This window comes from Camelus ferus, chromosome 15 (assembly GCF_009834535.1).
Source record: "Camelus ferus isolate YT-003-E chromosome 15, BCGSAC_Cfer_1.0, whole genome shotgun sequence".
NCBI classification, from domain to species: domain Eukaryota; kingdom Metazoa; phylum Chordata; class Mammalia; order Artiodactyla; family Camelidae; genus Camelus; species Camelus ferus.
In genome coordinates, this window is record NC_045710.1 from 18,849,977 (window position 1) to 19,121,704 (window position 271,728).

Sequence of the window (271,728 nt, forward strand, 5' to 3'; positions counted from 1 at the left end):
ACTGGAAGTAACCACTGATCAATTCTTGAAAACTGGCAATTAAAAGGAAAGAATTAAGCATTTATTCTGCCTTTCCAGTATGAATTGTAATTCAGAATAATAGCTGATAAGATGGAGTTCTTTATAGAAGATTATCAGCTAATAAATACGGAATGATAGTATTAGGGGAAAAATTACCATTTTGCATCCTCTAATGAGATAATTCAGGCAACAATCAACAGTGGATGAAACCACTAAATGAGTCTGTTGGGAATCTTTAAAACACCTGGACCCACTCATCACTGAAAATGAACCAACCAACCTGATGCGAGGCAGTATGAAACACAATAAACCTAGCTTCTGGAACAAGTCAATGTCATGAGAAAAGAAGGGGGCTGGGGAGGTTGCTTTTGATTAAGAAATGTAAGACATAATAACCAAATGTAATGTAAGGATTTGTTTGGATCGTGATTCAAACAAACCAATTGTAAAAAGCCATTTTTGAGACAAGGAAATCTGATTACAGCTTGGACAACACTAAGGAAGAATTTAGTAAGTGTAATAATGATTTGGTAAATTTCCATATTTTTTAAAGACACCCTGAAGTTTATAGGAGTAAAATAATGTAACGACTGGGATTTGCTCTAAGGTAACTTCAGCAAGGAAAAAAAGGGAAACAAAAAGAAAGCATTTGTAGCAAATCTTGGTAATTACTGCATTTAGTGATGGGGATTCTTTGTATAGTTCACTGTACTTCCGTGCTGCTTAAAATTTTTTAATAAAACACACACAAAGCAGATGATTCTCCTTTTTCTAGGCTAAGCACATGGTTAGACTCTCACAGTTTGGACCCAATCCAACCTACCTTTGCAGCTTTATCACTCACTCTCCACATAAGCCTCAGTTCTAGCTTTACCACACTACTTGATATTATGGAATTGGCCAATCATTGTAAGGCCTATTCTGTCTATTTCCTCTGCTGATCTGCCTTCCGGTTCTTTTCCAATTGGGAAATTTCTTATCCCTCAAGGACTAGGTCAGAGGTTACCTGTGAAGTCTTCTCCAACCTCACTAGATCTGGCATCATCCTTGGTTGCTTCCAAGGAACTCTATTCATACTATTAGTAGAATTTATCTCATTGTGTGGACATAATCTGTCTTCCTCCATCATAACTGCTACTTAATAGCAGGTAGCATAAAAATTAAGGGCAGTCTCTAGATCCAGAATGCCTGACATCACATGCCAGTTTAGCTAGTGTGTTACCTTAGGCAAGTAACTTAACCTCTCTGTGCCTTAGCTGTGTTGCCTTGGCAAATAACAACCTCTCTGTGCCTCAGTTTTCTCATTTGTAAAATCTCACTTCATAGAGTCGCATTAATCTTCCTATATGTATAAGAAAGGGACTAGAATACCTTCTGATATGCAGTAAGTACTCAATACTAAGGATACAAAGTACACGTAATCATTTAATATAAACATCAATGTATTGGTTTAGTATAAATATTAATATAATAATAATATTAAGGACAGGATTCTTCTTTGTCCTTATCATACTCCTACTCATATCAAACTCAGCGGATGGCACACAGATGCTCAATAAATGGTGTATGACTTGGATAGTTTTTGGTCTCCCTACTGACCTTCACTTTGGCCCCAAAGCACTGGCATGGAGCTAATCACTTGAGAGCATCTACATAAAGGTTTGTCTGATGTGGGGAGCACGTGCTAAGAAGGGCTGAGGAGTGTGGACTCCTAGCCTAAGTGGTGGTGATGCTAAAAGAGATAAAAGGCAGCAGAGATGCTGAGTGCAGGGAGTATGTCATTTATTGACCTCTTTCCCTCCCCACTCACTGGTCACTGCTCTTGACTCGTAGGACAACAGGCACAGAACTGCAAGGGATCATCCCCAGCTCTGTGATCACCAGATCCACCAGTTCTGGGGGGGTCACATCATAGACCAGATTTAACAACCGTAGGGATGAGTGGTTCTGCCAGTTAGCCAGGGCCACACGTTCTCCTCGCTCACACAGCAGATCATCAGGGTCATCTGCAATGGGAGGTGTACCCTTTTATGTCCTTTCATAAAACAATCTGTAGTTTAACCTCCCCTCTCCCTCCCAAATCTTCTCAGGTCCCTGGAACCATCTCTTCTGCCTCCTGGGCCTCCTTACCTAGCTCATTAGAGACAAAGGCATCAGTCTGCACACGCTCACAGAACTTGTACGTTTCACAGCAGACCAGTACTGGCACATTATGGGCCCGTGCCACCAGGGCCAGCTGTGCTGTCCCTACCCGTGACATCACAGACCCATTGGCTAGGAGGGCATGAGCTCCCAATAGCACCTTAGAAACCTATTTTGGAGAGTAGAGAGGGGAAAAAAAATGTCATGTGTGATCAATACAGAATAAGATTCCCACCTCCTACCCACGACAGCAATATTAACACAATGAGTAACAAATCTTAACGATGGCCCTTGGAAAACACTTGACATTGATCCATAGGACCACCCACAGGAAAACTAAACTCTGAAGTTACTTTTGTCCTGTTCCCTTCTAAAGATTGCTACTTTAATATAATGTTTTGTAATAGCTAGACGTGTTGTATAATATGCCATAGATGTTTTTCCTACTAAACACGGCTATAAAACTCTAGTATTTCTAAATAATCACAATGTTGGGAAACTGAGATAATGTCTATCATTTTAACACCCTTTTACTCCAACTTTGGAGTCCCTTTCATCTGCCCTCACCTCTGGGAGCACATAGGAAGCTGCAGGAATCAGCAGGTAGGAGGCAGGGACCCCAGCACGGACCAGAGAACGTAGCGTGTGCTTTCCCTCCAGCCGTGGCCGGCTGTCCACCACTACCACCCGAAACCGCCGGCCCTCAGCCCAAGCCTCCTGAAGAATTCGTGATACCAGAGATGAGCTGGAGTGAATGGAGAGGAGGATTCAGTTATAAATGTCACTAACTGATGATCAGCTCATTCTTGAAGGGCAAAGGGGCAGTCCCTTCTTCAGATCACTTCACTCCCCAATTTTCTCAGCCATAGGGCCTGGCCCATACCATCCATATACCAGGATCACATCTCCATTACTGATCTTCTTATAAGCAAACCGTGAAATTGCCTGAGCTGCAAGCACAATCTTCTCTTGCACGTATCGATCGATGGCTGCTTGAAGTTCTGACTTAGCCTAAATGAAGTAAGATACTTAGGGGACAAGAAATGGACACATTTTTTCCCTCTGATTATTATGCCAGATTCTTGAATATATGTCTAATGATGGGCCTAAAGGGGGCCCAGGTCACATCGTCCAACCACCTCCTTAACCCTTGACGAGGCAGACCAGAGCGTGGCCCCTTCCTGGGAGTCCTGAACATGTTTCTAGCTCTATCCCCCGGGTGCATGCCTTGCTCATTCCTCATACTCATCACCTCCTCTTCCCGCTTGGAGCTGCTCACACCCGTGATCTCTTTGTTAAGGAACTTGATGGCGTTGTACATGCTCGCTGACAAGGGACGGCACTGAGTCAGGAAGCTACAACAACAACACCTTACATTTGTGCAACTCTTCACAACTCACAAAGCTTTCACATTCAAAAACATTTCTTAAAAAAGAAGACAGAAAACAGGAAAGTGAAAATTGAGGTAGAAGAGCAAGAAAACAGGTCTAAGAAAAGGACTGAGCAAGGTGGGAGATGGGAGTAGACATGCAGTGGTTCTCCTTACCTGAAGTAGGGCTTCAGTTTATTCACTAGGTCCCTTGAGAGTTCTTCACTGGGAGGTGTTGTGTAGTCCTGAATCACCTATAGGGGGACACAAACTGATCAGCAAAATGCCCTCTAAGAAGAGTCTCTGAAAGGGGGATAGGGTTAGCTTCACTGAGCAAAGTCTTCCGAGGGTGGAGTCATTCCCTCTTCCCCCCAGCAATTACTTTGGCTGAGAGAAGCCGGGGTAGTGGTGGGGAAGATGAGGCTGGGTCATAAGAGGGAACAGGGCGGGACATACCTGCTGCAAGGCACGAAGCAGGGCAATACACCGGGCATTGGAGCCACTGACCAGGCCCTGGGAGTACTGCAGGCCGAGCCGCACCATGGCTGGGTGGATCACAGAGGATGGGATGCTGATGGGATGGCGGTGTCACATACTTTGCAAGGGAACTTGAGCACCTACTGCCCACCCGCCCCCGATGAAAAGGAACTCCCTTCACTAGCACAGACACCCCCACTTCCTCTAGTTCTGCCTTGTGTTCATGCTTCTTCCCACAGATCCTATCTCAGGTTTCCAGTCACTTTCAAAACAGTTAATGAAACTTCTCGAACTTAAAAGCTATTAAAATTTCATAAGATCCTACCTCATAAACTGGGTCAGAGAGTTTTGTCTGCTGTACTGGGGTAGGTGGGAGAAGAGACTGACTTTGGATCCATAATCCTTTCGTGTAGGAACCTTGACAAAACAGAGGAATAGGACCAACAGCCCAGAGTTTACAACTATGGGATGATGCTGGGAAGGAAGTAAACAATCAGTCCTCATTGACCCAAGTACCCGTTTTTTCCAGGATCCCACTTTGCCCCAAGCAACTTTCCTCCCTCTATCCCATCTCCCTAGGCTCTTTCTGGCCACACATCAAAGCCACTTCCTACCTGCTGTCGCTCTGGTTTTTTAACAAGCCTTCTCAGAAGTGTGAGTTCATCAGCCTGAGCGTGTTCAGGTAGACGCTTCACTCCTAGAAGACAACAATCATGTTTTCAAGACACTGTAGGTGATAAGGAGAAGTTTACTTTCAGGGCATAAAGGACACCAAGAAAAATTTGATTCGGGGTGGGAAGACAGGTGAGAAAGAAGTATTAGAAGAAACAGGGGTAGGATGAGGTTGAGGACAGAATTGTGAACTCTGGGGACCAAGGTGAAGAATAGGAGAGGAGAGCTGTTTTGCTGTGGGGAAGCCTGAGCTAACATAGGAATGAGGATCAACAAAGATCTTGAAATGAAGGGAAGATACCTGAGGGGGTTTCTCCAGCTGGGCTGGGGCAGGCCTGAGGAGGTGGCCCTCCTTGTTCTCCTTTTCTTGCCTGTTTCAGGGCCCGCTCAGCCTCCTGCTTCGCCCGACGTTCAGCTCGAAGTTCAGCTTTACTCCGACCTGCTGGAACTTTCTCCTTGACAGGGCCCAACTGACTGTCCAGCCTTGGCAGGTCTTTGGTCTGGCCTACTAAAGGTAGCAGGAAGAAGTGCTCCAGCCCCAGGTAGGTAATATCTATGCCCAGCCAAAGCTTCTCTTCCTGTTTATCTAAACTTCTTCTCTCTTCACTTGCTCAAACCAACTTTGTCCTATCTCTCCCTCTTCTCTCCCACCATATTCCTTTACCAGCTCCACACCCAGCCCTTTAAAAGAGCCGCCGCACCTTGACACTGGGCTACAGATACAGCAGGGGCAGTTTCTGGTTCTGCCCCCTTTTCCTCCTTGCGTTTCTTCTTCTGCTGTTTCTTTTCTTTCCGAAGCTGCAGCTTCTCTTCTTGGGTCATCTCCCTCCCTCCTGCCTAAGACACAGACATAGAATAATGCTCTTCCCCAACAATTCCAAAAATGAATAAACAATACTGAATACTTACAAGATTCCCACAAGGTCCTTAATCCTCCCTGTCACCGGCTACCTGTTAAAAGCTTACAACCCACAGAAATCAAAGCTTCTCCTCCAGGGTCAGAATCATACCGTTAGGGTTGAAAAAAACTCTGTAAAATCTCCCGACTTTACTGAGAAATAAAGTGAAGCGGGGATGAAGGCTGTGGAGGAATCAAGTACACAGCCTACTGCGTAGCGCTTAACAGGTGATTTAGGAGGGCACCCTCACTTACCCCAGGCCCAGGAGCAAGCTCCGCCTTCATCCCAGATCCCGAGTCTGCATTAGAAAACAGGGCACAAAGTGAGCCGGACAGACTCCGGGAGGGTTTAGGGGGACTCGTACTCCGCGCAGCTGGCCGCTGGGTCGGCATGACCACGGCTCCGCCACCAGGTGGGAGGCGAGCCAAGGATCCGCGTGGGGACGCAGTGCGCGACAAGATCAAAGGGGAGGGGGAGGGGGAGAGAAGGGAGAACGCACCATTCCCGCGGGAACAGGCCAGTGGGTGGCGCGGAGTGCGCCCGAGGCAGTACGGGCCAGAGTACGGCGTGGCGCGGGAACCGAACGACAGGGCCCAGAGGGGCTCAGAGCCCAGCAATAGCCATCCGGAGCCCGTCAGCTCGCGTACCTGCTTATGTGCCCGGCCCTTCACTCACCCTCGCGAACAGCCACAGCCACGGCAGCCATCACCCTCCGTCCTAAGCTCCGCCCGCCGCGGTCCCAGGGACTACAGCGCCCCCTGGGCCGACACCCGCGGCGAGCAGCCCCAAGGACTACAAGCCCCGACATGCACTGGGGCGCCGTCGAGGGCTACGGGTCGCGATAAGCGCCATCTCAGCTTTGGGCTTGCAGTCCCGACAGTCAACGCAAGCCGTTTGGACTACAGATCCCAGGATACCGGGGGCGCTACGCCTCAGAGCCGACGTCCCTTCCCACCCTTCCCACCTCCGATCCCAAGCCCCCCCAAAATGGCGAGCGAGGCTGCGGGGACGCCCTGAGTAGCGGAGGCGAGCGTGCAAAGCCGCTGCGGCCCTCACAGTCCGGAGCCCGGCCGGGCCCTGCCGCAGGGAACATGCACTTTTCCATTCCTGAAACCGAGTCCCGCAGCGGGGACAGCGGCGGCTCCGCCTACGTGGTGAGGAGCGGCCGGAGCCCGGCGGGGCAGGGGCGGGGATAACGGGCCGGAGCCCTGAGTGGCCTCCGAGGTCTGGCCACCACCTTTCGGGCCTGGGTCACAGGCCGCCGACCCCGACGGCCTCACCGGGAGCTTGTATTACATCTCATATTCGTCCAGAGATCGCCCCAGCTCCTGTAGGTCCTTTGTTTGGCCGCGTCGCCTACCCCGGCTGGGCCGCGGCGACTTGGCGGGCCTCCTGGTGAGGAAGACTGCAGCTCGAGCGCACGGGGTTCCCTCTCGACTGGTCCTTCCGCTTTTGGACCTGGCTCCGGGGAAAACAGACTGGCAAACATTTGGAAGATCTCGGCACGTTACTCAGGAAGAGCTGTGCCAAGCAACTTCCGGCCAGGGTTCTCAAGGGGGTCGCCCAGACCGCGCGACCCTAAAATGCTTGCCTGCTTTTGTGTCCTCAGGCCTATAACATTCACGTGAATGGAGTTCTGCACTGTCGGGTGCGCTACAGCCAGCTCCTGGGGCTGCACGAGCAGGTGGGACTAGCACCCCTGCCTTGAGGCAGCTTCAAGCCTTTTCCTACACCTGGGCATCAGTGTTTCCATTTTCCCCCTCGTCGCTTTCCCGTAGGATGTAGTTCCCCTTTAATCACTGCCACAGGGGAGGATCTGGTGCTTTATCTTATCGTCTGACATTTCCGGGGAACTCCCTATGAAGCTTAATGTCTGCCACTCTTAACTGCTCCTCCCTACTACTCACGTCCTCCTTCCTGCTTCTCTGCTCCCATCTTACACAGCCTGTACACTGCCTTTGCCTGTGCATGGAGGAAACGACAACCTTCCTCCCTCCGCTGCCAAAACATCCTTCTGTCATCTGAGCTGCAACTTGAAACTCTTTTCCCTGCTCATACAAACCATTCACCAATTTCCTTCTGTGTTCCTTGACTCACCTGAGTGGGTGTAGGTGTTTCATTTATTCTTATGTGTCTGTGATGTAATGTTTCTCTGTTCTCACCAGATTGTGAGCTCTGTTTAACTTGATACAGAGTCCTGGTTCTACTGATAACTAGTTGTGCAACCCTGAGCAAGTTCCCTGATTTCTTTGGGCCTCAGTTTCCACAACTGAAAAATGGATTCCTTGATCTGCAAAGTCCCTTTAAGTCCTAAGATACTTTGTGAACATACTTAGCTATTACTTAACTGTTTGTACACATAAACTTCCCTTACAAAGCCCTTTGCTTGCTGTGAGGGTTCAATGAACAAAGCCTTGCTTGATAATCAAGGGGTTCACTAGGCCCTGGCCTAAACAAACCCTCCCTATGCTGTGAAGGGGCTGATTTATACACTGTAGACCAGAAAGAACAGCTCCCTTGGGATGCTGCCTCTGCCAAAGGAATCATTTCCTGGATGACCAGGGTAGGCAGGGGAGCAGGGACTGAGGAGAGGGAAGGGGAGCCCAAGAGAACATTTTGAGTGTGGAGTGCCTCTTCTCATTTGCTGTGTTGTGTGAAGAGTTGTATCTCTTTCTCCAAATAGCTTCGGAAGGAATATGGGGCCAATGTGCTTCCTGCATTTCCCCCAAAGAAGCTTTTCTCTCTGACACCTGCCGAGGTAGAACAGAGGAGAGAGCAGTTAGAGAAGTACATGCAAGCTGGTGAGTGGTTGGAGGGGACTTTAGGCTGACACTGTTCTATAGAAAGTTCTAAAGTAATTTCTAGATCTGGGAAGCCTCTTGTTTGGTCTATTATTTAATTAGCAAAAGTAAATAGCAGGCAAGGATGCTCTAGGTACTAGGAAAGCATTTTGGGCACTGACATCTATGAGAAATAGTAGTATAACACTAAATAGTCTTAAAGCAATTTCGATCAGTGGGGAGAACTTAATTTGTATGATGTACTTTAGGTGAACCTTATTCCCTAGTTTTGTAGACTGGACTCACCTACATGGTAGCCAAGGGCAGGGCAGGTGAAGAATTTATGCAAACAGTGAGTGAGGTGAGGCCAACTGGGAGATGTGGCAGGCCACCATCAGCCCAGGAAATGAGGTCTGGGGGACAAACCAAGAAGAGAGTTGGGGGAAGCCAAGAGAAAATCCTAAGTTACTAGAACATCATTCTCTTGTCCCCACAGTTCGGCAAGACCCATTGCTTGGGAGCAGTGAGACCTTCAATAGTTTCCTGCGTCGGGCACAGCAGGTAAGGGTTTGGGTAGGACAAAGATTTAAGGGAAAGATTTCTCTATAGGGCCACATTTCAATGAGGTGGCTACAGGAGAGTCACCCTGGCACCTTTTTTTTAATGGAAAGGGGCTTCTGCTGTACCAATTAAATCAAGGAAACCCAACCTGTAATTAAGCAGATGAGAATAAAGGCACCAGAGGGACCTAGAAGTAGAGAGTTGGGAAGGGGTCAGAGCTGGATGGTGGACATGTTGTTAACAAGGAGGTGCCAACCATTTCTGTGTATGCTCACAACCAGGAGACACAGCAGGTCCCCACAGAAGAGGTCTCCTTGGAAGTGCTGCTCAGCAACGGGCAGAAAGTTCTGGTCAATGTGCTAACTTCCGATCAGACTGAGGACGTCCTGGAGGTGAGGTGCTTGTTTTGCATTGCCCCTCCTACCCCCTGCACCCCAGGGTCCCAGGCTTGGGGTGATTGGAACCACCCAGTATAATGAGCGTACTTCCTTCCCTGTCCCCAGGCTGTGGCTGCAAAGCTGGATCTTCCAGATGATTTGATTGGATACTTTAGTCTCTTTCTAGTTCGAGAAAAAGAGGATGGAGCCTTTTCGTGTGAGTTTCCCTGGACTTTACAGCTTTGCTCTGTTTCCAGTAGTGAATTTGCCTCCCTGTCTCCCCTAGTAATGTGGCATTTCCTCAGGGCTTCTGTCTTGATTTCCCTCTCCTGAGTCTCATGACTTCTTTTTTTTTTTTAAATCATAGTTGTACGGAAGTTGCAAGAGTTTGAGCTGCCTTATGTGTCTGTTACCAGTCTTCGGAGTCAAGAGTATAAGATTGTGCTAAGGAAGAGGTCAGGCTGGGCTTGGAGGAGGGAGGTGCTGGATTGCATTATGGGGCCATGTACTGAGACAGAATAATCTGGACAAGTGGGTAGTGCTGGGTGTTTCTACCAGGCCTCTCAAGTTTCCTCCCACTGTATCACCATTGGCCTGATAGTTCGAGATTGCTCCTGTTTTGCCCCTTTTCCATTCTACCTTTTGCCTTCCCCCAGCTTAGCCCCATTACCCCTTTCCACCCCTTGGCCTCACAGTTATTGGGACTCTGCCTATGATGACGATGTCATGGAGAACCGGGTTGGCCTGAACCTGCTTTATGCTCAGGTGAGCTTGGAGCTGCCTCAGAACCCTTCCCCTGAGAATGATTCTGAATGTCCCACTCAACCAAAAAAATTCTTTCATGTCTTTACTCCCAGTTCATGGGGAAGTTCCTAGACTACTCTCAGGGCATTTGGCACAACCTCTACTCTCCCTACTTTGTAAGCTGATATGGTCAAGGACTCAATGCTCAGATGTAGGGTTAGGGGTCAGGCTGGCCAGAGATAACTGGACACTTTCTTTGGACTTCTGACTGGGAGCCCTGAACCACCCTGCCCTTGTCTCCACTGTAGACAGTATCAGACATTGAGCGTGGGTGGATCCTGGTCACCAAGGAGCAGCACCGACAGCTCAAATCACTGCAAGAGAAGGTCTCCAAGAAAGAGGTGAGCCCTGCCTCCCTGTCTCCCTCCAAGGGAGGTCTGGTCTGCCCTACTTCCCCTCCTGACCCATCCTACATGGCGACTGGGTTTCAGTTCCTGCGGCTGGCCCAGACACTGCGGCACTACGGCTACTTGCGCTTTGATGCTTGTGTGGCTGACTTCCCGGAGAAGGACTGTCCGGTGGTGGTGAGCGCAGGCAACAGTGAACTCAGCCTCCAGCTCCGCCTGCCTGGCCAGCAACTCCGTGAAGGCTCCTTCCGGGTCACCCGCATGCGATGCTGGCGGGTCACTTCCTCTGTGAGTTGGGGTAGGAGGGGAAGGCCTTTGGGATGGAGGCCTGGCAAGGCTTGAGTTTCAGGGAGAGAGGCAGATTGCACTCAGCCAAATTTCCCTTCGTCTCCCAGGTGCCATTGCCTAGTGGAGGCACAAGCAGCCCAGGCCGGGGCCGAGGTGAAGTACGCCTGGAACTGGCTTTTGAATACCTCATGAGCAAGGACCGGCTCCAGTGGGTCACCATCACCAGCCCCCAGGTGTGAGCCCACCCTCAGGCCTCCTCTGGAGCCCATTGCACCATCTCTCTTAGATACCCAAGTTTAGGGCTTCCAGGACTCCATGTGAGTGGGAGCCCTTGTCTTAGGGGTGCTGGGCTCAGGATGACACTCTAGTCAGGCTGAGCTCGCTCCTTGTCCCCAGGCTATCATGATGAGCATCTGCTTGCAGTCCATGGTAGATGAACTGATGGTGAAGAAATCCGGTGGCAGTATCAGGAAGGTAAGCACAAGTGTGGACCAAGCACCTAGTGGTTGTGCTCTCCCTGCCTTTTGTCCTAGGTGTGATGCTTCTCCTGAGAGGGAGGGGGAGGGATTGGGATCCCAAAGAGAGTGAACCCACCCTTATCAGCATCTCATCTCCATCCTCAGATGCTGCGCCGGCGGGTAGGAGGCACTCTGAGACGCTCAGACAGCCAGCAAGCAGTGAAGTCCCCACCACTGCTTGTAAGTACTTCTCCCTGGTCAGTAACCCAGCCCCCAGCCCCCAGCCTGTGCCTCACCTCCCCCAGTGAATCCCTGACACTTCTGCTTCCTCTTCCTCAGGAGTCACCTGATGCCAGCCGGGAGTCCATGGTCAAACTCTCAGTGAGTTTCCCACGAGGGTTGGTGAGGTTGGTGTTTGTAGGGGATTTCAGGGAGGCTTGAGCCCTCTGACCCCCCACCCTGCCTTTATTACAGAGCAAGCTGAGTGCCGTGAGCTTGCGGGGGATTGGCACTCCCAGTACAGATGCCAGTGCCAGTGATGTCCACGGCAATTTCGCCTTCGAGGGCATTGGAGATGAGGATCTGTGATCTCCAGTGCTTGGATGTCTGCCCACTATCCCGGAGGAATGTTTAGAAACTTGCCCTGTGCCTGCATCCCCCAAGCCGGGGGTATCTTCCTTTCTATCTTCCTCTTTTCTCCTCTTGGCCAGGGGCCTCCCCCTCTTCCCCACCCTGAGGCTGGCTACACACAGGATCGTCCCCTCTTTTCAGAGCTGGCCCTCAATGCCAAATTAGCATTTAGTATTTTGCACAAAGTCCACGGGACCATGGCTACCTGCCTGGGGAGGAACTATAGCTCCCCCAAGGCTGCTTCTGGCTTCTTGGGGCCATGAGCCAAGGGGATGGGCAGAGGTCTGTGTATGGTCTGGCCCAGCTCCCCCTCATTAAACTCAGCCTGACTGCTGCCTACCTCCGGTTCCCTCTCACTGCCCCTGCTCCTCCCATCCCAGCATGGACTGCTATGCTAAGGGTGAGGCCGAGCTGTGCTTGCCATTGCCAACTCAGCATAGACATGGCTTTGTTAGTGTCTCCTTTATTATAAAGCACTGAAATAAGTTAAATAAACAGGTGTGAGGCTGGGCAGTCCCCCAGCCAGTTCCTCCACTGCCCCTGGGAGCAGTGGAGGTGAATGCAGGGCCCTTCCCACTGAGCTTATGATGTGCATCAGTCAAGGCAAGGCCCCCTGGTCCATATGGGCCCCCTGCCCATGGGGTTTGGGCTGGTCCATATAGTGCCTAGGTTAGTCTGTGAGGAGCCCCTGGCCAGCGGGGGAGGAAGAAGGTGGCTTCTGGTCCATCTGTATAAAACATACAGGAGGGTCAGGGCTAATCCGCAGAGCCTGGGGGAGAAAGACCTAGTTCAGGGTGAGTCTGTATGGAGAGCACGGTTACCAGTGGCACCCAGGGCTGTTGCACCCCGAGAGCTCAAAACAGAGGGGGGACTGTGAGGTGGGGCCCAGCCCTCAGAGGCAGAGAGGCCAGGCCCTCCTGCCCCACCATGGCCATGCACCTTCTGGTGGCGTTTGTAGTTGTCCCAGTGGCCTGTGGTGTAGGCGCAGGTGGCACAGCGGAAGGGCTTCTCGCCTGTGTGCCGCAGCATGTGGCGTTTGAGGTTCATGCTCTGGTTGCAGCTGTAGTTGCAAAGGCTACATCGAAAAGGTTTGTCCCCAGAGTGGATTCGACCGTGACGCTTGAGGTTGGCCAGGTTGCCACAGGCATAGGGGCAGAGGGGGCACTTGTAGGGCTTCTCTCCTGTGTGGACACGCTGGTGCCGCTTCAGGTTATCCAGGTGAGCAGAGGCATAGGGACAGCGGGCACAGCGGAAGGGCTTCTCACCACTGTGTGTCTTCATGTGCCGGGCCAAGTGGTTGGGATAGTGAGTGGCAAAGGGGCAGAGGCTACAGGCAAAGCCTTTGTCACTGGGGCCCTGTGGTCCCCCACTGGCACCCCCTCCAGCCTCTCCTTGCATGCAGCGCCCACACATGGCAGCTCCCAGCCGACTACCCTCCCCCTCCTCCAGCTCTTGTCCACAGTTCCGGCAGGTCCAAGGGAACAGCAGCTCTGGCAGTGGTTCTGATCCAGTCCCACACAGGCCCTCCCCTTCACCCCGCAGCTGCCCACAGTCCGGCAGGAAACTTGCACCACCTGGTGGCACATGGAGGCTCAAATCTGGAAGCAACAGAGCATCTGTGGGAACAACGAGACCTGCACTATGAATCCAAGTACTCCTAAGGCCACCCACCCATGTCCCAGGTTCTTTGGTCCCTGGCTTTTTACCTTCAGGTGGCCGGGGCACTGCCCCCTCCTGCTCTGTGGGACTGGGAGGCCGAGTTGGACGTGGAGCACAGCAGCGGAAGCCACAGGTCGGGCAGGGAGGAGTGGGGGGCCCTGCATGGGTGCGCTGATGCCGCCTCAGGTTGCCCAGGCTGCTGCAGGCAAAGGGGCAGTGGGGACAGCGGTAGGGCTTCTCGCCAGTGTGGGTACGGGTATGTCGCGTCAGGTTGACGAGCTGGGCTGAGGCGTAGGGGCAGCGGCCACAGCGGAACGGCTTCTCCCCGCTGTGTGTCTGCATGTGCCGCTTCAGGTGGCTCGAGTAGTGGGACACGAAGGCGCAGAGGCGGCATGAGTATAGTAGCCGTGGGGGCAGCGGGGGCCCCCCACCCGGCCCTCCTGGCCCACAACACGGCCCCTCACCTGTCAGCCCCCCACACAGCTGGCAGGCTGGGCCTGGCCTCTCACCCCTGGCCTCCCCTGGACCCCTGGCTGGCTCCTGAACTTCACTCTCCGTGCTTAGTGCCCGGCCGCCCCCAGACTCGTCGTCGCTCAGCCCGTAGGGAAGCCCAGGCCTGGCCCCCAGAGAGTCTCCTGGTGAGACAGACATGAGAAGAGACATCAACACAGGGTAGGACCAGGCTCCAAATTCCCTTTCTCGCTTGTGGTCTCCCTACTTGCTTGGATCCACCCTTCGCTTCAGAGATCCTAAAAATTCAATGTGAATTATCTACCTCTGAGCCTGGACTGACCTACTGATGACAGTTATATATAAGTCCAGTGAAAGGAAAAAGATCATGGGTTCACAGTGGAATCAATAATTAAGTAATTAACTGATTCTTGGGATAAGAAAGTAAAAATACACAAGACAGACACCTGAGATTTTTTTCTAAGCTACATACAGCACGGTCTCTTGCAGCTGATGATAAAATAAAAATTATTTGGAGGGAAAAGGAAAGAGTAATGCATGTAATATCACTCTTAAGCCTAAAGGATGGATTCTCTTTTTCACGTGGATTCTCTCAGTGACTCAAAAACACCTTTGTAAGTGGCATAAGTGGTTAAGGAGTGCAGCAAATTAGGATGGGGTGATGCTAAGATCACAGGGAAGAGGAACGTGGAAGGCTACTTAAGGGTAGAGACTAAAACTTCAACACAGAAGGGGCTTATGCTGCAGGTAAAAGAGTTAGATTAGACAGTACTAGATTACTAGCTTTAATGAGGTTGCTTCCTTGAACTTTTTAAAAGTAAACTCATATAAGGAATGAGCTAAGGAGTGGGGCAAGGTTATTAAAAAAGCATTTACTTTTAACCAGTTGCTCTATGTGATTCTGCCACTGTCCACTTCATACCACCTCTGGACCAGGCCCCATAACAAAGTTATGGACCAATAGGCAAATGAAGAGATCTAGCTCAAATCTAAACTAAAGTAGCCCTAGGTTGTGGTAGGAAACGGTGTTTTGCTTACTGGCACTAACCCCTAAACCGCCACCTAAAGGCTGGGGTTAAAGCAGTCATTATTCCTTAACTAATTCCCCCAAACCCACCTTCAGAGTCTCTCTCGAAGCTCATGAGCTGGTCGCTGTTGCCGTCACCTTCCTCCTCTTCCTCTTCCTCTTCCTCCTCAAACTCCAGATCCTGGCCTAGTAGCAAATCACTTTCCAATACCAGGGCCCCAGGTCCTTCGTCGAGGGAATCTTCGGTATCCACTGAAGAGGGGAAGGGGCTTGAAGATTCCCCCTCAGGAACCGTGCCCATCATCCGCACCCAGCGAGCCCGCCCTCGCAGACCGTACTTCCCACACTCGTAGACCCTCTCGGGTTCCCTTAGTAGGAAACTAGGAGACCACATCGCCCACCTCATCCCTCAAGAGTCCCCCCTCCACCCCGACCTGAACCCACGCCACTGACCCCACCCCTGCTCCTCCCCACCTCGAAGCCCCTGACCCCTGACCTTTGACCCCCTCGCATTTCACGGGCTGCGGGTGGCTCTGCTTCCTTCGGGGCATCGTGACCGGCTCCAGCCCGACGCGCCTCCGGCCTGCGGCCGCCCGGCCCCGCCCCTCCCAATTCGGCCCGCCCGCTGTTCCTTTCAGGGCCCACGAGCCGCCCCCATGCAGCGGCGCGGGCCCCGGGCAGCCCCCGGCGCCGGCTCCGGCGCCCAGCTCAGGCCGCTCCCGCTGCCGCCGCCGCCACCGCCGCGTCCATTCATGGAGCCCCCTACCCCCCCTACGGAGACCAGCTGGTACCTCCGTACTCCCTTCCGCTTCCGCTGCCGCAGAGCCACACGGGACGCGTAGTCCGTGGGAAGCAGAAGCAGAGAAAGCGTCCACAGCGTGACCAGGAAGTGATTGTGACGAAAGCAAGCGGACGAACCAATCAGGGATCAGCTAGAACGAGGCTGGCAGGGAGAGCAGGAGAAACCCAGCCCTGGCTTCAGTCTTACAAGGGCGGCGATTCGATCCTAACCTTTCACTTCAGTAACGAGGAAATCATCCCTGATCTGTGTGAGGATGAGCCGTGAACGGCGTGAGCCTGGCAGCGTCTCGAGGAGTTACAATACCCGGGCCCCCTCTCACTTTTATGCACACACGCACATACACTAGGTAGATGGGGGGGTGGGGTTAGTATGGAGCCAGGGCACCCTGGGTGAGTGGCCTGGACAGAAATGGCAGGAGAGAAAAAAGGACACCATGGGCACGATTAGGTTTTGGCCTTTAGTCTGAAAAAGTGTTGATTGAAAGTGTACAACAGATCAGGTGCAAGCGGCTGGGGGCCGTGGAGCCGCCAATAAAAAAGAATGTCCTTAAATAAAGTTCACAGAGTAAAAACCAGAACCACCAGTCCTTCCCTCCAACACAACAGAGCACAGGCACAGAACCGGTGAAGAGCCCCAAAGAGCAAGGAGGAGGCTGGGGAGGACAGCAGAGGCTCCCAGGTTGCTGTGTGGAGGGAGAGCCCTCTTTGGAATGGGCTGAGCAAAGCCCCCCAGCTCCCCCTGCACACCTCATAACCACTGCTAAGGCTAAAGGAAAAAGACAAAACTCAGTCTCAGTCCGGAGGGCTCAGAAAACAGTCTAGGTGGGCAGGGGTCTGGACAACTGCTAGTCCCGCTTGGCCTTCTTCTTATTGTCACTGTTGCCATTTTCTTCAGCCCCCTCAGCAGAGAGCACCTCCTCCAGTTTCCGCTTGCCACTCTCCGGCTGAAGCTCTGCTGTGTTTCGGGGCTTGAAGCAAATGATGATGCAGGTCATGTTGTCACACCCTGTACCGTCCCCAGAAGTGTCTGGTGCCAGGCACTGATCCAGCAGCTACAAAAAGGACGGGGTAGCTCAGCTTCAGTGTTTGAATACCTTTCTGGGAATCTAAAGTCCCACAAGAGGGCTGGCCCTGCTGAAACAGGGTGGCAGAAGGAGGGGAATGGGCAACAGGTATCACAAAATAAGCCACTTGCTAGTCCATGAGGCGTAAGAATAAGTCAGGGAAAATGAGGGAAGGTGGAATTTTCTAGTCAGGGTTTAGTATTTGTCAGTAATTAGTGATTCTCGCAGGCTCTGGCCTTAACTCAGGTCAAAAGAGAAAAACTTGCATACGCAGACCAGATACCCTCTCTCCTCCACCCTAGGACTTACCTCTTCCACAATGGATGACAATAACCGAAGCTCCCCATTTTCATCACGCTGGCTTATCTTTGATTGAATAAAGTCTATAACTTCCTGGCTGCTCATCACATTCCTGGGGTCAAAAACAACAGTCAGAATCTTTTTTAGTCCCACCAAGGCAGAGTAGGGGAGTATGGATAGAGGTGACAGATGGCCAGGGCCAGGTAAACACCCACAGAGAATGTCCTCAGCTCTGCCTTAGGCTTGGGGGTCTTGACACCAAGCTGCCTATCTAGGATCTCATTATAGAGCAGCTTAAGAAAAGGGACTGAATGCAGCTACTAGAAGGATGATAGAGCAGCTAAGAGCCCTAAAAGAGAAGTAATGCTGCGGGGGAAAAAAGGGAATTTTAGGGTGTTCTGCTGGTGCTCACCAAATGCCATCACAGGCAATGACCATGAATTCATGATCATCAGTGAGAGTCAGCACCTTGATGTCAGGAAGGGCCGAAATCATCTGTTCCTCAGGTGGCAAGTTCTTGTTTCTCTTGTAGAAGTGGTCTCCTGAAATAAAGGAATGGTTGGTTGATGTATACTTTGAGCACTGATTTGTGTTCAAGGCCAGTCAAACCCTGCTACTCCCTTCCCTTCTTAACAAAGTTCCATAATTTAATGGAATGGAGAACTGAGTTCTAGTTTTTCTGCTTTCAGTCCTGTCTTGGGTTACTGAGCCTTAAGTCACTAAACTTTTCATCATCCAGAAATGATACCTATCTTCCCTATTTCACAGATGTTTAAGGGGCAGAAGTAGTAGATACAAAGGTATCTGGAAAGACACAAGGGCTATGAAGGTTACAATTTACTATAGGTAGACTGGAACAGAGAACAAGACCTCGGAAGTATTTCCAATAGTTTCCTGGCCCTTACCAATGGCTCTGGAGAGGTTGAGGCCACCGTTGACTCGCCCATCCATGGTGACCTTGCCACCAGCATTCTTGATGCGTGCTAGCTCCACTTCATCCTCCGGTTTGTGGTCATAGGACATGTCTAAAGCTTTGCCAGCCTCAGACACCACACAGCGGGAGTCTCCTGCATTGGCTACAATCAACTGCTTCCCTCGTATCAGAGCCACCACTGCTGTTGTACCACTGTCAGAGCCAGGCTTAAAAGGAAGAAAGGGAGCATGATGGGAGCTTCTGGACACCAGCTCCTTATCAGTGCTCCCCAAACCATTCCCCTATGCTTTCTCCTCTCACAAGGACCACCAAGAGAGCTTTAACAGACAAGAGGAGCATAGATTTAATCTCTTCTGAAACTACAGCACATTCCCTCCCTTTTCGGAGACAATTCTATCTGAAATACCCGGTCCCCCTTGCAGGATAAATCCCCTCATGAGTATGACTCCAGTGATAAGATAGGAAGGGGACCCCTCTCCCGAAAATCACAATCAGAGGATTCACATTTGGCCTCTCAGCTTTTCCAGACTCACTGCTCCTGTTCCCCACACACACCTCTTCTTTGCCTTCCATCCCAGGCACCATCATCTCCTCCTCTTCTTCCTCATCCTCTTCAGCCTCCTCAGTGTCATCCTCATCTTCCTCATTCTCTGCCTCTTCACTGCTGTAGCCATCTTCTTCCTCGCTGCATTCCTGCCAGACGATCCCAGGCTACTGAGACTGGGATTGACCCCCTTTCCCCTCCTCCCCCAACTCACAGTCAAAACCAAGAGGCCTTGACTGAACACAGATTCTCAAACCACAGAAAGATGCAAATATATGATAATAATGGGAAAATGTGGAGGAAGGAGGAGAGGACTAGGATGGTACAACCTGAACTAGGTTCAGCAATTCACTAGCAGGAAACCATAGGAAAAGTCAGAGCTGTCAGCTAAAAGCAGCTTCCAAACAACAGGACTCGAAAATAAACTGCCCACATAAAGAAACACCCAAATATCCAAAGTAACAACCATCATCTTCTTGCTTTCTATCTAGGATACAGACTCTGAAAGGCCAGAACTAGATCTATTTGTTATAATATGAACAAAGGAAGAGGTTAAGAGGGCTAATGGTACCTGTGTTGATGGAGATAATGACTTCAAGAAAAGCTTAGAATATAGTTGGGGGATGACGTCAAAATAAAAGACAGAAAAGAGTACAAAGCTATAGAGGGCAACCCAACAAGTCCTCCTCTACAACTTCAACATCTATCTGCCCGTAACAGGTCCTTACCTCGCTGTCTTCCTCTTCCTCCTCTGCCTCATCTGACTCATCCTCACTGTCCTCAAAGAACTTGGACTTAGCAACTCGAGGCAGCTTGTCAGAGGCTGAAGAGCAGGAAGGCCCGGCCTCACCAGTGGGAGTGCCAGGCTCACCACCTTGGCCTGCCTCAGTCCCACGTTCCAAGTTGGAGGAAAGGCCCATGTGAGCCTTGGCTGTGGGGCCATTTTCCTCTGAAGAAGTTTCCCTAGATGGGTCCTCAGGTCCTGCCTCTCCGTTGAGACCCTGAGAACCTGGTTCCTCGCCTGTCCCAGCTCCAGATTTGCTGTGGGGAGCACCCTTATGACAGTTCTGCCCGTAGCGTGTCAACAGCTCTTCGATAGTCATGGTAGCCTCTTCATGCAGCAGTGCAGCCTCCTCATTGTCCACTGTAGGGAAGAGGCTAAATCAGCGCCCCCATGCCAGACTCCTCATGGAATCAGTCCCTCACTACCTCCACAGCCCTTGAGACCTGAGTTCCAACTTCCCACCACCTCCCACTCCTAAGCCTCCTCTCATTTATCAAATCTCAGAAGAATACCCTTTTGCTTCCTTCTCAAGCCATATCAGCCTCCAGAGACTTCCTTGGGTCTTTGTCTTTCACCCCTCTTCTTAGTCAAAGGAACACTAGTTACTACATGTTCCCTATCACTTCTCATTTTTTTATTGGTAAGGTGGAAATCCTACTCTGGCTGAGGACCCAGGAAGTCCACAGTACTAGTCCAGGCCTATGGCCCAGGCTTAACGACTGACGGCTATGGGTATTGGCGCATACAGTCTTGAAAAAAGATCACGTAAACATTAACAGGAACCAGAAAGATCAATCACAAAGACAAAAGATAATGTATACAGAAATGCTCACAACTACACTATGCACTCAACAAAGGTTAATTCTCTCTCTCCTTTTCATAACCACGTGTAGTACATGAGGACTTCCCAGGTCCCTAGGAAACCATCTTCTCTCAGTATTGGCACATAAACAATATATATTAAAGAATAGTTCTTTAACATTTGAAATGTGTAGTTTACTGTACAGAAACCATACCACAATAAAAGTGTTAAAAAAAATTTTTTAAAGAAAAAAATTTTTTACTGCTTAACTAAAAATAGAATAGTTCTTTAGTATGCTGATTTCCTCTCAAACAAGGGACACCACACTCACCATCATCCTCATCAGCTACTTTTTCTTTTTCATCCTCATCCTCAGTAGGTCGTCCTGCAATCTGTGCCAGCTCCTTAATGACTTCCTCAGTCGTTAGTTTGGCATCGATAGCCAAGAAGGCATCTTCCAAAGCCTGAATATACGCAAAATAATATGAGGCAAGTGTAGGAAAAATTACATAGGAGTACAAAATCAATTGCCTAAATACAATCCTGAGCACAAGGATGGGATGCAAATTAGAGAATGATCTGCCACACTACGAAACACTCATAGGTAAATAAAAAACAGCTCAGAGACTTGGGAATCAATAAGGCAGCTCTAAAAAGGCCCAGGTGGGAGTAACTCATTTTAGGCACAGAATTCTTTAAGAGGAAGTACAGTAAGGAGAAGCTAGGTGGCAATGAAAAAGGAAAAGCCAAGGACTGGAAAACAAGGGAAAGTCTAGAGAAGTGGAGAATGAACAGTGTGGGAAGACAGACCTTCTGTAGCTTGCCTTCTTTGTAGGCCTTCTGATCTTTGATGATATCAGGAAGATATTTGGCACAGTACAAGGCAACTTCCTCCCCTAGAAGAAAGGTAAGGTCACCCAGAGAGCACTGCTTCTCACACATAGAAAGTGATATAGTATCAATATACCATATTAGAGTGAATTCCAAGGGTTGGGGAGATAAAATATCTTAGCACAACTGAAACCTATTTGAAAGACAATGTTTTGGGAAGTTCTGACCCAGAAAATGGATTTCACCATCACATCTCTCAGGGCCATGCTAATACATCCCTTGGCTCTTCTCACCTGTATACTTAGTTTTCAGTGAAATAAAGTTAAATGCTAATGTAGGAAGAAGCTTCTTAGACTAAACCAAGGCCTACTAATACAATACCCTACTGGGAAGAAAGAATGGCAGAACAGAAAAACAGCACCAGGCAGGAAATGATATCTGAGGACCAGAACCCTAGAAAATAAAAGAACAAAGGACCTGAAATTTGGGGGGAGGGGAGGTTCCTAAAATATTACCAATATGATCTGCTAAAATTACCTCCATGTCCGTCATAGACAGAAAACATGGCTGTCTCACTGTCCAGCTCAGGAATACAGTTGTGAGCATCCTAGGAAAAAGAAGAGCATGATCAGCATTTCTGAGAGTCAAAGGATATTCTTCCTTGTGCATTCAGGTCATAAGGATCACCTTCATACCTTAATCTCACTAACCCTTCCCTGGCTGCCCCACATGGCCTAGAAATAAGAAAGGAAGATGGGATGATAAAATGAGAACAGTACAGGGGAACAAGAAAGGAAGGGGGGCAAGGGAGGGAAGGGAGGGGAAAAAAGGAAAAGGAGGAAGGGAAGAAGGGAGAGAGAGAGATGAATCAGGTCACTACCTCTGCAGTCTAGCAGCCTCAGCCTAGGAGATCTCAGTCCAGATGGCAGAATGTTTGGATGTTGGAACTCTAGACCTGACCCTTTTGGATTTGTGGCAACTATGGGAAGAACCAGAATAAAGGATCTTTAAAGTCACTTCCAGACCCATTCTATGAATCAGTGAACTTCAAGGAAGAAAATGTTAGGGAAGATAGCAAAAAGTGACAGAGGGCATCACCAACCTGAAAAGTTTCTAGAGTCCTAAGACAGCCTGAGTGAAAGCACTAGAAATTTGAAAAGATATACACTAATTACACCCCCTCTCCCCAACAAAAAGCACCATCTAAACAATTAATTCCCATTTTCTCTTAAAGTTTAACTCACTTAAGAAGTTACCCCTAGGCTAGGTGGAGGATACATCTACAGGAGAACAAATATCCTTCCAACAAATAGTTATTTAAACTACACTGTTTAGTACTTGTTAACTGGAATTTACAGTGCCCCATGTAATCAGCCTTCCCACCTTCTACCCCCACCTGGAACTGAGACTTCATTCAACTCTGAAGGCACAGCACACCTGAGGAGAAATATGCAATGGTCCTGCCACATCAACATTTTGTTTGGAAGGCTGTGTTTGATCAAATTCTTCTAATAATAAAACTCTGCCACCCTAAACTAATGTTCCAGGCTAAGCCAAAGTTCAGCCAAGACCATCAGACCTAGTTAAAAGGGTACCACAGCTTACTCTGCCTCATCTTGGAAAACTACCCCACCTTCAAGTACTCTCTACAGACAAAAAGGATATAATTAGCTATTTACTTTGATTAAGTATCCCTATGTAAAGTTAATAGTTCTTCTTGGTCTTTCAGGTATTAGCATTTAAAATTTTCTAATTATATTGATAAGAGATTTGAGTGCAATAGTTCTGTTGTCCCTAAATAAGACTATGCCATCATTATACAAGTCTAGAAAAGAACTTAGTTATTTTAAGGTATGGAAGGAGAGCATTTAAAAGAAGCTACCTTTGAGGGGTGGGAAGGGATAAGTTGGGAGTTGAAATCTGCAGATACTACTATATATAAAATAGATAAACAACAAGTTTCTACTATATAGCACAAGGAACAATAGTCAATATCTTGTAGCAACCTATAATAAAAATATGAAAACGAATATCTGTATACGTATGACTAAAACATTATGCTGTACACCAGAAATTGACACATTACTTCCTTGACTATACTTCAATAAAAGAATGCAAATAAATAGGCAAGCTCTAAGTCCTAACCTCTAGTTAAAAAAAAAAAAAGGTGGCTCCATAGCACAATGGATAGCACATTGGACTTCATTAAAAAAAAAAAAAAAAAAAAAAGCTATCTTTGTATCTCCCTCTGTCTCAAGGAGAAAGTGCCCCCAAAGCTAGTAAGCTTCCACAGAAGGCCCTTGATGGCCTAAGACCATCATCACCAACTACCTCTTAGCCTCATCCTCAGGATCTAGAGAGCACCACATACCAAAGGTCATCTCCCTTTCTCCTTTTTCCAACCACTCCACAACCAGCCATGCTGACATCCCTTCCCTCTTCTGTGCCTTCCTTTCCTCTCATCAACATCTTAGCACCTTCTTTTCTTTTATGATCGTCCTTTGCCCCAGCATCCTCTACCAGTGGTTCTCAGACTTGAATGTGCCTAAGAATTCATCTGTTCATTTACTCATTCATCAAATATTTGAGTATCCATTATATGCTGGTATTTATTCTGGGTGCTCAGGATATATCAGTGAACAAAATAGAGACATGTGCTTCATAAAAAACATTCTAGTGAGGGATGTAGACAATAAACACAATAAATAGGTAAATCATACAGAATGATGGTATAATTCACATAGAAAAATGGTAGTGCTGTGGAATAAAGAAAAAGTAGAACGAAGTGAGGAGGACTGAGCTGGATGACAGAAAAGCAGTTGGGGAATCGGCATAGGACACAGCTCAATACAGGCATGCCAAACCCATAAGAAACTGTCTTAGCAGTCACTACCTAGGTCATGCTGTGAGTATCTAATCAGTTTCAGCAAAACAGTTGTGTCACATTAATGTTGATTTTAATTCTGTTGATTTTGCAGTTTGACTTGTTGGCATGGAATTTATGTTCAGTCCTATGTTTGCACACATTTAAGTAACATTAAATTAAAATCATTTTAGTGAATATTGGAGTTCCACAAATACTGCCTTCCTTAAAAAAAAAAAAGGAAGATTTCCAAGATATTTTGTTAAATAAAGCAAGCAAAGTACCCAGTAATATATTTAGTAAGCTGCTTTTCGTGTAAGAGAGCATTGGAATAGATACAAAGATACACAGAAAAGTAATAAAAGCAGTAAACTGTGGGAGGGCATGAGGATACAGACAGACGGATCGGAGCTGGACACCCATGGGAATGCTTAGCTTTTTCAAATGTAATTTAAATATTTTTTAAAAGACTCAATATACACCAAAATTTGAGATGCTGGTCCAACTAATTCTACCTTTTTGGTAAAGGAGAGAGGAGGAGCCTTCCTGTCGACTACTTCCCAGTGGAACAAGAGAATCAACTGGTCTTTCTTTGCCCTGCAATGCCATTCTAAACCACAGCTGTACCATTTCTTTTGAACCTACACCTCTATTCAAAAAAACTTTTTGACTTTCTCATCTATTCCTCACAAGACCATGTGATTTTGAAACAGAAGATCTAGCCTTAGTGAATATATGAAAAAATACTTAACCTCAATAGTAATCAAAGAAATGAACATAAAAAAACAAGGAATTATCCTTTTGTGTAAATTAGAATGATGAAAAAGATTAACAATACCCAGTAGTAATAAGAGTGAAAATAAAAACATTCTCACATTTTGATGAACAGGAATATAAATTAGTAGTTTCCCAGAGGACAACTTGGTAGTATGTATCAAAATTTCAAATGTGTATATCTTTTAATCTAGTAATTTGACTTCCAAAAAGTTTATTTAATGAGAGTAATAGCACAAGGATACAAAGATATGAAAGACTGTTCATTACAAAAAAAAAAGAAAAAAGAATGTCCATTACAGACTTATTTATAATAAAAAACAATTATAACCATCTAAATTTCCATGGATAGATTGGATTACAGACAGTACATCTCTCCAATGGAATACACAGCTGTTAGAAATGATGAATATGGGTTCATTTGGAAATGAATTCACAATATATTAAGTGATAAAAAGCGAAAAATAAAAAAATCTGTATGTATATGTTAGAAGTCTGGAAAATCACATATCACATTTAGTGGAGAGTGAGATTTGGGTAATAATTATTTCCTACTTTTCAAGATTTTTATTTTTGTACAGCTAGCTGTATTGTTCCATTTTGAATAATGACCACAACACAACAAACCTATGAATTATCCTTACACTGCCAAACTACCATACACTGTGTGATCTCTGGTCAGCTATCTCTTGGTTTGCCTCTGTTTTACCCTCTAATATACAGAATAAGAGTAGCTACATTACTAACATCATCACAGGACTGTTGAAAGGATGATGTAAAATGTAAAACTTCTTTGTAAACTGGAATGTTATATAAGTATATATATTCTGCTCTGAAATTAAGCACTGGTTCACATTTTCCTTCTCTCTCCTTTTTCTCAAAGAGGAATGCCCAGAATAAAGATTCACCTTATGCCTTGAAGTCTCAGTTCCCAGAACTACTCCACATTACATTTTTCCTCCACCTCTTGGTGAGGCTTTGGATCTGTATCACTGGAACTGCTCTACCTTTTCTAAGTACTTCAATTTCCCTCTTATATCTTGGATCATAGCCTCCCTACCTTTACCCTTGTCTGTCTTTCTGACCCTTTCTGAGCCAGAGCTAAGTATTTTAACACTGTCTCTCAGCAATCTAGAAAAACTCATCCAACCTTGTATAACCTGACCAATTGCTTTCTTTACCCTTGAATCAGAGCTACTAAGTATTACTAGACATAAAATGTCATGAAATCATGTTGATTGTAGTCACTACTTCCATTTAGCATTTTTTTCTCTATTCTGCATTGACTCTTAAATATATTAGCCACAACCAGTCACAACGTTTCCCACACTATTCAAGTTCTCAAAGCTATTATTCTTTCACTCAGATGAGCTAACCTAACCTCCTACTTTACTTAGATCAAGCTCATATTTTAAGATCTACCTCATCTTCCCTATTCTAACTCAAAATTTCTCCATAGCTTTATCTAACCTCTCCTTCACTTCTGCCTCAAAAGTAGTATTTCTCCTCTCTTCCCAGATTAACATTTCCTCTAAACTCCTAATCTCAAACACTTTTCCTCCAAGATCATACTTCACAGAGCAGGCAATAACCATAACAACAATCCAAACAGCCATTTTGCAGGCTTCACTCTCCCCAACCGTTGTATAAATTGGTACTAAACAGCACCAATCATGTCAGCTTTCTTGAAAGTTCTCTTGCGTTCTGTGAAGAACTGTAGTTTTATACCTCCAAATGCCTATTTCTACAGGATGTCCCTTCTCCACCTCAAACTTAACATATGTAAACAGGAACTCAGCTGTCTCCAAAAAAATCAGAGCTTCCCCTACAGGTTTTATTTCTGTCAATGGAATCTTAACTCTCCCAGGCAACACCTAATACCAGTCCTCCTTGATTTCTGGGCTGTCTTCCATCACCCATCACTGAGTCCTGCTGAGTTTTCCCTCATAACTATGATCCTGGACTACTTTACTCTAAATAGGATTTTAACTCCTCTCCTGTCTCTACTCTTTGCCCTCTATAATCTAACCAACATACATCTAGCTGCCAGATTAATCTCCCTAATATAATATCTTATTGCTATGCCCTTCAATGGATTCTACTGCTACTGTTAGAGTAATTCCATACAACTTATTGGCAATTTAAGGCACTCAATCAACATTCCTACCCATCTCTATAACCTGATACCACTCCCTGAAAGACACTACTCCACTCAACACTGACCACCCTACCCCAGCAAAGTTGTAAGTGTGCCTGCCTCAATCTTACCCGCTTTTCTTCTAATATTTTTTTCTTCTCCCACTCTCCTCCTCCCCATTTATTTATATTATTTCCTTAAGGTTTCACCACCTCCAAGAGATCTTTCTTAATCATACTAATACTGTGATCATTCCCCACTCTAAACTGTTTTAATATTTATTGCCTCTACCAATAACTTGGCCCTCAGCATATGCTATCTTGTATTGTAATCCAACATCCCATAGGGGAAAGGGGAGTCCTAAGTCTAAAACAGTATGAAGACAGACTGTCTTAAATTTCTTTACAGCTCTGGGGCCTAACACTATGTTCTGTAACATAGCAGGACTTCCACACTTGCTTATGGTGGTGAGTTCCCAGCTGCCTCAGAACAAGTATCTTAGGGATAACTTCTCCTTCATTTACTACCCTAAACCTAGACATGTACCATAATACAACTATTGAGATGGTCTGGAAGAGATGATGCAGAGTACATAGATCACCTGAATCAGGGTTCTTAGGTCTTGCCTTACTAAATTGTATATCACACAGTTCCTTCTGACCTTCTAGACAACCGTATTAATAAAGGCTTGGTTATCCTTTCTGATGTCAGTCTCCTAAGGTTATAAATACATCCACAAAGGCTCCTATGTCACTGGTCAACCATTTAGACTTATGATACATAAATTTATCTAAGTCTTTACAATTCAAGACCAAAAACTTTGAAGGTGGTTGGCAAAGGAGCTACATTTTTAGTTTTAAAAAGTCAAGTAATACTAGCTGACTTTTAAATTTATATGCATGTATTACCACTGTACTACAGACTGAATATTTTGTGTCCACCTAAAACTCATGTTGAAACTTAATCCCCAATGTGAAGGTATTTGGAGGTGGGGCCTTTGGGAGGTAATTAGGTCGTGAGGGAGGAGCCTTCATGAATGAGATTAGTGCCACTGTAAGAGACCTCAGATTGCTCCTTTGCCTTGTGAGGACACAGCTAGATCAACACAGCCATCTATGAACCAGGAAGTGGGCCCCCTCCAGACTCCCTGATCTTCAACCTCCCAGCAGGGTTTCAAAGAGATATTTATACATCCACATTCATAACAGCTCTATTCACAATAGCCAAAAAGTAGAAACAACCTAAATGTTCATCAACAGATGAATGCGTAAACAGGGTGGGAAGGGACAGATGGGATCTCAAAATTGTAGAATAGATAAACAAGATTATACTGTATAGCACAGGGATATATACACAAGATCTCATGGTAGCTCACAGAGAAAAAAATGCGACAATGAATATATATATATTCATGTATAACTGAAAAATTGTGCTCTACACTGGAATTTGACACAACATTGTAAAATGATTATAAATCAATAAAAGATTAAAAAAAAAGATGAATGGGTAAACAAAATGTGGTATATACGTACAATGAAATATTATTCAGCCTTAAAAAGAAAGGAAATTCTGACACACGCTACAACACGGATGAACCTTAAGGATGTTATGCTAAGTGAAAAAAGCCAATCACAAAGACAAATCTATCTTTATATGAGGTACCCACCGTAGTCAAATTCATAGAGACAGAAAGTAGAATGGTGGTTGCCAGGGGCTGGGGTGGGGAGGGGTGGAGGAGTTGTTTAATGGGCACAGAGTTTCAGTTTTGCAAGATGAAAATAGTTCTGAAGACTGGTTGCACAACAATGTGAATGTACTTAACACTACCGAACTGTATGTTTTAAATGGTTAAGATGATAAATTTTGTTATCTGCATTTTACCACAAATAAACAAACTTCCTACAAAGAAAAGCCCAGTCTCAGATGGCATCACTGGTAAGTTCTACCAAATATTTAAAGAATTAGTATCAATTCTTCACAAACTCTTTCAAAATATAGAATAGGAGGCAATACTTCCCAGCTCATTCTATGAGGCCAGTATTACCATGATACCAGATATCACAAGAAAACTATAGACTTTGTAATACTCATCAATTCATCTACAAATTCAGTGCGATCCTTATCAAAATCCCAGGTGCCTTCTGTATGGAATTTGACAAGCTGATCCTAAAGTTCATATGGAAATACAAGGCACCCAAAAAAGGAGGAACAAGAAAAAGAACAAACCTGAACGACTCATACTTCCCAACTTCAAGACTAACCACAAAGCTATAGTAACCAAGACAGTGTGGTACATAGATGAGTGGAAGAGAATTTAAGAGTCTAGAAATAAACTCTCATATTTATGGTCAATTGATCTTCAACGATGCCAAGATAATTCAATGAGGGAAAGTAATAGGCTTTTTAACAAATGATGCTGCGACAACCAGATATCCAGATGCAAAAGAATGAAGTTGGATCCTTTCTTTATACCATATACAAAAATTAACTCAAAATGGACCACAGACCTAAATGTAAAAGCCAAAACTATAAAACTCTTAATAGATAAACTAGACTTCATCAAAATAAAAAATTTTTGTGCTTCAAAGGACACCAACAAGAAAGCAAAAAGGCAGCCCCCAGAATGGGAGAAAATATTTGCAAAATCACATCTGATAAGGGACTTGTGTCCAGAATATATTAAACAAACAAACAAACAACACTTACCACTTTGCAACCACTATGGAAAATAGGCAGTTCCTCAAAACGTTAAACATGGAGTCACTAAATGACCCAGCAATTCTACTCTCAGGTATATACTCAAGAGAAATAAAAACTTATTTCCACACAAAGACTTGAACATGAATATTCATAATATCATTATTCATAATAGCTAAAATATGGAAATCCAAACATCATCAGATGATGAATGAATAAACAAAATGTGCATACAATGGAATATGATTCAGCCATAAAAGGGTATGAAGTACTGGTTGATAATGAAATATTATTTAGCCATAAAAAGGAATGAAGTACTGATTGACTCAAGATACAACATGGATGACCCTTAAAAATATTATGCTTAGTAAAAGCAGTCAGACATAAAAGGTGACATATTTTAATGAAATGTTCAGAATAGACAAATCCATAGAGACATAATGTAAATGAGTGGTAGCCAGGGGTTAGAGGAGCGGGTATAGGGAATGACTGGTAATAGTTGCAAGGTTTCTTTTGAGGGTGATGAAAATATTCTAAAATTGATAGTGGTGATGGCTGCACAACTCTGAATATGTTAAAGACTACAATGTACACTTTAAATGGATATGGTATGTGAATTATATCTCAATAAAGTTGTTTTCAAAGGGATATGTATATACATTTTTAATTACTATATACGATTAAAAGTTGGTAATAACCCATCTTGCAACTAGATCTAGAGGTAAACAGAAAACATCTCCACTAGAATTGGTATTCAGTTTATAGTGTGTCATTAAACATCAGTGATTCTCTAAGATCAAAAGATTTGTGCCTCCAGACTGCACAATTTTGATGGCAGGTACACAATGGCAAGAACTACTGATAAATTAAAGTTAAACTTCTACACTCAGATTCAAGCCCTTACTTCCCAAAGTACAATTCCAAGATGATAACCCAACAGAGAGTCAGGGGTTGAGAAGTAGCATTAACAACTGCTAGGGGATTGAGCAATGGAAATAATTTAAGTAAAATATTCTTGAAATCTTGAGAAATAAGTTCTGATTGTAACTCCTTGAAAATTTATAAAGGAGTAGTACAGTAGAAAACAATTTCTCCATACTCATGGACATACATTTGATATCATTTCATACTACCTTTGAATTGTGAAAAATAGGTACTGCATGCTAATCAAATGATATCCTTTTATGAAAGTTGCTTAACTACATCCTAGACAAAGGATTTCTGATCTGGTTCAGCAAGCAAAAAGTTCTTTAAGCTACAGAGATGAGACACTAAGCTGAGGATCAGACAATACATGCTCTTCAGCCTCGGATGCCCTGTCTCAAGTGGAACCCCACAGCACGTTTGTGATACCTCATTTTCTATTTCCCCTATTAATATAATGATTGAAACTGTCATGCATGTATCTTAAGAACTTTCTGCTCAGCATTATCCATACTTAATTCTAGATGACCCTCTGACCATTCATAAGCAAGCTTCTATGTGGCAATAAACAGCTAGCCTACTCAAAATTACTCTAGGTATTGATGCTGCCTTTAAAAGGGGACAAATATACAAAAAAAAAAAAACTTCATAGAAAAAAATCCTAACTCCTCATAGGAAGCACTTCCATAGAACCTCATAATCAAAAACTAAAAGTACCCTAGTCCCTTTAAAACTACATCAACTAAAACTGTTTTCAAATTGGACTTCTCATTAGCCACCAAAATCTTAGAGCCTTTCCATATGTATTTCTCAGGCACCCTTCCACAACCTACCTGTTAACCCCCAAAATATATACCTCAACCAGCTTGAGGGTCCCTCCAAATCATGGAGAAGGAAGAGAAGGGAACATCAACTGTGGAATTTTGATTACCCCTCCTCAAAACACCCTGAGGTTCCACAGCAAGAGGGGCTGGAGAGGCAGAAAGTATAAAATGCCAGCTATTGATAGTTGTCACCCTTGCCTCAAGAGAAGGGATAAAACAGTGCTCTCTAAGGCTGAATCTATGCATCAGTCAGGATTTTAGCAGCCTTTATAATGTGTACCAGCGTGATAAACTTACCTCAACTGAATCATTAGGATCAAGCAAATAAGGTCAATAAAATTAATAAGTTGGTGGAATTAAAGCCCTAAAGGTTAAGAGGAACAGGAGTACATTTTCTGAAAAGATAAGATTCACTCAAGAGCTAGAAGTCAGTTATTTTCTTGCCATAGGAAATAAACTGTTATACTTTAGGGAGAAAGGAAACAAAGCCAGAAGGAAAAGTATTTGCGCAGCAGAACAGGATCCCAAACAAGACTTCAAGAGGATTTGATTAGGTACATTTAACTATTCAAACAAAGGTAAATTCAGAGTCCACATAAGATTTTAAAACCCTAAGTGGTTATCTCTCAGGAGGAAGATAAGGATCTAAGAAATAGCCTAGCAAGAGCTGTACAAACCAAACAGCCCCTGATGAAAACAATCATGTTCTAATTACCAGAGGAAAAACCAAAAATAAAGGGAAGTGTCCTGCAGACAAGAAGCAAACAGTACAGAATCACTGAGCAAACGACGACTTGGAAAATTGAATATCCAGGCAACTCAATTCATAAAGAAAACTAGAAAGAGTACCAAAGAAATGGGGAAATAAAATAGAAAAACCACAGCAGAGGAAAGTGGAAAATATGGAATGAGAAACCTAAAGGAAAAGCCTTACTGTGAGATGAGACAGTCACCTCAAATCTTACAATTTTAACAGAAAATGCCATAGAAATGGAATCTCTAAATTACCTAAAAACCCAAACCCCAGCCTTACATTATGGCTTTCCTTAGGAAGCTATATCCAGATATTTCTCCCAGTCAGACATCACATTTACCAAGCACCCAGTAAGCTCTATACTGGACACCACAGTGAAATATGGATGCTTCACCTCAGGTTGACACAGATGAGAACAGTGTTCAACATGTGTCCTGAACAATTTTCATCCTACAGATTCTTTCCAAGTCACAAGTATCCTAACCCCTCCAGGCCTCAATTTCTGAGATGTAAAACTTGGGAGCCAAACTTGGTGAGATGAACTATAGGATCTTCTCCATTCTTGAAATTTTACATCTAATGATAAAAGTCTGCTGTGGGTGTGAAATCTGAGTCTGAGGACAAACCATTTAAGCTTATACTGTCATTCCAGAGCTAACCACAGGGAGGAGTGAGGGATTTGAAGAAATTCTCGAGGGAGATAGTATTTGGCTGTTACCTGAAGCCCACCTAGTAAGTGGATAAACCCTCAATCCCAGCCATAATTAGAGCATTTCCCTGGCTCCTCTGCCTAGATCTCACAATACTCTTCACAAAAACGCACCTTACATATGTCTTTCTCCCTTTCCTTCCCATCATAGTTTTCTCTGTTCTCCTTTGTAGTTTCACATCCGTTTGCCCAATACTATTCCTTTTTATCTAGAATTTTTGTATTTTCCCTTTATACATAGTGAATTTTACTATAAAAGAAAAGTCAGCTTTCTGTACGTTAAGATCCCCCAAAAAAGTGGATAAAATGATTGAAAATCAAGAAAACTATAAACTACAACAAGCACAGGCAAATGACAATTACTAAGTTTTAGAGAAATCCCGAGTGAGAAAAAAAATCAAAATAAAGATGTAATTATAATAATTGACACAATTCAAATTTTCCAAAGGCCATAAAAAGGCCCTGAGAGAATACAAACTAGTGACAATTCTTGGAGGTCAGGGCAAACCTCTGAAATTAACATGCACTGCCCACGGCCAGGCAACTAGGTATTAACAATCTGTATGTCCGGGCTTCCTTTCACTGTCAAACTCCTTGCCCAGAGACCTCGCACATCACATATTAAAAAAAAAAAAAAAAAAAAAGTACAGTCATTCACACCTATTCGCCTCTTTCTAGCCAAATAACTGGGTAAACAGTCCCTCTTTTCATACTCCCACACTAAACCTCACACCGTTTATGAGCCTGGAGGGCTGGGATGGTACAAGAGAATGGCGCGAAGGCACGGGGAGGTCGGTCAGTGGGCGGAAGGTGCCTCTCCCCACATGGCCCAGCCCTCCCCGCCAAGCTGGCCCCTGGCACACGGTCCCCTAGCACCGGCAGCTCCCTCTCCCCCCGCCCCACGCCCCGCTCTCGCTGTCGTCTATTCAAACTGTCGTTGCGGCCGCAGGCTCTCGATTCGGACCCTTCCCGGGGGATGACCCCATCCCCCCGCTCCCTTTCTCCGTCGGGTTCCCGCCCTGCAGCGGCCAGCCTAAGGGCCGCTCCCGCCTCACCTCCATGGAAACGCGCCAGCCTTGCATGGCGGAGAAGCCGTAGGGCAGCGGCAGGCGCGAGGCGCCGACCCCGTCCCCGGAGCACTTCACCGTGTTGGGCTGGGAGAGGTAGGCACCCATGGCGGCGGCTGGCCGGTGGCCTCAGGGGCAGGTGAGCGAGGCGTGACCCGTGCCGGCGCCGGAGCCAGAGCCCCGCGGGCGCTCGTGGCAGGAGCGGGCCGGGCTGCGCGGCCGACGCAAGGTGCCGGTGCAAGGCGCGAGGCGGGCCAGGAGGCGGTAACGGGACGGGAGCAGAGGGAGCGGAAGCGGAAACGGCGCCGCTTCAGACCCCGCCCGGCCGGCGCGGCGCGGCGCCGCGCAGCGCTGTAGGCAGTCATTTCCTTAGCAACTCGCCCCGCCCGCGGGGACAACGGCCCGCCCAACCGTCGCTCCCGCGAGATTGGCGCGGTCACGCCCACCAACGGCCGCGGCAGGCTCCCGGCGGCCCAGCAAGCTTCTTGTACATTGTACCTCTGTTCTGCTGTCCCTCGCCTCCGCTCCGCTACCCCGGCGTCTCGCGTTTTGTCTGAAGCTCTTTTGTGTGGGACCTGGCGCTTCCGGTCTATCCTCCAGCGTGTCAGCTCCCTCTCACCACCGCGCCTTCAGATACCGCAAACCCCGCCCGATACGGTTCAGTTAAAGTTGACTAATATTTGTTCTGAGCTGATGAAGTACCTGGCCAGGCCTTGTGAGGCCTGTGCGAGTAGGATGTGAGAGTGTTTTTGACAGAAGTAAATGAAGACCTTGATCTGTGACCCACTCAGAAGAAATCAAAAGAGAGTAGGAGAGCTGTGGCTTGACGTCCTCAGGATGCCCCAGGCATGCGTTTTGCCAGGGGAAGAAGGAAATAATGTTAACAAGGTTGCAGTTGCGGGAATGAAAGCAAACTGCATTTGGGAGGGTTTTTGAGGAAGCTGCTGGTCTCGTTGGAAAGTGATTTTAAGTGGTAGTGTTAGATAGGATAGAGATGGTCTTAAGAGCCAAAATGGGTGAACTTGGACTTCACTGTTATCCTGGTGTAGCATTTTGGGTCTGTTGGTCTAGTCTTTGTGTGCAGTGTAGATTGGAGAGAAAAAAGTCTGGTTAAAGGGCTCTTCATCTAAGCATGAGATAAGGGCTGGGATTAAGGTAGTGGCACTGGGAATACAGATAAAGGAACAAATTAGGCAATAAGAAATTGACAGGATTTAGGAATAAATTGGAAAGGAAAGGGAAAATTCTCAAAGGTTAAGCAGATTGATTATTTTAAAATACAAAACTAATCATGGCTTTCTCTTGCTCTTCAGACAATACAAATTCCTTAACACAGTTTACCAGACCCTTCATGCTTTAACCAATTCTTGCATGTCTCTCCCATTTTCTCTCCATTTCTACAACTCGGTGCTTCAGCAATATGTCTTTGGGTTCCTCCAAAGCCATGCTTTCTCTTCCTATGCTTTCACCCATGGAAAACACCTTCCCACCCAGCTACCTTCATCATTACTTCCTTGAGGAAGTCTTCTCTAATATCCCTACACTGGTTTGGGTCCCCATTTGTTTGTTTCCTGTTAGACTATAAGCCTTTAGGAAGGTGGAAACTCTGGCAGACTTACCATTGTATACTCCAGCATCCCTAGCACAGTGTTCAATAGCATTTAAATACTTGTTGAATAAATGTCACCAAAGTTTGACCCAGAATTACAAAAATTGGTGGAGTTGTTAACAGAAAATGGTGTATTGGAGGGGGTAAGGGCAAGGTACATGCTACTTTTGGGAGGAAATGATAGGTTGGGTTAAGGTGACAACTAGGTATACAAACATTGAAAATATTGGCCCTAAATTAGACTATAAGGGTAGAAGATGGTAATTAAGCCTGTTGGTCATCATGAACCTGGATCCGATCTCTGACCAAGACAGTGTAAAGGGAGCATGAAATTACTCAGCCCTGACCCCTTCATTCCTCTAAGAATGGAATATGACATTGTTAAAAAAAAAAAAAAAAAAAAGCACGAGTTTTGATACATATTACCTATGTGGTTTTTTCACAAGTTACTTATTCTCTCTCAGACTCAATTTAACAGTTCCTCATCTATAAAGCAGACATACAGCATCTTCTTTTCCAGATTGCTTTAAGGCTAAGGGGAGCTGAGTATAAAATGCCAAGCTTGCATAAATGTTGTATTATTACTCAAACAAATGTCTACTATTTATTAAATATATATACATATACAAGGTAAATATGGAATGAAAATAACATTATGTTCACAAAAAAAAGAGAGAGAGAGAGATGGCCTGAAACAAAGTGGGAGAAAACTTGAGGAAAAAAAGTGGGAAAGAAAATATGATTCTAGGAAAAAGTAAGGCACTGGGAGGGCAGTGGTGTCTCAGGAAAAATGAAGATATTAAGGGATCTTAAGAAAAGAGGTGGGAAAGAGGCAAAGAATATGAAGATTATCCTCTCCTTACTCCATTTCTATTTTCCCCAAAACCACTGTGTTACACTTATGAGTATGCTAAGTTTTCATGCTTTGATAGCGAAAAAAAAATTTAAGTGAAAATACCCCAAAACATTGTATTAACAGATTGACTTTTCTGAGTCTGTCTTGAGCTTTGGAAATCTGACCAATCAAACATGGTAGCAGAAGCAGCTTCTGAATATGTACTTTAGGGGCTGGCCTAAATGAATAAAGGGTCTCTAGAATATATAGCAAGTTCCTCAACAACAAGGGATAAAGGCATGGAGCTGGTTTGTTGTGCATAGAAAACAACTAATTCTAAGCATTTGGTAAGTCCTATACATATTCACAATTATATCCCAGTATTACTGTTGCCTTCTTTCAAAAAATAATAGATTTTTATAATTAAAGTTAGATTACTTACATTTTCTTGTCCCTCAAATTAATCAAACATTGAAAATAACAAATACTTGTCATTTTTTAAAACCCTTTTTGTCTGTTTCTATTAGCCCCTCTTGAACTTCTTTCCAGTTACCTCTCATAAGAGAAAGAAGAAAACAGGTGGTTTAAACTACTGTTTTTCAAGCATGAGTAATTTTGTATCACTGAGACATACCTGCAGATCCCAAGGGATTTAAGGGACACACCGCTCCCCCTACCCAGGCTGGGCAACATTGCTTTAAGTTAAATGCTAACTCCGTAGTAGTATGTGACACCAGTTAAATTGTAAACTTAAACATAACCTCTAGATCAACCCAAAATGTAAAATGATAATCCAGGTGATCCAGAAGATGCTAACATGCTTATATCATAAAACTTAAAGCACAAAGTTTCTCATAGAAGTCTCAGAGTGCCTTGAGAATTCAAAACTCCCAGAGGGTAACAGACCATAGATTGAGAAACCTAACCTACATGTGGAAGATGTTAAGTGAGGAGAGAATGAGAGAAGGGTAATAAGTTGAAACCTAAGTCCTCCCAGGCTTTTCCTAGAGTTCCTAATTCTGTTTTTTACCATTCATATATTTCCTTTATATCCAATTTCTAATGACATTATACTATTCCTAAAAGATTGCCTTTGGAAGCTCAGTATTTTTATGCTTTATTCCCTTCCTGTGTGTGATTAAAGATGACATATTGGTCCAGGGAGGGGGAAAAAAAGAGTAGGGGCAAAATTTAGGGCTAAGAAAGAAGGAATACAGATACTTCAAAGTTACTAGAAAAGAGAAGGAGTCCATTTCTGAAGTTCTGGTCCAGCCTATACTCCTTGTTATACTCATAACATAAAGTCAGAGAAGTGTTATATTTTACAGTTGCAGCTTTATATTTCTAGAAGGCAAGATGCAAATTCATTTTGAAGCAGTCTACCTTTACTTAGGGAAGTCACTAGAATGAGCCCCCAACACATACATAAAGCAAATACCCATGTTTATCCTAAAGAAAATCATGAAATGACCATTAACCAAAATTCAAATATTTCATATGGAGCTGCTGGGGTTAATGTATTTACTAGTATTATAAACTGTGTCTTTGACAGGATTGTGACCTTGCAGGGAGAGAGAGATCTGTTTTTTCCCCTAAATAAGAATATAGACTGGAATGTTTCTTCAAATATTTTGTTGTTGTTAGGAGACCTATGTATATTTTTATGCAAGTGTCTGCTCACAGGTGATCACAAAACTGGAGCCTCCCTGAGGAATGTGCCAATCTTATCTCCACACCTCACACAGAAGGACAGACTGATCTGAACAGCTGGTGTCTCACAAAGTGGTGTTACGTAGAGCCAAATTATCTGAAGCCCAGAAAGTGCCCATGATTTCTGGGATTGCAGCAACCAGGCCAAGGTGGAGGTGAGTTTTTCCCTCTCAGGAAAATGATAGTCCTTCATTTAGTTGCTCTAGAATGAAAATAAGCAGGCTTTGAAGTGGAAAAGAAAGATTCTCTTTGGACTCATGCCTGTTGCTGGCATTAAGACTTCAAGATGTGGCACAGGCTGGAGTTTCCTGTGGGGATAGTGGGTAGGCTGAGCTGGCTCTGCCTTACTGGGAATCTGAAGAATAGCCACTTCTAGTGGCAGTTATGGGCTACTCTCTGTAATGTCTCTGCCTCTGTTTTGTTAAGTAGCCTGGACTGAGCTATGCTTTGGGGGATCAAGTGAGGAGAACTATGTCCCCTGGGATGGGGCCATGTGGAGAGCCTGAATGAGGTGCAGGCAAAGTTCAAGAGCTGCAGCGGTTTGGAGCAGGGATAGCTGGCAAAAGGAATAGTAATTTCTAGGGAGGATCTGTGGCACACTGACCCATTCCTTAGGGATTCCTCAAAATACTTTAATAAGAGAACTCCTTTGCTCTACTGGCTCCTGAGAATTGACAGATTGGCCCAAGAAAAACAGAGTATTGCTTAGAAAAATACTGCCGCTTCTTGTAGTCACCACAAGAGCAAAAGTTCTTAACTGAGGCTCACATTCAGAGTAATGAATGGCCTCACATTTGTAATCTTTTGGCTCTATGATTTGCCTAGGGACTAAAGAACTAACAGCAGTAATAGGAAACTTGCTAGCTGGAATCTTGCTACCCTGTCCACCAAAATGGCTCGCTCATTGGTTCTTTCCTCTCAAATGGTTCTTTCCTCAACCTTGATAGTTTTATGATGATTATGTTTAGCTTAGTACACAGCCAAGATCTGAAGAGGATCCTTCTGCAGAGCTTCATAGTTCTCTGTATGTATCTCCATCCTTTCTGGCACTTTGCCCTGAAAATGTTGGCCACCTTGGCCTCCCTGAACTCCGTCTTCTCAATGCAGTGAGACTGTCAGGCTCTATTTGTGTTTCCTCTCTCTACAAAGTGGCCTGAAAACTCTCTCTCAGCTATAAGCTGGGGTACTCGTAGAATTCACTTCATTTGTTTCCCTTCTCTCAGGGATCACTATCCTGTGCTGCTTGTTGTCCAATATTTGATAACTATTGCTTCATACTTTTTGTCCAGTTTTCTAGATGATTAAGGCAGGAGGGTGAAAGTGGTCCTTTTGCACCATCATGGCCAGAAGTGGAAGTTTTGCCAAGCAATTTTATAAATTGTTATTTATAAATATGTTTTTTCAGTGAGACTGCATGGGTAATTTTTTTTAAGTCCTTAATTGTTTCTGGTATATCAAAATGTATTTTGCCTTCACTCTTTAATGATATTCTGACTGAGGATAAAATTCTAGGTTTACAGGGAAGTCTTTTATCATTCTTACTGTTATTTTGTAGGTAATCTGTTTTTTCCTCTCATCACTGGTAGCTTTTACAATTTTCTCTTTAATGTGTACATATCCCTATAATGCGCCTCAGCATGTGTTTATTTTATTAGCACTAAAAACTTATTTTTAAAATTTGAGGACTTATGTCTTTCAATAATATTTAAAAATTCTTATCTCATGTTTTCAAAGGCCGTTTCACCATCATTCTGTTTATTTCCTTCTAGAATTTTCATTATACGTGCTGGGGCTCTCCATTTATCCTGTCTCTTAACTATCTCCTTGTATCTTTGTGCTGCACTTTGGGTGAATTAATTTATTCTCTCTTCAATTATACCCAGTTTAGAGCTCTTACTTTTTCTTTAACTGCACATATTTTTAAAAATTTACATATATGTACTGTTCATTGTTTCTAAGAAGAGTTTAGAGCTCTAGCTTTTTAAACTTACATAGTTATCAAAGGAATAAAGCCAACCACAAAATAAGAATCAACAGAATGCAGTAATCCAGTCATAAATGGTAGTCAAATGTGCTTACACATATTCAAGAAATCAATCACCTAAGTTGTAAACAATAAATAGTTCATTTGTGTCCTTTTTTTTTTTTTTTTTAGATTCCAGATATAAGTGATATCATATGGCATTTTTCTTTCTCTTTCTGGCCCACTTCACTTAGAATGACGATCTCCAGGTCCATCTATGTTGCTGCAAATGGCATTATTTTATTCTTCTTTATGGCTAAGTAGTATTCCAGAGCTCTTACTAACTTTTAATTTTCACTGTTTTGTTTCTCTTAGTCACAAACAAATCAGCCAAGGAGTTCTTTTTCTTGTTCTTGGAGAGGGTTTTGTCACTTTCTTTCCAAGCTTCCTCCAATAATAAAGTGTCCTTATCAGATTCTCTCTCTAATTTTGTCATTTACTCTCTTAAGAATGTTTTTCCTAAAATAATAATAATAATAATTTTATTTACAAACCATAAATAGGCTAATAGACTCACAGATATAGAAAACAAACTGTGGTTACCGAGGGGAGGGGGGAAGAGTGGGAGGAGGGATAGATTAGGAGTTTGGAATTATTACATACACATGACTCTATATAAAATAAGTAAACAAACAAGACCTACTGTATAACACAGGGAACTATATTCAATTTCTTGTTGTGAGCTGTAATGGAAAAGAATATATATATATTGAATCACTTTGCTGTACACCTGAAATTAACATTGTAAATCAACTACACGTCAATAAAAAATAAGAATTAAAAAAAAAAGAATATTTTTCCTAGAGAGTCTCTTCTCTCTTGATGTAGGAAACTTTGTGAAAACAAAGATTAAATTTGAAAATGAAAAGCCAGAGGTGAGGTGGAAATGTTGGAAATCTTCAACTCTTATTGCTTAAAAACTGAGGCATAAGTCACAAAAGTTGGAGTGGAAAATCATAAATTTTATGGTCCAATTCCCTATCTTCTGAGACTCGGAAGTCAGTAAAAACGGACAGTTCAGTCTTCTCTGGACTGTTCTTCCATGCCTTAACATTTCTATTCATCCTTTAAAACCCAGATGAGGCAGACATCAATCTTGTTCTAATACTTTATGTATTAATTTCCTATCGCTGCTATAACAAATTACCACAAACTTTGTGGCTTAAAACCGCACAGATTTATTCTCTTACAGTTCTGGAGGCCACATGTCTGAAATTGGTTTCACTGGTTTAAAGTTAAGGTATCAGCAGTCCAGGTTCCTTCTAGGGGCTCTAGGGAAGAATCCACTTCCTTGCCTTTTCTAGCTTCTAGAGGCTGCCTGCATTCCTTGGCATAACTACAGCCTCTTGCTTCTGTGGTTACATTTCTTTCTCTTCTGTAGTCAAATTTCCCTCTGCCTCACTCTTTAATGGGCACTTGTGATTACACTTAGGGCCTGTCCTGATAATCCAGGATAATCTCTCCATCTCAAAATGTTTAATCACATTTGTAAAATCTCTTTTGCCATATGAGATAACATTCACAGATTCCAGGGATCTGGATGTGGGTATCTTTGGAGGCTGTTTTTCAGCGTACCACAGCTTCCCCTGTATTTTTCCTTTATGAAGTCAGTCAGGTCCTTCTCTATTCAGCCTATGGAAACTTTATACATACTTCTGTTGTATTTGTTAGGTATTTTCACTTTTTTATTTACACAGATATCTTCTCAAGTAAGAGTTCTTTAAGGACAGGAACTTTATCTTATATATTTGTCTGCCAGCATGGCACCCAGGACGTGCTCTTACAAGCCAATAAATATTTGTTTAATTAATTTTACTCTTTGATTCCAGCCTGGCTGTGAGCTATGAAATAATGAAGTGTTAGACTACTAGTCCTAAAAGGAATATCCAAAGGCTTTTCCTCAAAGTCTGAATCTATGTTTTTTTAGAAAATAATTTTAGATTTAGGAAAGTTGCCACAACAGAAGTAAATTAAGTATATGAAAACAAGCAAAAGGTTTACATTAGGGGTTTCAACCCAGAAAAAGCTGTGGAATGACCTGATAATTATTTTAAACTCACAACATCCCTATGAGATAAAACAGTATTACCTTTATGCCAATAAAACACAGAGCAAAGTAAATATCAAATGAATTTGATTTGAACATAAGTGAATACAATTGTGGAAATCAAGTAATTTCAGATGAATTCTTTTGTTTGTTTGTGGTTTGGGTGGGGCAGGTAATTAGGTTTATTTATTTACTTATTTAATGGAGGGACTAGGGATTGAACCCAGGACCTTATGCATGCTAGGCATCCACTCTACCACTGAGCTATACCCTCCCCCTCAGATGAAGTCTTAATTTAGATGAGCTATATTTTTATTCCCCAATGCACCTGTTTATCTATTATGTTTATCTTAGAAGTTGACTCAATGTCTTATGACATAGAGGTATAGAGCTAAATCATGTTCCCATTTCATAACTTAAATAATGAAGCTCAGAGGTCTAAGTTATGAGGCAATGCCCAAACAGAGACAGGGATAAGAGTGAGCTAGGATGATGGTTACCACCTTTCAGCCTAATGACAGGCCAGGCTACCTGCATCAGAATCACCTGGGAAGATTCTAAGTGTCCAGATACTTAAGTCCTCCTGGTCTCTAAGGTTCATGTTCCATTAATCAGGTAGAGTCCTGGGAATGTGTCTGTTTTAAAGCACTTCAGACAATTTACAATTATCAAGAAATCTAGAGTTCTCTTAGTTAGAGGTCCTACAGAAAGGTAAATGCCAAGCTTGAAGCAAAGAAACATTTTTGTTCCTTTGATTATGTATTCATTCTGAAAGAGATTCTTTTGGAAGAATCCACATCACATTCCTAGAAGAATGATCAGATTGGAGGCGTGACTAGTGAGTCTCACATTGAGGAAGAAAAGTGTTTTGTTTTGTCTTTTTCTATTTGAGGAAGAAAAGCTTTGAGCAGAAATCCAATAGAGTTTCTAATTGCCCTAGTCTATGGAAACCAAGATCTGAAAAGATTCTGGACAGCTTTACTGAGGTATGATTTTCACATCATAAGACTCACTCACTGTTAATTCAATGATTTTTAGTAAATTTATAGAGTTAATGCAACCAGCATGTCACAATCCAAGCTATAGTCCACTTGGGAGATGAGGTCAGCTGGTCACTTGGGAAACTAAGAATTAGCCATATAGGTTTGGGTAGTCTCAAGGCATTGCCTTTCTTTATTCTACATTATTTAATAAACTGTTTCTTTGTTAAATGTTGTTTCTTTTTTGAATAAAAAACATGTACATGTGGCACCAAGTTCAAAGGCATAAATGTGTATAAAATAATTCTCCCTTCCACCCTATCACCCAGACATCTGGCTTCTATTTCCAATAAATTAGTTCTTAAGGTAGATTACTAACCTGAAGTGGAAATCTTTAGGCAAATTAAGTTTGAAATGACAGCAGAGCATCCAATATTATTTTGGAGCTTGGGTAAGAAGTGCTAGAGATAATATAACTATCATTCTGGTGATATACTGGAAGCTTATCAATGGACATATTTTCTAAAGGATGGTGTAGAGAGAACAAAGACTATAACTTTGGGCACATTGACAGGCACATTAATAGGAGGGAAGAACAAAAAGTAAAGATAAAGGAGAAAAATAGGGTAAGAAGTTGAGAGAAAAAGGAAATAAACTTGTATTATGAAAAGTAAGAGTGAGGGAGGATATAGCTCAATGATAGAGCACATGCTTAGCGTGCACAAGGTCCTGGGTTCAATCCCCAGTATCTCCATTAAATAAAGAAATACACACACACACACACACACACACACACCTGCTTATCCCCTCCCCCCAAAAAGAGTGATTTAAAAAAATAAATAAAAGTTTTAAAAAAAGTTGAGAGGAGTTTAAATAACATGCTGTTCAGTGGTTCCAAATTTTAAAGAGGTCATGCAGAATAGGGAATGAGAAAAGGCTTGCAGAATAGAGGATTACAATAAACTGAGAGTGAAGTTTCGGCAGAGATAGAGAAAAGATTGGATTCACATTGTAGGATATTGGGAAGACAATAGGATTTTCCTAATATACAAATAGCTCTTACAAGCCAATAAGAAAAAGATGATTATTCCAGTAAATAACATAAGTAAAGAACATGTACAGGCAAGAAACTGAAAAGGAAATGCAATTGGGTAATAAACATACGAAAACTGGTGCTGGAACAACTGGGCATCCACATATAAAAAAAAAAAGAATCTCAACAAGAACCTTACACACTTCATGAAAATTAATTCATAATGGATCATAGACCTAAATGTGAAATGCAAAACTACAAAACTCCTAGAAGATAATATAGGAGAAAACCTAAATGACCTCGGGTAAGGTGTTGCCTTTTTAGATACACCAAAGACATGATCCATAAAAGAAATGATTAATAAGCTGGACTTCAGTAAAATTTAAAATTTCTGTTCTGTGAAAGACAATGTCAGGAAAATTAGAAGACAAGCCACAAACTGGGAGAAAATACTTGCAAAATAGACATATGATAAAGGACTGTTATCCAAAATACATAAAGAACCCTTGAAACTCAACAATAAGAAAACAACCCAATCAAAAAATGGGCCAAAGACTTTAACAGACACCTTGCCAGAGAGGACAGCAAGGATATACAGATGGCAAATAAGCATATAAAAAGATGCTCCACATCATGAGTCATCAGGGAAATGACAAAACCATAAGATACCATTACACACCTATTAGAATAGCCTAAAACAGAACACAACACAAATGCTGGTGAAGAGTATGGAGCAACAGGAACTCTCATATATTGCTAGTGGGAGTGAAAAATAGTATAAACACTTTGGATGGCTGTTTGGTGGTTTCTTATAAAACTAAACATACTCTTAATGTACGATCTAGAAATTGCACTCCTTGGTATTTCCTCAAGGGAGCTAAAAACCTGTGTGCACACAAAAACCTGCACACAGATGTTTATAGGAACTGTATTCACAATTGCCAAAATCTGGAAGCAACCTAGATGTTCTTCAACAGGTAAATGGATAAACTGTGGTATATCCGGACAATTGAATATTATTTAGCACTAAAAGGAAATAATCTATCAAGCCTTAAAAAGATATGGAGGAAATTTAAACGTATATTACTAAGTAAAAGAAGCCAATGTGAGAAAGCTACATACTCTTTGATCCCAACTATATGTCATTCTGGAAAAGGCAAAACTATGGAGACAGTAACAAGATTAGTGGTTGCCAGGGATGGGTATGCAGAGCACAGAGGATTTTTAGGGTAGTAAAAACACTCTGTATGATATTATCATGATGGATATATGCCATTATATGTTTGTCCAGATGCATAGAATGTACAACACCAAGAATGAACCTTAAGGTAAACTATGGGCTTTGGGTGATTATGATGGGTCAATGTAGTTTTATCCTTAGTAAAACATATACCATTCTGGTGATGTTGATGATGGAGGAGGCTGTGCAAAATGGGAGGAAGAGGGATATATGGGAAACCTCTGTACCTTCCTCTTAGTTTTGTTGTAAATGCATAACTGTTCCTAAAAAAAAGGATGTGTAACTTCACTACTAATTAAATATATGTGAATTAAAACATCTGGATATCTTTTTTTCTTGATATAGCACCAAAGTTGAAAAGATTGGTAATATCCAAAGTTGATAAGGATGTTGAGAAGTGGGAACCCTAACGTACTCTTTGTGGTACTGTTATTTGATAACTTTTTGAAGAGCAACTTGGCAATATCTACTCGAAACATTTTTAGTCTTTGACTTAGAAATTCCACTTTTAAGAATGTGTGAAAATCATTTTCAAGGCAAAGAAGTATCTAGCAGGATGTTCATTACAGCTTTATTTATATTAATAAATATTGGAAATAATTTCAATGTCCCCTGGTAGTTATTAATTAAACATTGGCACATTTGGGTAATGGAATACTCTACAGTGGTTAAAAAATTAAAGTAATGCTATATGTGCTACCATGGAAAAAAGTGAAAAGAGTAAATTGAAGATTATGTGGCATAAGCTTGCTGTTATTTTAAATTATATACACATGTATTATACAGACAGAAAAAGAACTATGGAGAAATATACATCAGTCTCGATTATTTTGTGAAGTAATATTAGAAGAGATTTTCACTTTCTACAGCAATTGTTAATCCACAATATTCATAGGATTGTGGTGAGGATTAAATGAGTTAATATGTCATAAGGCAATTAAAACAGTGGCATATAGCACATAGAAGCTACTGTACAAAATTGTTACACTATGTTAAATATTTTTGAAATTTTGATTTTTTACAGTAAGCATATTTATCTATATTTGGCATATATTTTTTAAAGCAGGAAAAAAGATAGTAAAAAATGATATGGTGAAAATGCAGGCAGTATTTGAGCATTTTAAACACGAATGAAAATGAAATGGGAGCTTGAGGATGCCAATGGGTCCTCTCTGCAGATTTGAAAGGAGGAGCAAGTTGAAAGGAGTGAGTTGAAAGGGAATGGTTGATGAGAGTAAGGCTCAGACAGAAGAAAACGGCAAACTATAATAGTATCAACTGATATTTAATGAATGTTTACCATGGGCCAGGTGTTCCAATTAATTGCTTTGGAGGCTACAGAGTGAAAAAGTTAATCTGGAGAGGAGGAACAGTCTTTGAGATTAGAACAAAGATTCTTAACCTTCACTCTCTGAAATGATATGCTACAGTTGGTGGGCAGATGTCTTTTTAAAATATCCAGAACAAGGTCCATAGCTTTCATCAGGCTTCTAGAAGTGTTTGAGCCCTCTCTTTCAAAGGTGAAAACAATCAAGGAAGGATGAAAGTTTGATTTTAAAAACTATTTTGAGAAGAGCCAGAAAGTGAGAGGGCTTCTGCCAGATATTATTCTTTCTTTCAGTTAAATAGGATTAGAGATTCCCCTTAAGGACAGTGAAATTTGATGATTACGACATTCACAAGTTCTAATGACTGATTCATCCTCCTCTCTCCACAATTCGAGTCTAGGGGCAAGGTTACTGTCTTTTCTTTGGGCTCCGGGTTTAGTTTTCTAAGATCAATGGGCTCACCTAGAATCTTTGCACCTCCTCGCGGTCACTAATCCAGATTCTTTCCAAGTATCTTCAAGGAAGTCTTCAATGAATCTTACTATTTCGGATTCTAGATTTGGTTCTCACCAATTTTTGGTTAATAGCTTAATGCCTCTAACTCAATATTTTTGCATTTGTCAACTATTTTGAATGGTCATTTAAATTTTTCATGAGTATCAAATGAGAGAACATCTGTGAATACCTCTTGGAAAATTTTGGCAAATATCAGTACTACTCAATTACGAAGCATTAACTATTAAATGCTATTTTATTTTCAACTATTTCAACTATGAAAACCATCAAAAATTTCAGCATTAATGTGTTCAGTCATTTTTTAAAAGTTTCCTGAAGAATTGGTGTCCTGCGCAGTCTCACCCCCAAATAATGAAAGTGGGTGGGCACTCCTCTCGGATTGAGGTTACGTCTTTCGCTCCTTTTGTCTTTCAGTCAGACTAGAACTGTCATGGCGCCTTCAAGAGGAGGAGGAAGGCCTTCTTTCGCCCAGAACTATCGTGGGCACCTGGAGTGGACAGAGGGACAAGACCCAGTTGAGACGGAAAATACCGAACCCTCCAAGAGGTCTCAGCCGGACAGGCTCTAGGGGAGGAGACGGGGTTGAAGACCGTCCCTACAAGCGACCGTCTAGCTGGGGCACCGCCCACGCTGGCCGCCTTGTCCAATGGAAGCCCAACGGCAGTGCGGCACCGCCCATCTGTTGGTCCGGACGCCGCGAGGGCGGGGCCCGCAGTTCGGTTGCGCCGCGGAGCGCAGCTGTGAGGGAGTCTTTCTGATCCGGGGCCCCGGAACCCGAGCTGAAGCTGAAGGGCAGGCTGCGGGGAGCGGAGTCGGGAGGTGAGCGCCGAGGGGACGAAGGGGAGGGAGGGTTTCGGCGAGAGGACGGAGTATCAGCCTCCGCGGCCCGGACAGTGGGATCCCGACAGGCGGGTGTCTGGAGGCCGCTCTGCTCACTGGGCGGCCAAGGCCTGGTCCGCCGGAGCCAAGGGGCCGCCTCGGCCCCACAGTCCCTGTCCGGCCCTCCCCAGAGTGGCGGCAGCGGCAGCGGCAGCGGCGCCCACGCCCGCGCCCGGAATTCTGCCGGCGCTGGGCGCGAGGCCCGGCGTTCGTGTCGAACTCAGGCTGTTGAGAGGCGGGGCCGGCGGCGGGGGCGGGGGCGGCGGTCGCGGGCCCGGCGGCCTGCGGAAGCGCAGCGTCGGGGCCGCGCCTGCTCTCTGGGCCGGCGCGCAGACTGCGCGGGGGCGTGGCCTGCGCCCCTGACGGCGTCGCCGGGCTGGCCTTTGATGAGGTGGCTGCCGCGCGCTCCCGGGCTGGCCCCACAGGCCGGCGTCCGCTCGCAGACAGCCGGCAGGGCGACCTGTTGGAGTGAAATTCCTCCCCGAGCTTGCTTTATGTCTGACTGGACAGACCTGCAGGTCTCAGGCCCTCTTTGGTCCGCTCAGGGTGAGGGCAGCTGAGAGGCCTGTGGCCTGCGAGCTGTTGCTGAGGAGTTGAAATGCCGAGACGCTGCAGTCCAACAAATGAAAAACTTTACAGGAAAAAACTTTGCAGCGGTCCACCTGTATTGCTCGGAAGTGAACATTATGCGTCTTAGAGTGGCTGGAGGCGTCGAGAAGATTCCCTTTTGGAGCATAAATGGCCTTTTTCATGTGTGATCTCATTTAAACCTATGAAGGACCCCGAGACAAAAACTCCCAGAGTTGCAAAGGTTTCCTCTTCGGTAGCCTTCACTTTGCCTACTGGGGAGAGACTGGGGAGGGAGAGGACAAGCATATTCAAAGGGCATCTTTCTGACTGATGAAGGTTTGGCGTCTCTTGTGGTGCCCTACTGTGGATTGTCTCTACCCTTGGTCCAGAACTTTTTTTAGGGCCCATTGGCTACAGGCTTCCCGTATTAGAATTCCACTGGCATTTCTTCATATAATCTAACTGGGAATTTTATCTGGCTGTTCAAATTCAGGATAACATTCTGTAAATAAAGTTGCTTTAGAAAGTAACCGTATGAACTTTCTTACCATCTTTTTAGTTACATTTCAGGGGAAAATCATCTGTAACTGAAGTTTTATGGTAGATTGCTAAGATATACAGATAGATAATAACTTTCCTGGCTGATTGAATGAAATCTGCGGTAGGCAAGGACCTAGAAAAAAACACAGGTGAAATAATATCTTGCCAGACTTTCTCTGTAGTGCTTTGTTGTCCTCTGATATTTACTGGAATGTCACCTAATAAAAATCTCCTGACTTGGGTTAAGCATAGTGTTGGTTGGGGACAGAGATGGGCAGAAGGGGGCATCCAAGAGTTCTAAAAAGAAACAAGAGCTTTTCAAAAGATTAGCATTGATCAGAAGCTTCTGTATATTGAACTGACTTAAAGGAGCAAATCTACTTTACAGTATCATTTCCATTCTGGAGAGTGCTTCCTTAAGCCCAACACACACAGATTCCAAAACCTTCACAGCCTTCGTTCTTAGAGATATGGAAGTGGTTGTCCTGTGACTGTCTGGACAAGTTAGTGACATTTAGCTTTTGAGAATTTTTTCTTCAAGTACCCATGTCCATGTGTAATAATACACATTATAGGGTAAATTATACTGTATAGTACTCTTTCCTATAAGAGCTGTATCTCGAGTTATTTGTGCTTGAAAGAAATACCTGTGTCAGATCCAGTGCCTCAGAGAATGGAGCCTTTGAGCCATGTGAATGAAATGAAAACTGGAAACTTAAAGTCTTAGATCTGCCTTAAATTTGTGGCTTTGTGAATGTGGGCACCTTATTTATTTTGTTCACTATTGTATTTCAAGCTCCTGACTTGGTGCTTGGCCCACAATAAGTGCTTAATAAACATTTGTTGAATGAGTGAATGAAAAAAAATGTTGCTAAACAATACCCACCCATTTGCCACACTCACATCACAGGGAAGGTGAGATCATCAAGGATGAAGTCACTAACCACTGCCAGTCCCTTGGCCCAAGGGTAACCTCATCATGGACTAGCAGGCTCATTCTGTGCATAGGAGGGATAGATAGTGAATGCCAGAGTTAGTTCAAGTGGAATAAGTCAGCTGAGGATTTCAGCTGGATAAATTGGCTGAGAGGTCTACAAGTCCAGTCTTAGGGGTCTGGAGTCATCTATTCTGAATAGTGCCCACGTAGACCTTGGTTCTTGAATACATAGCAAGAGGTAGGTGAGGATTCACATGGAAGGCTATTGGGTATTTGCTGAGAAGGGATGGGACCCTTGATTTTGCTGTTCATCTGGACCTTATTAAACACAGGGTTATACTACCATAAATCTTATGTTTGCCACTCCTGGGTGAGTCATCTTCAACCAAGATAACTCCCCTTCTGTAGACTAGGAATATTTCACTGTTCATTCAGGACTAATTCTGATTTTGGATTTAAAGGAAACAAGGGAGATATATGTTTTATTTTTAACCCCAGCTAAGGTTATTAGGATGGAATCTTTATGGAATCTATCCTAACCCTTTCTGCCTTTGCCCTCCACCCTTGCTACAACCAATGCAGGCCTGAGTGTTTGTTCCAGCATGTCGGAGGGGGAGTCCCAGACAGTACTCAGCAGTGGCTCAGACCCAAAGGTAGAAACCTCGTCCTCAGCACCTGGCCTGACGTCAGTGTCACCTCCTGTGACTTCCACGACCTCAGCTGCTTCCCCAGAGGAAGAAGAAGAAAGTGAAGATGAGTCTGAGATCTTGGAAGAGTCACCCTGTGGGCGGTGGCAGAAGAGGAGAGAAGAGGTAAGGTAGTGGTAGTGTTACTCTTGAGAGAATGAATTCTAAGAGGTAAGAGGTGAGTTTCAAAGGAGCAGACTAAATTAACAGGTCAGAGCCTGGGAGAAGATGGTCATATAGAGTATTAAAATGGAGAGTTCATGTGATAACTTTAATTCTCTTTCATTTGAATTTTTTCTCAGGTGAATCAGCGGAATGTACCAGGTATTGACAGTGCATACCTGGCCATGGATACAGAGGAGGGTGTAGAGGTTGTGTGGAATGAAGTACAGTTCTCTGAGCGCAAGAACTACAAACTGCAGGAGGTAAGTAATGGTGAAAGGATGCAGCCTGAGGGATGTTAGTACACTGGTATTAAATTGGTTTGAGGAAGCTACCATGAGAAAAGTATGTTGGGGTTAGATCTTTTCTCTAGAGGGATAGAGAATGGCTTTTTAGGATTATAATGCTTTCTCAACCCTGTTAACCCAGTGTCTCTGCTCTCAGGAAAAGGTCCGTGCTGTGTTTGATAATCTGATTCAGTTGGAACATCTCAACATTGTCAAGTTTCACAAGTATTGGGCTGACATTAAAGAAAACAAGGCCAGGGTAAGAACTTTCTCCTGAGCTTATTGCAAAGAGACTAGCTGTATTTATTGTTCTTTTTACATTCAGAGAATAAAATAAGGTAGTTTTGAAACAGCTGAAATCAGCTGCTGTGGAAATGAGAGTAGGGCTATGACTGCCACCTATGCCTTTTGTCCCGTTATAGCTGGGGCACAAATGAGTGCATATTTGTTTCCTCCTTCCCATAGCCCATATTGCTCAGTAGCTTTCATTGATCTATTAAATCTAAGGAAGTGATGCTAAGAACAAAGAGAGAGAATCTTCATTTAAAAAATACCTAAGCTTCCAAATTTTACATATATATAGTGTATATGCTACCAGATAAAGGATTGTTTCTACTGTAAGGCCTTATTTGTATGCTTTGCCTCTCCAGGTCATTTTTATCACAGAATACATGTCATCTGGGAGTCTTAAGCAATTTCTGAAGAAGACCAAAAAGAACCACAAGACTATGAATGAAAAGGTATAGAGGGAGAGTAGACAAAGCTTTAGACTGGTTTGGGGGTTTAAAAAAGATTATGTTAATTACGAAGCTGATCAGGAAGGGGTGGAGGGAACTGGTTGGAGGGTTAAACAAGGGGATTACTGCTGACCCTTGGATCAAACTCTGTTCCAGGCCTGGAAGCGTTGGTGCACACAAATCCTCTCTGCCCTAAGGTAAGTAGGATCTGGTTAGTGTCTTTCCCATATTTATTCCTGATTTAGTTCCTCCAAACAGATTTCAGGGCACTACTCTGCTGTTCTTTTCTGCCTCTCCCCACTCTCTTTGAGTCATATACTGTCAAGATTAGGCCCCTATGGGTCTTTTAAAGGGTTCATCCTAATGCCTTGACCACGATACTATCTCCCACCTCTTTCTCCTAGTGCTTATCCAGCTATTTAACTCCTCAGGCATAATGGAGATTCAGAGTGTGGGTATAATTTTTGTGGTACCAGCAGGAGACCAGGCCCTTGCTCCTCTTAACCCTTGGGTTCCCCCTGCCCTTAATTTCCCAGTGGCCCCTCTAACAGCCCAGTGCCCCCACAGCTACCTGCACTCCTGTGACCCCCCCATCATCCATGGGAACCTGACCTGTGACACCATCTTCATCCAGCACAACGGACTCATCAAGATTGGCTCTGGTGAGGGGAGGGAGAGGTTCTGGGCAGGGGAGCCTCGGGAATTTGGGAACCATGGGGGTAAGATGAAAGGAATGGGGGAGAACAGAGCAAAATTCTGAGGTGTGGGCTGGTGATAAGAGAAAGGACCTTGTTAGGAGTAGTTCATAGGGAGAGGCCCATCAATTAGTGGAGAGTGGGTAGGGTCTAATCTTGTATCTTTTTGGAGGGAAACTTGGGTTAATACAGAGATCTTGATAGGAGGTTGGAAAAGGGCAAGAGTTAGGTGTAAGGTCTGACTTGAGCCCCTGGGGCCAGACCCTGCCAAAGGAGGTTCCAGGCTGTGCCTGCTGTGAGTGCTTTCATTTGCTGTGTATATGTGTGCAGTGTTTAACATTTCTGTGTGCTGTGTCTGTATGTAGTTTGTGTGTCCATTTGTCTGGGGCTTGGCTGCTCCATCGCTCACAACTTTTCTCTGTTTTCCTCCCTCCCGCTTACGGGCTGCTCTGTTCCCAACAGTCTTTCATAGGATTTTTGCTAATGGTGAGAGCTCCCTCTGCCCCATTTGGGGCTGTGTTTGTGCTCCCCCTGCTCCTCTTTGCGGCTGCCCAGTGCATGCAGTCGTGGGAGCAAACCCTGTTCCCCTACCTCCCCTGCCTAATTGTGCCTGCTTGGCTTCTGCCCTACCAGCCCTCCACCTGCGTGCCCTTCCATAACTTGCTTGTTTCCTGTGGATTCTGCCTGGCTGGCTACTTACATCCTGAATTCTTATTCCCCGCTCATCATCAGGCTGGTTCCCTAAGTCATACTGTGCTCCCAGACTCTCTGTGACTTGTAGCCATTGTTTATGATCTGAGTGAGTCCAAATTGGGCCTGGCCCTGGTTCCTCGTTCAGCCCTGTGACAGGCAATGTTGAGGGATAAGAAGGTAGAGCAGGTGTCTAAAAATTTTGGTGCATTACAAGTGAAACTGCTTTAAGGGTATTGGTTCAATTTTGAGCTATTTTGAGTTTCAGTCAGCAAAGGTGGGTAAGAAGGAGGCTGTTGGCTTGGTTGTATGTTAATCCTTCTTTGTTTTCCAAGTTTCTGAGGTCTCTTAATTGTTCCAGATTAGGAAGGGATGCCAGTGTTTTGATGCTGTTTGCAGGGTGATAAAAGAACTAGATCAAACATTTTTATGTGATCAGGGATTAGATGTACCTGGGCTTTGGGGAAGGTAAGCAGGTCACAAGTGAAAGTTTTCCCTTAGACTGTGTCCCTTGCCTGCCCCAAACTCCCATGTACCTGTTAGTTCAATGTGGGGCCTTTGCTGCTACTGAGTTAGGGACCTCAGATGAGATGGGGTAGACCTGAGAAAGGGGAGGTAGGTGGTGTTCATGTTTAGTCTGGAGTTCATGATGGGAAAAGGATAGATTTGTGCCTGTTGAGGGTTAGAGACTTCAGGAGAGAATTGGTCTTTTGGGGGCCTCTCTCTGGAGTGAGACTGTACTTTGTTGATGGTGGTCAGATTATGGGTATTTCCCCTACTCTCAGTGGCTCCTGACACTATCAACAATCATGTGAAGACTTGTCGGGAAGAGCAGAAGAATCTCCACTTCTTTGCACCAGAGTATGGAGGTGAGGCATCCCAGTTTCTCTGCCCTGTGCCCATCCCTCAAGTTTTCTGACTTATAACCTGAGAGACAGAGGTAACATAACTGAAACTTCTGTCCTTCTTTACTGGCATACAAAAAGTTTTAAGACATTTCTGCCATCCCCTGCCCCAACCTCTCTGATTTCACCAAAGCTTTTCTGTTTTTCCTAGAAGTCACTAATGTGACAACGGCAGTGGACATCTACTCCTTTGGCATGTGTGCACTGGAGGTGAGGAGACCAGAAGGGTGGGTGGTGGAAAGGGGTCAGATTAGATGAAGAAAGGGGAAGTGGAGGGTTGACAAGTAGGGTACTGGTCTTGAGGGAGTGATTGAAGTTGTTAGGTCTAAATTTTTCTTTTTTATTCTGCCTCATTGCAGATGGCAGTGCTAGAGATTCAGGGCAATGGAGAGTCCTCGTACGTGCCACAGGAAGCCATCAGCAGTGCCATCCAGCTTCTAGAAGACCCATTACAGAGGGTGAGAATTTTCAGGATCACTCCCTCCTTAACAGACTTTGAAATGTCTTCAGGTTTTTCTTCCTTCCACCTACTGGGAATATGCTGTCTTTTAAGAGCAAGAGAATATAAATCAAAAAGGACAAGCAAAGCAGTGAACATTTCCCTAGGTGTTTTGTGTGTACACACACACACACACACATACACACACAGGTTAGTGGTTTAAGAAGAGTAACATTGGGATTAAAGGTTGTGTGTTAATTTAGGTGTGTCTACATGAATGCAAACTACTTTGATGGTTACATCAGGTAGTAGGTATACACTCTCAGACAACCATGTTGACAGTTTTAAACAAACCAATCAGCTTGAACTAATCAAAGCAGTCATTTAGGGTTTTATATTTATATAGTGTTAGTTAGGGAGAGTGCCCTGAAATAAATGAGCTAAGATTTAAAAGATACAAGGGTTATGAATCAGGAAACAGACTTTAGTAAGTAGAGTCTGGACAGAAAGATCCAAACAAGGACAGTTTGTAACTCATTAGTTGTAAAAGGGAGCAGGAGAGAAAAGAAGGCAGATTAGTAGGAAGTCTTGTGGCTAGTTCAATGTCAGGGTGGGATGTTCAAGTGAAACATTAGGTGTATGGCCTTGTTGGCCTTCCAGATTGAAAGAGGAAACAGGTTAATTGTTATATGACCTATGGGAGGTAGAAAAGTGGGGGTTAGAAGAAGCATGGGGAAATCCAGTGAACTGAAGTGATGTAGCGGACAAAGGAAATTGTGGTAGTGGTCTTGGGAAATAAAAAGATGATGAATATTTTTGACCACAGTGGGTGAGTTTTGGAAGAGAGAGGTGAATTTGGTCAGGGTTGGAAAAGAAGGTAAGCAGTGAGTGGAGATAAAGCAAAGAGAGAGATTGGTAAAGAAAAGAGCAAGCTGTGGTTGAGGAGCAGAAAAATAATTAAAACCAGAAAGTGAATGATACCTTTCATATAATACCTTATAGTTTTCAAAGCCCTCTCAAATAGTCTTACACTGGATACAATGACAGAGATAAAGATGAACACAGTGGGGTGCTTTCCAGATGCCTGCTCCACTTCCTTGTTCCTTTTTCTAGGAGTTCATTCAAAAGTGCCTGCAGTCTGAGCCTGCTCGCAGACCAACAGCCAGAGAACTTCTGTTCCACCCAGCACTGTTTGAAGTGCCCTCGCTCAAACTCCTTGCTGCCCACTGCATTGTGGGACACCAGCGTGAGTCCTCTTGACCCTCCTAGGAATTTTTTTTCTACTCTGGAGCCTTGTAACTATCACTGGCATGTTCTTTTCCCTCTTCTGCTTCCAAATAGGCCCCAACCTACCTCCCCACTCCCCCCAGGACCCTTCTGCCTTCTGTGAGATTAGTCTGAGCTGTTCTTCTATAACTTCCCCTTCCATCATACCCTCCAGACATGATCCCAGAGAATGCTCTGGAGGAAATCACCAAAAACATGGATACCAGTGCTGTACTGGCTGAAATCCCTGGAGGACCAGGAAGAGAACCAGTTCAGACTTTGTGAGTAACTAACTGAGAGGTTTTGAGATTGGTTACCACTACCCTGAGGTTTCTGTCAACTGTCCATTCTTTGGGAGTGGTTGAGTCTGCTCTTTTGCTTGTTTCCTTCCTTCCATCTTCTTTCTTTTCTTCTCCAGGTACTCTCAGTCACCAGCCCTGGAATTGGATAAATTCCTTGAAGATGTCAGGTGAGAGAAGAATAAGGAAAAAGAGCTTCCTTGAGGAAGCAGGGGTGGGTGTCCTAAAGGATTCACGGAGCCAGTCTGACCTGTCTCTCTGTAGGAATGGGATCTACCCCCTGACAGCCTTTGGGCTGCCGCGGCCCCAGCAGCCACAGCAGGAGGAGGTGACATCACCTGTGGTACCTCCGTCTGTCAAGACTCCAACACCTGAACCGGCTGAGGTGGAGACCCGCAAGGTGGGGCTGTGGGTGTAGATGTCTCTGTGGTCCTGGTGGAAGGGAGGGAGGGCATTGCAAATAAGGCTTTGTTCTTTAGAGAAGATGTGTTTCTGCTCCTTGGCATCCAGGTCCTGTGGGCTGAAAAGGCTTCCAGCTCTTGTGGGATTTTTACTCACTGGTCCTTACTCTACTGACCCTCTCGGTCCCCTCTACCTAGGTGGTGCTGATGCAGTGCAACATTGAGTCGGTGGAGGAGGGAGTCAAACACCACGTAAGACTCAGGGCCAGGGCTGCATAGGGCTGGGTGGCCAGAGGGTGGGGAAGAGGGGCCTCACTTTCTGACTGTCCTATTCTCCAGCTGACGCTTCTGCTGAAGCTGGAGGACAAACTGAACCGGCACCTGAGCTGTGACCTGATGCCAAGTGAGTCTCTCCTTTCCCTTGGAGGATGGAGAGTCTGTGAGCCTTAAGTGTGAGGGACATATTCAGGGGTGGGGAAGGTGACAGTGCAGTAACACATTGACTGGTAGAATGAATATCTTAGCCCCTAAAATTGGAGGGTGAATCTCTTTTGCTTGTATCATTCTTTCCCAGCCAGGGTCACCTGACTGGGGCTATGCGAAGGGCTCTGTGCCCCTCTGCTCCGCACTGTGCTCACCCTCTCCTGTTTCTCTGTCAGATGAGAACATCCCCGAGTTGGCGGCTGAGCTGGTGCAGCTGGGCTTCATTAGTGAGGTGAGGTTTCTGCCTTCAGCTGCTCTGGCTGGCTGTCCCCTCCTCCCCGCCCCCATCTCACTGAGCTCTCCTCCTCTAGGCTGACCAGAGCCGGCTGACTTCTCTGCTAGAGGAGACCCTGAACAAATTCAATTTTGCCAGAAACAGCACCCTCAACTCAGCCGCTGTCACCGTCTCCTCTTAGAGCTCACTCGGGCCAGGCCCCTAATCTGAGCTGTGGCTGTCACTAGATGTGCTACAGCCTTCCTGCCCCTTCCCCCCAGTCAGTATTACCCTGTGAAGCCCCTCTCTCCTTTATTATTCAGGAGGGCTTTGGGGCTCCCTGGTTCTGATCATCACCCTCTCTACCCCTTCCCCCTCTCTTTCATCCCTCTGCACTTTGTTTACTTGTTTTGCACAGACGTGGGCCTGGGCCTTCTCAGCAGCCGCCTTCTAGCTGGGGGCTAATAGCGACCTGCTGGTTCCCGCCCAGCCTGTGTGGGAAGGAAGCCCACGGGCACCGGGGGAGCTGAATTCTACAATCCCGCTGGGGCGGACGGGGCGGGAGAGAAGGGTGGTGCTGCAGTGGTGGCCCTAGGGGGGCCATTCGATTCGCCTCAGTTGCTGCTGTAATAAAAGTCTACTTTTTGCTACGAGCGTCGTGTGTGTTTGCGTCTTCCCCGCTAGGGGGCGGGGGCGCGGAGCCACGCCCGGGCGCGGAGGTTGGGCCTGCAGGTGCGCTCGGGCGGGCGGAACTGGCCGCGAGGGCGAGGGCGGGGCCGGGGACCAGGTAGAGCTGCCCCGCGGCGAGGCGCTGAGGTACCGGATGAAGTGCCGCCGCCTCTGCAGTTTCGGTAATTTCCGGCCCTTTCGGTAGCGTTCTTCCCCGCGTCCACCGTCGACCCTTCCTATGGCCTCTGGCCAACTCGAAACGGCCGCCAGGGGCCACCCGGCTTCTGTCCCGGCTCAGGCCTGCCCCTCCCCCGTGCTTTGCAGACGCAGCCCGGGGCCCCCGGCGGCTTATGCGCGTGGGGCTCGCGCTGATCCTGGTGGGCCACGTGAACCTGCTGCTGGGGGCCGTGCTGCACGGTACTGTCCTGCGGCACGTGGCCAATCCCCGCGGCGCCGTCACCCCGGAGTACACCACCGCCAATGTCATCTCCGTGGGGTCCGGCCTGCTGGTGAGCACCGCGAGCCAGGGCGGGCCCCGGGCGGGCGGGCGGGGCGGGAGAGCTGTGGGGGCCTCAGGTTTTGTGTTTTCCAGAGTGTTTCCGTGGGACTTGTGAGCCTCTTGGCATCTAAGAACCTACTTCGCCCACGACTGGTAAGGGGACTTCCGGAGCTTTAATGAGGAAGCCTAGAGTCAGGGAAATGGGGGCTGACAGCTTCATCTCTTAAGTGGGAGGAGGAGCCGCAAACAGAGAAACCCAGGTGTCTCATCAGGCGGAGAGTCAGCCACCCCAGGCACTCATCCTGATTTTCTGCCCCTACCAGCACTGGGCCCTGCTGGCACTAGCTCTGGTGAACCTTCTCTTGTCTGCTGCCTGCTCCCTGGGCCTCCTCCTCGCTGTGTCACTCACTGTGGCCAATGGTGGCCGCCGTCTTATTGCTGACTGCCATCCAGGACTGCTGAATCCTTTGCTACCACTGGACCAGGGGCCTGGACACACTGACTGCCCTTTTGATCCCACAAGAATCTATGTGAGTCCAGTCTATTCCCAGCCTTTCTGCAGTCCACAAGGTCCTGGTCCGGCTCTTTAACGGCCCCTACTTGCCACTCCTACCCTGCTCCCTCTAGTCTCCCACATTTCCTCTTTGCCTTTTAGGATACAGCCTTGGCTCTCTGGATCCCTTCTTTGCTCATGTCTGCAGCAGAGGCTGCTCTGTCTGGTTATTGCTGTGTGGCTGCACTCACCCTACGTGGGGTTGGGCCCTGCAAGAAGGAAGGGCTACAGGGGCAGGTAAGGAAGATGAATACGAAGAGTTCATTCAACACAGACTGTGTTTGAAAAGATGCTGAATTATAATTCAGGGCCAGAGTACTAACTCCATCCTCTTCTGTAGCTGGAGGAACTGACAGAGCTTGAACTTCCTAAATGTAAAAGGCAGGAAAATGAGCAGCTACTGGATCAAAATGAAGAAACCCAGACATCACTGAAAAGTTGGGCTTAAGGACAGGTAATGGGCCAGGAGGACTGTGGCCTGAGAAAGGGTGGCAGCAGCGACCACTTCTAGAACTGGGTGAAGTCCTTTGCTGTGCTGCTTGCCCTCTGATGCAGGCTCTCCTTTCTATAAAGCAGGTGCTGACCCAGATGCTCAGTCCACGAGGGTTTTTCACTCACTTCTAGGATGATATAAACAGGTGTAATAAAAGAACTTTTTTCCTCTACCTGATAATGATTCCTTTTGGGGGAAAGGGGTGCTGGGCTGGTGTTGGGGGGTGACTTGATGAAAAAAATACAGTGGCCTCAGTTACTTACAAGACTTTAATGAGGGACAGAACCTATTAACTCTACCAGTTACTGGAAGGAGAAGCTGGTGCTGGGCAGCCCCCCGCACCACTGACTGATGAACTTCAGCACGTCCTGGCACACGGGGCTGTGGGAGGTCTGAGCAAACAGAACACGAGAGGAACTCAGCAGTGCTGAGAAAAACATTCCAGATATAAAGAAAAGCAGCTCCATCTCAGCGTGGGGAGCAGGGGTCAGGGCCTGTCCTGCCTTCTTCACAGCCCCACCCACTCTTCTAGTGGTTGGTGGTGGTTCCTCTAAAGTGCTGTTCTCGCTGTCCCCATCCCTCAAGCGTCCCTCTCTAACCTTAATGGCCATAAGGAACTTATTCCAGTTGTCCTTGTTAGCTGCCTTCCCTGGCCGCTTAAGTTCAATTTTGTTCCTCAGAATAGGGTATCCTGTGGGGAAAGACAAAAAGATGAATTGGAGTTTGAGAGGACTTGAGAAGGGGAAGAAGAGCAATTAGGGATAGAAAGTAGGATGCTCTTGTCTTCTGCATCCTTTACTGAATCACAATAAAACTATTTCTTGATGCTGGTGTTTCCCCCCCACCTTTCCGTCCACCAAAGAATACAGGGTGCTGTAGGATTCTGTACCTGTAATGAGGCAGGGCAGTGCCTGAACTCCAGTGCTGGCTGCCACCAGGGAAGCCTCGTAGGCACCACGCTCATCCTGAGGCAGAACCTGCTCCAGCCGCTGGTCCACTGAGACTGTGATCACCCAGTTACGAACCTCTTCTCTCTGAGCCTCCTGAGAAGGGCAGAGCAGCATAGGGCAAGTGGACAGTGGTGAGTAGGGGGTTTGCTAAGCCGTCATCCTGTGTACCACCTTTCACCCACAAATGATCCTCCTTGGATTGGCAGTCACAATCCTAGCCTTGGCTTTTTCCTCTGCTTGTACTTTCACTGTAGGAATAGTGAGGCCTGAAGCCCTTCCAAAGATATTGCTGACCGATGCCCATTACAGAGGGTTGGGAGGATCACCCTGAAGTGTCCTCCCTTCTCTGCACTCGTGCTGGTGAGGCTTCCTGTTCTCCAGTCCTGTGCCCTTACCGGGACGTGCTGCTTGGCTGGAAGTGGCACCTCAAAGGGAATGTCTGTATCCTGAAAGTCAGAGTGGTCAAGGGCATCCAGAGTCCCTTCTTCGATTGCCTGTGGCAGAATAGGCAGCCATGAGACAGGCTTGGTGTGACAGGCAAAACCTCCCAACCTCTGGGCACAACTGCCCCACTCACATCTGTCAGATCCAAAAAGCGGTTGAGGAAGATGAAGGCCATGTTCTCCCAGCCAACTGCCTGCAACAGAGATAAGCTGTAAGTGGGAGTGAACAGCTCTTCTCCAGGACACACGGGGAACAGTCCAGGAGGATGCAGGAAAATGATATCCTCTGTATCACCAGCCCCACACTCAGCTTTGCTCTCCCTGTGCAGCTGGGCTAGTCTACCCTCCAGCTTTTGATTTTCTTCTCTCCTTAGCCCCACCCTTCTTGGCCACTGCTTACCTTGGCAGCAATGCCTGCTTCATAGAAGGCCTTGTCTGCAGGTAGTAGTTGGGTGTGACGTAAGAGTGAAATAGAAAGCCTGGCAGCCATAGTTTCCTATGGATTAAAGTCAAAGCATTAACATCCTGGCACTATAGTGACTGAGCTACCAGACCAATGGCCTTATAACTGAGGCAGCCATAGAGCCAGAAAACCAACAATCAATATTAAATTGCTCTGGATCTGAAGCAGTTCTGGGTCTTAGCTTTTCACATTTGCACAAGAGAACTGGGCCTAGATTATTTCTAAACTTCCTCCCACCTCTAGAATTCTACTGTCCAACTCCATGAAAAAATATATACAATATACTATTATAAATAAGCCAAAGGCCTATATAAGTTATACAAGGTCCATGTAGAAATCATGGGGTTTGAATATCTGAACATTATGAGGCTGGAGCTGTGTGGGCACAGAGCCCTAAGAAGGTCATAGGAGTATAGAAAGAAAACCATCTCAGCAAGGGTTAGATTTATTTAAACAGAAAAGAAGCTAAGAGAGAAGTGGGCCAAGCTTGAGACTGTCCAGAACTTAAATTCATTCAGCTTTATTTGAATTTGAAGATGTGTATGTAAGACTGAGTGATCCTCCCTGCTCCATCTCACCAGCTGTTTGACGCTCTGGGCTGCAGAGCGAGTGGCATAGTAATGAGCGATCAGCAGCATTGTTTCGAACTCCTCATGGGCTGGAGAGTTTGCCTCACTGGACTTCACCAGGTTTTCACACTAGAGTGGGAAGAGTCACAGCCTGAGTCAGGGGTCAGAGGAGTGCCAGGGCCAGAGTGGTCAACTGATGGCCACCTGGACAGAGGAAGGTACAGTCTCTCTGAGGGTAAAGGTTTGTGTGCATGAAAGAAGAGAAGAGGACAGGGACAGGTGGAATCGCCTGTCCACCCTTGGCCAGCCCACTTCCTCACCAGGTTGAAGAGGACATCCCGGAGGTCAGCCCAGCTGTAATAGGCCTCAGCGCTGTTGGTCCCAGGTGAGCTCACCATGTCAGTGAAGATCCTTTTGTAGATGTTAAAGTTCTAGAGATGGAGGAAGAAGGAGAGCTGAGTGATAAGGGGACAGCTAGAGGAGAAGGTCAGGGGAAGTGGGGCCAAAGAGAGGAAAACAGGCTGTAAATGTGTGTGCGTGGAGGAGCTTAGGGACAATGCTGGAGAAAGTGTTATTAGGGAAGAGAGAAGAGTAAGAAAACAATTATTTCTTCCTAACTGGTGCTCTGTGAGTGTGGGCAAATGTGTGACAGTGAATGCGCAGTCACAGTGTTAATGGGATAATATTCCAGAGAGCTGTGATGCTCAGATAGAAGAGCGGTGTTCATTCTCTGGAGGCAGTTAATAAGGCCCTAGAGGTGTGTGCACGATTCATCTCTGAAAGACTGTTTCCTGTGTGTTAGTTAAGAACAGGGGGAGGTTGCAGGGTATTTCTTCAAAGGGTAAATCCTCTGGAGAGGCTGTACATTTCAAAAGAGGCTGAGTGGGGTCTCTGGGTATGATGCTCTTTTAATGAAAGAATCCTTTCAGAAGACAGTTTCTGAAGGGATGGGTGGTTCTTGAGGAGAAGGTAAGAATTCCCTTGAAACATTCACCTCAAGGAGCAGGCTGGTACCTGTGGGTTAGCAGGGGCTCCGTGTTGCACATACAAGGCCAGTGCCTGGGCATAGCCTCCCTCTCGGAGCAGATGAGTCGCATACAAAGCCACGTACTTGTGTAGAATCTTGTAGTTCTGTTCCGGGGGTGGAGGAAAAGCAGGGGCAGGTTGGGTCAGGAAGACCAGGCAGTGAGGGTGGGGTGCTGACTTGTGGCCGTGGATTTGTTTAGGAGGCAAAGGGCACAGGCGAGCTGGGCGCAGCTAGGCTTCTGACCCCAGTGTCAGGGTGTGGAAGACTGAGCTGTCTGATGTTGATTAGGGATCCTTGGGTTTGGGCTTTGGAGGAAGTGAGAGATAGACAGCTCTGGGACAGGTGGGGAATCGAGAGAAAATACACAAAAGAGCTGGGACTGGGGGAAGAGAGCAGTACCTGCTTGGCAGCTGTTTCAATGCACTTGTCCCACTGGCCCTGCTCCACATACAGGTCCAAAGCGGCCACCACATCCACACCCACCAGCTATGGATGAGTTGAAAAGACAGGGTTACACGAGGGGAGAGATGACATGAGGGGGAGAAGAGGGAGAGAACCTCTCCGGTCTCCATGTGTCTGCCTGCTGCTGACTCTGCAAGTCTCACCGAGTCCACTTTGCCCTGGTTCTTGAGGACCTCTTTATAATGCTGGTCCACATAGTCTTCATACCTGTGAAGATGTCCAGAGATCTTACCCTTCCCCTGAGAACTTTCTCCCAGTCTTTACAAAAGGAAGTAAAGAGAATTTCTAGTGAGAAGGGTCATGAGCTTACCGGGGATCTAACTCCTTGGCCACACGCTTGGCCTTGTTCCATTCCTCACCCTCAATGAAAGCATCGATGGCTTCCTTGACCAGGTCCAGGTTCAGATAGAGCTCTGCAGCCTACACAGTGGGAAATCAGAGACTGGAGATCACCTTTCCCCTTCTTCCCCAGTCTCCCTTCTGGGAACTCTGGGGAGACAGAAGCGCATGCCATGCCTTCCAAGAGACCCACCTCACACAGCTGCCTGAGTGTAGATGTCACCCTTCCACCCACCTCTGTGGAGTCTCTTTCTTCTCAGTCCCACCACCCTACATACCGCACTGTGCTTTCTGATTCCAATCAGTTGGGGTCCCACGGTCCGAACTACTTCCAGACTGCGTTGGGGAGGTAGAAACTTGATGGAGAGTTCGGCTGCCTGAATGGTTGAACAGAAGATAGAAATGGGTAGGAGAGACAAATACTGCTGGGGGGGTCCTCGACCTGTTCTGTTTTTCCCCTCCCAGTTGCCAACTTTCTTGCACTCTTCCTCACCTTCCACGCTCTTGGGCAAACTCTGCCTCACAGTCCATCAGCGCCTTTAAATGACCATCAGAGTAGCTATCTGTTCCTCTCAGCTCATCCCCTTTCAGACACTCTCTCTGCTGTCAGAGATCACTGCCTTTAGTGTCCTGCCATGTTTAACAAACTGGTTTCTCAAGTTCTTTGTCACAAATAGAATCTTGGTAGCATGGTATAGAGAAAGAACCCCTAAAAATAGAAGTCCAGGGCATTCTGCAACTATTTGTGTTGGACTTTTCTGAGCCTCAGTTTCTTCATCCATAAGAGTGATGGTCAGTCTAGATTTGTACTGTACAGAACAGTAGCCACTAGTCACACCGTGGCTCGTCCCACTGAGATGTGCTGTAAACTTAAATATTTCAAAGACTTAGTATGAAAAAAGGAATGTAAAAAACCTCAATAAATGTTTACATTGATTACATGTTGAAATAATAGTTTAGATATATTGGGTTAAATAAAATGCTACAATTATTTTCACTTGTTTCTTTATATTTATTTGAATGTGGCTACTAGAAAAATCTTAAATTACATGTGTGACTTCAACCTTTGTGCCATGCATTATATTTTATTGGACACTGCTGGTCTAGATGATCTTGGAGACACCTTACAACCCTAACACTCAGTAATTCTACAAACCCACGTGTTCCATACGCTCACTCTATTTCCACTGTGATGCTGACATCCTCACTAGATTTAAATTTCCACATGGTCCAGTTTAGCTACATTCTGTGCTAATCTTCCTGGTCTTTCCCCACCTATTCTTGCTTCTCTTTCTATACCTGCCAAACCTTTCAACGTTTCAAGTGCCCTCATCCAGGAAGCCACCCTCTGACCACTCTGAGGAAGGTATAGTCATGCACAGACCCTAGTGAACAATGCCCCAGAGTAGGACACAGCAGATGCTTAATAAATCCTTGATTAAAATCTGCTCAGCTCTCATAACCAGTCATTAGTTTCTACTTCCTCGCCCTCTAACTTGTCGGGGCTATTTGGTTACAAGGCCTCAGAAAGCTAAGGGAAATTTTGCAGGGGCATCAGCACACCAACATTTTATTTAGGGAGCTGATCACTCTTGCCCTCTCATAACTACTAATACTGTATTTCCTTGAATTAAGGCACATCATTTAAACCATACATGTGCCCTCATCTCAAAGACACAAAGACTCTGTCTTAGAATTGATGAAACATACTGGTTTGGCTTAATCTGCTAGAGGTTTCTTTTCAGGAGCTGCTCGGTGGAGGAAGAGCCTCTGCTTTCTTCACGGCCTCCATCTGGCCCAATTCCAGCTCTGGTCCCAGGGCTATCTCCTCCCTCACAGAACCTCCCTGACCCCTCCAGCCCACAGAGATCCCATTCTTCTCTGAATTCCACTGGAGTCACACACTTTAGTCTTCACTCAGATGCAACATTAACTAACGGAGCCATGTGTTAGTCTACCTTCCCCCAATTTCTGGCTGTGCGGGTTCTGTCTTATATCCTCTTTTAGAGCCTTCATAGGTTCTGGATCTAGCATCCAGCAAGCACTCAATAGATACCTGCTCCCTGACTGAAAACAAAAAGACAGAGGAGGAACAAGATGGCCGTCTGAGAAGGAAGGCTGGGTGTGAACGGAGGCCAGGGAAGCGTAGGGCCAGGCAGGGTGTGGCAGCCTCACCTTCATCCAGCACTTCTCCACCAAGCTGCTGCTCCCTGCGTCCCGCACTTTGAGGTAACAGTCGACTGCACGGCCATACTCTCCAGCCTGCTCCCACTGCCGCGCTTGTTCCACCAGTCCCTCCATGCCCCTGTGGGGCCGAGAGCTCATGCCGAGGGATGGGGAGGGGCAGCACGGTCCACCCTGTGTGCACCGTCTGACCCCCCGCCGTCCTGACAACATTGCCTGGTCCCCTGGCTTCATATACCTCGCCCCCTTCTTGGTAGCTTCCCGCTCATACTCTTCCTGCAGGGCCTCTAGCTGGCCAGGCACGTAGTCCTTGCAGATCCGCAGCGCGTCGCTCCATAATCCAGCCTCCTACCAGATTTCCAGGTATCAGGACGGTAGAGGCAGGCGTGGCAGTTTCCCACTGCCACACAGGTGCTAGGGCCCACTGATCTCTGGGTCCTTGGACCTCTCTTTTCCTTCCTCTCGTCTCCTCCTCGCAACCCACTGTTAACCTCCCAGATTTTTCTCAGCACAGGGGTCAGTGCAGTGCTCTGAGGGTTCTCACATCCTCTCACCCTCCTCATAGCCCTGAATCTGGTGCCCTACCTTATAGTAATTGAGGGCCAGGCCGGGTCTCTGGGCTCGAAGCAGCAGCCCTTCCGCTTTCTGGAAGTCCTTCTCCTCCAAGGCACCCCGGGCCTGCCCCACAAGCACTTCGGCAACACTATCAGGGTCGTGGGCCTCAGCCACACGCTGAGCTGCTTCCCAGTCCTGGTTATGGACAAACCTGCTCCCAGATGCAGACACAGAGGAGGCTGAGTGCAGGACTGAGGCCTCAACAAGGAGAGGCAAACAGCCATGTCACAGAAGGGGTATAAGATTTATTAGTACTAGGTTTAGATTTAGGTGAAGATGAAAGATCCTGGGGCTGAGTCTGGGAGGACAGAATTAAGGAATTTATGGGGTAACTCACATAAGGACTGCTTCCTTAGGTTTACCAGCCCTGATGAATTCAGCTTCAGCCTCTTCAAATTTACCCTAGAGGGAGAGAGGCAGCCATGCATGACTAGAAGGAGACTGACATCAGAGGCAGCCATGAGACAAGAGGCCTGAATGCCTGGCAGCAGTGGGCTGGGGGCAGGATGGAGGACTCTGTGGTCAGAGTCAAAAGCAATGGAGAAGAATCACATCCATACCTCATCCTCTAGGTACATAGCGTATCTGAGATGAATCTCAGGGGTTTTGTGCTTGAGGGCCAGCCGGGAGAGTTCAAAAGCAAATTCAAAGGAGCTGAAATGGAAGGTGCAGATAAGGTTTGCCTACTCTACACTTCCTTTCATAAGAGGAAAAGAAACACAGAGGGCAAGGACTGAGGGGAGGAAAAGGGACAGATTAAGAAAGACAATCAACATGAAGTGACAGAGCAGCAAAGAGAGATGTAAAGAAGAGAGGCAGCCCTGTGATGATCACACCACTGTCACCGCGGACCAGGAGACACTTGGGAAAGCCTGTGCTTCCTCTGAGAAGCGGGTTCCTGCCTCAGCAGGCTGTGAAGGTGGGGGACGGGCAGGAGGGAGGCGAGAGGAGTGAGCTGCATGGCATTACAGTGACTAGAAGGAAGGACTCCTGGTGCTCCCTCCTCCTGAGCCACATCTACACCAGCGGAAAAATAGTCTTTCAAAAACAAGTAAAAACTACCCTCAGCAATTTGACTCAATACAGGATTACTACTGGTGTTTGTAACATTTGCTTAAGAAAAGCTCATTTGGGGCTGAATAGAACTTTTTCCAAAGAAGATATACAGATGGCCAATAGGTACAAGAAAAGATGCTCAACATCACTACTCATCAGAGAAATGCAAATCAAAGTCACGAGGTATCACTTCACATGTGTCAGAATTGCTATAATCAAAAAAAGTCTACAAATAACAAATGTTGTTGAGGATGTGGAGAACAGGGGACCCTTGTGCACTGTTGGTAGGAATGTAATTTGGTGCAGCCACTATGGAAAACAGTATGGAGGTTCCTCAAAAAACTAAAAATAGAATTACCACATGATCTAACAGTTCTACTCATGGGTATGTATCTGAAGAAAACAAAAATACTAATTTGAAAAGATACACGCACCCTAACGTTCATAGCAGCACTATTTACAATAGCCAAGATATGGAAGCATGGAAGCAACCTGTATCCAGTAACCGATGAATGGATAAAGATGTGGTATATGAATACAATGGAATACTACTCGGCCATAAAAAGAATGAAATTCTGCCATTTGCAACAACACAGATGGGACCTAGAGTATTAGGGGTATTACACTTAGTGAAATAAGTCAGACAGAGAAAGACAAATACTGCATGTTATCACGTATATGTGAAATTTAAAAACAAAACAAACGAATATAAGAAAACAGAAATAAACTCGCAGATACAGAGAACAAAGTAATGGTTACCAGTGGGAAGAGGCAAGTGGGGGAGGGATAAAATGGGAGTAGGGGATTAGGACGTACAGACTATGATGTATAAAGTAAATAAACTACAAGGATATATTGTATAGCACAAGGAATATAGCCAATATTTTATAACAATCCTAGAGTATAATCTATAAAAATACTGAATCACTACGTTGTACACTTGAAGCTAATACTGTAAATCAACTATGCTTTGATAAGTTAATAATTAAGTTAAAATAAATCAGAAAAAAAAAGAAAAGCTCATTTTGCATTTAACAGAATCACACTTCCATTACTCAGAAGTAAATTACTGGCTTAGTGTATTTTAGCTTTAAAAGCTGTTCTCTCTCCACCTTTCTCCTTAGAAAAGCCAAAGATTAAACACTGTTCTGAGTCCCCAGGGAAGAGTTACTAATTCATTCTTGACTCTTTATCAAGTTCTTTCAAGGATCTCTCCTCACCACATTTCTTCACTCTTGCCTTAGCTTTTAGAAATGCTTTTCAGTTATACAGCAATTTTCACTCTATATAAAAAGGCTCTGTCTGGTAAGGGGCCAGCAGAGAGAAGGCTTGTGGCCTCACCAGTTGTCGGCAGCATGGTCAACAGCAGCTTCCAGGAGTCCCAGCTTATTGAGCAGTCTAACTGCAGCCTCTCCTCCCAGGCTCTTTGCCCACAGATAGGCCACGTGTTTGTGGGCATTTGCTCCGCCATGAGCCTTGGCCACCTGAAAAGCAAAGCCACCTGGCAATCCTCCAGTGCAGGGGTACATGGCTGCTCCCTTCTCATTTCTGACCTGACCTCAGCTTGGACAAGGATCAAGTGCCTCTCCTAGAGCAGTAGGAAGAGGGCTAAGTTTCAGGGTCTATTAACCTAAAGGATGGGTCCAAGGATGGATTTCAGGTGGTTCACAAACCATTAAAATTGGATGTGAAATTTTGCATGCAGGTGTGGACATTTTTCAAAGACACCCAAGAGCAGTTTAGAATTAGACAAGTAACTTGAGAGTGGGAAACAGGGAAGGATGTAGCCTGTATATCCTCACTCAATGAGGGTAGGAACTCCTTACCCGGTAGGCCTCTTCCCAAAGCCCACTGGACCGGTACATGTTCACTATTGCCTTCCATTCCTGGGCCTCAAGGTAGTGATACTCAGCCTCCTGTAGTCGGCCTTCAGCCTCCAGCTCCTGGGGAAAGTTGGGTCAGGATGGAGAGGTGGGGAGATGGAGCCTGTCTGGGAAAGAGATGGCAAAGAAAGGAGAAGGGCTCACCTTGCCCAGATGTAGGTGTGTGTCACTGAGGAGATCTGGGTGGTGCTTCCCTACTAGGCGAATCATATCATCATACAATTTGTGCTTTTTGAACATGGTGATGGCAAGATCAGGCTCTTCCACTGTCACATATAGCCTGCGGATTGGAGATATACCTGGGGCCTCCTAGACCTGCTGTCAGCGTCATTCCTAAGAGGTCCTGTCACTGCCTTCTGGGCAGAGGGCACATATCTGCAGACCCCATCCCTCCCTCCAGCCCTGTAGCCTCATGGCCTGCGACACCTCCCCTAGGCCATGGCTCACCTTTCAGCCTCACGGTACTTGCCCTGCTTCTCCATCTCCTGAGCCTGGGTGATGTACAGCACTGACACATCTTCTGGTCTCATGCACTTCATTGCCAGCTGTGTAGACATGCAGAGCCAGGGTAGTCTTAGGCACCAATTCCCAAGGGAAGCCGAGGGAAACATAGAGCAGACAGGGAAGTGGGGCTTCAAAGGAATCTGTTTTCTCAGGAACTCTGAACTTTCCCAACAAGCACAGGAATTTGGTTACTGCCACTCTCCTAGTCAGTTTAGGGAATCCCAAGTCCATAAGGAGCAGAGTAAGAACTACACCCTACTAAGGCAGGAGGGTCAGAGATGCACTGTGCTGGGAGCATATGTTCCCAATACCTTCCTCCTATTGGACCCACTGGGCTCTGGGAGCAGGAGCAAGAACAGTTACCAGTGTGCCTTGAGCTTCAGCAGTGGTATTTCAGATCTCCCAGTACCCAAGCCCATCTGCTCACTTCAGAATTGCAGGTTTGGGAACAAAAGCCTCTCTTCTCCTTGCCTCTCCCTGTGGCTAGGGATCAAAGATACCCAGACTGTATTTTGGTACTCTTCCTCAGCTTTCAGGGAGCCTGATGAAGCGGGGAGATCAGAAACTAAGGAAAGTGGCAACACAACCACAGGGGTGGAACTCTCTTCTTATGATCTCCACCCACCTCCTACCTTGTGGGCTTGCTCCCAGCGGCCAGCCTGGGTGTACATGTCTATGGCATCTTTTGTCCGGTCTCCCTTAGTGTAGAGCTCCTCAGCAATCTGTGGTTGAGAAAGGGAGAAACAAAAGTCAGAGCAACAGAGTTAAAGCAGCTTGCAGGAGGGAAGAACAAAACCCAGCTGGGATGGAGCAGAGCCTGGATACCCTTATTGTATAATCACAGAGAAGACAAGATGACTATAGGTGTTTCAAACTTTCTGCTGCTTTGGAAAAAGACCAGCCAAAACAGTATGAAGACAAGACAATGGGAGTCTGAGAGGGCCTCCGGTTTCTGCAATGCAAGGCAATTCTATACTATAACTGTGTGGGCATTATTCACGAAGCATCACACATGCTGGCATAGAAGAGAGCGAGAGACTCGCTTTATTATGTCTGGGAGAGTCGTCTATGTCATGTTAGGATGAAATGGGGGAAGTACACCTCTTTCTTCCCATTCAGGGTGGTGACGCTGTTGGGCCCCAGGAAGAAAGATTTGGTGAGATGGCCCCCACTTCCTGCTCTGGGCTCTCTCCTCATCACCTGGTACTATACTGCTTCAGCTGCAGAAAGGGGCTCTTCCTCACCTCATACTCCTGCAGAGACACATAGTGTTGCGCCACACGAGGATAGTATTTGGACGCAGTGTTCCGGTCCTGTAGATCTAATATATAAATTGCCTTCTTCCACTGGCGGGCACCCAGGGCAGCCTCAATTGCCTTAATAGAGCACCTGGTGTAGTTGGGCAAAGCATAAATATGTATGAGGAAAGAGGAAAATGGGTGGAGGCAGACACCTCAGGCATACTCCAACCAATCTTTTGAGATTTCTTTTCTCTTAGGTAAGGCCTTGGTGCCCTTACTTGCCCCATCACCTCTCACCTCATGCCCAAATCTCCCTTGAACCCCCATACCACCACACCTGGCTTCAATGTAGTGATTAATGGCTGCATCAAGCTGCTTCTGCTGTACCAAGTGGTCTCCCCACGCCTCCTCAAGTCTCACCACCTCCACTGGGAATGCCAATCGGGCCAGCTCCACCGCTGCCGAGATAGAGAGGGCACTTAGCTCAGATTTCCAGGGATGGGACTCAGGAAAAGTAAGACAGAGAAATGATGCGTAGAACATAGGTGAGAAGTAGAGGGACGGAGGAGAACTGAAGTCAGTCAGCCTGAACGGATGCACAAAACAGGAGTTGGGGACTGTTTGGGCAAAAGTCCACAGTGAAGGACGGGTTGTAGGTGGCTAGTACCTTTCATGAATGCGTTGCCTTTACAGTAGCACTCCAGGGCCCGCTGTGGATTTCGGATCTTCTCAAAGAGATCACCTGCCTGTTAACATATCCCATATTACTACAAAGATACCCCTACTACAAAAGTCAAGTATCAGTCCCGAAAGGAGAATCAGCCACCAGTCAGGGAAGGCTGTGTGCTCCAAGACTCCTCTGGGTAGGAGGGGGTACTGAGCCCTGGGGATAGGGACAGGAATAGGAAGCCAGCCGTACCCTTTCATACAGTTCACTCCTGATAAGGGCTGTGGTGATGTGTTCTACCAGCTCTGTGTTGGCTAGCAGTTCCTCTCGGGTCAGCACCAGCCGAGCAGCTTTGGCAGGGAGCCCAGCTTTGAGGTAGAGGCTGATGGCTGCTAGGCCATCCCCTTGGCTCTCCTGAAGTTCACCTGCTCGCTCCTCTTGCTGCGTGTCCATCAGCCACTGGTAGTAACCCCGCCGGAGCTTCTCAAGGGCTGGGTGCCCCTGGACACGCAACAGAGAACTAGGAGTCATATCCCTCCTTCCTGCCCTGCTGCTTCCCATGCTTCTCCAGTCCCACTGCAGCGATGCAAATCCTCCCAGTCGTCAATGCCCTAGCTCACCATATTAGGTCCCAGCCCCAACCCCATTCCAGTACCTATAGCCTCTTTGACAAGAGGAGGTTTCTGATATTGGTGGAACTGAGTCCTGAACAACTGTGGGGAAGACAGAACTGGTACCTTGGCTTCAGCCACAGCAATACACTCATCCCAACGATGTAGCTCCTGGTACATGTCCATGGCCTCCTCAACAGCGTTCTAGGGGAACCAGGCAGAGGAAAGAGGGACACCAAAAAGATACAAGTATCAAAAATCAGCCAGCTCTTCTCAGACTGGCCAAGACGCCAGCCCAGGTGGACTAAAAGCCTTACCCTTTACTTATTATGCACAAGAAGAGGGGAATTTGTGTGAAAATAAAAGAAGGTTAAATTTAAGGGCACCTTATTTGCACAGGCCACTTCAAAATCTATTTTTCTTAAAGAGCACTCCTCAAATGGTATAAACTTTGGGCCTCACAAAATCTGGGTCTACCTCCATGCACAAGAATTTCAAAGACAGGCTCTGAAGTCTAGGGGTAGATAGCAGACTTTATATGAAAGAAAGAAGTAACTGTAAGGACTAATGCAGAGGAGGAAATTAAGGAGTGAAATTAACTGGATAAACCTTTCTAAAAGTTCTCCCCAAACCTCTGGAAGCCCAGCTGACCAGTGCTCGTCCCTCCCCTGAGTTTGCCTTGCTTCCTTTTCCTCTGGTCCCCTTTTCCATCTGGTCCCTCTTCTATTACCTGTTCCAAGAAGATCATTTCTGCCAGCTTGTAGTTCTTCTCCAGCATGGCTAGACGTGCTCGGACCTGATAAAAGTCTGTTCCTTCTCCACCCTGCGGGAAAAAGGAGGTTCTAGTTATTCTGTCAGTGCTGCAAGAATCATTCTGTCTGTGTAGGCTGAGACAGTAAGGCCAGAGAGGCATGGGAGATAAGAGACTTGGGAAACTGAAAAACTTCACAGGGCTTGGAGGCTCAAGGTTTGATAAGCACTTCCAAAATGCTCCAACTTAAGGGTGAAGGTGGGGTGGCAGGGTAGAAGAAATTAGCCATGGCTGGAAAGCTAAGAGTAGGGCTGAGTGCTAAGAGAAATAGCTTGAAAGACAGAATGAATCAGGAGAATACTTGCATATTCCCGAGACACTTGATCTGCAATCTCATTGGTCTCATGTAAGAATCGAGCTTTCGCTACATGGCCCAAAGCAGAAAAGCACCTATAGTACGGAAGCAATAATGGTAATATTATTACAGGATCATCATTAACTTGTTGGCTCAGCAGATATGTAATGAGAATCTGTTATATGACAGGCACTGTTCTTGCCAATGGAGACACAAAGGGGTAAGACAGATGAGGGCCCTGCACAAAGGGGACTTACTTTATAGTGGAAATAAATAATTAGTAAATAAATAAACAAAGATAATTTGAGAGAATCAAAAATAAAACTAAGAGGATTATTTAAGTTAGCAGTCAGAGAGGGCCTGTTTGAGGAGCTAACATTTGAGCTGAGATCTGAACACACAAAAGAGTTAATCATGGCAAGGTAGGAAAAAATTATTCCAGGCAGAGAGAATGGCTAGTGTAAAGGCCCTAAGGCAGGAGTGAGCTTGGTGCTCACAGGGACAAAAGGATGCCAGTGCGGCTGGAGGCTAATGGTCAAGTACCTGATATGAGAAGGAAGCACAGGCCAAATACTGCAGGGCTTTAGGACATGGCAAGGAGTTTGGGTTTTATAGAAACTACAATACCGGAAGGTTCTGAGCAAGAAAATGATGTAATCTAATTCATGTTTTTAAAAAATTACCTCCTGCTGCTATGAGATGAGTGGACCGTAGGGGTGTAAGAACAGTTATCAGTGAGACCAATTAAGAGGCTTTTGCAACACTGCAAGTAGGAGACTGGGGGTGGTCTGTTCTAGGGTGGAGATGGCAGAGTTGGACAGATAAGAGATATGCTTTAAAGACCCTGGATCAGAGTCCTGAGGACTCACTGATAGTTGAGCTGTGCGGGGATGGGAAAAAAGGGATCAACGATGACTCCTTGCCAGAATAGCAGCAGCTGACATTTAATGAGCACTTGCACCCCGTGCTCTCTGCACAGAGTCTCTCATTTGCTCTGCTCCACCACTCTTCTTTACCACCCCAGAAGGTAAATTCTATTAACTATCCCCATTTTCCATAGAAAGAACTGAGAAACTAAGGCTTGGAAAGGTTAAGTAACCTCTCTAAATTTACACAGTTGGTAAGTGGGGCCAAGATTTGAAATCAGAGTCTGAAGTCCCATGTTGGTCCTATTAATTACACTCCTATCCCTTACTTGGAATATATACATCAACGCATGGACTGTAGGGTACAGTTGTTGAAAACTTTGAAGGGGCACCTAGTTACAAGAAGAAACAGCAAAAACAATAAAAGACACACTCTTATAATCTAGGATGAGAGGATGTTTGGGATAACTGTACCCTAAAGGGTTCTACTGACAGATGCTGGCATGGGAAGGGAAGCAGGGCCTTAACACTGGGTAGGAGCAGCCCACAGGGAAAATACCCACATGGCCATCCCTCCCTCCTCGCTCCCTGCCACCTGGGTTCTACAGCCCACTTCACCTCTCAGCAATGTGTAGCTGCCTTGCCTCGAGTGACAGCTTACTCAAGGTTTTCCACATTGCCTCTGTTTCTGGGGTCATTTCCAGAGTTTCCAAGAAGGCTGTTGCCCTGGAGAGGGAAGGAAGCAAAGAACAAGGAATGAGTCCAGAGTCAGGAGGGCATGGAGGAATATCAGTGATGGGGCAACGGGAGGAGAAGCTCAGGCAATTACTTGCCCTTTTTGTCTAATCTCCTCCTGGGATCACCAGGTTCTTTTCAGATATCACCAGTCTGACCACCCATCCCAGGTCCTCCTCTGTCAGAACCAGACTCTCCCACCACCTCGCTGGTTATCAGCCTGCCCCTCACCGAGTGTAGTTGCCGTCGTCAATGGCTGTTCCAAACTCGATAAGGCCCTCATCCAGTGTGTAGGCAACTGTAGTCACACCTTCCGTCACCATCACCTCGGTTTTTCCCCCGCCCCGCTCCAGACCTACAACATCACCCTGTAAAGTTCAATGCCCCCCACCCCATCAGAATGCCAGATTAGCGTTTCCACTGACTCAGCTGCAGAAAAGACCCACCTTCACCCCACCTGAGTGTTCTCACATTGAGGGAATTCAGTTACCCTTATTCTTCTAACATTTAGTTTCTCTCATCATCTATGGTAATATCCTTGGGTTAAAGTACACTCATAGCTATGACAGCACAATGCCTGGGGGTGAGGTGACAAAGTGTGGTACCCACTTCCACAACTCAATATTTTTAAAGGCCCCTTTGTTAAAATTCAACTTGAACCTGTTGTTTTTAACGTATTGCTGAGGCCAAGGGAAGAAATCACTAGGAATGCTTCCTACTCCCTCCACTTCCACAAAAAAAAAAAAAAAAAAAAAAAAAAGAAGAAGAAAAGAAAAGGAGAAAAAAGAAAGAAAGAAAGAAAAGAAAGAGGTCAGTAAGCTAAAACCTGAAAAGCCTGAGCAGGAAAAAAATGAAAGGTGAGCAAGGGGAAAGGGTACAGTTGCCCCAAAGGCAAACATAGTATTAGAAGAATAAACTTTGGGTCCTCCAACAGTGTAGGGGGCCAAATCCAACGATCCCTCATTAAACTTGGGATCTTCTCTTTCAGTAAAGAGAACCAAAGGGGTACAGGTCATTAATATGCCTGGTTCCTGCAGAAGCAAACACAAATCATCCCTGCAGGAAACATGTCCATTTGAGACCCCAGGATTCCAAAAGATGACAACGTAATATGAGGTCACAATAAAAAATTACCAAAATACAAGTTAACAAACCACAATAGAGGAGTAAATAATAACTATGAACAACAGTTTTAGACCTCCACGAATCTCAGATATTAAAAAAGACAGTTGTAGAATATAAAATAATTGTGTGAAGATCTAAAAGATGAAATGAAAGATTAAACAAGGAACAAGAGAATATCAAAAATGGTCAAGCAGATTGGAGAAAGAGCCAAGTAAAACCTTATGAAAAATTTAATTTTCGACGTAAAAAACTCAACAGATGGTTTAAATAGCAGATTAGATAATGATGAAAGTGAATTAATTAACTGGAAGATATATCTTAAGAAATTATCCAGAATGTAGCATGGGATGAGGAGAAAAGAAATATGAAAGAGAGGTTAAAAAGGCCTAGAAGACAGGACAAGAAATACAACATATGCCTGAGTTTTGACAAAAAGACTGGAGAATGCTAGAGAAGAAGCAATGTTTAAAGAGATTATGGTTGGGAAATTTCCAAGACTGCTGGAAATATGTGTACTCACAAACACAGGAAGCATAATATATAACAAGGAAAATAAATAAAAAGAAATTTATGTCTAGACACATTGTAGTGAAATTTCAACACACCTAAGATTTTAAAAGCAACCACAGAGAAAAGACAAATGACCTATACAGAAAGAGCTATTAATAACTTGTCAGAACAAAAGAATTCAATCAGTGGGACAATGTGTGCAAAAGGCTAACAAAAATTAACTGTCAATCTAGAATTGGGTACTGAGTGCAAGTACCTTAAGAGCAAAGTTCTAAATAAAAACATTTTCAGATAATCAAAAACTGAGCATCTATCATCAGAAGACTTTCACTAAAGAAACTTCTAAATGATATCCTTCAAGAATAAGAAAAGTAACTCCAGAGGGAATATCAGCAATGCAAAAGAAAAGGTGAACAGAGAAACTGGCACTATTATGGTAAATTTAACAAATTCTGTCTGTATAAAATAATAATGTCTAACTTAGGGGTAACAGAAGAGAAATAAAATACTAGACAACAATGGCAAACAGGAGGTAATCAAAGTAAAGCCTTTCATTGTCCTTGTACCATCTGCAGTGGAGTGTGGGCAGGGCAGGTTAGATGCTGATTACCGTTACTCTTTGTTACTTTACATACATGGTAAACTTCTAAGGGTAACTGTTATAGAAACAGGATGTATGACCTTCAAACTAAAAAAGTGAAGAGAATTTTAAAAAGGACAAAACAAACCAAAAAATCCAATCTCAATTAGTTTAAAATGGAGGCAAAAAAGGAGGAAAAAAGAGATAGAAAAAGAACAAAAAGAAAGTAGCAAGTGCTCTACCCTTACCCCCACCAGTCACCCTAGCCCAGCACAGGGGCCTCTTTTCTTTGTTTGCATGGGCTCCTCCCAGAGTTTGGAATATTACTGTGTGTGTGATGTGGTGTGGGACAGGAGAGAGGGTCTCATCGATGGTTTGAAAAACTGAACTCTGAACGGCTTGTAATAGAATCAGCACACAAGGAAATGACAGGGAACTACCCCTCCTGTTGGAAATCATCCAGCATAAGGGAATTCCTTATGCCTTGGTGAATTCCCAGGGCCACTGTAATAGAGACCCACACTCCAAGGATCTAATATAATGTTGGGGATCTGAACAAAGATGGTTCTGGGGCCCGGTCCACTGTGGGAAGGAGTCTAAGCTTCACTTGCTAACTCCATCAAAGAGATTATGGGTGGTGGGCAGAGAAAATCAAGCAGCCTTCAGATCTTCCTTGGGGTTCTAATTAATTAGCTTGACACTAAGTCTGAGGTGTTCTGGTGTCAACATACCCTGATAGAGGACATGGTGACCCTCTCAGGTGCTTCAATGTTGTACCATACACACAAGCTGTTTCGGTTCTGAGCTACCAGCACATCACTTCCTGGGACCCACTGCACGTAGGAGCAGAAGTTGAGGATCATTGTCTTAGAGCAGCTTTCGATGTCGTAGAGATGCAACTGAATGAGGAAGAAGCAGACAGCACAGTTAAGAGGAGATATGGGTGTCTTCTGATCTTGACCATTTTCCTAATGGTAAAATATGGTGAGCTAACCTACCAGTCAGGTACACGCTGAATTTCAAAGCTTACTGACCTGCAAGCATAAACCCTTGAAGTGTATGCTGCATTGATATATTCTGATTCTGGTCAAATAAGAGATAACGAAAAGAGCAAAGAGCTACAACCTAGGAATTTAAGTTAGGTAAAGGTCAGACTTTCATTTTTATAAAAACTCTGGGCTAGAGTTACCAGCCTGGATTAAAGAAGTAAGGCCACCAGACAAATTAAATGGTCTGGAAATTTGGGATGTGGCTTTCACATCACAATGAAAAATCACCAGAGTTCCTTTTGCCCCTAAGGTTGAACTCTTTGGTGATTTCATATTGAGATCAGAATCAACAAGGGGCTGGGGGAGACTGTCCTCAAGTCAGCTTCAGTGCTGCCAGATAAGCGTAGCTGAAGGGCACTGGAGTGGTAGGTGTGGATAAAGGTCAGCTAGGCATGAGAGCGAGGAATGTAAGGTAAGGATGTTTCAAGAAGGCACAGATTTGCGAATAGTAAGAGAGACATCAACTCCCAAATTCCTCTCTTGAGTTTGGTTGCCATCAAAATACAATCCCCTTAAGGGTAAAATGGGATAAGCTGTGATACCAGATATGAAGAATGTTGATTCTTCTGTGCCTTTTGCTATGCTAATGGCATAAACCCAAGAAACTATGACCCATTCTGCATCCCACAATCCCTGGTAGCACCTAGTACCAAATCCCTCATGCACTAGTCAATGGCTAAGTGAGGCCTTAGCAATCATCCTCACACGAAGTTTCCGGTCTCTGAAGAGCAGTTTGTGTCCAGTCTCATTAAGTTCCAGCCAATCCACACGGCTCTCATGGCTGATGGTACCAATGTTGTAGCCACCAATCAGATCCACTAAAGAATAAAGGAAACAGGGTTAAGGAGGGAGATTCCACATAATCACACACAAGGTACAAGGCAGCCTCTGAACGTCTGGCTTTGAGAATGTTGCATAAGTCTAGAGCGTATTACACAGGAATTCAAACGGTCAGCACAACATAATTTTGCTAAGATGCTTAAGATATCAAGTTTCTTCTAAAATTATAGAGGTTTTGTTTAACTCTGTAATTAATGCAAAGCATCCAGACCCATCAAGAAATGTGAGTTCCCCTGGGACTCTTGGAATTGTCTCAGAGCAGGTCAGAAGTACAGAGCAGCTGGCTCCTATTAATCACGATGAGCCCCAATCACAACAAGAGAAAACTGATGAATAAAATGACCTTGATTATCATACGGGCTCTGAGGAGTTCCCTGCCCATTTAAGCGCCGATAATGTAAGAGCGCTGAGGGGCAAACAGTTGTGAAGGCACACAGACAAAATACAAGGAACCCGACTAAAGTTAGGCTGGTCAGTGCAGAGAATGAGTATTAGTTTGGTCTGAATTTTGTAGACATATAAGATACAATTTGTTTAGAATACACCACTCAGGGTTGGCTAGGATGCTTTCAGGGAGTCTCCTGAACACAGGCAATTCAAAACTCTTACTGATATCCATTATCAACAAGCAGTGTGCCTGCCTTTGTTAAATACACTTAAGTTAAAGATCAAATGCCAGCTGATGTCCACAACTGGGAAGACCAACTTACTTAAAAATGAATCTTCCTTTAATTAAAAAACAAAATGATGAATCCATGCTTTAATGCCACAATTATAAGTACACTCATAGAATGCAAGAGCTGTGAGGACTCTATTTCTGTGAATACCCTGAAATTATACACAAAATTATATGTGTATATATATTTTTTTCTGGGAAAGGATCTATGATTTTAATTGGATACTCAAAGGGGTCAGTGACTTCAAAAGGTTAAGAGAAGAACTCTGTCATTTTACACACACTGAAGATGAGACCTACAGAGCGAGGTGAATTGTCCAAAGTCTCACAGGTCATTACTGCTGTTAGAACTTAGGCCACTGGACTGTATTATTATTTCCGTTACAGATACTTACATTTCTGAGCTCAGCAACCTCATGTGAAATATAAAATTCATGAAATATAAAAATATCTTAAGAACAGATCCATATGTATACGGAAACTTGATTTATGAGAGATGACATTACAAATTAGTGGGTGAAGAGTGGGCTTTCAATGAATGGTTAAACATATGGAAAAAAATAAAATTAGAGTCCTACCCACGTTATGCACAAAAATAAATTCCAGGTAGAAAGCAAAATTTTTAAATGCTAAAATATAAGAGGGAGTCGGGAAGGATTTCTTAAGTAAGACCTCAAAAACCACAAACTATTTATTAAGAAGTGATAAAATGGACTACATTAAAATTAAAAATGTCTGAACACTAAAAGACAGTGAAAAGGAGAGAAAAGACAAGCCACAGGCTGAGACAAAATACTTGCAATGCAAATAACCATCAAAGCCTATATACATACACACACAAAACTCCTTCAAGTAAATAAGGAAAAGACAACCTAATTTCAAATAGAAGTAAGGGATGTGAACTGGCAATTCACAGAAGAAGAAATCCAAATGGCTAATAGACAAATGAACAACAAAAAAATTAATACAATAAAATATTATTTCACATATATCAGACTGAGCCAAATGATGAAGTCAGGCAATTTCAAGTATTGGAGAGGATGTGGAACTGTAACTGCTGGTGGGAATGTAAATTGGTACAACCTCTTCAGAGAGCAATTTGGAAATATTTAGTGAAATTGAAGATGTACCTCCCTTATGATTCAGCAATTCCATGCTAGTTGTAAACCTTAGAGAACTGAAATGCTGTAACAGTAAAAAAACCAACAACTTAAATGTCCATCAATAAGAGAAGACAGAAAAGATCTCAGGTAAGTATAATGAAATGTAAGGATCTGACAGAACCGGGTATGGGTACACAAGTAGCAGTAATGATATTATTATTATTAGTAACTAACATTTATTAAGCACTTATTACGTACCAGGCACTAGTCTAAGTGTTTTTCATATGAAGTAGGGACTATTTTTACCCTCATCTTGTGGGTGAGGAAATTGAGATACAGGAAGGTTAAGTAATTTACCTAAGATCACATGAGTAGGAAGTAGAGAAATGGGGAGGTTTGACTCCAGAGCCCTGTTCTTAACAACTACACTATCTGGATATGTTATTCTCCAACCTTTTCAGAGAATACCATGCTATTCTCTGTATTTTTTCCCCGTGCTCGAAACATTTCATGATAAAAAAAAACTATTAATATATAAAATAAGATTTATAAATGTGAACATTTGTGAAATGCAAATAAAGTTGGTCATCACTACTTACTAACAACAAACTATACAGAAATAAGGGCCCTATCAGTTCTAAGAGTCTCTGATTTTATGAAGTCTAAACAGAAAAATTCTTACATTTGCTAATGGTTCTCCTCTACAACTCACAATCTTCCACCCCTAAGATATATGCCTAGAGAACATGAATAATTATACATGCAGGCCTTCATGTACCAACGCATCTATATCTAGACTTCTAGATTTGGACATGGACACACGGATTTAAACATTTCACATATCCACTGTTAAAAATGAGGTCACACATTTATCCACTGCCTGGTGGATTCCTGGATTTTCCACTGCATACAATCCTGTGATATGGAAGTGATTTACAAACATCTATTATATTATTAAAATTATGAGAGTCTTACTCACCTATAGCAATAGTCTTAATATCAACAAGATAAGCCAGTTTCTTATTATCCTCCATTCCTCGCTGACGCCTCTCATTAATACGGACACTGAAACATGAAGGGTCAGGTGAGACAAAATGGGCTTAGGTGGTTGGGATATTTATCAAGAGCTCTGAAATAACTCAAGGGAAGAAGTTTTTGGATTAATTCGAGGATATAGGAGGTAGAAGTCAAAAAGGAATTCTTTTGGGTTTCAAAAATTTAGAGAACCTTGTGTAGTTACCTGATGAGATGGGGGTTCATGAATTCAGTACGTACAGAACCTAGGGTATCATTACTGCCATATTCCACCAGTGTTAGCTCTCCAGCATTAAAGATCATGCATACCTGGGGATGAACGGAGCTGTTATATGGTGGAAAGACTGCATGAAGAAACAGAAAAACAGTAGAGGGACGTATACTATCAGTTTAAAGAGACTCCCACTTTTCTCTTTATTCTGTTCCCCTGCCTGTTTTATCCTCCGCCTTTATCTGCTCTTTCCTCAACCCTTTGCCACCTGCCATCCTTCTAACACAGAAGCTAGAAGGAGGTTTATCAAGACAGTGATGGTGAAACAAGCTCTACTCACATTTTCATTTTCAAAGAAATACTTCTCATTGCCACCGGAGCCCTGCCAAGCTACCTGTGAAGGGGGTAGAAGACATAAAGAATAATGTGGATAATTATCCAAGACAATGCTGCAAGAACGACAGGGTGGGAGGCAGAAAGATCGAATTTTGGGAGGCTTTGACTTTGCACAGAAGAGATGCTGTCAGATTTTGCCCACGTCCCTATGTTTCTGGGAGATGGTATAAAAACAGTCCAATAATGGTGATTCACATTCCAGGATTCTAACCCTCCCAGGTCTCATTCCCTGAAACCAGGTCCTCAACACCAGTACAAGAGTTTCCTGTGGAGAGCCTCCCTCCCCCAAGGGACCATGGCTCGCCTGAGGAGCACCTCAGGATGCCTCATTCCCCACCTCCCCACCTCTGGTTCCTACCTCACTAAGGCGATTAGTGTTCAGGTCCCCCAGCAGCAGTGTGTCTGACGTGTGGGCCACCAGGTAACGTTCCTTTCCCAGGATTTTCACCTCTTCCACCTCATAGCCATAGTGTGACCTGAGTACCACCCTGGTCCCCGATGAGAGGTTCTTCACAATCACCTTGGTAGGAGATGAGTCTGAGCTCCCTAGGCTTCTCCCAATCCCAAACAGCGGTAAGCACACTGTGCCCTTCGCCCGCCTCCACAGTGCTAAACAGAGTAACATCTTGTTTCCTTGCCTAGGTTATTGTTGGTAAGAAGGACACCTCATATTTACATAATGCTTTACTATACATGAAATGCTTTCATATTTTATCTCTTTCGATGTTTATAATACATCTGATTCTGAAAATTCCACCAGGTAAAATCAATCACTCTCCCTATGTTCCCACAGCTCTTTGTACAAACCTTTATGATAACTTTACCACAATGTGCTATATTATTTTTTGATTATGTCTGGCTCCTTTGCTGGAATGATCTTCTCTATTCAGGGACAACATATTACAGATAATTATCTTTGAATTCTCGATGCCTAACAGTGCTGACATATAAAGAATGCATAAATATTGCTGGAGAAAAATGAAAGAAAGATGGAATCAACGAATAATAAATGAAGGAAAGGAGGATGGAAGTAGAGAAAAAAGTCGGCTTGGGAACTAAGAAATTAGCTTGTAACATCATACACAGTGAGTTCAGAGGCCCTAGAACAGAAGAATTCAGAACTATAATCCTATTTATCAACTTTCCCAGTTGACATATAGGCAATGAAGTTTTAAACCAGGAAGATGTAAATGGCAATCTCTGTAGCCCTTAAGCCTGGTGTTTAAACCTTTTCCTACAATAAGCTAGAAGAACTATAGCAGGAAAGTTGCCAGAGTTGCCCTGACACGTTCTGTTCCTCAGAATAGCTCTGCCAGAGGTTAAATTTGACACTGTGGCTGTGGCCAGATGGCAGGAAGTATTGCAAGATGGCAAGATCTCGGTGTGGCAGGCTATCAGCTGCTTACCTGGCTAGGTCCCACATATGTCAACTCAAACTTATTCTTGTAAATACTCCTTCGGAGACAGCAGTCAAACTGTTCCACTCCACCACAGAGTGTGCCCTGGAAGGGAAAGGGACAGCATACAGGGAAAGTAACACACAGTATGGAGGCATGCGGAGGGTATTTAGAGACACTCTCAAAACCTAGGTTCTAGAATCTATAGAAGAGCTGGCAGTATGAGGGATGGTTGTTTTTGGAAGTACCAGCAGGGAAAGAGGTGGCAATAGCAGGACTCAAGGGCATCACACAGTGACGAGATGTAAGGGAGAAATCAGCCCTGCCTATAAAACTCTTTTGGCCTCCAACAAGGTATGAATTTCTCTTTCCTGCCTGTAATGTTAGAGTTTTAGGTTGTGGTCGAAAGGGAAGAGGAGATTCTCTAGCGTCAGGAGAGAATGCTTTAGGATAAGGCAGGAATTTTCCTAATTTGAAGAATGTCACCATAGCAGAAAGGGGTTACAAGTAACACACCGCACAGAGTCGTGAGCCATCCCGCTTCCAGGCCAAGGCAGTGACGGTATATAAGTTGGCAATCTCCTTGGGCTTTGCCTCTTCCCAGATGCTTCTCCGAGGGCTCCAGTTTAGCACCCGAAGTCTGAAAATAAGTATGTGGCTTTTAGAAGAGATGGAGGCTGGGTAGAAGAGGAAAAACAGGCTGGTAACTGAGGGACATTAGTCTTGCTACATCAGAGAATAGATGAAATAAAAGAGAACAGATAAGTTAGGGAGTCTAGGATGAGAGAACAAAATGTTCAAAGGAAGTAAGTTGGGAAAATCAAGTCAAAAATAAAAGGGAAGAAGAGTGATAGGAGTGGAGAAAACAAAAGGAGATTGTGGCTGGTTAGAAAAATGAGCTGTTAGCAGTAGAGAAATGTGGAAAAAGAAAAGAGAAATGGCAGGAGTCAGAGAAGAAAGGAAGAGATACATGAAACTGAAGGGGACAGAAAGACAGGACTGAGAAAGCTCGGGTTAAAAAGTGCTCCAAGGAAGTGATGAGACCCTGACACTAGCTGTTTATCCACTGTTCCATCATTTATTCATTCATCCATCAAACATTTGCACAATATTATGTACTAAATACTAACTTAGGCCCTAGAGATTAAAAAAAAATGAATAGACCCTTTTCTCAGGGATTCTTTGATTAAGCCAGATAGATACAAATACCAGAGTATAATATAATGTGATAAAGACTAAGTCAGTAGTCTGAAAAGGGGCAAGGGGAACACAAAGAAAGTGGAGATGAATTCTGCTGTGGAATCCTGGGGAGAGGCACAGAGACACAACAAGAGCACAGTGCATTCTGGAATTGCCTACATGCCAACGGAGGGTGGGAACAGGAAGAGGAAAGTACATGAACTAAAACTTGAGAATCACTTGATTCTGATTCAGTCTCCCACTCTGGGTGAGAATAACTGGGCTAAAGCAAAGAGTGTACAGGGAAAATAGGCAACTGAAAAGAGAACCCACCTGTCATAACTTCCCAGCACAACAGACTGGCCCCCAGGACTTGCTGCAGCTGTGGTGAACTCCCTCTCCTGAGGGTCACGGCTATAATCAAAAGTTTGTAGTACATGGCCTTCCTTCCCATATGCCACAATCCTCCGATCACAGCCTGCAGCCACAATGCTGTTAGCTGCCCAAGCCAAGGCATAGGGTGGACACGGATGGTTAACCAACTTCCCCTAAGACAAAATTAGAGGGTTTCAATCACTCTGACTCTGACTCTGAGGACTCCACCTCAGAAATTTCTCATTCCTAGCATCTGACACACGCACTCTGACTATCCTACTCTGCAGAAATCTTTCTCCCAACATTTTCCCACCCTAACACATCCTAATCTGAAGACTTCACAAATTGTCTTTCTGTTTTACTCTCACACACACATATGTATAACATATACACACAGTTATTGATCCTGGGTTCAAGAGGAAACTTCTTGTGTTTGAAGACCTTTAATATGCTCCCCCAAAGGAAGCTGTCCTACACATTAACCAACACTGTATAGGCCCACAGGGAGCATATGGTTCCTTTATTTTAGGAGGGATGCATTTAATTATTACAAAAGTAACTCTTTTTTTTTAGTGGAACTATATTTTATTTAGTATTTCTTAAAAGTAAAGCATTTAGAACAGTGGCTGACACATAGCAAAAAAAAATATAGGACAATGATGATGAAGATACACAAGTAATTCTTAATGTAAATAATTTTAACAATAGGGAATTAAACAGACTAAAATCTTTAAGAGCTGATTGAAGAATTCAGCAAGGTAGCAGGTTACAAGATTAACGTTCAAAAATCAGTTGCATTTCTTTACACTAATGATGAATCAACAGAAAAAGAAAGTAAAGAAACAATCCCCTTTAAAACAGCACCCAAAGTAATAAAATACCTAGGAGTAAACCTAACCAAGGAGGTGAAAGAATTATATGCAGAAAACTATAAGCCACTGATGAAGGAAATTAAAGAAGACTTTTAAAAATGGAAAGATATTCCATGCTCCTAAATTGGAAGAATCAATATAGTTAAAATGGTCACACTGCCCAAGGCAATCTACAGGTTTAATGCAATCCCTATCAAATTACCCAGGACATATTTCACAGAACTAGAACAAATCATAATAAAATTTATACAGAATCACAAAAGACTAGAATTGCCAAAACATTACTGAAGAAAAAGAAAGAGGCTGGAGGAATAACTCTCCCAGACTTTAGACAATACTACAGAGCTACAGTAATCAAGACAGCATGGTATTGGCACAAAAACAGACATATGGACCAATGGAACAGAATAGAGAGCCCAGAAATCAACCCACAAACTTTTGGTCAACTAATCTTCAACAAAGGAGGCAAGAATATACAATGGAATAAAAACAGTCTCTTCAGCAAATGCTGTTGGGAAAACTGGACAGCAGCATGTAAATCAATGAAGCTAGAACACTCCCTTACATCATACACAAAAATAAACTCAAAATGGATCAAAGACTTAAACATAAGACAAGATACAATAAACCTCCTATTAGAAAATATAGGCAAAACATTACCTGACATACATCTCAAAAATGTTCTCCTAGGACAGTCTACCCAAGCAATAGAAATAAAAGCAGGAATAAACAAATGGGGCCTAATTAAACTTACAAGCTTCTGCACAGCAAAGGAAACCATAAATAAAACAAAACAACAACTTACGGAATGGGAGAAAATTTTTGCAAGTGAAACCAACAAAGGCTTGATCTCCAGAATATATAAGCAGCTCAAAAGACTTAATAAGAAAAAAACAAACCCAATCCAAAAATGGGCAAAAGTCCTAAATAAGCAATTCTCCAAGGAAGAAATACAAATGATCAATACGCACATGAAAAAATGTTCAATATCACTAATTATCAGAGAAATGCAAATCAAAACTACAATGAGGTATCACCTCACACCAGTCAGAATGGCCATCATTCAAAAGTCCACAAATGACAAATGCTGGAGAGGCTGTGGAGAAAAGGGAACCCTCCTACACTGCTGTTGGGAATGCAGTTTGGTACAGCCACTGTGGAAAAGAGTATGGAGATTCCTCAAAAGACTAGGAATAGACTTACCATATGACCCAGGAATCCCGCTCTTGGGCATATATCCAGGAGGAACCCTACTTCAAAATGACACCTGCACCCCAGTGCTCACAGCAGCACTATTTACAATAGCCAAGACATGAAAACAGCCTAAACGTTCATTGACAGATGACTGGATAAAGATGTGGTATATTTATACAATGGAATACTATTCAGCCATAAAAACCAACAGCATAACGCCATTTGCAACAACATGGATGTTCCTGGAGAATGTCATTCTAAGTGAAGTAAGCCAGAAAGAGAAAGAAAAACACCATATGAGATCACTCATATGTGGAATCTAAAAAGAAAAAACAACATAAATACAAAACAGAAACAGACTCATAGACATAGAATACAAACTTGTGGTTGCCAAGGGGGCGGGGGGTGGGAAGGGACAGACTGGGATTTCAAAATGTAGAATAGATAAACAAGATTATACTGTATAGCACAGGGAAATACAAGATCTTGTGGTAGCTCACAGCGAAAAAAAAAAGTGACAATGAATATATGTATGTTTATGTATAACTGAAAAATTGTGCTCTATACTGGAATTTGACACAACATTGTATAATGACTATTACTCAATAAAAAATGTTAAAAATAAAATAAAATAAAATAAAATCTTTAATCCCCCATCTTTTCTCTCTCAAGAATAAACCATTCTTTTTTCTATGAATATATATAAAATATATATTTTATATAAATGAAAAAAATTTTCACTTTTCATTATTCTCAGTCTTTGTTTCCCAGTGCCTCAAGGTCCCTTCCACTTGATTCATGCTTTCCCATAAATATTAGGCTCTGATCCTCTCTGTGGCCCCATCCGTCTCTCTCCCTGAGATCTCACTCCTCTAGCCTCCTCCCCCAGCACTATAATCTAAAGTCCTTAGATGTCCAACCTCCTCTAGGAGAGCTGTTGGGATTTCCTTACCCTCTATCCCAGAGCATACTCTGTTCATACCTGTGACTCTCCAGAGCCTTCATCATCAAAGAAATACCTAACAATGGTGCCATCTGCATGACCAGAGAGAATTCCTTTCCCAGAGCAACTAAAAAAGGGGAAAAGGAGGAAAGGAGAGAAAAACAGGAAGAGATTAGAGCGTTCTGTTTCACCAAGAAAGTCCCCTTTCTCTGTCAAACGCTACCCTACCTGTGGTTCCTGCTACCAGTCCTCCCCATCTATCATACTATGGTCTCCCAGCCCACACTCCCTCATAGCTTTTCCTACCATTTCCAAGCTCTTGGGATACCACTCTTCCTTACTCACTTCGTTGTCAGTGACACCACATAAGAATCTGTCCCATAGATGGTAGATGATTTATTAGTTTTGGTGTTTGCTAAACGAACCTGAAAATGGGAGAATGGACACAAGTCGGGTTAGGCTACTTTCAATTTCACCCAGGTCCTAAGGAAAGACAAAGAAAAAACAAAGACTGGTCCCTATGTAGTCTCCCCCAGAACGCAACTTGACCCTAAGAGAGATTTACCACATTGCTCTTTTTAGAACAATTATCCCCATCCATAACCAATCCTCTGTTTCTCCTCCCTCCTTTACCTTCCCTTCAGCCAGTCCAAAGACAATGATATATTCTGCTGGCCACTGCAAACAGGTAACAGCACTCTGTAAGAAAGAGAGAATGAAAAGGATAAATCTGTCTTTGCATGTTAGCACACTGATAACAACGTGAACCTAAACAGTCTGCCACATGTTACCACCCCAACTGCCTGTAGGGAAGGACAGGACGGGACACGACAGGGCTCTAAAGAGGAAAGCACAGAGGGATTAGCAGCCAGGCAGCACCATTCACAAAGCAGGTAAAGTCAGAGCCAGATGTTAACAAATGCAACTCCTGGTTGTATTTATAAGCAGATATATCGATACATGCTTGTTCTTCCTAAACTCCCATGGACTGGTTTGAGATTTACCGTCTGGATGAACTTGTTACAGATGACTTTCTTGTCACCCCTGCCAAACAAAAGGAGGAAGCATGTTAAAAACCATTTCCATAAGTCACAAATGATGCCACAAAAGATGCTGGAGTGCGGGGAAGGAATTGTAGATACTGTCCCTAGCCCGTTAGTGTTTCCTACCACTCCACAGAAGCCCTTCAAGGAGGCATTAGAAGGAGCCTGATATTTGGAAGAATAACAAAGACACAACATCACTCCGGGCTCCAGAGGATCTCACAGGGTTTCCTTGTAGATCTAAGACTGATTCCTCCAGGGATGGGATTACAGAACATGCGGTGCAGGCAAAGGTAGGGAAGCAATGACAACAGACTCCAGAAGGCCTCTGCCTTCCACGCCCCTACCTGGGGCTCCTCATCCTCTCTGTTCCTCCTCCCCAGTGAGGCATTGCTTCCAGCCTTCTCTTTCTTCTCTAGGCCACCCCATCTCCCAGTCTCTATCCTCACCAGTCTTCTCCAATTTTGTAGACATAGATGATGTTGTCAGTCTGTCCTATGGCAATCTTAGTGGAATCAGGAGAAAAAGCCATGCCTTTCACCATATAGCTCTTCCTGCCATACTAAGAGTCAGAAAGAAAAAAAATTAGGAAAGGAAAGAAAAATAAGCAATGAGTATACTTACAAGGTGTATGTATGACTATAGTGGGCTTGAGGGATTTATACTGAGAAAAGGGCAGGCCATTTCCCATGCCTGTGGCTAGGAAGCTGGTTAGTTTTCCAGGTTTACAAGGCCCCATCAACAGGTTAAAGTACACATGAGTATTCTCTTCACCTTCATGTCAGCTGGTTTGGTGGAGAACTTATCTCTCCGCTCCCCATGTTCATCATACAGCAACACCACTCGGTCCACTGTGCAGACAGCAAATTTGGCATTGTTCTGGGACCATGCCATGCAGGTGACCTTTGCAGCTCCATCCTGCAGAGACAAAGAGGGCAAAAATAAACCCAGGTGCTGGCCTAGAATTCCAAAATCATTTCGAATTCCATTACTTCTAGTGTGACTTTTGTCAATTTTCCTATCAAAGACCTTAAAACAAAGAGATGCCCATGATCCATCCTCTTCTCCGAGGCCATAAAGCCCTAGACTGTGAGAGCAAAGTGCTTCTAGAAACCCATAACGCAAATGCACTAAGAGGTGACATGCTAAATCAACTGTAACAATGTGTCCCTGCAATGGCCTCCTCATCCCCTCATATCCCAGGTCTGCTATTGAAATAAAGGCAATTGGTCTAAGTTTTGGTCCTTAGCCATTCATTCAGTTAATGTTTTTTCAGTACCTTATAGAGCAAGGCATTTGGCCAAGGGATGAGAGACAAAGAGCAAAACATGGTCCCTGCCCACGGATCTAATAAGATGGCACAAAAATGGGAAAAGTCCCATAAGAGAGGCACATACAAAGCACTGTAGTAGTTTAGAAAAGCCTTAGATAATTTTCTGTTTAAATGATCAACATTAAGCTTTTAAGAATGGATACAGTCGAGTGGAGAAATTATCTGTGGTAGAAAGAATGGCACAAACAATGGCAAGTCTTGGTCAATAAACAGTAATTTAATTTAGTTGAAACTGTTTTATAACTAGCAGAATAGACAAGGTAAGGCAAGAAAGAGACTGAGGCCAGTTCAGGAACGGTCTTAGAAGCTAGGCTAACAAGTTTAGGCTTATTTAGTAGGAAAGGAAGAGACAGTGAAAGTTCTGGAATGGGGAGTAAAATAACCAGAGTTGAGACTTAAGATAAACAATATCACTTTGTTTTTGTTTTTTTCCTTAACAATCCACTTCATAGAAGCCCAAGTGAGAGGTGATCAACTCTCAGTGAATTATTCTTGTCATATCTGTCCCTCCCACCACCAGCCCTGGTTGTCTATTGTGGTGTACTAAGGATTTCCCACCTTGAAATAAAGAATTTAGTTTCTGCTCCAGTTGTTTGATTAGTTATTTGGGCTCTAGAGCTCTAACTTAAAACATTGTTACTTTTCACTCCTAACCTACCTATCTCCAAAGTCAGAGGTAAAAAGGCTTTTTTTTTTTTTACCAATATCCTCAAACCAGAGTCAGAAAATAGCCACACCACCGCCTTTAGACCTCTCCAACTCTTGATTAAATTAGGGTAGAATGGTTGGGGGCTTCTCACCAATTGTTGCTGATCATCTTCCTTCATCGTTTTGCCCAATCCTGGACATTCAGCCCTTTCTTACATCATGACATCATCTTATTTTGAGAGATTGAAGGAGGATTTCATTTCCAATTATTCCATTAGTAATAAAGGAATTTTAAAATCACAGATTCAGGGGATGGCTTACTGAGCAATGAGCACATCTCTTTTTTGTTCTAATTTCCTTCTATCCTCCTAATGCCATATTCTCTGTGAAGCCTTTCTGATTCCCATAATCAATCAATTCTCCTTTCTCCTTGCTAAGTACTTCATATGAATTATCTAATTTTATCTCATAACTGAGGTAGATGCTATTATTATGCATCTTTTACAGATGGGGAAACTGAGGCACGGAAAGGTTAAGTAATTTGCTCAAACTTACATACACAGTTCGTAAATGGCAGAACCAAGATTTAAACCCATGCATGTCTGACTCCATAATCCACAATTCTAATTTCTTTATTATACTGCCTTGGTACACCTTAAACATTCAGTTATGGCTGATACTCTTACTAGCTTTGTATTATTTTGTCCTTTGCATTTTGAATGTCCTTCTCTCGTCTATCAGCTTTCATGCTGCTTTTCAGTTTACAATGTTCTCTTGTGTATACTACCTCCTTTAACTCTTCCCCGCTTAGTCTATGGCTGCGATTATTATTACTCCCATTGTTCAAATGTAGAAGTTTGGATGCGTGCTCAGAAAGACTATGCGATAAGGGCTAAAGTCAGCGGTATCAGGTCATTTACTTAAAGCAGTCGTGGCGCTAGGGCTTGAATTCTGCTCTCCTAACTCCAAAACCCAGCCATTCGTCATCATGTTCCAGGGTTCCTATCCTAGCGCCCATGCCTCTTCAGAATTTGAGATCTTCACCATCAGAACGAGAAGTGTGGTCGTCTGCACTACCTCTGTAGGGCTTGCACCCAAAAGCGCTTATTTAAGTCGGTGTAGACTTGTGCTCGTTGTTTACAAATGCGCCTCCCTCTCTAGTACGAGCCTCTTGAAGGGAAGGGCAATCACTAATTAGAGCCCCAAGACCCGACCTGGTACTGATTAGTTAAAGGGAACATAATGAAAGCTGCGGTGGTTAGCGGCTCATCTCGCCCACTCAACATTCTACCGACAGAGAGGAGTCCAAATCATCGCTACAACCTTCAGTCTTCTGCACACAGTAGGCGCTCAACGTTTTAAAACTTCAGTCCCCCACTTTTCTTGGAACATTAAGGCGAACGGGGGAGGGAAGAGGCGCGCGACTCCTCACCTGAGGGCTCAGCAGGGTCCTCAGGTGCTTCAACTGCATGACGAACACCTGTCTTTCAGATGCCACCAGACAGCAACAACACCCGTGGTTACCTGGACAACCCGCCACGCAGCTGCAGCGACAGCCGCTGACGCCAATGCTACCGGAGCTCAACAAGCGTCGCAAGGTCACCACGTAGCTTCGCGGCGAAGCAAACAGAACGTGCGCAGGCGCCGTGAGATCTAGGGCGGGACCCTGAGAGGGCATGATGAATCCTCTCCTCTACCAATCCCGTCGCGGCATGCAAACCCAAACTCAAGCCACGCCCACAAGCCTCCCGCAACTCCGGTCCTACGTAATCGAAGTCTCTCGCTCTTTGATGTACGTAAGCGTGGTGGAGTGCATGCTTTTAATCCTCACAACCCTGGAAGAAAGCAGGGCAGTTGCTATTATAGGCCTTTTCCAGTTGATGGAATTGAACCGACATAGGTTATATAACTTGCAATGGGATCACAAGGCTGATAATGATAGCTAACAGGGAATACTGAGTATGTGTCTGCCAGGTACAGTACAAAGTGTTGTACATGTATTATCTCATTTAAATCTCAAAACTACCTTTTGAAAGAGATAGCATTCTTAGTCCTATTTTACATAACAGGAGACTCAGGATTAGAGGAGTCTCTTGCCTAAACTAACACAAATGCGTAAAGGACAAAACCGCAACTCAACCTAGAGCTGGTATTTAAACAGCATCTATATTCCTTCTGAATTTCTAGCTCCCTATCTCCCTGCCATGTTACTATATATCCTGTGACACTCCCATCCCCAGAAATGATGATGTGTCCAGAGTCTGAGAGATGAGTGCTTTGGAACCAGTGGCCAGAGAGAAGTAAGTTACCTTACTTCTGAATTGGGTAACGGTGGGTTAAAGACTGCTGCTTAGATCAGGATGCTTTTATGGTCAGGGCAGAGGGCAAACCAGAGCTTGGCTCACCTGATACGTTAAGTCTTGTGATAATGGAGGCTGGAGCTTGGTTAAGTAGAAAAGATACTGACTTCTTGATCTTCATTTGGATTGGGGTCCCCTTCAGAATTATTGGTCTAATTTCTTACAACATAGCAGAGAGATCAAGATGCAGAAAAGGAGAGTTATTTATAAGCCTCCTCTGGAAGGATCATACATTGAGAAGACTGTAACCCTTCAGACAGTGTAGCATATGCTGTCCAGACAGATTCTTGTTTCTGATGCCTTTCCTCCATAGTGGTTGCAAAAGTCAACAAGTATTTCTCTCACTGGCACCAACCCCCCTTGGAACTTAGGAAAAAGTAGAGGACAGTCCCTATCTTCACAGAAACAAGTAGGCTCCAGAGCCCAAATTATAATTCTTTTGACAGAAGAGTTCCAACCCGTTTTATTTCCAGAATCCTCATCAGGATATAGTGGCAGATAGTGAATATAAACTCATTTATACTTTACAATTATTATTGACTTTGACTGAATGAACAGAGAGACAAACAGACAAAAGGGAAAGTAAGGGCAGGGAAGAAGAGGCACAGGAATGCACAGGAAAGGAGCACTTGGCGCCCAGGGATCCATTAGTGTAGCTGCTCTTTCATTTGTCCCAAGACACTGTTCAGTCCTTTTCTGAAAATTAGCTCAGGGTTGATGAAGTCAGAGGGATAAATGGTGAGGAGCTGGGCTGCTGATGTGGGCAGTGAAGATAAAAAGGCTACCGACCCTCTCATGTGACATAATCTTAATTTCCACTGGTGCAGGAAGAATTTATATTCTCTTTTTTTCCTTCTCCCCTTTCTCACCCATCAAAGCAAAAGGAACTAGGACTCTAGTTTTCTATGCTCCTTTCTGGCCCTTCTCTACCCATTCCAGGCAAACACCTTAGAATAAGAGTTTGCTCCTGTATAGTTGGTGGTGGTGTGAGGGGCAGTTGTAGTCAAGGGAGAGACAGTGGAGAAATGTCTTCAGCATACTATACGTATACCATAGAGTCAGCTCCAGTTTGTCCAAGAAACTTTATTGGAAAAATGTCCAAGGGGTGAGATCACCAGCAGCTGGAAAGGCTGCCAGGTGAGAGGGGGAGCACCTGAGGCTCCATGGAAGACATTGGAGTAGTGCAGTGCAGCATCTGCCTCCAGGCCCAGACAATTCCTTTTATTTGCTGGGGGAGGGGGAGTACCCACAGAAACACTCCTCTCTGAGACCCAGAGGCAAGATGTAGGGGCAGCTGGGGATGCTGAGAGTCCTGATGCAGGTGAAATGAGGGCCCCATTTGGGACCTAATGGGATAAAGTTAAACAAGTGACTCTCCCCTGGACCTGGGGGATGGAAGGACATATCCCACCTGATGTCCACTCCCCAGGTCCAGGGGCACAGACCCTGACAGACCTACCTTCTGGCCCTGCTCACAGTGCAAAGAGGATGGATACCAGGCCTGAGATTGTGGGAGTGTCATTACCCTCTGGGAGACTGTGGGATCCTTCAGTCTTGGGTAGATCACCATCTTAGGCTCTCCCTGACCCCATTCCCATCCCCAGGTTGTTAGTGCATCTGTCTTCTGGTTCTGTTTCTTCACTCATACGTCGATGGTGTTAATAGATGGTGACTTTTTCTACAAAAAAAAAAAAAAAAAAAAAAAAAAGATGGCTTGAGTCTATAATTTCAGGAAGGTGATAGCCTCCTCCATCCAGAATTTCTGTTCTCCCTCTTTCCTGCCCTTCTGTGCCCTTCTCCCTTTTCCTTGCTGCTCCTAGAGGCCAAATCACCCCTCCCTCCCTCCCTCACTGGCCCCACATCACCTGTCTTGTCCCCACTGGCCTCCCCTGAGGACTGTGTTCCGGCCCCTTCCCCTTCTCCTTGGGGTTGTTGTTGGAGTCGTTGTCCTTGATGATGTCATACTGACGGCAGAATAGCCCAATCACAGCTGAAACACAACAGTACAATCCGAGCCTTGATCTTGACCTCCCCACTCACAGCCTCCAAAGGCAGTGAGATACCCATGCAGATTCTAGAAAATCTGCAAAGAAAATCTTTGAATTCCTGGTGCTCATGCACAAGCACCCCCTCTTCATCATCCTCTCTGGGCTCCCAACAGCCTCCTCTCCCTTTCTTCAAACTTTTCCTGCTCATCCCCCTCAACTAAACATCTCCCCAGGCCACTGCTCTCACCCCCTTTTCTTCTGACAACCTTCACCACCTCCCTCTCTCACGGAGCCCCACTCCCTCAATCACTGGCCCCCCACCAGGTGCTTACTCACCAGCCCACATGAGCAACACGACCACAATGATGACCACTTCTCCTGTCTGCAGTGGTCGCTCTCCGTCCAGACCCTCAACTGTGATGTCACCTGAGAAGGAAGGAGACAGACCCCAGGTTATGGAGAGCAGCTAGAGAGCTATGTCTATGCAGACAGTTAAGGATGGAGATGCGGGGAATTAGAGTTACAGTTGACCCATCACAGTGTCGCCCTGGGGTAGCCCCTCTCTGGGAAGCTGTTGGTGGACAAGTGGTTAGAGACCAGAAAGCAGGAGGGCTGCAGGACAGGTACTCACTCATGCAGGCTGCAGCTGCTCTGAACTGAGGCTGTGTAAAAGGAAGCTTAAAAGCCCTTCCTCCAATTTGTTACCAGCCTGTCTATACCCAGTCCCTTGCCAACCTGCTTCCCTTCCTTTCCTGGCAGTACAATGAATTAAATCATCCTTCTATTCATCTAAGCTAGACTGCTTCTTGCTTTGGGGAAGTAAACAAGAGACTAAAGACCAGGTAAATAACCAGAGAATCCAAAGCTTTCGGGAGTGAGGAATAACTGAGACTCTCACCTGGGCTTGAGCTGTTTGAGGGTAGCCGGTCAGAACCCTTGAGAGTTCGGAAGTGCACCCGGGGCCCTGGGGGGCTTTCTCCTCGAAGGCCAATGCTTCTGACCTGCACTGTGTAGTCACTGTCTTCAGCCAGGCCCCAGAGGGCACAGGCCCGAGTGGTGGTGTTTACCTCCCGGATCACACGTTGCCCAGGGCCATTCTGTCGCTGCAGGGAGATGAGAGCAGAGGGCAGTCTTACTCTGGTCCCGGGCCACAAGGCTCAACCCAGGACTCTTGAATATCTAAGCCTTCCAAGGAAGTTGGGTGAAAAGGGCAGCTTGAGCCAGGGAACCCAACTCCCAGATTCTCCCCTGGCTGGGAGGGGAGCGTGGAAGGGGTAGGGGAGGTAACCCGAGGAATGTTCTGAGATCCAAGGACACAAGTTGGGGGAGCAGAAGGGTGATTCATACTTGCTGGGAAATGGAGTAGCCAATGACGATGTTGCCTTCTGGGACGTCCCAGGACACAGTAGCCGAGTTGGCTCTGAGGTGAGTGACTGTCACATTCACAGGAGATGGAGGCCGGTCTGTGGGTGCCAGTGTGTTAACAAGTTAACAGGTTCCACCCACGGACTAGCTCTGGGACAACCCGCTCCTCTCCCCGTTTACTCACCCGCTCGCACAAAGCCCAGGTCACAGCTGACCAGCAGGAGGACCGTGGGGCTTAGATATGGGGAGAGGGGCATCAGTGAAGCCATGGTCCCCACCGAGTCCGCTGGGAGGCACTGAGGCATCCGTTTGACATCCAGGCGGGGCTCCTGGAGGCGGCAGGAGTTGTGGGGGGTCAAGGACTAGCCAGAACGCACTGGTGGTAGGCAGCTCTCCCCCTTGGCCCACAGCAGCCCCAGAGCACCCCCCCTTCCCCATGCCCTCCCCGCCCCCGCAACACCCGGGCGCCCCCAGTGCACGGCTCTGCCCTGCCCACACCCACCTCCGCCAGTCCTCGCGGTCAGGCCTCGGGGGGCTGCTCGGTGCCCAGAGGGCGGCCCATCGCCCAACTCCGTGGCGCTGCCCCTACCCCATCCCGGCGCGGGCCCGGCGAGGCGGGCAGCGCTGGACCGAGCTGCGGGCAGAGGGCGGAGACGTAGCGAGCGCGGGCCGCGGGGCTGCGGAGCCCCCAGAGCTTCCACTGGCCGCACAGTCTGTCCGAGAGCGGGGGGCGGTGCCGGCGCGGTCTGGCGGCTGGCTTAGGTCCCCGGTGCGGGAGGCAGTGCGGCTGCCTCCGACGGCCCCTGCAGCGGGATGTGACCGTCCCGGCGAGCCAGCCGCCGCCTTCTGCAGAGCTGGCCCCACTCGCTCCGCCGCAGCCCGGCCAGGACGTGCCGGCCCGCCCCGCCCCGCTGGGGTTCTCGCCGCCGTCATCACCGCCCCCCCAACCCGGTTCTTTCGGGGCTCCTCCCACGACCCTCCCATTGGCGGCCTCCCGGGTCCCCATCCCTTCCGATCCGGCTCCACCAGCTGAGCCCGGGGGCGGGGTAGGGGCTGGGGGTGGGGGTGGGGGTGGGGCGAGAGGGAATGGGAGAGGCGCAGGTGCGAGGGTCTCGGGCACCTGGGAGGCCCCTCCTACCCCGGATGGAATTATCCAAGTTAGGAAGAGGAATTCCACCTCCGGTGCGGGAGGGGACAGAGTGATTGAGATAATAATTATTTTGACAATTTCCTACTTGTAGACTGCGTCAGCTTTTAAGTGCCTTCCCCATTCATAATCTGATATTGATTCCCTTCATTCTCTTATTCATTCTTTCACTTATTAGGCAAATATTTATTGAGCGTCTTCTATGTGTCTGGCATGTTAACAGCTGGAGATAACGGCGATTATTAAGAGCCCTGGGTTTATAGGGGAAGTTAACAACCACCTTTGTCTTAGCTCTGCGCCTTACTGTGTGGCCTTGGAGGAAAAGGTTAATCTAAGTCTCAGGTTTCCCACCTGTAAATCAGAGCCCCCAAAACCTCACAGGGCTGTTGTGAGGATCAAATGAGACAATGTTGGGGAACGATCTTTATAAATCTTACAACACTGTGTGAATGAAAGATTATTATTAATTCACAGTAATTTGTTAGTTACTTCATTCACTCAATAAACACATAAATCCTTAAGTTTGGCTGAAACCTGGGTGTGAGTCCCAATTCTGTCAGCTGTATGATCTTCAGCAACTGACTTAACTTCTAGACTGAGCTTCAGTTTTATCATCTGAAAAATGAAGGTGTCGATATCATCTTAGTGTTAATGCATCTGATGAAATATTCTATGTGAAAAGTGCATTGCTCAGTGTAAATAAATGTTGGCTAAAGTTGTATTTAGGGCACATGCTTTGGTTTCTAATTCTCATGGCAGTATGTCTATTTCTGTGGCACTTTCTCCTGTAACATCCAGTTCAGTATGTGCACCCCTGGGGCTCTAAAGCTTCTGTTGCCTTTCTTCTGAGAGGAGAGAGTGAAATGGGGTAACTGGGGCAGGGAGGACTGTGTGTGCTGAGCTTGTGATCAAGCCATGGTCCAGGTCTTCTGACCTCTGCTGACCCTGAAGCTCTTGATCTCTGGCCTCCTGATGCATCCTGGTTCCAGAGCACTCATGCCCAGGGATTCTCTTTGCCCTGGGCCTGGGTTTTGTCCTTCCAGGTTCCAGGCTCTCTAGAGAAGAGGACATTGTACTAAGGACAAGAGTTAGGAACTTGGGTCTTGCTCTTCAGGGGGCAAAGCAGAGGCTGCAAAGAGGGACCTCAGGAGCTCCCCTGGGGTGACCAGAGGGTTGGGGGGGGGCCTAGTGAACAGAAAAGGTGCAGGCAGAGGCGCTGAGAGGGTGTGGTGCTTAGAGAGGCCAGAGTACTTGGGCTAATCATTACTGTGGCTCAGATAAGGCCCTGCCAGCTGCAAGCAGAGTCAGTGTGACAGAAGAGTTTGTGTGGCTGAAGAGGCAGGTACAGGGGTGTGTCCATAGCATCAGACCATGCCAGGGACAAAATGGTTTCAACATGTGATTGAGACACCAGAACCTGGCAAGTGGGAGTTGAGACCCCTTCTCCATGTTGGCCTTCTGCACTGATTCCTAGAATCCTGTCCCATCTAGACTTCCCTCCACCCTGGGTTTCTGTTCTCCCCCTCCTCCTCCCCATCTTCCTTCCTCATCTTCTTTCCCTGATAGTCCCAGAATACCAGGTGCAAGCTAAATGCTTTGTGTGTGTGTATCCCAGTGTTGTGCCTGCTGCCACTCCCACCTCCAGTTCAGCAGGCGTGAATGAGGCTTTGGCTCCCTGCCTGTAACCTTGTCCCCTCTTCCCTCTGGGTATGTTGTCTGGGTATGAGGCAGCCCTGCCAATCCAGAGAAGTCAAACCCACCGACCCAGGATCTGGACAAAGCAGATGCTGAGCAAATTGTTCAGCTGCTGGGGCAATGTGATGCTGAGATCTTCCAGGAGGAGGGACAAGTCATACACACCTACCAGGTGACCCAGGCCCATCCTCCTTTGTTTCACTCCACAAATACATAAGCCAACCCCAACCTCACCTCTACATCTGCCCTCTCAGACCATGGTCCCTAATTTTTGAAATCCTGAGAGAACCTCCACTTCACCCATCACCCCCTAGTCCACTGTCCTTTTTCTTGGCTGCTGATGTCTGTCTGTTGCCTACAGAGACTCTACAGTGAGTCAACTCTGACCACCATGGTACAAGTGGCTGGAAAAGTTCAGGAAGTGTTGAAAGTACCAAGTCTCCATCTGCTACCTGCCTAAACTTGTCTTCCTATCTACTTTTTTCTTTTCTTGGTCTCTATTTTTCACTTTCTTAGACCTCAGTTCTCCTTTCTCTCAGTCCTTTCTCTGGGGTCCTTATTATCATCTTATTAATCAGTAGTAATTATAACTATTACTGCTTCATACTTTATAGTTGACCATGCACTTTCACACCCATTACCTTTACAAAAAACTTGCGAAGTTGGTGTTATTGTCTCCACTTTTTTCAGATGGGAAAACAAAGACTTAAGATAATCACAGTAGCTTACTGAAATACACTAGCTAATAATTGCTGGATAATGCTGATTCTGTCTGTCTGTCTGTCTGTCTATCTATCTACCTACCTATCTATCTTTCTATTTATCTATGAATGACAAAGCTGCTTTCAGACCTTTTTGTAATAAGTAAGCATTTGAATAAGTAGCCAGACTTGGGAGTCAGACTGAAGTTTCTTTCTCAAATCAAAGGTTTCTTTCTGCTGCACCACAGTGGCTATATTCTGTTCACTTTTGTAACAAGAAGGAGGTTTTGTTACTGACAAAGAAAAGAATGTGCTTCCCTCAACCTGAGGGGGGTCCTGGAGACTTAGGCATTTTTCCTTTCTCAGGAGCCTGGGGGGAGGCAGTGGGGCTGGTGGGGCTGAGTGGAGGGGGCACCTCTGGGAGGATGGCATTCTTCATGTCGGTGAGTACTCTGATCCCCAGTTTTGCTCCTTCTGCCTTCTCAGGGTGACACTCAGGACCATAAAGCTCATCGTAACTCAGCTCCTAGGTGGAGCCCTCCAGCTCCAGCTTTCTGTCTTCTCCAAACCCTCGATCTCACTATGGAGTCCCATTTCTGCTGAGCCCATCTGAGCCCCTGGTCTACTGTCAATGTCTCTCCATCCCAGCACCTCAAGTCAGTCATCTCCAAGGAGCATCTTTAAGTGCCAGATTCCAAGCAGTACTGACTTAAGCACTGGCCTGGAGAATCATTATACAGCCTCTCCCCTGTAGGTGTTGAAAATCCAAGATAATCGTTCCTTCACCGACATTACTATTTCACGTTCTCTCCCCCTTCGCAGGTCTCCTTTAACCAGCTGATGAAAGGTCTAGGACAGAGACCTCTTTACACCCCTCCTCATTGCCGGAGGTGACAGGTAAGCCAGGTTAGCCTACGAATATTGTGTTTGGCCTGAATAATGTTTTTAAAAAATTTAATCTGAATTATTTTAGATAGAGACTGTGTCCAGTTTGCTTTGGTCCCACCATTCCTTATTGCCTCACACTTGGCCCACATTACATACTTATGTTGCCTGAATAGCCCTTGTAGGTATTTGAGTTCTTCAACCCTAGAGAGCATTTATCATGGTGCCCGACAAATAGTAGGTATCCATTCAGTGATAATTTTCCCTTCATTCCCTTCTCTCAAAGCAGCCAGCCCTAATAAATTGTAGGCTTCTGCATCCCAACCAGTGCCACTGACCTTGAGTCTGTCCTGTTAGGTCTATGGTGGCCTCTAGGGAGGGGACAGAAGATAGTGCCCTGGATGGGATTGAGAAATTGAAGAAGGTCTGTGTTTTCCACTGACACTCAACCAGAGACCTCTGTCCTTTGCTTCTCATGGAGACATAAAAGCCCCAATATCCCACTCCCTGCCCTGGCTCTTGCCCTGACATCCCTGCCCAATAGGTTTGTATCCTAGAGTCCTCTTGGTGGCACTACCTCACCTGTCCTCTCCTAGGTGGCTGCTGGGAAGAAGCTGGGTGACCATCATTGGCATTTCGGTGAGACTCTATGTAAGTGTGAAGACAGGCTGGGTGGGTCGATTTTACAGGAAGAAAGGGGGTGGGAGTGGAATAGCATGGAAGATACATTGACAAGATTTATCTAGATTTAGCTAGAAAACAGAAAGGCTTTCTTAAGGAATTTTGATTTTACTCTCACTAATTAGGATCCAGTGGTATGACTGTGGGACGAAGGGGAAGGAATCCTATCAGAATAACTATGTACCAATCCATTTGACAACCAGAATAGATGGACTAGTCCAGGGGTCAGCAAACTAAGCTGGCTGGTCGGTCCAGCTGCTGCCTGTTTTTGTAAATTAAGTTTTACTGAAACAAAGCCATTTGTATTTACATATTGTCCATGGCCACGTTCATACTTCAACAGTAGAATTGAGTAGTTGGACAGAGATCAGAGGACCCCAAAAGCCTAAAATATTTACTTTCTGGCTCTTTACAGAAAAAGCTGACCTAGGACTAGTCCTCTGCTCCTTAAAGTGTGGTCCTTACACCAGCAACATCAGTATCACCTGGGATTTGTTAGCAATGCAGACTTTCAGCTCCCCCAACCCCCACCCTGGACCTACCGAGTCTGAATCTGCATTTTAGCAAGACTCCCAGGTAATTTGTTTGAGAAGCATTGTACTAGATGACCTCAAGTTTCCTCTCAACTCTGCAGCTTTGACTCTGACTCCAAAAATTCACTGAGCAGAAACTAGACCCCAGCATTCATGTGGAATGAGGCACACGAGAAGACTAGGACACGGACCTTATGGAGCTTGCAGTTTGTTCAGTATTTTCAAACCTTAACATGCAGAAGATTTTCTTGGGGGAACTTGTTAAAAATGCTGGGCCGTGGGCCCTCCCATTTGAATTTCAATCCAGTGGATTTTAGCTAGGCTCAGGAATCTGCATTTAAACAAGTATTGGGGGGGGGGTCCTGATGCACTAGAGTAACCCCCCTCATCACACCCTCTTCTCTTTCCCTACTATCAGGCTCCCTTTGTGGCAGGCCAGATAGATGACTGCATGGATAACCCAGCTGTCTTTTTGCCAGTCCCGATTGGCTTCAACCCAGTGAGCATGGCCAGGTGAGCCTTCTGTAATGAAAGGTGGAAACTGGCCAGCCCCCTGGGGGAAGCTAGTGAGGAGGGGAATCTGAAAATCTATAGTACAATCACAAAAGAGAGGGCAGGGAAATAGGGTCTTTTTCACCAAATCTCAAATTATTAAAATAACTATAAAGTAAATATTCCTAAGCTTATGAGGTTTTTTTGTTGGTTGTTTTTCTCATTTCAGAAAGGATTGAAGGTAGCTTACAAAGGATACCTAAAATAGAAGAAGGCATACGTTTAAAGCAGAGAGTGAAGAAGCAAGGAAAACAAGGGTCAGAGGATAGTATGGGGTCAGGAAAATGCACACCACAAAGATCTGTACTTTCATCTGTGGTAGAGCGCAAGCATCTTTCCAAAGGAGTAATGGGTGCTCACTGGCCTCCTAGTCTCCTTTGCCCAGATCCCTTATTTTAGGGCCCTTTCTTCTTCATTGCAGGCATCCTTTTGGTCCCCTCTGGCTACTCACATCTGCCACTCTGTTCCCCTTTCTGAGATCCCTGTGCCTCCAAACCACCTCCCGCTTGTTCTCTAAATGGCCACTTTCATCTCAAAGAAGGTCGGCACATTAAACCAATAATTCTCAGGTGTGGTTCTGTGCATGCACTGCCTTGGGTCTGTTAAAAAAATAAGAACTACCCTTGTGGGAGAGGTCTGATGTTGTAGGTTTGGGGTAAGGCCTTTAAATACCTATTTTTTGAAAGCATCCCTGGAGATTCAGATGCACAGCCAGTCCTGGGAAAGTCTGCTAAATAAACCATTGGAGTGGGCCGCACAATGAAGATGAGGGCTTCCTGTCTCTGGAGGTATTCCAGTGAAGGCTTGTTGATTACTCAAGAGCAGCTTTGTGTATTTAGTGGTGGTCTTGGGGAGAGGGACAGCTGAATTCTTTCTGGGGTAACTTTTCAACTCCCAGATTCCAGGCTTGCAGTGTAATTAACATGAAGGTATTAATGAGCTTGATCTCTTTTAATGGAGGACTTTCCTTCACCAAAAATGTATCTGCTGCAGTGGATGCTAATTTCAGGCACTGTGACTAAGTGAAATGAAGGATTTCAAACAATGTAGGCGTGGAGATCTTCCAGTTTTTCCTTAAATCAGTGGCTCCCAAACTTGCCTGATCTTGAGTCGTCTGGGAAGCTTTTTAAAACTACAGATTTTGGGGCTCTACTCCAGAACTACTGAAGTGGACTCTCAGGGTGGGCGTGGAACCCCAAAATGGGTAGTTATTACAAAACAAACCTCCCCAGGTGATTTTGATGACCAGCCAACTCTGGGAGTCTCAGTTTTAAACTACACAATAAACAGTCTCCTCTCTCTGCTTAGGTCTCCTCTGTCTTAGGTCTCTAGGAAGTTTCACAAGTAGTTTGAGGACAAATTATTGGAAACACTTTACCCATTGGGTGTAACTTGTGATACTTGTTTGTCCTAGAAATGATACAGATTTAAAAAATATAAAAGTATTTCAAGAAGGGATGGAATCTTTGTAGGAGTGCAATGATAAGAGGAAGTCAGGGAGGCCAGAGACAGAAGTAACTCTTTGAGGTCCTGCCACGATGAGGGATTCACAACTTATCCCCTTTCAAAGCCAGGAGAGCCAATACAGATGCTCCCCATTCTTCTCCATGGTTGCACCTAAGCAGAAAACAAGCTTGTTGCTCTCCTCATCCACACATTGCTTTGTTCCTGATTAATTTATTGAAGGGCTGTTTCCCAGGTGTTAGGTTCTACGCTTCAGACGGTGCGGCTTGGTTCTCTCAGTAGGAACTGTTATCCCTCTCTCAGGTAGTGAGGGGTTCCCTATTTGGAGAGATTTTCAGAATGTATTTCCAGGAATTGGAAAGGCTTCTGATAGACACGAAGACTGAAAATAAGGTGGTGATTTTGATATTTGGATGATGGACGCTCCCCCAGGGGCCTCCAGAAGGTGTGGCTGGTGTGGTCATGGCAATAGGACCTGTGGGAGGACCAGGACACAAGAAAATTCTGGTCTCAGGCTGGAATTTTAAGCCTGAGTGTTGACTTTCCTCTGGGCTTAAACTGCTGAATGTTTTATTAACCTTCAGCCTTGGAGTTCAGGGACACAGTGCCCCTATGAGCATCAAAGCACAACCTTCTAGGAAACTGTTGACCTCTGACCCCAATCCCAATGTGGTCTTTGATCTCGACTGCCATGTGAGGCCCTTCCTTTAGAGCCTCACAGAGATCCCCCCATCTCTCTGTGGACCCCAGAAGTGACCCCATTGAAGGTTGGAGTTCAACATTCCAACAAATAGCAGAGCGGATGCAGAAGGTGCAAGAGTAACAGGTAGCTTTTATGCTCAGTCCTGCGAATGGGGTAAGACCTCCCCTGACCCCTGCCCCTTACCCCTACCTCAGGATGGTTTGCCACTTAGGGCCTCTGGTTTTAGGTTCTTGTTACATATTGTCTAAACTTCTGATGCTGTATGTCCACTAAAATGTTGTAAACCAAATGCTATTTTCTCATTTCATTTTTCACCTTAAGATGTTTTGTTTCCATTCTGACCCTGTCTCTTAAATCAGTAATCATTAAACACCTAAATGGTCTACAGTAGTTTTCTATTTAAAGAAGCTCTTTTGCATCTGTGTGTAGAAAAGATTGAACAGACTGGTGAATTGCTTTATGTCTCTTTTATATGTTTAAATTTCAAATACGGGCTTTAGGAAGAATGGGATGCTGTGGGGGAGGGTATAGCTCAGTGACAAAGTGCATGCTTAACATGTACAAGGTCCTGGGTTCAGTTGCTAGTACCTCCATTAAAAAATAAAAAAGAAAAGCTTGGGATTGGGTAAACCACTCAGTCAAAGGGATCTGGGCAGGTCATCTGCAGTATATACTATTTAAAAAAAAAAAAAGGGATATAGTTTCATTCTTCTGTAAAAGGGGACCAAAAGGGTGCCTGAAATGAAGGAGAAAGGGCCCTAAAATAACAGAAATAGCAGAAAACAAAATTGGTGTGGGCCTTCTAAGCCTCCAGCACTCCTGCTCCATTTTCCCCTCCACTGGATTGCGGCTGTATCTCACTAGCGCCGTCTGCCCTTCCTTTGACCTCGCAAGAACTTTAGTCAAATCCCTGCCCCTGCCCCTCTCGGCCAGGGATGGGTACACCTGTGACACTCTCCTTGCTTTTCTTTTTTCAAGACAGGAAGTCAGGAACTCTGTATTACACACAAGTTCTGTATCTTTCATCTCCCAGGTGCTCGTCTCTCCTCCTCTCTGCAGTTACTTATTTTTAATCTCCTTTTCTCAGACACTGCTCTTATCATTCTTCTTGCTCTTTGGTGTGTCATGTTCTATATCTGTACCTGTGTCTGTATCTTACAATCAATGACTACTTTGTTGGCCTGCCCAAAGAACAAGAAATGTGATGTTTGGATTAACAAACTATTTTAAAAGTGGGGGATGGAAGGGGCAGAAAGCTCTCAGGAAAAAAAAAATCTCTGAAAAACCCTTATCTCCAGCCAACAGGAGGCCCAATTACTCTGGCTTTCTCTCCAAAGTCCTAAATATACCACAGAAATGACCAGAGGTGGCCCTTTCCCTCTCTCTTCTCTTCTCTCAGTTAAGCCCTCAACCCAGCATTCCTCCTCACAGCGCACACTGGGGGCCACAGGTCCTACAGATGCATGCCCGGTGGCCACTAACAGATCACGTGTCCAAGAGCCATAACCAGATTGCATGCACAGTGGTCACTAACTAGTAAACTCTAGGACCCTCCTTCCTCTCCCGATTTCTCCTGGGTGTCATCACCTCCTCAGCCTGAGGGTCTCAATGGCTCCTCCCAGATGAAAGGTGGAAGCGCCACAAAGATCCTGCTGAAAACCCTGTTAATGGCAGCTCACAAGACTGTGGACCGCGGCATCACAGCATCTCAGAGGTAGGGAGGATCTGGACCACAGGGAGATCAGAGTCAGGCAGCGGGTCGGGTGGTGCAGGTGGGGGAATGGCAGATCCAGATTTTTCCCCTGGGAAAGGAGCTGGTAGAGGGATGCTGCCATCCCCATCACACAGTCACAGAGTCTGGATTGGTTCCAATGGACCCTCAATTCCTCAGGTCCGGACCTAATCCCTATGCCCATCTGGGACATCCAAAGCTAACCTAGCTTCCGAGAGTCTTTGATTTGGGGATGGTCCAGGTCATGCAGGGTAGAGTTCATCCTGCTGTGGGCCTCCCTCCCTTCCCAGGGTCTCTAGCCTAGCTTCTGCACTGCTCACTTACATCCTCATCAACTCTCTGATCCCTTTCTTCTCCCAGTGCTCTTGATGTCCTGTCCCTCTTTCTGTTCTTTAGTTTTGTGCCTGCTGAAGCCCTCTCTGTACCTCTTGAATGCAATCTGGCTCAACTTACTGCACCTCCACCGGCAGAACTTAGTTTTAAGGGAATTGTGCCTTCCCCAGCCTGGGAAGTACATAGGATTTCTGAGGGAGCCCTGCGCCTGCCCTGGGAGCTGGTGACCTTTCTCCAAGATGTCTTTTGGAAATCCTGCGGACATTTGAATGAGCTTATTAGGTTACCTATAGTCAAAGCCCCAAGATCGCTACCCTGATGAAGCAAGCCAGCACCAGGTGTGTGGATGTGTACTTGGAGAGGGGAAGTGGCCTGGGTGGGAAATGTCCTGAGAGCAGGGGAGACCCTACGAGACATGTTAACATGGGGAGGGTAGCGGGTCTGCGTGTTTGAGGGTCATAGTAGGCTTTTTGTTTGTTTACTCCTGTGTTCTTGCATGGGTATCTTTCTCTGATCTCTGGACTATTTTCAATGTGATCTCTCCTCTCATGTCCTGACCTCTGCCCCATTCTCAGCCTGGAGAAAAAAGGCCAAGTGTACCTGGTTGGCTGGCAGACCCTGGGCATCATTGCCATCATGGATGTAATCGAGTGCATCCACACCTTTGGTGCTGGTGGAACCCCAGTCTAGACTTTCTTCATGATTCCTTCTGATCCAACCAATTGGTCTGCTATCCAAACTCTTCCCTACCCTCAATTCATGGCAGCTTCTCATTCAATGGCCATCCTGCCCTACCTCAATACACATTTCAAACTCTCCTTCCTTTGAACCCCACTTAGTACTTGATCCCTCAATTCCAAGCCCCATGCTTAGCTATGGCCTCCTATGTGTGTTACTCCTCACCCCTATACCCAACTTGTCACTTTTCCTTTTTCTTTTGTTCCATATTTTCCCCCAGTTTATTAGTTTTTGTATTCCTATGTTTTTGAGGTAGACATGTTTTATTTAAATTTTTTACATAGTCAAATCTATTAATCTTTTTGTGTGTGTGTGTGTGTATGTGTGGTTTTTGTCTTTTGCTTGATTCTGGTTTTTATCTTTTTAACTGTATTGAAATCGTTTAAAATAAGGAGGCTTCCTTTAGAGCTCATAAATCTTTACTTGTAGAAATATTTTTGATGTAAACTCCGCCTACACTTTTATTTTGAAAAATTTCAAATCTGCAGAAAAATGGCAAGAATAGTACAATGAACACCCATATGCTTTCCCCAGGATTCACCAATCATTAACATATGCCACATCTGCTCCATCTCTTTTTCCCCCTGAATCATCTGAAAGATATCTGGAGATGTCACGGCACTTCACACAAATTCCTGTGTCCCCTAAGAATAAGGGCATTTGCCTACATAATTACAATGTAATTATCACACTTGAGAAAATGACAATTAATACAATACTACTATCTAATATACAGACCATATTCAAATTTCCTCAATTATTCCTATATTGTTCTTATTTTCCAGACCCAGGATCCAATCAAGGATAATGCATTACTTTTAGTTATCACATCTCTTTGGTTTCCTTTAGCTGAGTTCCTCAGCCGTTCTTGATGTCTTTCATTACATTGCTATTTTAGAAGTCTGGATCAATTGTTTTCCAGAAGTGCCTCACTTTGTATTTGCCTGATTGTTTCGTCATTATATTCACATTGAATTTTGGGACAGGAGGCCTGCCTAGATGAGGGCTGTGCCTATGTCAGTGTTTCCCATGAGGAGGCTCCTGATATCAGTTTGTTCCTTTATTGCTGATGCTACGTTTGATCATTTGGTCAAGGTGGTGTCAGATTTCTCCGTATCTTATTCCTCAGCCATCTTTCACCCACGATTTTAGCATTCACTGATGATTCTTGATTGAATCAGTTATTACTCTGATGATTTTAAAATGGTGATTTTTCTATTTCTATCCTTCTGTCTACATTTATTAATAGGCATTCTTCTGTAAAGAAAATCTCTCTTCTCTCCTGCAGCTTATCTATGTTTGTCAGTTTCGTACTGATATGGACCCATGAATTTTTGTTGTTGCTGTGTTTTAATCCATGCTTGTCATTATTCATTTTAATGCTCAAAATGAGAGTTCATTCAAGTTGGCCCCTGTGTTCTTGTGACATATCTATCCACATTAGCATTTGAACACTCTGCTGTGTTTCTTTTAGCAAAAAAAGAAAACCTCCTTTTCTCTTTATGCAATATGTATATTCTTTTGTGCCTTGCATTTTTGCCTAAGATATGCTGAAAATCACTCCACTTCAGTTTATAAATCTCTTCTTCATTATTTACATTTGTGTGTGTGTGTATGTAAAATAGTTTACCCAGTCATCTTTTATGTAGGAGCACAAAAATGTTGGCCCACATTCATTTTGTACACTCCCTCATTCCAGCCTTAGACTCATTCATTTTTCCAAGGAACCCTGGTTGTGGTTAGTGGAGATTGGTATTTAGAAAGCTAGGTGCTAGGTATGCTCACTGCTACTGGTGTGTCTTTGCCCCTAAGTCCTTTCAGTAGAAAGAACAAGGAAATAAATAAATATTTTTCACACATGTACAAATATATACACATATATGTATACACACACACAAACGCACATATATTCTCCGTCTCATCCCTATTTTCCTGTAGTGAGAATGTTGATTTCCAGCATCATCAATATATTTACCCATTTGTTCAGTCCTACAATAAATGACAGTTTTGAAATTGCTACCCTAATACCACTGTCATCAACAAACTTACCAATAAGTGGTCAAGATTTTTGCAGTTCTTTTTGTCCTTGGATCACATCCCACTCAAGATAGATAAAGTGTTCAAAAGTTACTTGTATTAAATATTTTCTTTTTCTCTGTGGTTATGTTACTAATGTGATATATGATTAGGTTCATTTTTGACTTTTAACTTATTTTCAATTTTAGAATTTTTTCAGTTTTTGACTATGTAAAACATAACATGATTTAAAAGTCAGAACTGTAGAAAAAGGAATTATCTCCTTTCCTTCTGTATTCCTTCCATCCCATTCATCCCTGTAAGTAACCAATTTGTTAGTGACTGACTTCTCCTCCTGTGTTTCTTTTTACAAAAAAAGTGTGTGTGTGCATATATCTGCACTTCTTTCTTATACAGGAAACAGCATACATTGCTCAAGGGTCAGCTGTATATTGTAAATATTTGGGGGTGGTTAACCATGCAACATTCTTTGCTTTAATTTTTCTGGAGTTGAACTTATCAATCTGTCTTTTATTGAATATGGATCTTGAGGAACAGAAAGCTCCCCTCCCACCCCCATCCCCAGAATTTAAGGGAACTCCACCTGTGTTTTCTTCTACTAAAAATGGTCTCTCTCTCTTTTTTTTTTTTTTTACATTTTGATCTTGAATTCATTAGGAGTTTATTCTTGTATATGGGGTGAGGTATGGATCCAATTTTGTTTTTCTAAATGATCATCCAGTTGTCCCAAAATATATTTTTAAAGTCCATCTTGTCCTGAGCAATTTGAGATGCTACTGGTATCAAACACTCAGTTCCCATGTGCCCTGGTTTATTTCTAGACTTTTTGTTCTGTTCTACTGGTCTGTCTATTGATGTGCTGGTGCCATACTGTTTTATTATAGAGGCTTTATAGTATGTTTAATGTGTGAGAAGGTTAGTCCTCCCTTCATTACTCTTCTGTAAACTGCTGCCTTTTCTCCATATGAACTTTAAAATGAATGTGTCTAGCTTCAAATTATGTAAAATTTTAAATATTTCTTGTTAATGGTAGTTAATGGTATAAATGGTTAGTGATATAGCCCAGATTTCATTGATCTTTTCCCCACAGGGCAGTCTGACATACAGCCTAGAGTCTGAGTACTGCATACTGGCCAGCTTCATTCTGAGTGGTTAGATTTCTGTTCTTAGATTCAGGGTCTTTGTCAATCATTTGTTAAATATTTTCTACCCTCTAAAAGGGTAGATTTTGGCCCGAATGTTTTAGTAATTACATTAAATGTAAGTGGAATAAATGCTCTAGTTAAAATCTACTTTAGATGGAAAATAACGTATATTTAGATTTCAGTTTATTTTGCATCCAATAACATGACAAAGGGATATAGAAAGGTTGAAAGTAAAAGAGTGGGAAAAGATATACTGTGCAAATGCCAACCAAAAGAAAATTCTATAGCAATATTAATATCCGACATAATAACTTAAGTCAGAAAACATTATACTAGAGATAAAGAGGGTCTTCATAGTAATAAAATATTTAATTCATCAGGAATAAATTATGATTTTAAATAACAAAATATATAGAGCAAAACTCTGCAGTACTCAAAGGAGAAATAAATCCACAATCATAGTGAGAAATTTTACACACTTGTGTAGTAATCTTTGGAAAAAAGCAGATGAAAGCTTAGGAATAATATAGACTTGAACATTAAGATTAGCAGATTTGACCAAATGGACATAGACAATATTCTTCCCATCTCCCATTCCCCTACAGGCAGAAAGGGAAGCTCTGAAAAGACACTATTTTTCTATCTTGTTTTTTTAAATTGAAGGATAATTGATTTACAATATTGTATTAGTCTAAGGTATACAGCAAAGTGATTCAGTTTTATGTATTTTTTCTAATTATTTTCCATAATAGATTATTACAAGATATTGAATATAGTTCCCTGTGCTATATGGTAAATCCTTGTTGCTTATCTATTTTATGTATAGTAGTTTGTATCTGTTAATCCCATACTCCTAATTTATCCCTCCCCCACTCCCTTTCCCCTTTGGTAACCAAAAGTTTGTTTATGAAGACACACTATTTTTAACACTTGCAGAATACATCTTATCGTTAAGCACATAGAATTTCTTAAATTAATCATAAACTGGGACTAAAGTCTTAAAACATTTCAAAGGGTTGAAATTAAAATGTATATTCTTATCACAATGCAACTTTGTTAGATAATTAGACAAGCCCTGTATGTCTAGAAGTCTTTTAATGAACTACTAAATAACCCACGGATCAAAGAAGAAATCATTATGGAAATAAGAAAATAGCTGGAACAGGATGATAAAAATTTTACATATCATAACTGGTAGAATAAAGCTAAAGTAGTAATTAGGAGAAATTTGTATCTTCAAATGCACAATTTAGATGAAAAAGCTAAAAGTGAATGATCTAGGCATTCATCTCAAGAAGTAAGTTAGAAAAAGAACAGCAAAATAAATCCAAAGAAAGTAGAAGTAGTTTTATGTCGCATCTCAATAAAGCTGGGGAGGTGGGGAGAAAGCTGAAGTAAGGAAATACTAAAGACAAAGGCATAACTTGAAATAGAAAACATACAGGAAGTTGGTTCTTTGAAGGGATTAATTAAAACTGACAAATCTCTAGCAGGTTAGATAAAGGAAAAGGAAAGAGAGAGAGAACACCCAATCAGAAAAACAAAGGAGACACTACTACATTTGAATAACTTTGTCGATACATATGAAAATGTAGATTAAATGGAAATATTGCTAGAAAATATAACTCTGCAAGGCTGATTCAAAAAATCACCCCAAATTCTCAATAGTATTATCACCTTCAAATAAATTGAATCTGTAGCCAAAAATCTTCATCAACAAGAACTATCGGCTTGTATGGCTTCACTGATAAGTTATACCAAATGCTGAAAAAGAGTTCCAAACTTATACAAACTCTTTCAGAACATAAAACCCAAAAAGGAAACATTCTCCAACTCATGAGTCTAGCATAACCTCAATACCAAAAGCCTGACAAGAACAGAAGAGAGGAAAATTACAGGCCAGCCTCACACGTGAAAATAAGTGACAATAATCCTAAACAAAATATTGGCAACTGGAATGCAGCAATACATTTGAAGAAAAAAATGTCCAATTAACTTATGAAGCTGTGTTCACAAGTTAGTAATTATTTGTAATCAGAGAAATTTAAGTTAAAACCACAATGAAGTATCATTACCACAAATACCAGATTGGCTAAAATTAAACCACCTGACAATACCACATTTGGAATGATAAAAGAGCAAGAAGATCTGCCATACACCAATGGTGGAAATGTTAATTGATGTTACATCCACTTAGGAAAAACAGTTTGGTACTGCCTGCTAAAGTTTGAGTCACACAACCTAGCAATTCCACTCCTTAAAGCAGTGATTCAAAGTGTGGTTCCTGGGCCTACAGCATCAGCATTACCTGGAAACTCATTAGAAATGCCAAATTTCTAGGCTCCACTCTTACTTATTCAATTAGCAATTAGGGTCCAGCAGTCATCTTCTTCTCCTCCCCTTTCCCCTTCCCCACCTCCTCCTCCTTCCTCCTCCTCCCCTTCCTCCTCCTCTTCCTCCTTCTCCCCCACCTTTTTTTTTTTCTTATAGAGGCACTGGGGATTGAACCCAGGACCTCCTGCATGCTAAGTATGCACTCTGCCACTTGAGCTGTACCCTCCCCCCATCAGCAATCTTTGTTTTAACAAGCCCTCCAAATGATTCTGATGCATGTTGAAGTTTGAGAACCCCTGCCATAGAGAAATAGAAACATATGTCCACCAAGACACATGGACCAGGATGTTTTTAATAGCACTGTTTATAATAGCCAAACATGGAAAACAAGTCAAATGTCCATCAATATCATAGTAGATAAATAAATTATGGAATACTTATATAATGCAATAAAATAAAAAAAGTGAATGAATCTCAGCTATATAAAATAGCATGGATAATTCGAACATAATGGTGAGTAAATATTTAAGAACAAAAAATGCATTTTTGTATACATATAGAAAAAGGTTCTTGTTGAACTATATACATGTTTTAAGAACCCAAAACTGCCTCCAGCCCTAATCATTTTTTAGAATTCCAGGCTGGCATACAACTAGTACCTGCCACATAATATGTGCTCAGTATGACAGGCCTCATTCTTTACAATTGTGATTTTTAGTGACTGCAGAGTATTTTATAATATGTATATATCATATTTATTTAACCAGGTCCTTGCTGATGGCCTTTTCAAGAATATGAATTTGGCTGCCCTAACACACTGAAAATTCTATGAGGTGAGAGACCATGTATGTCTTTTTCTAAGACAGTACCTGCTATTCAATAATTTTTTAATTGAGTTTCCTTTTCCAAATTAATTTTTCTGTAAGAAAAAATGCCCTGGCCAGTTTTACTTATCTTTGTTACAACATAAATTGATTCCTTATAAATTTTATTTTCAGTGAACTAACTCTAGAGAATCTAGTCAATTCTGGGTGTAGTGACAAAATAAGTGTTCTAGACTTGGAAAAGGAGACCATCAATTCTGGAGTACTGTGATCCTCTAAGGTCATTTAATTTCCCTATATGATAGTCTTCTCTGTCTCAATGCAACAGCATCTAGGAAATGAGTCAAGACTTGGAGTTAGAAATCCATCTCTCTCACATTTTCTGAAAGTATCTACTTAAAGTACCCCAGCTTTTTAAAATGTACTTCACCCTGTATTCTAATGTGTGGTTTGGAACATATGACACCATACTTGGCCGTCTAAGGAGTGCTGGCTCCAGAGAAGATGCTTATAGGGCAGAACAGGCCACTTGGAAGGCCTACTCCTTTGAAATCTTGCCTCCATACTTTCTGGTTTATCACAAGGGGTCCAGCCCAATCCTAGAAGAATCATAAAGTAGATTCCCTGAGCATTGGCCATCAGAGTAGAGCTCAAGGGCAGCTGCAGGAAAGGGCAGCAGGTGCATGGCTCAGAGAAGAGACTTAAGCAGCAAGCACACTGGCTGGACCCTTGGAATGCCCATTGTGATGTCATATGGAGTCACAGCTTTAAGGGAGAAAACTGTTTGGCTGAGAGGGAATGGGGTTGAGTAATGGCGCCGATTTGGGGGCTGACCATCGTACTGCCACCATATGTCAGCCTTCTAGTATTATCTGGTTTCCTTATCTGGGGGCTTTGGGTGCTGTTTTCTGGGAAGAAGAGTAGGGAGCATGTGGCAGCCAAGACAGACTCAGAGGTATGTGATGCAACACTTTCTAGAAATTCGCTGTTCCCTGCCCCTGGAGACATAGAAATTCCTAATCTTGGGTCATGGGAGGAATCAATGGCAGAAAGAGGGAAGTTGGAATAGTGCCTATGGATGTCTTCCTATAAGTCACTCTCAATTCTTTTCCTTTCAATTCTTTTCAACCTTGAGCACCTGTTATATATGGTAGTGTATTAGACATTGAAGAAGAATAAAATACCATCCCCAGCTTCTAGGAGCTCGAGGTATAGCGGGGGAGAAAGTCAGATAGATATACATATATATAATAACCCAAAGAAAAAGAAAGAGATAAGTTAATAGAGGTCTAAATATTGCTAAAGAGATGAGAGGTGAAGAGTATTCTAGGATCTACAAAATGCCTTTTGGGGGAGCTTAGATTTGAGTTGTACTTCAGAGGAAGAGTAGGATTTTAAAGGTGGGTAGGATGGCAGAGGAGAGTAGTGGAAGACTTTCCAGACAGAGAAGGAATTGATTGGGGAAAGTGTGGGAAGCAGAAGAATATTGATTATGTTTGAGGAGAGGTGATGGCACCTATCTGGATGGAGTGTAGAAGTGTAGGGAACTGGTTGGAGAAAAGTGAGAGAAAAGGTTGGAAAACAGATAGAGGTCACATTGTAGATGGCTTCCAGTGCCAGGCTGTATACTTTGTATAAATATTATTCTGTCTGCAACTGAAAGACATCAAAGATTTTAAAGCTAGGTGAAAATGAGCTTAAATCTGTGCTTTAGAGTACAAACTTTAAACTTTAAAAAAGTTTAAACTTTCTTTTCTCAAACTTGTCACTTGGGGGTCTAATTAAAAAAGCAGATTCTGATTCAGTAGGTGTTGGGTAGGGATTGAGATTCTGCAATTCTAATAAGCTCCCAGGTATACTACTGCAGTTGAACTGAGCACCACACTTTGAGTGTGAGGCTTTAAATAACTCCAGTAAGTGCATATGGTAGTTCTCTGGTGTAGCTAAGCCAATAGGAGGCTATGTTAAAGACGTAGTGGGAAGGAGGGAAAAGGAAATGAAAGAATCAAAACAGTAAGATGGAAGAGAGGACATTGATTAATTCCCCAAATGTTTATCACCCACCAACACCACCATGTATAAGCCACTCCTCTAGACACTATGGATACAGCAATACATGGAAGGGACAAAACTCTTTGCCTTCCAGGATGTGAAAGAAGAGGAGGATCCTGAGGGAAAATGTGGATATGAGAAATGAGGCAGAAAGAGAGCAAAGGGCCTGAGTCTTTTTTTTTTTTTTTTCCCCTGACTGGATCTCAAATACAAAGAGTTGACTATAAACATTATCATCATTTTCCTACAAGGACTATTCATCTTTACATCCCCTCTGCCTAGCATACTACCTGGTATATAGTAAATGCTCCATATATATTTGTGAAGTGAATGACTTCTCAATTTTAACCCTGAATGATTGACAAGATGATGGCATTTTAAACTATATAGGAAACATTTGACAGAAGTTGTAAATATGGTAGGAGGCAGAAAATGTATATGGAGATATTCATCAAGCAGCTACAATTAGTGGTCTAGACTTGTGCTATCCAATCTACTATCCACTGGCCACACATGGCCATTTAAATTTAAATTAACCAAAATTAAATATAATTTAAAATTCAGTTCCTTAATTGCACTACCTACTTTTCAAGTGCTCACATGTGGTTAGAGGTTATCATAGCAGATATAGAATATTTCCATCATCATAGAAAATTCTATTGGACAACACCATCCTGGACACTAGATCCTGGAAACAGACATGGCTATAGATACATTTGGCCACAAAGTCCTTTCATTTTTTTTCTGAGAAACATTTCTCAAATGTAGCAATCCAGATTCAGTATCATTGTCTTAACTGGGATTCCCCTTGAACTATTTTCTAACTCATCTCCTACATTTTCCAGCATAGAGCATAGATCCTGGCTCTACAAAACAAAACTACAACGTATACCTTATAAAACCTCCCAAAGCTGATCGTGTCACTCTGCTAAAAGTAACTAAAGAAACAAACAAAATCTCTCAGCATCCCACTGCCTGTAAACTTTTGGACTCAAACTTCTTTCATTGCCAGAATTTGTTAAGTACCTTAGGAATTTAAGAATCATTTTGTCCCTTTTTCATAATATATAACAAGTGATTTTAGATAAATAGTATTTCATTTTACAGCGGCATGTTTTCTTAAAATTGCAAGGTTCATTTTAATATCGTCTTTAACAGTAAGAGATAAATGTTCATTTTTTCCCATATAACAAGTGATGCATGATAGTTAATTGACTTTAATTGTAACAGGTATGAATTTTTCCAGAACACTTATGTATAAGAAATGGCAAATGTATTTCTTTGTCTACATCAAATATAATCCAGCCTAAACCTCCTATCACTTAGATTTGAAAAAAGTCCAGTATCAGTTTTTCTTCCCCAATCTTTGTGTTATATAAGAACGCCAGAGTGGGTACAATTTATCCAGAACAGCAGGGGGCCAGGTCCTTAGCCATGGGAATAGCTGTAGCTTTTTTCTTTGCCATCTGAAGGCAAAAATTGTGGCTGTGAGCCAAGCTTGATCACAGAGACCTTTGCTAAGGCCCCTAGTCCACTATATCTGAGCTCTTAAGTAGGATCTGGAGGAATAAATTCCATTAGGCTCAGTGCCTCACTACCCTGCAGTGTACCTGCAGGGTCAATGTTGTTTCCCAGTTTCTTGGAGTCAGTTTACCTCTTAACTCCTGAAGCACTAAACACTAAACCTCTGGCACAATTCAGCTTAAAATCCCCCACAGGCCTAGTCTTATATGAAGGTTATCTCATATATTGAGGCAAGTCATGTGTTGTAGGTTACTGCCAATTTTTGCAGCACTGAAAAACTAACTCCCTGCTGTGGATTAGGAGAAGCAAAATGGTAAGAACAAAGGCCTGGCTACCTTCTTTGGTGAGGGGAAACATTAGTTTCTTTCCCAGAAGGATGCAGCAATAAAAACAAAATATATTGTAAACTACTCAGTGTCACTCTTCTACATGAAATAATAACATTTCTTAATACATATTTATTTAAGAAAAAGCTTTGTCAACAAATACACTTTTTATTCAGGTATACAGGTTTCCCCTGCGAGTCGAAAGCAGAGAAAGCCTATGAAACTTTTTGTTAAGCCAAAATGGCGTAAAAAGAAAGCAGCAATTACCCTAGGACACATCTTGCTAGCAGATGCACAAAATAAACTGAGATAAAGCACAGATGCTCACAGACACAGTTCAAAGCCACCATGGCTTGATGCTGAGATGCTGAGTGTAGTTCCCAGGGAAGGAGAATGGTGGTGCCATTCTCGCTGCTGGGAAGTGCGCTGCCTCTACAGCAGCTCACTGCAAAACAAATGAATTCTTTTGCCTTTTCTTCCCCCTCTTTTTTTTTTCATAAAAACAAAAATCCTCTTCGGATTTCTTTCAGTTAGCAAAAACAGGGACTAATGTAGGTCTTTCATAAAATGGAAGTGGCATAAAGCAAACTTTCAAAAAGTGGAGGATACCTGTAATTATATGCAGTAAAATGCACAGACCTTAAGTGTACAGTTTGGTGAGTTATGATAAGTTTATATACCCATTAACTAATGTCCCAATCAAGGAATAACATTGCCATAATCCTGGAAAGTTCCTGCATGTACTTTTCTAGTCTGCTCTCTTCCCACTCAAAGGCCACATCCATTCTGATTTCTATTGTCCTAGAGTAGTTTGGCCTATTCTTGAGACTTGTAACAATGGTATCATACAGGGTGTGTTCTTTTGCTTTTGGCTTCTTTTGTTGAGCGTGATTTTAAGATCCACAAATTTAAAATTAACAAATTTTAAAGTGACATTAATGTTATACTTGTTACTTTGGGGACCTAATGTATATTGAAACATAGAATGTAATTTACCTGTTGTGGCATAAAAAATAGACCAAAAGTTTGCTTTCTTGGCTCGGTGGCTGGAATTCTTGCATACTGCATTTCAAAAAAGCAGTAGTTTATTTTTTTGACTTCAAAAATTTGGTTATCTTATATGACAAGATAAAGTTTCAGGATTTTTCTCCTATTTAAAAAAAATTTTCTTGAAGTATAGTTGATTTACAATGTTGTGTTAATTTCTGGTGTGGTTTCAGGATGTTAACTGCAAATAACACACTGTTGATGTGGAACCCTATTTCCAATAGGAGAGGAATTGCCTGGGCATGTGGTATACATGTTTAATTTTAGCAGATGATGCTAAACAGTTTTCTAAAGTGATTGTATCAGTTGAAACTCCCATGAGTAGAGTATGAGAGTTCCACTTTCTTCACATTCTTGCCAACACTTGGCATTGTATCTTTTAAATTTTAGTCAATCTAATGGGTATGTTTGGTATTACACTGTTGTTTTAATGCACATTTCCCTGATGACTAATGATACTGAACAACTTCTCATGGTTATTAGTCATTTGGAAATCCTTTTTTTATGAACTGTCTGTTCAGTTCTCTTGCCTACTTTTAAAGATTGGATTGTCAGCCTTTTACTTATTGATTTATAGGAATTCTTTCAATATTATGAATATGAGTCTTTTGTGAGTTATAAATTCTCCCACTCTGTAGCTTACCTTTTCACTCATAATGGTGTGTTAATAAACAGAAGTTCTTAATTTTAATGAAATCCAATTGATCAGTTTTTGCTTTTATGGCTAGTGATATTTTTTGGTTTGATTCCAGTGTGAGGAATCTTTGCTGAGACTGTGATGATATTTCAGAACTTGATCATTTTCCAGTGACTTCAAATAGATGTTTAAATTTTTGTTTTTGTCCAGTTTTTCTAGTAGTTTTTGTTCAGAGGATTCACATTATGAACAGAAATCTTAGATTTTTTTCTCTCCATTTTCCCTCTTATACTACCTTGAAAGTTATGTACTGTTTCTGTTCTTTTAGTGGTTACTCCAGAAATTTCAGTGTGCATACTTATCCAAGTCTCTATTCAGAAGTATTTCATCAATGCTGTTAAGCTCATTCACTGAGGTTTTAATTTCAGTACTGCATTCTTAATATCTAGAAGTAACATTTGATAATTTTTCAAATCTGCTAGATCACTTTTTATCGTTTTCTGTTCCTTAGAAAAATATTTAAACTTGGGTTGGCTTTTATGTCTTTTAATGTAATATGCGTTGTTGTTTTCTAATCTGGATCCGATAATTTTAATAACTGACATTTCTGTAGGTTTGTTTCTGCTTCCTGTTGCTTCTGCACACGTGCTTATTTTAAAATATTTAACATTTCTAAAGTTGGAATGTGGCTCACAATTAATAGTTCATAATTTAATTAGCAGGATTTAAAAAAATTCTCAGTGGCATGTAGAATGTAGTACATTTTACAATTGGTAGCATCTTAGATTTAATGAAATGCAATATTCATAGTAGTGTTTTGAAGCCTAGGATGAAAATCTTCCTCAGAGAGTATCTCATTTGCTTTTGACTATGGTACCATCAATCCAGGGCCACTTTAAATTCATGGCTTGAGGGTTTTGGGGGACATGCAGATGATGTGAACTTGAGCTGCAAAGTACACAAAAATCAATCTGTAGTTACAACTTTCCAGGAGTTCCCTCCAGTTCTCTGAACTTCTCAGTTTCAAGGCAACTTTCCTTGCAGTTCCCTGGGATTAGGAGTGAGTGGCAGATTTGTAATTTTAAGGTTCCAGCTGGATATGGTAGGGTCTTCACTGGATTTTTTCCCCCCTTATAGTTTGTATTTTTGAAGTTTTCTTTAAGATGTTATCCTGTGCCCTAGGTCACAAAGATTTTCTCCTACTTTTTTTTGATGTTCCAGTCCAACCTTACAGATTTTAGTTTTTAAAATATATTTAAAGTCCACTTCTATAAGTAGTATTAAGAAGTGATCCAATTTTATTTTTCTCTTTATAGTGAGCCAGTTTTCTCACAATTATTTTCTAAAGAATCTTTTCCCCATTGATTTATGGAACTCCCTCTATCATATTAAATTGCTATATATATACAGGAGTCCCTCTTTGAGTTCTCTATTCTGTTCCATTGGCTTATTTGTCCCTGTTTTTATTACCACTAGACTTGTAGTGTATCTTTGTTTTTGGTACAGCAAGTCCTTTCTTTGCTCTTCTTTTTAAGGTTGACTTAGTTGTTAGTGAACCTTTATTTTGCCATATCAATTTTAGAGAGTTTAACAGTCATTGAAACATTCCAACTGAAATTTGAATTGAGAATGCATTAAAGTATAATTTAATTTGGGAAGTACTGACATCCTTATAATTATAAATTATACCAACCAGAGCCTAGAATGTCTCTCCATTTATTCAGATCATCCTCTATATCCTTTAATAGAGTACTATAGTCTTCTACATGATAGTCTTCTGTATTCTTGGTTAATACCTTGACACTTCATCATTTTTATTGCTATTGTGAAGAATATCTTTTATTACTAAAATATTTTTCTAGTTTTTTTCTTTTTTCTGCAGTAGAGAAATGCTACTGATATTGGTAATTTGTTCTGGTATTCAGAAACCCTGGGGAATTCTTTTATTAGCTCTGATGGAGAATGTCTTTGATTATCATTTCAATTGCTTTCATACTTATTGGTCTACTCAAATAATCTATTTCTTTTTGCTCAATTTTGGTATTTTATTTTTTTTCAAGAATTTAACCATTTCATTAGATATTTCACATGTATTAATGTCCAGTTATTCAAGCTGTTTTCCTTCTCCTTCCTCTTCTACTTCAGTTTTCAAGGAGATTTATAGTTACTTTTACCTTTGGTCCTAGGGGCATTATCAGCCCAGGACCACTTTTATTTTCAGTTTGAGGGTTCCTGACTGCAAAGTGAGTAGAAATTAGAATTTCAAACTAGTATGAGAATAGATTCTTGGTTAAAAATCTCAGAGAAGGCTTCTTTTCCCAACCCAGAGCTCAAACTTCCTTATCTGGTGAGCAGATTTTTTTCTAACCACATTTTTACCAAGTGTGTAGCAATTTGAGAATCCTGGCTTTTTTCTGGGGTCTCATTCAAATACCCATTTCACATGGGCCTTGTCTTTTGTCTCTATCTTGCTGTTAACCTAAGCCCCTCAGTGGCTGACAAAGCAAATGAGCTAAGCCATTGAAGTATCAACTTGAGTTTCCACTCTTGTTTTTCAGCATTGTCCTTATTTTTGGTCTGGAGATTTCCCTTAATTTCTTGTAAGGAGCTAAATTCTTCATTTAAAAAGATGTTTGTTGTATTTTACTCAGCATTTCCAAGTGTTTTGTAGTGGCAGATTATTTAGGTCTATGATATGTAAAGATCATTTTAAGGTAAATATATTGAAAGATCATTTGTACATTCATCAATCTGTATTTCAATGTCAGTTTTCCTTTTGCTTCTGTTTTTAATAAACAGTCCATTATGGACATAAATAATATATGGCTAAGCATAAAGTCAATTTAAAACTGTCTATAAGTCAAAATTACCACTGTACCTAGGATTATTCAACTAAGTAATAAACTGGGTTACTGAATCATGAGCATATTTGTGAATTCCCTAAATTGTTGTGTAGACCCTTTAAATACACCCTCGGAGACTGATGTCCTAATTTAAATGGAAGACATTTAAAAAAATGTTTTACTTGAAATAATAACAAATGTCGTATCTGCCTTTAAAATGACCTTGAACACCCTTGCAAAAATCCCAGGAGTTTACTAACTACTGGATAGGAAATTCTGACCTATAGGAAAAAATAAAAATCCCACATTATCTGGCATAATCTGGCTTCTACTTACCTTTTCAGCTGCATCTCTCACTACTTAACAAAAATGCACCTGAGAATCGTGACTCTCTAATCTTCTTAGTGATGTTCCCACTTGCCTAGAATGCTCTTTCTTCACCTAAAAACCTACTGATTCTTCAAACTCCAATACAAATGGCAACTTCTTGAGTAATTCTTCCCCTTTCTCCCAAGCAGTTAATCACTGTCTTCTTTATTCCCTCACACATATATTTCTGTTACAGCATTTACCACATGGTATTGTAACTTATCTGTTTAGACATCTGTTTTCCCTACTAGTTTAAGTTCCTAGAATACAGGGATCATATTTATCTTTCAAGTCCTAGCACCCCACACAATACCTAGAACTAGTAAGTACTCAATAAATAATTTGTGAATAAATGGATGAGGTAACTGTTGCTGTGGTTATGGATACCAACTCTATCAGTATTTGTGTCTATAAGATGAAATGTGCTTTCAATAAACCTAGAACATTACCTGATTTTATTTTTTCTTTCTGTGCCTTTCTAGACTTCAAAACAGCATAAATTGAAAAACATCCAGAAATTCACAGGTCAGAAAGATCCTATCCTTTACTCTTCAGGTCAAGGCTAATGACAAATCAACTGCGGGTCTGCTTTAGGACTCTTAACCTTTGATAACAGGTGGAAGGGGGAAGGTTAAAAAAGATTATGCAAAGGAAAGAAACATGCCTATTCTTTCTAGCTTCTCTATTTCCAAAGAGATGTAAATAGCTCCATAATTCTTTCTATGCTTCCTATCCTCACGCTTCCTTTCCTAATCTCCTTTAAGTGCAAAACTCAAAGAATTAGAAAAGAAACTTGGTGAGACTGGAGAATGGAAAAAGGGTAACTACTAAGAGCTTGGTGTGGGAAGTTTCAGTACCTTTTTTTCCCTACTATAGACACTGGATAATACACATCTTTTCCCCCAAAGATATGTGTTCTTTTGTTTCCCCCACTTCATCTCCCTTCTACCATGATTATTTCTGCTCTTTTCAATGGCTTACATCTACTACATGGTGAGGGCAGCATAGTATAGCTTTAAAAAACAAAATGAAACCTAGGTCAAATCCGAGCTCTTCCACTAATTAGTTTTATGATCTTAGGCATGGCTTTGCCTTTGATACCTTATTTGCAAATCAGGGGGTTGGACTAAGGTGATGTCAACAGTCATGATACTAATAGATTCTTCACCTCTACCCCCAGCTCCACAGTGGGAAGAAAATCTCAGGATGGGTTGCATTGAAGCTAACCTGACATGGTGAGTAAGGTCAGTCTTCACTGTGTTTATTTTTTCTCTCTTCAGCCTATGCTACTGATAAACTCTAAAAAAAAAGTTATAAATAAGAAACCTGGGACTCTTACTTCCCTCAGTATGATAGCTGTCTCCTTTCTAAGTTAAGTCACTCTTCTCATTGTTTTCCTTACCAGTACTTTAGTATAACTTCAGTTACATTGACATACTCTGTTGCATTCAGCTTTTCAGGACTCCCTGTGGGATGGGGCCAGGAATATTTACTCTGGTCAATGGACAGAAGTCTTCGACAGATCTTCCAACACCTGGAAAGTGCAAGGTCAGGTATTTCTGGGTGGGGATTGAAGGTGGTAGAATTTTCAAGAGGGAGGAAGGAGGGAGTAAAGGAGGGTGGGAGGAAGAGAAAGAGGGAGGGAGAGGGAGAAGAAAAATGGTTAATTTTGGCAGTGGGGGAAAGTTCTGGGTTCAAATGAATTTTAAGAACCACTGATCTGTGATCATTCTGATTGGAATAGGGACAAATGCCTCCCTTTGTCGTGGTGGAGGAATTCTTTCCATAAATAAGTAATTGCTGTTGAGGAAATTACTTTCTTTTTTTTGCTCTCCCTCAGGCCAAAACATTTTGTGTTTGAAATGGCCATTATCTTTCCCCTTTTCTACTTTTCCTTTCCCTACTTTTTCCTGTTTCAAAACAAATGGAAACTTTTCTCTTTGTTTCTTAGATCAAATCTTATGGAATCATGTTTACCTGAACCACAGGATATGATTTCTTCTTCTACCTCCTCTGTTTTTATGGAACAGGAGCCTGTTCTACCCTGTTGTGACTGTAAGAAGGCAAAACATTCTACTGACCATAGCATCTCCTCTGGATCATCCTGCAGCTCCAGCCTGTCACACCTTCCTGTCTTTTCTGAAGGAACAACCTGGCAATTCCGGAGCCACAGTTTACCTATTTTCCCCCAAAATCAACCTCCTGTGTTCAGGAACCAAGGCACATCTCTGCCTTCTTTCAGGCTCTCAGAGCTTGGGAAATCAAAACTTTTTCAGAATTTGGCAGCTCTTTCCCACTTAAGACCTGAAAGCACTTTTATCAATTCTCCTTTTGAATCCCCAGATCTCTGCAAACAACAGGAGAAAACAAAGGATGAGAGAAGGAGCAAGAGTCATTTGACATCAGATCATAGGCCAAATGCTATTTTCAAAGAGAGACCACTATTATCAGGATCAGCTCCAATCCAGCTCTCTCCTTTGGCTAGGTGGGAGTTAGAGGGACATATGGCTTGGAAGGTTTGTACTTTGCGGGAACAAACAGTGCCTCTGCCTGTGAGGGAATCGTGGGCGATGCTGAATTATTTAATTGAGGTACAAGGAGGAGTCCCTGAACCAGAGAAACCTATGCCCATTCATCAAAGCACTGAGCAAAGTATCAACAATGAATCCCCAGACCTTCCATCATTTCAGCTCCATGTAAACATTGGAGTGGAATCTGGATTAAATAGAACAGAAACAAAAATTTCACAGACTCTTATCCCAGGTAAGCAGTCACAACCTGGGGATGGCTCCCAAATCCTTGGATCCAGGCCCTTAATGACATCAATGGGCAATCTACCTCCCAAAAGTTTAGGAGTTGACGTAATTCAAGAGGAAACCACTTTACTGCAGAAGGACCCAAAACATGTGCTAGAGCTCAGTATAGAGCAGAGGGTCATAGGTCTTCCAGAAAAGAGGATACAGCAGCATAAGACCCAAGTGACTAATGTGGAGTTGACCCCACGGCTACCATATCAAGTCACAGATAGCATAAAAGTAACTCCACTGGCATTACTTCAAGTCATGGATTCAATGGGGATGATTCCAGAGTCACATTCAGAAGTAATAGAATCTGTGGGCTTGTTCCCACAGCCACCAAATGAAGTTGTGAAACCAATGGAAGGGATGGAAACAGTGATTATAAGCCGAAAACCATCATGTCAAGTCACTGAATCAGTGGAGGTAACCCCAAGGCCTCAGCAGCAAGTTATGGAATCAAGGAAGATAATCTCAAGACCTCTAAGTCAAGTCGTAGGTAATGTGAAGGTAACTCCTGTAGCACTGCTTCAAGTCATGGATTCTATGGGGATGATTAAAAAATCACATCCACATATCATAGAGTCAGCGGGAATGACCCCAAGGATGCAATATCAAGTCATGGAGTCAGTGAAAAGGACTACATTGTTGGACCATCAAGTCATACAAGCAGGAAAGATGAGTCCAAGGCCACAACATGCAGTTATGGAAACTATGGGAATTACCCCTGAGCCACAGCATAAAGTTATGGAATCAGTGGATGTAGCATCAAGGCCACAAAGTCAAGTCATAGAACCACTGAAGACTACTCCAGGGCCAATATGTCAAAATACAAAATCACTGGAGATGATCTCCAGGCCATTGCATCAAGTGATGGATTATACGAAAGTAACTCCAGTGGCACTATTACAAACTATGGATTTCATGGGGATAATTCCACCAGCACAGGCACATGTTATAGAATCTGGGGGTTTGACCCCAGATTCACAGTCTCAAATTGCAAATATGACCCCAAGGACAATTCAGTCAGATGGTTTGACTTCTTCTAGCTCTCCTACTACTGTTGGTCCACCTGGAATGGTAGAAGCTGTGGACTTAACTCCAAAGTTACCACCTAAAGTTATGGAATCAGTAGGGGTGGTTCCAATGTCATCACATCAATCCATACATTCTCCAAAGGTAACACCAGCAGCACTGGGGTCACCCATGGTTATGATCACAGCACCAGAGTCACAAGTTGCAGAAACTCAGGATTTGACCCCAGGGCCAATATCTCAAGTAAAGGAATCTCTGGAGTTGACTCCTGGGTCATGCCTTCAAGTGCTAAACTCTGTGGGAATGACTCCACAACCACAACATCAAGACACAGAATCTATGGCATTAACCCTAGGGCAACCTCATCAAGTCATGGAATCTTCGAGGTTGACTCCACGGCATCAAATCCTGGAGTATCCAGAGATGAGTCCAAAGCAAAGCCATCAAATCATAGAAACTATGGGGTTGACCACTGACACAAGGCTACGAAAGAAGAAATCTGTAGAGTTGACATGGTCACATCATCAAATAATGGAATCTTTAGGGCCAATCCCAAGGTCACTGTGTCAAGTTACAGAATCTATGGGAATGAACCAAAAGCCACCTCCTCAAGTCACAGAATCTGCAGTAATGTCTACTACATCACTGCTTCAAGGTGTGAAATATATGGGGATGAAGCCAATGCCACAACTTAAGGTTACAGACTCTATGAAGTTATCCCCAGGATTGCAAAATTTGAAATCTGGAAAACTGATCTTTGGACCAGAGTTGCAAAGTACAAAATCTGTAGATGTAACCACAGATTCAATCCTGCAGATGGCAGGATATGAACAACTGATCCCAACTATGAACTCTATAGAACTGGCCCCAGAAATACAACTGCAGAGTATAAAACCTGATGAGTTGTCCCCCGTACCACAGCTGCAAAGTGGGAAATCTGTGCAGTCAGCCCCAGGGTCTCAGCTTCAAGGTGTGAAATCTATCCAATTGACCCTGGAACCACAACAACAAAGTGAAAATTTTGCTGAGTTAGCCAAAGTACCACAGTTGCAAAGTAGGGAATCCATAGATTTGGCCCCTAGTTCACAGTTGCAAGGTATGGAATATGTTCATTTGGCCGTACCATCAGAGTTTTCAGGTATAAAAACTGTGGAGTTGACCCTAAGACCACTACAAGAAGATACGAAATCTGTGGAGTTGGCCCCAAAGCTGTGGTTACAAGCTACAACATCTGAGGAGATAGCCCCAGTACCATTGCTTGAAGATGTGAAAACTCCTCAAGTGGTAGAATGTAGAAGGTTGATTCCTGAGACACAGGTAGAAGGTATGAAATATGAGGAACTGATTCCAAAGGCACACATTCAAGCAGTAAAATCTGTAGAGCTGCTCTTCAAACCAGATCATCAAGCCACAGAACCTGAAGGATTGACCCTGTGTCATCAAACTTCAGAATCTTTAGGGATAATCTCAGAGCCAGGATATCAAGAAACAGAAGCAAAGTTGATCTCTGACACTTGTCACCATGCAGAAAAGTCTGTGGGGTTGATACAATCATCTTTAGGAACTACTCCAGGGCCACTGAGCCAAGCTTCAGAATCTATGCAGATGAATTCAGTGTCATTCCAAGGTAATTTTGAGCCAATGCTCCAAAGTGTAAAAGCCATGGGGGAGATTCCAGTGTCACAGTACATAATACAAGAATCTCTGGAATTAGTACCAGGATCAGAGATGCAAGGTATGAAATCAAAGGTGTTGACCCCAGAGTCCCAAGGTATGAAGGTTGTTCATCTGAATCTAGGACCATATTTAGAAGTTATGAACTGTGAGGAGCTGATCTCAGAACCACAGTTTCAAAATGTGAAATCTGTGCCATTGACCTCAGAACCACATTCGGAAAGTATAAAACCTAAGGAGTTGACTCTGGGGCCACTAATGCATGATAATAATTTTGTGGATTTACATGCACCACTAGAAGAATCTAGTAGGTTAATTCCTGAGGCACAATTACAACATGTTGACTCAAGAAAAATGATCATGGAACCACATTTACAAGGGTTGAAATCTGTGGGTCTAACTTCCAGACCAAGGCATCAAGACATAGCACCTGAAGAGTTAACTTCTGAGATCTGGCCACAGGAGGAGGAATCTGTGAAACTGATCCCACAACTAGTCTTAGAAACTGCTGGAGTGATGCCTAGGTCACATTTTCAAAGTTTTTCAAAGATGACTCTAGGTCAAGGCTATCAAGACACAGAAACTGTGAGGCTGACTTCTGAGGCTTTGCTCCAAGCAGCATTAACAGAAAAACCAACAGGTCAAGTTATAGAATCTGCAAGGATGACTCTAAGGCCACATCTTCAAGTTACAGAGTCATCAGAGATACCCCTAAGGTCAGAATATGAAAATACAGAAACTGTGGGGTTGGCAACGTTTCAAATTGAAAACATCCAGGAGGCAATGCCAGTACCACCATATTCAGAAAAAGGATCTCTGGAGTTGACTTTAGGACAAGGGATGCAACATGAGAAATCTGAGCCATTACTGCAAAATTTGAAATACGTGAAGTTAACCTCTGAGTCAGCCCCATTAATGGTAGGATCTAAACAGTTTATTACAGGACCAAAACCACATGTTACGGAGTTGACCCTAGAATCACAGCTCCAGGGAGTAAAGTCCAGGCAGTTGGATACAGAGCCAAAATTACAAGATGTGAAACATGTTAATTTAATTCAACAGTCAACTACTACTGGAGTGGTAGAATCAGAGAAGCTGATACATGAGCCCGTGCTACAAAGTATGATATCAGAGGAACTGACTAAAGGGGCACAGCTCCAAGGTGTGAAATTGACCCTAGGGCCACAGTTGCATAGTGTTAGATTTTCAAAGTTGTCTCCAGAGCCGCCACTTCAAGGAGAAAAACCTATAAATTTAATCTCAGGGTCTCCACACTGTGGTGTGAAATCTGATGAATTGACCCCTGGTCCCCCAATGCAGGAAATAAAATTGTCAGATTTTATCCCAGAGCCAGAGCATCAAAGTGTTGTATCTGTACAGTTGACTACAGAACCACAACCTCAAAATTTGAAATTTGTGGAACTAAACTCAGGACCATGCTTGCAAGATGTCAGATTTTCTGATTTGACTCCAGAACCAAAGCATCAAGGTTTCAAACATGTGCAGTTTATACCAAGAACACAGCTTCAAGATATAAAGTCTGTAGGATTTGTAACAGAGTCATCTTTACAGTTAAGTCAAGGGCTCCCAATTGAAAATATGAAATCTGTTCTGTCTATTGAAGGGTCACAGTTTCACAGCATGAAATCTGTGAAATTGATCTCAGAACTACAGTTTCAAGGTGTGAAATCTAAGGAACTGAATGGAGGGCCAAGGCAGAAAGATGTTGAATTTTCTGAATTGACTTCAGGGCCAAAGCTTCAAGGTGTCAAATTTGGGAAGCAAACCCCAGGATCACTGTTTCATAGTGTGAATTCTGTGGAGACGACTGTAGAGTTAGGGCTTCAAGATTCTAAATTAACAAAGATGTCTCCAGGTCTTCAAGGTATGAAACAGGTGGGGCCATGGCTACAAGATGTCAAATTTTGTGATCTGACATCAGGAACTCAACCTCAAGGTGTGAACTTAACCTCAGAGTTAAACTCAGGGCCACAATTACAATATGTGAATTTTTTTGAGATGACCCCAGAGCCAAAGATGCAAAGAGTAGGATCAATGGAGTTGACCCCAGGACCTGAGGAGCAAGGGGTTAAGCCTGAGATGCTAGTATTGAAGCCACTGTTTGAAGGTGTAAAATGTGTAGCAGTAGACCAAATGTCAAGCTCTGAAGGTGACATTTCTTCTGAATTACCCTCAGAGCCACACATACCAGATGCAAAATCTATGGAGTTGACTCCTGGGCCACAGTTGCCAAGTGTAAACTATTCTGAGTTGACCACAAGACCACAGTTACAAGTTATGAAACCTACTGAACTGATCCATGGACCACAGTTGCAAGACGTAAAACCTATGGAATGGACCCCAGTCTCAAAGCTCCAAGGTTTACAATCTGAGGTACTAATGCCAGAGCCACAGCTGGAAGATATGAAATCTGTGGAGTTCACCCCAGGGCCACATTTGAGAGGTATGAAATCTATGCTGCTAACATCAAAGCCACAACTGGGAAATGTCAAATCTATGGTGTTAACTCCTGGGCCACAGGTAGGGGATGTGAAACCAGTAGACATGACCCCAAGTTCAAAACTTCATGGTTTAAAATCTGAGTTGTTTATCTCAGAGTCACAGTTGGAAAATGTGAACTCTGTGGCCTTAACTCCAGGACAATGTCAAAGAGGCATGCAATCTATGTTGCTAACTCCAAGTCCACAGCTGGAATGTAAGAAATCTGTGGTGATAACATCAGGGCCACAGACAGAAGATGTGAAATCTGTGAAACTCACCCCAGATTCCAAGCCTCAAGGTGTGAAATCTATTGAGTTGGCTCTGCATTCAAGAAATCAAGAATTAGAAACTGTGAAGATGGCCCCAAGAACACAGCTGCAAGATGTGAAAACTGTGGAACTGAAACTTGGGCCAAAGAAGGAAGATGAGAATTCTGTATTTTTTGCACCAGAGTCATTGCTCCAAGGGCCTCAAATGCAAGGCATGAAACCTTGGGAATTGACTGCAGAGCCACAAATGCAAGATATAAAAAATGTGGACATTACCTCACGTTTAAAGCTTCAGAATTTAAAACCTGTGGAAAAGACTCCAGATCCAGAGCTGCAAAATGTAAAATCTGTGAAGCTGACCCCAAGGCTAAAGAAGCAGGTAGTAAAATCTGGGGATGCAACCAGAAGACAAAAGTTTCAAGGAGTGAAATATGTGGATTTAGCCCCAAGGCAACAGTTTCAAAGGATGGCACTTGAGAATTTAACAACTGGGCCAAAACAGGTTGGTGAGATATCTGGAATTTCACTAGAGCAGCAATGTGTGAATTCAGAGCAACTGAAGAAAGGATCTAAATCAGAAGATGGAAAGTTAGTAGATCTCAACTTTGAGTTACAGTTGAAAGCCAAGAAATCATTTGAATTGACTGCAGAATCAAATATTCAAGGTGTAAAATATGAACAGTTGGAACTTGAACCAGAGTTGCAAAGAAATAAATCTCCCAAGTTGACCCCAGGGACACCATTGCACCAGGTAAAATCCTCAAAGTCAGCCTCAGAACCACAGCTTCAAGGTGCGAAAACTGCTGAGTTAAAACAAGAGCCACAGCATAAAAACATGAGATATGTTCAGTGGATACCAGGGCCTGAGTTCCAAAGTGTGAAATCAATAGGATTAAATCTTGAGTCACAATCTCAAGGTGTCAAATCTGTAGAGTTGAAATCTTCAATACAGTTAAGAGATGTGAAGTCATCTGAATTGCCTCTAGGGTCAAAAATTCAAGGTGCAACATGTATGGAGTTCAACCCTGAGCAACAGTTGCAGAGTGTAAAAACTCCTACGTTGTCCCCAGGACCACAACTGCAAGAAGGGAAATGTTTGGCATCAACCTCAGAGCCACAGCTTCAAGGTGTGAAAACTGTGGAGCTAAACCAAAAGCCACAGCTTAGAAGTATGAGATCTATTCAATGGAAGCCTGCACCAGTGTTTAAAGGTGTGAAATCTCTGCTAAATCTTGGGTTACAATCCCAGTATGTCAAACCAGCAGAGTTGAAACCTTTGATACAGTTGAGAGATACAAGGTCATCTGCATTGACTCCAAGGCCAAAGCTCCAAGATATACAATCTTTGGCATCACTTGAAGAACCTCAGCCTCAGGGTGTCAATTTGAAACCTTGTCTACAGTTTAGAAATATGAAATCATGTGATCTGACTTCCAAGTCAAAGCTTTGTGATATAAAATCTATGATGTTCAAATCTAGGCTTCACTTGCATGATGGGAAATCTCCTAAGTTGACCCCAGGGCCACAGCTTCAAGAAGTGAAATCTTTACAGTCATCTCCAGGAACACAGCTTCAAGGTGTGAAGTCTCCAGTGCTTACACAAGAGCCACAGTTTCTTGAGGTGAAATCTGGGGTATTAAGCCAAAGGTCACAATTACAAAATGATAAAACTATAGAGTTGAACTTCCCACTACACTTGAAAAGTATGAAGTCATCTGAGCTGACTCTTCAGACAAAATCTGAGGATTTTGACTCCAGGACACAGTGGCAGGGCCTAAAACCTTCTAAGTCACCACCTGAGACAAAGCCCCAAGATACAAAATTTACTGAGTTAAACCCTGACTCATGGTTGCAAGATACAACATTTTCCAAGTTGACTGTGGGGACAAAGATTCGAGATGTCACATCTACAGATTTCAACCCTGGGTCATTGTTACAAGATGTGAAATCTCCTGAAGGGACCTCAAGGACAAAGCTTCAAGATGTAAAACATAAAGAATTCAGCCCTAGTCCCCAGTTGCAAGTTCTGAAATCTTCTGAGCTGACCCTGGGATCAAAGCTTCAAAATGTGAAATTGGTGCTCAACCCCGAGCAACAGTTGCAAGGAGTGAAATCTTCTAAGTTAGTCTCAGACACAAAGTTTCAAGATGTGGAATCTGTGAAGTTCAAACCTGGGCCACAGTTGCAAGATGTGAAATCTTCCAAATTGATCATGGGTGTAAAGCTTCAAGATGTAAAATCTATGAATTTCAGGTCTGGACCACACTTTCAGGGTGTGAAATCTTCTGAAGTGATCCCAAGCAAAAAGCTTCAAGGTGTGAAGTCTGTAGAACTGAAACCTAGTCCAAAGTTACAAGGTGAGAAATCTGATTTGACCCTGGGGAGGAAGTTTCCAGGTATGAAGTCTGTAGAGTTGGACTCAGGCCCATGCTTACAAGATATAAAATGTTCTGAGCTGATCATGGGTATAAAGCTTCATGATGTAAAATCTAAGGGGTTAAGTTCTAGACCACACTCTCAAGATATGAAATCTTCTGAAGTGATCCCAGGGACAAAGCAACAAATGAAATCAGGGTTCAATTCTGGACCACAGGTACAAACTAAAAATTTTTCTGAGTTGATTCAAGGGATAAAGCTTCAAGATGTGAGATCCTTAGAGTTCAACTGTGGTCCCAAGTTACAATGTGGGAAATCTTCTGATTTACCCCAGAGGAGGAAGCTTCAAGGTGTGAAATCAATGGAGTTTAACCCTGGACCACAGAGACAGGGTGACAAATCTGATTTGACGCTAGAGTGGAGTCTTCAGGATTTGAAATCTGCTGTTCCACAGCTGCAAGGTGTAACATCTTCAGAGTTGACACCAGAAACAAAGCATCAAAGTGGAGAATCTGTGGAATTCATCACCAGGCCGGTGTGGCAAGATATGAAACCTTTTGAATTGACTCTAGGTACAAAGGTACAAGATGTGAAATCTTTGGAGTTCAACTCAATCCCACAGTTACAAGATAGGAAGTTGTCTATGTTGATACCAGAGGCACACCTTCAAGGTGTGAAATCTGTGGACTCTTTCAACACTGCGGCAAAGTCACAAGAAGCAAAATCTTCTGAGCCTATAAAACTTCAATTAACAAAGTCTGCAGGGGTCATCCCTGGCCTAGAATTTCAGGGTGCAAAACCCTGTGAGTTGGCCTTGGAATCAAAGATTCACAGTGGGATATCTTCTGAGTTCAATGCTGGAAAGCAGTGGCAAGATGAGAAATGTTGTAAGTTGAATCCATGGCCAGAGCTTCAAAGTGTAAAAGTCACGGTGTTCAATCCTGGGAAACATTCGCAACAGATAAAATCTTCAAAATTATGCAAAGGGACAAAGCTTCAAGATGTGAAATCTATGGAATTCAATTCTGACCAACAGTTGCAAGATGTGAAATCTTCTGAGTTGTGCCTGGGAACAAGGATTCAAGATATGCAATCTTTAGAGTTCAATCCTGGGCCACAGTTGCAAGAAGTAAAATCTGAGTTGAGCATGGAAATGAAGCTTTCAGATGATCAATTTCTGGAATTCAAGCATGAGCCTATATTGCAAGGTGGGAAATGCTCTGAACTGAATCCAGGGCCACAGCTTCCGTGTATAAATTATATGGCATTTGACACTGGGCCACAGTTGCAAGTTATGAAATCTTCTGAATTGAATCCTGATCCAGAGCTTCAAGGCAGAAAATCTAAAGTGCTCTGTGTTGGGCCACATTTGCAAGGGGTGAACTCTTCTGCATTCATTTCAGAACCAAAACTTCAGTGTGTAAATTCTACTGGTTGCAACCCTGGCCCACATTTGCAAGGTATGAATTCTTCTGAATTAACTTCAGGTTCAAAACTTCAACATATAATGTCTTCTAAGTTGAATTCAGGGACAGAGATTCAATGTGAGACATCTATGGTGTTCAACCCTGGACCACATTGGCAAGGTCTGAAATCTAAATGGATTCCAGAGTCAGAGTTTCTAAGTGTAGCACCTATGGAATGCAACCCTGGGCCACAGATGCAGTATGCAACTTCTTCTGAGTTGAATATGGAGCCAAAATTACAATGCTTGAATTCTATGGGGTGCAAAAGTGAACCACCCTTGCAAGGAGCAAAATCTTTTGAATTGACTTCAGGGGGAAAATGTCAAGATATGGGGTCTGAAGTGAATCCAGGCACAGAGAATCAACGTGAGACAGCTATGGTGTTCAACCCTGGACCACACTGTCAAGGTATAAAAACTGAACTGATTCCAGAATCAGATATTCTAAGTGTAGGACCTACAGAATGCAATCCTGGGCCACAGATGCAGTGTGAAAATTCTTCTGAGTTGAATCCAGAGCCAAAATTACAATGTTTAAACTCTATGGGGTGCAAATGTGGACCACCCTTGCAAGGAGCATCTTTTGAATTGACTTCAGGAAAAAAATGTCAAGATGGGGGATGTGAGGTGAATCCAGGCCCAGAGAATCAATGTGAGACATCTATGGTGTTCATCCCTGGACCACACTGTCAAGGTAGGGAATCTGAATTGATTCCAGAATCAAATTTTCTAAGTGTAGCACCTACAGAATGCAACCCTGGGCCACAGATGCAGTGTGCAAATTCTCCTGAGTTGAATCTAAAGCCAAAATTACAATGTGTAGATTCTGTTAAGTGCAAACTTGGGCCACCATTGCAAAGTGTAAAATCTCTTGAATTAACTTCAGGGACAAAATGTAAAGGTATGAGATCTTCTGATTTGAATCCAGGTCCAGAACTTCAAGGTATAAAATCTGTTATGTTCAGTCCTGTGCAGCATTTACATGATGTAAAATGTGAATTGACTACAGGGACAAAATCTCAAGGTATAACATCAACGAAGTTCAACTCTGGCCCACAGCTGCAAGGTGTCAATTCTTCTGAATTGAATTCAGGGTCAGAGCTTCACTGCACAAATTCAGAGTCTAATCCAGGGCCACAGATGCAAGGAGTGAAACCCTCCCAATTGAATCCTATGTCAGAACATCACAGTACAAAATCTATGTTGTTCAACTCTGAACCACGTTTGCAAGGTGTAAAATCTTCAGAGTTAACTCCAGGGACAAAGTTTCCAGAAATCCAATTTGTGGTGAACCACCTTGGGTCACAGGAACAAGTTGTACAGTCTGTGTTCACTTTGGGCCCTCAGTTAAATGGTATGAAATCTCTGTTATTTTTACCAGAACAACTGCTTGAAGATATGAAGTCTGTGAAGATGAACAAAGAGCCATTGCTTTGTGATGCAAATTCTATGAAATTGATTTCAGACTCTGAGCTGAAGAACCTGAAATACAAAATGTTTGCACTAGAGCCATGTTTTCAAAAAGTGAAATCTGTGGACTTAAATCCAGGGCCACATCCTCAAGGTACAAATTCTGAGGAGTTTCCCTCACATCTTAGGCAGCACAGTGTAAGATCTGTGGTGTTTGCACCAGAGCCATGTCTTCAAGATGTGAAATCTCTGGAGTCAAAACCAGAGCCACAACCTCAAGATGTGAATTCTAAGAAATTGATTTCTTGCCTCAGGCAGAAATCTGTATTGTCTATATCAGAACCATGTTCACAAGATGGAAAACCTATGAAATCAAACCTATTGCTGCAACCTCAAAGTGTGAATTCTTTAGGGTCGTCATCATGCCTCAGGTCACAATGTGTAGACTCTGAGGTCTTTGCACCAGAGCCATGTTTTCAAGATGTAAAATCTGTAGAGTTGACACTAGGGTCCCAACAACAAGGTATGAATTGCCAAGAGGTGACTTTAGGATGGCAAGGTGTGAAATCAGTAGCATCGGCAACAGAGTCAACTAAGAAGTCTATAGCAGGACCAATGTTGACTAATGTCAAATTTTCAAATTTGTCTCCAGAATCACAGCAACAAGGTGTGAAATATTTAAAGTTTACTCCAGAACCAAAGTTGCAAAGCATAAAACATGTAAATTCATCTACAGGGTCTCTGCAGCAAGTTATAAAATCTGCAGAGTTAACAGCAGAGTCACTGTTTCAAAGAGCGAAATCTGAGGTTCTAACTCCAAGAACAAACTCTGAAATCACAGATTCCTCTGAGATAACCCCTAGGCCAGGGCATCAGTTTGTAGTACATGCAGAGATGATCCCAAAGCCAAGGCATCAAGTCCCTAAATCTGTGAATTTGATTTCAAAACCAATTTATCAAGTCAGAGATTCTTCAAAAATGGCACAAAAGTTGGCACATCAAGGCACAGAAACTGTAGAGAAATCTGTGAAGTTGACCCTGAAGCCAAAAGGTAAAGTCATGCAATCTTCAGGAATGCCTCTGAAGCTAGATCTTCAAGTACCAGAATCTGTTGATCTGACTCTAGTACTAAGGAATCAAGGTTCAAAATCCTTAGAATTAACCTCCAAGAAGGGCAATAAAATCCCAGAAACTCTGGAGTTGGTCTCTCAGTCAGGGCCTCAAGTTAAGGATTTGGGGGAGTTACATACAAGGCCACTGCAGCAAGTTGTGGAATCTGACAGGATGACCCCAGAGCCCAAGCATCACATTTCAGAAACTATGGGGTTGACCTTTAAAGCAAAGCTTCAAGGGGAAGAACTTCTTGGAAAGACCCCAAAGCTAATAAATAAAGCCACTGATGCAGAGAGATCTTCAAGGCCCTATCCTCCATCCCTAGAATCTGTGGAGGTGATCTCTGAGAAAAGACTGCAAAGGGAAGAGTCTGTAGTGTTGATTACAAAGTCATCACATGATGTCCCAGAATCTTCAGAGGTGACAGAAGGGCTAAGATATCACATTTCTGAATCTGCAGAGTTGACTTCTGAGACAGGACTGCAAGTAAACAAATGTAAGGAGTTGACCCCAAAGTCATGGTCTCATGTAGGATCTTCAGAGATAACATTAGGTTTAGGACATCAAACCCCAGAATCTATGGGTTTGACCTCTAAGCGATTCCTAAGGGGGAAATCTTTAGAGTTGCCCCCAAAGCAAACAGGTCAAATTGCGGGACGTGCAGAATCTACGGAGGTCACCGCTGAGACATGGCAGCAAGGGGAGGGATCAATGAGGCTAACACAATCGCAGAATAAAAGTATGAAATATTCAGAGACAGCCCCAGCACCACTGGGTCAAATTACAGAATTTACAAGGATTAGTCCAAAGCCACAAGATCAAGTCACAAAATCTACAAAGACACAGCTTCAAGTTGCTCAAGCAACAGGGGTAAACCCAGTAGCTCCCCCTAGAGTTGTTGAGTCTGTCAAAGTGACTCCTGGGCCACCACTTCAAGCTGTGAAGTCTGTGACATCATCATCAGGGCCAACCTCTCAAATGGTAGACTATGTTCACTTGACTCCAGAACTACAAAATGTGAGACTGCCAGAGTTTACCTCAGGGCTACGGAGGCAAAATGCAAAATCTAAGAAATTAATCACAGAACCAAAGCACCAAATGTTGGAAACGGATTTTACAGGGTTTAAAATAGTCCAGACTGTGGGGCCACCATTTGAAATTGTGAAATCTGAGGAATTAGCACTAGGGCCAGTTCCTCAGATTGCAGAACCAATAGGAGTAGCTCTAGGATTAGGGCACAATGTAGCAGATTGTTTGCATTTACACCTGAGGCCACATCTTCAGGAACCAGTAGAACCTGTAGAATTAACTCCAAAGCCAAATTCTGAAGTGAAATCTGTAGGATTAACCTCCCAGCCAACATCTCCATTCAAGGAACCTACAATGTTGACTCATGAACAAGGGCTTCAGGCTGTGAAATCTATAGGGATAAAATCAGGGCCTCAAGTCATTGAATCTGAGGATTTGAATCTAGGACAGGTGTATCAGAATAGGGAACCTGAGGACAGCTCATCAGGAGAAGAGTTACAAATACAGAATTTTTTCTCTAGGTTTCTACACAACTCTTCAAACTCACTCATCTCAAGTTCTGCCAGAACATCTGAATTAGGCCCTTGGGATTCTGAGATGTCAGAAGTGTCAAGATTGTTAGATATAAAAAATCTGGAGACAGATATTTTGCAGCCTGAGGAGTCTTTTATAGACCTTGCTATGATACAGTCTTCAACTCTTCCCTTGTCTTTTCATAACCAAACCTCTGATAAGATAGCTAACACTGTGAAAAGCCCAAATTCTGTGGTCCCAGGAGTAGATGTCATATCTAAGGAAAGGACTCAGAGGAAGCAGGTGGAGGAATCAGGGAGCTCACTCCAGAGTCTGTCTCAGCATCCACCACCAAACTGGAGATCACCATCTAGGACCTTCCAGGCAGGATCAGGGGCTCAAAGAGGCCTTACCTGGTCTGCCCTGGGCAGGCAACGGAATGTCTTAGAGAGTCACTCCTGGAGGCAGCGGCTACCTAGAAAATATCTCTCCAGTATGCTAACACTGGGGAATGTCTTGGGGACCACTATGGAAAGGAAGCTTTCTTCTCAAAAATCTTCAACAGAAAGAGCCACTACAGATACTTGTCAATCTATTCAGAATTTATTTGGGGTTCCAGCTGAACTGATGGAATTTTCCCAGAGCCTGCTTGAAAAGGGTCAAAGTACTATTTCTCAGCCTTCAGTGGTCAAAAACTACATTCAGAGACATACTTCATGCCATGGTCATGAGAAAAGAACAGCCTTAAGGATGTGGACGCGTGGCTCCATGTCCTCCATGATACAGCATTACTCTGGGACTAGAAAGCGAATAAAGAAAACAAACTCAAAGCCCAGTGATATATCCCAGGAAGTCATTCAGCACAAGCCTGTTTCATGTACAGGAAGTCAGCTTCCTGCCCCAGTAAAGTTAGAGTCTTCTTTCAACGTATTTTTTGCTAGGAGAGATCCTGTTCCAGTGGAAGAGATTAAGAACTCACGGAGTGGTTCACAGACAAGGACTTTTAAGTCCCAACACTCCCTCAAGCCAAGTAATCTTTCCCAGGCCAAGACTGACTTCTCAGAACAGTTCCAGCTGCTACAAGATCTACAGCTAAAAATAGCAGCAAAACTGTTAAGGAGTCAAATACCCCCCAATGTGCCACCACCTCTAGCTTCAGGTCTGGTCCTAAAATACCCTATCTGCCTACAGTGTGGTCGATGTTCAGGATTTAATTGCTGTCATAAATTACAGTCCACTTTTGGGCCTTACCTTCTTATCTACCCACAGCTTCACCTTGTAAGCACTCCTGAAGGCCATGGAGAGATTAGGTTGCATCTTGGCTTTAGGCTGCGAACTGGGAAAAGACCTCAAGTCCCAAAGTATCATAGAAGAGACAGATCTATCACACCAAGGAGCTCTAGATCACTATCATTAAGGAAAGCTAAAGTCTATAATAGAGTTTCCAAGAGTCCTACCTCTACAGTAGATTTCCATTCTGGGTCTTCCCAGTCTCCTGCTCCTGTACAAGTCCACATCAGGCGAAGGCAGCGTGGCAGCTCTGGCCTAGTGGGAAAGACAGAAGTTAGAGAGCCTGGACACTATGAATTCACTCAAGTTCACTCTCTACCAGAGAGTGACTCTGAAAGCAACCAGGATGAAAAATGGGCTAAAATGAGAACCAAAAAGACCCATGATTCAAAATATCCAATGAAAAGAATCCCCAAAGGAGTTAGAACACAAAACACAAAGTTCTACACAAATGGTAAAGCCATAATACAGAGTTCCTCCAGGGAATTTCCAGCCCAGTTAAGAAGGAAGAGGAGTGGAGCATCTCAGACAACTACCGCCTCTTTAAGAAGACAACCTAAGAAATCCTCCCAACCGAAATTCATTCAATTGCTTTTTCAGGGCCTGAAGCAGACATTGAAAATAGCACACAAAATTTTGGCTTCTGTTAGGCAGAAGCCTGAGGACAGGACAAGGCCAGACCATTTGTCAAGCAAAAATTACCTTCCAAAACAAAAAGCCAGAGACTATTGCTTATCAAGAGACATCGAAAGACACAGGATACCAACTGTCAAGCTAAGGCCAACAGACTCAATCACTAAGCAGGAGAGCACATTGTGGGGAGAAATAGACCAATTCAGATCAGCTCAACAACCAAAAAGAGACAGCTCTTTCCAACCCAGACCTATCCAACTGCCCAAGCCCATAGGTTCACAAAGAAGTACCACTCTCAAAACCACCTCAACGAGACAGCCTTTGGGTCCTGTTCAAAATGACAGTAGTAGCAGAGCTAAGAAAAACTTTTACAGAAATGAAATCTCTAGCCAGGAGTCCAAGAACTCCAAAACAGGAACCAGAGTTCATGCTGGAGGGAGAATCCTACTTGGTTCCCCTATGAAGAGAACCTCACACAGCCACCTTAAAGAGAAACCCACACACAAGGAACGACACCATCACAGCTTCTGTAGGGAAAGAACCTCATGTAATTCTTCTCAAAGGAGCCAATACAGTCCCTCTGAGAGGGGCCATCCCAGTCCCTCTGAGAGGGGCCATCCCAGCCTCTCTGAGAGGAGCCATCACAGTGCCTCTGAGAAGGGACATCGCAGTGCCTCTGAGAGGGGCCATCGCAGTGCCTCTGAGAGGAGCCGTCGCAGTGCCTCTGAGAGGAGGACATCGCAGTGCCTCTGAGAGGAGCCATCACAGTCTCTCAGAGAGGAGATGTCGCAGTCCTTCTGAGAGGAGATGTCGCAGTCCGTCTGAGAGAAGGTGTCGCACTCCCTCCGAGAGGAGCAATCGCAGCCTCTTTGAGAAACTCCGTCGCAGTGCCCCTGAGAGGAGAGGACATAGTGCTTCTGAGAGAAGACAGCACAGGCCCTCTGAGACGAGAAGACACAGTCACTCAGAGAGGAGCCACCACAGGCCCCCTAAGGAGAAACTCAAGCACAGCTCCCTCAGGGAGAGGCCCAGACATAGTCTGGCTAAAGATTTCATGAGTAACTCAAATACGTCTCCTGGCGACCACACCAGAAAACTCCAAGGCAGGGCAGGTTTGCAGGCCTAACGCTAGTAGATGGGAAGAGACCTGCCCCCGTTATTCATTGCCTCACTGAAATCTCCACCGAGCGGCCCTTTCCTGGCTTCTTTCCTGCTCAGCCTCGGCCTCCACTTCCCGCGCTCTCAGCGACAAAAGAGCTTCTACGTCTCTCTACCTGGGGGGAGGGAAGGCGGGAATGGATCTGTTATTCCCTAAGATAAATAAAAGGGCAATAACTGACCTCCCTGTGCCTCTACAAAGACTACTCGTCGTGCTGGATGGGATTGGAGTGGCAAGAGGGGTGGTGCAAACCGAGGGAATGAGACGGGGCGCGGGGCTCGGGGGGAGGCTCTGAAGCCAAGTTGAGGCTCCAAATCCCACCCCCAGCTTCCCGGGTCCCACAGTGCAACCCCGGGGCGGGGTCTCAAAGGAAGCGGGCCGCCGCGCGGATGGGGGGTGGGGGGCTCTCGTCACGTGACTCTCCCGGTCGCAGCCCCCTCGGAAGCAGCTAGGCGGAAGTAGACGTACGAGACCGAACTCGCGGCGCCGACTCCACATCCGGGAGCGGAGAGGAGAGCGGAAGTGGCGTTGGTCTGGCCGGAGCCCTTGGGTGAATTTGTTAGGCGTGGAGAGGGAGTGATGTCTTCGAGACTCGGTGCAGTGCCCGCCGTGAGTTTCTCGGTTTGACCGTTATGCCTTAGGGGTAGCGCTGGCGAGCTCGCCACACGCCGTCCCTCCCTTTTGTTTCCTGCTCAGTGTTGGTTTTATCTGAGCCCATCGTAGGCCCCACCCTTCTAGGTCAGATCTACCTGTCCCCTCTTTTTTCCTCCACTTTCTGCTGCCTGTTCCTCATCCCCTTGGACTCTGTTCCTCGTCGGATTGTCGTTAGTCTCTATTGCCTTTACATCCCCATTGCTTCCCATATCCGTTTCCTCCCTTTCCGCCTCCCTTTTAGAGCCTCTGTCTAGGACAAGGCTTTAAGAATGGGAGAAATGAAGGCTTTGGTGTTGTCACCTGCTTTGACCCTGTAGGAGGATGGGGCGGCACACTTTTCCTAAAAAGTCTTGCCGCCTTCCATTTGAGGTAGTAGCCCCGGGAGAACTTCGTTTCTCCTCATGGGAGGTTCTTCTTTTTGTGGTCAAGGTTCCGAAGTCCCTAGCATTCACTCATGTGCTTGCAATTTGCTAGACCCCGGGACCCCCATCCTTTAAGCAGCAGAGGAGCACGAGGATCGTGGGAGCTAAGAAGTAAGTGAGGTTTTCTGCGGTCTGTTTATAATTGTGTCGCCAGCACTGTCCAATAGCAATTCCTCTGTTTATGAAGATGTTCTGTATCCACACTGTCCCAAACTGTAGCCACTAGCCACGTATGGCTTTTGAGCGCTTGAAATGTGGCTAGTGTGACTAAGGAAGGAGTTTTTAATTGTCCTTAATTTTAATTAATTTAAATTTAAATAGCCACCTGTAGCTGGTGGCCATCTGATTGGAAGTGCAGGTCTAATCTTAGTGTGGGGAGGAAAACTTAGATTGCAAAAAAAAAAAAGTACGAATTATAATAGCATGAGACTCTGTAGCCCTGCATTTTTTTTTCAGACATCAAATATGTACTCATGAACACATTGATGAGCATGGGAAGGATTGGTTAAAATGACTGTAAGAAATCCTTGTATTTTCAAACTACTTGGCTTTAAGACTGGTTGGTTATATTGTATACTGCATGTGCTAAGCTTTTCGGTATTTGTTAATACAGAAAAGATTCTTGTTAATGAGATACTCATTGGTAGGGATTAATTCATTCATATAACATTTACTAAATATCTGCTGTGCCAGCTGTGTAGTAAGTTAGATATACAGAAATGAAAAACATAGAACTAGCAGTCTAACAAACCTAGGCAAGGAGATCAATACAATACAGTGTAATTAAATGTTTTTAAACAGGAATTTAATATAGCCATTGGGGAAAGGGATAGTTTGGAAGGAAGGGTTACCAGAGCAAATCACTCCTAAACAGACTTGAAAGTCAAAGAATTATGCAGTTAGCCAGAAGGGAAAGGTTTTTTTTCCTCCTTGAAGTAAGAACAGAATGTGAATGGGTAAAAGGATGTGATGGAATAGCAAGTGGGTAATTGTTAAGAAATGTAAAGATTAAGCAGGAGGGTATAGCTAAGTGGTAGAGTGCGTGCTTAGCATGCACAAGGTCCCAGATTCAATCCCCAGTACCTCCGTTAGGTAATAAATAATACATACATACATACCTAATTACCTAACTCCTCAAAAGAAATGTAAAGATTAATGGGCCCTCTTCTGTTAATCAGAATCAGAATCATGGGGGTCAGGGCATCAGAATCTTAATTTTTTATTTAATTTTTAAGTGGCCTCCTAGGAGATTGTGAAGTTTGAGAATCGGTGAGAAGTGAGACTAGAAGAGAGTAAAGGATGAAACCTTTATTTTTCAGAGAAAACATCAGTATTTAAGGATTGGGTAAAATAAAAGGAAGCTGCAAAGGATACTGAGATGAACTTAAAATATTTTTCCAATGAAATCTAAATATTTACACCTAGAGAATGAACTAGCGGCTCTTAAAAATTCCTGGTAGATCAGAAAGGAGTTGAAAGTAGTTTAAACTCTTCATCCTTATGATCAGAAGCTGAGACAGGAAGGTACAAATGTGGAAGGTGCCACAAACAACAAATTATTTTAAAGTAACTACAGTTATGATAATTATTGTTTGAGCCAAAGGCTTCTTCTTGTCATATTTATGGGAAGGGAAGTTTGAGATTAATCTGGTTTTTAACAAATAGTCAAATGCCCTGAGTTGATATGTAGTATAAAATACTTGAGAACTGTTTTTACTAAGTCCTTTAAAAATAAGAGACCTAGAGGGAGGGATTCCCTATCCACTTAGACTTAATTCCCAAGATGTTATTCATGCTGATCATATAAACTATTGATTTTTTTTTTAAACTATGCTTGGGCTTATTCATGAGAGGGGAAGTGGGTATATCTGAGTCCTACACCAAGAGTAAAGAAATTCCTATGAGGAGAGTTTCCTAAAAGGAGTCACATGGGACTTGACTCTTAATGGCCTGTTGATTCTATCCAGTCTTTCTAGTAGAGATTGTTCCCATTTGTTTGGGATGGTGGGTTTTAGCCCTAGAGTACTGCCAATTCCCATTAAAATTTTTAAAAATATTTTTATGAGGTATAATTGAAGTACAGTAGACTGCATATATTTAAAGTAGGTAATATCATCAGCTTTGACATATGTAAGTACCCATGAAACCACCATCAAGATAACATTTCCATGTCTCCCAGAAGTTATTTTGTGTCTCTTTGCAATCCATCCCTCCCTCTACTCCTATCCCCAAACATCCACTGACCTGTTTTCTGTCACTGTACAGTGGTTAGCATGTTCTGGGATTTTATGTAAATGAAATCAGATAGTGTGTCCTCTTTTTGCATGATTTCTTTCACTCAGAATAATGATTTTGAATAAAAATAGTTTTTATTGCTGAATAGGATTCCATTATGGATACCATAATTTGTTTAGCCATCTACCTTGAGAGACATTTGGGTTATTTTTAATGTGGGGATATTACAATAAAGCTGCTTTTTCATGTGTAAGTCTCTGTGTGGAAAAATGTTTTTGTTTCTCTTTTTTTATTTGTTTTTTCATTTTTCAGTTTTATTAGGTAGAATTGTCAGAGTTTGACTGCTATATAGTATATTGCATATGAACACATATACACAGTTTTTTGCACATATTTAAAAAAATTTACATATATGTACTATTCATTGTTTCTAAGAATGTTTAGAGCTTTAGTTTTTTAAACTTACATAGTTACCAAAGGAATAAAGCCAACCACAAAATAAGAATTAATTCAAAAAGATACATACACCCTTCTATTAACAGCAATTATTTATAATTATTATAAATTTATAATTGCCAAGATATAGAAGCATCCTAAGTGCACATCAATAGATGAATAGATAAAGAAGATGCAGCACATATATGTAATGGAGTACAACTCACCCATAAGAAAGAAGGATATTTTGCCATTTGCGGCTCTTCATTCTCTTTATATTTTTTTTTCACTTCAAAATCCAGAATTTTATAACTGACATAAACATTTCCATTGCATCAAAGACAACAAAATACCTAGAAATAAACCTAACCAAGGAGGTTACCTATAACCTGAAAACTGTAAAACACTAATGAAGGAAATTGAAGATGATACAAAGAAATGGAAAGATATCTTGTGCCCTTGGGTTGAAAGAATCAACATTATCAAAATGGCTGTATTACCCAAAGCAATCTACATATCCAATGCAACCCCTGTCGAAATATTCACAACATTTTTCACAGAACTAGAACAAACAATTCCAAAATTTATATGGAACCATAAAAGACCCCAAACTGCCAAAGCAATCTTTTGTAGGTCTTCTTTTTTTTTTCCCTCCTCTCTTTCTTCTTTTTGTTCTCTTATGGTTTGATGACTAGAGAAGTTCATTTAATATTTGTTGTAAAGCTGATTTGGTGGTACTGAAATCTTTTTAGCTTTTATTTATCAGTGAAGCTTTTGATTTCTCCATGAAATCTGAACGAAAGCCTTGCTGGATAGAGTATTCTTGGTTGTAAGTTTTTACCGTTCACCACTTGAAATATATCATGCCACTCCCTTCTGACCTGTAGAGTTTCTGCTGAAAAATCAGCTGATAACCTTATGGGTGTCCCCTTGTATGTTATTTGCTGCTTTTCTCTTGCTAATTTTAATATTTTCTCCTTATCTTTAATTTTTGTCAGTTTGATTACTATGTACCTTTGTGTGTTCTTATTTCAGTTCATCCTGTGTGGAACTCTGTGTGCATCCTGGACCTGGGTGACTTTCCTTTCCCAAATTGGGGAAGTTTTCAGTTATTATCACTCCAAACATTTTCTCAGGTTCTTTCTCTCTTCTCTTTCTGGGACCCCTATAATGTGAATATTAGTGTGCTTCATGTTGTCCTAGAGTTCTATCAAACTATCCTCATTTCTTTTCATTCTTTTTTCTTTTTTCTGTTCTGCAGTAGTGATTTCCATTAATCTGTCTTCTACCTCATTGATCCATTCTTCTGCCTCATTTAGTCTATTCTTGGTTCCTTCTAGTGTGTTATTCATTTCAGTGATTTTATTCTTCAACTCTGTTTAGGTATTCTTTATATTTTCCAACTCTCTTCTGAAAACTTTGCTCTGTGCATTTATACTCCTCTTGAGTTCACTGAACATCTTCACCATCATTACTTTAAACTCTTACTCAGATAAATTGCCTATCTCCTCATCACTTATTTCTTCTTCTGGGATTTTATCTTGTGCCTTTGCCTGGAAGGTATTCCTCTGCTGCCTCATATTATCTGTCTTTCTATTTGTATTTTTAGGTAGGTTAGTTATGTTTCTCAACCTTTGAGGGGTGGCCCTCTTTGGGAGACATCCTATGTGTCCCAGCAGTACACTCCTCTCTTGTTACCCAAGGGCCAGGGTCCAGCCTGTCCCAGTCTGTCCTGTGTTTGTGGATTCTTTCCACAGGCTTTGGGATTGTTATTTTCTTATTTCTGGTATCTGCCCCTGGTGGATAAGGCTGGACTAGAGGATTATGCAGGTTTCCTGGCAGGAGGAGCCGGTGCCTGCCCACTGCTGGGTGAAGCTTGGTCCTGGACCTCTGGTGGGTAGGGCCATGTCTAGAAGTTTGTGGCTCAGAAGGTCTGCTGATGGGTGGGGCTGTGTTCATAGCCAGTATGTTGTTTGGCCCAAGGCTTCCCTTCAGGCTGTTGGGTGGGGCTAGGTCTTGGTGCTAATGATCCAATCAAGATGTCAGCCTCTAGGAAAGCTCATGTAGATTAACACTCCAGGAATGTCTGTCACCAGCTTTTATGTCCCCTGGGTGACCTTCCAAAACCAGCAGGCAGGCCTGGCCCAGGTTCCTATGAAATCGCTGCCTCTGCCCTCGGACCTGGTGCATGCGAGTTTCTGTGTACGCTTCCTAAGAGAATGAGGTGTCTGTTGCCCCCAATCCCATGGGGCTCCTGGAGTTAAGCTCTGCTGGTCTTCAAAACCAGATGTCCTGGGGGCTCCTCCTCCTCCCAAGGCTGGAACCCTGGGCTAGAGAGCCGGAAGAGGGGCTTAGAACTCTCACTTCTGTGGGAGGGCCTCTGCGACTTAACTATTCTTCAGCTTGTGAATTGCGCATCTCTAGGGTATGGAGCCTGATTATATCATGAGCACACTGCCTCCTACTGTCCTGCTGAGGTTCCCTCTTTATGTTTCCAGTTGAAGAAGATCTTTTTTGCTAGGTTCCAGTCTTTTTCTCAATGGTTGTTATCAGTCAGTTGTGGTTTCATTGTCTGTTTTTCTCTTTATTAATACCTAACACAGTATTTATTTACTAGGATGGTGTTTACCATCTTAGGTTGCTTGCGTCATATGTCAGGAGTATGTTTAACTTTTTAAGAAATTGTCTGTTTTCCAAATTGCTGGTATTTTATATTTCTAGTGTATGAGAGTAAGTCTCTAATTTTAGCTTAAATGGATATATTGTGGTATTTCATTGTGGTTTTAATTTTCATTTTCCTGATGAGTAATGGTGTAGAACATCTGTTTGTATGCTTATTAGCCATTCATATATCTTATTTTGTCAAGTGTCTATGTCTTTTGCCCACGTTAAAAAAAAATTGGGGGCTGGGGAGGGTATAGCTCAGTGGTAGAGTGCATGTCTAGCATGCATGAGGTCCTGGGTTCAACTCCCAGTACCTTCATTAAAAAAAAAAACCCTTATTACCCATCCCAAATAGGGTTTTGTCTCATTATTGAATTGTATTATTTAATTAAAAAATTTTTTTCTGAATACAATTCCTTTGTCTGATATGTGTCTTGAATATTTCTGCAAGTTCATGGTTTGCATTTTACTTTCTTAATGGTGTTTTTAGAAGAGCAAAGATTTTAAATTTACCATTAAAAGTGATAAAATTTAATTTTTTTCATTAATGTTTCATGCTTTTTATATTTAAGAAAACTTTGCCATCCCTAATTGCAAATATTTTCTCCTATGTTTTCTTTTATAAGTTTTATGGGTTTTACATTCAGGTCTATGGCTCATTCAGAGTTAATTTTTGTGCATGGTACGTTATAAAGGTCAATTTAATTTCTTTCCATTTGTACATCCAGTTGTTGAAAAGACTATTCTTTCCCTATTCAGTTGCCTTGCTGCCTTTGTCAAAAATCAATTGAATACGTGTGGGTCTGTTTCTTTTTCACTTTCCTTACTTTGTTTCATCGATGTATGCATCTATCTTTTTTTTGCCAATACTGAGCTGTCTTGATACTGTAGCATTAGAGTAAGTCTTGAAGTCAGATAAAGTCATCTAATTTTGTTGCTTTTTCAAAATTATTTCAGCTATTCTATTTTCTTTGCCTCTTTATATAAATTCTACAATCAGTTTGTCAGTTTCTATAAAAAGAAACATGCTAGAGTATTGATTGGTATTATATTGAATCTATAGATCAGTTTAAGGAGAATTGCCATTTTGACAGTATTGAGTTTTCTGATTTATATGCACATTATATTTTTCCGCTTATCTAGGGCTTTACTTTCTCCCACTAATGTGTTGTAGTTTTCACTGTAAAAGTCTTGGATGTCTTTTGTTAGATTTGTTCGTAGATTCCTAGATTTGCTCCTAGATTCCTGTATTATTTGTTACTGTAAGTGCTATTATTTTTATAAGTTCATTTTCTACTTGTTTGTTGTTAGTGTCTAAGAATACAGTTGATTTTTGTGTTTTAACTTTGTATCCTGCCACTTGCTAAATTCATTTTTAGTTCTAGTAATTATTTCACATATTTCCTGAGATTATCTTTGTAAACAAACTGCAAAAAATCTGTAAAAAAAAAACTGCAAGTAGGGGCAGTTTTACTTTTTTCCTTCTGCTCTTTATGTCTCCAGTTTCTTCTTATGTCAATTTTGTAAGTTGTGTTTTTTAAGAAATTTGTTTACCTTAATTTGTCAATTTATTGGCATAAAGTTGTTCAAAATATTCTCTTAACTATTTTAATGTCTGTCTGCATAATGTGTAATGATAACCCTTCTTTCATTTCTTTTTTTAATGAGTGATGTTGAATAGAAATCTTCTCTGTAGAAGAATTCCAAATAGTTGCTGTAGATACTCAACCATTCATTAAGTAGGTGGTGCTAACTCCCCTCTCCTGAAGTGTGGGTGCCACATAGTGACTTCGTCTGGTAGGGCTGTGTCCTGGGTCGCTGTCTCTCGGGACTCAGACTTAAGTGAGTCTGTTTCATTTCATGGCTGAACATATTCAAACGGCCTCAGACAGCGGGCTGGGAGCGTCCTCCTCCGGTGGACACACAGGCCACGTGGTCCAGGAGCCGCCATCGTGCCGCCTGCTCCTTCCTGAGGAAAACCCCCTCTTTCATTTCTTACATTGATTATTTGTAGTATCTTTGGTATCTTTTTTTCTTGATCAGTCTAGCTACGGGGTTGTCAATTTTGCGATCTTTTTGAAGAAACAGGTCTTCTCTAATGGCTGTTTCCTAATTTATGAATTTTTCCTTTTTATTATGTTGTCTCTATTCTTTGGGCTTACTTTGCTCTTCTTTTTAAGGTATCTTAATATGAAATCTCAAGTCATTGATTTTAGCTCTCTTCTAAGATAAGCATTTAGAGCGTAAAGTTTCCCTCTATGTACTGCTTTAGTTGCATTCCACAAATTTTGGTATGTGTATTTTGGTTGTTATTCACTTAAAATATTTTCCAGTTTCCCTTGGGACTTCATTTTTGACCCATGAATTACTTAGAAATAGATTGTTTAATTTCCAGATTTATTTTTTATTTTAGATACCTTATTGTTTTTGATTTCTAATTTAATTCTGATGTGGTTAGAGAATACATTATGTATTTATGTATTTATTTATTTATGTTGGAGGGGATGTAACTTATTTATTTATTTTTAATTTTTTAATTTTTTTAGTGGCGGTACTGGAGATTGAACCCAGGACCTTGTGCATACTCTTTACCACGCACTCTACCACTTGAGCTATATCCTCCCCCCTAGAGAATACATTATGATTTTCATCTTTTTAAGAGTAAAGTTAATAGCCCAGTATATGATCTATCTTGTGAGTGTACAGTGTGCACTTAATGTGTATCTTCTCATGTTGGATGCAGTGTTCTGTAAATGTCAACTAAAGCGAGGTGGCTAATAGTGCAATTCAGATCTTCTTTGTCTTCACTGAATTTCTGTCTAGTTTTATCAGTTCCAGAAAGGAGACCTTAAAATTTCTGCTAAGATTGTAAAATTGTCTGTCTTTCCCTTTCTAGCAATCTTGCTTTGTGTACTTTGAGCCTCTGTTGTTAGACACATGCAATGAGTAATTGTCTTCCTGATGATTTGTTACTTTTACTATTATGAAGTGTCCCATTTTATCTCTGGTAATACTGTTTGTCTTGAAGTCTATTTTATCTGATATTAAAATAGCCACTCCAGCCTTCTTGTATTTGCTGATGGCATGGTATGATTTTTTTCATCCCTTTACTTCTAGTCTACATATGTGTTTATATTTAAAGTGTGCCTCTTGTAAGCAGCATATACCAGGATTTTTTTTTTTTTTTATTCACGCTGTCAATCTCTGACTTTTAACTTTAGTATTTAGACCATAAACATTTAAATTAATTATTGGTATGGTTGGATTTAGGTCTACCATTTTATTATTTGTTTTCTGTATTTTGTTCCTCTGTACCTTCTTTTGGATTATTTGAATGTTTAGCATCCCATTTTAATTTATCCATTTGTTTTTGACGCTCTCTCCCTCTCTCTTCAGGGGTGAGGGGAATGTTTCATAGTGGTTGCTCTAGGAATTACAGTGTACATATCTATCCTTTCATAGTCTACTTAGAATTAATATCCTACCACTTTGCTTAAATATAGAAGCCTCACAACCACATAGATTACTTTAACCCCCTATCTGCTGACCATTAAGTTATAGCTGTCATATTACATCTTATATATTGAAAATCTTACCAGATAATGTTAAATTTTTGCTTTAAAAAGTTTTTAATATTTACCCAGCTGTTTACCATTTTTCTTGCTCTTTCTTCATTCTTTTTTTTTCCAATTTTTTTTTTTAATGGGGGAAGTAATTAGGTTTATTTATTTATTTATTTAAGTGGTGGTACTGGGGATTGAACCCAGGACCTCTTGTATGCTAAGCATGTGCTCTACCACTGAGCTATACCCTACCCCTCTTTCTTCATTCTTAAAAACCCAAATTTCACTCTGGTGTCATTTTCCCTTCAGCTGGAATTATTTCCCTTAGAATTTTTCATAGAGCAAATCTTCTGACAACAAATCTTAGTTTTACTTCATCTGAAGTAAAGAGTATTTTCACTGAATATGGAATTTTGAATTGGTGAATTTCTTCTCTCAGGATTTTAAAGATGTTATTATTCTGTCTTCTGTCTTGGCTTCTTTTGAGAAATTCATGATCATTTGAATCATTGTTCCATGTATGTAATATGTTATATTTTTTTCTAACTGCTTTTTGTTTTAATCTTCAGTTTTGAACAGTTTCATTAAGATATATCTAGATATGGTTTTCTTTGAGTTTATACTGTTGAGTGTTGAGCTCTTTCAATCTATAAAGGTAAATCTTTCATTAAATTTGGAAGATATTTACACCATTATTTTTTTTTTCAAAATTTTTTTCTGCTTTAGTCCCTCTTTCTTCTTATTCTGCAGTTACAACTACATTTAAGTTAGATCTTTTGATATTGACCCATAGGTTGTTGGGGCTGTGTTGACTGTTTTACAGTCTTTTTTGCTTTTTGTTCTTCAGATTGGGTAATTTCTATTGATCTGTCTTCAGATTCACTGATTCTTTCCTCTTTCATCTCTGTTCTGTTACTAGCCCATCCAGTGAATTTTTATTTCAGTCCTAAAGTTTAATTTGGTTCTTTTTTATGGTTTCTGTTTTTCTGCTGATAAGTCCTACATTTTCCTTCATTTCAAGTGTGTTTTTCTTTATATCATGAAGCATAGTTATAATAGTTGCTTTAAAGTCTTTGCTAGTTCCAACATCTGCATCATCTTGGGTTGACATTTGTTTATCATCTGTCCTGTGAGAGTTCCTCACATTTTCCTGGTTGTTGTATACTACATAATTTTGGAATTTATTCTCAAGATTATGAATGTTATTTGTGTAGACTGTGGGTCTTTTCAGAATCTTCTGGGGGAATGTTGCTGTTTTTATTTTAGCAGATAACCTGTTTAGGTTCAGACCATAAGTTCTAACCTGCTTTCTAAGGGCATTGGTTCAATCTCAGCCTTTATTTGAGTCTATTTTAATGATGGTTTAGGTCTACCTTGTACAAATCATAAGTCCCTGTTACCATTTTCATCCCTTCCTCCCGGAGACAACCATACTAACAAATTTGAAATTTTCCTTAAATATTTATGGTCCTTGTAAAATAGCTAGTGCTATTTACATTTATATTTGTTTTTAATTTACTGAATTGACATTGTACTATAAATCTTCTGTTTCTTTTTTCATTCTAAATACGCTTTTTAGTTATGTTCATATCTCTAGATGTGTAGAAATAGTTTATGGCTTCTAACAACTAGTATTTCATAGTAGGTAGGCATCTATCATATTTTACTTTCATTTTTCCCTAAGAATGGTCACCTGTGTTACTTCCATATCCCTGCTACCACAAACCTCCATATGTAATTCTTACCAGCTCTACCTTTAAAGTGTTGTCTTGAATCTGTCAATTTATCAGCTCTACTACGAAACCTTAGTTCAAGTTCAAGCTTTCATTATCTCTTATTCATACTGTTTCAACAAGCTGCTAACTCTTCTTTCATTCACTCTTCCTCCACGGGTCGGTCATCTTTCATGTAGCATCCAGAGTGACCTTTCTAAACTGTAAATCTAAGGCAGCCCTCACTCACATGGTTAGTTAGCTGGAAAAGGGATGTCTCAGAGATCGTTGGACTACACTTTGAGAACTGACGCTCTACTGCATCTTGAACCACCTAGAAGATACTTTTTAGCTACTCAGCAATATTTGTCAACTACATATTGACTGGTCCTAGATTTGGGAATTTGGATCAGCTATATAACAGACTTCTGGCCAGTTCAACTCAAACAAGGTGGCACCCTTCCTTTAGCTATGGGATCTAAGTAGCATTGTTGCCTACGTAAGACGGGGTGCCCTGATATCAAGATTTAGGGAGGAGGCTCAGGAAAAGGAAGATGGATCAGACTAGAGCCTACAAACTATGCTCTTCCTTCTTTATTCTCAGAGATACTATTCAGTTACTGTTCCTCTGCCAGAGATATAGAGAGGCCTGGAAATACCTGGTTACAGATCCAGGGGATCATCTGAAGGGTCATGGAACACCCTATTGCTTTGATGAATTTAGGAAGGAATGCCTACTTGGGCTACAGAGTGATCATTTATGTGGACTGCTTACTCTTTCTGATTACAATGGAGTATAATAATTATATATATTGTGTTAGAGCAATTGTTTTAATTGTTAGAAAATTGCTATCTAAATTCTATTTTTATTATCAAGCTTCCTAGTTTTTTGCACAGGTTACCAACTTGGTTATCTTTTTGTAATACAATTAACAGGAACTTTACTCCAGACCCTCTTTTGCAGTATATATCTTTGTGTCATATTAATAGCAGGACCCAGTGTTCCATAAAGGATAATAGTTTCCAGTACACTATCCCTCACGATGATTCCTTAAGCGGTTCATCATCCGCCTCTTCGTGTGAACCAGTGAGTGATTTTCCGGCATCCTTCCGAAAATCTACCTACTGGATGAAGATGAGAAGGATCAAGCCAGCTGCTACTTCCCATGTTGAAGGTATCAGAATCTTATTCCAAAGACAGAAAACTCTCTAAAGTTCTATTTTGAGGTAGCTGTTGTAAATGGCTTTTAAAGCATTAAGTACCACATACATGTTTCATATTAATGATTGAAATTTTTTAAAGATGTTAAGCTATCATATACTGTTAACTTCATGAATGGTCCCTCTATTTTACCTAGTGAAATTCTGCTGATCTCACTCCTCTAGGTTATACTGGTATCAGCTTTACCTCTTCGTATGAATTGAGCTTTCTTTCCTGTTGTTCTAGTTTGATCCTCTGTTGAGGGTCTAGGGACTGGTGTAAGGGATATTCTGAGTAGAGTTATCTTAGTGGTCATAGTCTCAGGGGTTCTTAGTAGCCTATGTCTTTTTTTTTTCCCCACATGACAGAGAGTCGTTACTTTTAAATGATTATCAGTACACCAAGTAATAACATGTAACAAATTCTTGAATTCTGTCATCTAGTAATTTTGATTAAGAGACATTAAAAGCAGCCCAAACAATTGTACTGGTACTCACTGTTCTAACTCTTAGCCAGAAAGGACTATTTTAAGGCTGGCTGCTGCTTCACATAGGTTACAAATAAGTATTTGCTACTTTTTCATAGATAAAGCCCCTGACCTTCAAGAAAGCTTTAGGGGAAAAAAATTTTTTTAATCCCTTTCTTTCATAGGAAAAAAATTTTTTTACACTGTATCTAAGAAAGAAAAAGTCAGTATTGATATATATGCTGCTTGAGCGAAAAGGCATAGGAAAACAACATATATCCCATTAAATTTCTAAGAAATATGAGGTAAAAAGAAATCTTTGGATAAGCTCTAAGTTTGTACAAAGAAGCTAGATTTGCTATTCTGCAAAAAGTGAAGGAACCAACTACATAATATACAGAAATAATTTAATGCCTTTCCACAAGAATATAACTCAAGTCTTGCTAAGGCTTCACATTCCATGAAGGCATTGAAAATGCCAACCATGGAACAGGTGCTTCTGTCTTCCTCCTCTACCTGCTTATGTGGTAGTTTTTACGGTTTTCAAGCCGGATGTCACAAAGTAGCCTTATATCTTGAACTGTTTTTCTGCTTCAGTGTTAGCCTCAAATCAGGATTAAACAAATCACACTGCTTGAAGGACCTTATTATTCATAGGGAACAACTGATCACTTGGGATGGAGAACAGCTCAAAAGGAAAAGGCAAGATTGAGTCAATTAATGAGAAGTTATACTAACTTCCCTGAAACTGTTACCAACACTTCTGTAAGGCCTTGCTCGCTGATCATCTTTCCCTCTGATGGTCTTGTGATCGATGAGTTGAAGGCAGGCCCAGATGTTCACTTATAAACTGTACTAAGTTTTTGTTTTGTTTTTCTGTGTTATTTCAGGGTCAGGTGGAGTTTCAACCAAAGGAAAAAGGAAACCCAGGCAGGAAGAAGATGAGGACTATCGCGAATTTCCTCAGAAGAAGCATAAGCTTTATGGTAAGGGAGTAACTTTGCTAACTCTTTTTCCCTGGGTGCCTTGGCTTTATTTGAAGGTAAAAGGGAGAGGGATCTTAGGTTTTACCCCTTGAAGCACTTTGAGCCCTTTGAATTTTCTGGCAAGGAAAATAGCCTCCATCCTGCCTTACATTACCCTTTTCTTCTGTTATGACTTACATGAGTCAGTTGGTTGAGGGAGTGGGGCATAGGGCATTGAGAAGAGGAGGGAAGAGGTTTTGGTACTAGAGACAGGTTAGCAAAGGTGATGTGTTGGGCTTCAAGTTTCTGTCTTGCATCAGGGAGGAAGCAACGGCCTAAAACTCAGCCTAATCCCAAAGCCCAGGCTCGTCGTATTCGGAAGGAACCACCAGCTTATGCAGCAGGTATGCTTTCTTTTGGAAGCTTTGTGAGATCTGGTTCTCTCGTTGTGTCTTTTTTGTTGTCATTGTTGGTAAAGGAATGATGTACCAAAGCATTTCTTTAAGGAGGCACTTATGAGGGCATGGGTTTGGAAGACAGTCAGACCCTTGTTTAAGTTTTGGCTCTTTGTTAATTTTCTGACCTGCTTCTTAACTTCTGCAGGTTTCAGTTTCCATGTCTCTAAATAGGGATAATTAAGGCAGTCAGAATTGTTGTGAAAGTTAAATAGGATAAAAACATTTAACAAAGTCTCAGGCACATAGGAAACACTTAGCAAACTGGCTGTTACACGTCTCAGTATCCTACTCTTATATGCTGCTATGAAAAATTTTACACATTGTCAGTTATACCTCAAAAAAACTGTGAAAAAAATTATTGCTTATTCTTTTAAGCCACTGGGCTTTGGCGTGGTTCTCGGATGGTCTTTGTCATGGGGAATTGAGTAGGAGTTTCAGAAATTCTTCACTGGCTTAAAAAGATTATTTGTAAAAGTTGTACACAGCTATAGTCTCTCCCACAGGAAAGAGAAAAACCATTTTATGATACTTTTCCTAAATTCTGGGGTTGTGCTTTTTGTTTCTGGAGGATACTACAGATTATAAGTGTTCCTTTCTTTCCTTTATAGGCAGTTTAGAGGAGCAGTGGTACTTAGAAATTGTGGATAAAGGCAGTGTTTCCTGTCCTACCTGCCAGGCAGTGGGGAGGAAGACCATAGAGGGCTTAAAGAAACACATGGAAAACTGCAAACAGGTTAGATATTTTGTGGCATTTCATAACTGTTGTGACTTTTTATTTTTAAATATCTGGCACTGTGTTGGATATGTTGGTTACTGTGGAGAAGAGGCAGCCTTGTGTCATAGAGAAAACGTAGGCTTTGGAGTCTGACAGTCTTGGGTTTGAATCTTCATTCAGCCACTTAGTTGTGTCAGTTTTGTATGTGTGGACCTCAGTTTCCTCATTTATAAAATAGAGATAAAATAATTACTACTTGTGTAGTCCATCAGAGGATAAAAAAGAAATAATATATGCTAAGTGCCTACCCCTTTGCTTGGCAAATATTGACACTCAGTAAATGGTAGTAATTCTTATTACTTTAAAAATGAGTAGCTTTTACTTCTTTGCCCTTGAGGACATGACAGTGAGTTTCTGGGATTTTGAGATCCATTGACTATTACAGAGATTGGGAAATAAAGAAGATACAGATGAGAACATTTGAATAGGACTTTGTGACATTCTGTTTCTCTGTTGAACAGCCTGGCACTGAGCAGTATTTTTCCCTTGGCAGGAAATGTTTACTTGTCATCATTGTGGGAAACAACTTCGTTCACTGGCAGGGATGAAGTATCACGTCATGGCAAATCATAATAGCTTGGTAAGAGTGTCTTCTGTCCTATATGAGCCCATGTGGTATTTGGATGTCTTTACTTGGATGAGTGTAGATAACTCAGTGGAGATGGCTAAGGCTCTGGGACTTCATAGGGCTGTAAGTAAGAAGAGCCTTTTGATAGAAGAATTACATACGATGAAATCTTTGTGGTAGATACAAAGGGTATTTATGTGTTTAGGTTAGCCCAAAGGTTCATATCCTGGGAGGTAGAGGCTTTGAACTTTTACTTCCATTACATTCACTTCAGTGTGTAGGAAAAGATGGAGAAAGCCAGGAGTTAGATAACTCAGACTTCACTAGCTTTGGTGCTAGTCCAGTCCTTTGTCTCCTGTGATAGAATTTTTTTCTGTATCTGTCTTTTCCATGAATCATATGCTTGTTTGCTTCTCTTGCTTTCTAGCCCATTTTGAAGGCTGGAGATGAAATAGATGAGCCAAGTGAGAGGGAACGTCTCCGAACAGTTCTCAAGAGGCTGGGAAAGCTCAGGTGCATGCGTGAGGTAAGAGCCCAACGACAGCAGCTCCTTCTGCCTGGAGTCTCAGCTCAATGTCTTTCTGTAGTTCTTTGCCATGTCTCCTCCCTCTCCCTTATAGATCTGGTTTTGTGTCATCAGCCAGCATGAGAGTGGCTCCTGTTTTTCAGTGTCTCCTCCCTCATTAATAGTTCTTTATTTTCTTTCTCATCTCCAAAAATTAGTTTTTCTCCTCTTTCCCCTTGTTTGAAGGAGTTTCTTTATCATCCTTTCTTTAGTGTGATGAAGAGATTGTAGTAACCTTGTATAAGGAACTTTGATATTGCTGGTATTTGATATTGGGGTGGAGTTGGATCATAGACCAAGGAGGAAGCTCTGATGCAGAGGAGGTGCACAGTTCTAGTTTATTGAATGCTGACTAAATTGATTGAATATCATGCTTGGTGGTAGATAGGGGAGCAGTCAGGCCAGGGACAAGTAAGGGTTGTGCCAGTAGGAAATGCTAGAGATGGTCTAGTGATATTAGAGAGTCTGTTTGTATGATGTGGTTGAGTGCTTTGTGGCTGTTTAGAAATTTAGAGATCATATCAAAATATGTAAGATTATAGTATAGGCCTCTCTCCTGTGTTCAGAGTTGCTCTAGTAGCTTCACCAGCATCATGGGATATCTGTACCATGTCAGAAAATGTGGCAAAGGGGCTGCAGAGCTGGAGAAGATGACCCTGAAATGTCACCACTGTGGAAAGCCGTATAGATCGAAGGCTGGACTTGCGTATCATCTGAGGTCAGAGCATGGGCCTGTGAGTACTGATTACTTTCCAGACCCTGTTTCGAGATCTGTTCTGTGGTGACTGCTCACCCCTACATCTTTCCTACATCCTTGGTTCCTCATTTGTGTCCCCTTTTAATTTGAATGCTTGTGCTCTCTCTTCCTTGTTCTTTGTGCTCTTTCTTTCTGCCTTTTGATCGTTCTTAGATTAGAGAAATCAAATTTCATTGTATAATCTGGGCAGAAGTAAACTCAATATTATATGTTTAAAACTTAAGGCATTCTCCTTTAGCTAGAAATTTTGTAGGAAGCTGTCCAGCTGGTTCCTCTGTTCCAATTTTTTTGTTTGGACTTTGTCTTTTCTTGATTACATTTCTAAGCTGTAGGGAAAAAAAAAACCCTCATTTTTTTTTAGCACTAAGTTTCAGTGTATAATTTACATATGGTAATTAATATTCATCCTTTTAAGGGTACAGTTGTAAGAGTTTCGACAAGTACATACAGTCATGTAATTACCACCGTAATCAAAGTATAGAAGAATTTGATCATCCCTCCAAATTCCTTTGTGTCTCTTTATAGTCAGTTCTTCCCACCCGCATCCCCTGGCAACCACTGATACTATCCCTATAGTTTTACCTTTTTCGGAATGTCATATAAATTGAACCGTATAGCATAGCCTTTTGAGTCTAGCTTCTTTCACTTAGCATAATGCATTTAAGGTTCATCTATGTGTTGCATGTATCATTAGTTTATTCCCTTTTGTTTCTGTCTAGGATTCCATTGTATGATTGTTTCACAACTTGTTTATCCATTCACTAGTTGAAAAGCACTTGGGGTTGTTTCTGGTTTTAGGCAATTATGAATAATCTACTATAAACACTTACATAAAGGTTTTTCATGTGAAAATAAGTTTTAATTTCTCTTGGGTAAATACTTAGGAATGAGATTGCTAAGTCATATGATAAATGTATGTTTAACTTTATAAAAAACTGCCATAGTATTTTCCAAAGCAGCTGTGTCCTTTTGCATTCTTACCAGCAAAGTATGAGAATTCTAGTTGCTTTGCATCTTTATCAGCACTTGCTATTATCAGTTTCATTTTTTAAAATCCATTCTAGTAGGTATGTAGTGGTATTTTACTGCAGTCTAAATTTGCATTTCCCTAATGACTAATGATGACTAATGATGTTGACCATCTTTTCATGTGCTTCTTGGGAATGTCAGTCTTTAGAGAAGTTTCTTCCTTGGTGAAGTGTCTGTTGAAATCCTTTATTCATTTTATTGTTGGAGTTTTTGTTGTCTTACTATTAACTTTTGAATATATTTTGAGTTTTTTATATATTCTCAACACAAATCTTTTATCAGATACATGTTTTGCAAATATTTTCTCTCTGTAGCTTGTCTTTTCATTTTTTTTTTTTTTAGTATTTTTTAAAGGGCAGAATTCTTAATTTTCATAAAATTCAATTTATCTTTTTCTTTCTTTTATGGATAATGCTTTTGTTGTTGTATCTAAGATATCTTTGCCCAACCCAATGTATAATTTTCTTTTACTGCATTAAAAAAATCACCATAAAGTTAGTATCCTTAATGCAGTTGTATTATTTCACAGTTTATTAGGCCAGAAGTCCAGGTTACATCCAGCACACTCAGCTGGTTCCCCTGCATAGAGCGTCACTAGAATGGAATCAAAGTTTCAGTAGAGCTGTTCCTTTCTGGAGGCCCAAGGGGAGGATCTGTTTCTAGGCTTATTAAGATTGTTCAGGAATTCAGTTCCATGCAGTTATAGGACCTCATTTCCTTGTTTGCTACAGGTTGGGAGTTGTGCTCAGCTTCTAAAGGCCACCTGTATTCCTTGGCCTATGGTCCCATACATCTTCATATCAGCAGCAGTATTGAGTCTCTCTCATGCTTGGAATCTCCCCTGCCTCTTTTTCTGTCATATCTCTCTTACTTAAAGTCAACTGATTATGGATATTAATTAGGTTTACAAGAATACCATGTTTGGCTGATGACTGTAGCCTAGCAAAGTTGACACAGCAAAAAACCATCATATCCAGGGTCACAAAAATGTTCTCTCTTGGTTTCTTCTAGAATTTTTATACTTTAATGGTTTACATTTAGGGCTATGATCTATTTGGGGTTTGGGGTTTTTAAAAATTTTTTAATTTACCATCCAGGTCTTTTATTTTCTTGATGCCTATCATGCCATGAATTCATAGGGAATGAGTTCCAACAATTCAGGCTTCTTTCCATTGGTTCTCACAAAGTGTGCTTCTCTGGGTGGAGCAGGCTGGCACTTCATTTGAACCCAAGTACCTTTCTTTTTGGCTTTCTTCTTTGATCATTTTCCTTCGCTTGTTTTGGGAAGCTATCTTAGCTCTTGGAGTGTTTAATATGCTCAGTATGCACATTAATTCTCTTGGCAAGACTCTTGCCCTTAACTTGTTTGCTTACAACAATGCCAACAGCATGCTGGGTAACATTGTAGACTTCCAGTTTTGCCCTGGTAACATTTGTGGGGCATTCCTTTTTGAACAGTACCCATTCCCTTGATACCTACAATATCTACCTTTCTTGTAGATTTCCATATATGTGGCCAAAGGAACAACACCCTGTTTTCTAAAAGGCATAAGAGAACATATAACGAAGTCTCCTCTCTCCTTTTGTGTTGGTCATTTTGGCAAATTACTGGAAGATGGCGGTTCCTAGAATTCATTTTGAATTAATTTTTGCACATGGGTCAAAGTTTATTTCTTTGGATGTGGATATAGCTTGACTTTCAACCACTTTAACTTATTACAACACAACAGATTTTATCCTAAGAAACTGTTTTACCAGTGAAATATTCATTAAAATGGTGGAGCTTTATTCTAGTGGTTAGCAAGATAGTAAATAGCTCTTTTGATATTTAGAGCAGGAATAATAGCCTTTAATCACTGACTCTGATGGAAGCCATTTCTCAGGCTTGTGTTTTACTATGTCTCATTCTTGTAGATCTCCTTCTTTCCAGAGTCAGGACAGCCAGAGTGCTTAAAGGAGATGAGCCTGGAGCCAAAGAGTGGGGGCAGAGTTCAGAGGCGTTCTGCCAAAATAGCTGTATACCACCTGCAGGAACTGGCCTCTGCTGAACTGGCCAAGGAATGGCCTAAGAGAAAGGTGCTTCAAGATCTGGTACCTGATGATCGGAAGGTGAGGTAAAAACTGTAAATTTTGAATGATTATGTCTGATACTTCGCTTACTTACAGAAAAGTAAATGCACTTGAGTGAGTACATAATAAACAATGTTTTGCTGTTTTATCTTCAGAGATAGAGTACATCTGTTCCAGCCTCAGTGTTTGGATTCATGTAGGTCCTAGAGTGACAGTCTTTTTCAGAAGTTCCTTAAGGAGACCTGTTAATGTTAGACTACTTCCAGGGGGAACCTGAATTCCCAGATTACTTTTTTGTTTAGTCTTTGCCCAGTGTTTCAACTTTGTTAGTTCATATGTAGTAGTTTAAGATTTAGTTTAGGTAAGTGGTATCAATTTGTTTTAGTAGCAGTAGAACTCCTCTCCCCACCTACTTTTTTTTTTATAAATAAAAGATTATGCAAAACACTATATATAAAATAAATAAAAATGGAGTTGCCCTGAATAACTGGGGGTAGTGAATGCAAAGCCTTGTCTACTTAGCCTTCTCCTTGATACTTTTATCATTTCCCTCCAAGGCCCCTAGTGTATTCTGAGGGGTGCAGAACTCAGAATCAGAATATTCTACCCAACAAGGCTATCTTTCAGATTTGAAGGAGAGACAAAGTGTTCTACAGACAAGCAAAAGCTAAGTGTTCAGCACCACTAAACCAGCTTTACAAGAAATGTTAAGGGAATTTCTTTAACCAGAAAAGAAAAGACCACAACTAAATATGAACATTGTGAAAGAAAAAAAAACCTCTTTGGTAAAGGCAAATATACAATAAGGTAGGAAATTAACCACTTTTAAAGCTAGTAGGAAGGTTAAAAGGCAAAACTAGTAAAATCATCTATGTGTACAATACAGTTAAGGGATATGCAAAACAAAAAGATATAAAAATATGATGTCAAAAACATCATACTGGGGAGGGGAGTAAAAAACGCAGGATTGTTAGAATGCCTTCAAACTTAAGAGCTCATCAATTTAAAAAATATATATTGGTTGCTATATGTAAACCTCATGGTAACCACAAACCAAAAATCTGCAATAGATACACATACAAAAAAAGAGAAAGAAATCCAAACCTAACCTAAAGAGTATTAGCAGATCACAAGGGAAGAGAACAAAAGAAGAAAAGGGAACAACAAACAAAAAATGACAAACAACCAGAAAATAATTAACTAAATGGCAATAAGTACATACCTATCAATAATTACTTTAGATATAAATGAACTAAATAATCCAATCAAGAGACACAGTGTGGCTGAATGGATATATAAATAAGACCTGTATATATGCTGTATAAAAGAGACTCACTTCAGATCTGACTGAAAATGAGGTGATGGAAAAAGATGTACCATGCAAGTGGAAACAAAAAGAAAGCTGGGGTAGCAACACTTGCATGAGACAAAATAGAACTTAAAACAAAGGCTGTAACAGACAAAGGAGGATGTTACATAATGATCAAGGGATCAATCCTACAAGAAGGTATAACAATTGTAAATATGTGTGCACTCAACATGGGCGCTCCTGAATACATAAGCAAATATTAAACATAAAGGGAGAAATTGACAGTAACACAATAGTAGTATGGGACTTTAACACCTCATTTACATCAATGGACAGATCATCCAGACAAAAAAATGAATAAGGAACCATTGGCCTTAAATAACACATTAGACCAGATAGGTTTAATAGACATTCCATGCAAAAACAACAGAATACACTTTCTTTTCAAGTACATGTGGAATGTTCTCCAGGATAGATCACATGCTAGGCCACAAAACAAGTCTTAATAAATGTAAGAAGATAGAAGTCATATCAAGCATCTTTTCCAACCAAAGAGTATGACACTAGAAATCAGCTACAAAAAAAGAAAACTGCAAAAAGCACAAACACATGGAGGCTAAACAGTATGCTACTAAACAACCAAAGGGTCACTAAAGACATCTGAGGAAATAAAAAAATATCTGGAGAAAAATAAAAATGGGAATACAACAATCCAAAAATCTATGGGAAGCTGCAAAAGCAGTTCTAAGAGGGAAGTTTTTAGTGATACAAGCCCACCTCAGGAAACACAAAAAATCTCATATAAACAACCTAACCTTATACCTAAAGGAACTAGAAAAAGAACAAGTGAAACCCAAAGTTAGAAAAAGGAAAGAAATAGTAAAGATCAGAGCAGAAATAATTGAAATAGACACTAAAAAAAAGGGAAAGAAAAGATCAATGAAACTAAGAGCTAGTTCTATGAAAAGTTAAAAAAATTTTGATAAACCTTTAGCCACACTCATCAAGAAAAAAAGACAGAGGGGCCAAACAGATAAAATCAGAAATGAAAAAGAAGTTACTGCTGACAACACCAGAAGTACAAAGGATCATAAGAGATTACTACAGACAATTATATGCCAATAAAAAGGACACCCTAGAAGAAATGGAAACATCCAATCTCCCAAGACTGAATCAGGAAGAAATAGAAAATATGAACAGACCAATTACTAGTAATGAAATTGAATCAGTAATTTAAAAACTCTACAAACAAAAGTGCAGGACCAGATGACTTCACAGGTGAATTCTACAGCACATTTAAAGAAGAGTTAACACTGAATGTTCTCAGACTATTCCAAAAAATTTAAGAAGGAACACTTCTGGACTCATTCTATGAAGACAGAATCACCCCGATATCAAAAATCTGACACACTACAAAAAAAAGAAAATTACAGGTCAGTAGCACTGATGAACATAAATGCAAAAGGCCTCAATAAAATATTAGCAAATCAAATTAAACTATACATTAGAAGGATCATATACCATGATCAAGTGGGACTTATCCCAGGGATATAAGGCTGGTTCAATATCTGTAAATCAATCAATATGATATACCACATTCAAAAATTGAAGAAAGAAAAGCATTTGATTGTCCCAATAGATGCAGAAAAAGCTTCTGACAAAGTGCAATCCTTTTATGATAAAAATTCTCAACAAGGAGGTTACCAAGGGAACATACCTCAGTGTAATAAAGACCATCTATTACAAGCTCACTGGTAACATCTTCAGTGATGAGAAGCTAAAGGCTTTTCTTCTAAGACCAGGAACAAGATAAGGATGCTCACTCTTGCCACTTTTATTCAACACAGTAATGGAATTCCTAGCCACAGCAGTCAGACAAGAAAATGAAATCAGTGGTGTCCAAATTGGAAAGGAAAAAGTAAAACTGTCACTGTTTGCAGGTGACATAGTACTATATATAGAAAATCCAAAGGATGCCACACACACACAAACCAGAAACCAATTAGAACTGATAAATGAATTCAGTAAAGTTGCAGGATACAAAATTAATATACAGAAATCTGTTGCGTTTCTATATACCAAAAACAAACTATCAAAAAAAAAATCCCGTTTACAGTGACATCAAAAAGAATAGAATACCTAGGAGTAAATATCAAAAAGGAGGTCAAAGAGCTATACTTAGAAAACTCTTAAGACATTGATGAAAGAAATTGAAGATGACAGAAGCAAATGGAAAGATACACCATGCTCATGGATTGGAAGAATTAATATTGTTAAAATGACCAGAAGAGAGGAAATGCTTAAAAATAAAGCCAGCTTTGTACTCTGATTTACCAGAGGTTCTTTAGTTTACCTTTCTTACTCCCCTCATTACCTCAGTGGGCTTTGGTTCTGTTTTTCTGTCTCAGAGAATCTGCTTCTTTACAGATACTTCCATTTTTCAAGCAGGAGAGTTCTTTACTCACTGGAAATACAATTCTGTGTTACCAATGGTGGGCTTTGTAAGAAGTGTCTCTCTAGGTGTTAATAACTGTTTTCTGGGAACTAGTTAGAGTTGTAAAAAATAAAGACTGGTGTCAAAACATGTGAAAAGAAGTGCTAGGAATAATTCTATTTTGCAGTAGAAGCAAAGATTAAGTTTCTATTCCCTGAGTTTTCTCACATTCTTGTTTTAGGTTGAACCTTAATTTTTTGTGTGGAAGTATTTTTAAAATATTAAGAATTAACATGATGTCATTGAAGAAAAATGATAAATGCAGAAAAGCAGGAAAAATATTAAAATCACTCAAAATTTTAGCATCCAGAGAATACTACTGTTAACATTTTGATTTATAGCCTTTGACTCATATACATATATTTCTATTGAATATGTTACTTTGTATGTATATATGTACCTTGAGTATAAAGCATACTTAGAATATATATGTTATATATATAGAGAGAGCATATTTGTATCCCTCTCTCTTTTTTTGTTTTGTTTTATTTTGTTTTCCTTTCTCTCTCTTTTGTGACAAATATTTTAACTGTATAATGCTCTGTCACTAGTTTTTTTTTTTTCAACTTTAGATGAAGTGTTATATCTGAAAGTCTCCTGTCCTCTGTTAAAGATGTTTAAGATGTTTGTCTTAAATTGTTTCAAGATAAAACAATAGGAAGTTATGCTTGTGCATTTCAGGAACTTTAAAGAATCTTACATACTATAATTTTTTTATATATGAAAATGTACTTCTGCAATTCGAGAATTACATAACCTGAAGGTAATTCTGTTACTTTGGGGATATTTTGGTTGAAAGTTGAATTCCTCCAATAAAATGTTTCTTGTCTTACAGTTAAAATATACTCGCCCTGGGTTACCTACCTTCAGCCAGGAAGTACTACACAAATGGAAGTCAGATATCAAGAAGTATCATCGCATTCAGTGTCCTAACCAGGTGGTTCTTTCTCATTCATTTATTCAATAAATGTTTATTAAGCATCTGCTATAGTTTTAGTTATTCATTCCTTTGTGACAAAGCACCTAAACCTCAGAGGCTTAAAACATCAGTTACTTTATTTGTTAACAGTTTTGCCAGGGCTCAGAGGGCAGTTCTCCTGCAGTACATGGCATCAACTGGGATCATTCATGGGTTGCATTCAGTTGGAAGTTCTGATGGGGCCTGAATGTCGGGTGGCTTCTAAGCGGCCATTTCCCTGCTTCAGCTGGGAGATTGGCTTTCCACCTGGTGTCTCTTGCATGGTAGTTTGATTACCAGCAGGGTACATGGTGACTGAATTCTCAGACAGAGTATTGCAAGAACATCCAAGTGAAAGCTGCAGATCTGTTAGGCCTAGCTTCAGAATTAGTTCAGCATCAATGCCACAGCCTTCTGTTGGTCAGAGGAATCACAGGAGTAACTCAGTTTCAAAGGGAGGATAGATAGGCTCCACTTCTTGATGGGAAGAGTGGCAGAGAATTTCCAGCCATATTTAATCTATTACAGCTGTTATGTGCATTACTTTGGGAGGAGTAGATATACAAGAAATAAGAGACACAATTGCACTAAAGTTAAGCTGATTTTTGGAAAAATCTGACCATACAATTTTGTGTGTTTTTCTAAGTATCAGAAAAAATACCAGGGAAGAGAATGTTTTAAGCTTTTCTAAACAACTTATTCACCTCCTTTTCTTTTACTTTTCCTTGTTTTCTTCTTGCTCTTCAGCTTGCATGTGAATTCTTTTTCTTTGTGGTTTGTGGTGCAGTTTATTGGGCTTCTTCCTCCCAAAGGTAGAGTGGATTAGTGTAAATGGCCATATTGCTAAGAAAAGGATGCTGTTTGGTATAATCTTCACATGATTTCTTCTTCTCTTTTTCAGGGTTGTGAGGCTGTCTACAGTAGTGTATCTGGCCTTAAAGCTCACCTGGGCTCTTGTACATTGGTTTGTAATGTTCTGAACTCTTTATCTTACTGTGACCTCTAAAATAATCTGACATGGAAGAGAATTCAGATTTGGTGAACAGCTAGTTGTCCTGTTTGCTGTTATCTTTAAAGGCTGGTTTAGTTTTTGTTTGTTTGTTTGTTTTTGTCCCAGAGATTCTTGGTCCTTTACTGGGTGGAGTGCCAGGGTATAGTCAAGATGCAGAACAGGCCAACATAGCCATAAATCATAGCAATGAAAAAATTTGGACGAAAACATACAGTTCTGAGTCCTACCAGGGATTTAACTTCTTCCACCTGAGCCTCTACCACACTGGGCCTGCCCTGTCTTATTGGGCCTTCAACTTCCTAGAGTCACCTTACATGTGCTTATCTGGATTGGTGAAGATTCTCAAATCCATCTGAACTATACTGGCTTCTGGGGATGGGAGGTGTCCCTGGGTGTCAGGCTGACAGCCATTCACCTCACTGAATCTTTTCCATGTTGACCAAGGTGCCTACAACCCACCAGCTGTGGGGATTGCTGCCACTTTCCATTCCCATTCAGAAGTATCTCCACACAATATGAGCACCATGGAAACTAGAAGCTTCAGGAGGGGAGAGAGGTCTTAGTTCATGGCAACAAGGGACTTGTAGGCATCCAAACCAGACCTGTCCAGAAATGCTTAGGAGTTTGTCATTTCAATCTTAGTTTCTGAGTCCTTCAGCTAGGTCTTGTGGAGGTTAGTCTTCTAATTCTGGATTCCCAGGGCACTCTTTGCAGTAGTGGGTTGATTGTAGTGGGTAGAATTGCACATTGGTCTCATTGAACTTCAGGAGTTTGGTCATTTGGTGGGAGGAACCAAGAACCTGGAAGTGAAGCCATAAGGGAAGATAGAAAAATGTGATGTGTTACATAATAAAAGTAGAGGAACTTCAGGTTGTGTTGGGATTAGGAGGGAGTGGTGAGTATTTGGTGTAGAATTGCATTAAGATTAGATGTATAACAGTGATAATACGCCCAAGCAGGTTTTCCTAAATATATTGTCATTTTGGATTTTATTCCTTCTTCATTTTGCTAAAGTAGTATCCTCTCTTTTCATCTCTAACAGCCCCTACCCATGGCCCGGGTTTGTGTTGCTGAATTTACTAACCATTCTCTTTCTTTCTCTCTTAAAAATAGGGAACCTTTGTGGCTGGAAAATACAAATGTCTTCTGTGTCAAAAAGAATTTGTGTCAGAGAGTGGTGTCAAGTATCACATCAACTCTGTCCATGCTGAGGTGAGGTTTCTGTTTTCCCCCAGTGTTTTTGTAAATATGTGGACCCCGTGAATATGCCATAAGAGAAGTGGATTTGTGCCTGTTTTTGTGGGCTAGGACTGTCAAGGAAACCAGGGTGTCTACTGGAGACATTGGGGTTAAAATACTACCTAAAATTTGACATTTAATTGTATTTTTCTGTGAAAGCATTTGAAATCACTGTGAGTGTGAGAATCGCTGACTCTTCTGATTGTCTTAAATCCAATTAAATGATGCGTGTGGCAACTAGACTGCATTGACACCTTTGGAATGTTTATATAATGTTTACTTCTGCTTTCTAGTATTCCAACGTCTTTGAGCAACCTGTTTGTAATATTATTGAAATACCGCATAGAAAGAATGTAAACAACGTTCTTGAAAAAATTAAGGCAGTTTGAATACTAACTGTACTACTAAGTAATAGTAATACATCAATGTTAATATTCCCAAATGTGATAATTGTAGTTATGCAAGGGAATGCCCTTGTTCTTAGGCAGATACATGATGATGTAGTTAGGGATGAAGTATCATGTCTGCAACTAACTTAGAAATGGTAGAGAGGAAGGAAGGGAGGGAAGAGAGAAATTAACAATGGTCAATCTAGGTGTTCATTGAACTATTGTAACTTTTCTTGAAAGTTGCAAATTTTAAAAATTAGAAAATCAGAAATTCTGTTGAAAATGCTGTTAAGTTCAGAAGGTCAAGAGTTTTCTCTTGGGGAAAGTTTTTAGGATTCCAGGTGAACAGAGAAATTGTTTACTATATAGTGAAATACCCTTACTGTGGAAGCTTAAGGAATAGAGGGTGCATTCTCTTGAATATCTTACTGCAGAAAATCTTATTGCCTTGTGAGGGAAAATAGCACTGTTCTCTGCCCTCAGATATAATAGTTCTTAGCAATGTGGGCTTTTGTTAGTGTCATCCAGTGTTGTTCCTGTTGCTTCACTGGTTGAAGCTTTAGTAATCCCTTTCCATATCTGAGATTTCTTCGGGTAGGCAGTCTTATTTTTTTTACGATAAAAGTGTACCTTTTTAAGGCGCGTAGGGAGTAGCTCAGTGGAAGAGTATATGCTTAGCATGCGTGAGGTCCAGGGTTCAATCCCCAGTACCTCCACTGAAAAATAAATAAACCTAATTACCTCCCCCTGCCATAAAGGTGTACTTTTTTATGCTCCAGAAAGTATTTGAAAGATAATTATCTCCTGACAAAATCTGGCCTTTGTATATTCATTTGTTTCTCTAGTTTCCGTCTCCAGCAAATTTTACTTAGTTTGGGACTTGCTCCCCAAGCATTTGTTTAGTAATTTATGCCTGTATTTATGGACTCTATGTGGTGGTGTAAACATCTTTACCTGTTCCTCCCTTTCTGCCTCATTTTCTTACACTGCATTTTTTAAACAGAAATGTTGAAACACGTGAAACTAAACAGAATAGTGTAATGAACAGCTTTCACAGTCCTCAGTGCATGGCCCATCTTGTTTTATTTATAACCCTACCCACTTTTCTTGTCCCTTAAAAGCTTATTTTAAAGCAAATTCCATATCCTGTGTCAGCTCTCAGTACTTCTTTCAACCTGTGTGTCTAAAAATATAGGACTTTTAAAAATATTTAACCGCAATAAACATCACACTGAAAAAATTAACAGTGGTTCCTTAATCCATCATATATCCACTCATTATTTACATATCCCTGATTTATCTCATTTTTTTTTTTCAGATTTGGTTTATTCCAATCAAGATCTGAAGCAAAGGTCCATATACTGCATTTGTCTATTTTAATTAGAATAGCATTATCTAGTAGAAATGTAGTGTAAGCCACGTATGTAATTCAAAATTTTCTACTAACCACATTTTTAAAAAGCATAAAGAAAACTGGGGAAATTAATACTGTATTTTAGTTAACCCAATATGTCTTAAATACTATCTTTTTTAAACATGTAGTCAATACAGAATTATTGAGATACTTTATATTTTTTTCATGTTAAGCCTTTGAAATTGAGTGTGTATTTTACATAGAAAGCATATCTCAGTTTGGATTAGGAACTTTTCAAGAGCTTATTAGCCACACAAGGCTAATGGCTATCTCACTAGGCAATGCACATGTAGAAATTTCCTTCATTTTTTTCTCCTGTTATTTAAGAAACCAGGACATTTGTCACCTATGTTTACCCACTTCTTGGATTTGGCTGATTGCATTCCTGTGGGCAGTAGTCCTCTATCCCGGCTATTTCCTATAAATTGGTAGTTAAAACTAGAAGACTGATCAGACCTCTTGTTTAGATTGACATTGTTATTTGTGTGTGTGTGTTTTGATTTGTTTTTCTTTTGCAAGAATACTTCTTCATTGGATTCTGTGTCCTCCAACCCTTAATTTTTTGAACTGAGATTCAGGTTAAGTAATTTTCTGATGGTTCATGGCTAGAAACAGAGCTGAGATTTGCACCCAGGTGGTCTAGCAGCAGAATTCATGCTCTTAATCACTACACTATCAAGCAATAAAAGTCACCTCGGGCCCAATGCTTTACATATGATGAGGAGATTTTTAAAAGGGGAGGAATGGTTGGGATGATGCTAAGTAGTCAGACTTTGTAGATCTCTTACTAAAGTTCCCCAAATTATGTCTCATACAAGAAATGCTTTTAATGACTCCTCTGTACTGAATTTCTCCAGGCTCTGGTTTCATATCTTTCTTCCTTCCTGTGTTCTGCCTTAATCATGCCTTTTAAAAAAAATCTTCCTACACTGCTTCCAGATGCCCTTCCTATATTTTGACTGGATAATGTTTCTGTTTTGCCTCTGTAGGATTGGTTTGTTGTCAATCCAACAACGACCAAGAGCTTTGAGAAGCTGATGAAGATAAAGCAGCGGCAGCAAGAAGAAGAAAAACGGAGGCAGCAGCACAGGAGCCGAAGGTCTCTAAGAAGGCGGCAGCAGCCTGGCATTGAGCTTCCTGAGACAGAGCTGAGTCTTAGAGTAGGGAAGGATCAGAGGAGGAGTCATGAGGAACTGCTAGTGGCGACCTGTAAAGAACCAGAGCAGGAGCCAGTGCCAGCACAGTACCAGAAAGTCAAGCCCCCAAAGACAAATCATAAACGAGGAAAGAAGTAGGCAGTCAGTGTGAAGCACTCCTGGGAGAGTGGATGGGATACTGTGGTCTCGGAGACCTGTGCTGGGAGGCCTGAGTCACGGGGCTGAGTCAAGAGAAATTTACTCTTTTAGCTGTTTGTGTAAGACTGTAACCTTCTCAGCTCTTTCCTCCTGTGTAAATTTCACTGTTTTCCCTACTGATTCCCTTGGACCCTCTACCACCCCATCCTTTTTGGTAGGTTTTCCTGCTATTCCTGATTGGAGTCCTCTTGTTTTTCTCTTATCTTGCCCAAAGAGCTCCCTCTTAAGGCCCATTATAGGCCCCTCTTGCCCCGTATAAGACTAAGAAATCTGTTTGGTTGTCCTTTCCATACTGGATGTAGAAAGTTCTTGGAAGTTCCATTGACTTCGTAGTCACTCCACCATCTAGTTTGTAAAACAATTCCAAACTAACTTCTAAAAACCATACTGACTTATCATTTTGTATTTGTGATGTAACAAGCCTAGAACCTAGAACTGTTGTCACTCCTATAATAAGGTTGCCCTGTCTGTTTGGGTGACAAAATTTATGGAGGCTGTTTGTCGTCTCAATATGGTTTCAGGATTGAAAGTGAGAAAACAGACTTAGAATAAAAAGGCTAGACCCTCCGGACACAGCTTTTCCTTGGGAAATGCTTTACTTGTCCCAGATGGCAGTGAATAACTAGACCCACAGGCATGAAATGCAGCTTTAGGAGGAAGGTGTCCCACACATAAAATGACAGGAAAGAATATAGTAGCAGCAGAAATAAATATTGCCTCAGATTTCCTAGCTGTGAGGCCCTATCTGTTGCTATGAACAGTGCCCTCCTGCAGCTTGTCTTGCTCTCTCAGTTTTAAGGATTGAGAAATACTGTGTTGCCCCTGATGTTTTGACACAGACCCCTAATATTGCTGGTACTGCCACGAAGGCCAGTAGCCAAGGTGCACATTCCTTCTTCCCTGGACTTGACATGACTTGTTAGTCTGCACTCTGTTAAGTACTCATTTCTCCCTTTAGCCAAAGTCTGTCTCTATGAATTTTCTGAGAATATCGTATAATCTTGTCCTTGACTCTCTTTTTAAAATGTTGTGTTCTTGTCCTCTTTATATCCTGAGACTTTGACACCAGGTGTAGATATTAATCTGGAGTTGGAAAGAAAATTTCTTTTTCTGAACCTCCTGCCTACCTGATAAGGTCTATCTGGCAATTTCTCTTTGAGGCTGGCTTTTCCTGGAACATTGGTTAGAGCAGCTCTGTTGTTGTGTTCCTGGATTCTCTTTCCTTTTTCCATAAATATTGGTCTCCTATATTCTTGCCAATTTTTTGTGGCATATGCCACATAAAAAGCCAGAGACCCTTAACACTAATATGGACCAGTAGTACCTTTTCAAATTCTGAACGGCTGTTACTACTTTTAACTCTGTTTTCTGTGCTCCTCCATATAGCCTTAAAATGTGGGCTTTTTGAAGACCACTTTCATACATGGGAGCATTGAAACCTGATTGGGATACTGCCAGAACAGGTTGTTTTGAAACAAGGGAAGGACATGGTCTATCCACTCAACATTGTCTTTGGCAGTTGCTCCCTTAAAGCCCTTTCCATACATGAGGATTGTCAGGGAGGAAAATGGAGAAGCTCTGTTAATTTCTGGTGAGTAAGACTTGGGGAATGTTTGGCAGTGGCAAGAAAAATAAATGACTCTGTGTTAGAATGATGTTTCCAGTTGTTCACTGACTGCAACGTGCTGCCTGACTTCTTGCTGACACAGTGTATGGGGGGAGGAAGATGACAAGAGATGAGAATGAATTTGGAAGAAATAGTGTGTAGTTGTCTCAGTAGTTCTTCAGCTGTTGAAATCTGGTTCAAATGAATACATGCATACCTTGCTTTATTGCTCTTCCCTTTATAGGTATCAGTTTTAATTAAGGCATATATATTGTTTTTTTGTTTGTTTGTTTTGCAGGGGGGAGGTAATTAGTTTTATTTATTTGATTTTTCAGTGGAGGTACTAGGGATTGAACCCAGAACCTCAGGCATGCTAGGCATGTGCTCTACCACTTAAGCTATACCCTTCCCTCCCAAGGCATGTATATTGTTGTTTTAGACATAATGGTATTACACACTTTAGACTACAGGGTAAACATACCTTTTACATGCACTAGGAAACCAGAAAATTCATGTGACTTGCTTCATTGTGAAATTCCCTTTATTGAGGTGGTCTAGACCCAAACCCTCAATAACTCAGACATGTGCCTGTAATTGGTTTGAAATTAAACATGCCCAATTTCATCCAGGACCCTGGTAGGCAATCCTTTTATTTAACTACCTGAGCCAGGGGTCAGCAGGACTCACTAGAGAGGATGTTAATCATACTATTGAATTTTTAAGTTTTTTAACCACATTCATTAGAATAATATTCACTGAAGTTGGACTGTATCAAGTGTAGCTAGACTTTGGAGCAATGTGAACTCCTTGCATGGTTTGGAATGGACATTGGTACAATCAATTTCAAAAGAATTGGTGGGATCTAGTAAAATATGCCCTGAGACTCAGCAATTTCAGGCCTGAGTCTATACAGAGAAACTCCTCCTGTCCAGGTGTGCCAGTAGAGATCTTCAAGAATGATATTGCAGTCCAATTTCCAGTACACACTGGAAACATCCTACACCAGAGACTACTGACTGTCCACCAAAATCTGCTTCACCTTGCAGAGTTATAGTATTACAGAAGAAATGGCTAGACTGCACTTCCAGCCCTCCACCCCAATCCCCTATAGTGTTGGGGTAGCCAACTAACTTCTTTCTGGTGGGATGTGAATAGAAGAGATATGTATCAATAATATGCCAGAACTTTTAACAGAGTGAGTGTACCTCGATGCTTTATTTCCTCTTCTTCTGGCTGATCATCTAGATGCAGATGATATGGCAGCTCTAGGGCATGGTAGAGCATAACATGGAAGGTGTTGATTCCGTGAATCACCCCAAGAAGTACTATTTGACAATGAGGAAGATTTATCTATCTTAGACTATTATATGAGCAAAAAATGTCTGTTCTTTGAAACATGATACATTCTTGGGTCTCTGTGAGCCTTATCCCCTACGTTTGTCCATCATCAGGAGACTGGGTAAGTTGTGATAGTCAACTATCACAGCTATCAAATAAACCAGGTCTTGTATCATGGATACATCTCAAAAATAATGTCTGGGAAAATAAGTTATTAAAATATTTATATTTTAATAAAATATAGAAAAATATCATGAAAACATGCACAGGTATGATACACACCAAATTTAAATAGTGCTTATGGGATTCAGAGGGACTACAAATGGTAAGTTCTTGTATCTTCAGATAGATAGTGAGTTTGTTATAGTTTTCTGTATTTTTTGGTATGTCTGAAATGCTTCATGTAAAAAACCAGTTCATACAAACAAGAAAAGATACATTATGCTCATTTCCTTCATCAAAGGGAACACTTTAGGAATTTTACTTCTGCTTCATTTTCCCCTTTCATTTCCACCCCCACCATCACAGTTGGCTCTCCTCTATATTTTCTCTTCACATCCATGTCTGCCATCCCTGTCCAAACCATCACCACCACCTCTGGTCTCAACGCCATAGCTTCCTCAGTGGATTCCTTCTTCTGCTTTTCTCTGGCTTGGTACACTCCTCATACAGCTGTGTGAATTTTTTATATTGTAAATCAGACTTCATTCACATGCTCAAAGCCTAGTGATTTCTCAGTGCACTAAGAAAAAAGTCATTTCCTTTATCTTATCCTTTAAGGCCCTCTGTGATCCCACCATTAACCTTTTAGCCTCTTCTGCCTCACCTCCACCTTTGTTCTCTGGCCATTCCCCAACTACACTTAGCCACACTGACTCTTCTGTTCCTTGATCCTTCCAAGCTCCTTCCCATCTTAGGGCCTTTGCATTCACTGTTCCCTCTGCCTGGAATGATTCTTCCCCAGTTCTTGCACTGCAGGCTTCATTTTATCATTCAAGTCTTAAACCTAAATTTCAGCTCGGAGATTTTTTCCATCCAAACGCACTTTCTGTAACATCACCCTCTTTCCTTTCCTGCATAGCAAAGAGTAGACTGAGATCCTAGTTGGCCAACTTACTGGTGGCTTGCAGATACGGATTTCCAAGGACCTTTGTCAGATGACTCACCCTTTAGTCTTCAGCCCTCAGAATGATACTCAAAGCAAGAGTCAGACATAGTATACCAGATCAGATTTATCTGGGATGAGAGGAATTCAAAAGAAACTGAATTAGATCATCAGGATAACACTGGCAGGATGGGGAATTAATAGCAAAATAAAATTCTTTATCCTTCCTATTTTCAAACCCCTTATCTTTAGTTATTTTCCTATGGTTGGTTTTTTGTTTGTTTTTTGTGGGTTTTTTTGCATCCCCAGAGAGTAAGGGCTTCAATGTGTCTTGGATACCACGGTTTTGAAGTTCAGGCTTTCTGTGTTTTTAGCTCCACTAAACTGAACTATTCAGGTTAATGTACCTGTGGGCCACCTAACGTTCTGCAGTTTTATTATGTACACACTAGTATGAAGAAGACATGCAGAGTTGGTAAAGAGAAGAGAGAGAAAGTGTAAGAGCATCGAAACAATAGTGATCATTGGGTAAATAATAATCCGAGGTTTTTATTTTCAAATAACAAAAATTTTGCCTAAGAACCAAGAAATAGCACATTTAACAGAAATTCAGTGCTAGGAGTTAAAGGCACATTGAGGGAGATTCTTTTTCTGAATCCAATTTTAGAGGAATTCACTTTACATATAAAACTGAAAATCCAGGAAAATTATTGTGAAGTTTTTCATCACTGACAGTCTCTTGAAAACAAAGTTGATTCTGTGTTCCCATTGGGGACAATGTAAAAATACGGAGTTATATTTCTGTACAGGGTCCACATAAATCCCTGGTCTACCTATCAGTATGTCGTAAGTGCCAAAGACTGTAACTACCTTAAAAGTCTATACTAATTTAAAATACTATTCCTAGTTCTACTTAAGGGGCATAAACATAGGATAGACGTGAATAACAAAGGCATTTCAAGGACAAGTAAGTGCATATGTAGTAAGAAAATGTAAGTGACTTAAAACTAAAGTACTCACTCTGCAGAACCTTCAGTCATTTTACTTGTCATCTTGGAATTTAGGATGTTATTAGGGAAATAAATGGCAAAAGACTTTAAAACGTTCTCCAAATATTTGAAAAACCTTTTGATACTTTTTCCTGAAACAGGTAGAGTCATTCAGTACCTCATTCAGGCTAGAGGTATTTCTCCACAAAGATTATTTTCGAAAGTCAGAGCTGACCTTGTGTACATCCCTCTAATTCTCATCCCTTCTCACAATTGTATGGGCTGAGTGTCAGACAGAAGGTCATTCTGCCTAGGGCTTATTATACTTGCAATTAGAGTATTTTTCAGTCTTGAGAGAACTACTCAAGGAGCTTTCCGGTCACTGTCACAGACTTTACAAAGAGAGTAAAATCACTTTGTCTTTGTATGCTAACATGGCCAAAAGATGAGGATACACTGTTGTTTATGGAACAGAGAGCACACATATACATCAATCTGAAATGGTATGCTTCGGGGGCGACTTTTTCTATAAAGAAGCCTAAATTAGCTAGGTGAAACACACCACACAAGTGTTTTCCTCAAGGTGGTGTTCTTGAACTAGTTTCACCAGCAGATTTCTGGCAAATGGTATTGGGTTATCTGGAGGTATGAGAAACATCCTGTTTATTAACAAGAGCTAATTAAAGAAAAACCTAACTTTAAGGGAAGGCAGTCCCACAAATAATCTAGCAGTACTGCTGGAGAAACACCGAATCCTTCACACTAACACATTATGATGGTTATTTTACCATAGCAACCAGAGATCCCAAAGCCTTCCTAACCAGGTTTATGTTAGGTAGCACCTAAGAACCCTTGCTCCAGTCCGGACCTAGTCAGAGTTATTTTAGGAATTACTCTGGAAGCATCCTTGATTTGGTGCCTAGGGCAGGGTTCAGTGTGGTCTTTGGGAGTACCCTGTCCATTTGGGCACAGATTACGCCTTTCTTGCAGCCGTTGCCTCCCGCGGCTTAAGCACTCCAGGTACCACTGCTCCTGCTGCAGCTGCTGCTTTTTCTTTTTTATATGGCTCTGAGTAGCCTCCAACTTCCGGTATTTCTGAATTAGCTGTGGAATTTCCTTCTGTAACCGCTGGTTCTGTCTGTTGACACTACTGTGGAAGTCCAAAGTGTACTGCTTTGCTGCCTTCTCCAAGGCCTGAATCCCATTTGTTGGTCTCTTTCCCACTCGCCTGGCGTCTAGCTCACTCAGTTGTGCCGCCAGTGATGCTTTTTCCTGGAGGAATTGGACCAGCATGGCCTCCTTCTTTGCAGCTGTCTCAGCCGGGGTTTTCTTTATCTCCTCCTGTAATGTCTGAATTTCTTTCTCCTGTTTCTCCTTTATTATGAAAACGTCCCTCATTCGGTGCAATTGCTGATTCAGATTGGATAGGATATTTGCCTTCTGTAGGAACTCTGTTTTAAGCGCTGAATTTTTTTCCACATATTTGGAGGCTAATTTTTGTCTCGTTTGTTCAATCTCCCTACTTTGTTGTAAACAGTAGTTCCACAGCTTCTCGGCTCGCTGTTTAGCCTCCTCAGTGTGCTTGGTCATGTATTCCAGAAAGAACTGGTTTTCCTCCTGAACATGTGCCTTTTCGGTGAGTAACTGCCTGGTTTGCTCCACTAGGGGTTCTAGCCGGACTTGAAATTCTTTGATTTGCTTGTCCAGCTTCATCATTTCCACCATTGCCTTTTCTTTAAACCTCTTTTCTGCCTTCGTTAGCTTCTCTTGGTTGAGAAAATTATATACGAAACTAACATCCGGTTGAAGGGGGTTGCTGGAGTCTTCCGCTAACCTGAAAGAACAAGAGACATTCCATTAGTTTTTCACGAAAAATTAGGAAGTAATTTTTAAAACGCACACTTGAACCTCAATTCATACACGAAGATATTTAGGGGCACCTATGATATTCCTCACACAAGGCACGTGGGATAGAGTTAGGGGTAAAGGCGAGGGAGTGTAGCTTACAATGTGTCTTCAACTGCAACCCTGCGAGGTATCTCAAATGTGAAGGGAAAACAGGTTCAGAGTACTGAAGTGACTTGGACACGACATACACAGCCAGCGAGTGGCAGAGCCGGGGTGTGAAACCCAGATCTCACAGCTTACTAATACTACAGCCGCTCCAAAGGGCCACTGGAGCCGTCTGGGCGGTTGCAGTACATGGCTGGACTCTTTCATCACCTTTCTGGGTGCCGAGGGCGCTTGGGTGGAGGGAAGCGCCCCTTCAGTACCTACTTGATAAGCTCGGCAGCCAAACGTTCCTCCCACAAATCACGGTACGATGGCTTTGGGGAGACCGCCCGGGAGCAAGCCCTAGAGCCGAAGGCTGGCGAGAAGCAGAAATAGCTTCCCCATGTGACGCGTTTTCCCAGTTTCTCCCGGCTGAGCTCCACAGGCCTCCGCGCGGCCCAGCGACTCCAGGGGTTGTACCCCGCCCAGGTCGAGGACCGTCCCGCCGTGAGCTGCTTAACATCCTTGGCTGCTGGCCGAGCCCTAGGGGTCGCTTCTCCGGCTACTCTGTTTCCCGCTCCCTGGAGGCAGACAGGAAAACGCACTCTCTTCCCGTTCGTACTCTGGGGGCCCCAGGGTCCCCTCTCGTCCAGCCAGCCCGGGGTCTTTCGCAGCAGGCCCTGCCCGACAACGATGAGCGGCTCATTGGGAGGCCCCCTGCAGTCACTCAGCCAGTGCCTCCACTTCCTAGACGCTGTTCCCAATTGGGCCCCCATCCGGGTCGTCACGGACATAAGCTAGGGCGCAGGCCTCGCCCCTTGGCCCTGCCCTTTCTGGCCCGTTGTGTTGGGTTCGGTCCGGTTCGGTTTGGTTCGGTTCAGTCGGGTTCTACGCGCATTCAGAGCCGCGTACGTCGCGGGAGTCTCTCTAGCCTCCAGCGTCTCTATGGTCGAGTGGGCGGAGCCAGGAACAAGATGGCCGCGCCCGCAGCTGCCATGGAGCCGCAAGCTTCTGGGGGTCCCCGGCTCCCAGTGTGTCTGTTGGTGTTGGGAATGGCGGGATCTGGGAAAACTACCTTTGTACAGGTGACCTGCACGGCGCGGGCGTAGCACAGGCGCGAGTGAAGCTGTCTGTGGGCGGGCGGAAAGCCAGGGAGAATGTGAGGGAGGTCTCTGGGAAGTTGGAGGGTACCGGCGTCTGGCTTTCACGGATTTGCCAGCAACTCCGGTTTCTTCTCCGCGAAGCCCTCTCAGACCCCAACCTGAGTTCATTTAGCCTCTCTTCTGCGCACCTTCAGTGACTATTGGTACTACCGTACTTGGTATTGAAATTGTCTTGTCATTGCCAAGTCCTCAAAGACAGGGGCTTAGAAGTAATTCTGGCGGTTAATAGAGGGCGAGCACACAGGCTTTTGGTGTGGATTCGTAAAGAATTCCTTCTGGGGCACCTACCATATTTCAGACACTGGGGAATACAGCGGAAATGAGGTTGACAAGGTTCCCGCTTAGACAGTGCTGATAATTTGTGGGGGAGATGGAATCTCCCGGCCCTACTTCCCACGTCAAGGGGTTTTGGAGAGGACACTGTTGGCTCTGTGGTGAAGAAAGGTAGCTTTTCAACTGAATAAATGTTGGAGGTGGAGATCAGAGGGGAATATTTAAGGTAGAGGGAAATGGAAGTGCGAAATTCTTCTGGTAAGTTGGATAAAGGGGTGGAAGTTCTCTCTTGTTCCCTATCATGCCTCTTGGTCTCAGTCCATCCCTCTCCCCATACCTCACAGAGGCTCACGGGACATCTGCATAGTCAAGGCTCTCCACCATATGTGATCAACCTGGACCCAGCTGTGCATGAAGTTCCCTTTCCTGCCAATATTGGTGAGTGAACTGTACCAGAACTTATGTGAAGTTTCTCGGAGAATGGAAAGCTGTCAGCCTATTCTACCAGTCTTCAAAGCTTTCATTTTTAATGTTTTCTAAACTTTCTAATTTCATTTCCCTTGAGTTTGCTAGCATCCTGAAACAGGCTTCTCTCAGATCCCCATTTTCTCTTTGTTTACTTCTTCTCCTTTCTTAAATTTCTTTTCTTTTCCCTTGCCACTTACCTTTCTCTCTACCTCTTTTTGACCTAGGGTGTCAGCTATATAGTTACTTATGAAAATGAAGTGACAGAAAGTCAGTCCTTTGGCTTCTAAGCCATAAACCCTTCAGCAGGCTCTGATACAAAATCCTTATTTGTGTAGTTTCTTCTTTTCAGGTTTAGAGCATTAGGGTCTTGTGCAGTAGTTTGCTTACTGATCTGTAGGAATTTTGCCAAGTTACTTGGGAAAATTTGTGTCTTTGCCTGTGTGCATTCTTGTGGTGAGTGGTTCCCTCCCTGTTATCATCCCTGTACATTTCATCCCTATGACCCATTTATTTTGTAACTGAAAATTTGTACCTCTTAATTTCTAGTATCTACTTCTCTTCCCCCATCTACCCCCACAAACTAATGCGTTTGTAAAAATCTTGTCTGCATTACCTTTGTTACCAGTAAGCAAGGAGTAAGAAATAGAACTTTTTCCTTGATTTAACTCTCTTTTTCTATGCATATGGTCACTGAGAAGGTATTTCAATTGTTTAAAACTTTTCTCCTTCTCTCAGACCATCCTTTCTGTAACTTGTTAGCCCCTAGCCTAACATTCTTCTTCGAGTTACTTGGCAGTTATCCTTGACCATAAGGAAGAAAACCAGTGTGAAGCTGGAGAAATTACTAGAAGAGAATGATGACAAAAGAAGCCTCAGAAGCTAGTTTCAGTTTCTTGTTGTAAGGGAAGGTACTTAGAGGGCACCTTTTGTACTCCTAGTCTTCTGATCTTACTTCTTTTGCTGTCACAATTCAATGATGTTAGCTTGAAAACTTAGAACACAGATTTGAAAAGTAACTCAGATGCTGAGAGAAACTGATTTGCTTCCTCAGAAGAAGCAGAGATGACTTGAGAGGCCTCTTCGCTTAGATATTATAGGTGGAGAGTCTCAAACTATATTGTTTCTTATGTGTTAAATTCCAGTTCATTCCTTTTTCTCCCCAGATATTCGTGACACTGTGAAGTATAAAGAAGTCATGAAACAGTATCCTTTTCCACATCTACTTTGTTGTTTGCTCATCCCTGGGTGGTTATTGCTGTATGTTATGTGGCTTTGAAATCGTATTTCCTTGGGAAATATACTAGCAAAAGTATCTGATTGCTTTCATGTAATTTTATAAACGGCAGGGAAGATGAATGTGGGGAGAGGAATTGTGGGTGATTAGAAATCCTATTTCAGCTTTGTTCTGTTTTCTGCCATCATCCCACACGGCGGGCTGTGGTAATTAGCACAGAGAATAAGAGGCTAGCTGTTGATGTCCCTCCGTCCCCCGTGGTAGTATTACATTGGTTGATATATCTATTGGTTGCCATCTCTTTAGACTGGAAAACTCAGAAACTAGTAGAAACAAGTCTTAGTACATTGCTGTGTGAAATGTGTACTTTCCATTTAGGTAAGTCTAGGTGGAAAGACTAATTCTGCAGGTGACTTGATGAATGAGGATCAGAGCAAGGAGTGATATATAGATGATCTTCATGGTAGTGTCATCAGGCTGTCACTGCCTGATACATCTGTCCATTCCATTTTGGTCCCATTTTGCCTGGCCATCTCTAAACTGATAAATAAGTGAGGAAGACATCGATAATGAATGTTTCCCTCAGGTTAAGATTGTGTGGTACATACTAGTCAATGGAACACTAATGTTATCATGCTGTTTTTGTGAGGGATTGTCTAGGTATAAACTTTATCATCTAACTTGATCTAAAAGCAGTTCAAATCCTTAACTTAGTGTCTAGGTATGGACTTGGGCCCAATGGTGGCATAGTAACCTCACTCAATCTCTTTGCTACCAGATTTGATCAGGTATGTCTGTCTTTACTTACATATAATTGGCTGTGTCAAAACTTGTGACTCTTAAATGCCTTAGCTTGATCACATTGGGAAAGAAGGGCAGTCAACCTGGATGTAAATGTAGAACATAAGGAGGCACTTTGGTAGACAGAGAAGTAGGCTATGAGAGAATGATCAACATGGTGAGATGCTTCACACTGAATGTTTGTGGCAGCCAATAAAACAAACACCCAAGAGACCTGGGTTCTCTTCTTGATTCATTATAGGCTTGCAGTGTTACCCTGAGGATGGAGTGGAGGGATGGGGAGTGGGATGGGCTATTAGGCATGGAATGGAACGATTATGGGGCTTTTTACTTGTGACAAATAGTTGTCATTTGTTAGGTTTCCTTTGTCACATTCTACTTCCTAAAGAGTAATTTGCAGTCAGTAATTTTTTTACCGATTTCACTCAATGAAACAGACTGTTGCCCCAAGAGATATGACTTGACAGTAACAGATCAAGTCATCAGTTGCTCTGGTACTTGCCCTGTGCTCCGGGGTGTGATGTGGTGTGGCCGTGTTTCTTTGGTTTTCTGGGCATATTAGCTGGGGTCCTCAGATGAGAACATGGAGACTCAATTGTTGATTGTTCCTGTGAGGTGAGCCACTTTGGAGAGGATCCTGAGATTTTTGTGTTGAACTTGAATCCTGTTGTAATTAGCATCTTTTTCTTTTAGGTAATGAAATTTATTGAGAAGGCCCAGAACATGTCTAAGTAAGTGATTTCAGTCTAATACCTATTTATTACTCTGTAGTTAACACATTTCTAGGCTTTTTGAAGGATTTGGGGATATTGTCAAGTTCTGAAAAGGTGTAGTTTGAGATGAATCCATAATAAATGAAAAATTGTGGGCAAGAAAACAATCATTAAGATGTTTTACAGTGTAGAGCTCAATTTAATAGTATCCCACCACCAATCAATTTCATACATGCCCCTGGCTTCTTTGGAGGTATTTTGAGAATTTTGAGCCCACATTCATTTGCCCACCTGTCTTCTCTTGCTGGTTGGCATTTAAGTCTCTGAAATCCCTTTTTAATCCTTGTTTAAATAACTATAATTTACATGATCCAAAGAGAATATTTTTTAATTTAGGAAGTATCAAAATATAAAATAATATTAATCCTTATTATCATTAACCACAATTAACTTTTTAAATTTTTAATAAGTTTGCTTTTTTAAAAGACAGGAAGATAATTTATTATCTTTGTAAAAAGGATATAGGCTTATTACTATAAATAATTCATACATAATATTTAAAAGGTGAAACTATCACCCTTGTCACTAGAAATAATTATCATTATCATTATTACTCCCGGTGACTATCGTTCCACTTGTTTCTATTCTTATGTACATAGATAGAAGAATGGATGAATAAGGTGCTTCTACAAAATAGGATCATACTGGAGTAGTTTTTAAAAATAATAGCTTTACTGCAGTATGAATTCACAGACCATAAAGTGCATTCTTTTAAAGTATGCAATTTAGTGTATTCACAAAGTTGTGCAGTGATCGTCTCCAAAAGAAACCCCATACTCTTTAGCAGTTGCTCTATTTCCCCTTTCTCCAGGCTCCTGGTGGCTGCATGCTTCATTTATATTCCCACAGTAATATATTGAGGATTCCAATTTCTGTACACCCTTGTCAGTACTTGTTATTGTTTTTTTGTGTTTGACTGTAGCCATTTTAGTGGGTATGAAGTGGTAATGCATTATGATTTTGATATATATTTCCAAAACAATTAATGATGTTGAACATCTTTTAGTGTACTTTTTGGCCACTGGTATATATTTGGAGAAATGTCCATTCAGATTTTTAACTTTTTAAAAAAAAAGAAGTTTCAGGTATACAACATTATAATTTGGCATCTGTGTACACTGCAAAGCGATCACCCCCAGAAGTCCGATTACCATCTGTCACCATACAGTTGACCCCCTTCACCCATTTTGCCCGCCCCCAACCCCTTTTTCCTCTGGTAACATCAATTTGTTCTCTGTATCTGTGGGCTTGGTTTTGCTTTGTTGGTTGATTTTTGTTTTTTTTTTTCCCCAGATTATTCTACATATGAGTGAAATCATATGATAGTTGTCTTTTTCCTTCTGACATTTCACTTAGCATAATAGCCTCATGGTTCATCCATGCTGTCACAGTTGGCAAGATTTCATTCTTTTTTATGGCTGAGTAGTATTTCATTATATATGTATACACACACAGATACACACACATCTTCTTTATTCATTCATCCATTGGTGGACATTTAGATTGCTTCCTTATCTTGGCAATTGTACATAATGCTGCAATGAACATAGGGGTGCATATATTTTTTCTACTTAGTATTTTTATATTCTTTGGTTAAACACCCAGAAGTGGAATCACTGGATCGTGTGGAAACTCTCTTCATTTTTTGAGGAATCTCCCTTCTGTTTTTCATAGTTGTCGCACCAGTTTTTATTCCAACAGTGTATGAGAGTTCCCTTTTCTCTACATCCTCTCAAGCACATGTTATTTGTTATCTATTTGATAAGAGCCATTCTAACAGATGTGAGGTGATAATCCATTGTGGTTTTGATTTGCATTTCCCTAATAATTAGTGATGTTGAACATCTTTTCATGTGCCTATTGGCCATCTGTATGTCTTCTGTGGAGAAATGTCTATGTATTCAGATCCTCTGCTCATTCTTGAATCAGGTTGTTTGTTTGTTAGTGTGTTGTATGTGTTCTTTATATATTTTGGATACTAATCCCTAACTGGAGATGTTATGTGCAAATATTTTCTGCTGTTCAGTAGGCTGCATTTTAGTTTTGATGATGGTTTCCTTTGCTGTGCAGCAGCCCTCATTTGATGTAGTCCCATTTGTTTATTTTTGCTTTTGATTTCCTTGCCTTTGGAGTCAGATCCACAGAAACACTAAAACAGATGTCAGTGAGGTTACCACCTAAGTTCTCTTTGAGTAATTTAATGTTTTTAGGTGTTACATTCAAGTCTTTCATCCATTTTGAGTTCATTTTTGTGTATGGAGTAAGATAGTGGTCTAGTTTCATTCTCTTGCATGTGGCTGTGTATTTTTTCCTATACCATTTCTTAAAGAGACTTTCCTTTCTCCGTTGTATGTTCTTGGCTCCTTTGTTGTCAATTTATTGTCCATATATGTGTGGATCTTTGCTCTTTTTAAAAACAACTTTATTGAGATACAGTTCATATACCATACAATTTACCCATTTAAGTTGTACAATTCTGTATCTTTTAGTTTAATTACAGAATTGTACAACCATCACCACAATCAATTTTAGAACATTTCATCCCCCTTCTTTAGTTGTCACTTCCCTATTCTTCTTTTCCTCTCTCCCCTCCATTTTCTTCCACCCTCACCCCTAAGTAACTGGATGATTTCCCAAGAGATTTGCAGTCTGTTTTTGCTTATGTCTCATTTTTAATGCAGTATGTTTCTAAAACTATCAGTTTCCCCTGTGATCATTTGCAGCAGTGATATATTGCTGCTCCTACCAGTTAGCCTGAATATTGGACATTGAACAGAGCCTGGGGAATGTGATAGGGACTTTAAGGACAATGAGAAGCAGTGGGACTTGGCATTATGAAGAGTTTATTTCATTCTTGAATAACCGGATGTTAATGTTTTGTGGGATGAAATATCTTTCAGAATGCATAAGTAAAAACTTCTTTAATGGATGGTCCTTTTTGACGTAGGTATGTCTTGATTGACACACCTGGACAGATTGAAGTATTTACTTGGTCAGCTTCTGGGACAATCATCACCGAGGCCCTGGTGAGTATTCTAGACTTGTTACTGAGGGTAAGTAGAGAGCCAGACAGTAAAAGCGTCTTATGGCCTGGGGTCTTAAGTGGGCTAGAGTCACAGAGCTCTGTACACCTGCCTAAAGTGGTACACTGTCCTTGCGAGGGAGGTGGAAAAGAGTTTGTGGACAGGTCAAGGACTCTCTGACTAACGCTTTGATTATTTTGTGGCTTTAGGCATCCTCATTCCCAACAATTGTCATTTATGTAATGGATACATCTCGAAGTACCAACCCAGTGACCTTCATGTCCAATATGCTCTATGCCTGCAGGTAATTCATTATTGTTGAGCATAGTATTACGTCAAAGTATCATACTTCAGTCTTCACTTCTTTTCCTTCATTTTTGAGTCCTGAGTGCTTACGCCTAGATTTGTGCTCATTCACATTTGCCACTCACTTTACAGCTCCGGTCGGGGGAGGGACTCTGGGTTGAGAAGGGAAAAGAAGCACAGATGCCGTTGGCATTCTCTAACAGCACCTTCTCCTCTTCCTTCCTTGCTGTTACAGAACAGGTGATAAATGAATATGAACCTTCTGGTAGTTGCCCCCAGTTGAATGAAATCCAGTTCTAAATAGAATAGAGCCTCCTGGTCTAAATGCTTTTTTCCCCTGTGTTGTGATAGGCAGAGTGAAATTATAACATGAGAAGAGACTGGAATAAAAAGACTCATCTGTAATCCTAAATGCACATGTTTCCCCAAGTGTGGTGCCGTTAGGAGAGGAAGGACCTGCCTGACTAGGCTATGTGAGTGCATTAGACCTAGGAGCAGGGCAGACCATTACTAATGCTGAATGTTATTTTGGGGGTATGCAAAAGCAATCACTCCAATTTGTTTCTTCTAATATGACTAGGGATGTCCCTTCCTGTTAGATACAAGAAATCCTAGTCCAAATAGAAATCTGATGTTTGCTAGCATAATTTTATTGTCATGTTAATTGTTTGAAAGACAATTATTTGGTAAAAACAAGCCCACACACACAAAACCAGGATCAATACCAAAGCATTACTACTCCAAGAAAGAGAGAGGGAGTCTATGTATATTGCTTGCTGGATGGTGGTGATGGTTTCCTGCTTGGGAGGGAAGAATGTGTGAGTGCTATGTAAGAACGTATACTTGTATTTAGAGTCTGAACTCATCCCCCCTTTTATTACTCAGATCCATCAGACTGATAACAGTCAAGCAAGAGTTTAAGTGCTTCTACTAATAATGCCTTGATGTTTGATTTTCAGCATCTTGTACAAAACCAAGCTGCCTTTTATTGTGGTCATGAATAAAGTAAGTGGATTCTTCTTCTTGTGAGTGAATATTTCTTTTTCATCAGAACCTTGTATTATCAGAAGTTTGGGTAAGTGAGAAGGATTATTTCAGATGCTGGAGAGCAGATTCAAACTAGCCTGAAGCAAAGTCATGAGCACTTCTGGGAAATGGATTCAATCAGATTGAATGAATATTTTTCACTGATTCTTTTCCAAAGTTATTTTAGGCTAGATAGAGTAGCCCCTCCATCACAGTGTGTGGATTATCCCTCAGAATCGGAACTGTGTAAATGGGGGAGAGACTGCTAGTCTATTGGAAGTGGCAATTAAAACAAACAAAAACAAAACTCTGTTGTTGGTTGTCGGCTGGGATGCAAGAGACTATGTACTTGACTTTAGAGCCTGGAATGTGCTGGCCTCCACGGTGCCATAGTCACTTGGCAGTGGATAGCGAAGGGTCTATTTTAACCTGGAATATACATATCTTCATTTAATTATTTATACCGCACAGCAGTCTTGGCTCTTTGTGGCTTGTTGCAGTGGAGGAGGAAATGGGGGAAGCAGAGAAAGAAAATATATGAATGATTGCTTTTTGCTGTCACCACTTAATTAAAAAAAATTTTTTTTGCCATTGATTGATGTCTGACCTAATCTCTGATTGCTAATAGTTGACTTCTTTCTGGTATAGACTGACATCATTGATCACAGCTTTGCAGTGGAATGGATGCAGGATTTTGAGGCTTTCCAAGATGCCTTGAATCAAGAAACTACATATGTCAGTAACCTGACTCGCTCGATGAGCCTGGTGTTAGATGAGTTTTACAGCTCACTCAGGGTAAACTTTCTCTCCTGCCCATGCTGATGGTCTACCCAGATAAACTCTTAATCCACAGGGCTGACTTTGAACCCATTTTAGTAAGGAAGTCCATTACCTTCTGGGAAGTAATTTTTTAAGGTATTGCTTATTAAAAACTGGAGGTTTAAAAAATAAGTAAGATAGGGATCCTGCCTCAGAGAGTTTATGGTCTAATTAGGAGAGAAGGCTAACACAGAGTTGAAACATGATATATTGTGGTAACTTACATTGTGGTATCTTAAGAAAGATTGGAAGTTGGACCTGATGGTACTGAGGAGGTAGATCATTTTTGAAATGAGAATTGTGGAGGGTGTAGCATTTAGAGGTATGCTTTGAAGGAAGGGTAAGATTTGTGTAAGCAAAAGTGGGTGTACATGGCAGGGAGTATGTTAATTGCCCAAGCAAAGACATTGAGGTACTAATTTTTATAGAGAAGAGACTGTGGTTTGATTTGACAGGGAATAGATGAAAAGAACTGATACTTGTTTGGTCCTAATTATCTTTTTCAGTTCTCTATTTTCCATAGACTTATTTCCATGACTGTAGAGTAGGCATGCTGTTCTGTCTTGCTTTAGCTTCATTCTTTGCCAGAGACTTCTTAAAGTATCTAAACCTCTTTTATGAAGATTTTATTAAATTTGAGCCAAATAATGTAAATCATTTAAAAATATATTGTTGTTTCCTTAGTGGCATTAATGATGCTTTTGGCAGGTGGTGGGTGTGTCTGCTGTTCTGGGTACAGGCTTAGATGAACTCTTTGTCCAAGTTGCCAGTGCTGCAGAAGAATATGAAAGGTGAGGTTAAAGGAACATTCTGTTGATGACATTCTTAGTTACCCACAATTCTGGTATGATAGCAGTTTTGCTAGCAAAACATTTTTTATGTGATGTACTGAATCTGACCACACTTACAGATAACAAGTCCCTGTTAACTTTTTAAAAAAAACTGGAGTATAAAACCTTCACTGTATTAAATGACTAAGAGCAGGAGTCATCAGACATTTTTTGTTAAAAACCCACCAGATAGTAAATATTTTAGGCTTTGTGGGCCATACTATCTGTCACAACTACTCAACTGTGTCATGGTCGTGCAGTAGCAACTATAGGCAGTTCCTAATCAAATGGGCATGCTGTGGTCCAATAAAACTTTATTTATAAAAATAGGCTGTGGACCGCATTTGGCCCCTTTGCCTCATTGGTTGATGCCCTGATAAAGAATACAGACTTTGGAATCAGATAGACGTGGGTTAGATTTCTTTTTCCTCCACTTAATAAATGAGTAACCTTAGCAGGTTTTCATCATTTGTAAATGAGGGATAATAGCACTTATTGCTAAGGTCAATGTGAGGATTATTTGAGAAAAAAAAAAAGCACCTAGCACAGTTGCTGACACAGAGTAAGCATTTTTCTTAATAAATGGTTGTTATAATTATTGTCATGGTTAATACTGGCATTCCATTTATTTAAAGGAAGTTTGGGTCAGAGCACCTCTACACTGTATTAGGCCTGATAATTAGCTGCTTTCTAGCAAGATCCTAAATAGCCCCATTGTGCATTTCAGACACATTTTGATTTTATTCATCAGATGAGATTTTTTTTTTGTTGTTTTGTTTTGTTTTTTAATGGGTGTTATCAAAGCCTCAGGATAGACTATTCTGTATCCTTTCATTATTGCCCAGATAAAGGAAATAATTCTATATTGGGCTTCCTGAGCCCAGCAGGCCTAGCTTCTTTTACTCATCATTTAAACGTCTTTTACTCATGTTTATCCAAATGAATGATGAATTCATCGGTCGTGGTCTCTCCAGAGTTGATCTTTCCAGCTCAGCAGTCAGTCTTTTGTCTCTTTGCTGGTTTCAGGGTAGCGGGCAGGCACCTTGGCTTTTAATTCCTTAGGGACAGAATCTCAGTGACTAAGATTTGTTACATCTGATGTTTGGTGACATAAGATCATTTGCTATTATCAAAGTACCCGGGAGGGTGCAGGATAGATTATTAATCAAAGGGATTTAGAAATTGTTTCTCTTTCCAGAGAGTATCGTCCTGAATATGAACGTCTGAAGAAATCACTGGTAAGAGAGGAGCTGTTTGTATATTTTAGGGGCACTAAAAAAACAACCTCAAACTATATACTAATACTTTTGCCATAAATGCTTTTGTTTTGGCTCTCACTGTATCTTTTAGGTACTTCTTAATTTAAATCTGTAAATATGTATGTATGCTATTTGGATGAAGAAAGTCCCCTTAGTTTTCTTCTCTATATTTGAAGAAATAAAAATCAGATTTTTCCTGCTACATATATTGAGTCCTTCTTGTGCCACGCCTTCACCCCTACTCCGAAGTCCATTTAAAGGCTAGTCGTAGAGTTTTGTTAAAGAATAGAGAGGCAGTTCACAACTCCTATCCCAGATGATCAGGTGTCCTGTCCCCTTTGGCTACATTGGGCCCCTTATCACTGAGCCTTCCTGCTATGTCTACTTGAGGGTTCTTTTGTTGTTCTTGTGTCCAATTTCTGGCCCTCTAATGCCATCTGCAGAGCCCTCCAGAGTGAACTTTTGCTGTCTGGGCCCACACTGCTCAGTGTTTCTGTCCCCATATCAGCCATCCCTTATCTGCCACAATGTTTAAGTAGCCTCTAGTATTTGTATAATTTATCATCTCCAGTTAGAAGTTTAGCATCTACCTTGGGCCTCCTTTTTTAACATGATGACATTTTTCTCTATGCATATAGGCCCGCGCACAGAGCCAGCAGCAGGAAGAACAGCTGGAACGCCTTCGGAAAGATATGGGCTCTGTAGCCTTGGATACAGGGACTGCTGCAGGTACTGGAGGGTCTCTTGGTGTTAGGAACCAAAGAGGGGTGCACTTACTTCCACCTAGTAGGTGGCTATTTATATTTAAGAGAAAGAGAATAGGATAAAGTAAATGTAGTATTTTATATCTATCTATATTGATTGATCTAGGTAAATCCTAGATCTGCATTGAGTTGTCTCTTGAGTCTCCTTCAATTGTGAATGGATCCTTTGTATTTTGTGACATTGATATTTTTGAAGTGTGCAGGACTTTTTATAGAATGTTCCTCAATTTGAGTTTGATATTTCCTCATGATTCAGTTCAGGTGGCTCATTTTTAGCAGAACTTAACAGATGGGAAATTGTGTTTTTTCCATGTATCATATCATGAGGCTCACGATCCTGATTTATCCTTGATGACTTACTTAAATTGGTGTCTGCCAGGTTTTTTTTACCTTCATAGTAATTTTTTTGTGGGGTGATGCTTTGATTAGATAAATGTCTTTTTCATTTTCAAATGTTCACCTGCTAGTTTTACTATCCATTAATCTAGGCAGGGATAGTCTCCATCTTTCTGTGACACGTGTTGCAGGTATTTTCTCCTTGTTTGTCCATTGCCCTTTGACTTTGTTCATGGCGTTCCTTTGCCATGCAAAAGTTTTTATTCTGTTTTGTTTTAACATAGTCAGATTTGTCTTTTATTGCACCTGGTTTTGAGTCAGACTTGGGACTCTTTTACCTACACCTGTGTTAAATAAAGAGGCATTCACTCATGTTTTATTGTAGTACTTAAATGGTTTTATTTTCTACATCTGGATTCCTTCCTGATCCATTTAGAGTTTATTCCTAGGTATGGTGTGAGGTATAGGTCTAAGTTACCTTTTTCATAAATAGTTGTACCCACACAATTTATTAAAAAGCCTACCTCTGTCCCATTGATGAGATGCTACCTGTATCATATACCAAAGTTTCATATGTACTTGGGTATATTTCTGAATTATGTATTTTATTCTTCTAGACTGTGTGCCTGTACTGTGCTGCCTTAATTATACAGAGGCTTTATAGTATGTTTTAATATCTGCTAGGGCTAGTGCCCCTCAAAGTTACCATTTTTAGTGTTTCCTTGACTATTCTTGCACCTTTAGTATCAACTTAATGTAGTTCTTTGGTATTTTTACTGGGATTGTGTTATATTAATTAATTAATTAATTACCTGACATCTCTGTGATATTGACTCTTCCTGTTTAAGGACAAGGAATGTGTCTATACTTATCAAGTCTACTTTTGTGTCTTTCAGGAGTGTTTTCCTCATGTAGGTTTGGGTTAAATTTGTTAAATTTATTCCAGTGATTTTGTCTTCTTTGTTATAAGTGTTGAAAATGGGATTTTTCTTCTAACTGGTTATGTTTGTGTATGTGAAGACTTTTCATTTCTGTATATTAGTCTTTCTATTCTGCTACTTTACTTTTTTTTTTTTTTTTTTTTTTACTGTTTGAGTTAGTTTTGTCATTGATTCTCTAGGGGTTCCTAGGTTGGTGCTCAAATTTAAGTATATACATGCCCTCCTGCCCCCAGCCCATCATTGGTTGACTGGCCTTTAAAGAAGTGAAGTTCTATTCATGACAGCTGTTGCTATATGCCTAGTAGAGAATAGCAAAGCCGCTTGGAGGAGGAGGTGCTGGAACCTGGCTGGGTTTACTGGTTGAGTGGGTCACCTGTGCCATCCTTGTTGTCCTCCTCAGCAACATAAATTTCTGTGTACTGTGGTCCTTTGGAATCATTCATGACTACATGAAATGGCAAATGTTAAATCTGCTGCAAAGGGTCTGCTGTACTCAGATAACCTGGTAAAGGTTAGGGGAGTTTCAGTAAATCTTTTGTGGAAAATCACAAGTCCAGTTGTATAATTCTTAGTTGGGCAGAGAATGAAGCATTGACTGTCAGCACATCACTGCATCATCCTTTTTCAAGACCACTGGCCCCTTGAGATTTGTGCCTCTTGATGTTGCTGCTGTTGGCCACCCTTGTTTCCCAGCTGAGCTCTCTTAACCTTTTAGGCTCCTGAAGAGGGAGTTGAGTGGTCATGACCTTCCATGATTTGGTTTTAGGTTCTCATAGAGACCAATCCCCGCAGGCTGAATCCCTAGCCTCAGAATTACTTGATTAGACTTTCTCCTCATAATTGGAGTTCAGCACTTATTCCTTTTCCCTGGATGGGGAACTCGACTCTATTAGTATATTCCATTTTTTGTTAATTCCTCTTTTTCTTGAATAATACCCTGGCTCCTCTACTCTCTATCATTTCACCCTTTTTTCTCTTCAGACCCTCTCTGAACTTCAGTTTCCACCAAGAAGCTTCCTTAACACTCAACACTTTTACCCTTGACTCATCAGCACACTGGATCTGCTCAAATGTCTTTAGCCATCATAGGAAAAACCATAGCCTCTTCCAAGCTGTGAGCTAGTAAAACCAATGACATTACTATTCAGACATGCTACTTGAGAATTATTTTCCTTAGCTTAAAAATGAGACCTCTTGGGCTTTTTGCATTACAAAGGCACTGTGTAAAATAAACTAGTGTAGAAATGTTAAGTGGTATTAACAGTACATTTAGACAAGATAAGATTCTGCATTTTATCATGATCACTTTCATCCTGCCATTTTTTAATCATAGTTATTTATTGATTCAAAATCACTCTTTTGAGGAGGCCTGTGTTCATGACATGCTGCTGATACGTGTTTTCACTGTAGGCAGCTCATCTCCTGTGCTGGACCCTTCTGACTTGATCCTGACTCGGGGAACCTTGGATGAAGAGGATGAGGAAGCAGACAGTGATACTGATGATATTGACCACAGAGGTGAGAAGGGGCTGAGGTGGCCATGAAAACTGAACAGCTGTGGGGAGGGTATAGCTCAATTGATAGAATGCCTGCTTAGCATGCATGAGGTCCTGGGTTCAATCCCCAGTACCTCCAGTAAAAACAAAAAATATGTAAATAAACCTAATTACCTACCCCTCAAACAACAACAACCAAAAACCCAATAAACCTAAAGTTTAAAAAGAATTATTTAAAAAAAATCATAAAAAAAAAAAAAAGAAAACAGAACAGCTGCTTATCCTCCCATTGTTTGCTCAGGAGCTTCCTGTTGTTGAGAGAAGACCTTAAGCATGCAGCCAATAATAGGGGAGAGAGGAAATGGTAAAGGATGCAGCACCAGGAAAGAGTTCCTGGCCTTCCTGCTGAATGGTTAATATTGAGTTTGATTACAAGCCTTTTGTGAGTCCTGTGTCTTCCCATCTTAAGGTGCTAACTCAATCTGAGGAATCTAGGATTGTTTATTGTAATCATTGCTTTAAGAATACATAAGAAGGCCTCAGCAGATCTAAACCAGTTAGAAAGGACTGTGACGTTGTGGATAGAATATCTCTGGAAACCCAAAAGGCTTCCACATGGCATAGTTTCATGGACTGTAGACAGAATCTATTTCTTGAAACAATCCTTTTAGGTCCTAGCTATGCCCAAAAGCAAAACTCTTTCTAGGGTGCTGGGTGCTAAGATGTAAATTGTCTCATTGAATAAGATTTGGGTGGGGGGAGGGTGTGGCTTAGTGGCAGAGTACATACCTAGTATGCACAGGGTCCTTGGTTCAATCCTCAGTACCTCCATCAAATAAATAAACCTAATTACCCCCCTGCCCCTCCCCCCCAAAAAAGAAAAAAAAAAAGATTTATTGAGGTATAATTTACAAACAATAAATCTTACCCTTTTAAAGTGTATAGTTTGATTAATTTTAATTTAGATATATGGTCTTTAATCCCCATCATAATCAAGAAACAGAACACTTCCATTACCCTAAAAGTTAGTTCATGCCTGTTTTTATTCAGTCCCTTCCCCCACAGTAATTCCTGACAACCACTGATCTGATTTTTGTTCCTATAATTTAATTGGAATCACAGTATTTAACTTGTATTTGGCTTTTTTTACTCAGTGTAATGTTTCTGTGATCCATCCATGTTATTGCATGTATCAGTAACATGTTCTTTTTATTGCTGAGTAATATTCTATTATGGAATACCTTTGGATGTACCTTTGTTTATCCGTTCACCAACTGATTGACATTTGGGTTGTTTCCAAGTTTTAGCTATTGTGAATAAAGCTGCTATAAACATTTCATAGGCCTTTGTGTGGAATAGGTTTTCATTTCTCTTGGTTAAAAATACGTAGGAGTGGGATCTCATTTTAGTTACTTAACAAAGGAGGTATTCTCCCCACTTAAAGGTCAAAGAAATTGTACATTTTGGGCAACATGATAAATAGAGCATGCTTCTGGAAGATATTTCCTTATTGGGAGAAGTGAACATGTAGTGTCTTAGAGTACAGTTGACCCTTGAGCAGCCCGGGGTTTAGGGCTGCCCACCCTCTTCACAGTTGAAAATCCCTGTAAACTGACTTATTTAGAGTTGGCCCTCTGTGGTTCCGCACTGTGGAGTCCACCAACTGTGGATCGTGTCGTACTGTATTTACTATTAATATTTACTGTTGAAAAAAATCTGTCTATAAGTGGACCCATGTAGTTCAAACCTGAGTTGTTCAACTGTACTATTTCTGACGGTTGGGTGATAGCTGCTCTAATCCGCCTAATTGGGGGAGTTTAAGAAGAATTGACCTTTTTCCTTACAGTTACAGAGGAAAGCCGTGAAGAGCCAGCATTCCAGAACTTTATGCAAGAATCAATGGCGCAGTACTGGAAGAGAAACAACAAATAGTTTCTAGCTGAAGTCCAGAATTTTGGAACTGTATGTGAAGGAACTGTCCTTATTTCTGATTGGGGGCTACAGTAATGGACAATTTTGTTCAGAATAGTAGTTTCTCTTATTAGTGAAATCTCCTGACTCAGATGAAGCCAGGGATAGGATACCTTTGGACCTCATGGGTAGATGCTGATTCCCCTTGGCCTTTCCCTTGGATTTATGCAAAGAAGGATATTCTGTTTTTGGATACTGATGTCCCTTCAAACCTAAAACTGCAAGTTTTTTCATTTGAACTCACATACTTTTGCTGCTGATGGTGGAGCAGACAGAGAACTTAGTTCACTTCAGATCTCTTCTATTAGGCTAGATCTGTAGCTTCTACTTCCTCAGCATCTTACCCTTGAACCTACACCATGAGTTCCCGTCCTTTTAGCAGAAAGGGAGATGGAAACAGGAGCTTGTCCAGAGCAGCAGTGGAGTCTCCTTGGCAACCAATCAACATTGGTATGAAATGTACCTCACACTGGGTAGCTCATTATAGAACACCAGGTTCATTTGAGGAAAGTGGGCAAAACATAATTAATTAATAAGAATTTTACTTTTGATGGTGACTTGGATAAAGAGTTTTTAATTTTAACTTTGTTGTAAGCCTGTCTGTCATAATTTCAAATAAGAAAATTATCACAAATAATCACTTCTTTTCAAAAGAGAGGTTTAAAGCCTCTATAAAGATGTTTACTGAAGTTTTGTGTACACACACCTAGTAACCAGGTACAAAGCCAGGCCCTGTTTGTATTGTTCTTTGAACTTAATGCAGAGTATCCTAAGTGATTTATTCAAAGGCCATGATTTGGTCAGGTGCACATTCCATACCTAACAGCCATGGTGTTTGCTCTGCCTCCACGTTCTCAGTATCTTAAAACATAATACATTTCTCTTAAGGAATTTTATCCCTGCCTAATCTTTATTCCAATTTAGTGTTCCTCAAAATATGGTCTCTGGACCAGAAGCATCAGCATCACCTGGGAAATTACTAGAAATGGGATACTCTAGACCCGAGTCACAACTGTGGGGGTGGAGTCCAATAGTCTAGTATAATAAGGCCTCCAGGGGATTCTGATGCATGCTAAGCTTGAGACCACTCTCCAACTCAAACAGCCTGTGACGTAATTCCAGGCCAGGTCAATCTCAGGTATGAAAGCTCACATGACCTGCTTTATCAGAGTACCCCAACCTTGACCATTTGGTGCCTATTCTCTAATTTAAACATTCTAAAAATAAACAAGTATTTTACCATGAAGTATTAATTTCAATATTCTTTGAGTATTGGGAACCACTGGTCTAAAAACTTGAACCTGTTCTTTAAGAGGAAACCATTTGCATAGCAAAACTCTGAACATAGCTGGTTTTTCCCCTTAGTGCCTTTGAATACTTTTTCCTTAAAGAGTAACTTGTCCAGCCTGTTCTATAAGCTCCATAAGGGCAGTTACAAAGTCTTACTCCTCTTTGTATTCCTTGTACAGGACCTAGTACATAATAGGTCCTCAATAAATGTTTGCTAACTGAATGGATTAAATACTAGGTGGCTCATGGTGGAAACTGATTGCCTGATGTCTACTCTCATAAATAAATAAGGGAAAATGAAGCTAAGCCTGGAATAGGAAGGGTTTAGGTAAGTGTGCTAAGGATGTACAATTAGCAAGTTTATAAATGATCTGGTAACAGTTTAGAACCTCATTTTGTTGCTACTGCATTTATCTTTATTTTCAATGCCTGGAACATTTAAGGCACTCAATGTGGGCCTTGATGTGTGGTCTACTAAGGGAGTGTTCTAAGTTTCACAAGACTTGTATTCTGCACCCCCAAACCAAACTTCAGCAGTATTTATCATGCCCACATTTGCTAATTACTCCTAATTATTCCAGTAGCTGTATCATTTATTTAATAAATACTGATTGAGTCTATCAGATGCCAAGCAGGGCAGATACTGTGATAGGTGAGTAACAACAGTAAAGTTGTTCAGCACAAGATGTAAAATAGAAAGGTGCCTATTTTTATCCTTTTAGCGGCTGCTCATCCGGTAGGAGCACAATGTGCAGATACAGAATTGTAGCAAAGGTCCTCTGATGGCCAAGCAAATGCAACAAATGAAATAGGCACAAGCCCATCCTTGGACAGGTCCTATTAGCCTCATTCACAAGGGAGAAAATGAAAGCAACTGAAAAATGTGCATGGTGAAAATATAAAAAAAAGTATGTGAGTGGAAATAAGAATGTAAAGACAAAAGGATGGGGATACAAGGGATAAGTCTAGAGAAGGAAGAAGGAAATATGTGGCAGAGACAGGGCAGTACTATCTGAATAAGCAAAAAGGCTGTTTACCACAGACCACTCTGATTTTATGAGACTTCATGGGCAGCAAGAACAGTTTGAAAAAAGACTACTGATATTTAAGTTGTGCAGTGTTCAGCTATTTCCTATCAGGTATTAGCACTGGACTCCCAATGACTTGAACCAAAAATGAAGCAAGTTAAAAGGAAAAACTGACATCTGGTATCATCATATATTGATTTTTGAGCCTGTTTAAGCACAGCTTTGAGATTTAATAACATCTCAGTCTTCATAACATCCCTGCAAGGGAAATCAAAGCAGTATGATTCTTCTCAGTTGTGTGAGAGAAATGGCTCTGGAGAAGCTAAGTCACTTGTCTAGTCACACAGTAAAGACAAGAGTTAGGGACAGTGCTTTGGTCTCTGGATTACCACCCCAGTGTTGTGATGTCTGTGAAAGGTGGCTTGGTTGTTGTGGAAAACTATAAAAACTGGATGCAAAAGGAAAATACAAACCTGTTTGCTTAAATCCAGTGCCACTGAAATCAGAAAAAAACACTGTGTTTAAGAGTAAGAGTCAAATCACTGTTCATGGAAACAGTTGAATACATTTTCTGCTAGGTCTTGTAGGTCTGGACAGAAAATCTCCCCCTTTGCCTTTTATATTTTCCTCATCCTCTTCTTGCAGCGCTGGTTGAAAACAGGGGAGGACCCCATGAGGCTGTCAGTGGAGTGGGAGCCATAGCTGCTGTCTGAGTCATCAGGGCTCTGGGGGATCCCAGCTTCACTCATGCCTGACATGGGCTCCTCGAACACATCACTGCCCAGCACGCCATGCCCGGACACGTTGCCTTCTTCACTCTCTTGAGGCTCCATTTTTACATGGGCCAAGTTCCAAAGAGGGGAAGCATTCACCTCCGTACCTAAGAATGGAAGAAGAACACAGAACTAACAAGCAGTAAGCCAAGTAAGCCAAGGCTGTAACAAAGTAGAAGGCATACACCACCCAGGGCCAACTGCTGGCCTTTGAACTCAGTTTTCACTCTGATTCCCTACCTGGCTGGAGAACATGGTTGTTACTCTCTGCATCGAGAAGTTACCAACTCTGAATATCTTCCTTTTCACTTCCTCACCCTCTTTTACCCTTTACCTCCTTTACCCTCACCCTCCTTTACCTCACCCACCTCCATTTTCCCTAAAACAGTAAACAGTTTTCCTGTAGAATTATACAGGTGGGAACATTCCCTGTCTCCTGGATCAAAGTTAGGCACAACCATGAGCTCTTGGTCAGGAGTTACATTTGCCTGTCCTTCCTTTTATGGGGCTGTCTGGTTTTATTGCCTTTTGTTTGGGTCCCTGGTCCTTTCTTACATTATGAAAAGTTAATGATCACTACAAAATGCTAGTAGCAGTTCCCAGACTGCTGGAAAGAGACATGGCCCCAATGTCTGCAACAATTTCTCTTTAACTCTGTGTGTTCTAGCAATACTGTTCTGTGGTTCTTAAGACTTCCATGGTGAAAGGCTCTCTGCCCAATACTGTAAAAAATGTGGCCTAATTCTATTTAGGCCACACTGGGGGATTTGCTATATGCATCATTTGTGCATTGATGACATGACAATTTATATTTGTAAAGAACTGATGTCTAGACTAAGTTGCAACTTAACTGACTTAGAGATGGAGTCATCCTGGTTCTGAAGGTAATCACAGGGTCTATCTGGAAGAGGAGGCCAGCTGCCTGTCATTGGGTAACCCTATTTCAATCCCTTTCAGTTCCAATTTGTTGGGGGTACTTTAGGAAGGAACCCCAACTATTCACATATCCTTAATCAATTAACATCACTCTATCTTTCTGGAAGTTGCCTTAATCAATTGAGCATAAGCATCAGGAAAGACCAGTACAGAATACAGAGAACAGGAGGCCATCTGCACCCCGCCACCCCAAGCTGGGTCAGCTGAATTAACCCTGGTCATCAACAGGATAACACCTAGTGAGTGCATCTATATCCTAACTAAGAATTATTTTAAAGAATGCCTGAGCTGTGCTTCTTATCTCTTCACTCATTACACAGAGAATGTTGGTATCTCTAGATCAGTGAAGCTATATTTGTCTTTAGACTTTCCATTCTCCTGCCCACCCTCACTTTTCTTCCATTTCCAGAGTTTGATTCCAAAACAAAAAGTACTGAGATTGGCAGATTTCCCAGAATCAAAATGAGTAGGTTGGTTTCTCTTACTTGAAGCCTGTGGTGAAGCCTCGACCTCCAGGTTGGATGGGAAGCGCTCGCTCTGAGCCCCGAGGACTCCCATGGGCAATGACTGGTCTCCAGAAGCCAGGTCAACCTCCAGTTCCTCACTGACAGGGAAGGTGATGTCGCTTACAGGTTCCTCCTTGATCTTTACAGGTTTAGTGTCCTCTGTGGCCTTCTCAGGATTGACAATCCTTTCATACTCTTCAGAGAGCTGTTTACTAATCTGTTGGCAAGCAAGAGCCAATTTTCCAAGGAAATGTTAAAAGCAAGCTGGATAATCAGATTGTAGCATCCCATGGAAAAGCCAACAGAACAGGACTATGAATAAAGCATCCACTGCCAATGGAAGGAATTTGTGTTGAGTTTGCATTTGTAAATGACAGAGACATGTCAAGAAAATTTGTTTGGCAGAGAGTATGTATGTCATTAAAAGGTGCATAAAAGTGAAAAATAAACAGACTGTGTTACACTAAAAGATCACATTTTTGGCTATAAAAACGAAAGACAAAAGATCACATTTTTTGGCTATAAAAACTAACATTTGACATATGTACCACAGGTGGATAACAAACGTAGGAAATCTGGTTCACTTAGCAAAAATTGTTGAGTGTTAAGAATTCCTTATCGTATTTTAGATTTGGGGAAACCAAAACAGTGAACAAAATGCTTAAGGCCACAAAGGTTGAAGAGATTAGATATTTTTGGTTCTAACCAAAAATGGTGTCTCCCCCCTAACCCCAAATCCCACCCTTGGGCAGTATCAGCTCACTCTGTTTTGTTTTTCATGGCACTTAACACTATTTGAAACGCCAATTATATTGATCATTGTTTACTTGTTTTTGTTTCCCTCAGCAAGAATGCAAACTCAAGGGACTTGTTAACTGATGTTTCCCACAGTGCCTGACTCACAACATGCACTCAATAAATATTTGCTGAATAGAAGCAAGCTAACCACATTCTCTCAAACTCCACCAACTAAGGGAGACCCCTGGGTCTGTCCAGGTCAGTGATGAGGCCAGTGGAATACAGCTAGGGCCCAGCACAGCTGGACACAGGGCACAGCTCTGTTGTAAGACCCTGTTCTCAGCGTTCTAGAGCAAGTGTTAACAGGGTCCTGCTGAACACCCCTAGATTACACACCTCTACCCACTTCTACTTAGGCTCCTCTCACCTGTAGCATGTAACTGTGATAGTCCTTGATGCGGTGCTGCCAGAACTTCTGGAGGGAGAGCACACTGCCAATGCCCACTTCATGGAAAACCTGCTCCATGACGTCGGGGAAAGGAGTCTGCCCCAGCCGGGCCTCCTGATCCACAGCAAAGCGCAGCAACTTGGTGAACTTAAGGCAGTACTCATGTGCCACGTCAGTTAGGGTCTCCAGGACACTTTCATTAGCACACTCAAAGCCTGCGTGAGCCAGGATTGTGGCCACTGCCTGGTAGAGGAGCTGCCGGCAGGAGTGCCAGCTGAGTTCAGTCACAGGTTCCCCTTTCCCACTGAAAAGTGGAGACATGGTAGTATTATTAGTGCTCTTGCAAAGGAGTGACTTGTCCTGTCTCCCTAAAAGGCTTACAATTCCAGTCAAACCACTGGCTCAGCTTCCCAGGGGAATTCTAGGCAGGTTACATAGCCCAGTTTCATTCTGCTGCTGTCAGGGCATGTCTCAACCATAGTATTATCCCTGAGCTTCCTCAATTACACAAAGTTTAAATAGACAATAATGTCTATAATAAACAGTATAAAGAGTATCTAGTGGAAAGGAAATTTCGTTCTCCTTGTATCAACTGCTCAATTTTGATCACTTTTAGGATCTGATTAATTTTAAGAGTATAGCTCAGATATGGCTCAATGGTGCTCTAATTATTTCATCAGAATGTAGGTTCCTCACATCCTGGGCAGTATATGGACTTTTAGAAACTCACAGTCCCATTAGGAGATTCTTATTTGACTACAACAGACCATTTGTAAAATTGGAAAGCAATTCAATTTTACAAAAGCGATTTAAAACATACACAGCTTACAAAACATTTTTATCATATCCTATGCGACTCTAGATGCCATGTTCTTCATAATATACTGTTTTGCACCTAATCACTACTGCAAAATCCTAATCTTCCTAAAAAAAGAAAACACAGCTCAAAAAGCTGTCTGATCTCCTAAAAATAACTTTTAATAAGCTTCTTATAATTTGCCAGTTCTCCTGAAATTTCCTACCTATCTTCTGCCTCTCTCTGACAAAGGGAGCAAATAGATAAGAATATAACAGGGTACAGAAAATAACTCTTCCTTGGTTCACACCTGGCACAGGTCATCCCGTGCTTGCTGTACAAGAGTGTGTGAGGAGCTACTATTCGCCCACTTTACTATTATCTGCTCAGTAGCAACGACTGCAATTCATATGATGACTGGAAAATAAGAAAACCAATTGTCAAATAACTTTTCATTTACTATTTACATTGTCATTTCCTCTGGCCAGTCTCTCTGGGGTAAACGCCAAAGGCTTCAGAAGTGCCTAGTAACACCGCTAAATCAGTATTGCTTTACTTGAGTAATAGTACTCAACCTGTCTCAAAGGAGAATAATTCTTTCAGCACCCCTATAGCTGGAGCAAATTATTTCTGTTACACAGTTTCTTACTTATGTATAAAACTAAGTATAGACTTTTGATGTTCACAGCTCTTCCTAATAATTAAAATTAGAAAACTGACGCAAAACTACAAATTCTAAATAACAGGAATAATTTAAAATGATGGACAGTATTATTTTGTGGAAGCTAAATTGCCCTCAAAGTGTAAATATGGTACTGACTGCTACTTGAAGTTGGGCATATCTGTACTAACAGGTGCCAAGCATGTGATGGCACAGTTCTCCCTCCCTTTTCACTATTCCAATGTCTTCAGAACCTTCGATTGGTCTATGCACCAAGACACTTTCTGGCCTTCAACTGGCCCAACAGCAACTTTTAAATATTAAGCCTATTTCTCTTATGTTCTCATTAGTTTGGGACAGTTAAAATAGTAGCAACTATTATTAATAGGTAGGTGCAATAAATGATATGCAATTATTACTTATATACTACTTTTGCCAATCATACTTAATCTGAATCTAATTTTGTGGAGATAATCCAGTAAGTGGGCCATTCTACAAGACAACTGACCTGAACTCTTCAAAAAGATTAATATCATGTGTTTTAAAAAGGAGGCAGCTGCTGGCTCTTGGCTTCTTGGCTGCCTCTGCCTCCCGGCTCCCCACTCCCCTTTGTTTTGCTTCCTGCCCCCACCCTCGGCTCGTAACTCCTGCCTGCCTGCTGTGGAGATGGCTTTGGGCCTGAGGTCTGATCCTGGGCCCAGCGAGGGAGAAGGAGAGGGATGCGAAGGAGACGGGCACCATGAAAGAAGAAAGCGGTACTGATGTCCTTGTTAGCTCCAGGAAAAGGCAGGCAAATGTGGCCATTTTTTTGCAGGATCCAGATAAAGAAACTGCCAAAATTGACAGGACTGTGAGAAGCCAATGTGCCAGTCAGCCTTCGGACAGTAATAAAGTCTGTGACAAGCCCTGATCCTTGATTCCCACACCTGATAAAAAGGATGAGCTCATATACCCAAATTCTGTGTATAAGCCTCAGAGTTGCACGCTGTCCAGAGCCTCAACACTGCCTGTTCTGAACTGGGCAATTATAGATAGGAGGTTGGAAAATCATGTTAACTAAGGAAAAGACATGCTTGAGGGATAAACACTTTATGCAGCGGCACCTTCTTTTGCAGCCTAAATGTGAGTGATTCTCCTAGACTGGTTAATGGAGGTGTATGAAGTCTCTAAACTTCACAGACAGACGTTCTACTTGGCACAGGATTTCTTTGATTGGTACATGGCAACACAACAAAATGTAAAAACGCTCTTACGGCTTATTGAGATTTCATCTTTATTTAGTGCTGCCAAACTTGAGGAAATCTATCCTCCAAAGCTGTACCTCCAAAGCTGTTACAGATGGGACTTGTTCAGGAGATGAAATTGTTGCCATTAATCATTATGAAGGCCCTTAAGTGGCATTAAAGTCCCCTAACCATTGTGTCCCGGCTGAATGTATACATGCAGATTGTGTATCTAAATGATTTTTATGAAGTGCTCCTGTCACAGTATCCTCAGCAAATTTCCAAACAGACTGCAGAGCTTTTAGATCTCCGTGTCCTGGATGTTGGCCGCTTAGAATTTTCCTATGGTTTGCTTGCTGCTTCTGCCTTGTATCATTTCTCTTCATCAGAACTGATGCAAAATCTTTCAGGGTGTCAGTGGTGTGATATAGAGAAGTGTGTCAAGTGGATGGTTCCATTTGCCATGGTTACAAAGGAGCCAGGAAATTCAAAACTTAAGCACTTCAGGGGAATTCATGAAGATGCACATAGCATCCAGACTCGATAAACAGCTTGGATTTGCTGGACAAAGCACAAGCAAAGAAAGCCATATTGTCTGAAGAAAATAGGATTTTTCCTCTCCCCACGGAGTCCTCACCTCCTCCCACCCTCAAACAGAGCAGTAAGAAGCAGAGCGGTGGGCAGGGAACAGCATGACCACACCAGCATCTTCTACCAAAGACAGCTGTGCAGAAGTACCTGCTTCAAGTTCTCTCCTGTCTACTGCAGCAGAGGCGTGCATTAACTTTTACAGATACTTAAATGGAAGAGCATGTGTCTTCTGCAACAGGTTTCTGTGGATGGCATTGGACAGGGAGAAGTGTTTTTTATTGGATGCTTAGATTTTTTAGTAAGTGAGTCAAGTACACCAGCCACCTCCAGAACACCAACGAGTGCTCCAAATGCTGCTAGGGAGGGTGATAGTTGACTTGATTGACTTTGCACAAATAGCAAAGGCTTGAAGTTGAGGAGTGCCACGTTGCTGTTGGTCTCCCCTTGTGTGTTCTGGGTTGTGTTGCAGTAAGCAGAACAGGTGGTTGTAAGTGTTATGGTGTGGAGCCCACAACCAGCTGTGCTGGGGGCCTGCCCTTTCCATACTATCAGTCAACAGTGTACAATGTCTTTTATGAACTATTATTTTGTAAGTGTTGTTATTTTTTTTAAATAAAGATAACACTATCTTTGAGGAAAAAATAAATAAAAAATAAAAAAGAGGAAGCTATTCTGGCTTAAAAGACATTAAACAGGCAGAAAAAGACAAATACTATATGAAATCACTTATATGTAGAATCTAAAAAGTATAACAAACTAGTGAATATAACAAAAAAGAAAGAGACTCATGGATACACAGGACAAACTAGTGGTTATCAGTGGGGAGATGGAAGGAGAAAACAGGCAAAATAGGAATTAAGAGGTACAAACTACTATGTATAAAATAAATAAGCCACAAGGATATATTGTACAGGTCAGGGAATATAGCCAATATTTTATAGTAACTATAAATGGAGTATAACCTTAAAAATTGTGCATCACTAAGTTGTATACCTGAAACCTATATAATGTTGTAAATCAACTATACATTAATTTAAAAAAACAGACACTAAAGAGGCATAACAACCAAATACAATGTGTGAGTCTTTCTTAGGTCCTGGATTAGGGAAAAATATACCTATAAGAGGACAACTTTTGAGACAAATGGAGAAACCTGAATATCTTCTTATTAAATGACATTATTTCATGAGTGTTCATTTATTTTGGGGTGATAATGATATTGGGATTATGTAGAAAATTGTCCTTACTCCTAGGATAAGGCGAGGAATTCAGAGGTAAAGAATACTGAAGAATTTAGGGGTGAAATATTGCAATGTCTGCAACTTTAAAATATGTGGCAAAAAAAAGTCTTGGGGGGTGTGTGTGTGTGTTTATGTTTGTATATTTGTGTGTATATGTGTGTACACACACACATGAGAGAGAGAAATGTAGCAAAATGTTAACAACTGGTGAATCCAGGTGAAGGGTATTTGGGTGTTTATACTATTATTTAAACTTTTGTATAGGTCTGACAAATTTCAAAACGATTAAGTAATTATTTGTCACCAAATGCAAACTTCCATACTGAAATCTAGTAGTACCAACAGGTAATAAGGCAGTCATTCAGAGGATCTGGAGGAGGGCTTCTCAAACTTAAACACACATATGAATCTGCTAGAGTTACTGTTAAAATGCAGATTCTGATTCAGCAGGTCTGGGTGGGGTGTGAGACTGCATAAAAAGCACCCAGGTGATGTTGTTGCTGCTGATCTTGGACCAGATTTTGAATACCAAGGATCAAGAACATTTTCACATTATTGTTTCTTAAACTATGTTACTGAATGAAACACGCACAGTTAAAAAATTCTTGTATAGAACTTGCCCAATAATATGAGAATAAGTCCATGAATCTCATTTTGAGGACACTGGGCTAACCCATAGTATACGTTTTAAGTGAAACAGAAAGACTAGACACTGAGGACTATGAGGACAAACCATTGTAGTACCTCGCTCCTAGTAAAGTGCTTGACACATAATTAGGCACTCAATAAATACTTGTTGCATCAGAAAATTTAAAAATACAGACTCTGGATTTGGAAGATCAGAGTTCAAGTCCTAGACTTCCCACTAATTACGTGAGCAACTTTGGCCAAGTCAATTACTCTTATCCTCAGTTTCTTCATGGAAATGTTGTTACATACTTAACAGGGTTGTTGGAAAGACTTTTTGAGAAAAGTAAGATATAGCAAAGTCTTGCCTTACCGATAAAAGTCACTCTCTGGGTCACTGTGCCGAATCTGGAATGGTGCATTGGGATTCTTACAATCTAAAGGAAGGAGGTCATCGGGAAGAGGAGGTGACCCAGGACAGGATGGAAGAGGTTCACTCTCTTCAGTCTTTACACCTTCTGTCTGTTGCTGATTCTGGGCCTGAGCTGTGGCAATGAGGTTGCGCAGACGTCGGTTGTGCTGGATCAGCTGAATGGTATGGATGGTGAGGCTGCAAGGCTCTGAGGGAATGTCCAGCATAGTGGGGCGCTTGGGCTTGTTGGCTGAGGGTTGGTGCAAGGGTGGGTCATGGACTTCCACCAGTCGGAACTCCCGAGGGAGCAAGTCAAAGGAACTTCTGTTGGTCTGGCTTGATGAAATTGGTATCTCTCCCCAATATCTCAGCATTTTGGAATAAGAAAGGAGAGCTTTCAAGTTAAATGTAGATGATATCCTAAAAGTAGTGTTTTTAAATCTCTAACAACTGCAGGTTATAGGCTTCTATAGTGAAAAATATGTCTAGCCAGTTATTTGCATAAAAAGTAGGCAGTTCAAGACCACTTAGAAAAATATCAACGTCAGCAACACTGTAGGACCAAAGATGTTCTCCCTGAAGAAATTAAGAGACATATTGCTGTTAGATGCCAGCCAGCACAACCACACACAGTGACAGTTCCTCCTGGGCTGTACCACAAGGTAGAGTTTGGGTCATTAGTAGACTAATAGCTGTAATAGTATCTGGGGTTATAGTGTCCATGTTTTCCACCTCATCCCACTAACTCATTGCCAGAAAGACCATCATACCCAATTCTGAACAATATGCAAGGCAAGATACTTAAATTTGAGACCTGGAATATTTCTCAGAGTATCTTGACACATCTGTTCTGGATCAGTAGGAAAAACGGAGTAGAGTTAAAGATAGGGAAAGGTGGTACTTATTCTGTGAATGCCAGGTATGGGAACCTTTAACAGGTCCTGGTAGAAAAATTTATAAACCACTAATCTAAATGATCTTATGTGACATATAAAGGGAAGACTCTGAGATTTCTGCTGTCTCCTACCTAGTATCCTTTCCTTCAGTCTCTCCTTATATCTAATCTACTTCTATAGTGATGCTAGAGTTAGTATTTCTAACTCAGACCTAATGCCTTTCCATTGCCTATTGGAGAAACAAAGTTTTTGGTTTACCATTCAACAAAATTTACAATCTGGCTCTGACTCACCTTTCCAGATTAATTGCCCACATGCCTCTTCAGATTCAATAAACATTCACCAAACGCCAGGTACCATGTGAGGAGATAAAGACTAATTAATGCAAGATCCTTGCCCTGAGGTGAGGTAGAAAAACATAAAAAGAACTTTTCAGTATTAACATTTCAACAGGCACAGACCTGGTGCAGTGAGAAAGCACAAAGGAGGAACTTCCTGGAGAAAATGACTACCTTAGTTCTAACAGTATCAGACTACTCAGATTGAGAACGCCACGCATCTCCATAGCAGACCTTTTAAGCTGTGATCTCTGCTAGAAATGCCCTGTGACCCCTATTCCTGGCAGACTTGTATTCACTCTTAAGTATGGCTTAAATCACCACCCTCTAACACCTCCCCAGCACATCTCCCTTCAATATATTATTACAGCACTTTGAACATTTCCATCACATTATTTATCCCTGGATTTAAACTAGTACTTATCTCTATTTTATTCTTCCATCTATCGCTCACAACTGTGATCTCAGTATGGTGTCTGGCATTTATTGAGTGAGTACTATGTGCCAGTCTTTGCCTTTACTGTTTAATTCAATTTTCCCAACTACCTTACGAGGTAAATACTATGAGTATCCCATTTTCCAGATGTGTAAGCTGAGGCCCATTGTCTTGCCTAATGCCAGAAATGGCTGAGAGGGAAAATCAGGACGATCTCGGTTTCAGGGTCTGCACTCAACGACTACATTAATTGCCTCATTAATTGGTTTCAGAAAGAATAAAAAAAGAACGAATAAATGAATGAACCAAGTGACAACAAAAATCGTCCTCTCCCCTAACTCCACCGAAAGGAGCATGAAGGATAGGTACCAAGACTAAGCAATGCCCAAGTCCCTGCAGGGGCTCTTCGGTCACCGTCGGCAGGCGCAGGCTCCAATCACAGGGTCCTGGGGTCGCCTAATGCCGGGGCAGCCCGGACACCGGGTGGTCTGGACCGGGACCGAGGCAAGGAGGCTCCGCTAAGGACTGCCGCGTCGCGCAGGAGCTGGGCTGGGACGACTCCGAAAGGCCCGAGGGGAGGGTCGCGCCAGGGCCGGAAGGCTAGTGCGTTGATTAATAGTTCAAGACTGCCGGAAGCGCTTCTTTTCAATCAGGCTCTGCTGCAGGAAGTCCCTACAATCCGGTTGCAACCTTTAAAGATGTCCCCATTCTGACAGCACCCGACCACCCTTTTCTGTTTTCCACTTATTAAGACCTCCCCAGGATACTCACTTCTTCACAATGCTCTGGCTCGTGAAGAAACAACTCCATCATCGCTGCCAGAGGAGCCGCTTGGAGGTGGGGAGAATGGGCCATGGAGAGGAACGTAGAGGCCGAGTGGGAGAGGTTTCCGAGGAACAGATTTCGAGGCTGCAGCCGATTAAGGATGGCTGATAGTTCTGCTCAGGCCGAGTCGCTGGCTCCGCAAGAACTCAATGGCGACTTCAAGAGACCAGCCCTGCCGGTGCCCCCGGCGGTGAGAGGCAAGGCTTCGGCCACCAATCCTTCAAACTCTGAGGAGGTGAAGAAAGAAATGCCCACGGCGCTGCTGGACTCCGATTCCGGAGACCCTGACGTCCCTCTGGCCCAGCGGGACAGCGGGGAGACTAGGAGTCTAGCGGAGGAGCAGCCGTGGTCCCCTACAGCAGCTACTTCCCCTGGCGGCCCGGCCCGGGCTCCCCCTTACCGAGAGCCGCCGTGGGGCGGCCCGGCCACGGCCCCTTACAGCCTAGAGACACTGAAGGGCGGCACCATACTTGGCACCCGGAGCTTGAAGGGGATGAGTTGCTGCCTTTTCGGGAGGCTGCCTAGCTGCGACGTGTGCCTGGAGCACCCTTCGGTGTCTCGCTACCACGCCGTGCTGCAGCACAGAGTGTCCGGCTCTGACGCAGAAGGCGACGGCCACGGGCCTGGCTTCTATCTCTACGATTTAGGAAGCACCCACGGCACTTTTCTTAACAAAACCCTCATCCCACCCCGCACCTATTGTCGGATCCACGTCGGGCACGTTCTTCGCTTTGGAGGCAGCACTCGGCTCTTTCTTCTTCAGGTAAGTGGAAAAACCTAGAATCGAAATCTCTGAGGCACCCCGGCTGCTTTCCTGAGTTCCTTACGCTTTCACGGAGGAAGAAGATTGTCCCAGTCAGCGATTACAAAACTGGAGGAATCTGGCTCCTCATCTCCAGTACACATTGTCATATTTCTGAAAGTGACTTCAACAATCCTGAACTCTAATTTTTTTTTAACAATCCGGAACTCTAAAAGAATTCTTTCGCTTAATTCATCAGGGACCTGAGGAAGACCGAGAGGCAGAATCCGAGTTGACAGTAACTCAGTTGAAGGAATTACGCAAGCAGCAACAAATGATGTTGGAGAAGAAGATGTTGGGAGAAGACTCAGATGAAGAAGAGGAAATGGATACTGCTGAAAGGCAGAGAAATACTAGCAGTCAAGATGATGAAATGGGCTGCACCTGGGGAATGGGTAAGACATTAAAATTGCTGCCAGAGGTTAATATTTTAAATTCATTTCCACTTATATATATATATAAATCATATAGCTTTCATGACTCTTTGAGATAGATAGGACAAAAACAATTTGCACCTGAGGTCACCAAAACCCAGAGAGATTCATTAATTTTTCTGATGACAAAAAACTGAATTATGGGCACAATTGGTTTCTTATAAAGTGTTTTACAATGCACTCACTTGTTCAAAACTCTTCCTCAGTGTATAGTTTGTTATTATTATTATTTTAATTGAATTAACTAATTAATTTATTTATTTTTGTTGGGGGGAGGTAATTAGGTTTATTTAACTTTGGAGGAGTTACTGGGGATTGAACCCAGGACCTTGTGTATGCTAAGCATGTGCTCTACCACTTGAGCTATACCCTCCCCTATAGCTTATTATTTTTAACCATTAAAATTTAATTAAGTACTGATCCTGATTATCACTGGAAGGGGTGGAACTGCATTCAATCAAATAAAATGCAATGTGATTCAATAAATGAGTTCCCTCGAATTTTTTTGTACTTTGTATAAATACCCTGAAATGCGAAGTACCTAATCAGAGAAAAACCTTAGGCAAAGGAATAAAGTAAAATTTCCATAACACCATACGTTTTGGAGGATGGGTATTCAGGAGCTAGGAATATGAAAAGATAGAAGATGGCCTTAATAATATGTTGTTGGGTAGACAGGATAAATATGAAATTATTTGTGTTAAGTCAAACAAAGGCTAAAAACCATAAGTGTGCTAGTGTAAGTGTTCAGAGAAGGAAGCAATCTTTGAGGACTTAGACCGACACTGTCCATTACGGTAGTCACCAGCCACATGTGGTTACTGGGCACCTTCAGTGTGGCTAGTCCAAATTGACATGTGCCGTAAATATAAAATTCACACTGGATTTCAGAGATTTAGTGTGAAAAAAGATTGTAAGTATCGCTTTCATAATATTTTTATATTGATTACATGATAACTTCACCTATTTCTCTTTTTTCATGGGACTATTAGAAAATGTAAGATTATATATATGACTTTCATTATATTTCTGTTGGGTAGCACTGACTTCGATCTTTGGGAAAGTTTATAAGTTTATAAACAGAAGGGTCTTGAATGAAAGGAAAGGAACCCTTAGGAAGCTGAGGACTGGGAGTGGTATTCAGGGCAGAGATTGGTGATTTTAGGGGAGTACTGAGTAAACTAGTCTGTTTGGTAGATATGATAAGTATTACAAAATTATACCCCTAATATATACTCCTATACATTAGGAGACAAAGTATTAGACCTGGGTATGAAAGAATGAGATGCCAGACTGAGGAGCTTAGATTTTTTTTTTTTTCGGGTAGAGAATGTGGTAGGTAATTTTGTTTTTAAAATACATACAGTGATGAATAAGGTGCCATGAAAAACGTTTTAACTTGTCACAATATAGAAAACCTGAAGATGTTCATACGGGTGGTTTTGTGATTCTCTTCCCCCACCCTACCCCCACTTTCTTTCTTTCTTTCTTTTCATCACTGATAACTGTATATACACCCTGAAAGGATAGTGGGTGTCATTCAGACAGTCTCTTATGTCTGATAGTCTTATCCTTCTTTCCCATATCCTATAGGAGAAGATGCTGTAGAGGATGAGGCTGAAGAGAACCCCATTGTCTTAGAGTTTCAGCAGGAGAGGGAGGCCTTTTATATAAAGGATCCAAAAAAGGCTCTCCAAGGTTTTTTTGACCGAGAAGGTATGTAAACAGATTCTGACCCTGCCAGTAAAATGTATCCACAACAGTTTTGTTTTCTAGACCTTCAGGTACTTAGAAACGTTCTATTTTTTCTGCTGTCCTCCTTGTTCAGTTCTTGCCTGTGTGGTCAGTTGCTTCAGGTTTATTTTGAAAATAGTGAAAATCTTGTTAGTCTTTTTTCAAGTCTTGGGAAAAAGGAAGTACTTTTTCCTGACTCATCTAATTCCTCTCAAAAGATCCTAGGCTTGGATTGTGGGAAGATCGACCCAACTTAAAATTTTTTTGTTTCTAATTCACCTGATCTTTTGTAATTCTTAACATGGTTTTTCACTTTATATGATTTAAGGAGGATTGTTTCAGTAGGGATGCTCTGAGGAAACATCTATGTGTATGTATGTGTGTTATATGCATGTTTATGTATGAATATAAATATATATATGAACATTGTATTCTGCACTTAATATTTATGCTCCTAAAAACTAGGTAGCTGTGGCAAATTAACAACTTAAGTCTACAACTTATAATCAATGTGAAAGCTACTATATATTGGACAAAACTGTATATAGAGAGTTGATTGTTTTGATCTGAGTTTATGTTTCTCTGCCTCAAGCTCATCCTAACTTCATTATCAGATGATAATTTCTAGGAATGTGAAGTTAAGTGCTTTGCAATTTAGTATTCAGTGTGGTATGAGAACTTTATATTCATATTTAGCCGTTGCTCTCTTTCCCTTCGTATCAACTAGTAATTTTCAGATGCTATTAAATTTGTTTTGTCTTTCTTCCTCCCACAGGAGAAGAATTAGAATATGAATTTGATGAACAGGGCCATAGCACTTGGCTCTGCAGAGTGAGGTATGTCCTTTTCTCGTTAATGTCAACTTCTGGAAAGTGGCCAATTTCAGGTTTAAATTATGGTTATAGACAACCCAAAGAGCAACTTTAGTCTTAATTTAAAGTTAAGGCTTTTCCTGAATTTGGGCCTTGATAGTTTAGTAACGCATTGGGGGTGGGGTGGGATGGGTAAAAAGTGGACAGAAAGGATTTGAAGTCCAACCTTGGCAAGATAGAACAAAATGAACTGGGAGATTAAAAAGCCATTTCAAAAAACATGACTATTATCATAGCATAGTACTTTTTTCATGAAAATTGGAGCTTAATGTTGTGCTGTAATTCCTTCCAAACCAATGCAGATTACCTGTGGATGATTCAACTGGAAAACAGCTGGTGGCTGAGGCTATTCACTCAGGAAAGAAAAAAGAAGCAATGATCCAGTGCTCACTGGAAGCTTGTCGAATCCTCGATACTTTGGGATTGCTTCGGCAGGAGGCAGGTGAGTATGTGGGAGCACTTTTTTTCTTTAAAAAAAGAAAGAAAGAAGAAAATAGAATACATAAGGTAATAAAACCTTTTTTTAGGCAGAAAATATAAATTGTGCAGAATCCTATGAGGTGTAAAGAATAAATTCCCTAACTCATACCCAGTACTGTTTATATTCTCCAAGACATTTTCTATGCATATAAATGGGATTCAGAACTAGATCCTTTACCAAAAACAAGCACTCATACACAAATGCATTTATATTACTTATACTCTTTTGTGACTTTTTTAACATAAGAATGTATCCTGATATTTTTCCATAACATTGCATTAAATTTACCTTATTAAAAAAAAACAAAACCTGTCTGGGTATTAATTATTTATTAATAAGGCTTATATTTTTATTTATCCTAAAATTAATTTTTACTATTGCAAAGTAACTTATGTATAATTTAAAACTATTAAGGCTTATAAACAAGATATAAGTGTTCTTTGTTCTGCCCCTCCCCAGTCTTCATCCCTAGAAGGCTTTTAACTCTTTCAATTATTTCTTCTGGCATTTTAAAATATCCATATTTCTAAGCCAATATCCTGTAATAATCTATGATTGCATATAATCTGCAAACAAAAACAAAAACAGAATCACTATGCTATACACCTGAAATTAATATACTATTGTAAATTAACATACTTCAATTAAAAAAAGTAAATGTAGAAAAAAAATCTGTATCTCTAAAAAACGGGTATACTTTTATATTTTGAGTCATTTATTTTGAATGTTATCTATTGACTTTGTTAAGTTAGTATTTTAGTATTTACATGATTATGTTTATGCAGATATTAGTCACAATTGAACAGTTTTTTTGTTGTTGTTTTCCCTGAAGTTAATAATTGTGTTTGTTTTTCATGTGTTTGATTTTTTGATACCTCTTACTCATTCTTCCCACACCTTTCAGTATGTTTTCCCACATGGTCAGTCACATTAAGTAATTTATCAGTTCTGATTTTTTGGGAGACATTTCTCCTGAAGAACACTGTTCTCATTCTTTTAGGGGTTACTGCTCTCTAGGCCTGCTGCAGAACAGTCTTCTGGGACTTGACCTTACTGTTTTCCATAAGATTTCCTTTCTTTTTCTCCAGGGTTGAATTTTCTGTTTTTCGTGACTCTCAGATTCTCATATTTCTTAGTTTATTCTCTTGTTTTAGTGGAGCACATCTTTCTGTAGTTTTAGCAGGTTAGAAAGCTGGTACAGCAGTAGGGGGCACGGATGATGGTAGTCTTCAATGGATTTCACATCTTTCATTTTTCTTGGTCTACTGTTGTTTTGGTGGACATCCTTTAGAGGATTCCTGAGAAAGGATGTATTGCAAGTAAACTTTATTAAACTCTCCACCCTGAAAATATAATTATTTTAGAAGAAGGTGAGTAGGTAGGGAGGAGGATCTGTTTCTCAGCTTTTACCCAGTCCTCATTTTAGCACTACTATCCAGCCACAGTTCAGATCCTTCTGAGGATTTTCTTGATTGATTCTCAGCTTTCCCCACTGTTGGTTTTTAGGATTCTTTTTTTTTTTGGTTCTGCTAAGTTAGTTTCCATTCATCTGTCTACTTTCTAATTTCCAAAAATTTGGTGTTGCTGTCCCCACTCCTTTTCTCATTGTCTTTGTAGATTAATGTCTTTTAAAGAAGATCTCTTTGCTGCAGTTTTAGTAGGGTATGAGGAGAGAATGAAATTAGATGTGTATTTCAGTGTACCAACTTAACCTGGAAATTATCAGGTTTATATTAATAGGACTGTTTTGGTTGTAAGTAATAGAAACCTAATTCAGATTAGTTTAAGGACCAGGTTAGTGGCTGCAGAAGCTGGGAAGAGTACCTCACAAGACTGAAGGAAGAGCTGCATGAACCAGGACCTCAAGTTCTGGAAGCAGAACTTAGTGCTACCAAATCAGAACTCAGTATCAGGAGGACACATAAAAGCTGTCTGTGTGAATCTGTGAGTGAGTCTGTCTCATGCGTGCAGGTTTTTGTTTGTTTGTTTTGCAGACAGATTCTCACCCCATGTTGAGAAACTGGGCGCTTACGGCCCTGGACTTATATCTTCCCTTTTTAATAACCTCATTAGGAAGAGAGCCTCTTTTCCCCTATGTCTAAATATAAGTATGAAGGAAGGAGTCTTATTGATCTGGCTTTGGTCACATGAAACCCCTAATCCAAATGGAATGGGGGAGGAATTTTCTAGAGGACGGGGGTACTTTTACCAGAACAAGGCAGGTAAGATGACATGGGGTAGACAAAAAAAGTAATAGCTCCCATAGTCCCCTATTGATGGGCTTTCTAGATTTTCACTGTTACCATGTTGCATTGATATATATAGGAAAAATTCCCGTAAGTAGAATTGCTGGATTGATTGCACTTTTAATGTTGGCAAATGTGGTAAGATTGACCATCAAAAAGATTATGTCAGTGTACATTCCTACCAACTGTTTGAGAATCCATTTCCCCATACTCTTGCCAAATTGGGCATTATTAACCTTCTTCTGTTTTTTCTAGTCTAATAGGTAAGAATTAGTTTCTCATAATTTGTTTTTTTTTAGTCATTAAAAAAGTTTAACATCTTTTTAAATGTTTGTTGGCCATTTGTCTTTTTTTGTGGACTGCTTTTATTATTTTAAAAATTTTCTTTTGGATTATTGATCTTTTCCTCATTTATCTTTTTCCTGTTTCACTCATTGATTTTTGAGAGCTTTTTGCTCATTAAATAAATTAGCCCTTTGTTTTAACTTTTTTATTGTGGTAAAATATATGTAACATAAAATTTACCATGTTAAGCGTTTTTAAGTATACAGTTCCTTGACATTAAATATACTCATGTTGAGTAACCATCACAACTGTCTGTCTCAAAACTTTTTCATCATCCCGTACTAAAACTTGGAACCCAATAAACAGTAACGTCCCATTTTTCCTCCCTCCAGCCCCTGGTAACAAGCTTTCTACTTTTCTGCCTATAGGAATTTGACTATTTTAAGTACTTCATGTATGTGAACTCATGCAATACATGTCTTTTTCTATTCGGCTTATTTCACTTATAATAATGGCTTCAAGGTTTAGCCCTTTGTTTTTATATGTAGTTTGGCAGCTTGTTGAATCGTCTCTTTCAATAATTGATGGCGATATTTTAAGCTACTTGCTTACTTGCCTTCTTTTTCTTTTTCTCTTTTTAAAATTTATTGATTATCATTTATTTTATCTACCTCTAGTATCTCGGAAAAGGAAAGCCAAGAACTGGGAAGATGAAGACTTTTATGACAGTGACGATGACACATATCTTGATCGGACTGGCCTGGTTGAAAAGAAGCGTCTGAACCGAATGAAGAAGGCTGGGAAGATTGACGAGAAGCCAGAGACCTTTGAATCACTGGCAAGTATTACTTATAGAAGTAGCTGTGGTGGTTTAATTTTTTTAATGAAATAATGTATTGTTTAAATTTGTTTTATAATTACAATTTTTAAAGCAGTAGCACTGAAATCTTGTACTGAAGTATAACTTTTGTGATCCATAAATTTGATGGTTACAAACAACTAGTCTTATCTAAGTTGGGGAAGAGTTTAGCTTGTTGCTAGAGACTCTATCCACCTCCAGGTGAGTATTGACCCATTAATGAGCATTCTTTGGATATGATCTTACCTCCCAAAAAAGAAAGGAAAAGTTCCAAATTGGGACAATCTGAGGTAAACTTGACCTTAGGCTTTTGGCAATCAAGAATCATGAGAGGAATTTTGAGTAGTTTGGTAATGCAGGCCCACCTCAGAGATTTTGCAGGTTTGATTCCGGCCCACTGCAGTAAAGCAAACATTGCAATAAAGTGAGTCACATATATTTTTTGGTTTCCCAGTACGTGTAAAAGGTATATTCACACTATACTGTAATCTATTAAGTGGGTTATAGCATTATTTCTAGAAAATAAAAAGGACCTACCCTAATTAAAAAAAAATACTTTATTGTTAAAAAATGCTTACCATCATCTGACAATGCAGGGTTGTCACAAACTACAATTTGTAAAAAATGCAATATCTTCAAAGTTCAGTAAAGTGAAGCTCAATAAAATGAGGTATGCCTGTAGTCTTAAACAGTGTATCCTTCATGAAATTATCATAAGATGGCCTGTGTTTCACTATATTAAGTAGTATGCAGAGCTTAAAACATTACCCAATAGCTATCCTTTGATTCATCAGTGAAAACAAATGCCTTGAGTTCTTTCTTTTGAGTAAAATAAAGTCTGTGTTTTATGCATTCCTTCTGTTTAAGTCTTAGTTATTTAATTCAGAAGTTAATTCAGTTAGAATTAAACAAATGAAAAAAGTTAACTCTAGGAGGAGCAGATTTAATTGGACTTCTGAATTATTCCTCTTAAAACTTTTCACAATAATAAAAATAAGAGGAGGAAGATAAGGAAAGCTACCATATTTTGAAAGAAGGAAAGCATTTGCTAATCTTGTTAATTTGCCCGTTCCAGGTTGCAAAGTTAAATGATGCTGAAAAGGAACTCTCTGAAATTTCTGAGAGACTGAAAGCCTCCAGCAAAGGTAAGGTAATGACTCATTAAACAAATATTTATTTAGCATCTACTGTATGTAGTGTACTCTGCTAGGCACTGAGGCTACATTGGTTAATAAGATATATAGGGTATGGATTCCTAAGGAGAAACATAGCATTTTAGAACTAGAAAGAACTTTATAAATTACTTGGTGTAACCTCTAATAGATGAATTAAATAAAGCCCATTGAGGCAAAGTGATGTCCTAAGACATAACCAGTTTCCTTATTCTTAATATCAATAATGCCATCTGTCTAGCTTTATGTTAGTGACTTTTCTATGGAAACTTGGACTGAATTTTAAAATATTTGAGGCCACTTTTCTGAATATTTATTATCCCTTTCTTGGACAGCTCTCTCAGAGTCACCATCTCAGGACTCTTTAGATGCATTCATGTCAGAAATGAAATCAGGGAGTGCGTTAGATGGTGTGTCCCGGAAGAAACTTCACCTGAGAACTTTTGAACTGAGAAAGGAACAGCAGAGACTTAAAGGGTTGATAAAAATTGTAAAGCCAGCAGAGATTCCAGAACTAAAAAAGTAAGTCAGTCTTAGTTATACTTGGAATTTTAAATAAGTGTATTTGCATAGATAACTGAATTATATCTTTATTTTTTTAGGTAATCATTATGGACTAGAATATAAGAAACTCTTTAAAGCACAGAAGGCAGTGGTTTCGTGGAGTAACTAAAAGCCCATTTCATTTGTGATATATAGACTGCTACAGGATTTTTAGAGAAAACTGTATTGAATCCTCTTTCACTGGAGCGCTCTGAGCTTTTCACTTACTCTCTTAGTGCAAAGTAAGCTGCTTTAAAGAGTAACATGCACAGAAAGCTAATTGCCCTAATATTTAAAGATCCACCAACGAGACAAATGGGCAAACTATATAAACTGACATGCCACTGAAAAAGAAATACATGTAGCTCTTAACTGTATGAAAAGATGTTCAACCTCACTCATAATAAGAGACAAACAAATACTACAATGTAATACCATTGTTAATCTATGATTTTAAAGCCACAGATGAAAAGATGTGAGTGCAGATTTGCAGACATCTAGAAGATTTTTGAGTAATTTGTAAACAAGATTTTAAGAATAATTTTTCCCAGAGTTGGTTAGTACTTTTAAGTGAGTGAGTGTGAATGTGTGTGAGTGTGTGTGTGTGAGAGATGCAATCTTTCAACTTGACGATATTTCAAAATTGTGTTCTATGTGGTCATAACAAATTTTTGAAAATGTTGTATAGGTGGTTATAGAAATAAGCAACCCCCAATGAATACATTCCAGGTGGGCTTTTTAAAAAGTGGTACTACCTAGGTGTGTTCACTCACTTATGAAGGTAGTTAACTATAGAAAATTTGTGTTTTTTTAGATCTCTGCTGTTTAGTACAACACCTAGTAGTCACATGTGATATTTAAATTAAATAAAGTTAAAAATTCAGTTCCTCAGTCACATTGGCCATATTTCAAGCTGCATGTGGCTAGTGGCTACTGTATCAGGCAGCGCAGACATAGAACATTCCCAGTGATGGAATATCTGTTGGAACATCATTGGAAAATGATGGCTGTCCGTCTGCTGTGTTCTGTTGGACAGTGCTGCTTTTGATTGTCATTAAGCATTTACTATGTGTACAGAACCTGTAACTTGATGCTGGGGGCACTGCATAGAAGAGTATTCATTGAGAGGTATCTCTCTTTACAGAGCTGTAGACATGAAATGTTTCTGGAGCTCTTGATCATCTGTACAGAAAATTTATCCCCAAATTACTAGCAGGCTTGTTCAAAGATTTATATGTGGTTTGGATATTTAATACAGTGATTCATAGTTCAGTCCACAGAAGTCTATTTACACAAATGATATCAGAGTTAATCGATAGTGCGGAGGTAGGTTAGCAATAGAGTTAGACTTCCTGGGTTTCATTCTCAGCTCTGTCATTTACTTCTTGGGAATTTTGAGGCAGGTTATTTCACTTCATTGATTTTTGTTTTCCTCATCTGTAAATTGGAAGTAATGATAGTGAAAAGATTAAACGAATAGCATTTAAAGTGCTGGCATGTATGTATTATTGTTGTCATCATTGTCACAATTTTTACTATTTCTGTTATACTTAGTAACTGTTTGTAATATTGTTTTTATGGAGAAAACATAAAAACTCAGGAGGCATAGTCCAGACTAAACAAATTAACAGTGAGTTTTAATTTCAACCCTGTAATCCTTTAATTTGATAAGTCAGCCCTGAGAGGTGTTCTGAGCTAGAAGACACATAGCTTCCTCCAGAGCCTCCCTTCCTGCTGCCTGTGTGTCTGCCTAGTGTCCCCTCCCTTTCCTACTTTAGATACTGGCCTTCAGATCTTCTCCCTCCTCTTCTCACTTGAGAGTGGAACTTCTAAACTTCCTCTCTAAGTCCACCCCTCGTCCATCCACAAGCAACCCTTGATTATAATTTCATCTTCCACTTTTTCATCTCCTTTGGTAGTCTTTGCATGTTTTCTGGCCAGCCAAGCTATTTAATGGAGCTGAGAAATATGTGCTGGTCTTGCCTTTGCCTTTCTCTGCTTCCTGAGTCTTGTGGAGACAGACTGTGAAGGGTGATGTGACAAAGTGTCTTTAAGGCCAGGCAGGCAGGATTCCTGTGGTGGCCTTAGCAAGGCAGTGGGTCAGTCTCTGGTAGAAAGGAGGTGAGTCTCAGCTCAAGAGCACCACTGAAGTAAAAGAAGGCAGTCGTGGCCCATGGGGCTTCAGGGTAGGTAGACAGGGTAGTCAGTTTCTTGTATGGGTCCTGTGGGTCAGGAGTGCCAATGCTGTCTTTACATTCCAGGTTGCAGGGTTGTCCTGTAGTCAGTGAGAAGAAAGTGTAGGGCTTTCTTCCCTCTGTCTCCTCCTGCTACCTTGTCATTGTCACCTCTGCCTATTCTCTGAACATGTCAACTCAACTGCTGTCCTGTTCGTTTTTCGTCTGTTCTTCTTCTTCCTTGCTGTTTTCTAATCTCTGCAATCTTTTTGCCCTTCCTCTGCTTTACTCTTATGTGCTTAGCTTTATATCCAGCCAGTGAGAATGTTGATGAGCTCACTAGTTGTAGGGTTTCTTACTAGGTCTTTGTCATTACTCACTACACAGGCTATCCTGCCTCCTGCCCCCTACACACACACACACACTTTTTTTTTTAAACTTCTGTGCACTTTTGTTTATTAAACTTCTGTGCTCAGAACTGTTGTGTGTGGTTATAACAAGTGTGGGCTCCAGGTAAGTAAAGCACTGTGAGTCCTCTTCAGAGACTGGTGGGAAGTAGGGCTTTACACCATGGGTCCATCTCCTGCCACTTCATGGGGATGGGATCATGCTTATATATTCCCCTTTGCCAGTGACCTGTGTACTGTAGGCATCATTCTATGAATGGGAAATCGTATAGCATGTTGCAAATTACTAGACTAAGGTAGCAGCCTCATCTTGTCCTTAATAGCTCTATGTCTGTGATAATCAGCAGTGTTGTCCATTCATACTCTGTTGTCCATTCATACTTCTTTCTTCTTGGCATATGTGTAAATGTTCACTTTGTGGAAATTTTTGTTTTGCCAAAACTTTCTTTGTCATGGCATTTTTAGATAAAACCTTGGCCTCGCTGGAAAAAGTACATATATGTAAAATTATTGTTTCTTCCTAGAACTGAAAGTCAAGCTACAGATGGAGAAAGCAAAGCTAAAAAGCTTACATTGCCTCTCTTTGGTGCCATGAAAGGAGGAAGCAAATTCAAATTAAAAACTGGAACAGTAGGGGTAAGTTGTGAGTCAGGGTGTTAAACTTTTAGCTCTTGTGTTATCCTAAGCTAAGTTTTCTCTTTTCTTTAAAACTCAAATGACTCATCCCACAGTAATGTGCAAAAGGGCCGTGGGTTTGGTATGCTCTCTTCTTTCCCAGGACGTGGTTCTTGGATTTTTCTCTTCAGCCTAGATTATCAAGAATTGATAAAATTGATTCATGCCAGTCAATTTGCATGTAACTGATTTGTGAATCAGAATACCAATTTTTTTTAATTCATTAATTTCTTCTTCTTTCTTTTAAATTGAAGTCAAGTCAGTTTACAATGTTGCATCAATTTCTGGTGTACAGCATAATGTTTCAGTCATCCATATACATATATATGCACAGAGTACCAATTTATTAATTTATGATGAATGTTGCATTTAAGAAAAGATTTCCTGCATTTGATGCTTTTTTCCTGGTGGATGGATGTTGTAATATTCAGACTCAACTAACATTTGTTAATAACATAGTCTGTGCACCTGGCTCCTGGCTCTGCCATATGGTTTTTCTTATTTCATTTAATCCTTCCAACACCTTATGACATGTGGGAATTATCACCTCTCACAACTGAGGAAACAGGGTCAGGGAGGTTAAATACAAGATCACACCACCATCAAGTAACTAGATGCAGTCAAATCCAGGTCTTATGTCTCTTGAGTTTTGTGATCTTCCTACTATCCTCTGATACTTCACTGGTATAAGTTTTGTTTTATGTACATCCTTATTTATAGACTCAGCTTGTAAAGGGTTTTCATCACCCCAAAGAGCTGAACCTTGTATAATAATGTGCTAGGGCTGCCATGACAAAATACCACAGACTACGTGGCTTAAATATCAGAAATTTATTCTCTCTCAACTGTGGAGGCTAGGAGTCCATGATCAGTGTGCCAGCAGGGCTGGTTTCCTCTGAGGCCTCTCTCCTTGGCTTGCAGGTGGCTGCCCTCTTGCTGCTTCTTAATGTGGTCGTCCCTCCGTGCACTTGCACCTCGGGCGATTCTCTCCTGCTTTTAAGGATGCCAGTAGTATTGGATCAGGGCCACCTGAACAGTCTTATTTTAACTTAATCACCTCTTTCAAGATTTTATCTCCAAATATGTTGCATTCTGAGGTACTGGGGGTTGGGACTTCAACATGAATTTTGGGCGGGACACAGTTCAGCCCATAAAACCTTGAATTATGGTAAACTGTCCTTTGGTGGCAGAGATCTGAAGTCCCAGCCATGTGTTCTCAGTGAGAACTATATGGTTTACCTGTGATGGAGGCTCTTCTGTGAAGTTGGGGAGAGGGGTTACTTATGTTTTAGTTAGAAGAAAAATTCTTTACTAAAAGGCTTTCCTTAGGATTATGGAGCTAAATCCTGTATTTAAAAAGTGATATACCCAGTGTATACTTTGGCCTTCTTTATATTCTTTAAGCTGTGATCATCTTTTTCTAATACTTTTATTAAAAGGTCTTGATTAGAATATTTGGCCTTATTCAAGAAATTTCTTCTTTTTCTTCAGGATCTGTTTTATTGATTTACATATCTTGTTTCCTTGAAATTATGTTAAATCTAAAATGAAAAAGCTGCACAAATGATTTATTTTTTAGAAATGTGTGTCTCATTTACTCCCTAGAAGATTTTATAATGAATTAAGATCCTTTAACATCATGAGGGGTAATGGGACAGAATTCCTGCAGTTGGTACTCAATAAGTGGTCCTGGAATACATGTTTTTGTTCCCTACAAGCTGTTTCAAGTGTTTCGTGCTTATTATTCTTTTGACCCTAGAAACTAATAAAGATACTTCTAAAGGGTCCATAGATGGATACAGTTTCATGTGAAAGTCCTTCCAGCAGACTTGGGTGGGCTCTGTCAGCACAGAGCAGTTAGACATTGTGCTCGTTTAGCTTAACCCCCTTGAAGAGATTTGTCTCTGCTGTATTGTAGAACTACTTGTTCATAGTTTTGTTTCTGTCATAGAAGTTACCCCCCAAGCGTCCAGAACTACCCCCAGCTCTAATGAGAATGAAGGATGAGCCTGAAGTAGAAGAGGAGGAAGAGGAGGAGGAGGAGGAAGAGGAGAAGGAAGAGGAGGAGCATGAAAAGAAGAAAATGGAAGCTGGAGGCAGTAGGCTACCGCAGGAGACAGAACCAGAAGGAGCAGTGCAGGACACGAGCCCCACCACAGACTCCTCGAGTTCTAAAGAAACAAAAAACCTTGGTAATGTCTTCCTTCTCCTTCCTGTTCATTCGTTGTGGATAGGTTTGAAAAAGCAAAGCCAGTTCTTGCCTGTGCTTTTTGACCTTGTGATACTTTGTGATACGTGATATAGCCGACTCTGGGGAAACAAACTTTCTTGGTCTTTCTTTGGTTGCAGGTCATCATTTATCCTTATTGCAGAATAAGGGCAAGTACTTCCAGTGGATTCCAGGATTATAGAAAATTGAAAGCTGTGGAATCTGAAACCATAGCTGCTGTAGAAGAGTCCTGAGCTGTTGTCACTGTATGATTGGAGGGCAGTAGAATAGGGTGGGTGACGAGGCCTGATCAGGTGGTCTCAGGATAAGCCTCCCCTTACTCATTTCCCCCCATCTCTTAAACAGAGGCTAAAAATAATGATACCCACTGGACATGATTCTCATGAAGCATCCGGCCTTATTCATTTTTTTGCCCATAGTACCTAGCAGAGAACCTGGCATGTAGTATTACCCACCTTAGCAAAAGGTTGATGAAAAATGTGAAAGAGAGAATTGATTGGTTTTTTGAATGTATTTTCTTCTGATTATAAAAGGATTATATGTTCATTTTAGAAACTGAATCATACATAAAAGTCCAAGGAAGAAAAGAGGAATCTCCTACAATCTCACCCCCAGAGATAATTGTTATCTTTTTAGTACATTTTTAACCCTTGTTTACTGCAGGGGTTATTTTCCTGCAGGTTAGCCAAGCTGCTTACATTAAGTTTAAGACTGCACAGAAAATAGGGAGCTGGAGGAGGAACAAAAAAACACTGGCATTAAATCATGTGGGAATGTGTGCATGTGGACTTCCAAAACAAAGCTGGCCTGTCCACGTAAAAACAGCAGGCCTGCTATGCAGACCTCTTGACTCACCTTCAGTTGTTCGAGAAATAGAAAAGTTACTGTTTCCTCATCTGTGAGAAGTAAATCTTTTGTTTTTGCATTTTCCTTTGTTTAGTTATTGGCACGATGCTTGGCTTTTTCAAAAAAAGGTGCTTATACATACTTTTTTCTGAGTGGTCTTTGATCCATACATTGTGAGGGGTATATATAAACAGTCAGCATGTTAGGGGAGCACTAAGTATTGTAGGGTTCTTTTGTTTGTTTGTTTAGGGGACCAAAGTAAATATGTGTGTGTAAAAATAGCAGATTTTAAAATTTGGTTTATAAGATACTTGAATTAGTATATCTGCAGCTGATTAAGGATTACTCCAGGCCTTTTTTTTTTTTTTTAAACATTGGGATTGTATTGTACATGCTATTTTATAATCTATTTTTTCTATGCCTTAAAATATTCTTTTAAAATGTGATTTTAATAAGGGGCAAAGTGTCCCATCACATGCATGTGCCTTAATCAATTTAATCAACTCCATATTATTATGCATGTAAGTTATTTGTTAATTTTTGCTGTTATAAACATACTTGTATATAATAAATCTTGGTGCTCACCTCTGATTATTTTCTTTGACTATGTTCCTAGAAGTATAATTTTTAGGCCAAGGAATATGTACATTTTTAAAGCTTTTGGTAAGTATCACTGAAAAGTTTTACCTCAAGAGTTGGCCAGTTTTTAAGCTGGACAATTGGCGGTTCTCTGTTAGACATCTGGAGGCGTATTTATTGAAAACCTAGTTAAGGTTAGTTGAAGCTAATGATGGTAAAACTGGATGATTACGTATGTACTTAGCTTTTCTTGCTTTTGTTTTTGTTTTCTTGGTTCCCCACCACGAATTAAGTAATACAATATGCTTTGGTTCTGCATTTTATAGAAAACATGTCTCAACTCAGCCAAGTGAAACAAAATAAAGATTATCAAGAGATCAGTGAAACAGCTGCATCACGTGAGGAGCCCTCAGGCAAGTAGCACAGGGACCCGGGTGCTGTTCCGCCCGCAGGCAGCCGGCTGGTGTCAGGGAGGAGGGGTGGCGGTGCCCTGAGGGGCACAGACACCAGGTGGATGCCGCTGCCAGGGCTGTGGGCAAAGATGGAATATATGAGAGGTTCATGTGTGGTGCCAGCACGTTTGCCTTTCCTTTCCTCCTCAGCCTCTTCCCTGGGCTTCCCCACTCCCTGACCCACAAAGCACCTAATGCCTGCATGCTTCCCTCTGTCCGTGCAAAGCCCCCTGCAATTTTATGTCTCTTGGAGTTGAGTATGTGCCTATCATGGGCATGATTCCAGCACTATTGAAATAAATTGGCTGAAAGTTTGGCCTATTAAAAGGACTGGTTTTTTTTTTCCCTCTGGTTTTCTACTGCTTTTAACTGTAATGGTTAAATTGTAAAGTAGTAAAATCAGCCCCATTTTCCTTTACCTTTTCAAAAGGTGTGATTAAATTCAAGCATAGGATCTGAAAACTAAGGTTATTAATAAAGGGACAGTTCTCTTTATATAGTCTTTATAATAGTAGAAGGAATTTTTGAGAATTAGATTGTGGCATGTTTTCTTCAATAATTATAATGCTCTCTTAGGAGTTTTTCTCTTCTGTTTTATCTTTCTGAAATGGCTGTCACCTCTTTATTTTCTTTTTCATAAATTAGCGTCAAAGAATGAAAATGAGAAAAGCAGAGATGAATTGAAGAAAAAGAAAGCTCCTGGCCCCGGCAAAGTAAGTACCTCAGTCATAATCTTCACTTCTCTCGAGGTAAAAATGAATCCCCTTGTTGTGGACCTCTTCTGAAAGAGGGATTGTCCTGGCAGAGTTCTCAGCTGCCTTCTACCCTCTCTGCTAGAAATCTCTTGTCAGAGTAATGGGAACCCTCCCAAAGTCCAGGTTCCGAGATGCCAGCTAAGGGCCAACCTTGCAAAGAGGCCTTTCAAAGGATAGCAGGCAGGCTTGCTACATTAACTCTTTTCTGCACCTGGATCAGAAGGCAAATGTCACATTTTCCTCTGTGTGGGTTGTATCATTTAGAACTCATACCTGTGTTGACTGCCCTTTTAAAAAACGATCATTTCAGTCTCACTGGCTGAAAATCAGCTTGTTGAGACTTTTTGGAAAAAAATCAAAGTTCGAAGAATGAATGCTCCCCCATTTTTGGGTTACTTTATGTCAAAATCATTAATGGAAACTGTTCTCTCTTAATTTTTGTTTGCTAATAGGGATAGGGACAGTAATTCTTAAGAGTTAAAATTCTTTTGAATTAAATAACCTACTTTTCTTTGTAGCTTCCGCCAACACTTTCCTCAAAATATCCAGAAGATGACCCAGATTACTGTGTGTGGGTCCCACCTGAAGGTAGAATCTTTTTACTTTTCTTTTCCTCTAAGATTAGGTTTCTGAATAGGTAATATATTTAAGGTTTAAAATAAGAAATTTACAAGAGTATATAGTGGAAAAATCTCCCTTCTGGAGGACCAGGTAGATTAAAAGATACAAAGAGCCATATCAACCAAATATAATTTGTGGATTCTGTTTGGATCCTTATTCAACCAAACAAGTATTAAAAAAATTACAAGCCAGTCAGATAATTTTGAACACTGGCTGGTTATTTGATGATACTAGGAAACTATTGTTAATTTTTTAAAAATGTGAGTGATGTTGAGTTACGTTTTTTAGAAAAAGTTCTTATCTCTAGGAATATGTACAGACATGTTCACAGATGGAATGATATCTGAGATTTGTCTTACAATAATCCAGTGCTGGAGGATGAAGGAAGGTAGGGGAGGGATAATAGATGAAGCAGGATTTGCCACACATTGATAAAGCTGGGTGCTGGGTACATGGAGGTTCGTTATGTTTTGCTCTTCACTTTTGCGTGTATTTTAAATTTACAGTTAAGTGAAAAAGAAAAAACTTCTGACTGTTCTTTAGCTGCTCAGTTTTTCCTCGAAAGACAACCAAATATTAGTTCCTTATAATTTCTTATATGTATTATGTAAAATGCCTATGAAAGCAATAAAATACATAATATTTCACCGCTCTTTTTACACAAATGGAAGCATATTCTATACCTTACTGTTTTGCACTTAATACCATATGGAAATCTTTCCATAGGTACTTATAGATTTCTTTTTTTTTTAATGGTAGCATAGTTCTTTTTTATAGTATGGATCTATCTTACTTATTTAAGTATATCTATCTTACTTATTTAATCAGTTCCCTCAATAAATGTTTACTGTGTTTCCAGTCTTTTGCAAGTCTGCAGTAAGTATCCTCTAATATGTAATTTTGCAAGTGTAGAGGTAGGTGCACTTGTAGAAAAAAATTCATAAAAGTTAACAAACTGGATCAAAAGATACAAACTTTCTTAAGATACTATAAATTGCATTCTGTAGGGATTATACTAGTTTATGTTCCTACATAGACTGTTAAGGCAATGTATAAGATGCTTCTTTCTCCATATGCTCATCACAGGTTGCTTTTCTATGGATTGGGTTTCTAATATACTAATAATTAATAGAAATTTAGTTACTAGAAATGTTTGCTTTTTATATGCTAATAAGTGTTAGGGTAGAGGTAAAAAGAGGACTGTATTTTGAAGTTGTACACAGAAAGTCTTTTACCTTTTGGTCCACTGATGTCTGGATATCTCTTCCCTCCTGACTTGGAAATGTGAATGTCTGTCTTTCTTTTCACTCTGATCTAGGCCAAAGTGGAGATGGCAGGACCCATCTTAATGACAAATATGGCTATTGATTGCTTCCAAATCCCAAAGGAAGACCTTGTGGACCATGTGACATGGGATATTTGAATAATACATCAAGTTGAATGTCCAGAGAAGGAGTTCAGGTGATCATTTGTAAAATATGGTGACTGGCCTTTTCTTCTGTGCTCTTTGCTTCCTAAATTTATCTGCCTATCTGATTCTCTTGAATTTGATATTTATGTTTAAAAGTGTTTGTGTATGTATGTAAAAAGGAACCGTATTTTTTGAGAGTTAGTAACATGAGAGACATGGCTCTATTAAAATAAGAAGGTGAAGATGTCTCATGTTTATTTAAGGCTACAATGTCTTTCTTAAGCTTTAGGGACTATACTTTTCCTGAGCAATGGGGTGCTTCTGGCAGTTAGACTCTTAAGATTCACTGATAGTTTTCTCCTCAAATAAGTGTTGAAAGATGAGGCCATGCCATGGATGTGACCCTTGGTGTCCCTGTCATTCTTGGAACTACAAATAGATACACAGTGGGGCCTCCTACTCCCTCTCACTGTAATCCTTTTGCCAGGTTTGAGAACAGACCCTGACTTATCAGGAGACAGGTCAGACCATAGCACACCTCATGCAGTCAGGTACCAATCCTGATAGAAAAAAGTCAGTCTTTTGAATATCCTGGACTCTGACCAATCAGGTTAGTCTCTCCTCCAGTGGAAAGGTGCAAATAAGGTCATAGAGTGAAAAACTGGATGTGTTTTGCCCACTGTGGGGCTTCTTACCTCTGTAGAGAGGGGAATAAAAGTTTCTTCCTCTCTGGAAATCTGGAGAAATGCAAGAATATGTCTTATTCCCAACCCACACTCCCCTCTCCCCATCATTAGTGCCTCACTTTCATAGGAAAGGAAAACCTAAGAGTGGAAGCAGGGTGGAGAGCCTGAGGACTGGGCTGGAGGCAGACATAGTGAGCAAGCAGGAGGAAGGCTGTGGCCCAGCAAGAGAGACTGGATGAGGATGGTGCTTTCCCAGTATGGATTATGCTGGATGCATGAGGTGGGCAGGAAGCAGCAACGAGGAGCTTCAGTTACCCTGACCGATGTCTGGTCTGTTAAAAATAAGTCTTTGATTTCTCAAAAAACAGTACCAGTATTGGTATTATGAGACTGTTAATTTGCACGTCATTTAGACCAACAGGGAAGAACTTGTTGACGATGTAAAAAGTGACAGCAATTTGGCAGCAGAGTAACCGTGCTATCTTGGTTCAAAACAGTGGATAAAGGTCTGAGCCAGATCAGTGGTCTTCAAGGGTGAAACTCTTTATTCAAACAAAACTGTATACGGGATCCTAATACTAGAACAGGTTAAAAATATGCCTGCTCTGGTTGAAATGAGGGCACGGGGATTGGATCTGCACACACAAACCTTCATGCATACAATCCCTTTCTCCTCATTCCACCCTCAGAATGACCCTGAGGAGTCCTAGAGGCTCCACAGAGTGTAGAATGCTTTAGGGAGGTAGGTTTCTAAATGTTCTGAGAGCAGTGGGTTTGGTCCTGTGTCTAGAGACCCTGAAGGCAAAAAGGACTCCAGAGGCCAAAATAAAATATAAATGTGTAGCTTGTACAATTAACATTAGTGGTCAGTGCACTTTATTCAAAAGGCCTGCACATGAGTCTCAGCTTCCCTTTGCTAAATAGGACTTTGGGGATATGACTTAAATTCCCTGAGCCTCAGTTCTGTCATGTGTGAAGCAGGGACAGTAATGCTTCCTGCTCTTTGAACCTCAGATTTGTTCCAGGATCGAATGAGATCATGTCGATGGCTGTGCTTCACGGGGCTTTGTAGATATTGGTAGTTGTTATTCATTATAAAAAGGAGACAAATCCTGACATCTGGGCTGACTTCTTGTCTGTGAGAGAGGAGATGGATTAGATCAGCGATTCTCCACTGTAGCTGCATATTAGAATCACTTAGGGAAATTTTTAAAGTTTTTAATTGTAATGCTTGGATCCACGTCAGATTAATTTAGTCAGAATCTCTGAGGTGATCCCTTTTAAAAGCACTCCAGGTGATTTTAACGTGCAGCCCATAGTGGAGAACCTCTAGAGCAGAGTCAGCCAAACTTTCCTATTAACGGCCAGGTATTTTAGGTTCTGCAAGCCACACAATCTGTCACAACTACTCAACTCTGCTGGGGTACAGATGGCAGAGACAATACACAAATGAATGAGTGTAACTGTGTTCCAGTAAATATCTACTGATAAAAACAGGTGGCAGGCCAGGTTTGGCCTAACCCCAGCTCTAGGCTAATTCATCTTCAGTGTCTCATCTGGCACAAGATATTCCTTACAATATCTTTAAGATATTTGAAAAGTTTCTATTCAAAGGGCTAATTATCCCCTCGTGAACTATATGGGTTGTAGTTTTGTGGTTACCAGAGATCAAAGTGATCCATTCTCCTTTTCATAGAAACAAAAGGAAAGTTATTAGTCATTACAAAAAACATTGTTACAGCAAGAACACAACTGGTTAATTGTAAGCAAGGTGTGCCCGGACAGCTCTACTGGCCTCCCAGGAATTCTGTATCATATCTGCCTCCATATTTAAACAGCAATGGGAAGCCACTGGGGTGTTAGTGATGGTGAAACGGTCAGATTTGCGTCTTTAAAGGAACACTCAAGCTACAGTGCAGAGGAAGGATGAAAGAGGGTGAGAGGATGCAGGAAGACCAGTCAGAAGTTTGCTGCAAAAGTCCAGGTGAAAGATGATGGCAGCTTGAACTAAGTGGAGATTGAGATGCAAAGACAGAAAAGAGGTCCCTGCAATATTTTAACAAGTAGAATGGCTAAGGTCGAGTGATGGATTGTCTGGGAGTGATGGGGAAGGAAGGCTGGAGGGTGATTTCCCAGCTGGCTGGCTTATACATCTGAATAGGGGAATGGCATCATTTGCTGAGATGAGAGGACGCTGGAGGAGGACCACGTGGAGGTGGAGAAATTGTCCATTTTGGACAAGTTGAACTTGATGAACTTCAAGACATCTAAGTAAAGATGTCCAGAAAGCAGTTAGATACAGAGGTCTGGATCTCAGAAGAGGGCCCGAGAAAGGTTTCAGTCTTCTACTGGGTGAATCTGAGTCAGGTGAGCTTAAAGACCAAGTGACAGGCAGGAATTTTGCAGGTAGACCTCTGTCTTAGACAGCTGACCTTCATATCTTTGGTATTGGGAACAAAGTTTTTCTTGGCTATGGGTACTCATTTATTCGGGGAAAAGTAAAGTAAGTGCCACAGTGAGCAGCATTCTGGAAAGAAAAGGTCAGGAGTATGTATTTAACATTAAAACAAATCTCTTTGACTGCTTTAGGAAATTTCTAAGGATTTTTCACGGTGCCTGGTATATGTAGTAAGTGTTGACTGCCTGCTATAAATATTTTTCCCGGAATTGTCCCGATCTAGGATAGGAAGTATGAAGTCCCATTGTCTCCTTGTCGCCCAAGCCTTTACCCATTACTACTTCACTGGAACTGGATGGAGTTAGCTCTTTGGGAAATATGACACATTCTCATCAAACTTTGAAGCCATTAGCCACAGCCTGGGGATGTGTTGCTTTGCCATTGAAATGCTGCCACCTCCCGGATAGGGTGTGACAAGTGACCAGCAGCTGTGGACGGCTTCCTGAGTGTAGGAGCCAGAAGGAAGCCTGCCAGCCCTGTGGCAGTCAAAAGCAGGAATCCAAACCCCTGGTGGGGCTGAGTTCCCATACAAGGTTTGGTTCAACCCTGTTTGACCAAACAGCCTAGACCAAACCAGGCTTGACGAATTGCTGGGAAATGACATATAAGTCTCCTTAACCTTTGAAGGGTGGGTCACAGCATCAAACTGGTATGATGTGTTCTTGTGACAGGCTGCTCTTTGATCCTGAGGTTCCTCACTTGTTGTGGGCAGAGAACCATTTTCAAGGTTTCTTCTCGGCAATCTGAGTAGGCTTTGCCTGGCTTTGATTTTAGAGGTTTAGCACAACCACAGCCCGGATGGGACTGAGACTTCTATTCCACGTGAGACCAGAAGTCTTTCTTCCCCAGGAGGACCTGGCATTGGTGACAGGTTTGAGGATTCAGCATGTGATGAGGGGACAGTGGTTTCCACGGAGGGTAGCTCCACCTTCTTCGTCCCCCAAGTCAGTCTTAACAGTTTCTCCATGTAGAGGTTTTAGGATTCATTCCTCTACATTGCCCACTGCCCTGACCCAAGCTCCCCTTGCCTCATGACTCCTCACACACCTCCCACCCTCTTGTCCCTGCCTCATCAAGCTCTCCTCCACACATCTGGGTTATCCTGAAATGATCACTGAGCAGAACACTTTGCTCTGAAATCTCAAAAGATTCTCCGTTATCCAAATTCATTCGAGGCTTTAAAAATCCCTTATCATAGGGTTCCTGTACTTTTGGATCATCATAACTCATCCACATCTGCCCTTGTCCCTTTCTGCCACTTGACCAAGTGTACCCGATATTCTGGTAATAATAGATTATTTGCCCCAAACACAACTTTTTCTTTTACTTCTTCCTGTATGTTCCATCAAACCTTGCTGTACATGGCCTTGAGCCTCGGTTTCCTTGTCTATTTAACAGACAACATAATAGCTAACTCATAGTATCATGAAGCTATCTATTAAAACCTTTAGCCATGCTTCATACATAATCCACTCCCCAAAATGTAGTTGTTATTAGTGTCATTGTGGTCTTCCTTGCTCACGTCTGTCTGCTGGGAAGATTCTACCCATTTTTTTAAAGTTCAGCTTGAGTCTCACTATCTTCAGGAAACCCTGATCACCTGGATGTCACTAATCTCTCTTTCCCCACCAGCTCTACAGCATTTTATTTCTACTTTTGTGGTAGCCCTTGCTCAGATGGCCTGATACCTGTTAATTATATGTATGCTTAGTTTATTTATGTTTATGAACATTATGAGTTGGGGACAGACACTATCTTATTTTATACCCCACCTGCACCCCGTGGCACCTACTAGTTCACAAAATAGGTGCTCACTTAACTGTTGCTTTACATGAGTCAGGGTTGGAGGTCAGCTTCTAATCCTGGCCCTCCCTACCTTTGGGTTTTCTGGGCAGAGAAGGGACCTTAGAGCTGTTTTCATCTCCAGAGCTTATTCCAGACGAGCTGGACAATCTAGGAACTAACCGTTTTAGCAGGGTTAATGCAGATAGAAGCCTGGATTCCTGTCCTATTTGGGGCAAAATCAGGCAGAACTACCTCTTCCCGTCAAGGAGCTCCAGACTCCAGCAGCTGGCTTTAATTTGGGCTTTAAGTCCTCTGCTGGCCCTGGAAAATCTTGATCTTGAGGGTTGGCTGTGGTTTCCTCAGACTGTCACGCACACCCCTTCAAGTCAATGCAGCTGTGACAGAGAATGGCCACAAGAGGGCAGTAAAGACCTATCACTATGCAGCAACTTGCAAGTGGGGCCTTTTAGATGACAAATGTTTCAAAGCAGAAGATAGTAAGAATCAGTGAAGAAAAGCAGGCTTCTGAAGGAGTTCAGGGCAGCAGGTGATTCAGGTGAACAACGTCTTTGCAGGCAAAGACCTGGAAGCAGCAAGTTAGGTCTGGTAAGGCCCAGATGGTGCTCCCCAAATCTCTTCCCAGCCTGTTGTTTCTAGTGCTTAGTTTCACCTGGAGAAAGTCATTCTCCAGTCGCAATGCAAATATTCTATACAGGAGTTTGGGCATTGCCTATTCATTACTTACAGTCTATTACAGAGGATTTTTTCACACCTATCCCTCCCCTCACTTCCTATCTTTATTGAGGAGTAATTGACAAAATTGTATATAATAAAGGTGTACTTGATATTTTGATATATCACACTCATTTTGAAAATCCGAACTTCCTGTCAGTTTTAAAAGGTAAAAAGAAGAGATATTATCACCTCTGTTTAGGGAAACTGAGGCTCAGAAACATGAAGTGACTTGTCCAAAGGCATGCCAATGCCAAGATCATAGTGGAACCAAGTCTAAAGTTTCTCCGATTCCAGATCCTTTGCTTCTTCCTTCTAGTTTTCTGTTGTTTGTTGTAAGTTTTGTCAGTTTCAAGAGCAAACACTACACCTGCTTCCTCTTTTTGTCTCTGAATGGTGCCCCCTTAATCTTTAGGACTGTGAGTGGGAGTGTTGTCTGAGGCTCTGCCCCTTAGGAGTTGGATTCCATGATCTCTCTCTTACCCTCCCTGATTCAGTAATTCTGTGATTTGGAGGCACAGCCCTAACAACGACAGTGGTGGTCCTGAGTGATCCTACTGGGTGAGCATTTCAACAAGGGCAGCCACTTGGCTGCCAGCCTGTGAAGGTCCATGATTAGTAATGCAGGGAGGGTGGAGGACAGTTGGACAGTTTCCCAAAGTGTGCTCTAGTATCCCTGGCGTTATGAGAGTTGACTTTAGGGGAGGAGGATGAAAATGCTTAGTTTTAGCAGTTACACATAAATAGACACGTTATTATGTATACAAATACACACATACATATTGTTACGTAGTTATATATTAGAATGAGATCAATTTTTAAAGTGAGTTTATTTAGAGAAAAACATTAAGTAAGTAACAGTGTGGTGAGATGCAACAGGACCCAAAGTGTGAAGCAGGTCTACAGTGAGTGAAGTTCAAGGAACTGTGGTGAGGTGGGAAGATGTTGTAACCAGAATCACAAAACTAATTTCAAGTCTGGCCCTGTGACCCTTAAGCCATGTAATCCTGATTAAGTCACTGACCTTCAGTAAGTCTCAGTTTTCTCATCTGCTAAGTCAGAAAATAATTCTTGCCCTCCTTAACTCAAATGAGGATAAATGAAAGCATGCTGCAGCCTGGAAAAGCTCTGTGCAAGGATCCGGTGGTGCTAATTTCATGATTCCAGGTTTTACCAAGGTCTATGCAGGACCTCTTTTTTACCACCCCAGAGGATGCCTTCCAAGCTAGTGTCCATTTCCCAGATCCCAAGGACTGAGTCCAGTTCAGTTTATTGTCCACACCTGGGTCTGCCATTCTGAGGATGGGGAAGGTTTTTGGAGAAATCTTGGAATCAGTCTGGGAACAAGTCCCAACACGTCACTGTTTGCTTTGTCATCCTGAGTCAACGACCTCATACAAGGAAGGGAGGGAGCAGGAGCTGTTCTCTTCCAGATACCTAAGGAGGCTTCTGACATCTACTGTTTTCCTTGTCATGAGAAGAGCAGGCGCCAGGCTGCGATTTTTAAGGTCTGAGCTAATCCTGGAAGTGAAGGAGAGCAGCACCTCCCACAACTGGCCAGACTCCGCTTCTTGGCGAGCTTCCTGGAGCAAAGGGCCAGAGGGGGCTGCAGTGGGCACTGGAATCCAGGCTGTTGCCCCTGCTCCCTGGAGGGGCTCCAGAATATACAACCTTGTTCCCGGTTCTGACCAGTCTTCGTGCTACTCGGGTGAACGCTAAGGATTGGCATGTCTGTCAGTCAGGGGAAAAGAGCCTGAGACTAGGACAGCTCCTGGATTGGTTCTTGGTCTGGTCCCCATGGGACAGCCAATTAGGGTTGACAGAGGCTTCAGTGGCCCCTGTGTCATCTTCGTGTACTCCTACATCTTCACACATTCACAGTATTCAATGAATATTTTCTGAGCACCTACTGTGTACCAAGCCTTTTGGGGGAATGAAGCAGCCATGTGTATCAAAAAGCTGCACAGGACCTTCAGGTCACCTTTTTTTTTTTAATTCAAAAGGATTTATTAAAAAACCAGTAAAACACTACTACATTGTGACACTGTCACACTGGGCTTTTAGCACAAGACTTGCTCTGCAGTGCGGGGCAGGGCATAAAACACAAACTGATTTTGAAGCATAGCAATTAAGAAAACAATGAAAGCAAATTTCTTTTAATGAAAACTCAGAATTAAACTTCAGAGAGACCCAACATCATACTTCCATTCAGGTGCATGATAGAAAAAATTTAGTTTGAACTGCTGTTAGCAGGTGGCAGGAGCCACCTTCAAATGAATCTTCAATTTGGAAAATACTGCCTCACCACCTGTTGGGGATAAGTTGTAAATGGAATAATTTAGTATGGTTTGCAGCTAGTTTGATGACCACCTCGCCTGGCTACTTTCCCGTAACCACGCTACTGGTCGCCATGATCTTCGTATCCACAGTAGTTGTTGTAACCAGTGTAGTCATACAGAGTCACCTTTTTACCACTGGGATTCCTTCTGTCATTCTTACCCCACCCCCTCTACTACCCTGGACCTAATTAATGTTTAAATAAATTATTTTGTCAGCCAAACAAATTGCATTTTTAAGATAACCATTTCCAAGGCTTTTGTAATCAAATATTTATGTAACTTATGCAAATAAGTGCTTCTGACCCACACGAAATAATAACTAGCATGACTACACTGAGTTAGTGTCCAGTCAGACAAAAGCAAAGCAATTCAGCATTTGAGCTATCCTGTTTATCCTGGTCGGGCTTTTTAAAATTTAAAGAGTAGCTGGCAGACTACTGGAGGAGTCAGTTCAAGGTTTTAGAGGTAGTGACATAACAGCTGGGTTTTGAAGGATAAGCAAGAGTTCACAAGCAGAGAGAAAGAGGTCGCTGTAGGCAGAGGGGGGCAGAACCATCCAGGTGCAGGGCCCAGCACCTCCATCCCTGGGCTGATTAAGTGGATCAGGCTGTGGCTTGAACTCAGAAATTAGTAGAAGCTGGGGTTTGCAATGGAGCTAATGAGGGTGGAGACTAGAATTAGGGATCTTACAACTGAGTGATTTAGTCTTATCACATCATGATCCTGGAGAAACTGAGGCAGGAAATCCTGTTGGAGTCCCTTTGGTTCCCAAGGGCAGGAGGGAAAAAGACAGCAAAGGACAAGCCAAAACTGTGTGCCAGAGCTGGCTGAACCCTGCTTCCCACCGTGGCAGCCCCTCCCCTAAGCTCCAAGAGCAGACCATTTTTCTGTGATTTTTTGGCTCATCTTTTAAATATTCCAGAGTTAGGACAGGCTGTGCCATGGCTGAACAAACCTGTTGAACAAATAAACAAGGCAGGCTGTGGGGCCGGCAAGTCTGTCCTGAGCTTGGACCTCGGCTTCTTCCTTCGACCACGAGAGGTGGGAGCATGGGACTGTTGGGGTCCCTTCCTGCGCTGTGATCTAAGCAAACTGCCCATGGAGAGGAAAACTCCAGAGCTACCAGGTCAGAGGGAGCCTCCTTCCTTTTCACTACATGGTGCAGCTAAGGGCTGGGAAAAGGGGGATCTCTTCACGGCAAATGCTGAAACCGAAGGCACCCATTTGCTTATTCACTCATCAGATACCAAATGTCCGATCTGTGCTGGGTGTTATGCTGACCCTTCCCTTAAGGAACATACCAGGAGTTATAAAAGCTCTAGCTGAGGAGAGAAAGTCACAGTTCCTGCACACACCGAGTTCTTACCCACCTCAGGGCCTTTGCTCCTGCTGTTCCCACCATCTAGGCTGTCAAGCCCTCCCTCCTTCTTGTTCTTCAAGCCCAGCTTAAGTGGCATGTCCCCAGTAAGGCTTTCCCTGACCACCCTACAAGTGGTAGGCTTCCCCATCTCTCCCCGTCGCTCCTGCCACACTCCATCACCCTCATAGAATTTATGGCAGTTTGTAATTATATGTCTGCCCTTCATTTAGTCATTTATTTTCCTCCTTTTGACTTGAGTATAAGCTGCCCGAGAGCAAGAATTCTGTTTGTATTTTTCACTTCTGGACCCTTGGCAGCATATACTTGTAGAATATGTGAATAATACTTTGGCACGTGCCAGATTTTTTACATAGATTCCCTCATTTAGTTCTCTTGATGATCCTAAGGAAAAGGCATTATTTACACTTTGGAGTGAAGACAGATGTCCAGAGTATCTTGCAGTTGGCAGGGCTGGGTTTGAACCTCATCTCCAAGTTAGGGCTCTTTCTACTTCACTGCACTGCAGTTCAAATGACGTGAGGCCCTGTGCCTGGCACTAACGAAGCCCTGGCTTGCACTTTTTCTTCTTTTTCTTTTTCCTTTTTCTTTTGAAATAATTTCAGTTTACCAAAAAGCTGCGAGATTAGTACAAAGTACAAAGAACTTTATACTCCTCACTCAACTTCACCAGATGTGAACATTTTGCTACATTTGTTTTAATATTTCTCCTTGCATGTGTTTTTACACGCTTATGCACGCATTTTTACATGCTTATACTTTTCTGGACTATTTTAGAGTAAGTTGCAGACATTATGCCTCTTTAACCTTAAATATTTCAGTGTGAATTTTTCGAGAACAAGGACATTCTTTTACATAAAATTGAAATCAGGGAATTTAAAATTGATATAATACTACTATTTAATGTACAATCCATATTAAAATTTGTCTGATTGTTCCAATAATGTTATGTTTGATTATTTTTCCCCAGTCCAGGAGCCAGTTCAGATCACACATTCTTTTTAATTTTAACTCCTTTTAATTGTTCTATATCTTTAGTTTTTAATTTAAAACAGTTCCTTAGCTTTTGTTTTTCTTTCGTGACATCGGTGTTTTTCAAGAATCTAGGCTTGTCATTTTGTAGAACATCCCTCACCTTGGGTTAGTCTGATGTTTGCTCATGACCAAATTCAAGTTAGGCATTTGTTGGCAGGAATCTCACAGAAGTGATGCTGTGCATTTCAGTGCATCGTATCAGGAGCCAAAATGATGTCTGTCCCAGGATTGGTGACATTAACTTGCATCATTTGGTTAAGGAGGTATCTGCCAGGTTTCTCCACTGTAAAGTTACTGTTTTTTCCCTTTGTAATTAATAAGTAATTTAAGAGGAGATCCTTTAAGCCTGTGAATACTCTGCCCTCATCAAACTTTTCCATCCATGGATGATTCTTGACTGAATCAATGATTAGTATAATGATTGCAAAATCAAGATCTTGGTTTTCTGATTTTAAAGCTAGTGTCTATATTTCAGAATAATAGCATAGAATGAAAGGGAGGCGGGAGCATGAGACATCTGATTCTATAAACAGTTTCTCAAAGGTCTGTTATGGAAAGTGGAAGGTGACTGATACTGACTTTTGTTAACCCTACTAAGAAAAAAAAACTGGAGAATCAGACTGGATTTTAAACAATAAAAGCTGTTACTTCCTAATGAAATAGTTATTTCCCCTTATCCAGCACTTACTAAATCCCAAACTCCTTACCAATCGGTTAGCAGACATGATTTCATTTGGCCCTCATAACCAGTCCATGAATGAGTATTGTTATCTCCAGTTTGTAGTCGAGGAAACTGAAACTCAGAAAGGTTGAGGCATTTGCCTAAAGTCGTACAGCTAGGAAGTGGAAGAGTCTGGATTCCGACTAAGATCTGCTGGGTTCCAAATCTAACTCTTCTCAGAGGGAAGGCACTCTGGATTATGTCGTGACATTCAGCCTCAACACACATCCCTGCCAGTACCAGTACCAGTTTTCAACAAGTTCCCAGCTTATGAGTGAGATATGCTCCCAAAGTGAATGTTAAGCCCTAGGGCCCGAGTCCTGCAAAGAGGCTGGTGAGGTCTCAGTGCTGTGATCTTCTGGCCCCAACCAGCTGGTCCTTGACCCTTAGCAGCCCCCTGGCTGGTGGCCTGAGAGGACCTCCAGCAGCTCTGCTGCCGCCCCCTTCAGCCCAGGTGGCTGGGCCATCCAGACATTGACTCAACAGTTCCCCTTGCCTGCCCAGCATTGCTGCATCTCCTGTGCTTAGAAAGGCAGGAAACTGAACTCCGGTATTTTAGAAAGTCTTTCAACAATAAGCTTGATTAAAAGGGGATTTTCCAGTTAACCCTGGAGAATTTCAGTTAACCAATGACTTATTGTACTCTAGTTCTTTGAAATGTGGTTATCTATGTTCATTGTGTATTTAGGGTAAATCTCATTAACCAGGCAATTCAATTAAACAGGATTTCCCTAAACAGGGAAATCCTAAAATTACTATTTTGTATAAGCTATAGAACTAGAGAATAACCATATTGAGAAGGCTTTGGGGATCATTTAATAGGATTCTTCATTGTTCAGATAAGTAAACTGAGGCCCAGAGAGGGATGTAACTTACCCAGGGTCACACAGCTCATTACTGACATAACGGTAACTAGGAACTTCTGGTCCAAAGTGCTGTCTGCCACATCAAGAATAACTACAGAGCAGGAACTCTTTATGTCCAGGGTTACCTGCAGGCTGAATTTAGCCTGCAGCTGTGTTTTGGTCTGCACACTTTTAAAAGTTGGGAAGTTTCCCATAAAAACTCAAATTTGGTGTTTCTTTTGAAAAGCAGGAAAATCTGGCCACACTGGGCCTCATGGCAGTGAAGAGAGCTGAGTAGCAGCAACCCCTCTGGACTGGGGACATGGGGTTACATCCCACCACTCCCTGTCAGCACACACCTGGCTCACCTCACCCATTTCATGCCCTGCTGGTCCCTATAGGCATTGGAATCAGGATTCTCTGCTTTCTGGTGGAGGCCACTCCTTGGTTAATAAAAAAGAGGGCTGAAGCGGCCAGACTGAGAAACAGGTGAGACAGTGAGGAATCAGAAGCAGTTGTGTTCAGTGCCAGGGTGCAGTGCCAGGGATGCTGGCTTGTCCGGGGAAAGCTCAGATCAGGGGCTAGAAAGAACTCCAGGAGCTTCTCATTAGGTGAAAAATGTGAAAAGCTAAATAGCAATAGGAGAGAGAGCCCTTGGCAAGATAAGATGCACTGGCGAAGTCAATGGAACAAGCAGGATGTACTAAAGCAGTTCAGATGGTCAAGAAGTTATAGTGGAGGTGGGTCTTGACTCAGAAGTTAACTTATTCTAAAGGATGGAGAGACTATGGGCAGAAAAACCAGCCAGGAAGCTGCTGCAGCCATCAGAGCTGAGAGCTAGGGTTAGGTGGATGAGGTGGGAAAGGGGAGGAAGGGATGGATGCCAGAGAGACATCCCAAAGCAGGGATGGATGGGATTTGGTGCCTGCATGGAGGTGGGAGGAAAGGGAAAGAGTCATAGCTGACGGGGCCCTTGTGTCTGGGTGACCAGGAGAATATCATGCCCCATACAGAGAAGGGAAGCCAGGAAGGAAAGCTGGGTGGGGGAAGATCAACTTTAGATATGTTGAGTTTGAGATAACAACAGGTCTTACCATCATCCAGTGGGCAGTGTAAACTGGGATTGGAACTCAAGAGAGATCACAGCTGGTAGCCTAGAGGAGAAAGCTGAAACCAGAATGGATGAGATCCCCTCCCAAGGGGTAGAGGATGGCGAACTGAAGGCAATGTGATGAACCCTGGGTAACTGCCACCCTTAAAAAGGCACAGAGGAGGAAGAGGAGGCAACAACAGAAACAGCAGAGGCATGAAGAGGACTAAGATGGTGTATCACTGTAGGAGCTCAGGAGAAGCTTAAGAAGAGAGAGCCTCTACAGTGTCAGAAAGCGTGTCCCAGAAGTCAAAGGAGAGTGGACTGAGAAAAGGTCCCTGAACTGGACAATTAGGGCATCATGCTGAGAATGCATATTCAGGCCGGCACTCTAGAGACATCCCATAGGGCTGGGAGAAAGAAAGACATAACCAGAGGGCACCCTAGGGAACATGGAAGGTGGGAGGGAGACATCAATGATGGAGGGCCCCCTTGCAGCACCTGTGGAAAAGGGAGCTCTGAATCAAGATCAGCCAGATTTCAAAAGCTGATTTCCCATGTCAGCTGCTCTGTATTTGCCTGAGGATGGCCTCTTGACTTCTCACTCATCTTTCTGGAGACTCTTTCTTATTTAGGGCTCATTTTACCTGTTATTTAAAAAAAAATTATTGGGTGCTGCCCACTCTTAGGGGAAACGACAAGGTCTGAGTGATTCAAAAGAAGTAAACTAGCCCCTTCCCTTGACAGAGAAGGTGCCTCTGCTTACAGCACCTTGTTTGGCCCCATGAGGGAAGCTTTATTATCAGAGTTCCTTTCATGCAAGTGAAGCGGAGGCTCAGGAATGTCAAGGTACCAAAGCTACTGAGTGTTGAATTCAAACCCAAGTCTCTCCAAATGCAAGTGCAGAGTCCTTTCCACTGCCAGGGTCAGGCAGGCCCAGGAAGCCAACCAGGATGGAGACCCAGGGGCACACCCCTACGCCCAGGAAGCACTTTATAATCTGCCCTCTCTTTGCCCACTTAGGGGTGAAATCTTGCAAATATAGTCACATTGAGTAAATATAATGAGGCCTATCCAGGGGAGGGAAAAAGAAGGGAGTAGTGAGTCTGACTGGGAGGAAACTGGCAAGAGGAGACGGATCTATGGATACTCAGGGCCTTTGAGTTGGAGCTTTTAACCTGGGGTTTGGGACACCTAAGTTCTCCCACACAACCCTGACCTTAGAAGCAGAATTGAAGTGTGTGGGGGTGGGGGTTGCCTGCAGATATTTTCTGGACAGAGGGTGCATAACTTTCATCAGGCTCTCAAAGGGGCCCTGGTCCCCCCCAAAAGTTGAAAACCACTTATGCGGAAGCATCAGCAGTCCCCTTGGTGGATCTGAGACACACTGGTATAATTTATATCCATCCCTGTCATTTTTCTAAATCCTTGCCTAGAAATATATTCTAGCTGGACTCTTTCACCCAGCAGAGGGGGGATGTCCCTCCTAAAAGCCTCTTTTTGGGTAGGCGTGGCTGAGTGAGTCCCTGCAGAAGGGTCGAGTCCCAGCTTCCAGGGGGCGGGAGGGGGAGGCTGCGGGAGCCGGAGCGGATGTCACGGCTTACCTCAGAGCCCGAATTAGAAGGCTGAAAAAAATCACAGCAGGAAATAATGTGGTGCCTAAAATAGAAGCATCAACTGGGAGAGAGGCCGGGGAGTAGGTGGCATTTCAGGCTCCCGCCGCGTCCTCCCCAGCGGCTGCCTGACAAGTGCGTCGGAGGCGTGTGGATCTGCCACGGGGCCAGAATAGGCCAGAAAGGCCGAGACTGCATTTCTCTTTGGGAAGGAAGGGTGCTCAGAAAACAATCACTCTCATAGGGGGAGAAGGGGTCCTGCTGCCCTTGTCATCCCCCCCGCTCCTCCACTGTCCCCCGCAACCTCCCCAACCCCCCTTCCTTCTACCCTGCCCCACTCCCCTCTCCTCCCCCAACGTCCCCTCTTGTCTTCCTCCTCCCTTCCCCACCTTTGGTCTCTCACCTTCCCCACTGCCTCTGTGCCTCTTCCTCCCCATCTTCCCAATACCCCTCCCCCATCTCTCCTTCCCCAAAGTCCCCTCCTGCATTGTCACCAACACCAGCGCCTCCATTTCTACCCCTCCCACTAGGCCCCGCCCCTCTGTTCCAAGCCTCCAGACTGCAAAGCCTTGGTCTCCAGACAGGAAGCTGCCTGGAGGCCCTCACTGCCTTCCTAGGCAATCGAATCCAAGGTTATTCTAGGAGCAACAGCCCTCAAGGTCAGCCTCCCTCTGCCTAACTGCAGTAACTCCTCCACTGGCCCTGACTCTGGCACGGACCCCACCTCTGTGAGACTGCCAGGGCCTGGTGCCTGAGGAAGGGCCAGCAGGCAGGGATTCCTTCACCCGGACCCTTGCCTCAGGAGGGATTGAGAGGAAGCAGAAGCTTTGCCTGCAGACCTGGGCTGGCCCTCCTTCCATGGCTGTGTCTGTAGGGAGGACCCTCAGAAAGTTCCCTGATGGCTGTGAGGTTTGCCAAGCCACATGCCCACTGAAAGCAAACAGCCATAAAATAGCCCATTCTTATGGAGCGTTTATGTGTTCATATTAGTTGACCTAATCCTCACAATCCCGTAAAGTAGGTACTTTTATCATCCCCATTTTACAGTTGACTGAGACAGAAAAATGTAAATTGACTCGGCTATATTCACAGAGCTAGTGGGGGAACGGCCAGAATTTGGGCCCAGGTGGTTCTGACTGCAGGTCCTACTGAATTTCACACACCATTGCTCTCAGCTGAGGGCCCTTCGACTCAGCTTTTCTCTCTAAAAAGTGAGTTTTGTTTTCTCTTCACTGAAAATTAGCATAAGGTATCTGAGAGTCTAAGCATGATGAGTGCTTGGAGATTTCCATTTTTAAAAAAATCAGATATTCTTATTTTTACTTCCCGGGGTGTTCTCCCCCCAGCTGTTGCTCTCCTGAAAACAAGCTGTCTCATTTTTGCCAGTCTCAAGTGCTGCGCGTCCTCGTGGCCGTGCCGAGTGGGACGGGCGTTCATCTGTGTTCCGGCGCACGGCCCACACGCGTGCCTGCGCCACTGACTCCTGCCCAAATCATGCCTGTGTCACTCTGGGGTTAATGGCTTATGATTTGCCAAACAGAATTCTCAGGAAAGGTATGTGGCTAATGCGGCTTCACACAGGCTTTGTTCCCTGACGGCTGGGTGTTATAGGAATCATGGTAAGAAACAGTGGCTAAGGTTGTGGGTAGGGGACTACCCACAAGTAATGTTGGAATGAAATAATAATATAGTTGACATTTATTAATCCTTACTACCTGCAAGGCTTTGTTTTAAGCATTTTGCAGAAATGATCTCGTTTAAGTGATACAATAACCCTATGATATTAGTACTATCATCACTTGATAGAAAACTTGAGTTCATGTAAAGCCCAGGGGCTGGGGTTCTGATGCACTGAGCCAGCACTAACTGCAAATTAAAAGGGGGTGCTGGCTTTTCCAAAGTGACATTTTGGTCACTTGTTGAAATGGACAAGTTATTTTATTTTGAGCCAATGGAGGGTAAAAATGCAGTGAAAATAGGCCCTTATATTGCTGGGAACAGTTTAATTCGAACAGTCTTAAAGAAAGCCATTTGTTTACATGTATCAAGAGACTTAAAAATGTTCATACTTTTTACCTTAGAGCAGTTCCACTCATGGGAGTCTGTCTAATCCAAGAAAACAAATAAATGAAAAAGTAATATTTGGCATTATGATAGGCAAAATTTGGGCATGACTTAAATGTCCTTCAATAAGGGAATGATTAAATAAGTCATGAAAAGAATTATGACCATCTCATGCTGGAATATTATAGTGTCATGAAAATGGTGGTTATGCTATCTATGGTTATGTTAGAATATTGGGATTAATGTGATTTTTCTTTTTCATTCTTTCTTTAATGTGGTTTATTTTTTGTAGTACAAGTTAGATTTCTGTAAGAGCTGGGAAACGGTTGGAAATGATCAAAAGAATCTGTTTCCTTTCTCCTCTCTGGACTTGAGTTTCTACCTCTATAAATAAAACAGTTAAACTAGAAGTTGATGACTTCTAAGTCATCCCAGTTCTAATGTTGTATATTCTCTGATACATGCAAATGGCTCTTTTTGTTATAGTTGCAAAGCCAAAATTCAGTCTTCAAGCTAAAAATGGACAGATCAGACTAGAACCTGTTTTGTGACCCTGAGCTCAGGTTATGCTTACATGTGTCAAAGCCCCCATATTTATCTGGAAAAGAAGAAAACAGAATGCTGTCTGAATCAGCATAGACACACCTTTAGGCTCAGTGTTCCCACTGGGAAGTCAAGGGCCTCAGACTTGGGGGTCCTGGCACTGGGTGTCTAAGGAGTGACTTCTCAGCTCTTCCCAGTGTTGAGGGGTTATCTTAGACCAACTCCCTCATTCCCCTGCTATGAGCCTGTTACATGGAGACCAAGTAGGAGTTCTCTGACCCTGGGAAATAAGTGAGGCTAGCAGTCAGGGGAAGCGTGTTGTAAATTCATTGACCTGGAGAAGCGTGTGTGTGCGCGAAGGGAAAGGCCTGGAAGAATGCCACTCTGCTGGCACAGCCTTCGTCAGAGCCCTGAAAAGGGCTGAGTGGGCTCTGACTCAGCTCTGTGACTCACTCCCCGTGCTGCCGTCTCCATGCTCTGGGTGCATCCTCTGGACCATTTCAGCTCAGCCTCCAGAGGAGGAAGGCAAGATTTGGGCCGACACCTCCGGATGACTCACCCTGCTGAGCTGGAAGAAGGGGGCCAAACCCCCCCTCTCCTGCACCCCTCATCACGCCCTGCCTCCCCGGCGGCTCCCATGCAGCCCCAGACCTCATGCTTAGGTTATGGCTGCTCTACCAGGGGCCCCCACCCAGGCGCTATGCACCCCCACTCAAACTGCCATAATGTCCTTGGTCCCTTCACCTGTTGTCCCCTGTGCTTCTTGTGGGTGTCTGAGGTCAGCTTGTAAGGGGGCTTGTAAGGCTCTCCCAGATCGCTTGTCAGTCTGTTTTTCGCCTCTCACAGAGCTTTCCTGCTGACAAAATAGTCTTACATCCCTTTTCTCATTTGAGTCTCTGTGAGACCCTAAGAAGCCTGGCAGGGCAGCAAATACCACCCTTCTACAGGGGAGGGCATGGAAGGTCAAAGATGCGAAGGAACTATGAAAGAGACTCATGAAGGACACCGAGGCTGGGGTGGATCGAGGCTAGCCGGGGAAGGGCAGAGCTGCAATGCTTTTGGTTGGACAGTGGGTTAGGGCAGGGGGACGGTGCTGGCCAGTTTGTGACATGACAAGTAGTACGACTGCCTGAGGGCTAGGCAGATGAGGTGTTTTGACTTTATCCTGAGACCAGTGGGTAAGCACTGAGGGGTTTCCAGCAGGGGACCCAGGTGTGGTGTGGCAGGAAACTGGAGCAGGGCAAGCTGGGAGGCTGTTTCCCTAGTTCAGAGGAGAGCAGATGGTCTGCCTGTGCAGTGGCTCCTGGGATGGTGTCAACCCTGAGAAAATTGTATATATTTATTCCTGTCAAGGGGTCGGAGCGTTCTCTATATGGTGACTGGAGCCAGGCAGTGGGTGAGATGGCTCAGGGAAGAGGGAGGGACACTGGGGACACCAGCCCATAAGAGGTGAGCCAATGCAGGTTGGCCCTGCAACAATAATACCCTCACAGGGTGGCAGGTCATAATGTTAAAGCACCAGCTGGCGTGACCTCCGTCCCTGCGGACAAGGCCCTGTGAAGGAGACAGGTCACTCTCGCCTCACAGAGGCTCAAGGGTGACATGACTTGAGGGGACCCCTAGTCCTCCCTCTGTCATGGTTCCTCTCCTCCTTCCACCCAAGGCTGGGCTGCACGGGTCACCACCCAGGAACTGAGGACACAGCCTTGGCAGGCAGCCAGCAAGCGGCCTCTTGGGAGAGTTCCAGGAACCTCCAGTGGGCCCTGGCTGCGGGCTCTGGGAAGGGCTGGGCTCCCTCAGCCCTTTTAGCCTTGGAGGATGGTAGAGGGGTAGGGTTTCCAGATAAAATATGGGATGTCCAGTTAAATTTGGATTTCAGATCAACAACAAATACTTTTTAGTATAAGTATATCCCAAACATTCCATGAGACATACTTGTATTTTTAAAGTATTTGATGCTTATCTGAAATTCAAGTCTAACCGGATGTCTGTCCTGTATTTTTATTTGCTAAATACAGGACAGACACCCATAGGAGTACCTTACTGCCCCTGCATACCAGGGCTTTGGGGATTTTTCCTTCATCTGAGGCAATGGTAAGACCCAGCCTGTGCATCCCTCCGCCTGCCCTGGGGCTCCATGCAGGGCTCAGGGTTGCCTGGGGAGACATACCCTGTCCCTGATGGCCTTCCAGCTTCTGGCTCAGCCCAGCAGGCATCTAACCCAGGCTACTGTGGCCTTCCACGTGCCAGTGGTTCCCTGCTTGGGTGGGCAGCCCTCTGCCTCTGATCGTGGGGCCTAACAAGGGAGGGGATCAGGGCTCTCTGCTCTGCTCTGGCCGGCAGCATCTTGCCAGGCCTGGTAGCAGCCCTCAGCCAGCTGGCAGCTTGCACTGTGGGACCCAGACTGAGGACTGGAGGAAAAGGGAAATTGTAAGCTCTGCTGTGGGCTTAGGGTGGTGGAGTGTGTGTTTGTTCAGAGGCCTATGTTAGCCCTGGCCTGGGCTCTACAGAGTTCATGGTGTTTTTGCATGTCTGAACTCATTCGACCCTCACCGCCTCCTGTCAGGTGGACAAGGAGGGTATTTCAGCCGTCCCCTACTTTATGGATGAATGAACTGGGGCTGAGAGAGGTTCAGTCTTTGCCCAGAGTGACATCCTATCACGTGTGAGTGGCAACTTCATCCTTGTATGGAGCCAAGTGGTAATGGGAGTTGACACTCTGGGAGAAGTTTCTCTGTTCCCACGGTAGGGGGCAGACCTGAGGCCTTGCTTTGAGAACCTGATGGACAAGTCTACTGCCCTGCCCAGGCCAAAGGCAAGACAGACAGGCTGGCAGCTCTCACTGGTGGACCTTGGAGAGCTTCCTCAGGATGCATCTTATCTCTACCCTCCCCAGACCTGGAGTGGGTGGCAGACGTGGTGAGGACCTTCCTGGGGCAGCAGGACAGGGTACTGCATGCTGAGTAAGGATCTGGGTCAGTCACAGCAGAGTCTCGGTGACTGTCGAACCAGACTTTGAAGGAGGAAGACACAGTGATGTGTGTGGCCGAAATTGCATATGTGAAGAGTTGTGTGTGTTTATTCCACAGATATTTTCTGAGCGTCCACTACCTGCCAGTCACCATTCTAGACACTGGGGATACGGCAGGATAGAACAAATATGCTTACAGAGATGCCTCACAGGTTTTCTTCTCTTGCTTGTGAGCTGACTGTCTTGACTCCACAAATGGAATGTTAAATTCAGCCCCTTTATCAGCTTCTAGAAAAATATCCTTTCCCACCAAACATGGGGTGGGGGTAGGGCGTGTATGTGGGGGGAGGGTCATTTTACTGAAGATTTACGAGGCCACGATGAGAAGCCATCACTCCTCTCACAGCCTCTCACTCTGTGCATCAGTCCTCAGTGTACATGACCCTTCTCCCAAGTCTCCCTTTGGCTCTTCAGCCATCCGGGGGATGCACATCCCTCCCTCCCCCCGATTCCCACCCCTGCCTCCCAGCCTAGCCAGCTTTCCTCTTGTGGCTTTCTCCCAAATATCCAATCTTGGGAGGGAAGGCTTTTGGGTCGTTCTCCTGTCACTGTTTAGCCTTGAAGGACACAGTCTCTTTCTGTAAGGCCCTTACTTTTTGACGTGGGGGTGTTGTCCCTAATCCCGCTTCTATTTCTCAGAATTATTCCCGAGTGAAATGGCCTCGTATCGGAAAAGAATTGTTCTCAGATCCCTCCAGCACCGTGGGTCAGGTCAACCAGAGACACCCTTGGCAGCGACTTGCTTTCAGTGTTAGATCAGCCAGTGGAAGACCAAGCCCAGTGTGTTTATGGGAGGAAAGGTTGAGCTGCTTCCCTGTACTTTGAATTTGGAGGTAATTTAGGACCTTGTTCTCATTCTTTTGTTAATAAAATAAAACAATAGACACATACTACCATCAAAAGAACATTGACAGCCTGTGTTTATGTTTTTATGTTGTGTCTGTCTCTAATGCAACTGCTATGCAGATTTTTAACAAAATGAGTTTTCACTCAGCGTTGGAGAGTATGATAATCAAAACAAAACAGGAGGGTGGTTTTTCCCCCTGTGTCTTTCATTCTTGCTCTTTCTCTTCCTTTTCTTTCTTTTACTTTTTTTTTTTTTTAACACTTTCTCCCTTAAAACAGATGTTGACCCTTCTGTCAACATTGACCTTGGCCATCTCTGACAAGGCCAAGGCAGAGAAACTGGGTTCTAAGAAGGTCTGTGTTCACTCTGCAAAGATCCCAACCAGGAGTCAGGCAAATAGTCTTTTCATCTGCTGTTCTGAGGGACTTTGCTGCTCTGCCCCACCCTCCCTGAAAAGGACCTCCTGTGTGACTTGGACACTTGAAACTGGTGCCTGGGACGAGAGATGTGTGAATGAGGAAAGCAAGCAGAGGGTAAAGAAAAGAAGGGAAAGGAAAGGAATAGAAAAGGAAAGGAAAGAAAAAAGGAACAATGAGACTAGAGAATCAGTGTAAACTTTGTGAACTCAGTGACAAGGATGACAGACACTGGTCACTTACACATTGTAATTAGGAGTTGGATCTTTTGGCTGAAGGTAACTGAATCACAGCTGTAATTAGCTTGGGCCCCAAAGGAGATGGAGTTGGCTCATTTAAGCTGACTGTGGAGACAACAGAGAGGGAACAACTGGGTTCATGGACACCCACGGGACTCACCCTACCCTCTTGGGTGTTGGTTCCTCTGCAGCTCTCAGGGCTGGGCCAGAGAGGAGAGAGCTCCTCCCACCAGCTCCAGTACTGACATAAATCCCTAAGACATCTCGGCCAACAGCAGCATTCCAGTTTTCAATCATCAGATTTGGAAAGTGTTAAACTCTGATACTCTCAGCTATTGGTGAAGGAACAGGAAAGTGGGGACGTTAATGCTCTGCTACCCTGCTGGAGGGGGTGTGAATTGTCCTAGCCACTTTGGATGGACAGCTGGCGCTATTTATTATGATTTTAAATGAGGATCCTATTGTTCCAGTGATGCCACTTCTCAAAATCCAGACCAGTAACTCTCATACATGTGCACAAGAAAACACCGGGAAGGATATTATTTGAAGTGTTATCTGTGGCCCCAAATTAGGAATAACTTAAATGTCCACTTTTAAACCATGGTATATTTTATATTCTGGAAAAATGGAAACTGTTAAAAAGAATGAAATATGTATTGACATCAACTCCTAAGGTATTTTGGTGAATGAATGAAGTGATTTGCAGAATGATACATACACTATGGTATCACTCAAGCATAAACAAAAACAAAACTTTGAAGTAATAATAGATATATCTATGTATATGTTTATAACATATTTCTAAATGCATCCAAACGCATAGAAAAAGGTCTGGTGAGGGACTAAAATTAGGGATGGGGATTGTAGGAGACTGTCAGCTTTGCCTATTTTCAATGATAACATACTCATGTATAATTTGTGCATTTATACTTAATTTTTAAAACTGAAAAAGCTAAAGCTATGGAGGCATTCTGATTGGTTAGAGTTGGGTCATTCCTAGACTAATCACTGTGGCCAAGGGGCTCCTAGGATTCTCTGACTGGCCCCGGCCGGGTTACACACTCACCCCTGTGGACAGTGGAGCAGTACACTTGATTGGCAGCTCCTTGCATAGTTAGATGTTGGAGTGGTGGAAGAGCAGTTCCGCCAAAGAGGGGAGGTGCTGCTGTAGGCAGGCAAAATAATAAATCTCCATAGTGAAAGCTTTGGAGCCAGCATTATCTTTGTGGGTTTGTGTAGGTGTCATGCAAGGCTGAAATACTTTGTTCAGTGTCTTTCTATTACAATATAGGACGAGGATTTGTTTGCTCAGTGCTATATCCCCAGAACCCATGAAAGTTCTGAGTATGTGGTAGCTGCTAGGTATAATAGATAGTGGTTGAGTGGGGACACCACTACCATAGTCTGTGATTATTTTAATAGTAATCTACAGATGGACAGCTGCAAAGGCCTCTCCTCCCAATGCTCTCCGCAAGCACAGAGGGAGAAAGGGAGAGGAAGACAAATCACCAGCGCAGGACTCCTCCCTAGGCCCAGGAAGTTGCCGTGACAGGTGCTGGGACAGTGTTTGACAATGACCTGGACAGGTGTGGGGTTGGCCAGGGGGAGTATCTTCAACCCAGTCACTCACACCCTCTCATGATTAAGCGGTGCTTCCTTTGCAGGCTACTGAGAGTTTGCAAATGCTCCCTTAGCCAGTGTAATAGCCTCGCAGATCAGCTGTGGGAGATGGGGCCACAAGGGAAGAGAAGGTGGCAAAAAGGGCCAGGTCACCCAGGGCGAGTGACCCTTGGGGTAGTCACATAACTCACCTAACCCTTGGGGGAGAATCCTTTCATCCTCTGCAAAGTGAGGAGGATATCATAAGCAATCTCTCTGTGACCCAATGAACATGCCCCTCTGCTATTTCCATTATGCTGTAAACATGGAGGTGTCAACCACAACCCTGAGAAGCCCGGTTTTCTGAGGGAGCCCCCCCATGGAGAGAGAAGAGCAGAGTCCCAAGGACTGAACCTTGGGTGGTACCCTCAGCAGGGAAGGAGGGATTTGTGAAGGGCACCGTGGAAAAGGATTGGTCCAGGGGAAGAATGATTGGCAGTTGGAGGTTAGGAAAACCAAGAGTGCAGAGGATTCCGGGAAGGGGCCCCTGGCAGTGTTAACATTCCACTTGTGCTGTTGGAGCCATGATGCTCTGGAAACAGAATGGTTCCAGAAAACAAGTGAGGCTGGAAGCCAGCCTACAAAGGAGAAAAAGGGAAGTGGTGTCCAGTTCTCCCTTGAGAACTTTCCTAGCTGTATCTAGCCTGCGAGGTGAGCCCAGGGAAAACTGGGTAGACCCTTTCCTCCCTCCCACCCCTCTCCTAGGTGCTGGCCGGCCTCCGCTTGGGGGAACAGCATTCTGCCCCAGGTCTATGGGCATGGAAGTCTCAATCCTGAGCCCTAGGTCTGATCTCAGTCCCTGTCACCCCCTCTGCAAGAGAACTGGGTCCTTCTGAGTCCTGTGCCCTCCCCCCTCCCCCCTCTCTACTCTGGATGAGCTGAGGTCCTGCCTGGAAGGGCTCAACCAGCTTTCTTCCCAGGCCTGGCCTCCTGAGGGTGTGATGGCAGGATGAGCTTCCTTTAGCCAGGTCCAGAGCGTGGCTGCCCAGAACCTCTGTGTCTCAGACCACACGCTTATCCTCTCCATGGTCTCCCCTCCCATGCAGATACCCCCAGTCCCTGTGCCTCCTCTGCTTTTGAGCTCCCAGAATACCTCTCACTTGAGAATACTTGCTGAGTGGAGAACTAGGGGAGAAATAGTATGATTTTAAGACAAAGCATTAAAGTATTATAATGTTATACAAACATCAGTATAGAATACACAAATAGTATAATATTGTAATGTATATAACATACATATTTTTATATAGTTTATATTTGGGGGTTGAAGCTTTACTGTAAATGCACAATTTTGTATTCCCCCCTCCCCTTTTTCTTGTCACCTAGCACCAAATCCCAAGCATTTTTCCTGATCATAAAAAACTTGTGAAGGCATTTTAATTAAGGCCAGGGGAGGCCAGTGTAGAAACCAGTGTGTATTTGTAGGCAAAGGAGAAGGTGTGAGGGGAGAGAGGCAGCGGAAGGATGCTGTAGGGGGAAGGGAGCATCTTCCTTCCAAAAGTCCAGGTGGGGCCAGGGCCATGAGAAATGGTGCCAAGGTGGTCAGGGCTGGAGATGTCCTGGATGAGGAGGTGGATTGGCCCCTGCTTTTATTCTCACTCCTGCACATGTGACCCTGGAGACCAAGCAGTGAGTCTACACCCTTCAGGTTTGATGGATTTTCTGGTTGAAGAAATTTGATAATTTCAGCTTTTGCAACCAAACGGATTTAGTTGCTGAACGCTGGGCTGAATCTGGCTTGGCTGAGTCTTCTGTAAGGAACCCAGGGGAATTCGAGTTGTGCATTATTTAGTGGAGAAGAGAAACCAAGCCAGATAGCTCACGAACTGTGCAGATTCCAGGATGCATTTTCAGACACCTTTCTTTCACTTCCCACCACCCTGTCCGCTCCCCAGCCCTCTGATCACTGGCCACCTTGACTCCCACAGCTGAGGTTCTGCACCAATGAACACCTCCATCCTTTGCTGTGACCATTATCTAGCATTTGATGAATGTCCTTCATTCACTGAAAGTATTTATCCTGTGTGAGATCCTATATTAAGCTGTTGTTATAAGACACATCTTTGTCCTCAAGAAGCTTCCATCTACCCAGCAGTCAGCTTGAGGGACCACAGAGATCACTGAAACTTTTGTCTGGATGACAGACCCCTCTGTGAACTGATGACAGCTTTGCATGATTCCCCAGAAAAATATACATGTATATAGAAATTTGCAGACAATTGAGGGCAGCACCAACCTCCTGAAGCCTATTTACAATTTAAAGGACTATGTTCCCTAAGTTGCAAATGCTTGATCTAATTTAACTGTCTCATTTTATAGATCTGGAAACTGAGACCTAGAGAGGGAAATGACTTGTCTGAGGTCACAAAGAGGGTTAGAGGCTGAGCCAGCCCTTGAAACCAGGATTACTGGCTCCTCAGACACTGTTCCACCAGACCTGCTCTCTCTTCCCTGTTGGCTGGGAGAGCCTAGCTGAAAAGGGGACCTAGGCCAGTTCCCTTTACAGCTGCTAAGCCCAGTGGTGCCCAGCCTCCAGGTTGTCTTCCTCACCAGCTGTCTGGTCCTGGGGAATGTGGGCTGGTGGTGCTCCCTGAACAGTTGCTCTGACCCTGACCACCCCAACTGGTTCCCCCCAGACGTCAAGGGAAATGTTCTGGAGGGAACAGGATGTGTTTTTCTGCAAAATCATTTGTCTCACAAGATGATTTGCATACTGGTGGGGACACAAATGTCATTCCCTGCCCATTTCCTCCCTAGAGAAAAGTGTTCCCATCACAGCTTTCCCTGCCAGGGAGGAGGCAGCTGTGTGGGCCAGTCCCAGCCCCAGGGGACGACTTCCTGATAGAGAGGAATCAAATGTTAGTGAGGGCTCCCAGAAGTAAGGAGGCTCCTTTGTTTGACCTCTCCTCACTCCCAGGGCTTAGCTGGAAGGGGCTCCAGCTCTGGCAGATGGCCCACTCCTGTGATCCCTCGGGCCCTAGGCATCTCACCTGATGTTTTTATTACATCTTTTGGAGTTCAATTACTGAAGATTCAGCTGCTAGAAGAGAGGAGTGAGGTGAAGATAGGTGAAAACTAGTAACAAATACTTAGTACTTACTCTGTGCCAGACATTGCTCTAAGCGTGTTACAGGTACAGTCAATTTATTTAATCTTCACAACAATCCAGTGAACTTGGGTCTATTATTTTTTTCCATTGTCTATGTGAGAAATCAAAGTTCAGAGGGGTTAAGTAACTTGCCCAAAGTCACACAGCCAGGATTTGAACTCAGCCTATCTGCCTCAGAGGTAGGGACTCTAAATACTGATATGAGGGAGAATTAGAAGGTTAGAGGTCCCTTGACAGCTGTGCTATAGTCCAGAAATACTGGCATGACATTCAAGACCCCTTATGATCTGGTTCCAGCCACACTGCTATCCCTCCCTGCCTCCTACCATGGTCCATTACCAAAACTGTCCATGAATCTGCCCCAGCTGGTCTGCACATACTGTTTCCTCTGCCCAGACAGCACTTCCCCATTTCCCTGTCTGAAATGTCTATCCACTGAGAACCTCTGAAAACCCCTTCCAACATCTGCACCTTGAGTCAGACAGGCCCTTTTCTTTTCTTTTCTTTTTTTTTTTTCCAATGTGGCTCTCATCAAATTGTCCTCTAATTATTGGCTAATAAGTCTCTCTCACTTCTAGATGTTGCCCCAAAGGGCTGATGTCTGTCTTACTCATTTCAGAATCCTCAGCACCAAACCTGGTACTTGATATGTGGTAAATATTCAGCAGATGCCTGTTAGGTGCAGTGGACAAAGCATGATACAAAACACTATGTACAATATGCTCAATATTGTATTACATGTGCTGTAAATACACCACAACCTGACTATATCCCAAAAATGTTAAGTGATTTTTCACAGAATTTGGACTTTACAGATGATTTTTATTTCTTTGTATGTGTACATTTTCCAAAACTTCCATAATTAACATGTATTACTTCTGTAATACCAAAGGAAAACTGTTATTTTTAAATTATTTTGGAACGAGTAATAATGCTAATATTTTTAGGACTTACCACGTAAAAAATTAAGAGCTTTTTGTGTACTATCTCTAATTCTCACAACGATTCTCCTTGGTTAGTAATAGTGGCATCATTACCATTTTACAGATGGGGAAACTGAGGTCCCGAGAGGTCAAGTAACTCACTCAAGGCAACACAGTAAATAGTGGGGTTGAACTTGGAGCCCAGCTTTCAAACTCCAGAGCTTGAACTACAGCCTCTCTGCAACTACCCTCTAGGGGTAAGATAGGTAAATGGAAAATCTCTTTTAAAAAAAAAACCAACCTTTTATTTTGAAATAATATCAAACTCAGAACAGCTATGAGAATAGTACAATGAACTTCTAAATATCCTTCTCCAGGATTTAAGTCATTAATGTTTTTCCACATTTGCTTTATCGCTCTCTCTCTCTGTCTCTCTCTGCATATACACACTGTTATTCTTATAACAGCTTTATTGAGGTATTATTCACATCCCATAAAATTCACCCATTTAAGGTGTACAATTCAATGACTTTTAGTGTATTCACAGATATATGCAACTATCACCACAGTCAATTTTAGAACATTTTCATCACCTCAGAAAAGAAACCACATACACTTATGATATCTCCCCCTAAATCCAACTCCCTCTAGCCCTAAGGAACCGTGAATCCACTCTCTGGCTCTGTAGCTCGACATCATTTATAAATGGAGTTATATAGGCCATTTTTGTGACTCGCTTCTTTCACTTAGCATAATGATTTCAAGATTCACCCACATTGTAGCATATATCATACTTCATTTCTCTTGATAGCTAAATAGCATTCCAGTATATAGCTATATGCTACATTTTATTTATTCATTCAGCAGTTGATGGACTTCGGGTTTGCTTCTACATTTTGGCTATTATGAACAATGTTGCTATGACTATTCATGTACAAGGGTTTGTGTGGACTTAGGTTTTCATTTCTCTTGGGCATGTACCTCGGAGTGAATTCCTGGGTCATATGACATCCGTATGCTTAACTGTTTGAGGAATAATAATGTACATATTATTATTATTACTTCTGGACCATTTGAGAGTTAAGTTGTAGACATGCCCCTTTATCCCCAAATACTCAGAGAAAACAAAGGACTTTCTTTTTCATAACTACATTTCAATGATCAAATTTATGAAATTTAACATGGATACAATAGTACTATTTATTACTTAGTCCATATTTAAATTTTGCCAATTATGCCCTTAAAAGCAGCGATTCCACACCCCCCCCCCCCGCCCCCGCCATCCCGCCATTTAAGATGCAATCCAGGATCAGGCATTGCATTTAGTTCTCATTGTCTGTAGTCTCTCCCAGTTCCTCAGTCCTCCTTTACCCTTCTGTGGCTTTGTAAGATACCCCTCAGTTTAGGTTTATTCCATCGTCCATTTGATGGGCGCTGAGGTCAAGTAGTGCAGCTGCAGACTGGAAGGCACACGCCATGCCCCTTCCATCCCGGGAGGGGCTTAGGGGAAGCTGCAGGAACCAGGGAGGGGGAACCAGGAGGATTTCCTGGGAAGTGCCCCCAGAAAGGCAGAGGCTCTGCGGAGGCCTCTTCCTCACCCTTTCCCAAGAACTACCAAGAGAGAACAGAGGTTGTGTCTGGGGGCCAAGTGCTTCCCGTTGTGGCTTCACTGAGGGCTCCTGAGGCTTCGAGCAGCCTGAGCCCCGCCTGGGAAAGGCTGCAGAGAGAGACTCGGGATGTCCGGGAAAGGGCGGTGGGGAAGACCGGCAGGCCCAGTGCTAGGAAGGAGCTGCCCCTTTCTGGGAAGGACTTTGATGCAAGAGCCCACCCCCTTCACCCCGCCCTCCCCCGCGCCTGCGCTTCTGCTTCCGGCAGCCCCGGTGGTTCACTGGCAGGCGCTGGGGGAGGAGACCGCGGCCCGATTTTAATCCGAGGCACGAGGTGGGGATCGGGAGCTGGTGGGCGCGTCTGGCTTCGCTTGGCCCTAAGCCTGTTTGTTTCTCTAGGACTCCCCGCCGAAGGCCCCAACAATCTTTGCAAGAGGCCTTCTAGAAACTGTCAACACGATTGATAGGAGCAGAATCTTCAGTCCTGCTCGCCTCCAGCTGCCAAGCAAAGTTCTGCTTGAGGTAGCAGTGGCGCATTCCTTCGTTTATTCATTCATTTTTGTGGCTGAAGATCCGGGTTCCTCACCTTTTCATCTCTCTCTTGGGGAAGAGGCTCACGGGGCTTCCAGGTGGCCGTCCTGTCCCCAGCCGGCTTCTGTGGAGAACATCTGTCCTCAGAGCTCCGGAGGGCCTGCCCTCCCTCAGCTTCAGGGCCTTGGGTTCACGCCAGACCAGGGCTGAGCTGTTCCCAACTCAGTTTACAATGTGGCCACAGCCATCACCTGGGAAAGGCGGAGCCTTAGGGAGCCAACCAGAGAGGAGTAAGCAGGGAGAGGAGGAAGGAAACTCACACCTGGTGCACAGGTGAGCCCAGAGACCAGCAGAAACGTGGTTACAGGCGGAGTTCACGCTCTGAAGGCCTGCAGTCACGCTGTTCTGTCCTCACAGGCTGTTGCAAATGGGAAAAGTTCACATAAGAATCCAGACTTCTGATTTTTCTTGACTAATAAAAACATCTGGTGACCCTGAGACTGTATTCCACTTGGCAGCCATGGTAAGTCAGGAAACCTTATTGTTGAAGCTCTCTTCCCTAGTTCTGTTTCCTACCTGTTCCCCAAGGGCACCTGTGATCTCACTCAGGCCTCGCCACCACCCTGTGAGACTGGGAACGTTAACTCCATTTTATACATGAAGGAAGCAAGGGCAGAGGTCAGTAGCCTCGCCCAAGGTCCTGGCCAGGGAGAGACAGCTCGGGTTCTCACCCAGGTAATCTGCCTCCTGGTCCATGCTTTCTGTGCTCCCCTCAACTTTTTCCTGCTCAAAGAGTTGGTACTCCCAGCAGCAGTTGGATGGACAGCAGATGCAGAGAGCAAATGAAAACCTTCTGGCTGTTCAGGTCTGGGGCCTCCTAGGCCACAGCAGAGTCCTGAGCTGGGCAAAACAGCTCTCCACTGAGGTTCTGGAGAGGCGACTCTTTTCCCAAGCATGGGGCAGGAGGTGGCTGGTCAATGGTTCCCCCGCAGCTCAGGCCGGCGAGAGGACCAGTGCACCTCGGTGTGGGGCACTGAGAGCAGAAGTGGCTGGTCAGTCTAGGTGGTGTCTCCCTTCCTGGCTTCTCTCCCTTTAGTGGAAGCAAGCTCCCAGGCAGCACCTTGCTCCACTTGGTCTTTCTGCCACACATAGTGCAAACCCATGGCGCAGCAGGGCCAGAACTGCCTTAGTCTGCAAACCGCAGCGCAGTCTAGACCAGTCAGGCTTCCTTGAGCAAAGTGCTCTTTCTGGTCAGTTGTACATTCTCCTCCTGGAGAGGCTCGCTGACTCTTCCCAGAAGGGCTTGCCCACTACTCCCTAGCAGTTCCTAGGAATGAATGGAGGAGCAGCACCTGAGAGTCACAGGGTGTCAGAGGAAACAGAGTAACTGCTTTATAAAAATAGCTCAGCTGTGTATAGCACTCTACAGTTTATAAAACCCTTTCACATCCATGTGTATTATTTGGTTCTCACAACTTTATGAGCCAGACAGAGCAGCAGTTGGCAAATATGGATTATCTAGGAAAGTTCTATTCTCAGTCCTGCCACTTACTGTGAGCAAGTGCATATCCTCTTTGTAGCTTTTATTTCTTCATTGACTAAAAAAAATATTTTTTTTAATAATGGGTGAACTGTGGGGTTATTTTAGCTTATATAAATTTAATAAAAAAGAAGATAATGATCTCTCCCAGCAAGGTTGCTCTGCTGTATAGAACTCCAGGGAGTGCTATTCCCACAGAATACCAGGTAATGGGTCCCCTAGAAATTGTGCAACAGGTGGAGCTCCTTATGTGCATGTCGTGAGGATTAAATGACATAATTTATGTCCTAGCACAAAACCTGTGAGATAGATGGTGATTAACAAATGCTTGTCAAGTGAGTGAACTGCTCACTCAGTCATGATGGATTTTGAGGGGAGCTCACAGGAAGAAGGAAGTAGTACTGGCTCCCTGTGCTGGTGTTGCATTTCCTGCCCATATTTCTGTGACTCTTGCCAAGTTGCCCTTTGTCCTAGGCTGCTGGGCTCCCAGTCGGCTGGAGGCACAGACTTATCAGTGGGGACTGGAGAGCTGGGCCTGGACTGGGTAATGACCAGCCTTCCGCTCACTTGAAGTTTCCGTTGGGGGGCTGGAAGCCACAGCATCCAGATGGCTAATTGCTTTGTGCCTGTGTCTGCAAATCACAGTGATTCACTGTCCCTGCTGAAAACACGCTCTCTTTTCAAAGATTTAATAGTTTCCAAAATTAATTTAGCCTCATCTGTTATCCCCCTGCCCTTCTGCACTGTCCCCTCCCCCCAGTGTCCTCCCCCATCCTGGGATGGAGCTGCTGCTTCAGAAAGCTGGCTTTCACTGTGCAGGGCATAGTGGAGAGGAGCACAGACCCCTTTCCAGAGTCACCTGAGCAGATACTGAGTGTAGAGTTTGGGGAAAGAAGCCCAGGAGGGAAGGGCTGGTGTCAGGGGCACATTTATCTCCCACCATCCTACATGCTTTTGGCCATGAAGCCCAGGTCTGACTGACACTCCCAGAAGAAGATCTCCAAGAAGCTCGTGTTTGCACTGTTTTGCTTACAGAATTCCCAGAGATCATCTGTTTTTTATATGTGAGGGATGTGGTCAGTTTTGTTAGTTTTAGACATCTCATTATGGGCCCATGAGACCCTGGGGCCGAGCCCTGGCTAAGAGACCAGAATTTAGGGAGTTTACCTCCGTCTGATTTCTGAATTGTTTCTTTACCATCTTTGGGCTTCTGCTCTTCCCCAGTAACATAAAGAGGGTATAATCCTTTCCTCTTAATGATATAATCCCTTCCTTTAATGATATAACTCCTTAATAATAAAATTGATTTATTTAATAAACATTTATTGAACCTCTCTATGTATCAGGCATGTGCCAGGGATTGAGGGTACAGTGGCAAAAAAAACCCCCTCCACAATCCTGGTCCTTCCAGAACTCAGCTCACAGTCCACAGTGGAGAAAGAACAGGCCCGAGGCCAGCAGGCTGTTGGATGCTCTGCAGGGAACGTTAGGGGGCTGGGGGCACTGAGTCTTGTGGAGTCAGGAAAGGCTCCTCGGGGGAGGTCATGCCTAAGCAGAGTCCTAAATAATTAGAAAGAGTTATCTTGAAGAAGAAGAAAGAGGAGGAGAAGAGGAAAGAGGAGCAGTGTTCTAGGCAGAGGAAACAGATAAGCACAAAAGCCCAAGGAAGGAGAAGCCCTGGTTCATACTGAGGATCTGCAGACAGTGCAGTATGACTGGCCAGAGGACAGTGAGAGCGGGAGTGGCTGGACACAAAAGTGGGGCCAGAGCAGCAAAGGCCTTTTGGCACCTGATCGAATTATCACGGGGTTTTAAGCATGATCCAATGTGTGTTCTAAAGAAATCACTCAGGTCACAGTGTGGAAAATTGATTGGATGGGGTAAGACTGGAAGTAGGAAGATCAGATATGCAATGGCTGTGTCTAAAAAGTATTCTGAGACCCTGGGTGAGATATTGTTAGATATTCCATTTTTTATGGAACAAATCAACAAAATATCTTTATAGATTTGTAAAATTCTCTCTAACTCTTTCGGATTCTGCTTTACATACTTCAAGACTGTGTTGTTAAAAACATTCAAATTCCAGTTATATTTTCTTGGTGAATTTTTCTGTTTATCAGTATGAAAGATCCCCCTTTGACCGTTATAATCCTTTTTATCTTAAATTCTGTTTTATTTAGTCCATCACTAAGGGACTAGTTGACTCAGTTGTGGTATACGTATACAATGGAGCACTATGACGTTGTGAGAAAGAATGAGGGACACCTCCCTACGTTCCTTTTGAGTTACACCTAGCATATCTTGTAAAGATGAAAAAGCAGGGTAGATAAAATATGTATAGTATAGTATTGTTTATTTAGGAAAAAATATTCATCTACATGTGTGTTTGCTTGTATTTTAAAAAGCAGAAGAATAAACCGTAACATTTAAAAAAAGCTCTCTAGGGGAGAGAGAGACCGCTCAGAGAGGTCATTGATAGAACATAGACTCCTCTGAGTAAACGATTTACGCACTTGACTTTGGAGCCATATAAATACTATACATAATCATAAAACAATTAGAACAGAAAAAAAGCAATTATTTTTTTAAAAAGAAATGACGCTATGTATCAAATTGGTGGCAAAACTCAGAAAATCATTTCAAGAGACTTTAAAACACAGTGATTTGAGGGTATGACCATAGAGAAACATACCCTATGAAGTGATAACAAAAACTGTAAAATATTAAAATTCTTTTGGTAATCACATTATTGGTAATATTAATATTATTCTGGAACTATTATGTATAGGCAGAATGAAGCAAATAAGAAATTATGTTAACATCATTAGGATCAAAGGTTTTCAGTGTAAGAGAAAAGAGATACAAATATAAATATAAATATAAAGCAAAATCCTAAATTTGAGTTGAAAATATAAGTATGGACTTACAGTCAGTAAAATAACCTGCTTCCAGGTGAGCTCCCCTGAGAAGGCCTAGAGACCGTGACCAGCCCAGACTGTGATTTCTAAATACCAGGGCCCACTAAAAGGAACCAGGGCTCCTTAGGGGAAAGAGCTGATGACAGGATAGGATAATGTACAAGACGAGTGTGGAAAAATTTGTCAAATCAGAGAGAAAGAAACTGTCATAGACTTACTAGGATCTTGCCAAAAGGACAGTAGCACCAACTTGAAGAGGCTCTAACTGGCCAGAGACGGGGTCGTCTAGGCATCAATAAGGACAATTACTGCAGTGGATTAAAATACATCAAAGATATTAAAACTCAAGCTAACACTACTTAAAAAAAAATAGTCACCTCTGGAGCATGCTGTGGATATAGCTCATCATTCTAAAAACTGGTAAGGGGTTAAGCATTTAACCTCTTTCCTATATGAACTCAGGGTGAGCAAAAGGCTGATGAAGTATTCCAGCTAACAAATGAAAAAGAAATAAGAGATTTAGAACAGCATCACTTTGCCAAGCCCTAATAAAATGATGAATTTAGGCAGTGATTGTCTATGGCCAGTAAACTCACAGAGAGAGACATTCATATATAATGTGCCTCTTGATGAAAGTATGCAACACAATCTATTATATATTCTGGCCAAAAGCTAAACCTGAATCAGATCAAAACTCTGTATCTAGTTACCAGTTCACAGGAAATACAGGGTACAAAGAAAGATGTAAAGAAAAGTACAAAGAGGCAATCAGCAATATCCAGAACATGGGAAATTCTACAAAAAAAAAGGACACAATTTCTTATACATATATGATATAGAAAATTATAGAAAATATAGAAATATAAAACATTTCTATATTATATATAAAATATAGAATATAGAAGTATAATTTTAAAATATATTAAACACATAATATAATATTTAATATACATAAGGTATATAAACATATATAAGGATAAAAAGGGAGGGACTCATCAAATTAAAAAAGACTTAAAAAATATATCAAACAAATGCAACTTGATATGATGAAGCTAATGTTAAAATTTTTTTTAATTGTTTTTTTAATGGAGGCACTGGGAATTGAACCCAGGACCTCGTGCATGTTAGGCATGAGCTCTACCACTGAGCTATTACCCACCCCCCCCAATATTAAAAATATTAAATGTGATACAATAGCCAAGAAGTAGAAACCATCCAAATGTCCACAGATGGATGAATGGATATCTCTTTGATCTTTCTGGTCATGATCTAGGAGGCTTCCTCACTACTATTTTCCAAATCATTGAAGCTCCATACCTCAGAATAGAACTGCAGAATATAAAACTGCTTAGCTACAGTCTAGAATTGGCTTCTCAGTAACATGTATCCCACAACTCATGTTTCAGTCATCCAGCCCTTTTTGTTTCAATGTAGTTTTTGTTTGATTGTTTGTTTGTTGGTGTTTGGGACCAGGATCACAGGGAGCTGGCACCTTTGGCTTCTTCTTTTTGCTGTCTATGTGAGTAAAATATTGTCTAAGTCTAAAGTGGCTTATTGTATTTTTACTGGTTAAATCAGTCAGGCCTTGACGTTGCTTTGTCTTGTATGTATGAGCTTGACAGATGCTAATCTGTTGATTTCCTCCATGGTAATTGAGGTTTTGGTTTCTTACATTTCTTGTCTCATGTTCCCATGTAAGTGTAGCATGGTTTAAAAAATTAAATCAATAGTCAATGTTTATTTTATTGTGACTCTGTAAATATTGTTTACTGCTGAACGATATTACATAATTACATTCCTTCTGACTTTGTGTTTCTCTTGCAGTTAACAGTTGCCATAGTTTTTCTTTTGCTTAGCTACTCTTTAATAACTATTGCTAATATTCAAAATGTTTTCTATGTATCTGTTAAATATCTAGCAATGTTTTTATTTCCCAAATAACCAAATGTATCAAATAAGCTGTCACTATCTTCCCTTCCTGCCTCTGTACCCTTAGTCTTCTTGCTTCAATTTGAATGGGCTGCTCTCTACACCTGGTGTTCAGGTGTTATTTTAGAACTTCCTTTTATCAGTCTTCTTTGAATTGCTCCTCTGTTTTCTAGAATCTTTTTGTTCCTTGTTCTTGGCTTTTCTTCCATTTCACTGAATCATATCCTTCACTATCTTCCTAAGAGACTGTGTGGGAGGTAAACTTTTTGAGTTCTTACGTATTTGAAAATATCTTTATTCCACACTTACACTTATGCTTCATTTGGATAAGTATAGAATTCTATGATAAAAATAAGTTTTATTCTGAACTTTGGGTACCCAACACTACTGTCCTCCAGCATCCTGTAGTGATACTGAGATGTCTGATGCCATAGCTTCTTACTCCTTCACATATGACATGACTTTTCTCTCTAGAAGCTAAGATCTTATTTCTTTTATCCAGGGGTTCTGAAATTCAAAATCATTGCATTGGTACTTTCCCTCCATTCCACTGGACCCTTTGTGGGTACTTTCAATTTGGAGATTTATGTCCTTCTCTTCTGGAAAATTTTCTTACATTGTTATTATTTAAAAAATAATTTTCTATCCTTTGTTTTTTTCTGTTTTCTGAAACTCCTTGAATCATCCTCTAACATTCTTTTCTCTCCTAATTTTCATCTATCTTTCTGTTCTACTTTCTGGGGTATACCTTCAACTTTATTTTCCTACTCTTTTTTTGAATCTTTTATTTTAGCTCTCACATTTAAAATTTTTAATTACTTTTGATCATTCTCTAATTATTCCATTTTCCCACCATATTATTCTTGTTCATGGATATGCACCTTCTTTTAGCTCTCTGAGGCTATTAGTTAAATGTATAAATAAAATTTTTTAAAAATGTTTTTCTTCTCCTTCCATCATCTCTGTCTCTGAGTTTGTGTGTTTGTTTGTTTATTTATTTGTTTATTTATTTATTTATTGCTTTGGTCTCCCTCTTTCACGTGGGATACTTTCTGCAAGTTCCTGGTGATCCTGGGCTACTTAGTCCTATGTAACAGTGAACATCAACCTGATTGGCAAATATGTGTATGGGCAGGGATTTGGCTGGGGGGCCTTACTCTCAGGAGATTTTATTGGGAGACCATGAAAAGCCAATACTTGGAGGACTTCTCTTGGGAGCTAGTAATTTTTTTCCAGTGAATCTTCTACCTAGGGGACATATGCCTGAAAGTTCCTTTCTGGGAGTGGGGTAAGGGAAGGAGACTGGCAGAGGGCCTTACTCTGAACATGTAGAGTTCTACTTAATCACCCTGTTTTCAGCCAGGCAGCTGCCCTCTACTCTTGCTGAAATCCTTGAATTTGGAGATGTCCTGGTTCAATTTCTCTAGAGAAAAAACTTCCAGTTTCTAGCATGAACATGGTTGCCTGACTGTGTGGGATAAGGACGGGATCTAGAGTTGTAATTTCTCCATAGATCTTTTTCAGCCAGTTCCCTAAAGTTTATCCCGTGCTTCAAACTCACTTCTTGCAGAAGCTGCTGCCTCCAGGCCCCCTGCGTCTCTGGGCTCCATGGGGAGAATCTGCTCACTCCTCACCATCAGCTCCCTCTCTAGGCCCTTCAAGTCTTAGTTTCCTCTACTTTACTAATTCACTTACCAGTCTTTGGCCATTTTCAGTCATCCAAAAATTATTGAACTCCCTTGTCCACTGATGGCCTCACTTCCATTCTCTGTATTTTCATGAGTCTATACCCTAAAAAGAGTCTGTGGAGGAAGAAGAGGAAGATAAAGATATACAATTAGTTTGTTATCCCTAACTCGAGGTTCATACCTACTTAAAAAAGTGTTTCTGGTTTTATAAATATTACGTTGTAGAAATAATCAATATTAACATTCTGGTGTATGATATAATCACCTACTTTTTTAAAAATAAACTTTTTATTTTAGAATAGTTTTAGATTTACAGAAAAATCACAATGATGGTACAGAGTTCTCATATACTCCACACCCAATTCCTTCTATTACTAACATCTTACATTAGTGTGGCACATTTGACACAATTAATGAACCAATGTTGATACACCAGTATTAACTAAATCCAATCTTATATTAAGTTTTCCTTAGTTTTTCTCCAATGTTCTTTTTCTGTTGCAGGATCACATCCAGGATAATATATTATCTAGTTGTCAAGCCTCCTTAGGCTCCTCTTGACTGTGACAGTTCCTCAGATTTTCCTTGTTTTTGATGACTTTAACAGTTTGGGGGAGTACTGGTCAGTTGGGATTTGCCTGATGTTTTTCTCATGATCTGACTTGGGGTATGGATTTTTGAGGGAGGAAGACCATAGGGGTGAAGCACCAGTCTCATCACATCCTATCAAGAGTATGTCCTATCAACACTACTTATTACTGTGCATGTGGACCTAATCACCTGGCTAAGGTAGTTATTTGACAGATTTCTGTGCTGTAAATTTACTCCCCCTCTTTTCATACTGTTCTCTTTGGAAGGAAGTCATTACAGGCAGTCTACAACTTAAGGACTGAGGAGTTCTGCTCCACCTCCTTGAAGGCAGAGTATCTACACAAGTATTTGGGATTCTTCTGCATGGGAGATATATCTGTTCTTCCTCATTTGTCTAATTAGTCAATCATTTATTCATTTTACTATGGACTCCTAAATATTCATTTTATACTTTGGGTTATAATACAATAATACTTTATTTTCTTGCTCAAATTGTTACAGTTTTAGCCATTGGGAGCTCTCTCAATTGGCTCCTATGTTCCTTTGTGTTCTTTTCCCCTGCCCCCATCATTGTGGAGCTTCGAGCACTTCCTTACTTTCTGGCACTATAAGATGCTCCTGGATCAGCCTGCATATTTCCTGCCCCAGTTCTAGAATCAACCATTTCCCCAAGGTGACCTAGTTCTTTGTTGGAGAATGGTATTAGAAACTAAGATCTGGACACTCGTTGCTACTGGGATGTCATTGCTTCTAGATCCTGTCTGCTTACATAGCAAGGAAATAGATGTGTGTATAGTAACCGATGTATATACACATATCTGTAAATATTTCCATATGTAACCATCTGTATCTATATTAAGCTTTTTAAAGTATAATTTACAGTGTTATGCCAATTTTAGGTGTACAGCATAATGTTTCAGTCATATATATACATACATATATTCGTTTTCATATTCTTTTGCTCTCCAGGCTTTTGCTTGCTTGTTTTTTTCTGGTCTCTCTCCAGCTGAAATGTCCCTCTGGAGGTTTACTGACAGGAATGCATCATCCCAGGTACTCCCTGAGTAACACACCCCTATTCTGCCAAAATCTATGCCTAAATGGTTAACTGGGTGTAAAAGGCAGGGCTTGCCTTTGCTGGGAGAGAGGAGTGCATTCTCTACATTCTTCCTCACTGTAGACAAAGTTCTCAGAAGCCACTTTGGCTGCAGTGAGAGATAGAAGTATCCCTTAAATGGTGTGTTCTCATATCACCACACTCCACTGCCCGAGAAAACACTGCTATAAATAGCACTTGGTCTCCTCATCAGTCCACCACAGCCTGGTTAGCCCAGACATGATAGAGACTTGGTGGGAAGAGGAAAAAGCAGAAAAAAAAGATAAAGCAGGAAAAGGAGAGGAAGAAGGATGATGGGGAAAGGGTAGTGATGATAATAATATATATAAATAATGATTTTAATAATTACTTACATTTGCAAAAAACTCTCACATGCACGGTCTCATTTATGAGGTATACCAACTCAAAAAAGTACATATTTAGTTCATGTAAACTATCTCAGAAGTTGAATTGGCTTTTGTGGGTTCTAGACTCAGGAATAGGTACATGGCCCAAGGTGGGCCAATGAGAGTTGGTCCTGGGACTATTGGTAGACCTACTGGAAAAGGAGCATGTCCTTTTTCCATTGCGATTTTAAAATAAGTGTGGGTGGATGTTCAATATGTCTAGTTGTTTGTTTATTTATTTATATGCTTATTTATTTATATGCATAGAGGCTGATCTGAAGGCAGTATTCCAAAAATGTTAACATCAATTAATTTTTGG

General features: G+C 42.3%; 14 protein-coding genes, 1 non-coding gene and 2 pseudogenes across 28 annotated transcripts; 9 read left to right on the top strand and 8 right to left on the bottom strand.

The window, feature by feature from the left end:
- Positions 1-1,786: 1,786 nt before the first annotated feature.
- On the bottom strand, positions 1,787-6,369 carry EIF2B4 (eukaryotic translation initiation factor 2B subunit delta). 5 transcript variants are annotated; one of them, XM_006189726.3, is made up of 13 exons: positions 6,256-6,369; positions 5,835-5,878; positions 5,383-5,518; positions 4,983-5,186; positions 4,624-4,706; positions 4,335-4,426; positions 3,989-4,103; positions 3,710-3,786; positions 3,416-3,518; positions 3,047-3,174; positions 2,731-2,908; positions 2,152-2,332; positions 1,787-2,027 (listed from the first exon to the last, which is right to left on the bottom strand). In XM_006189726.3, the coding sequence occupies exons 1-13, from the start codon at positions 6,284-6,286 to the stop codon at positions 1,828-1,830; spliced, it is 1,572 nt and encodes a 523-aa protein (XP_006189788.1). In that variant the 5' UTR covers positions 6,287-6,369; the 3' UTR covers positions 1,787-1,827. The 5 variants fall into 5 exon arrangements, with proteins under 5 accessions (XP_006189788.1, XP_006189787.1, XP_006189786.1 ...); XM_006189725.3 differs by having other exon boundaries at positions 4,983-5,189; XM_006189724.3 differs by lacking the exon at positions 6,256-6,369 and having other exon boundaries at positions 5,835-6,041.
- A 125-nt stretch (positions 6,370-6,494) lies between these two features.
- Positions 6,495-12,164, top strand: SNX17 (sorting nexin 17). Its single transcript, XM_006189729.3, has 15 exons — positions 6,495-6,734; positions 7,190-7,264; positions 8,264-8,381; positions 8,857-8,921; positions 9,203-9,313; positions 9,425-9,515; positions 9,666-9,753; positions 9,994-10,063; positions 10,351-10,443; positions 10,534-10,737; positions 10,845-10,970; positions 11,134-11,211; positions 11,361-11,435; positions 11,535-11,576; positions 11,670-12,164. Exons 1-15 carry the CDS (start codon positions 6,672-6,674, stop codon positions 11,781-11,783), a joined length of 1,413 nt encoding a protein of 470 aa, XP_006189791.1. The 5' UTR covers positions 6,495-6,671; the 3' UTR covers positions 11,784-12,164.
- A 108-nt stretch (positions 12,165-12,272) lies between these two features.
- ZNF513 (zinc finger protein 513) lies at positions 12,273-15,761 on the bottom strand. Of its 2 annotated transcripts, XM_006189728.3 has the most exons (4): positions 15,479-15,761; positions 15,073-15,234; positions 13,532-14,119; positions 12,273-13,441 (listed from the first exon to the last, which is right to left on the bottom strand). In XM_006189728.3, exons 1-4 carry the CDS (start codon positions 15,531-15,533, stop codon positions 12,615-12,617), a joined length of 1,632 nt encoding a protein of 543 aa, XP_006189790.2. In that variant the 5' UTR covers positions 15,534-15,761; the 3' UTR covers positions 12,273-12,614. The 2 variants fall into 2 exon arrangements, with proteins under 2 accessions (XP_006189790.2, XP_006189789.2); XM_006189727.3 differs by lacking the exon at positions 15,479-15,761 and having other exon boundaries at positions 15,073-15,408.
- Positions 15,762-16,222: 461 nt separating this feature from the next.
- On the bottom strand, positions 16,223-34,094 carry PPM1G (protein phosphatase, Mg2+/Mn2+ dependent 1G). Its single transcript, XM_032497243.1, has 10 exons — positions 33,780-34,094; positions 21,580-21,649; positions 21,022-21,107; positions 20,543-20,675; positions 19,354-19,769; positions 18,637-18,774; positions 18,053-18,287; positions 17,560-17,689; positions 17,157-17,259; positions 16,223-16,835 (listed from the first exon to the last, which is right to left on the bottom strand). Exons 1-10 carry the CDS (start codon positions 33,897-33,899, stop codon positions 16,629-16,631), a joined length of 1,638 nt encoding a protein of 545 aa, XP_032353134.1. The 5' UTR covers positions 33,900-34,094; the 3' UTR covers positions 16,223-16,628.
- Positions 34,095-47,775: 13,681 nt separating this feature from the next.
- Positions 47,776-57,952, top strand: NRBP1 (nuclear receptor binding protein 1). Of its 2 annotated transcripts, XM_006189733.2 has the most exons (18): positions 47,776-47,931; positions 50,621-50,850; positions 51,027-51,149; positions 51,331-51,432; positions 51,824-51,913; positions 52,067-52,107; positions 52,478-52,572; positions 54,081-54,164; positions 54,352-54,410; positions 54,560-54,658; positions 55,753-55,885; positions 56,081-56,186; positions 56,324-56,374; positions 56,469-56,604; positions 56,804-56,857; positions 56,945-57,008; positions 57,265-57,320; positions 57,400-57,952. In XM_006189733.2, the coding sequence occupies exons 2-18, from the start codon at positions 50,641-50,643 to the stop codon at positions 57,502-57,504; spliced, it is 1,608 nt and encodes a 535-aa protein (XP_006189795.1). In that variant the 5' UTR covers positions 47,776-47,931; positions 50,621-50,640; the 3' UTR covers positions 57,505-57,952. The 2 variants fall into 2 exon arrangements, with proteins under 2 accessions (XP_006189795.1, XP_032353143.1); XM_032497252.1 differs by lacking the exon at positions 56,945-57,008.
- Positions 57,953-58,030: 78 nt separating this feature from the next.
- Positions 58,031-59,688, top strand: KRTCAP3 (keratinocyte associated protein 3). Of its 2 annotated transcripts, none has more exons than XM_032497254.1 (7): positions 58,031-58,153; positions 58,296-58,480; positions 58,564-58,623; positions 58,794-59,000; positions 59,126-59,260; positions 59,364-59,477; positions 59,597-59,688. In XM_032497254.1, the coding sequence occupies exons 1-6, from the start codon at positions 58,126-58,128 to the stop codon at positions 59,469-59,471; spliced, it is 723 nt and encodes a 240-aa protein (XP_032353145.1). In that variant the 5' UTR covers positions 58,031-58,125; the 3' UTR covers positions 59,472-59,477; positions 59,597-59,688. The 2 variants fall into 2 exon arrangements, with proteins under 2 accessions (XP_032353145.1, XP_032353144.1); XM_032497253.1 differs by having other exon boundaries at positions 59,600-59,688.
- Positions 59,689-59,767: 79 nt separating this feature from the next.
- On the bottom strand, positions 59,768-93,368 carry IFT172 (intraflagellar transport 172). 2 transcript variants are annotated; one of them, XM_006189734.3, is made up of 48 exons: positions 93,179-93,367; positions 90,540-90,683; positions 90,215-90,327; positions 89,727-89,766; positions 89,356-89,421; positions 89,068-89,147; positions 88,762-88,849; positions 85,672-85,886; positions 84,676-84,799; positions 84,169-84,264; positions 83,121-83,282; positions 82,707-82,760; positions 82,361-82,464; positions 82,100-82,185; positions 79,207-79,319; positions 78,184-78,351; positions 75,469-75,605; positions 75,121-75,228; positions 73,647-73,731; positions 73,261-73,353; positions 72,657-72,734; positions 72,172-72,420; positions 71,920-71,998; positions 71,590-71,710; positions 71,256-71,400; positions 70,644-70,733; positions 69,955-70,052; positions 69,652-69,787; positions 69,451-69,567; positions 68,966-69,108; positions 67,129-67,222; positions 66,906-66,970; positions 66,539-66,719; positions 66,192-66,301; positions 65,945-66,074; positions 64,048-64,146; positions 63,741-63,850; positions 63,574-63,637; positions 63,368-63,454; positions 62,956-63,072; positions 62,262-62,372; positions 61,951-62,070; positions 61,310-61,405; positions 61,044-61,103; positions 60,862-60,960; positions 60,406-60,559; positions 60,116-60,207; positions 59,768-59,908 (listed from the first exon to the last, which is right to left on the bottom strand). In XM_006189734.3, the coding sequence occupies exons 1-48, from the start codon at positions 93,215-93,217 to the stop codon at positions 59,819-59,821; spliced, it is 5,250 nt and encodes a 1,749-aa protein (XP_006189796.1). In that variant the 5' UTR covers positions 93,218-93,367; the 3' UTR covers positions 59,768-59,818. The 2 variants fall into 2 exon arrangements, with proteins under 2 accessions (XP_006189796.1, XP_032353140.1); XM_032497249.1 differs by lacking the exon at positions 61,951-62,070 and having other exon boundaries at positions 93,179-93,368.
- A 1,801-nt stretch (positions 93,369-95,169) lies between these two features.
- On the bottom strand, positions 95,170-143,624 carry FNDC4 (fibronectin type III domain containing 4). Its single transcript, XM_006189735.3, is given in 9 exon segments — positions 95,170-95,784; positions 95,972-96,096; positions 96,431-96,520; positions 96,993-97,197; positions 97,442-97,557; positions 97,644-97,728; positions 97,730-97,788; positions 141,400-141,487; positions 143,493-143,624. Coding segments are annotated over 9 exon segments (834 nt in total). The 5' UTR covers positions 143,523-143,624; the 3' UTR covers positions 95,170-95,748.
- GCKR (glucokinase regulator) lies at positions 99,695-108,619 on the top strand. Its single transcript, XM_006195835.2, is given in 15 exon segments — positions 99,695-100,036; positions 100,318-100,346; positions 100,349-100,473; positions 100,663-100,738; positions 101,387-101,445; positions 101,825-101,875; positions 101,877-101,899; positions 102,245-102,311; positions 102,484-102,504; positions 102,506-102,538; positions 103,520-103,614; positions 105,868-105,973; positions 107,416-107,534; positions 108,125-108,223; positions 108,461-108,619. Coding segments are annotated over 15 exon segments (1,077 nt in total). The 5' UTR covers positions 99,695-99,977; the 3' UTR covers positions 108,576-108,619.
- ZNF512 (zinc finger protein 512) lies at positions 143,504-175,388 on the top strand. 5 transcript variants are annotated; one of them, XM_014563479.2, is made up of 14 exons: positions 143,504-143,633; positions 144,153-144,211; positions 155,700-155,884; positions 157,267-157,362; positions 157,662-157,745; positions 158,408-158,532; positions 159,068-159,154; positions 159,570-159,668; positions 160,274-160,441; positions 163,408-163,602; positions 168,202-168,303; positions 169,226-169,288; positions 170,450-170,548; positions 173,368-175,388. In XM_014563479.2, exons 1-14 carry the CDS (start codon positions 143,604-143,606, stop codon positions 173,671-173,673), a joined length of 1,698 nt encoding a protein of 565 aa, XP_014418965.1. In that variant the 5' UTR covers positions 143,504-143,603; the 3' UTR covers positions 173,674-175,388. The 5 variants fall into 5 exon arrangements, with proteins under 5 accessions (XP_014418965.1, XP_014418966.1, XP_014418967.1 ...); XM_014563480.2 differs by having other exon boundaries at positions 155,703-155,884; positions 173,368-173,673; XM_014563481.2 differs by lacking the exon at positions 160,274-160,441.
- Positions 149,682-149,753, top strand: TRNAA-AGC. Its single transcript has one exon. It is a non-coding gene; the product is annotated as a tRNA-Ala (tRNA).
- LOC102517487 lies at positions 162,608-163,092 on the bottom strand (annotated as a pseudogene).
- Positions 175,389-178,303: 2,915 nt separating the features above from the next.
- On the bottom strand, positions 178,304-181,592 carry CCDC121 (coiled-coil domain containing 121). Its single transcript, XM_014563483.2, has 2 exons — positions 181,049-181,592; positions 178,304-180,605 (listed from the first exon to the last, which is right to left on the bottom strand). Exons 1-2 carry the CDS (start codon positions 181,555-181,557, stop codon positions 179,603-179,605), a joined length of 1,512 nt encoding a protein of 503 aa, XP_014418969.1. The 5' UTR covers positions 181,558-181,592; the 3' UTR covers positions 178,304-179,602.
- A 27-nt stretch (positions 181,593-181,619) lies between these two features.
- On the top strand, positions 181,620-199,759 carry GPN1 (GPN-loop GTPase 1). Of its 2 annotated transcripts, none has more exons than XM_006189739.3 (14): positions 181,620-181,848; positions 182,544-182,637; positions 183,831-183,870; positions 184,623-184,689; positions 185,396-185,433; positions 188,423-188,501; positions 188,708-188,802; positions 189,764-189,809; positions 190,479-190,625; positions 191,358-191,440; positions 192,678-192,717; positions 193,377-193,467; positions 196,190-196,297; positions 198,122-199,759. In XM_006189739.3, the coding sequence occupies exons 1-14, from the start codon at positions 181,738-181,740 to the stop codon at positions 198,205-198,207; spliced, it is 1,125 nt and encodes a 374-aa protein (XP_006189801.1). In that variant the 5' UTR covers positions 181,620-181,737; the 3' UTR covers positions 198,208-199,759. The 2 variants fall into 2 exon arrangements, with proteins under 2 accessions (XP_006189801.1, XP_014418972.1); XM_014563486.2 differs by lacking the exon at positions 198,122-199,759 and adding an exon at positions 196,577-197,182 and having other exon boundaries at positions 181,700-181,848.
- A 158-nt stretch (positions 199,760-199,917) lies between these two features.
- Positions 199,918-211,840, bottom strand: SUPT7L (SPT7 like, STAGA complex subunit gamma). Its single transcript, XM_014563484.2, has 6 exons — positions 211,556-211,840; positions 210,706-210,810; positions 209,478-210,092; positions 203,945-204,269; positions 202,759-202,996; positions 199,918-201,444 (listed from the first exon to the last, which is right to left on the bottom strand). Exons 3-6 carry the CDS (start codon positions 209,888-209,890, stop codon positions 201,182-201,184), a joined length of 1,239 nt encoding a protein of 412 aa, XP_014418970.1. The 5' UTR covers positions 209,891-210,092; positions 210,706-210,810; positions 211,556-211,840; the 3' UTR covers positions 199,918-201,181.
- On the top strand, positions 206,132-207,341 carry LOC116668918 (annotated as a pseudogene).
- Positions 211,841-211,958: 118 nt separating the features above from the next.
- On the top strand, positions 211,959-231,846 carry SLC4A1AP (solute carrier family 4 member 1 adaptor protein). Its single transcript, XM_032497255.1, has 14 exons — positions 211,959-212,774; positions 213,013-213,208; positions 214,841-214,963; positions 215,757-215,817; positions 216,156-216,295; positions 219,543-219,703; positions 220,800-220,869; positions 221,232-221,418; positions 224,545-224,656; positions 226,647-226,887; positions 228,677-228,763; positions 229,448-229,515; positions 230,076-230,145; positions 231,497-231,846. Exons 1-14 carry the CDS (start codon positions 212,040-212,042, stop codon positions 231,544-231,546), a joined length of 2,301 nt encoding a protein of 766 aa, XP_032353146.1. The 5' UTR covers positions 211,959-212,039; the 3' UTR covers positions 231,547-231,846.
- Positions 231,847-271,728: the final 39,882 nt, after the last annotated feature.

Bases quoted from the DNA above. Each gene is read 5' to 3' on its own strand.
- SLC4A1AP (XM_032497255.1), top strand. From the start codon at position 212,040: ATGGAGAGGAACGTAGAGGCCGAGTGGGAGAGGTTTCCGAGGAACAGA. The intron at 213,209-214,840 runs GTAAGACATTAA...CATATCCTATAG, and splicing joins GGGCTGCACCTGGGGAATGG to GAGAAGATGCTGTAGAGGAT. The intron at 221,419-224,544 runs GTAAGTCAGTCT...GTTTCTTCCTAG, and splicing joins GAGATTCCAGAACTAAAAAA to AACTGAAAGTCAAGCTACAG.
- ZNF513 (XM_006189727.3), bottom strand. From the start codon at position 15,388: ATGAGGTGGGCGATGTGGTCTCCTAGTTTCCTACTAAGGGAACCCGAG. The intron at 14,120-15,072 runs GTGGGTTTGGGG...CTGTCTCACCAG, and splicing joins CTTCGAGAGAGACTCTGAAG to GAGACTCTCTGGGGGCCAGG. The intron at 13,442-13,531 runs GTAAAAAGCCAG...TTGTTCCCACAG, and splicing joins AGTGCCCCGGCCACCTGAAG to ATGCTCTGTTGCTTCCAGAT.
- GPN1 (XM_006189739.3), top strand. From the start codon at position 181,738: ATGGCCGCGCCCGCAGCTGCCATGGAGCCGCAAGCTTCTGGGGGTCCC. The intron at 185,434-188,422 runs GTAAGTGATTTC...TTTTTGACGTAG, and splicing joins AAGGCCCAGAACATGTCTAA to GTATGTCTTGATTGACACAC. The intron at 190,626-191,357 runs GTAAACTTTCTC...TGCTTTTGGCAG, and splicing joins AGTTTTACAGCTCACTCAGG to GTGGTGGGTGTGTCTGCTGT.
- NRBP1 (XM_006189733.2), top strand. From the start codon at position 50,641: ATGTCGGAGGGGGAGTCCCAGACAGTACTCAGCAGTGGCTCAGACCCA. The intron at 54,411-54,559 runs GTGAGGAGACCA...GCCTCATTGCAG, and splicing joins TTGGCATGTGTGCACTGGAG to ATGGCAGTGCTAGAGATTCA. The intron at 55,886-56,080 runs GTGAGTCCTCTT...CATACCCTCCAG, and splicing joins CTGCATTGTGGGACACCAGC to ACATGATCCCAGAGAATGCT.
- CCDC121 (XM_014563483.2), bottom strand. From the start codon at position 181,557: ATGTCCGTGACGACCCGGATGGGGGCCCAATTGGGAACAGCGTCTAGG. The intron at 180,606-181,048 runs GTAGGTACTGAA...TTGTTCTTTCAG, and splicing joins TTGGCTGCCGAGCTTATCAA to GTTAGCGGAAGACTCCAGCA.
- SUPT7L (XM_014563484.2), bottom strand. From the start codon at position 209,890: ATGCTGAGATATTGGGGAGAGATACCAATTTCATCAAGCCAGACCAAC. The intron at 204,270-209,477 runs GTAAGGCAAGAC...TCCACTTTTCAG, and splicing joins CCAGAGAGTGACTTTTATCG to TGGGAAAGGGGAACCTGTGA. The intron at 202,997-203,944 runs GTGAGAGGAGCC...GCTTGCCAACAG, and splicing joins ATCACAGTTACATGCTACAG to ATTAGTAAACAGCTCTCTGA.
- ZNF512 (XM_014563479.2), top strand. From the start codon at position 143,604: ATGTCTTCGAGACTCGGTGCAGTGCCCGCC. The intron at 160,442-163,407 runs GTGAGTACTGAT...TCATTCTTGTAG, and splicing joins TGAGGTCAGAGCATGGGCCT to ATCTCCTTCTTTCCAGAGTC. The intron at 163,603-168,201 runs GTGAGGTAAAAA...CTTGTCTTACAG, and splicing joins TGGTACCTGATGATCGGAAG to TTAAAATATACTCGCCCTGG.
- KRTCAP3 (XM_032497254.1), top strand. From the start codon at position 58,126: ATGAAGTGCCGCCGCCTCTGCAGTTTCG. The intron at 58,481-58,563 runs GTGAGCACCGCG...TGTGTTTTCCAG, and splicing joins CCGTGGGGTCCGGCCTGCTG to AGTGTTTCCGTGGGACTTGT. The intron at 59,261-59,363 runs GTAAGGAAGATG...CCTCTTCTGTAG, and splicing joins AGGAAGGGCTACAGGGGCAG to CTGGAGGAACTGACAGAGCT.
- EIF2B4 (XM_032497241.1), bottom strand. From the start codon at position 5,972: ATGCCGACCCAGCGGCCAGCTGCGCGGAGTACGAGTCCCCCTAAACCC. The intron at 4,104-4,334 runs GTAGGATCTTAT...CCATCCCATCAG, and splicing joins TCTCTGACCCAGTTTATGAG to CATCCCATCCTCTGTGATCC. The intron at 2,028-2,151 runs GTAAGGAGGCCC...CTCCCATTGCAG, and splicing joins CTTTGTCTCTAATGAGCTAG to ATGACCCTGATGATCTGCTG.
- SNX17 (XM_006189729.3), top strand. From the start codon at position 6,672: ATGCACTTTTCCATTCCTGAAACCGAGTCCCGCAGCGGGGACAGCGGC. The intron at 10,971-11,133 runs GTGTGAGCCCAC...CCTTGTCCCCAG, and splicing joins TCACCATCACCAGCCCCCAG to GCTATCATGATGAGCATCTG. The intron at 11,212-11,360 runs GTAAGCACAAGT...CTCCATCCTCAG, and splicing joins CCGGTGGCAGTATCAGGAAG to ATGCTGCGCCGGCGGGTAGG.
- PPM1G (XM_032497243.1), bottom strand. From the start codon at position 33,899: ATGGGTGCCTACCTCTCCCAGCCCAACACGGTGAAGTGCTCCGGGGAC. The intron at 18,775-19,353 runs GTAAGGACCTGT...ATCGTCTGGCAG, and splicing joins AGGAAGAGGAAGACAGCGAG to GAATGCAGCGAGGAAGAAGA. The intron at 17,690-18,052 runs GTAAGGGCCAGG...CCTTTATTTCAG, and splicing joins CAACCTCTCCAGAGCCATTG to GAGACCACTTCTACAAGAGA.
- IFT172 (XM_006189734.3), bottom strand. From the start codon at position 93,217: ATGCAGTTGAAGCACCTGAGGACCCTGCTGAGCCCTCAG. The intron at 85,887-88,761 runs GTATGAACAGAG...ATTTTGTCTTAG, and splicing joins AAGGCTCTGGAGAGTCACAG to GGGAAGTTGGTTAACCATCC. The intron at 69,568-69,651 runs GTGAGCCCTTCT...AACTTTCCCCAG, and splicing joins CACACCTACATCTGGGCAAG to GAGCTGGAGGCTGAAGGCCG.